The sequence below is a fragment of the Drosophila biarmipes genome, unplaced genomic scaffold (assembly GCF_025231255.1).
Source record: "Drosophila biarmipes strain raj3 unplaced genomic scaffold, RU_DBia_V1.1 ptg000005l, whole genome shotgun sequence".
In the NCBI taxonomy this organism is placed as follows: Eukaryota; Metazoa; Arthropoda; class Insecta; order Diptera; family Drosophilidae; genus Drosophila; species Drosophila biarmipes.
In genome coordinates, this window is record NW_026114527.1 from 2,899,393 (window position 1) to 3,187,750 (window position 288,358).

The following is a 288,358-nucleotide window of genomic DNA, read 5'->3' on the forward strand; positions in this document are numbered from 1 at the left end:
TAGAGGCGAAACGACTTGTATTCTATGTTCATTTTATATATTCCTTTGTTTTAATATATTTCGTCGCCATAGCAGCTGAGGCTTTAGACTTGAATGCTCTTTAAATAAATAAACAGTTAATTTTTTTTTGTTCGAACCAGAAAGTATTATTTGAATTAAAAAGTAATATTAATATATTTATATATGAATTATGATTATGTTTTTTATTTCATGTATGTCCATACGGGATATATATATAAGAATAGTAAAACATTTTTGTCATAGTGAATTTTTGTTTCTATCATTAATCTAGCTCTCTTTAATGTTTGATCAACTCTAAATTTAGATTTTTTATCATAGTCATCTGTACTATATAGTTTAATTTTGTCAATACTATTAAAATGTTGAGGTAAATTCGAAGTTCTACCAAAAATTAACTCATATGGACAATATTTATGTGCCATAGATGGTGTTGTGCGGAAACAATATACGAAGTATTGGAGCCATACATCCCAATCATTGCGATATATGAGCGGATAAACTCATAAAATATTATGTGGCTTCGTTCCACGGTTCCTACAGTCTGGTGATAATGTGCGGTAGAAGTAATGTTTTTGAAATTAAAATTTTTATATAAGTTTTCAATTATTGAATTTTTTTATTCTGTTCCCATGTCAAATTTGATCTACTTCATTGGACAGTATTTCAGAATAAAATCTTCGAATAAAGCTTTTGCTACTGTTTTTGCATTTTTGCTTTGATTTGGAATTGCAACTAATTATTTAGTTAAATCGCAGATCAGAATTACTGCATATTCATTTCGTTTTTCGGATTTAGGTAGTGTACGGATCGTATCCACAATTACCCTGTAAAAAGCCATTTGCCGCGTTTCAGTAATAGTCAAAGGCGTTTCTGTATATTTAGTTGTTTTTGATTTCTGGCACTTCTAAATATTTTTCCAATAATAATGCCTTTTTAGTTTTGTTAATGTTGTATCCTTGTATTGGATTGTCATGGAATGTAAACAGTAATGCTTCTTTCTCTTTATAATTATTAATTAATAAGGACACCGGGTCAAAAATTACAAGGTATTTTTAAGCCGAATGGTAATCGCGTACAGCGATATGAGCCATTGTTTGTTGAAAAGGGTGTTATATCTTGTCAACTTTGTTTGAGTTCTATTTGATGAAAACCTGAAGTTTAATCAAGGCATGTAAAACATTTTGCCCTACCTAGTTGATTTAAAATATCATTAATTCTAGGAAGTGGTAATTTATCAGACAAGAGTTTTTTATTAATCCAACGATAGTCAATTACTAATCACCATTTTTTCTTTTCCGAATTTGAAAATGACTTTTCGGGTATTAATAAAAGTGGATTAGAAGGTGATAGGAGGTTTCCTTTATTTTGTCGTTAATGAGTTTTTGGACTTGTTTATTCGTCTTTTTGACTATGAGGATTTCTATAATTTTGTATGTATATTGTTTCATCATTCTTCAATCTCATTTTTGTTTATAAATATTATTCGTAGTAATCGATTAGGCTTGTAGACCGAATACATCACTGTATTGAGTGCATAATGTGGTTAATTGTTTATTAAATTGTGACGGGAAATTTTTCTAAAGTTGGGTTAATACATATGTTTTACGATCTTTGAAGTCTTATTTTACTACATCGTAGTTTAAAAGTGATTCATATTTTATGTGATTCATGTTAATTATCTGATCTGTATTTGTTGTATTTAGTAGTATTATGAATGCATTTAGAACTCTTGTGATATGGTATTTGCTATATAAATATCATTCTTAATTTCTTGATTCGGAATCAATACACTGTTTTTTGTAGAATTTATTTTAATTTTTCGGACAACTTGGGAACTGTATGTTATTAGAACATAAATCGGATATTTAAGATTATTTGGTCTAATTATAAACCAGGGCTTGCGATCTATTTGGCAGTTGTATTTTTTAAATTTTTTATTAAAACGTATTCCAAGTATTCCCTCACAGGGAATAGCGAATTGGAAATGAACTATATAAAAATCATGTGGTATTATATATTTCAATTTCAATAGTAGTTAGCCCTTTTGATTTGGTAACTTCTTGACTTATTCCTTGTATATTGATTATATTTGTGGGATTGGTTTTTTTGATTTAAATGAAAAGTCACTCTAATTGTAATTTAGTACTATAATATGTTTATAGTTTTTTTTAATAGGATTAATGATAGATAATAGTTTTAGGTATTTTAATAGAAATGTAATAGCGTTATTTGATTATTATTCTCGTCGTTCTTTTACTTAGTAAATCTTTCACGTCCTCTTTCTTCGTCTCCCTCGTTCTAAGTGCTCGTCCCCGGCTTCCTTTTCCACCTCTCGAAGATTCATTTGTGGTGGGTTCGGCTGACAAGAATGTCAGACCTATTCCCACAACTAGGCCATCCTTCTAAACATTCGTCTCGAATGTATCCTCATCGTCCTCGGGGGATATTGGCATCCATGGCTTCATATACTCAGCGCAAGAGGTAGTATATCTTGGTCAGTCCGTATTTAGCGATTCCTTAACAACATCGTATGTGTCCTTCGGTTTGACTCTTGTAACGCGATATGGACCCAAGTACTTAGGATTTAATTTAAGTCCACCACCAAGTTGAGTGCGTTTGTTAGCGACAATATCGACAACTTTGTATGTTGCTGCTGGTCTCCGTCTGAGGTTGTATGAGTGCTTATTTTCATTCTATATAGCCAGGATCTGTTGCTTTTCAGCTTTGCGGATCTCGTCTCGATTGTCTTGAAACATTTATATTAGCTCTTGATCAATCATTTCCTTCGACTGGACTTTTGTTTTATGCCTTGTGAGGAGATGAATAACTCCACACAAATCCCAGCAGCAGATGGCCGGCCGCTCACCAGGTAATTCGCGTAATGACGGCGCGGCGAAGTGCGGTTCGAGAAACGTGAGAGTTTGGAGATCAAGGACAGAGAACGTGAAAGTTGGAGAACGTGAGAGTTTGGAGAACGCAAGAGTTTGGAGAGCAAGAGTGTTTGGAGAGAAAGAGAGTTTGGAGAGAGAGCGGAGACTTGGCGGGAAGAGCGAGAGTGCCGTGTGCGAAAGGAAGTAACGGGACGCCGCCAGACTTTGGACGCGGCCGTGAACTTTGGACCAAGAGAGAAGGTGCCACATCTCGGCAGCGGAGCGGCACAGCAGCATGCTATATGCATCACGGGAATCAGCAGGACGACAGCATCAGGCTGGACATCGGCGAGAAGCAGCGCATGAAGGACAAGAGGGTCAAACTAGAGCTATGGACTTTGGACCCGGTGTGCAGAGATTCGGCGGGCCGTGCGCAAAAGGGGAGTAACGGTTCCCGGAGGTCCTATATAAGCCCGCTGGGCGCTGGCAGCAGGATCAGTCAATTAGGGTCAGTCGGTCACGATCATTCGATCACAATCAGTCGATCACAAGGAGTAGAGTCGAAAAGTTAAGACAAGCAGTCGATCAGATATCAAGTAAACAGAAAACCAACCAAGTAAACTACAAGGAAGACAACAAGGCGAGTCGTCGAAAGCATCGCCGTGGGAGCCTACAAGGAGCAAGATCGCTACGTCGAGACGTTCGGGATTGGGATTAAAAGGAATCTCCGAACTGAGACACAGGTGGCTGAGGTCCAAGGGGCACCACGCGGCTAAGTCAAGGCGATCTGCTTATTCCTCGGAGCGTGAACCCCGTCCGTCGAGTGAAATTAGCAGGCCCTTGCGCGAGAGAAAGCGGTCGTATGGAATTTTCCAGGAGAAACTACGGTTCCGATTTGTGAAGTCCCGGAGCAGCGCGACCGAACTCCGTGAGTAACGAGCCAGAAGGGAGAGAAGTTTCGGACCGGCGTATGCCCAATAACTCAACGTTCGTTTACACAAGGCGTAGAAGCGAAGCGAAGAGCGAGGCAGCTTCCTGGAGTTTCGCCTTGACCGTCCGCACGATCTGAGCGGAAACCCCAGTGGGACCATCCGGGCAGAGTAAGGGGCAGGCGGTCGTTTGTCTAAAGGAGTGATCCTGGAGAACTGTCAGTCTGTTCACACTAGTCTGAGAAAGGTAACGCTTCCCTAAGCCCACACGGCTAACCCCTGAATCTGTCTGTCTGAATCGTTGCCAAGCAGTCACCGAGTCAACGCGACAAGGGCAAGCAGCGGACAAGGATCGTCAAGGAGCTACAAACCGGAACACCGTGTCAACAAGGCGAGAGGACATCGAGACAACCCGAACCCTCGGAGACACCGAGGAATTTTGTGCTTTCTCACTGAACTACTGGGCGGTCACGTTTATATAAATTTGGTTGGACGAACACACACAATCTACAGAGCTAGCCGCACAAATATCGTAGCGAGCAGAAAGTAAACAAAATCAGTTCGTTACAGCCTACAAGAAGTTCGAATGGAGTTGTGTGTGTACTTCTGCAGAACGTCGAATTGATTGTTTGCTGAACCTGGTTTACGAACTTATACCACTTGCTGGGATCATCTAAAGACAGTTTTTAGAGTACAGATACAATTGTGGCGTTGAGGAGTTCGACTTGACCGTTTGCTCTCGGAACTCCAGCGGTAACTGGATAAAGTTCAGTGCCCTCGTTTTCGCAATACTTCTTAAATTCGTCTGAAGTGAACAAGGAGGAACACTATGCCTCGATCGGATATTATTTGAACAGGATTTCCAAATATTGCGTTCTAAGCCTCTTACCTTATGATGAAGTGCTTAGAGGATGCTGATTTCGTTGGATATATCCAACAAAATTTGGTGAAGCCGTCAATAACAGCAATAATGTGCTTGTATGCCTTGTGGGTTGATTTGAGAGGCCCCAAAAATTGATATGGAATGTTCTTGTTTTTTCCCAAGCTTGCGGTTGTGTACGATACACGGAATGTAGCATTTAATCTGTTTTTGAATCTTGTCTTAAAGTTTGGGAATGTAATATTCCTTTTTTATGATCTCTTTAGTTTTCTTTACAGAAAAATGTCCTTTTTCATGAGTCTGTCGAATGATTTCGCGTTGAAAGATCGGTGGTACAACTTTAAGCTCGTCGTCGTTCATAAGTTTGCACAGCAATCCAGATCGTAAAAAGAAATTGTTGTGGAAAGATTTTTCAGCTAGGATGTGTATTATGGTTTTTAATTTCTCATCTCATTTCAACTTGCTGTGCAAACTTTGGTCGAAGATCATCATTTCAGGGTAACGGCTCAAGGCATCAGCATGACGTATGCGAGTGCCCGATCTTTGTTTGCTCCTGAAGTTCAAAGGTCCAATATGCGACTCTAGTGCAGACTTCTCTTTACTAGATCGTCTTCGTAAAAGCATTGCAATCGCTGATCAGCTTGAAATGCATACCAAACAGGTATATTCGGAATTTTCAAAAAGCTTCTACCACTGCCAGGATCTCCAACTCGCAGCTAAAAGACCTCCTTTCTGCGTCTTTCGTTTTCTTACTTATGTAGTACACTGGATGAACTTGGTTATCCCTAGGAGATTTTTGGAGTAAGACTGGCCCAAAACCATCAATCGAGGGATCTGTATAGAGTTCCGTTTCGTGCTGTGGATGAAAAATGTTAGGCACAGGTTTTTGGGTAATCAAAATCTTAAGCTTGCTAAAAGCGTCAATCTCTATTGCAGAAAAACAAAACTAGGCTTCATACTTCATAAGATCAGTCAACAATTTGGCGATGATCAAAAAGTTTAGGATGAACTTGCGGAAATAACCGACCAGACCCAGAAAGCTTTGTAATTGTTTTTGGTTTGTTGGAAGAAACTCAGCTCTTGTCGTCTGAGATGCTGATCGATTGGTTTTCAATGCAATGGCCTAGAAATTCGATTTCCTTTTTTAAGGAAGCAGCTTTTCTTTAGGTTAATAACTAAACCATATTTTGCACAACGTTTGACGACTGCCTTGAGTTTGGCTACTGCTTCGTCTTCGTCTGCAGCTGGGACTATGATATCGTCGACGTAGGGGATTGCAATAGCAGATCGGATCAAGTCTCTGAAAATAGAGTAAGAATTAATGAGTCCAAAAGGGACTTTTAGGAACTGTACTGGCCATTGTGAGTTACAAAGGATGTGAACTTGCGGCTTTCTTCATCGATCCGTTTTCGAGGTCCAGTGTGCTGAATACTTGGGCATCTCGCATACGGTATAATTGGTCTTCGATCAAGGGAAGGGGAAGCATATCTCGTACTATAATCCTTCCGTAGTCAATGCAGGGTCGAGGTGTGTTATCGCGATTTTTACCAGATGATTGCGTTCTTCACCGCTCGTAAAACGCGAATCTACGCGGGCTCGAATGTATGGGAGTGTCGTCCTTTAAAACGATACACATCGAAACGTTTGTTGTTTTTGTACTTGTTCGGTTATAGTTCTTAATCAGATCGTAAACTTCGCGTTTTGCCTCAGTTGTAGTATTCTCGTCAATATTATGTTCACATTTTCGGTACTTTTCACGTTGATTTTCACTAGTGCACCTAATTCAGTTTCGGTATGCTTTTTTGACTTTGTAGTTTTATTCCGCAAAGATTTATTGTTATTTCAGCGTTGTTACAAAATTCGGAACCTTACACAACTTGCACGTCTAAAAAGTCAGATGAGACAACTAGAAAGTTTTCCTAATCGTCAACTTCGAATTCTTCCTTACAAGAACCGAATGGTTTTACCCGATTGTTGATCCCGAAACCGACAAGGAAAATGTTCATAGCACTCATTTTTGGCTTGTTCAAGCTTACGTATATCTTTGCACTTACAATTTTGTATTTGCTCCCTATGTCGAAAGGGGTTGTGTACTTGTTGCTTTTCACAAAAATTTCTTTATAAATCGAAAGTTTATCATCAGATACTTTGCGCGTATTTTTCGGAGTTTCAACCGTTCCTACTTTGCCAGTGAGGCACTCCTTCGATATGTGTCAAAAATTGTTGCAGTTAAAGCACTTTCGACCACTGTTTTGATTGTGGCACTAATTAGATGTATGGCCATTTGCACCACCGGCACCTTTCTTTGATTTGACACTTCTTTATTATTCGCACTTTCTTTACCTATCGGGTGTTTCGACTTGTCTTCGTAATTTTAGGCTTTCCAGATTTTTATCGAATTTTTTCGTAGCACTTCAATTTTCTTTAAGTCCTTGAAGTCTTTGGCATTCAACAGAATCGATTTGTTATCAATTAGGTCATTGTTGCCTTCAATCACATATTGAAAAGGTGCACAGTTGTCAACACTGCCACGAGAAGCCAGTTTGTTCTCCTTCTGTTTGTTGCTTCGTACAGAGCGAAACTCATCTTCGTCACCGTTGGAACTTTTTTCGTCGTTATCGTCATCCTTCTCTTCTCGTTCGTCTATTTAATTATCTTCGGAATCCTCTTCATCTGCATCTTCCATCAGTTTTCCTGCTCGCAAATTTCGGAAAATATGAAGCATGAGATCATTTTTGTCATGTTGCAAGCCCAAAATGTTGCAAATTATGGCAAGGTCGCTGTTTTATAAATTTTGCGCAACGTAAGACACTTTCCCGTCGAAGAGTTCATCAGTTTCTAAAAAGTCAAATCCTTTGAAACTCCGTAGTCGCTTTCGGTAATGCTGATCGCCGTTATTTTCGTAAACAAACTTTTTCAGCAGAACAACATTATTTTTCAGACTTTAATGCCTGTAAAACCAACTCAATATCAGAGAGATTGGACACGTTTGCACAAACACTTTTTTTAAAATTTCGCTCGTTGTTCTTCTCTACACTCATATTCGGCGTTCTCACTCACGTTCTCTACCCGTCGTTTATATACACATACGCGTCGTGGGATTTCCGATTTAAATGAAAAGTCCCATTAATTGTAATTTAGTATTATAATATGTTTATAGTTTTATTTAATTGGAATAGTGATAAGTGGGTTGGGTAATAGATTTAGGTATTTTAATACGAATTTTATAGTGTTATTTGATTATTACTTGCGTCGTTCTTTAACTTCGTAATTCTTTCACGTCTTCTTTCTTCGTCTCCCTCGTTTTAAGTGCTTGTCCCCGACTTCCTTTTTCACCTCTTGAAGATTTAATAGTGCAGTTCATCTGTGTTGGGTTCGGCTGACAAGGATGCCAGAACTATTCCCACATGAATCTATTTTGGATATATTTAAAAACATCAAAATTTTCCTTTAATATTGATTTTTCCGCACCTGTGTCATTTAAAATGACTTATTCCTTAAAAGTGACGAATGTGCTTTGTGTGAGATTGATGGTGTGAATTGTAATATTTTTTAGTGCCGTGTACCTAAATGTTGTTGGCAGTTTCCCAAAACGTTTTGGGCCATCCTAACATTGTTGTTGTTATTGTTGTTATTATTGTTATAACCTTAATTTTTGGTTATTATTTCCTCTATAACATCCTCTATTGTTTCCTCTATAATTATGGTTATTATAGTTCTGTCAGTTGTTGCGATTATAATTATTATTATAATAGTTCTGTCCGTTGTTGCGACTATGATTATTCTGGTAGTTATTATTAAAACAACCGCGAGCATTGCCTCAACCGCGATAATAATATGTAAAATTTTTACCGCGATAATTGTTTCCTTTCTGTGTGTACAACATTGGGTTGGCGTTTTTTGATATTTCAATACGCCACGGCTTCATTCATATTTGATAAGTTTCTTGCCTCTAAAAATTGTTTTTAGCTGGCCATGCTCACAATTTTTAACCATTGTTGTGATGGCTTTATTTGTGCTTCATTTGTCAGCATGATCGACTGGTTAGCCTTCGTCAATAAACGAAGCTTCAAGGAGCTTTCGTAAATTGTTTTCTGTTATAAATTTCTCGGCTGTTTTGCGTTTCTGGCTTGTTTTCGCCATTTTGGCTTTGACTACGTCGGATGTTTCAATGACTACAGTGTCTTAAAATTTTTTATGATAGAATTTATTGTTATCTCATTCTGCACCTTGTATAATGAAGATTCTATAATTTTTGGTTTTATAGGCTCAACAGTCAAATCTTCTATTGTGCCTTTAGGCAAGTTAACCAACTTTAAAGCTGTTAAAAATCTTTGAAGGTGTATCTTTTGTCCGTTAAATTCCGGAATGGCATTCGAGATATCTTTTATATATGCCCTTAGGGTTGTTAGATCTGGCATTATGTTTTCACCAATATCTGAGTCTGTATCTTCTTCTTTTTCTTCCGATTCTGTTACTGTTATACTATAAATGCAGGAATTGTTAGATGTTTTTCTCTTATTTCAATTCCTTTGCTCGAATCGAAATCTTCATTTTCCGTTAGGTCTATTTCTTGATCTATTGTCAAAGGGGTACCTAAAATTGTCTTCTTTTTTTGTACTTAACTTGATCAATAATTTAGATAATTTTAACAAATCAGTTTCATTTATTTATTCCCTGTTTTCATGTATTCGAGTTTTTGCCGTATTGGAAGAATCTACAAGAATCATTGCACGTTTATTCATAGTCTCTTTATGTATTGGCCTATTTAAGCTTATAAATTTATAAGACTAATCAAAGGTGTCTTTTATTTTACGGATATTAAGAGTTAATTGCTCCCATTCCATATTATAATTTTATTCATTTTTTGGTGCACATATTGTGCATAATTTTTAACTTATTTAACTGTCCTTACACTATGTGTGTGTGTGTTCTTTACAGTTTCTTACGGTAGACAGTACTATTGCTTTTTGTGTTCCGCTGCAATAAATAAGCGGGAAAAAAGCTAGGTCGTACCTATTCATATACTCGTTTTCAAAAACTTAAATTTATAGAGGCGGTGCTGTATTTCTAAGTATGGCAACCAAAATTTGGTTGATTGGCTATGGAAATTCTAATGCAACTTGTTGTATTCATTTTAAGTTTTCAAATTATTTTTTTACTTTTATTTTTTTTCAAAATTTTAATTTTTTTTCTTAGTTTTTGTATTTTATTTTTATTTTAAAACATATATTCCTAATAATTGTTTTCACTTTTTTAGTTTTATCAAGATCGTTACCATCAATTATTTTTTCTTTATGAGTGCATCAATTTTGTATAAAGCCTATATGTAGCACAATAGTGTGTATCAAAGAGGGCGATAAATAGAATTGCTTCTATAAAATTTATTGATAATAATATATTTGTTCAATCGGTAGTAACATTTTTTGATTCGATTTAGTTAATGACGTTAACACTGTTTTGGTGTCAATGAAACGCATTTACATATATATTTTCGGATGACATGTATTCGCACTCACTGTTCTTCTTCTTCTTTCATATCTTTCTTATTTTTATACGCATCCAGCTCTTTGAACTTTTTTCCTAACTCTTTCTGAAATTTTAAATTTCTTCTGTAAGATTTAGGTTTTTTGAACTCCCCCCTTTTTTTTTTGAATTTTCCCTGCACTAGGAATTTGTAGTAAATTATTATTGTTGTAAATATTTATATATATTTGTATTATAAATCTTGTGTTGTTGTTTTTTTTTTTAATTACCAGATATATAGGTATAACATTAAAAATTTCTGATGTATTTATCTGTAAAAACTTCTGAGGTATATGGACCTTTACCTTAATTTTTGTACCTACCTAGGTAAAAAAGTATTAAGACTCGCAGCTAGAAACTGCCAGATCTGTACCAATATTATAAAGAAAAATAAAGGATAACTGACACTCACACAAGTCTTATTTTCCTTCTGTGCTGGCTACACAGGGTATTTTAATTTCCAACGTAGGTGCAATGGGCGAACTGCCCACTCACACAACTCTTATTTTCCTCTTTATTTTTCTTCAGTCAAAGCACTTTCGACCACTGTTTTGATTGTGGCACTAATTAGATGTATGGCCATTTGCACCACCGGCACCTTTCTTTGATTTGACACTTCTTTATAATTCGCACTTTCTTTACCTATCGGGTGTTTCGACTTGTCTTCGTAATTTTAGGCTTTCCAGATTTTTATCGAATTTTTTCGTAGCACTTCAATTTTCTTTAAGTCCTTGAAGTCTTTGGCATTCAACAGAATCGATTTGTTAACAATTAGGTCATTGTTGCCTTCAATCACATATTGAAAAGGTGCACAGTTGTCAACACTGCCACGAGAAGCCAGTTTGTTCTCCTTCTGTTTGTTGCTTCGTACAGAGCGAAACTCATCTTCGTCACCGTTGGAACTTTTTCGTCGTTATCGTCATCCTTCTCTTCTCGTTCGTCTATTTCATCATCTTCGGAATCCTCTTCATCTGCATCTTCCATCAGTTTTCCTGCTCGCAAATTTCGGAAAATATGAAGCATGAGATCATTTTTGTCATGTTGCAAGCCCAAAATGTTGCAAATTATGGCAAGGTCGCTGTTTTATAAATTTTGCGCAACGTAAGACACTTTCCCGTCGAAGAGTTCATCAGTTTCTAAAAAGTCAAATCCTTTGAAACCCCGTAGTCGCTTTCGGTAATGCTGATCGCCGTTATTTTCGTTAACAAACTTTTGCAGCAGAACAACATTATTTTTCAGACTTTAGTGCCTGTAAAACCAACTCAATATCAGAGAGATTGGACACGTTTGCACAAACAGTTTTTTTAAAATTTCGCTCTAACTCGTTGTTCTTCTCTACACTCATATTCGGCGTTCTCACTCACGTTCTCTACCCGTCGTTTATATACACATACGCGTCGTAGGATTTCCGATTTAAATGAAAAGTCCCACTAATTGTAATTTAGTATTATAATATGTTTATAGTTTTATTTAATTGGAATAGTGATAAGTGGGTTAGCTAATAGATTTAGGTATTTTAATACGAATTTTATAGTGTTCTTTAACTTCGTAATTCTTTCACGTCTTCTTTCCTTGTCTCCCTCGTTTTAAGTGCTTGTCCTCGACTTCCTTTTTCACCTCTTGAAGATTTAAAAGTGCAGTTCATCTGTGTTGGTTTCGGCTGACAAGGATGCCAGAACTATTCCCACATGAATCTATTTTGGATATATTTAAAAACATCAAAATTTTCTTTTAATATTGATTTTTCCGCACCTGTGTCTTTTAAAATGACTTATTCCTTTCCCGTTGCTACATGTATAAAAGTGACGAATGTGCTTTGGGTGAGATTGATGGTGTGAATTGTAATATTTCTTAGTGCCGTGTACCTAAATGTTGTTGGCAGTTTCCCAAAACGTTTTGGGCTATCCTAACATTGTTGTTGTTATTGTTGTTATTATTGTTATAACCTTAATTTTTGGTTATTATTTCCTCTAAGACATCCTCTATTGTTTCCTCTATAATTATGGTTATTATAGTTCTGTCAGTTGTTGCGATTATAATTATTATTATAATAGTTCTGTCCGTTGTTGCGATTATGATTATTCTGATAGTTATTATTAAAACAACCGCGAGCATTGCCTCAACCGCGATAATTATTTCTAAAATTTTTACCGCGATAGTTGTTTCCTTTCTGTGTGTACAACATTGGGTTGGCGTTTTATGTTATTTCAATACGCCACGGCTTCATTCATATTTGATAAGTTTCTTGCCTCTAAAAATTGTTTTTAGCTGGCCATGCTCACAATTTTTAACCATTGTTGTGATGGCTTTATTTGTGCTTCATTTGTCAGCATGATCGGCTGGTTAGCCTTCGTCAATAAACGAAGCTTCAAGGAGCTTTCGTAAATTGTCTATTTCTGTTATAAATTTCTCGGCTGTTTTGCGTTTCTGGCTTGTTTTCGCCATTTTGGCTTTGACTACGTCGGATGTTTCAATGACTACAGTGTCTTAAAATTTTTTATGATATAATTTATTGTTATCTCATTCTGCACCTTGTATAATGTAGATTCTATAATTTTTGGTTTTATAGGCTCAACAGTCAAATCTTCTATTGTGCCTTTAGGCAAGTTAACCAACTTTAAAGCTGTTAAAAATCTTTGAAGGTGTATTTTTTGTCCGTTAAATTCCGGAATGGCATTCGAGATATCTTTTATATATGCCCTTAGGGTTGTTAGATCTGGCATTATGTTTTCACCTATATCTGAGTCTGTATCTTCTTCTTTTTCTTCCGATTCTGTTACTGTTATACTATAAATGCAGGAATTGTTAGATATTTTTCTCTTATTTCAATTCCTTTGCTCGAATCGAAATCTTCATTTTCCGTTAGGTCTATTTCTTGATCTATTGTCAAAGGGGTACGTAAAATTGTCGGTATCGATATATTATCTTCTTTTTTTGTACTTAACTTGATCAATAATTTAGATAATTTTAACAAATCAGTTTCATTTATTTATTCCCTGTTTTCATGTATTCGAGTTCTTGCCGTATTGGAAGAATCTACAAGAATCATTGCATGTTTATTCATAGCCTCTTTATGTATTGGCCTATTTAAGCTTATAAATTTATAATACTAATCAAAGGTGTCTTTTATTTTACGGATATTAATAGTTAATTGCTGCCATTCCATATTATAATTTTATTCATTTTTTGTTGCACATATTGTGCATAATTTTTAACTCATTTAACTGTCCTTACACTATGTGTGTGTGTGTTCTTTACAGTTTCTTACGGTAGACAGTACTATTGCTTTTTGTGTTCCGCTGCAATAAATAAGCGGGAAAAAAGCTAGGTCGTACCTATTCATATACTCGTTTTCAAAAACTTAAATTTATAGAGGCGGTGCTGTATTTCTAAGTATGGCAACCAAAATTTGGTTGATTGGCTATGGAAATTCTAATGCAACTTGTTGTATTCATTTTAAGTTTTCAAATTATTTTTTTACTTTTATTTTTTTTTCAAAATTTTAATTTTTTTTCTTAGTTTTTGTATTTTATTTTTATTTTAAAACATATATTCCTAATAATTGTTTTCACTTTTTTAGTTTTATCAAGATCGTTACCATCAATTATTTTTTCTTTATGAGTGCATCAATTTTGTATAAAGCCTATATGTAGCACAATAGTGTGTATCAAAGAGGGCGATAAATAGAATTGCTTCTATAAAATTTATTGATAATAATATATTTGTTCAATCGGTAGTAACATTTTTTGATTCGATTTAGTTAATGACGTTAACACTGTTTTGGTGTCAATGAAACGCATTTACATATATATTTTCGGATGACATGTATTCGCACTCACTGTTCTTCTTCTTCTTTCATATCTTTCTTATTTTTATACGCATCCAGCTCTTTGAACTTTTTTCCTAACTCTTTCTGAAATTTTAAATTTCTTCTGTAAGATTTAGGTTTTTTGACCTCCTCCCTTTTTTTTTAATTTTCCCTACACTAGGAATTTGTAGTGAATTATTTTTGTTGTAAATATTTATATATATTTGTATTATAAATCTTGTGTTGTAGATTTTTTTTAATTACCAGATATATAGGTAGAATATTAAGAATTTCTGATATATTTATCTGTAAAAACTTCTGAGGTATATGGACCTTTACCTTAATTTGTGTACCTACCTAGGTAAAAAAAATATTAAGACTCGCAGCTAGAAACTGTCAGATCTGTACAAATATAATAAAGAAAAATAAAGGATAACTGACACTCACACAAGTCTTATTTTCCTTCTGTGCTGGCTACACAGGGTATTTTAATTTCCAACGTAGGTGCAATGGGCGAACTGCCCACTCACACAACTCGTATTTTCCTCTTTATTTTTCTTCTTTGGTATTTTCATATCCCGCATAGGTGGTAGAGAAGGACTGCCACTCGCACATGTCTTCTTTTTCTATTTCCAATGCAATGTCCAGTCCCAGTGCACTCAACAGTGTTCATATAACTGTGCACTTGGAGAACTGCTTGGGTCGTAGTTTTGTATATAAGTTTTATAGCTAAGTGCTATAATGTGTTTGTACTTATAACCTGAGTACAGTGTGCATTCTATATGTGAACATGCTTCAGCGGTCTTAGTTATTTCACAAGAAAATATTTTGTTTTTAATAACGAAAAGTGCGTAGCGGGAAATGCCGAGTCAGATACAAGAAAGTGATTTGATCAACGTTATAAAAGTCGTCGTTGCAGAGATTAACCAATTAACTAATGGACGGCATGAAGCCGTTTTTTTAAACTTTTTTTTGGGAACTCATTTTAACGAGCGATCAAAATTTGTACTATTTATTTGGGTTATGCTTATGTACATTAATGCATTTTTTTGAGTAAAAATATCAACAAATTTAATATTTAGAGCACGATTAAGTAGATGATGTAAAAACAAATTCTTTTCTTGCTATCAGGATTCCGGCTGAACCTAACCTAAAAATGAAGCATGAGATCATTTTTGTCATGTTGCAAGCCCAAAATGTTGCAAATTATGGCAAGGTCGCTGTTTTATAAATTTTGCGCAACGTAAGACACTTTCCCGTCGAAGAGTTCATCAGTTTCTAAAAAGTCAAATCCTTTGAAACCCCGTAGTCGCTTTCGGTAATGCTGATCGCCGTTATTTTCGTTAACAAACTTTTGCAGCAGAACAACATTATTTTTCAGACTTTAGTGCCTGTAAAACCAACTCAATATCAGAGAGATTGGACACGTTTGCACAAACAGTTTTTTTAAAATTTCGCTCTAACTCGTTGTTCTTCTCTACACTCATATTCGGCGTTCTCACTCACGTTCTCTACCCGTCGTTTATATACACATACGCGTCGTGGGATTTCCGATTTAAATGAAAAGTCCCACTAATTGTAATTTAGTATTATAATATGTTTATAGTTTTATTTAATTGGAATAGTGATAAGTGGGTTAGCTAATAGATTTAGGTATTTTAATACGAATTTTATAGTGTTCTTTAACTTCGTAATTCTTTCACGTCTTCTTTCCTTGTCTCCCTCGTTTTAAGTGCTTGTCCTCGACTTCCTTTTTCACCTCTTGAAGATTTAAAAGTGCAGTTCATCTGTGTTGGTTTCGGCTGACAAGGATGCCAGAACTATTCCCACATAAATCTATTTTGGATATATTTAAAAACATCAAAATTTTCTTTTAATATTGATTTTTCCGCACCTGTGTCTTTTAAAATGACTTATTCCTTTCCCGTTGCTACATGTATAAAAGTGACGAATGTGCTTTGGGTGAGATTGATGGTGTGAATTGTAATATTTCTTAGTGCCGTGTACCTAAATGTTGTTGGCAGTTTCCCAAAACGTTTTGGGCTATCCTAACATTGTTGTTGTTATTGTTGTTATTATTGTTATAACCTTAATTTTTGGTTATTATTTCCTCTAAGACATCCTCTATTGTTTCCTCTATAATTATGGTTATTATAGTTCTGTCAGTTGTTGCGATTATAATTATTATTATAATAGTTCTGTCCGTTGTTGCGATTATGATTATTCTGATAGTTATTATTAAAACAACCGCGAGCATTGCCTCAACCGCGATAATTATTTCTAAAATTTTTACCGCGATAGTTGTTTCCTTTCTGTGTGTACAACATTGGGTTGGCGTTTTATGTTATTTCAATACGCCACGGCTTCATTCATATTTGATAAGTTTCTTGCCTCTAAAAATTGTTTTTAGCTGGCCATGCTCACAATTTTTAACCATTGTTGTGATGGCTTTATTTGTGCTTCATTTGTCAGCATGATCGGCTGGTTAGCCTTCGTCAATAAACGAAGCTTCAAGGAGCTTTCGTAAATTGTCTATTTCTGTTATAAATTTCTCGGCTGTTTTGCGTTTCTGGCTTGTTTTCGCCATTTTGGCTTTGACTACGTCGGATGTTTCAATGACTACAGTGTCTTAAAATTTTTTATGATATAATTTATTGTTATCTCATTCTGCACCTTGTATAATGTAGATTCTATAATTTTTGATTTTATAGGCTCAACAGTCAAATCTTCTATTGTGCCTTTAGGCAAGTTAACCAACTTTAAAGCTGTTAAAAATCTTTGAAGGTGTATTTTTTGTCCGTTAAATTCCGGAATGGCATTCGAGATATCTTTTATATATGCCCTTAGGGTTGTTAGATCTGGCATTATGTTTTCACCTATATCTGAGTCTGTATCTTCTTCTTTTTCTTCCGATTCTGTTACTGTTATACTATAAATGCAGGAATTGTTAGATATTTTTCTCTTATTTCAATTCCTTTGCTCGAATCGAAATCTTCATTTTCCGTTAGGTCTATTTCTTGATCTATTGTCAAAGGGGTACGTAAAATTGTCGGTATCGATATATTATCTTCTTCTAATCAAAGGTGTCTTTTATTTTACGGATATTAATAGTTAATTGCTGCCATTCCATATTATAATTTTATTCATTTTTTGTTGCACATATTGTGCATAATTTTTAACTCATTTAACTGTCCTTACACTATGTGTGTGTGTGTTCTTTACAGTTTCTTACGGTAGACAGTACTATTGCTTTTTGTGTTCCGCTGCAATAAATAAGCGGGAAAAAAGCTAGGTCGTACCTATTCATATACTCGTTTTCAAAAACTTAAATTTATAGAGGCGGTGCTGTATTTCTAAGTATGGCAACCAAAATTTGGTTGATTGGCTATGGAAATTCTAATGCAACTTGTTGTATTCATTTTAAGTTTTCAAATTATTTTTTTACTTTTATTTTTTTTTTCAAAATTTTAATTTTTTTTCTTAGTTTTTGTATTTTATTTTTATTTTAAAACATATATTCCTAATAATTGTTTTCACTTTTTTAGTTTTATCAAGATCGTTACCATCAATTATTTTTTCTTTATGAGTGCATCAATTTTGTATAAAGCCTATATGTAGCACAATAGTGTGTATCAAAGAGGGCGATAAATAGAATTGCTTCTATAAAATTTATTGATAATAATATATTTGTTCAATCGGTAGTAACATTTTTTGATTCGATTTAGTTAATGACGTTAACACTGTTTTGGTGTCAATGAAACGCATTTACATATATATTTTCGGATGACATGTATTCGCACTCACTGTTCTTCTTCTTCTTTCATATCTTTCTTATTTTTATACGCATCCAGCTCTTTGAACTTTTTTCCTAACTCTTTCTGAAATTTTAAATTTCTTCTGTAAGATTTAGGTTTTTTGACCTCCTCCCTTTTTTTTTTAATTTTCCCTACACTAGGAATTTGTAGTGAATTATTTTTGTTGTAAATATTTATATATATTTGTATTATAAATCTTGTGTTGTAGATTTTTTTTAATTACCAGATATATAGGTAGAATATTAAGAATTTCTGATATATTTATCTGTAAAAACTTCTGAGGTATATGGACCTTTACCTTAATTTGTGTACCTACCTAGGTAAAAAAAATATTAAGACTCGCAGCTAGAAACTGTCAGATCTGTACAAATATAATAAAGAAAAATAAAGGATAACTGACACTCACACAAGTCTTATTTTCCTTCTGTGCTGGCTACACAGGGTATTTTAATTTCCAACGTAGGTGCAATGGGCGAACTGCCCACTCACACAACTCGTATTTTCCTCTTTATTTTTCTTCTTTGGTATTTTCATATCCCGCATAGGTGGTAGAGAAGGACTGCCACTCGCACATGTCTTCTTTTTCTATTTCCAATGCAATGTCCAGTCCCAGTGCACTCAACAGTGTTCATATAACTGTGCACTTGGAGAACTGCTTGGGTCGTAGTTTTGTATATAAGTTTTATAGCTAAGTGCTATAATGTGTTTGTACTTATAACCTGAGTACAGTGTGCATTCTATATGTGAACATGCTTCAGCGGTCTTAGTTATTTCACAAGAAAATATTTTGTTTTTAATAACGAAAAGTGCGTAGCGGGAAATGCCGAGTCAGATACAAGAAAGTGATTTGATCAACGTTATAAAAGTCGTCGTTGCAGAGATTAACCAATTAACTAATGGACGGCATGAAGCCGTTTTTTTAAACTTTTTTTTGGGAACTCATTTTAACGAGCGATCAAAATTTGTACTATTTATTTGGGTTATGCTTATGTACATTAATGCATTTTTTTGAGTAAAAATATCAACAAATTTAATATTTAGAGCACGATTAAGTAGATGATGTAAAAACAAATTCTTTTCTTGCTATCAGGATTCCGGCTGAACCTAACCTAAAAATGGATCGTAGGAAATATATTGAAAAATATTAAAAAATAAAGTTGTTGTATGTTTTTGAATTTATGATTCTAAAAAACCACTTTTTTTTGCTCAATTTTGTTGTGCATATAGAAACGACGTGACCTTTTTTAATTTTGTTACAAAGCAACCCATTTGCTGTACATTTCTATAATTTTCAAGGCGACCGGTCAAGTCCTTCTAAAAAATCTTGATAGCTAGAGGAAAAAAAATTGTTCCGAAAAAATCGGGTTTGAAAGTTTAAGTGTGAGCCACTCAAGCGTTCGAAAGCATTTATTGCCAGCACTAAAAAACGGTTTCGAACATCGAAATATTCTTTGAGCCACATATTATATTTAAGTTTAATATATGTTTAAAAAAAAAGAAATCTAATATTTTTGATCTCAACACGGAATTACTCTTTAATATCAACAAACAAGCAAGTATGGTTGCGAAAAAAAAAGCGGAATCATAAACAAATACAAGCTAATTCACCTGAAGACCACCAAAATCGGAATCCATAATTTCCAGACCACTGCGCTTGCCTTATGCTAAGACGCGTTTTGTCTGGCTTCGAATTCCAATGTAATGGTACAAAAGCATGAAAGCCTTCCAAGACTTTGCAACGATTTTCGTCGGATCAATAAGGTGATTACCCTTTGCCCCTAATCGACGATTAGTTTGACAGACTCCCAGAATCCAAGATTTTCTACATGATCGATTTGAAAAAATTAAGTTTTTTTGCGCCCATTCTTTGTTACTCAAAGTGGTTAAAATAATTTTTTAAAGGTAAATTTCGGCCTTTCATACTCTCCTGGCCTTTTGCAGCGGCATAAAATAACTTAATAACAAAGTAATTTTTTTGAGCTAATTCGCAAAGGCATCGCCTTGCCCAATATCGATGACGTCATCCTACCGGCTTTGAAAAATCAGAAGATTTATCCAGCCCCTGCGAAGATTGATGATGTGTCCAAATTCAAATCACCACAAACTTTTAATCAAACGAAAAGTTCTTTGGATTTAACGGGATATTTAAAGAAGTTTATTCAAAACTATGCCACTATTTCATCTGCCATCGATTCTCATATCTACAGTCATCGCTTTAGTGAGGATACGTAAGCCGCCGCAAATGGCTCCAATCTTCATAGAGCACTTGTGACGCTTGGTGTTAATTTGCTCGGCAACTGTTTGTCGGATGAGACTGGCTGGACTGGAAACACAGGAAGTCACTTGTGTCGATGAAAGCGCTGTATTCGTGCGAGTGTATGCAGATTTTCCTGGTGAATATATTGTCCTCATTTTCGGCTCCTAAACGCATGACATTCTGGGCTTGGCAACTTCCATTTGGCTCGTGGAACTTGTTGCATTTGGTACAGCGTGACTTTTTTTTTCTCTGGACACGAATTAGAAAGGTTTCCCGTTTCTCCGCAATTGTAACACTTCAAAGATTCCTTTGACCTTGGTGGCTTAACATCGATGTCCTGCTTCTGCTCGATGTTGCTGGCTTTCGTCGTTCTTTCTTACTCGTACTCGATCGACCTCTTTTGACCAAATAAGACTCTGCTGCATAACGAAGTTGCTTCATTGTTGAGAAATGAATTGCTGCAATACTGTTTTGATATTCTCGATGCTGCAGACCTAAACGAACATATTTAATAATCGCAGCCTTGCTGAGCTTGTACCGCACCCCAAGGGCTGACATCCTGAAACAATACTCCTTTACCGTCTGCTTTGATCGGCGAAATGCTCCTACGTAGTGTGTAGAATGGGTGATGAATCTAGCCACATCTTGGCTGGACCTTTTAGCTTGGTATAAATGGCGAGTAACAGGAACTTCTTGTCCCACTTAAAGGTATCAACAACTTTGTTGACAAAAAATAGAAAGGTGTTGGCAATTTTCTTAACTGAAGCTTGCCTCACGTTATAGCTAGCCTGTATAGGAATGCTCCTCTCGTTGATCTCGTCGATAACCAAATTGATTATTGGCTGTTCTTTCTGCTGATGATTTCCTGCCTGTCCAGGTGCTACCTTTTCCATTTGAACGGTAACTAATTGAGCTAGCATGTCCTTTAGTTCCTTCATCTCGTTTTGCAATTGAGAAATTGCCCCTGACTGTGCTGACATCGCTTCTCCTTGCTGCATGGTGAGCCCTGCGTATGCTGGCAGCTCGACGTCCTCCGATTGTTCAAACTCGCCTCTATGAGTCCCTGATCCAATTCGGCTCTGGGGCCCAAAACTGACACGCTCCTCGATCTTAACAGGAATCTTAACTCGTCGCCCTTAAGATCTGCTATCCTCGGCATTTTGGCAATCCCTGGGATTTTTTTTGACACTAGGTTGACAATCCTCTTTGCGAGCGAGACAACTATATTTACCCTACAAAGTTCTGCATCTGCTTGTTCGCTCTATGAATACACACAAACCCCTTGAATGTAAATTAAATTCTTGCTTAGTGAATTTTTTAAAAAAGTATATTTTTTTATTGTTAATTCTTATTCACTAGTTTACACAATTTTTATTAGTACCGAACTTAATTTTCACTGCTCGCGATATTCAATTTGTCGGCCGATCTATTCGGATTTAAAAACGGACTGCCTCACTTTGGTTCAATAATCCACAATCAAACCTCGGCTTAAGAGATTTATCTCAAAATCTGATTAAGAGAATCATCCAAGAGAGTCGAAAAATAGGATGATGAAATTTGTAAATTAAACTTGAAATTGAAATTTTGCAGAATTGAAATTCTGCCGGAAATGGATGTTTACGTTAGCGGACTTGGGGCTCTGGTGTTTACAATATGGGCTTGGATGTTTACAGAATCCGTTTGAAGCGGAGAGTGTGAAACTGATCTGGGTGGGAATCGATTGGAGGCTTTGTTTAGAGAATGGAAAAAAGCTCTTGGATAAAAGTTGTTTATAAATTGGACAAGGGCCCCTAAGTTATGTGTCATATAACTTATATGTATGTATGTTCTCCGGCTTCTAGAGAAATCTTATTTGCATCGACCTGTAAAATTCACCAATACTCACAACTGCTTTGTTTGTATGTGCTTGCTTCTCTTGAGACTTCTGAGGCCACAGGCTCACTAGTAATCCTAATCTTGCTCCTTTGCTTGAGTCCACGGGTTCACTAAGATTCCCGATCTGTTTTGCTTGAATCCGCCTGCCACGTAGAACTGGAACACATCCGTAATCTGCAATTTCGTTTGTTACATAGACCTTTGGGAACACATCCCATTGCAAACTTTCCACGCCGACGATTCTCGCTGCTTTTCCTAGAGTTCTGGCCAACTCCTCCGCTTCACACCTATCCAACCACACTTATCCCACTTCTGGACTGAGAAGGGCTGGCTTCAGCGAGTGGTATAGGTTTATTAAGGATAATGAGGTTGAATATAATATATTACATTTCCAATTGTAACTTAAAGCGCTGTGTACACATTCTGTTGATGATAGTATTCAAAATTAGGCGTTGTTCACACAAGGTTGCAAGTTACGAGCTTGAAGTAATCGAAGCACAAACGAGGGCAGTCTGATAAGTATTTAGCCTCACCGCCCGATGGCATCACTTTCGCAAGTAAAATTTATTATCGTGTGTACCTTCTCGTAGACCGCTACTGTCGAAATTTCATTTCGGAATCGAACTCGTAGTTTTCTTTTGACTGCGCGTGGAATCGAACGTGTCCGTGAAGGAAAGAGCAATATCGGTCTGTGATTAAATTCTTGTTTTTGGAAGGGAAATCGCGCAGAGAAATCAAACAGAGCTTGGATGCTGTGTACGGTTACTCTTCTCCTTCGATGGCGACCGACAAAAACTTGTTTAACGAGTTTAAACGTCTCTCGCTGATTTTTGATGACTACCACGGAGGATAACTATCCACTATCCCGTATTAGCAGACCGCCGATTGAAGATACGCGATCATACACTGAGATTTGGCATGAGAAAGCTGTCGGCGCGATGGGTTTCGCGTTTGCTCACTCCGGACAACAAACGCAACCATGAGACCACTTCAGAGCAAAAGAAGAAGAAAGAAATTTCTGCGTCGTTTTGTGCCCGCCGACGAAACATGGATCCACTGGTACACACCAGAGGCCAAGGAACAGACTAAGCAGTGGACTTCACCCGGCAAACTTGCTCCGAAGAAGTCGAAGACTGTCCCATCGGCAGAAAAGAAGAAGGCCACCGTTTTATGGGATTCACAAGTGTGATCTACATCGACGACCTGAAGAAGGGAAAAACGGTCACAGGGCTGTACTATGCCGAATTATTGAGCCGATTCACCGCCGAATTGCAGAAAATACGGTCCCATTTGGCGAATAAAAATTGATAATGTTTTCTCATTATACTTGGACAGACTTGAACAATTGTAAAGACATTGAAAGTGCCACTCAACTTTTCTATATAGCCAAGCGTATAGCATCGGCATTGCCGTCATCGGAACGTCTAAACTCAACGGAGGCAACGACGGATTCTAAAATTGCTGATTTATTTGCTGAGTTTTTCCAACCCACTTATAGTTCGACAGTTTGGTCAAATTCGTATTACAACAATCCTTTAAATAGGACAAATTAAATTTTTACCCATGTAATTACAGAAAGTCATCTCTTAAGAGACTTAGCAACAACTACGCCAACTTATTCTCCCGGTCCAGATCGACTTCCTGGATGTGTGCTTATGTTTTGTGGGTTAACCATTTGTAAACCGATTCCTAAACTTTTTAATTTGTCTATTTAATCATCAGTTCTTCCCTCTATCTGGACAGTTTCTTTTACTATTCCACTTTACAAAAAGGGCGCGAAGGCGGATGCCCAAAATTTAGAGGGGTTTCTAAATTGTCGGTGATTTCTAAAGCATTTGAACGTATTATATATTCTCATATACAACATTTATGTTTCTCGCTAATATCACCGTGTCAGCATGGTTGTGTTAAGCAAAGATTGACCAACCTTTCTAAATTGTCATCTATTGTAATAAATGTATTTATATATACATATATACAGATTTAGTAAGGACTTTGACTCTGTCAACCACTCTCTTCTTTTATTCTAATTAGATCAGCTTGGGTTTCCAGGTAATCTATTAACTTTTATTTTAAGTTATTTGAAGAGGGTTATAGAATGCTGTTTCAAAATTGATCTACGTGACATCTGGAGTGCCTCAGGGTAGTCATTTGGGCCCTTTTCTGTTTACATTGTTTATTAACGATCTTCAACTACATGCTGATTATGCTAAGCTCTGATAAAGATATATAATAATATAGTTCAACTTACAGTCAGATATTGATTGTTAACATGGATGTTGTGAGTATAACCTTTTAAATTTGGAATGCCTTAAATACAACTTTTTGACTTTTTATAGTGTATTCCTACGTTTATTAGTTACTTTCTTCAATATACGTCACTCGACCGTGTATTTTAAGTGAACGATTTAGGATTTTTTTTTACCCTTTACTTAAATTTGACTGCCACAAAAGCTCCACTGTCAACAAATCTATGAGTGTTTTTGGGCTTATAAAGCGTTGGTCAAAAGAATTTGATGAACCTTCTACAACCAAATTATTATTTACCTCCCTTGACAGTCGTGTTTTCGAATATTGATCAAGTGCATATTGACTGTATTGAGTCGGTACAAAAAAATATCTTCTTTTTGCCCTTCGTTGTTTGAACTGGGATCAAAACGTAAGGCTACTTTACTACCAGAGTAGATTGCTATTGATTAATTTACCTACACTTGTAGATCGTAATGCAATGCTTAGTACTATTTTTATTCAAAATCTTATAAGCTGTGATATTGTTTCTGTAGAACTTGTAAGCCGCCTAACTTTCAATGTTCTTGTTGGACTAGCACGAAATTATTGTACTCTGAATTTGCCACGATGTTTATCCAATTTTTGTCTGCACGAGTCCTTTCACGTTAATTATAACAACGTTTAACATTTAATTTGCACTTTAAATTTTATGCCGGTATTAGAAACTAATATTTTAACTCATTCGCTTCAGAATACCAAAGCGTTGATATTACTTGTATATAAAAGATTCTTAGATATATTTAAACTAAAACAAGAAAGGGAGTTTACTTCGACAAGCCGATGTTTGTATACCCTTGCAGTTATAATCAAAATTAGTAAAACCATGTTAAGTTTTTAAGGATTGTTGCTAGCTTCAGTGGTGTTAAGACAAAAATTATTTCATTACTTCTCTGACCGTTTCTTTGAAAGGTGTATCTTAGAGTAGTCCGATTTTTATCAAATTTAATTCGAAATTCTTAAAAATATAAAAAATTATATTGCCAATATTATAAGATAATATGTCAAAGAACACCAAAGCTATAATTTGTTTTATATTATTTTCCCACCATTTTATCGATTGTTTCTATAGCAGGCAATGGAGTAATCGTCAGATTACAAAATTAAAAAATGTTATTTCAACCGAGGTTTTTTCGTACTAGTTTCCCTGGGATGCTACATTTCCGGCAAACAATACACCACTCACCCTAACACATATGTACTTGTTTTAGCTTTGCTTAACATTTAATAGTTACGCCACTATTAACATAAATAGAGATAATTGTTCAAATAATTTTCACAGAAACTGAGTATATTTGTACTCAAAAATTCAGCATGAACAAAAATTCTCAATTTATGTGCAAAATATTCACATTTAGTACATTGTACTTAAATTGATTAAATTTGAGATCTTTTCTGAATATTTTTAATATTATTTTTAGTTATTATTATTATTTTATATATGCTATTAAATCTTGTCTTTTTCCTTGGCTTTCCTGTCTTTCAAAGTGCGAAGAGGCTAAGAAAGAAACCATTATTGTCAGTAAATATAGTAATGTGCATAAGATAATAAACATCCGTACATATAAACATACTTATGTATGTAAACATAAGCGTACCTATGTATTTACAAATAAAATACATACATACATGCAACTTGATTGCAATTTACTCAAGCATTTATAAATACAAATAAACAAATAAATACATTTTATAAATACAATTTAAATTAAACATATCTTCCAGTTGCGAAAGGTCCGAAAGCAATGTCCCATTCACTAAAATTGTTTCTTGCCAAGTCACACGGCAACTGATAACAGACAAACAAATACAGCGAATACCACTTTAGGTTTACAAAACCCTTCAGTTTCAAAATAAAAGTTTCCCAGGGGAGTCCTACCGGGACACCCCATAGGAAAATGTACAAGACAAATCCCTAGGATTTCCCCTGTTTCTTGTACTCATTTTCCATCTACTTTCCCGTGCAAGGGACACGTCTCAGGAAAATCTCATCAGAAATTCGCGATTTTTCCATGGACTTTCCCGTTCAAGGCAAACGTCCCAGGGTAATCCCATCGGAAATTCGTGATCCTTGGAGTTTAACCTTTCCAAATATTTAATTTAAAATACATACATATTAATTTACTTTTAACTAAATTTTATTTAAATTGGATCATAATTTAAATTTTCTGTAGAACTACAATTATTATTTGCAAGTCTATGTTGTTTTGTTAATAATTCGCTTTTCGGTCCGGGTCCTCGGAATCCCTGTCCAACGCTCCTGAAAAAAATAATTCTAATATTCACCTTTTCAAACTGTTTAAAATCCTCTAAGGGATTTCATCACGCCACTTTCGGGTAACAGAACCAGAATTTTTTGGGTTATGTTGTAAAACGTATAAAAAATCTCAAAAAGGGACGTTCTTTAAACGTGGATCAACGCACAGTATCTTCAACTTGACTTGATTTTTTTTCAAAAAATATCACTTTTATTAATTAATTCAATGCTTCTCTTTTCATAACTCAAACAGAATGCACCAGGTCTTCATCTTCTTTTGATTTCTTTCTAAACATAACGGAGCAGAATCTAAGACACAGACAGAGAGGGTAATATCCAAAGATCTGCCTCTCTTTTTTGACGAACGCGCGTTCGTCGTAAGTCTTCTGCGCTGCTCCGAATTCTCTGCTAACGTCGACAACAGTTTAAGGCAGAAAAAAAAACAAAACAGCTTTTTGCTCTTGGACATGTCCCGCCAACGGGACTGCAGAACTGAAGGGTCTCGACTCGTTCGCAGAATGGAATAATCTAGAACTCAACATGAGAATTTCCATTTCTTTTTTAATTTTTCGGGTACTCATTATGGAAAATTGTTCATTATGTTTAAAATTAAGGGCACATTTCCCCAAATCGAGAATTATGATCAATTCAAATTCTTTCTTCTTTAAACGAGTTTACATTTTCTCGAATTACTTTTTTTTACCAAATATTGTACTTAAATTCAGTACATCCTCGAAAGCCGGAGACTTTAACAGTAGTAGAATCTAGAATCTTAGTTTCGAGTTAAAAACCTAGAGAATATAGAGATGAAAAAAACACTTTAAACTTAAAAAAAGAAGAATTTTTGTAATAGAACCAGAATTAAAATATTAGGAAATGTATTAGGAATATAAAAAAAACTATCAAATCTATTATTTTTCGGAAAATATTTAATGTTAAGACGCTCCCTTCCTGCGGACACTTTAAGAGCTTTAAAACATATGAAAAGTGTAAATTTGTAAAAAGTAAATTATTTTGTATTTATTGCGTGCCAACTTAGCATTTTTTTTTTCAATATTGAGAAACTGGTATATTTTACTATTTCAATTCCTTAGATTTGCATTTCGACTTTTTTTTACAATTAATATCTTCAAACAATATATAATGAAGTCAAGCCTTTCTTATAGATCCTTATTAGAAATTCTAGAATCATAAAAAGTCTTTTAAGACTTTAAAAAGTCAATATCCTTCGGTCTAATTACAGCTTCTTTGACTTTATTTTTCCTTTTGAATGCAAGTCAGGCATCAGCAAATGAAGGTTCCGTAGCTTTGCAGACAGAAAATCTACGCGCTTTATAATTAAAATCAGGCTCCAAAGTAAGAATAAATAAACCGCAAGAACATCGAGTAAATAATATTGCCACCAACTGCGCAAAGATAAAAATTATGATTGTGGTTATACTGATGATAACTGTACACACTTACGTCATATTGCGTGAAGGAGTCTGTAGATGATAAGCGCCATTGTGACGCAGTACGTACTCCGTCCAGTAAACAGCAGTGTTCAGAGCAGTTGAGCGCTGATCGAGCAAGAGTTTCTGGCGATATTGCGCTGCATTTCTGTACCGAGGATCGTGAATCACTTTCATAATAGTCTTGTGAAGCTGATTGGCCGACAGCGTCTGAAGATCTAGCTTTACGGCATATCCATCGACCTCAGCCTTAGCTGAGTTAACATCGTGATCGCAGAATACCGGAATTGTCACGACGGGCACTCCATGAAATACCGTCTCAAACATGCTTAGCAAGCCTCCGTGGGTAACAAATGCTCGTAGCTTGGGATGTCCCAAAATGTCCTGTTGCGGTAGCCATCTTGAAAGTTTGACATTTGCGGTGAGTTCCTTTATGTCTTTGGAACTACCTTCATACTTCCACAACACATGGTATGGCAAGCGTGCGAAGGTTTTTACAAGCATCTGGCGAAGCGCCTCTGGCATATTCGCTGCCTTTACAGAAGAACCCATAGAAACATATATGAATCCGGACACCCCAGAAGCGCCTATAAAGTCCTCAAGTTTCCTGGGAAGTTTTCTAGGTGGTTTACAGTGAATACAAGCTACCTCTGCTACATTTGGATTAAAGGGTCGAGGATAAGACAGGACTGCGTGTCCGTTCTGCAAAATGAAGCTCACATTGCGCGACATCTCGTAAGGATGCGGTATGTTGGCCCCAAAATGCTTTCGAAGCACAATATGTGTCTGACGCATAACATACTACAAATAAAGTACCAAATGATCTATGTGAATGATAGTTATAAGTCCAATTGTCACTTACCATGTGCATCAGCTGTTGTCCAATCTGCATGGCCGTGTTTATTGCCCTTTCATAGAGACTCATTGTATCCGTAAATCGAGAATAAAAGTTCGGGGTTATGGCGTAGCTAACGGGGTTTCCTGCAGTTGAGATACTACCCGTGTAAAAGCCTACCGTGTTGATGTACATAAATGGGATCTTATACTGGTACATTAGTCCCAGAAAGCACTCTGGAAATGCTCCGTCTAATATGGCCAAATCAAAGCTGCGGCTTGCCAGCTCCTTGGTTTCTTCATCACTAAGCATCGCGTCGCATGACTGTTAAAAGAAAACAAACGGGTTTCAAATGTTATGGTCATTTCCGTAGTGGTAAGGATCAAGTTTTTCCAAGTCAAAATGCAAGGAATTTTTTCCCTTAGGATTTCCCTTGTTCTTTATACTCATATTTTGTATAGCCTGTCACCTCCAAGCGAAACGTCCCAGGTGAAATCACTTCAGAAATTCTGAATATTTCTAGAAAGTTCCACTTGTAAAATGCCTTTCAAGTGAAACGTCCCAAGTGAAATCATTTTTCATTGTGTTTATTTATTTAAATTGTATTATTTAGTTTTCTGGTAAATTATATCTATTGTTAGTAATCCTATTTTTTTGTTTTGTAATTTGTTTTGGCCTGTCCAACGCTTCTGAAAAAAATAAGGGCATGTGTTTTAACAAAATGGTTTTACTTGTGTACTTGTATATTTACCTTTTCGAATTGTGTAAAGATTTTTATTTGCACAAAACATATTATCATGCCACCTTCCGGTAACGAAACCAACATTTTCTAGGTCAAGTTGTGAAACCTATGTAATATATATCTTAAAAAGGGACGTACTTTAAACTTAGATCAACGTAAAAAATCTTGAATTTACGGTAGCACTTACCTGACTTTATTATTTTCAGTTTTAGAAAGAAAATATTTAAATCTGAAATGTAATTATTTTGATTGATTTCTTGAAATTAGAGCACATTTCAAAAGGCTTGCTCTCCGCACCCCTTTACTGATTTACTGTGCCACTGCACATATGTATAACCTCTCTTAAGCGAAACATATCCGACTAAGTAACGAGTCCGACAACAAATTACTTACAATATTAATTTTTTTTTTTAATATTTATATTGAAATGTTTTAAATATTTCGTTTATTTAGTTTTAGTTTAAGTAAAATACAAAATTCTTAAAGTAAAATAATATAGTAAGATATGTAAACAAAACTTTATAAGTAAACTCAATTAACTTAATTTTGCAATAATTTCAAAAATTTACTTTTATAAAATAATATCTGTTTTTTTTTTTTAATAACAAAGTTATTTAAAAATGTTAGGCCAATTACATGTCGCTGCTCCCCAAAAATTTTTTCGCCGAAGCGCTAGCTGAACATAAAGGGGGAATGCTAATACAATAATTACAAATAACGGACTGGCCGAAATTTTTAAAGGTAAAAAAAATTGTGCCAAAATATCAACGCAGCAGCCCATCATGACAGAAGGAGCAGTACAAAAAAACCACAAAACAATTAATTCGATTGGACGTATTGCATCAATATTTTGTATATTTTTCCAACATAACCTTGGCTTTGACCAAAAAAACAATTATTTAACATAGATGAGCGAACAAGAGATGGAGATATGTTCACAATACTCGTTATTGCCTTAGATAAGTAAATAGGAAATGGAGATATGCACACATAGATATGCACACATAGATATGCACACATAGATATGCACACACAGATCAACTGATTTGGGACAAAGAGCGGAGAAAGTGTAAAATTAAAAATTTAGTAAACTTGATATGTTGGGGATAGTGGAGATTAATACCCATTTTCGTCAAATACGCCTTCCTCGTCAAATGAACCATTTGTTAAAATCCGATGTTCCAAAAAAATATTTTGGGAGACTTTTAGAAATTAATAGTTTAGTATACCCGTTACTCCTAGTGAAAAGGGTTTTATCGCAGTGAGCGTATTTTGCGTTATTGTAGATTTATTGGATCAGTCACTGCACTTTTATGATTTTATTGGATACTTTTTTCCAGAGCACAATTAATGCCCGTCTGCATGCGTCGCAAGCTTTGAGCATTGTCAACGTTTTTATTGTTTTTGTGCTTTGAGTTATTATCTGATTTTTCCGAAGACGCCTATAACGATATTGTGCAAAAACTTAAACCTTTGTCATTTCTAGTTATCAAATTATTGTTACAAAAAATGGTCTCCTGGTCACCATCTGCCTGAGCATTAAAGATGTTTTTATGCGTATCCAGAATGTAAACAAAATAAAGAAAAATTTTTATTTAATAGAACGTATAATACATTTTTGTCACATGAAACCGAAATTAAAGCGTACAGGTTATAATCGCTTCTGTTAAAAATGAGAATTATTTCCGTATAAGATTAAATTTAAGTTTAAACTTAATTTAATGAAATGTTTTGCCAACCTTACGAAATACGATAATAAAATATTATTTAAATAAAATTTAATAATTTAACATTTAAATAAATCGAATATTTCGAATGATGCATATCTCGTTATGATGGGTATTAATAATAAGAGCACAATCTCCTTTAATTTTTTTCAAAATATTAAAACGTTTTTGCGCTAGTGATATGATCGAATGTGGGCGTTCGCCCCTCAGATCCGAGATCATTCCAGTCATACGGATGGACGGACAGACGGATAAGGTTATATTGACTCTTTCGCTTTATTTTGCCTGTTACATACTTTCTGACGAATCTAGTATACCCTCTACTCTACGAGTAACGGGTATAACTACAAAGGAGTTTACCATAAATCAACTCTTTCAATGTTTTAGCAAGCCCACCACCAAGCGAAGCTATCATTCCATTTAAACCTCTAAACCTAATCACAACAACAGAAAAAGCGCATACTCCACAAATTGAACACCGAAACAATGAAAACCCATTTCTACGCCGTAATCTTAATATATTTTTAAGTATAAATAATATAGTATAATAACCAAACAATAATTGCAAAAGTAGACTTAAACGGTTGGTACACCAAGTGTGGTTCACCTCACACAAACGAAAGAGGCAAAGTAATCTCCAAAATTATAAAGCAATCGCATCTTGAACCTCTAAATGATAAAATTCATACTCTCTTTACCACACACAATACATAGAAAGAATTGGAAAATATTGGAAATTATTTGTCGACCTATGTCCTGTCAAACCACATAAAAAACCCAACAAACCAATTTATAATACTAAAGCAGACAACAGGAAAAAAGTTTCTAACCTAACCCCTTAAATTATCGAAGCCTTAACAACTTAAACCCAATAGCTACAAACATAAACCAACATCAACATATTATTTCAAAGCGACCACTTTTGGCTATGGACTTTGGACCCGGAGTGGAGAGATTCTGCGGCCGTGCGCAAAAGGGAAATAACGGTTCCTGGAGGGCTTTATAAAGCCACAGCTGCTGAACAATCAGTCGATCATGAGGAGTCAAACCATCTCTGATTTTGATGGTTTCGATCAACCTGAACAGTCAAACAACCAAGTAGACTACAAGGGAGCCACAATAAGTCGAGTCGTCGGAAGCAGCGCCGTGTTAGCCTTCAACAAGCAAGATCGCTACGTCGAGACGTTCGGGATCGGGATTACATGGACGACAAGAAATCGTGACAAAGTAGATGTTACGTGGGCGGCAGACAGATTTAAGCGTTTTAACCGTTGGTATTGATGAGACAAACACATTTCAGTTACAATTTTGTTTTTATCATAAAAACTGTAGGCGCAAACATGTTTTCGCGGATTGTGACCGTTAGAGTGGGCGTGACACCCCGCTGCGCAGGAAGCCCAGGAATCCGCATGACAAGTTTGACTGTTGCAGCTTTTTAGAAAATGTTTAAAAATTAAAATTTGTTTTTATTTTAAAGAAATCAAAAATTTTGTGTGTTTAACGAAAATTAAATTAAAGTTTAGGTCTTAGAGGATTTTATGCAAAAGACATGAAATCAATTGGATAACTACAGATTGAGATATAGACTTGCAAAAAGAGGTACTTTTTGGAAACTATACGAGGTGTGTTCAAAAAGTAAGGTGACTTTTCAAATTTCGCGGGCAACATATTTTCGATTATCGATTTTTTTGTTTTGTTATGTTGGTACACTCTTCCCTAACATCTGTACCAAGTTTCAATTGAATCCCCTTTTTTGTTTAGTTGTGAGAGGCGTAAAGGTAACAAGTTGTTTTGCGTGCTCAGCGAGTGCTCCGAAACACTTGAAATGTTGACAGTGGCATACGGTGAAACTGTTCTGAGTAAAAAAAATGTTTACAAGTGGTACAAACTCTTGCAAGATGGCCGGGAAGATGCCAATGACGAGCCTCGCTCTGGACGCCCAAGCACGTCAACAACTGATGAAAACGTTCAAGCAGTGATAGAAATTGTTTTGGAAAATCGTCGAATCACTATCAGAGAAGTTGCTGAAGATGTCGGTATATCGCTTGGCTCGTGCCATGAAATTTTTTCAAACGTTTTGGGCATGAGTCGTGTGTCAGCGAAGTTTGTTCCAAAAATTGCTGAATTTTGCCCAAAAGAACCGTCGCATGAGCATCGCTCAAGAGCTGTTGGATGACGTCAACGACGAGCCAGATTTACTCAAAAGGGTCATAACTGGTGACGAATCATGGGTATATGGTTATGATATCGAAACCAAAGCCCAATCTTCATAATGGAAGAGCCCAGGTGAGCCAAGACCGAAAAAAGCACGCCAAGTTTGATCAAATGTCAAAGTTTTGATCACTGTATTCTTCGATTACCATGTCGTGGTGCATCAGGAGTTCTTATCATATGGTCGTACGGTCAATAAACAGTATTATCTGGAAGTTATGCGCCGTTTGCGATAAGCAATACAAAAGAAACGTCCAGAATTGTGGAAAAACAATTCATTGCTTTTGCATCACGAGAATGCCCCTGCTCACTCATCTTTGCTTGTGAGAGATTTTTTGGCCAAAAACACCACAATAAAGGCTCAGCCACCATATTCACCGGATTTGGCCCCATGGGACTTTTTCTTGTTCCCAAAACTAAAGAGACCTATGAAAGGACGGAGATTTGCAACGATTGAAGAGATAAAGACTGCATCGCTGGAAGAGCTCAAAGCTATACCGAAAAGTGCTTATGGGTAGTGCTTTGAGGATTGGAAAAACCGTTGACATAAGTGTATTGTATCTGAGGGGGATTACTTTGAAGGGGACAACATTAATATTGATAAGTAAATTAATAGTTTTTCTTGAAAATACAAAGTCGCCTTACTTTTTGAACGCTACTCGTATATTTTATCCGGATACACGTGTTTACTTATTTTCCAAAAAGTACAAGTAAAAAAGTTTCAAGCAAATTCAAAATGGCAACCTAAACAAGAAAGGAAGTTAACTTCGACAAGCCGAAGTGTGTATACCCTTGCAGTTATAAGAAATAATCAACTTTAGTTACACCATGTAAAATTTTTAAGGACTCTTGCTGACTTCAGTGATATTAAAAAAAAGAGTGGTCCGACTTTTATAAAATTGAATTCGAAATTCTTAAAAATAATTCTTAAAAATATAAGAAATTATATTCCCAATATTATAAGATATTATGTCAAAAAGCCCCAAAGCTATAATTTGTTTCATATTATTTTCCAACCAATTTTCCGATTGTTCATATAAGAGCTATATGATATAGTCGTCCGATTTTGATAAAATTTCATTAGAAATTCAAAACTGTTTAAAAAACGTTATTTCCTAGCTTAGAAGTTTATATGTCATGAAGCACCAAAACTATAATTTGTTTTAAATTATTTTCCCACCAATTTTCCGATCGTTGCTATGACAGCTTTATGATATGACGCTGATCAAGAATAAATATACTTTATGGGGTCGAAAACGTCTTCTTTACTGCGTTGCAAACTTCTGACTTAAATTATTATACCCTCTGCAAGGGTATACAAAGGGGTTCGGTTTTCAGAAGTACGGCCCTCATTCAAATCATTTCAGATTAAAAATTTTAATAGATTATAGCACACACTCAGAAAAAAAACACTTTAAATTGAACAAAACGACCGTGATTTTATAACGCTATTGAAGTAAGAAATATTTTATTGAATTAGGAAATATTTTCTTGATTATAGAAAACTTTTATAAAATTTAAGGAGTTTTGGCATGATTTTTATTTGTTAAAAATAAGAGGAAGAATGGGACATTTTGTCTTCAACCAATGGCGATTTTTTCTTAATTTATTTTCTTGAAGTAATAGAAATGCTTACTTAAATTTTATGTAGAATTACAATTATTATTTGCAATACTATGTTTTTTTCTTAATAATTTGTTTTTAATATTTAACATCGCTTTTCGGTCCGGGTCCTCGGAATCCCTGCCCAACGCTCCTGAAAGAAATAGCGGCATGTGCTTACAAAATGTGTTTTACTTGTATACCTGAATATTTACCTCTTCAAACTGTTTAAAACCCTTTGAGGGATTTCATCACGCCACTTTCGGGTAACGGAACCAGACATTTTTGGGTTATGTTATAAAACCTGTAAAAAATCTCAAAAAGGGATGTTCTTTAAACGTAGATCAACGGACAACATCTTCAACTAAAGGAAGCACTTACCTGATTTGATTTTTTTTCAAAAAATATCACTTTTATTAATTAATTCAATGCTTCTCTTTTCATAACTCAAACAGAATGCACCAGGTCTTCTTCATCTTTTGGTTTCTTTTTAAACATAACGGAGCAGAATCTAAGACACAGACAGAGAGGGTAATATCCGAAGATCTGCCTCTCTTTTTTGCAGAACGCGCGTTCGTCGGAAGTCTTCTACGTTGCTCCGAATTCTCTGCTGACGTCGACAGCAGCATACACTTTTAGGCAGAATAAAAAAAGCAAAACTGAAAGGACCATATTCTTCTGTAGTCATTGAATGGCATCAAACACGCGTGGCCAAATGGTTAAGACGACTGGCTATGGGGTAAACAGTCGCGGGTTCGATTTCATATCGGGGTTGTCTGAGGTAAGACTTTTGTTGTTTTTGTGTTTATAAAAGTATACCTGGTAGTATATATATTCTTGATGAGTCCGTCTGTCCATATGAACGCTGAGATCTCGGCCACAATCCGAAAATCTGTAGCGCTTACAGTTTTTATTATAGAACATTTTAACTGAACTGCATTTGTCTCATCAATACCTCCAAAAAAAAAATACCTCGCCCACTCTAACTCCCACAAACCACCCAAAACTGTGGTGGCCACAGTTGTCATGCTAAAAATTTTTTTTTGCTAAAATGTATTTGTCCCACATAACAAATACCAAAATAGCCGGTAGGTGGCGCTTTAGAATATTTTTTTGCTACTATATAATATCTCTATTTTTATTTTTCGGGTAACGGGTTTCTGATAGTCGAGGCTCTCGACTATAGCGTTCTTTCTTGTTTTTTTTTTAAACGTCTAACTTAATTGTGCACGGAATGGCCTCTAATTCGATCAATTTTTTACTGTAACACAATTTTGGTATCGGTACATTGGCTTCTTACTACAATAATACATGCATGCTACTTATACTTCCTTTTGAAAAATAACTTAAATTAATGAAGTTAAAAAGAATATTTATTTTGAATTTAAAAAGTAATGAAATGAAAATATTTCTAGTTATTAAAAGTATCTTTTAGAACTTTTATATTTGAAAATTAAAAAAGTATAGGTAATATTTTATATCATAAAAGAAACAAAAAAATTATATTATACAACATTATTATTACATTAGATTATTCAAAACGAGCTTTTTGTTTTAATCAGAAATTATTGATATCCTGTTCGTTTTTTTTTATATGTATATATATTTTTTTATTTGCCTATTTATTTATAGTATCTATTCTATGTATGACCATCCGTAAGAATTGTATGAAAGTGAGTATGAATTAAAAGTTTTTAACTTATCTTTATACACTTTTTGTTCTTTGTTTTTAATATTCGAAATTCTTAGATTACCTCCTATACCAATTACTGTATATGGTTCCGCATATTTTTATTATAATTTTCACCAGTTTCATTTTTTAATAAAACTTGATCTCCAATTTATAGTTAAAAATCTAAACAGTTTTATTCATAATGACAGTTTTGTTTTCTTTTATTTGATTCTAATATTAATCTGACTCTTTTCAAAACTTGCTCTAATCTTTGTTTCTATTGCATAATCATCTATATTATATAACCGTTAAACTAACTGACTCATATGGACAGTAACCGTGTACTATAGAGTAGAAACAATAAACAAAATATTTTAGCCATACATCCCAATCCTGTAGTCTGATGATGGTGTGCTGTCGATGTTATATGTTTGATATTCAGGTTTTTGCATAGGCGTTTGATTAAAGAATTTGTACATTCTGTTTCTATGTCTGTAAAGAACGTCTTCATTGGACCGTAGCTTAGAAAAAAAGCCTTCGATTATAGCCTTTGCTACAGTTTTTGCATTTTTATTTGGTACTGGTATGGCGACAAGGTATTCTGACAGATCACATACTTTGAGTTGGGTAATTTTTTGTTTACAAGCTTACAGTTCAAGCTCTTGGAAAAACTGACCTAGGTCAAGGGTTCTATTGGTATACAAATCTCCAACTTTATATCTTGCCGTAATTTTTTTTTCATGTTTGAAAAAACTTAAATTATTATTGACATGCAAGGGACTACTTTACTTACTTCGTTATTGTTCACGACTCCATATACGTTGGGCTTAGAAGCTTTTATTTTAGGAATTTTTTCTACTTTTTGTCTTATAGTGACTTGTAATATATTTGCCGTAAAAATTTAAACATCTTTATTCTAGAGAGGGCGTCAGCCACGAAGTTATATTTTACTTTTAGTTACTAGACTGTGAAATCATATACCTCTAATTCGAGCCGCATGCGTGTCAGTTTTGAACTAGGATTGACCATTAAAAATACGTATTTTAGTTGTCTGTGATCAGTTTTAACTGTAAAATGTTTGCCATAAATATGAATGAATGAATTGCTGCTAGTTCCTGTTCTGTAGAGCTTTTGTTGCTTCCAGCTTTTGTAAATGCATCCGTTATTATAGGTTTATCTTTCAAATACTGGAATAAATTTTGGCATTCTGAAGACCATTCAAATAAACATTCTTTTTACGTAATCTAGTTATGTGCCATAAATAGTCGGCACAGTTTTTAATGAAACGTCTATAATAATAGCAAAATTAAATATATCGTCTAGGATAGTTTTTTGCAAGGTGAGTTCCAAAGTTAACAGGACTTAAAAAAAAAGACAAAACAATTAGTATATTCGGCAAAATCAATTTATTTTATTCAACATAGTTTTCATCTACTTTAATACAGCGTTTTGCACGGTCAAAAAGCATGTCGAACGAGTGTTTTAGATCGTTGCCCGGTATGGCCGCCGTCTGCATAACGCTTTCCTTTCATCGGCAAATGCATTCATCCATCACATCACATGTAACAGCAAAATCTTAATTTACAATGTGAAAATTATATGGAATTATATATTTGTCTTCTGGAGCAATTCATTTAGATTTTACGATTCCCTTCGCATATTCCTTAAATAAGGCTATACTAGATTCGTCGGAAAGTTTGTAATGTAATGTAATAGAAGGAAGGATCACTAGCCGAGTCGATCTAGCCATGTCCGTCTGTCCGTATGAACGCTGAGATCTCAGAACCTATAAGAACTGGAACAGTCACACTTGGCATGCAGATTCATGGGCTTCTTGCGCAGCGCAAGTGTTTTCAACGGCATGCCACGCCCACTCTGACGCCCACAATCCTCCAAAATCTGTAGCGCCTACAGTTTTTATGATAAAAACAAAATTTTAACTAAAATGTGTTTGTCTTATCAATACCTTTCGACATAAAAAAAATATGTCACGCCCACTCTAACGCCCACAAACGGTTTAAACGCGTAAATCTTTCTTTCCACTAAAATAGCCGGTAGATGGCGCCCTAAAATATAGCTTTGCTGCTTAAATCTCTCCATTTTGTACATTGTTAAAGGTAACTGCATTTTTTTTTTAAAGCGAAGTATTTGCTCCCGTATCCTCAAGGAACGTGAGCTTCTCCCTGTTTTTGAATTAATAAATGGTATTGAGATTGAGGTTAATTGTATAAACCGTTGTTATTTTTAATTTCTCGTATCTAAAGGGGTCTGGGAGTTTCCCAAAACGGGCTGGGTAAAGCCGTCATTATTTTTTTGTTGTGTATTGCTGTAGTTGCTGGCATTTTGGTTGTTTGTGTTTCCTCTATAATTTCCCCGACCTCTATTATAGTTATTGGTCTGATTACTTTAGTTTTAGATATTTCGTTTGTAGCCGTTATACTGGTAATAACCATTATTTTGGTAGTTGCCACGACCATTTCCTCTACCTCGATTGAAATTGTTCTCACATGAACAACCGGGATGGTGTTTAATATACTTTATGGAATCGTTTCTTCTACATGCTACTTACTTTCCGACAAATCTAGTAAGCCCTTTTAATCTACGGGTAACTGGAATAACTATTTTAAATGCCCTTTTAACCCATTATCACAAGTGTTTCTGTATATGTGAAAAAGGTCATACATCCAAAATTTCTAAAGATGATCGTTCTAGAAGTGCATGTCCAACATTTTTGGGAAAATATGTTTTCTATGATTGTAAAACTAATTTCCAAAGAAAACAAAGCCAAAGAAACACATTCACAAACTTGAAGACGCACGCTTATTGACAAGATCATGCGCTTGATGCCAACGACATCACGCCAACGAGCTAACTGATAGCTCTAGCCCATCCTATCATAGAAATCACGATCGCTACTCGAAAGTAGCCGACATATCTCGGCCAAGGAATAAATTTCCATTCTCCGTACGTGTAATTTTAACTCGAAATAAAAAGTCAAAAGTTTATTTTGTAGCATAATACAAAATGTATTACTATAAATCGTTTCTATTCCGCACCTTTATTAATAAATTGTTTTTCGTTAGTGATTGTCCTAAAATACTTTCGAGTATGATGAAAATCGTTTTTACAGTCTTTACAACCTTTTTGATGTTTATTGGTAAACCAAAGTGCTTTTTCTCCAGATTTTGTATTTATTAAAGTAACTTCATATTATGGTTCTATAAGAAATTTATTATTTATGTTTCGATATTTGTTCTTTCCTTCCAATTTCTTTAAGAATAAAATTAATATTATTTTCAAAGAATCCTTGCACATCAATCGAAACTTTATCTTTCAACATTTTTCTAATGTCAAAAAACTCGTTGCACTTGTCCGCTTAATGGATGGGGTCAAAAATGGTTGTGATTAACGGTTACAGTAAATAGATTAAAATCGTGAATACATTTTATATAGGTGGGCATACTGATTCTTACTAAAATCGACACTTAGATTATCATATGGGTCCAATTCAGAATTTAAGAAAACAAGAAAACATTTGGTGTAAATCCAATGATAATTTTACTTGACAGCTGTGTTGGCTTTCATGCCCAAATTTGGAGTTAACATAAAATTTGGGAAAACTCCGGAATGCGATTGGTAACTTTAAACTTCTTTTAGTAATATCGTACATATTAATTTTAGCAGAATCACAAAGAGTTACATGGGGAATTTTTTTTAAGTTATATTCGTCATTTCCAGTTTATAAGTTTGTTCATTCCTGTTTTTTTCTCACACATCGCCAAGGTTCTCAGTTAGCATCAACACATGATCGTGTTTACAATTTATTAAATCTATTTAATCTATAAAATTTAAACGATTTTGACTTTGAAGTACTCATTCCGACAAAATGTTCTTTATTTATTTCTTTCTTTATTTATTTCCCACTAATTTTAATTTACATTTTTTTTTTAAAAAAGTTTCAAAATTTTCAGTTGTAGGTCCATTCGGTGAAACTTTTATAATAATTCCTTGAAGAGTAAAGTAACTTTCGTGAGGAAGCACTTCAACTCTTAACATTGGTTAGCAATACGAGTCCGTGCTTATCATGCTTGACAAATTTTCACAACGGTTTCATAATTCATATCAGTGTTAATATTATATGCCGCATGTTTTAATCATCCTTATTAAACTCTATGATGAAGTTGGCATTGTCACGGAAAAAATGTTTCGGTGTCTAACTATATATTTTATATAAAAAAAAGATTCGATATTTTTGTTATCTTATTTTTCATAAGATAAGCAGCAGTTTTCTAGATGTCTATGCTCTCCCTCTTTATCTCTCCCCTAAATCTCCGCATCGCTCTGGAGCGCTTCAGTTAAGCTAAGCTTAAGAAGTGCCAAAGTGTCAAAATAAACAATAACGCACGTCGCGTAAAAGCCTGAAAAGTACTCCCGTGTCTTTCATACCCTTTTTAGCAGTGCTTTTATAATTTTCAGCGATCAAGCCACCTTTGCCCCAAAAACCACAATTTAAAGGGCAAACAGTTAGATAGGCGATGGATTTTTCTCGTTTACATCATTAGAATTTCTAGCTACAACTTTTTGTTTGTTGCTTATTGAACGCATTATGAAAAAAAAAATGAATCAATGAATTTTAACCAATGTACACAAAATAAAGTAGTTTATAACGTGGTAGAACAGCAGTTGCTAAAGAGAGAAAAAACTAAAGAAAATCTAAAGATTCGACGCAAATTTATGTCCAGCTAGTGAGTTTTTCAAGTTTGGAAACAAAAAGAAGTCACACGGCGCCAAAACTGAAGAATATGGTGGATGGGGCAGCAGTTCGTAGCCCAATTCGACCCTTGGCGAGGGCGAATGTTTGAGAAGGTGCGTTGCAAATGGGGCCGTATTTTCTGCAATTTGGCGGCGAATCGTCCCAATACTTCGGCATAGTACAGCCCTGTGACCGTTTTGCCCATCTCCAGGTAGTCGATGTAGATCACACCTTGTGAACCCCAAAGAACGGTGGACATCTCCTTTCCCGCCGATGGGACCTTCTTCGGAGCAAGTTCGCCGGGCTAAGTCAACTGTTTCGACTGTTCCTTGCCCTCTGGTGTAAGCCAGTGGATCCATGTTTCGACGACTGTCACGAAACGACGCAGAAACTCCATCGGATTGCGCTTAAACAGCGTCAAAAACTTCTCTGAAGTGGTCTCACGGTTGCGTTTGTTGTCCGGAGTGACCAAACGCGGTGGCTACAGCTTTCTCATGCCAGAAATTTCATGCAGGATATGACCCACGCGGTCTTTTGACATGCTTACTGTCTCAGATATCTCCCGTATCTTCAATGGGCGGTCTGCCAATACGGGATCGTGGATTTTTGTCACGTTATCTTCCGTGGTAGCTCATTAAGCCAATTTTTTACGGTCGCCATTGAATGAGAAGAGTCACTGTAGACAGCATCCAAGCGCTCTTTTATTTCGCTGCGCGATTTCCCTTGCAAAAACAAGAATTTAATCACAGACCGATATTGCTCTTTCCTTCACGGACACGTTCGATTCCATTTTTATTGTTCTCCTTTAAGCTGAGTAACGGATATCTGATAGTCGATACTCGGCCATAGCGTTTTTCCTTGTTTTAATTTTTTTTTCTGATTTATCATATGGAAGCTATAAGATATAGTTGCCCGATCCGGCTGGATCCGACTTACATAAATACTACCTGCAAAAGAGTAAGTATCACTGCCGCTGCGAGGCATCTTGACACGATCTCGGCGAACCATTTGCTGCCTGCACTTAACGCGTCTAGACCCGAGTTTTTGCCAGATGTACTGCAATTGTAAGGTGCAGTTTTGTGTTCTTTTTCCCTCTCACGTTTCCGCTACCGTAGCCAAGAGCTATAAGTTAGACAATTGGAGGAAAGTGATGAAAAGTTGGCAATCGGGCAAGATAGCACAGATGTTAAATTTAAAATATTTAATTTATTTAATAATATTTAATTTCTTTAAGAAATATTCCGCAAACCAATTTGTTTAGATTCAAAAGTCTAAACTTTGTTTCCACATTTATCTCGACCATACCTTGTATTCGTCCAAAGTCGTTTGAAAGTGAAAGAGAGAACATTAATTTTCAAATTCGATTTTCTCGAAACTTTGTTCTTCAACTGGTAGCCACGATACGAACATCTCAAAAATAACTTGACCTTTCGCACTTATATTAATGGTCTGGCAACGCAGAAGAGCTAGTCGATAAAGGCAAAATGAACTAGGAACAACGCTATAGTCGAGCGCCTCGACTGTCAGATACCCGTTACTCAGCTTAAAAGAGCAAAAGGATAATGAAGATGTATAAGCAGGAAAATCGATATTTTAGGGCACCACCAACGGCTTTTTCAGTAGATGTTATGTGGGCGGCAGACAGATTTTAACGTTTTGGCCGTTTTTCGGCGTTAGAGTGGGTGTGGCAACCCGCTGAGTAGGAACCCCAGGAATCTGCGTGCCAAGTATGAATATTTTATTAATATTAGTGGTAAAATAATATTGAATACGTATATATTCGGTGTTTTTTAACTTATAACCTCCAACGCTTGAAACAAACATTTTTTATTTGGTTTTGAATTTCGAATTAAATTTTATCAAAATCGGACGACTATATCATATAGCTGCCATAAGAACAATCGGAAAATTAGTAGGAAAACATGAAATAAAAATTATATCTTTTGTGTTTTTTAACATATAACCTTATAAGCTTGAAAATAACATTTTTTAATTAGTTCTGAATTTCGAATTAAATTTTGTTAGAGTCGGACAACTATATCATATACCTGTCTTAGGAACGATCGGATAATTGGTGGGAATTAATGTGAAACAAATTACAGCTTTGGGGCTTCTTGACATATTATCTTATAATATTAGGAATACAGTTTTTTATATTCTTATGAATTTTGAATTAATTTTAAAAAAATCGACGACACAAACATATAGCTGCCAAAGAAACGGTAAAAGAAAAAATGAAATAATTATACCCTTGCCAAGGGCCGGACGGACGTCCGTTTCTACGCAAACTAGTCTTTCAGTTAAAAAGCTTTTCGACTGAAAGTTTCCCAAAAGTCTTTTAATCAATTATCTGCATAGAAATAATGTGAACAAAAAATGTTTAAAAATGTGTACAATACCTGGCGTGATTGCAGTGAAATGGAGCATTTAAAGATTATACACATTATTATAAAAGGTTAATGCCTACAAATTTATTTTTATTTATACGAGAAAAAAAATATTTCTGTTTCCTTTAGCAAGGGCTATTATTAAATTTCGTATGTAAACTAAGCTGGTTTTAAACAAGGAAGAATGCTATAGTCAAGTGCCTCGACTATCAGATAACTGTTACTCTGCTTAGAGTGCAGGGGAATGGAGATATATAAGCAGCAAAGCGATATTTTAGGGCGCCGCCTACCGGCCACTTCAGTTGATGATATGTGGGCGGGCGGCAGACAGATTTAAGCGTTTAAACCGTTCGTGCGCGTTAAAGTGGCCGTGGCACATTTTCAGTTAAACATTTCAGTTAACATTTTTTTTCTATCATAAAAACTGCAGGAGCTACAGATTTTCATGGATTGCGGGCGTTCGAGTTGGCGGGGCATCCCGCTGTAACAAACTTGCGCTGAGCAGGAAGCTCAGGAATCTGCATGCCTTCATGCATGTTTCCGAGATCTTAGCGTTTATACGGACAGATATACAGACAGTCAGAAAGACAGACGGACATGGCTAGATCGACTCGGCTAGTGATTCTGATCAAGAATATAAATACTTTATGGAGTCGGAAACGCTTCCTTCTACCTGTTACATACTTTGCGACAAATCTTGAATACCATTTTGCTCTGAGAGTAACGGGTTTTTGCGTCTCTCAAAGAAGGAGACTTGCTGCATTCTGTTTATGAAAAGAGAAGCAGCAGGCTGTTTAAATTGTGCGCTGCGACACATTTTAATTTATTAATATAGGAACGTAACCTACAAAATTCGAGGACCCGGAAAAATGTTTACGAAAAGCGATGACAAACATTTAAAACAAATTGACAAAACAAAATACCAGATTTGCGAACAATAACTGTAATTCAACGGAAAACTTAATTAAAACAATATACTTAAAATTAAGAAAAAATAAAAAAGGTAATGTATTTTAAATGCAATATTTCAATAGGTGAAAACTCAATAAAAATATTCAAAATTTCCGAAGTTATTGCTCTTTGGACGTGTCACTTGCAGGTGACAGGCTATTCAACTAATGTGTATAAGGAACGAGTGAATCCTGAAATGTCTTCGAAACAGTTTCATTTGAATTTTCGCTTGTCGAAAGCGGACATCCCATACAATTTTCTATATGGAGCGTCACTTATTTTTCACACGTGCAAGCTGGCATGTCACTGCGGAATCACAAGGTGATTTTTTTCGGAACTGAAGGGTTATTGCAGCACACCATCCCGAAATTATACACCAACACAACCAAAGAACTTTACAAGGATAACGCTTTTCTGCTTTCATTCGTAGATTAGATTAATTTAGATTTGGGCGCTTAAGATCCATGTTTGGGAAAATGTATGTAGCAACTCTTTGTTTTACTTCACATCGAATGCCATATAGAAGACAAAAAATGTTGATCATTCTTAACAAAAGACATTTGATAGCAGTAAGTAACCATATAAAGCCAATTACTTAACGGATATAAAACTTCAAGGTACTGTTATTTTACAGCTAAATACACTGTGTAACTGCTATACCAAGTTCAAGCAAGCCACCGTAATGATTCAGGAAAACCACATGAACATTGTAATTAAAGAGTCAATAAATTTAATTAAAAGAGACACAGGTTGGACAATCTATAGCTCTTGAGTTAGAGGAGCACCTCTTTTACATGCCGGAAAAGTACACCTCTCTTTAGGATGATATCATCAATGAAACGATGGATGGAAAATTCAATTTTTGTAAAAACAATGCCAATTTGTATCAGAAATAAGTCAAAGTTCCTAAGAAAAAATCATAAATATATTTTTATAATAAAACGAAAAAATATATCGAAATTTTTTTATACAGATTATAGTGTTTCCTTAAAACTACCATAATTATCTAGTAATTAAGAAGTGGCTACATGAATTTTAATCTTGGATCTATAAACTTTGTAAAACTATTTTTTTTTAAATACTTATCACTAAATTTAGTCAAATTTTTTATCAATGATTTTACAAAACTTGTTCCTAAATTTATATATTGGCATATATTGTCTCACTTCAATATACTTCGAATCCAGAATGTATTCAAAATCCGCGTAGACAACGAATGAAACTTGGGTAAATTCCAGTGTATTATTATAATGGTGGGGCATCTTTGAGACCTTTCTACCGCAAATTGTGTTGTGTTTAAAAGCAAGGGAAAAATTTAAACATTGCAGAAAAATTGAGGTTCCTTCCGATTCCATGTACAAGTTTTAAGGCAGAAGTCAAAGGTCATTGGGATTCCGGAGGGACATCTCTGAGATGTCCTCCTTTTACAAGGGGAAAATGCAGTGGAAACTGTTTTGTTCTTGTTCCTTATACTCAATTGTTGAATAGCCTGTCCCCTGCAAGGGCAACGTCCCAGGGAAATCACTTCGGAAATTCTGAAATTCTCCGATGAATTTTCTCCTATCAAAATATTGAATTTAAAAAACATATATATTTATTTACATTTTGCTTTATTTTACATAAATTGTATTATTTAATTTTTTTGTTAGTTTCGGTAACGTTTTCAGAATTTTCTAGATTGTGTTGTAAAACATATAAAATATCTTAAAAAGGGACGTACTTTAAACTTAGATTAACGCACAACATCTTGCACTTAAGGAAGCACTTACCTGACTTCATTATTTTTAAAAAAATATCACATTTATTTTTGGTTCCTTTCTGAACATAACGGAGAGAGGCAAAAAAGGACCGGTCTCAGGTAGGCAGATTATAAGACACAGAAAGGGAGAAAAATCTCCGAGGATTTGCCTCTCTTTTTTGCCGGACCGCCTTCGTCTTCTACGCAGCAGCATACAGTTTTAGGCAGAAAAAAAACAAAAAGCTTTTTGCGGTCGGACGCTCGGGCGAGCATACTGCGGAAATGAAGGGCGTTAACTAGAGGTTGATAACTATCGATGCCACTATCGGCACTATAGATTGTTTGCCACTATCGACAGGCTAATTCATAACAAAATGGATCGTTTTCTTCAAATAGGTAAGATATTGTTTTGTATTATAAAGTTAAAATCTAAATTTTGTGTAACAATAACAAAAGTGATGTAATTGCTGCAATTACGTTTTGGTGTGAAATACATATGCAAACATAAGTTTCTCTCTTCCTCGTCTTGAAAATTTTCATTTTTTGATGCAAAAAGTTTGTTTAAACGAAATAATAGAAAAAGAAAAAAGAATTTTTCAAAAATAATTTTTCTTATACTTTTTATGATTATCTCATATAGGAAATCGGCTGATCCTGACACAAACACAGCCGCACGCAAGCTTGGCGAGGAGGACAACCAGGTCTCTCAGGTACGAATGCAACAGTCTTGAGACTAGGTAGGAGCGTTCGTATTTCACTGGTCTCTTGCTTCAAAGTCCTTCCTCCAGTCCGCAAGCAACGATCACACAATACTAAAATCTAAATTATATAAATAAATATTAGTAAAATTAGCATTAAAAACGTTACCTTAATGTTCAAAAGCACACAAAAAAATAACAGAAAAATAAATGAGATTTCCCCGATGAAATAAAATTGCGCTGTCCCAGAACCCAACGACGAATCTTCAGTAGGAGAAATGGGTGCATTTAACTAGCCGTTTTCATTCTAGTAAAGGCAGAAGAAATTGCAATTCGACAACTTACTGGTGTCGCGATTCGATTTGATTAGTATTCGTTGACGCAGGAGATGGAAAAAGCGTTTCCCACTACCGGAAATGGCCTAATAAAAGTCAAGATGTTAATAAAGCGTAAGCAAAGACAGCATTAAACCTTCAGCGATCATTTCTCGGATATGCACAACTTACATTTCAAACTGAAGCATAAAACCGCTGAAGATAAATTTTTGAGCTTTTCAAAGACAACATGAGCTCCAGCATGGGCGGCTCGCTGCTAACGTCCCCATTAACTTCGTCAAGGGAATTTACCCAGAAATATTCACGCTTTTGCGTGTACGTAAACAAATAATTAATCGAAAATTTCTAATCGATTGTCAGTTAGGTTAAAAGAGAAACATCAAAGTCCATATTCAATACGCCAAGAATACAGAATATACCTTTAAAAATATAGTTCACCAGCAGTAAATGTATCAGCCCTGAAAGCTCTGCCGATAAAACAGGAGACTCTTGATCACAGGAGTGGGTCGAAGCCAGACGTCAATGGGCGCCTAAGAAAAATACGAAAGAAATGAACAACGGAACAGACAACAATGGCGGTACGCAGATTCCTTTTGCGAAGTCATTCCTTGCGATCGATCACTTCGAGCCTGTTACCTAAGATTCAACGACGAATTTTAAGTCGGAGGAAGGGGTGCCAGCTCCGAGGAAAAGCGATTTTCCTAGGGGCAGTCGTCAACAAAGTCCAAAGCCCTTAAGAAGGACACAAATAGCTCGAACGAATCTTATGTGTCGGACCATCACCGCCATTATATTTAAAAAAGGGGCAAAGATCAACCATAAGGACAACCTTTGACGTACTGGGAAATTTGTGGCCTTAGTATTCGTGATCCTTATGCTCCTGAGAATTTTTCAGCTTTATGAGCCATCCGACCAGAGGCTTAGTTCCCAATAGCATACTTCTAAAAAGTCGTGGTGCAAAATAAGTGTGTCAATCCAAAGTTCACTTATGCATAACCAAAGGCCAATAGCCTCATAAAATATAACCAGAACACAAATGGAAAACATTGGAAGCAATCAAAAATGCATTGAAATACATTTAAATCAAGTGAATAATAGTGCTGATCCTGATAAACAATTGGCGAAGACCAATCTCATCACCAGCCGTTAAGGACGACGCATGCCTCAGGCATATTGCATATATACATTCTGTGTTTAAGTGAATTGGTATACTTAAGAGCAGCAGTCTTTTTGGTGGAATTATTGGTAATATTATGCAGTTCCCAGGATCCGGAGCGTCGAGATCTCATCGCACAGGATTGAAAAGGGTTTGTAGCAAATCGGTTCCTTTCTTAAAGCTTGCTTATATAAATATTTTTGCAGTCCAAAGCACTTTTACTGACTGTTATTAACCTTTCAGCGCCTTGTATTACCCTTCTAAGTGTATGTACAATTGCGAGAGCCCTCTGAGCGACGTTTGTAGTCGTGAGTAGTCAGCATTTTTATACCCCTGCAGAGGGTATAATGATTTCAGTCAGGAGTTTGCAACGCAGTGAAGGAAACGTTTCCGACCCCATAAAGTATATATATTCTTGATCAGCGTTACTAAACGAGTCGATCTAGCCACTTCTGGCCGTCTGTTCGTCCGTCTGTCCGTCTTTCTGTCCGTTTCTACGCAAACCAGTGTCTTAGTTTTGAAGCCATCGGGCTGAAACTTTTCCAAAAATCTTCTTTCTATTGCAGGTAGTATATAAGTCAAAACCAGCCGAATCGGAAAACTATATCTTTTAGCTCCCATAGAAACTATCGGGGAAAAAATTAAAAAAAAATTTTATCTTCGGTGTTTTTTAACATATAACCTTCTAACTTGGAAATAACGTTTTTTAATTAGTTCTGAATTTCGAATTAAATTTTATCAATATCGGAAGACTATATGATATAGCTGTCATAGGAACGATCGGAAAGTTGGTGGGAAAATATTATATAACAAATTGTAGTTTTGGTGCTTTTTGACATATAACCTTCTTAGCTTGGAAATAACATTTTTTAATTAGTTCTGAATTTCGAATTAAATTTTATCACAATCGGAAATGTGGTGGGAAAATAATGTGAAAAAATTATTTATGTTGATAATTTTTTGGTAACTGCAAGGGTATAAAAACTTCGGCCTGTCGAAGTTAACTTCCCATCTTGTTTAACATAGAACCTTCTGCGCTTGGAATTAACATTTTAGTTAGTTCTGAATTTTAAATTAAATAAAAAAATTATACCTTTGGTGTTTTTAACATATAACCTCCAGCGCTTGGGAATAACATTTTTTCATTACTTCTGAATTTGGAATTAAATTTTATCAAAATCATAGAAACGATCGGAAAATTGGTGGGAAAATAACATGAAACAAATTATAGCTTTGTTGCTTTTTGACATTAACCCTCCAAAGCTGGGAAATGCAATTTTTTAATTAGTTCTGAATTTCGAATTAAATATTATCAATAGGGACGACTATATCATATAGCTGCCATAGAAACAATCGGAAATTTAGTCGGAAAATATGAACAAATTATATCTTTGGTGCTTTTTATACATATAACCTTTTTAGCTGGGAAATACAATTTTTAAGTCAGTTCTGAATTTTGAATTAAATTTTATCAAAATCGGCAACTTTATCACATAGCTGTCATAGAAACGAACGGAAAATTGGTGGGCAAATAATATGAAACAAATTATAGCTTTGGTGATTCATGACATATAACCTTTTTAGCTAGGAAATAACATTTTTTAAATAGTTTTGAATTTCTATGTTATAGGAACGATCGGAAAATTGGTGGGAAAATAATATGAAACAAAATAAAGCTTTGGGGCTTTTTGACATATTATCTTATAATATTGAAAATATAATTTTATATATTTTTAAGAATTTCGAAATCAATTTAATAAAAATCGGATTTTTCTACCACTTAGATGTAAAAAAATGGTCTAAAAATTAAAACAATTTTTTTTTAATATCACTGAAGCCAGCAACAATCCTTAAAAATTTCACATGGTGTTACTAAAGTTAATTATAGAAACTTCGGCTTGCCGAAGCTATCTTCCTTTCTTGTCCCGGTTAATTCGATACCCTCCGCTAATAAAATAATTGTCGGCATATGCCGACACATTACTCAGTAAATTTGTAATGTGAAAGAAGATTCGAAACCATGATGTTCTAGAATTTTATCAAGGGGGGTATGCTGATGCAAGATGTGGAGAGGGTCAAAAACAATGACATAACTTTCGATGGACAACCTTGACAATAGGGGATCGTATTGCGCGGCCCGCGACGATCCATTGGCACACGAATGTGTGAAGTGGAGGGAATATGGACGAAACACAACCCGAACGTATTGCGATGAAGCGACAGCTAAGCTTGTGGGGCAGTGTGGTCTGACGACTGACGAACTTTACAGGCACTTTAAATATTTATTCTCGTTATGTTGGAGAGGAGAGAGGCATACCAAGATGACGTAGCTTATGCAGCAAAAATGGTGTCTGACCATTGGACGCCTCTCCCTCGCCACAAGTCATTTTCAGGACTCGGAATGTAAAAAGTGTAAAAAAGTTTATTTATTTAGTTGATCCTATATTACTTTCCTCATAAAAGTTGATATCAGAACTTTTGTTTGTTGAAGATGCGATCGTCACTATATTTTTACCTCGTTAAGAAGCGCTTTTGTTTGATGTCAGAAGTATTTACAATTAACAGAAACCATATAGTCCGTATACCCTCCCAAAATTCGTAGAATTCATGTTTTTTATGCGGAACTTTTTATAAGTGTTTAAATGATTTCAAGATCCTAGTATAGAGTATGGATACGCCCAAAAAATGTTTTGAACTAGTTTATGTTGCCATTTTTTGATTAATAACTTTAAAGGGTAACTTTTTACAAACATTTTTTCGACTATCCATCTTAAAATTTTACCCGAAATCAATAAAGTAGTTTTTAAAACTCAAAAAGTGGTAGAACTAATGTTTTTTATATAGAGCTATTTAACTTCATCTTAATTTTCCAGGACCTTTAAATAGAGTTTGGATTCGCACAAAAAATATTAATGCTCAGTCAGTGTAATAATAGCTTTGAAGCGACTATTTTTGCAAGAATGTGTCGTTTACCAAAAGTAGAAGCTCAAGGGCTATACACCTTAACATTTTATTTAAAATCGTTAGATATCGTTGAGCTATTTATAGCTATTTTCTCGCTAAAGGAGTAGAACTAATGTTTCTTATATAAAGCTGTTTAACATCATCTTAAATTTCCAGGACCTTCAAATAATTTGGATTCGCAAAAAAAGGTGAATGTGACAGTTACACAATCACGCTCGTTCTGTTTTTGCATACTTTATTTTGAGTATTCAAATAATTATCCTTCTCGTTAAGGACTGTCACTAGCCAAGCGCATCTTTTAAAATTTTTTTTTTTAAGTTGCTTTGCTTTTTTAATTTATGTTTTACGTTATTTCTACCTATATTAGGACCAATTGGCATTTTGCCAAAAATTGTTTGGACTTTTATCAGTAAAATATATGTAAAACTTTTTTATGTGTGACCACATTAAATGTCGATTAGCGATTTATCACTGAATTTACCCTGGCAAATGGAGTTACCTCATGGAGAGTGGAAGTTCCAAAATGCTTATGAGCCCAAAACAAAACAACAATTGAAGACAAGTCAGATCCTAAGAAAGTTGTTATTGGAAGACTTTTCATGTGGCCACTTTTTCGCTACGCGATTTTAAGAGGTACAATACAATTTATTTGCCTGAAATCTTCTTTTAATTTCTAAAAACGAATAAGAGTAAGATCACTGTGCGCTATGACAATGACAAAGAATTGATTGAAGAATTGAACTTGGCTACTGCTTGGTTTGTTCGGTGATAGTCATGTTGAGCACCCTTGGGTACGAACAATCTGACGTTCCTTTTTTTAAGAAAACCTGTGATTTCGTAGCCATGTCTAGTGACTTGAGCCAGAGGTTTAATATGTCCTAATCTAGGAAGTTATTAATCGGGCATATAGACCAACCCCTATGTGAGGTCAATGGGTCCAAGCTGCCGAAAGCCGGGATCTGCTAACGGCAGTCCTCATGAATGTTATGATTCAGTGCAATCGTTACTAATAGTTGTGAGGTTATGAGTGGGGAAATAATAAATACATTTACTGGTGTTTCGAAATCGGAGGTACATGACGATAGCTTTAGTATCGATTTGATTGCTGTTGGTTTTTTTCTCCGATTCCAGATATTTTAGTCGGTAATGACATTTCTGTAAGAGATAGCAGATGAGCCATCCTCCTTTAAATACAATTCTATTACAACGCGACATATTTTAAGTTGACCTTTCGGTCCTTCTTATGATACCTTGACGGTCGCTAGCATAATATGTCCTTTGGGGTTGTCGTAGCCTGCGATGGTTACTGCGACGGACTTTGAACTGCTAGTTAGTCCTTTGTGTAACATTGAATGATGCATTTGTTGGCAGTCTCGACGAGAGCTGATACTTGAATAATAGTTTGGCGCCGCGTTTTCATTCCATCCATTTCCATTTCTTTAAAACCGCTACATGCTACACTTATTGTTTCCAGCATTCAAGCGAGAAGGCCGTATTTGTCAAAATGTTTCTTGCTTCACCGCGGAGTGAGCCTTGTAGAATATGCAGCTTTTGGCTGGCTTATTGGTATGGTTTATTACGCACTAATTCCATAAATAAATAGTGAAAACCGGGCCAATCTAGATATCCGCCCTCAAAATCGGGAATACTGAATATAGACAGTTTTTTCTAAAATTAATTTTATTAATTAATTTAAAATTTTAAATGGATCGGTGCAGTAGTTTTGAAGCTATGATGGGCACCGACTGTGAAAACGTGAGTTGTAGGGAAAACGCTTTAAAGCTTTTAACACAAAAAAAATCCAGTGTAAAAAAAAATACGCAGATATAAAAATACTCTTGGCTTCAACAATTTTGCTTTAATTTACTTCAAATTCTGACAATTTTAGATATTATGCAATCAATTTAAAAAATAAAAAAAATTAATATAAAAAAATTTGAATCTGTGTGTGAACCTGTAAAGCTGGACGATGCTTTTTATCATGTGAAACTGGATGAAGCTTAGGTCGGATGAATAAAGTGTGAGCTTAACGGTATTTTCCACCTGTTTGAGGTTCAGCTTTTGGTTGGAAGGGGTAGCTAAAGTGTGATCCTTTGTTGGTAAAGAATGAGCGCCATGTCGCTGGCAGGTGGACGCTTTAATGGCAGTACGATCACGTCGCGACGATGTAGGGACAGGTACTACGCTGAGATAGTGTACTTCTTCTCGGAGTACGAAGTAGGACTGCGGAGTTCTGATTGCGTTGATAACTGGTTTATTCTTAAGTTGGTACATAAGCGCTACCTATAACACAGAAGTTTACTGACATGAATTATATTCTAGAGTAGTTTAGTGGTTTTCGATGATAGTAGCATTTAGGGAAGTTGGCTCAGCTGACACTGCAGCAATGTGCAGCCCACTTTGGCAGCTCAGTGCACCGTAGAGTTATTGAGTCTACCGTTGATATTCAATAATATAATATGCTGGTCAGGAATTATTATAGTTAGGGTGCTGGTCATGGCTAGCACCCTTGTGTATGAACATTCACTCTTATATATATTTAGAAATATGAGGGCACTTATATATATAATATTTCGACGGATCATAATATGGACGTTGATGGACTTCGAACAGTACAAACAACGACAACGTCACCAAGCACGTGATTGTTACGCGCGGGGCCCTCTTAGCAATTTGGGCAAAAATTCGAGTTCGCGAGGAAGATACATAAAACAAATTGAGACGGGACACAAATCAAAACAAAAGGCACAACTAAGAATGAAGCAAATGAGTTAAAATATTAGTTTTTAATACCGGGCCAGAAGTCGAAATGCAAATTAAATGATAAAGGTTATTATAGTTATTACATAGAACGCGACAGGGCTCATGTAGACAATAATGTGATGTACACGTGACAAATTTAAAGGATAATAATTTCGTGTTAGTCTAACAGGAACATTGAATGTCTGCAGAATCAATGTCACCTCGTATAGGATTTTGTATACAAATAGTACCAAGCATTGTTCTACGGTTTAAAAGGTAAATTTAGCAACTGTAATCTAATCTGGTAGGAAGAGAGTCTACGCAAATAAAAAAAATGTTTTTGTGTGGTCGATGTGCACTTGATATTGTGGACTCCAAACCGACAAACAATATTCCAAAATCGGACAGACAAGGGAGGTAAATAATAATTTCGTCGTATAAGGGTCATCAAATTCTTTTGACCAATGCTTAATAAACCCAAGAACACTCATGGCTTTGTTAACAGTGGACATAATGTGGTCGTCAAATTTAAGTTTAGGGTCCAGAAGAACACTTAAATCGTTAACTGAATATACGAGTATACGGTCAAGTGGCGTATAAGAAAGTAACTGATAAACGTAGGAGCACCCCTATAAAAAGTCATAGCGTTGCATTTAAGGCAGTTCAAATTTAAAAGGTGGTACTCACACCATACATGAAAACAATAAATATCAGACTGTAACTTAAGTCCCAACGCTATATCATTATAGAACACGAGAATGTGTTATGATTGAGGGAAGATCGCTAATAAACAACGTAAACAGCAAAGTGCTCAAATGATTAGATTACCAGGAAACCAAAACTGATCTAATTTGAATAAAAGAAGTGAGTGGTTAACGGAGTCAAAGGCCTTACTAAAATCTATATACACAATGTCAGTCTGCATTTTATTCTTAAATCCATTTATTTGCAATAGAAGTTTGGTGGTGGTCGATCTTCGCTTAACAAAACCATGCTGACACGGTGATATAAGCGAGGAACATAAATGTTCCAAATGAGAAGTGATAATACGTTCAAATGCTTTAGGAATTGCCGACAATTTAGAAATACCTCTATAATTTTTAGGCATCTGCCTTCGCACCTTTTTTATGGAGTGGAATAATAAAAAAGTCCTTCCAGATAGAAGGAAAAACTGATGATGAAATAGACAAATTAAAAAGTTTAAGAATTGGTTTACAAATGGTTGACGCACAAAACTTAAGCACACATCCAGGAATTCCGTCTGGACCGGGAGAACATGTTGGCGTAGTTGTGGCTAAATCTCTTACGAGAGAGCTTTCGGTGATTACAGAGGAGAAAATACAATTGCCCTATTTAAGGGATTAGGGTAGTTAGAATTTGACCAAGCTATCGAACTATAAGTAGTTTGGAAAAACCCAGCAAATAAATCAGCAATTTCAGAATCCGTCGATGCCTCCATTGAGTTTAGACGTACCGAAGGCAATGGCGATGACTTACGCTTAGCATTAACAAAGTTTTTAAGCTGTTTCGGATCGTTTCAAATTTACATCGATTTAGATACATAGAATAGCAATGAGTGTTAAGAACATTAAAATCCGTTCGAGCCACGACATATTTCGAAAAATCTGGCTGGTCTATACTTTGATATACTTTTTATAAGTGTTGGATTTAAGGTTTTTATGTCTTTGAAGCGCATTGGTAAACCAAGGAGGCCTGTTTAGGTTTGAAAGAAACCTAACAGGTATGCATTCTTCTAAAAACGTATTTAAGATTGTATAGAATAGTTCAGTGGCGCTTTCAATGTCTGTACAATTGTACAAGTCTGTCCAATAATAATGAGAAATCATATTGTTAAGTTTATTATAGTCACATTTACGAGGTTAGAAAGAAGGGAAAAAACAAAGTTTATTGCAGATAGACGATGCTCATAAATTACTAGATCAGAACGAGGTGAAATATAAGAGCGCGTAACAAAAACCGATAAAGATTGAAAGGAAACTTTGACAATTAAAAATTCAATTTCATTTGGGATATGACTGAGAATTCTTGGTAAACCAAGGAGGCCTGTTTAGGTTTGAAAGAAACCTAACAGGTATGCATTCTTCTAAAAACGTATTTAAGATTGTATAGAATAGTTCAGTGGCGCTTTCAATGTCTGTACAATTGTACAAGTCTGTCCAATAATAATGAGAAATCATATTGTTAAGTTTATTATAGTCACATTTACGAGGTTAGAAAGAAGGGAAAAAACAAAGTTTATTGCAGATAGACGATGCTCATAAATTACTAGATCAGAACGAGGTGAAATATAAGAGCGCGTAACAAAAACCGATAAAGATTGAAAGGAAACTTTGACAATTAAAAATTCAATTTCATTTGGGATATGACTGAGAATTCTTTCTAGAGGTAACGGCAGCCTAACCTTTCTACGTGTGTTGCGATCGGTCCTATAAATATTAAAATTTTTAGACATTGAGTCGGATATCTCTGGTTTCAGCCAAGTTTCAGTAAATGCAGAGGAGTCAGCATAAAGCTTATGCAGCTTCATATTTAGTCCCCTAACATTTTGATATGCCAAAAATAATCTTTTTAGTTATTTTGGCACAGTTGAAGGCCTGTTATTTGTTCTTGGTTTATTTGAAACAAATTCTTTAATTACTAAATCATCAGTAAGCCAAAAGCTCACAGAAAGTAAAACATCAAAAACATCAGGTGGAGCAAATATTTTAAAAGACGATATCCTACGAGCGTATAAAAATCGAAATTGTTCAACTGAAATATCTTCGGATGGAAATTTTTTACGTATAAATTCCAAAACATTCTCAGATGTGGTATCTGGGGCGAATCTAAAAACAAATAATTGCTTCCTTTCCTCGTACGTCCCCAGCAGCAGTCTGAACCTCACTAGGCTGTGATCCAGGAACTGTGCCTACTGTACCTATAGGTATCACAGTGTCACTAGACGATTCAATCATGTCTCTCCGTTCCTACGCAAACTAGTCTCTCAGCTTTAAAGCTACCGGGCTGAAACATTCCCAACAGTTTTTTCTGTTGCATGTAGTATATAAGTCGGAACCAGCCGGATCGGACAAATATATCTTATAACTCCCATGGGAACTATCGGGGAAAAAATTTAAAAAAAAATTATATCATCGGTGTTTTTTTTTAACATATAACCTCTTACGATTGGAAATAAGATTTTTTAATTAGTTCTGAATTTCGAATTACATTTTATCAAAATCGGCAACTTTATCATATAGCTGTCATAGAAACGATCGGAACATTGGTGGGAAAATAATATGAAACAAATTTTAGCTTTGGTTCTTCATGACATATAACCTTCTAAGCTGGGGAAAACCATTTTTTAAATAGTTTTGAATTTGAATCTAAAATTTTATAACTGCAAGGGTATACAAACATCATTTCTTGTTTGGGTTGACATTTTAAATTAGCTTGAAACTTTTTTTACGCGTACTTTTTAGAAAATAAGTAAACACGTGTATCCGGATTTGGCCAAACAAAAATTATTTTTTTAATTCGAATTTTTTAAAGTTTGTAAAATATCTAGTTTTTAAAAAGTACCACTTTTTGCAAGTCTATATCTCAATCTGTAGTTATCTAATAAATGTCATGTCTTTTGCGTAAAATCCTTTAAAACCTCTACTTTTAAAATAATTTTCTTTAAACACACAAAATTCTTAATTTCTTTAAAATAAAAACGATTTTTAATTTTTAAAAATTCGAAAAAATGTTGTTTTTTATTTTAAACTCGAAGAGTAAAAGGGTATACTAGATTCGTGGGAAAGTATGTAACAGGTAATAGGAAGCGTTTCCGATCCCATAAAGTACGAGTATATTTATTATTGATCAGGATCACTATCCGTCTGTCCGTATGAACGCTGAAATCTTGGAAACTATAAAAGCTGGAACAGTCAAACTTGTCATGCAGATTCCTGGGCTTCCTGCGCAGCGGGGTGTCCGCCCACTCTAACGCTCACAATCCGCGAAAACATGTTTGCGCCTACAGTTTTTATAATAAAAAAAAAACTAAATCTGAAATTTGTTTGCCTCATCAATACTTACGGTTAAAACGCTCAACCGAACGTCTCGACGTAGCGATTTTGCACTGATCACGGCACTGATTCTGACGACTCGACTTATTGTGGCTCCCTTGTAGTCTACTTGGTTGTTTGACTGTTCAGGTTGATCAAAACCATCGAAATCTGAGATGGTTTGACTCCTCATGATCGACTTTTTGTGGCTTTATAAAGCCCTCCAGGAACCGTTATTTCCCTTTTGCGCACGGCCGCAGAATCTCTCCACTCCGGGTCCAAAGTCCATAGCCAAAAGTGGTCGCTTTGAAATAACATGTTGATGTTGGCTTATGTTTGTAGCTATTGGGTTTAAGTTGTTAAGGCTTCGTTAGAAACTGTTTCCCTGTTGGCTGCTTTTGTATTACAAATTGGTTTGTTGGGTATTTTATGTGGTTCGACAGATCGACTCGGCTAGTGACGCTGATCAAGAATATGTATACTTTAAGAGGTCGGAAACGTCTCCTTCAGTGCGTTGTAAACTTCTGACTGAAATCATTATACCCTCTGCAAGGGTAAAACAAAATAAAGTTTTTATTCTGAGAACTCCCTAGAATGTCGTTGAGGCATACCTTTTGAACGGAGAATCGGATTTTAATGATGTATCAATCGACGCGTATTCTGAGTGAGAATTATTATTGGCAGTTCAAATTTTTTAAATTTTACTTTTACACTTTAACCGCTCTTTCTCCCAAACCAATTAATTTTTTTTTTCATGTTTCTGTATGCAATTCTTGTTGTTACTATACTTTTCTATTGAAATATCACTCTTAACGAACGGACTATTACATAATATTTTAATTTTATCCTGTGCAGTGTGGAAGCTTTAAAATTATATTAGTAGTCTGGTCCTCACTCCGTGAGGAGTTGTCGATGAAGTGGCTTCCTGACGCGACCAGTGGGTCTCCTCTGTGGCCGATGTCTGGGAGTGGTAAGCCGACTTGTCATAAAAAATGCTGACATATAAGTTACTCCTTAACTGTGTTAACCACTCCCCAATAAAAGTGGAATTTATCAACGACCTTTTTTATTTCCTGCGCCGCTCGTTGCATCCTCAACACTCGGAGGGGTAGGATAAAGCAGCTGATAGGGATGCTGATTCCTACGCCGACAGCGAACTCAAATTTTTCATTTGGAGAAGTGGCATACTTAGCACTGGATTATGGGAAATGATGTTTAGCAATTGGGATGCTGCCATGCCAGGTGTTTTTTTGATAGCTTCTTTGTGATTCGAATACTTAGTGCCATCAATAAAGGCTTCGCCCTCGAACGTAATGAGATGTGAGCCGTTAGTAGCTATCTCATGGCTATCGTCGACTCGAGCTGGACACTCGTTGATAATTAGTGGTCCGTCGTCCATAATTGTGATGGGGCTTAAATGCCTGGCCTGCGTTTCGCATTGTGCTAAACCCCCCGCACGTCGGCCTCGAGCGCAAGAAAAAGTATTGTGAATGCGCATTCAGTGACTGCATCATTGTAGCATTCGGCTTCTACGTTGTCCTGTAGTTTCAGAATAGTGTGTTGGAGTAGTACGGGAAAGATTGTGACCTTTTTACATGTAGTTTTAATTTTAGGGTATGCGATCAGCACGTGGATGATAATATCAAACTGAAGTACTTTGTTATTAGATGCCTCTAATAGGCTTTTGATAGGTACCTTTGTGGGGTGAACTACTTACTCCTGACATCAAATCATAGTGGTGAAAAAGGGCCGGGCTTATAATATTGTGACTGTTAGCATTACATTTTGAATCTTGGTTATTAATATTCTATTTCTGGCCAAAGGAACATCGCATAAGTGTTAAATGTCAACTATATCGTTTTGTTTTGCTTTAATAATTTTATTAATAGTATCTGTGAGCGGACATTTTAAGTATTTCAATGTCAGATGCGTCAGGAGAGCCCACTGCTACCTAAAGTACGGTACCTAATAAGTCTAGACTCCTGGCCATCCTATCGTGACTTTTAGTACGGACAAAAAGCTTCTAATATGGTGTCGACCTTTAGCAATTTTCGCATGTGCGACTTTAGGAATAAATCGGACAACTTAGCAGTTTCGTCTATCATTTCTGAGAATTCCGTTTAATTGCTTGAGTCTCGGCGCGAACCCGTCCGAGACAGGTTTGTATTGGGCGTGAGTCTGTCACTCTAGTGTTGACTAAGCTAAAGGTTTTAATGTAATCCCTGCGATCCTGTAAAAAAGCTAAAGGTTTAAACTCATGTTCGTCTTATAGGGAAAATATATGTAAGTGCGCGTTAAACGATAGAAAATTAAAAAGGGTTTTATTTGAGGTTGTCCTTATGGACTTCTCTGCCTCTAATGAGAACAGACGTTCCATTGCCTGCTTGTACGCGCTCTTTTGTGTAAAGTGGGGTTAGTTTATTCCCTAACCTTTTGTTATTTCTAAGAATTAATTTTTCTCCTACTTAAACAATTTGCTTTTGTCTGTTTGGTTTGCACCTATCCAGATTAGCTTGCTGAGCTTTTTCGATTTTACGTGTTATTGTCAACCTTTGTTCGTCGCTGGCTGAGTGCATAGCATATTTTTGTTGCAAATTTGTGACTGAGTGTAGCATTTTGTTGAACTCTACCGTGGCTCTCATGACGAGCTCGACGCTGTCACTAATTTGTATTTCAATTTTCATACACCTTGCTATCTTCGTTAGGCTGCTGTCAAAACGTTCCACTTGCCTTGGCATTAAGCATTTTTATTTTTAGTTTTTAATTTTTTTATTTTACCTGAGCTATGTATGGCTCACAGTTAATGGAGTTAAGCCTCCACGGGCTTGAAAAAATTCTTTGCCACATCAGTGTCAGAATTTTCATTATTCTTTCCGCCAATTTTCGCTCGATGAGCGGAAAGCGGGACCTTCCTCTAAAAAAATGAGAAAATCATTCGAGTCAAGTGATTCGTTGTCCTGCTTAACTGCATTCAGTGCGGCTGCGGCCGCGTCTTCATAACCCTGGTCTTTTTTAACAGCTTGAACATCGTTGTTTACCCGATGGCGCCTCTGACCAGTCATTCTTTTAGAAGAGTTTGGTCTATTTGGGTCTTGCGTCGGGTGTCTAAGCTTAGAAATTAATGGATATAAGTTCAGGGGCTCTAGCTCACCCCGATCAATCCAGTTGTCCTGTAGGCGCCAATAATAATTATGTTGAATTTTATTTTGCCTTTCGAAAAAATGCTGATTTTTTTTGGCCGCGATCGGACCCTAAATATTTTCCTTCTTTCTCAAGCTGTTGGCTTTTGGGAAGTCAGTATTCTGATTTCTCTGCTCGACAGCCTTGGCATATGTGACCGCGAACTTACTTTGTTCAATACTGGCCTCTGCCTCCCTAGCTAGTGTCAGTGCCGAGGGCAGATCTTTGGGCTGTGCTGGAAATACGACCTCCCTTAAGGACTTCTTTAGGCCCGAAATAAATGCATCCAGGGCGTCAGCCCTTATATCAGTATTGAGCAGTAAGGCTCTTTTGTGTGTCATGACGATTTTGTTTGTCACGAAGGTTAACTTTCGTTCAACCTCATCGTAATACTGCATAAGAGTTTGATCCCCTTGACGGACCGATTTAAGACCTTGCCGTAAGAAACGCAAGGACGCTTTATCTGCGTAATAGCAGTCTAGTTAAATCATCCAAAATGACATCAAAATTAAGCAGTGCATTGTGCGATACCAGCAGCGCTCGTGCTGGTCCCCTAATCTTATTCCTTATAATTGTGACGGATTGGTAATGCGCGCTACTGCCATCTTATGGTTTAAATAACTCATAGGCGTTTGTAGCTGTTGATTAACTGCACTAATTTTATTTTGAAACTTGGCTCTAAGCTTTTGTTCCTATTAAGCCAATGCGGCCTGAATTAAAGCTTCTATGTTGGATGCGGTCATAATGTGCTTGTCTGGTTGATAACCTAGGGGCTTTCGGTCCCACGCTTTCACTTTAATTTTCGCGTTCAAACTCCCTATATGGGTCCTGAAAGCTCATAAGGTCAATATAAAACCCTTATATTATATGGACGAATATTTGATTCGGCTGATATTCATTTTGGTTTGGAATTTTATGTATTTATTTTTTTTATGGCCGAGCAATTGATTCGGCTGAAATTAATTTGGCTCTGGAATTTTAAAATAATATTATACATATTTAATATAAATAACCAAGAATTTGTGGTTCTGGGTGCAAAACTGAGGGAATTACCAGGTTGTTTGTTTGTGTATTACATAATTATTCGTAGTGATGAGTTGCGGAAGCCTTAGTCAACAAGTCAAATGTTTTAGATTTGGACAAGTTGGTGAATTTGCAATCAGATTGTCACCAAGCCCATAGGTCTGTGTTACAGAATTGTAGGAAATATTCACAGGCGAGGAAAACTAAAATTTATCTCCAAAAAAGGGCTGGACCCAGGGCTGGTTATACAGCACCTTCAAGTTTCCCCCTCAATAAATGGGAATTCCACACACGCGTAAGTCACACGCCTGATGTGCCATTTGCTGTGCTGCCAATTTTTCCTTCGCTCTCTCCCTCTCTCTCTCAGGGTAATCAACTCGCCAGCCTCCCGATCCAGAAGCTTGACGCGTTAACTCAGCTGATCCCATCCAGCGCGCCCTCCACGATTGTGACACGGTTTCCAAACTGCTTCATCTCGGCTGCAATGCATTCAAAGCGGCTCGTAAGTCCATCCAGAACACGCTCCTCTGCATCCCGCACATAGGATACTATTTGCTCAGTTTGTTCTTTGAAGAGCGAGTTGAGCCACGGCGGCGAAGCATCAGACATGCGCTCGGTGGGACTCACAATGTGGTTCTCACTAACAGTCATATGACAGGTATTACGGTAAAGGGTGCCCGAAAATTATTGCTGGGTTGGCAGGTCGTAGCGTTGGAGGCGGTATTTTCTGGAAACCCAAGTCAAGCCTCTTGCGAGGCGATTGGGTGCATAGAGAGTTTTTTCAATAATGGACGCTTTTTGTTTATCTTTTTCATCTTTTACAGTAAGAATGCCCAGGTCCCTATGGATGTTTTCATTGCGAATATACCAAGTTTCCTCAGTGATAGTTTGTGGGGGTTTCGATTGTGCGCACTGTTAATGTCTATGTTACTGCGGCTCGTGTTTCTTGCCCTGGGCACCTCGAACGACTTGGAATTCTAGTGATGTTAGTGAACGTAGATGCTACAAGCTGCATGTTTGTAGGAATATCATCTGTGTATAAGGGGAACAGATTAGGTTAGAGTTGGGTCAGAGATGTTATTCTGTTAACTTGTTCGATTGTTCCATGGTTTGGATGAAAGCAAAGTTGATGAGCATTGTGTGCTTCTAGACATGGTTTTATGCGAGTAAGAAGGCATTTATCGAACAACTTAGACAGACACGATACCGGGCTCCGGTATCATAAAATTAATAGATTTTTTTCATTTTTATTCTATACAAATAACCTCAATGGCAGAGTTTGGAAGTTCAATTAACTTTTTTGGTGTTTTTTGGCCCCCGCCAGAGGCTTTTAGCTGAAACAATGTTGGTAGGAAATTACATATTTAGATTCGATTTGTGTTAAGACAAATGAACCAGTGGCAGGGTTCGGCTGGAAGACGTTTCTGAGATGTAAAGAAAAAGTTTCGGCTCTATCTTCGTTACTGCGGACACAGCTGCCTGATGAATTTCTTATCGGAGTGACTGTTTAGATTGGAGAGATCCAGAGCTTTCAAATAACTGTAAAGTTAACAGAATGCGAAGATAAACGAAAAATATCGTATCAAACGAGTGAACAAGCAATTGTTTCTTCTTTGATCAAAATTGTAACCACAGACGGAAAACCATTCAAATTTCTTGACAGTGAAGGGTTCAACGAAATAATGGATCCAATATATAATGCACTTGGCATGAACCCTGAACGTCTAGAAATTTTATGAATTTTTTGTTAATCAAAGAACAGTTTGTAAAATAAAATATAAGGGCAGTTGCGAAGAGAAAGTTGGTGTCAAAATCGACGTTGCCACCAGAATGAATAAAGCCATTCTAGGCATCAATTTGCAAATGATCCATGCAAGCCTGGCTAAAACCGAGATTGTTGTGAAGACCTTGGGCATAATTGAGCTCGGGAAATTTCATACTGGAATATATATGAAAATCAAAATTCTACAAATCTTAGATGATTATGGCATATTACTTGATCAGATTTACAGGTAAAAATTGAATTCCATAGAATTTTGTATGTAACAAATTATGTAATTTTTTTTTTTAATTTCATATTCTCGTACACAGCATTACGTCTGATAATGGACGAAACATGATAAAAGCCATCCAGGTACAAAATGATGCGACAGAGGAATCCCTTTTTGAAGAAGACATAGAAAGCGAGAATCTTCTGAAAGAACTGGATTCTATTGAACTGGCTAATATACACCATGTGATATGTGCAGCACACACTCTGGAACTATGAGTATTTGATGTAAAATAAGTGCCTGTCGCACATTATGCAAATCGCTCAGCACAGAAACATATAGGTAAGTTATAAGTTATAGAAGTACATATATAAAAATTTATATTCCAATCGAGATAAGCGGGGAAAATAATAAATAAATAAAAAATATAATTATATATATACATATAAGTATTATAAATACTTATTTATAAATATAAATATTTATAAAATCTATGCAAATCTATGTCTTAGTTGAGAATGAAAAAAACATACCATCGCCTGACGTTGCTACAACGTGGAATTCGACGTATTTAATGCTTAAGCAATTATTGGACTTAAAGGATTTCGGGATTGGGTTGGGATTGGATCGAGACGTACATTGACGCTTTCAGTGACACATACCAGGCAACCCTAAAGCTACAAAACAAAGATTTAGTTTATAGTGAGTTCATCGTAGTATGGATGGAATTAAAATTTAAATCCGATAATAGCTATAATTTAATTAAAAAAAACTATCGGCGCAGATGAAAATAAGAGAAACAAAATTATTAGAAAATGATGCATTGTTGGCAGCGAACAATCAAAAATCCTTATCAAAGGCTAATTTAAAAAAAAAAAACTGCGTTTCGATTATATGAGTTGAAAGAAGTAAGCTGTAAGTCGTAGAATGTTTGAAATGTGGGTCCTCTTTTGTTTATGCTGTAGGTTTGAGACTCTAATTAAAATTGTCTTCGTCGTCATACTTATTGTCGCTTTATTATTTAAGGCACATTTGGCCGTCATTTTTGGACGATTTTCAGACAGTTTCAGAAAACAAAGAAAATCCAGTTTCTACAAAACTTGCCAAAATTTATTCTGACATCGAAAACTTCGACGTAACATTTGGTCGCTTGCCATTATATTCCAATATATTGGATTTTTTTAATGATTTGAAACTTAGGATGCCGCATATAAGTGCACTAGCGCAGGTTGTGCTGGCTACACCAGCAACGCAAGTCTCCGTCGAACGAGCATTCTCAGCCCTACATTTTATATTAAGTGAACGAAGAAGTTTCTCGTCCCGCTCCTCACGCACTGCTCATCAAACGACCGAAATAAAAAAGGCTTAACGAAAAGCGCTCAACAGAAAACAGAATTAAAGACAGCAAAAGTCTCTTGTTCAGAGCGAGAGCGAGAGAGTATGAACTTTTTCGCTTGTGCTCGCAACGAGAGCGCAAGAAAAAAAAACGGTCGACAGTTATTTACAAGCTCTGGAGAGATCAGATTTTGGTGAGCCCTCCACAGAGGATGCTTTGTACTGGTTGGCGAAAGATTTTTAATGTACCGCAGCTGTGCATTTCCTGTTTATTGCTTTAAAGCTCGATTTAGTGTGCGATCTGTTGGTTTGCCAGGCAGGTCGCAGGTGCCTCTTTTCTAAGACTAGCCGTTCAATTTGAAGATTAGTTTTGAAGTGGCGACATGACCGAAGCTTCAATGCTTATTATATTGCGGGAAATGTTTTTTATCACCGAAAAGTCTATTAGATCCGGCCAGTGTGTGGCACTGCCAGGGGAGACATAGTAAAATTTGTTGTTCGGTTTTCTGATTGCATTGAATAATTGCCTTCCTTTGGGAGCCACAAGGCGTGATCCCCAGTGCGTGTATTTGGTATTATAGTCCCTTGCAGCTATAAAACGATGTCCCAGCAAGTTCCATGAATTGTCATTTAGAAATTTTAAAGCGAGGTGGGCAGTAGACAGCGAGGTGAGGTTTCTGTTGCCTGACTGCACTCTGATAGACGTGGCTTGCAAATAAATAGTTGCGAACCTTTGTTCAAAGTGCGTTCCCTGATTAGGATGCCGGTTCCGACGTGGGTTTTACCATCTGAATGATCTCTGCGGTAGAAAGTGTAGCCTCTTATTTGGAAGTTATATTTGTTTGTGAGGTGCGTCTCTACTAGTAGCATAAGGTCGATATGATTATCATTCAGGAACTGTGTTACTTCGAGTTTGTGCCAGGTCATTGGCGTTTTAACATTATTATTCGTATAGCTGCAAGTAGCTGTAACACCATATTCTTGTTTTGAACTAGTGTTCGCATGGTCGTTTTAATGAATGACATGAATTCAATCATACTCTGCTGCATAAGAACCATCATAGATTTCACAGTGCTGTGCATAGCTATGTAACTGTTCTTGGACTTGATTGTTTTATAGATTAGACTGAAGTGGGTTTACCGCCCCTGATCGAAGGGCATCGGCGTATGAGAAGCCTTTCTGGGTATTTAGTTGACCAAATGAGAATCTTGCAGCCGTGCCGAAAAATACTTCCGGCGTCATACGGGAGACGCGTCACTTTTCGCACGCGGTCCTTCATCTCCTTGTATATCGGGCAGCCCTTGTAGTTTGCCGTGCGGTTATCTTGGCAGTTTACGCATTTTTTCTTTTTGGGTTCTCGTTTGTTGGCAGGACAATAAACTACGCAGACTGTTCGAAGTGAACAGTATTCCCTGGTGTGCATTGCACTGGGCCGTTCCTTTTATGTGACTCTTCCACGTTTATTCTTCTGTGCAATACGTATTGCAGATTATAAATCGGGTGCACTTCAGCTCGACCCTGAAGAGTAGTTGCGGCTCTTTTTTCCTGTTGATTACGTTACTGACCTTCTTTGCAGAAAACCCTTTTTCCTTAAGAGCATCGATAACTTCCGGTAGTTACGTCCTCGGTCAGGGTAAAAATTTTGTTAACCAGGGCGTTCGAAATTTTCTCCCTAATGTAAATTGGTGGTGGCTTGGGTTTCGGTTTGGTCTCCTTTTCTGATTAGTTTTTTGCTAGAAGCGCTAATCTATTGCTGCTGGATGTGCCGAGTAATTTATTTTCTATTTGGACACGGTATTCTGCGGGCTAAGCTTACGCTTGATATGGATGTATCTAGCCCGGTTTGTATGGCCGGACCCGCTTGATCTTTGACTATCGACCGACAGTAGGGTCGTATTTTGCACTTCGCTATCAAGTGTTGAGACATACAAGAAGTAACCGTTTATTCGGCTCGCGGAGCTTAGTCGCTCCTTACTTAGTTCGTTGCTCATTGATCTTTTATTATATATATAAAATAATTATATGCTTGTTTAAGTCATTACACAGATTTTATGAAATTAACCAGTTTAGTTATTGTGTTTTGTTTGCATTTAATTAATCAACTTTCTTGCACTTTTTGCGGAGCTCGCACGAGACACGTCCGCTCTCTTCAGCTGTCTCTCTATATGACTCATCTTATAGGAAATCAACACTATGATAAAAGAAAGGCGTAAAAAATATTTTAGAACCAAACCTTCTTATGAGTCAGAGAAAGACGAAGTTCCAGTGAGTGATTACTAAGTTGATATAGAAAATATAAATCCAAAGAGTAAGATTTCTTTTGATGGAAAATAGATTATTTTAACGAAATAAGCAACAACGTCATACTAATGAGACGGTGCACTAACCCATCAAAGCAGTCAGCACATTGTTGCAGAGTCAGGCGAGCCAACAACTACGCTAACTGCTACCATTATCAAAATCACTATGAAATATAGAACTTTGCACCAAGTAATATTAAAGAAAGTAACAACTTAGGAATAATTCCGGTTGTACTTCCTACCTCTTGGAATAAGAATCGTAATACACTTTCTCCACTAGCAGGTATCTTCCTTTAGCTCATTCTCAGCACAGTTCAAATATATTATATTATATTTATATTTGTTGAACATTGATGCATTGATGCTGCACTAGCAGCAGTACAAACAAGGGGCTCAACGACATCATGTTACGCGCAGGCCATTTCCATTTCGGGCAAATACAATATACAGAAACAGGAAAAACATGACAAAACATAAATTAACTAAGACGAAAGCAAATGAGCTAGATTAAAGTTTTTGATACAGAAATAGAAGTTGAAGAACAATTTAAATGGTATTGGGTGCTATAATTATTAGAAAAAAAACGGCTTATGGCTTAATAAGATGCGTAACGCCATACAATTTTTTATAAACGATTATTTTGTACAGGCTCTAGAACCGGCTCCAGGCTCTCTTGTAATTTTGTTCTAGAGCCAGAGATAGAAAGCTTTCTAGAGCTAGCTGCTCTCTTGTAACACAGCTTTCATTAACTTTTCATTATATTCAGCATACGGCGTGTGAATAGTATGCGAAGACTACACAGAGAGAATTCTGACGTTCTCATTTGAGTTGAAAATGTTCTTAAAATCAGAATGACATTTCTTGAGCTCTAATTTTCTCTTTGTGATTGAATCAAGTAGAGTTTGTACTTAAAATTTGGTTAAATCAAAACTGATCTTAAATCAAATTTAATTCGTTCTCAGAAACCCAATAATCTCAAAACCTTCTTAAAGTAAGAACGGAAATGACTAATAATAAAACAATAAGTGAGTTGCATTTCGACTTGAATTGGCGTGTTGCGGATTTTTTAGTATCTTTCGGTTAACAGCTAGCAACGCGTTAGACCCTTCTTCTGTGCTCTTCTTCTTCTGAACCATTCATTGGCGTTTCGATTTGTTTATTTATATATTGCCAAAAGTTAAAAGTGGTGGAAAGTTAATGTGAAGAGCAGATGTTCATGAATAATATTAAAATGGAAGGAAATTCCGTGAAGATAAGTAAAAATTGCTTAGTACTTTGAGCTTTCAAATAATAAACGTAAGTATGTATGTAACTATGGTACACATCTATATAAGTGTTTGTTTTTATACGGAAATTTTTCTCTTTTAAGTTACAGTTTTTTTTCCAAGAATTCGGAAAAGATAAGTTCGTCCGTCGCCACGTGTGTTTATACTTTATACTTTAAATATGTACAGGAACATAAAAATCTAAAACATAATTTCTCTATTTAGAGCAACCCTACTCAAATTTTTATTAAATAATACAAAAAAATTAGCTTAAACTTAAATATTTATACTTTTTTAGTTCCTTTTCGTTCTAGAAATTAAAACATTCAGCTCAAAATGAGCACATTTGAGCGTTTTTAAGAACGAATGTTCTCAGTTCAAGCACAATGTTCTTGGTTTTTCCTCTCTGTGTACGATTCTTGGGTGCTGTTGCACGCAAGTCCTGCCTCAAGAAGGTTTTTCGAATTAAAAAGGTTGAATATTTTAAATTTACTTTAACTCATTTGAAAATAATGAAATAAAATTATGTATGTGTATTATGTAAATATAATTATATTTCTTAGTAAAATTAATTATCTATATATGTAATTGTATATTAAATATTTTAGTTATTCAAAATACTTGTGAGGAGTTGATTAACTCCACACAAATCCCAGCATCAGATGGCCGGCGAATTCGCGTAGTGACGGCGCGGCGAAGAACGGTTGGAGAATGTGAGAGTTTGGAGATCAAGTACGGAGAACGTCAGAGTTTGGAGAACGTGGGAGTTTGAAGAGCAGGAGAGTTTGTAGAGCAAGGGAGTTTAGAGAGAAAGAGGGCTTGGAGACCAAGAGAGTTTGGAGACCAAGGTTGGAGAAAGAGAGAGCGGAGAATTGAAGGGAAGAGCGAGAGTGCCGTGTTTCGTGCGAGAGAGTTTCGGCGGGCCGTGCGCAAAAGGGGAATAACGGTTCCCTGGGACCCTAGATAAACCTGCAGGGCGCTGGCATCAGGATCAGACGATTACAGTCGATCACGAGAAGTAGAGCCGAAGAGTTAAGACAAGCAGTCAATCAGGTATCAAGTGAACAGAAAACCAACCAAGTAAACTACAAGGGAGCCAACAAGGCGAGTCGTTGAAAGCCGCGCCATGGGAGCCTACAAGGAGCAAGACCGCTACGTCGAGACGTTCGGGATTGGGATTACAAGGAATCTCTGAACTGAGACACAGGTTGCTGAAGTCCAAGGGGCACAACACGGCTAAGTCAAGGCGATCTGCTTATTCCTGCCAACGAAGTCCTGGCGTTACGCCTGGAGGGTCTGCCAGCCTTGGAGCAGTGAAGGCCGGTGACAAGAAATCGTGAGCTCGGCCCAAGCTCTACTTTGGATTTTCCAGAAGGGCCTACGGTTCCGTTTTGTGAAGTCCAGAAGCGGTGAAGGGAGAGAAGTCCCGGATCGGCGTATGCCCGATCCCAACATAGAAGTCACGCTACGCACGGCCCCCAGTCAGGAGCAGTTCACAGGACGCCGCCACCAGCAAGCAGGACATAACACCGCATTGACTGTCCGCACGATCTGAGCGGCAACCCCAGTGGGACCATCCGGGACAGAGCAAGGGACAGGCGGTCGTGTGTCGATAGGACTGATCCGGAGAACTGGTCACTCTGTTCACCCCAGTCTGAGCACCCTAGTCTAAGCCCGCACGGCTGACCTCATAGCGAGTCTGAATCGTGGTCGAGCAGTTACCGAGCCAACGCGTCGGAAACTAACAGCGGACAAAGATCTTCAGGGAGCTACAAAACTGGAACACCTTGTTAACGAGGCGAGTGAACATCGAGACAACCCGTACCTTCGAAGACAGAGAGAAAAGCAAATTATAATGCCGACTGCAGTTATACCCGCAATAAACCCACTACGAACCCGTGTATTCTGTGTTTTTTCACTGAACTACTGGGCGGTCACGTTTATATAAATTTGGTGGAACGAGCTAGCCGCACGAATCTCGTAGCGAGCAGAAAGCAAACAAATCAGTTCGTTACACTATTATGTCAAACACTGGCAAACATAAAAAGCTTATTCTTCTTGAATGCCGTCAAAATGTTCTAGCCATCCTGACTTACAGATGCTTTTCCTTGATCAAACATCACTATACATTCTCGTTCGATGGCCCTCGAGACTGAAATGAAGTTTCCTTTCATCCATGGTACATGCAGAACATTCTCCAGCTTTAGCTTGTAGAGTATGGAGTATGACGCTCCCTTGGCCGACTGCCTTGTCTGCCAGAATTACATTCTCGGCATGAGAAATGTAGTCTGTGAGCATACTCTGCACGCAACACATATGTGCGGTTGCACCTGAATCCATACACCATCTTGAAGGTTCCAGGTCATTTGCATCAGCCGCCGCCAGAACCGTGAATGACTTAGTGGTGTTCTGCTTCTTTGTTTTTTCCTTATTCTTGACTTTGCATTCATTCTTGTAATGACCATACTGGCCACAATTGTAGCACTGTACATTTGTCTTTTTTTTTGTAAAGCAGCAGCCGGAGTCTGCACCACCTTGGCCCGGAATGCCAGTTGCTCGTTTCGGGAAGATCGAGGTTTGCCCTGCGTTCTACTTCTAGCAATTTGATCTTTAGTCGCTCCAGGGTGGACAGCTTATCTTGAGTTTCCATGCCGATGACAAGGTTCTCATAATCTTTCTGGCAGGTCATCTTGGCTTATGCACATCCTTCAGCAGTGTCCAAGCATCCGTTGCTCTTGTGCAGTTCTTCAAATAGCCTAACTGCGAAGGTCTCACGCTCAAAGTGATCATAGCCAAGGCCTTCTCGTTAAGTGCATCCCAGTTATAAGGCTCCTCATCTGGTCTGGTTTCGTTTACGACCTTCCGTACCTCCGCTCTGGGCCCTTAACCTGAAAAAGATTATGTTCCACATGTTTTGGCAAACAAACGCAGAATCAAGTTGAAATTAATGTTTTATTTGAAAGCGTCCAGTTGCTGGAGAATTTCACAAGAGAGTCAATGAGACCACTCATAAGCAAAACTATAGATGGGATTTTAATATACTCGTACAGAGTCACATTGCGATACTTCGGTATTTTAACAAATTTAAGCGTCGATTTTAACAAATATTTGTTACGAAAAGTTTTCAAGCCGCAGGATTTTTTGATGATACTTATCTTGTAAGTTTCTTTTACAATCAAGCACACAATATAAGTTTTAAGTTATTATTTAAAACATTTTGTATATAAAATAGTTAATAGTAAATTTCACTGTTGATATTAAACGAGCGATTTAATCATAGTAGTGCATTTAACAAATGTATGTCCTTTATCCTTTTTTACACCTGCTAGTAAACCATCATGGACTTCTATTTGTCAACGTTGTGCGAGCGAAAAGATCGTAAATTTCGGCGCCACCAAAAATTTAGCTGCATATAGCAAAACCATTTTATGGCTTTTATGTATCTTAGAGAATATATTGGTCTTTGATTGAACACTTTTTTCGCTTTTCATTAACAAAATTTTATAAATGTCTTAGACTCTTTGACAGTTTAAATTTACATCGGTTCAAATTCATGGAATAGCAACAACATTAAAATTAATAAGAGCCACCACATATCAGAAAAAACGGATAGCCTATCCCACACAGTCAATGATATCGGTTCTCAAGCAAAACCAATGGGTCTGTCTGGGAGTTCAGATGGTAAATTCAGTTGGATGATCAAAAACAAATACGATATTTAATTTTCTGTTAAGTGAATTTCAAAAATTTTAACAGACCGTCAATGGACATGGACAGATAAAGGTGTAGAGACAAGTGAGTGATGACCAGTTTTAGCCAAGTCTTCGTAAGGGCCAGAATAACTTAAGAAAGCTGAGGAGTGAGCATAAAGCTTAGGTAACCTAGACCCCAAATAATAAGCCAAAAATAAACAGTTAATTGGCATTACCGTTGAAGAGCTATTATAAGTCTGTTGGGAACGAATTCTTTAATTACCAATTCATTATTAAGCGAATAACTTGTAGAATTTTGTACATTAAATAGATCAGGAGAAGCAGATATTTTAAATGCAGATATCCTCCGAGCATATGGAAATTTAAGCTAATTCTTGTTAAAATCTAATTCTTGGTGTATAAATTATTCGGGGGTAAACGAGACACAAAGAATTGCTTCCTATAAAGAACAAACGAAAGTCTTCTTCTTTCCCCACCAATAATCTGAACATCGTTCGTCTAACTATCAAAAGCAAAGCTTTTGGTACCGATTGGGTAAAAATAAATGAAACTAAATTGGGTTTCGGGACTCATGCCTTTGCTCCCACTGATTTTAACGGAGCTGTCTTTTTACGTTTAGGTGACCCAACTGACATTTTTTATTATCAAGGTCATCCTTAAACTCTTTGAAATAAGAAACTACTTTTATTATCAAGGTCAGCCATAAACTCTTTGAAATAAGCAAGTACGTTCATAAGATGGTCAAATAGTCTATTAAGCCGGTCATTGGTCAGCACCACATAGCCATTCCAATCACGACCTTTTACAACGCATGAGGCACAAATCCCAGATCAGCAACCAGTTACACCCACTGCAGATACGAATTTCCGGCAGTATATTATATTTATATATATATTTACGACTCGATGACAATAGCCAAACCAACTACTACATATATTGTAGACAGGATACTCAGTTAAATCCAAGTTCACAGAACTTATACAGAGCTTATCCAGCTTCACAGGATTACTAGCCTTATAGGACTCAAATCCGTCTCCTTTTTTTTCCAAACACGGGTTTTAACTTTGCACATTATGCCAACTTCATTCATAGTTAAAACAAGTCACACATGAATCGATTTACAATCAAAATGAGCTACAAGTACACATCTAAGTTGACTACTGCTTTATTTATTAGGTGCTGGATTTGTTGACCTACTTTGGGTAAAAACAGCAATTGCCTTTAAAATTTAAATTTTTTCTTACTTTCATCATAAAAGAATTTTAAATAAACATAAGAACTTATTAAAGTGTTAGGATATAAACGAATAATAAAAATTGCAATTCATGACTTTTGCGGTCAAATTTTTTGTACACCTTTACTTATACAATTCTTTCATAATATACTTTGCAGTAACTCACGTATATTCTACACGAATGCAATCATTTCTTAGCATGTTTTTATTTCAGTCAAGTAGATTTGCAGTTCACCGAAACTAATATATATATCGAGTTGTTTAACATCATTTTAATAATTCCAGAACTCGTAATAAACGTTTCTGTTATGTGCTCAAAATCTTGTAATAACATTGACATGCATGGTCATATCAAACGCATTGCAGGGCCTGCACTATGGAGAGTACTTCTACCTAGTAATAATGATATTTTTTCTCGACATCTGTATTTTTTTGGTCTCTTGGAAGTGGGAAATATTTGACTAGGACCCTCTTTTGTAGGGCCTGACACTTTTCCCACTTTATACGGAGATCTCGACAAAATGCAACATTTAAGATTTTCTATATTTTGTTCAACCCTTCCTGTTTTTCCTCTGTGGATTAATTAAATCAATTGATTTGGCATTGGAATTGGAAATTCAAAGAAATACGAAAAAGATTTCGTATTGACCGTGGGTGACATACGCATTATACTAACGAGGGCTTTACTGGTAAAAAAAAATTCAGCTTATCCTGTTTGATAAGTGCAAGGTGGAAGCTTTTCCCTTCTGGAGCCTATGTAGGACATCGTCGGTAGTTGTAATAAAGTCCACCAAGACAATAGGTAAGGCGTACTCGGAAACAATTTGACGAATGATTCCTTCCTTGATCCAATCTTTTATCTTCTTTTCAAAATTTTGTTGCTGAAGTGGAACATATCTAAGTTGGGTCTGTAAATAATTACAAAATACTTACATATGGCCAGCATGTGCTCACATCTCATTTTGTTCCAATTGTTGTGCTTACTGTATTAAAAACATTGAAACCGATCACATTTTTGCAAACGGTATCCTTGTCAAACACCATATGGAAGCACATATCTTTACAGTCTTAAATATTTTTTTAATGAATGCGTACCTGATCGGTTTCTTTCAAACCTAAACAGACCTCCTTGGTTTACAATGCGCTTCAAAGACTTAAAAACCTTAAATGTAACACTTATAAAAAGTGTAAAAAATTGGGTAGACCAGCAGATTTTTCGAAATATGTTGTGGCTCGAACAGATTTTAATGTTCTCAACAGTCATTGCTACTCTATGTATCTAAGTCGATGTAAATTAGAATTTTCAAACGATCCGAAACACTTTTACAATTTTGTTAATGCCAAGCGTAAGGCATCGGCATTGCCTTCGGTACGTCTAAACTCAATGGAGGCATCGACGGATTCTGAAATTGCTGATATATTTGCTGAGTTTTTCCAAACTACTTATAGCTCGACAGCTTAGTCAAATTCTAACTACCCTAATCCCTTTAATAGGGCAAAGTGTATTTTCTCCTCTGTAATCACCGAAAGCTCTCTCGTAAGAGATTTAGCCACAACTACGTCAACATGTTCTCCCGGTCCAGAAGGAATTCCTGGATGTGTGCTTAAGTTTTGTGCGTCAACCATTTGTAAACCAATCCTTAACCTTTTTAATTTGTCTATTTCATCATCATTTTTTCCTTCTATCTGGAAGTCTTTTATTATTCCACTCCATAAAAAAGGTGCGAAGGCAGATGCCCAAAATTATAGAGGTATTTCTAAATTGTCGGCAATTCCTAAAGCATTTGAACGTATTATCACTTCTCATTTGGAACATTTATGTTCCTCGCTTATATCACCGTGTCAGCATGGTTTTGTTAAGCGAAGATCGATCACCACCAACCTTCTTGAATTGTCATCTATTGTAATAAATGGGTTTAAGAAAAAAATGCAGACTGACATTGTATATACAGATTTTAGTAAGGCCTTTGACTCCGTTAACCACTCACTTCTTTTATTTAAATTAGATTAGCTTGGGTTTCCTGGTAATCTATTATCTTCGATTTCATGTTACTTGAATGGTAGGACTCAGAGGGTTATATTCAAGAATGCTGTTTCAAAATTGATCTACGTGACATCTGGAGTGCATCAGGGTAGTCATTTGGGCCCTTTGCTGTTTACTTTGTTTATTAACGATCTTCCCTCAATCATAACACATTCTCGTGTACTAATGTATGCCGATGATGTTAAGCTTTATTTATCATATAATGATATAGCGTCTGGATTTAACTAACAGTCGGATATTGATTGTTTTCATGGATGGTGCGAGTACAACCTTTTAAATTTGAACTGCCTAAAATGCAACGTTATGACTTTTTATAGGGGTACTCCTACGTTTATCAGTTACTTTCTTAAAAATACGCCACTTGACCGTATACTCGTATATTCAGTTAACGATTTAGGTGTTCTTCTTGACTCTAAACTTAAATTTGACTGTCACATTATGTCCACTGTTAACAAAGCCATTAGTGTTCTTATAAAGCGTTGGTCAAAAGAATTTAATGACGCTTATACGACCAAATTATTAGTTACCTCCCTTGTCCGTCCTATTTTGGAATATCGACTACTGCTTTATCAAACTGTTTTCCAATTCTACAAAAAAAACAAAAGCTATATCTGCTATATATCAGCTCATTAATATCACTTTTGCAAATGGTGAAAATATCAATGCCAAAATCATAATAACGCTACTAAATTTTAGAATTTTCATGATTGACTTCCTTTCGTGCCTCCCTGGACCGCATTGGTTTACCTTGTGACCTAATTTAAAGCGTCTTATGCCATCTTGGTTGATTTTAACTGTCGGACTATTAAATTATGAATTTGGCTTTTACCCCTGACTTGCAAACATTTTTTAATGAACTTTATTTTTCTCACGAAACTTCTCATCAGATGGACTCTTCGTTTTCTGTTTTGTCCGACGTTCCTTAAAATCTCTCTCTGAGAGATTTCACCGGTCTTCGGAGTTGTACTCTCCCCTCACAGTCAACAAAACAACAATATCACCTGGAGCTGTCATTGTCCGTGTTGCGCGACATTTTTTAAACAACAACAGTGGTGTAATTTTTGCTCTTCGCTAACTTACAATTTTATGCTTTTTGTTCGTTCGCTGATATTAACTTTTCTTTACTCCAATGAAAGCAATTTTGATATCCATCATAGGCCATTGCTACTAGTTATAAAAGTTCAAAGTTTTGATTCTTCAGCTGAACATTCTATTAGACTTATTTTAAATGAAAACATCCTTTGTTTCATCAGAAATGAGATCTCTGCCATTAACTGGGAATTAGTTAGTCGTGATATGACACTTGTTATTTTAAATATAATTAAGAGCAATGGAACTATTACATTCATGCCTTTGATATGCGATCTCATATTAATGCTATATACACTAATTTTGCGAAAGCGTTTGACAAATTTAGCCACAGTGTAATAATTGCAGCACAGGCCGTTTGGGTACACTATCGACATTACTAAATTTTATAAAATCGTATTTCCCCATCGTCTTTATAAATCCAAATGCCAATATCTCGGATGTGTTAGGGAACCTCTGACGTTCCTCTGCCTTCATAATTTATATTAAATTATGAATTAAACTATGTTAAGTACAGTAAATGCGTATACAATTTAGTCACATCCTATAATATCAATATCAACCTCTATAACTGCGTCAGGAATCCTTGAATCTAGGTGTGATGTTTGACTCGAAATTTAGTTTCGCAGCACACTTCGATTACATCATGTCCAGACCATATGCCGTGTTTGGACTTGTAAGACGGAACGCATAACTTTTTCCGATCCCTCCAGACTTGCGCTTTATTTTGCGTTTCGGAATCCCTGCATTTCTCCTCATGGAAATAAAACAATTTCTGAAAATCGCTTTGTTGTTAGACCCTGTCCCTTTATATCACCAGCAATGTAGGCTTGTTCACCTAGCATCCCTTGCGCATCGAAAAAGTAGCCTCGCCATTTGCTTCATCTGTGATTTGATAAATAAATGATAAATTGGACAAATTCTCGATAAAATCAATTTGTAAGCACAGATTGAAAATTATTTTTAAATCCTAGTACGTAAGACAAGTTGTTTTAAGTGAAAAGCAGTAGTAAAGTACTTCGTTGGCGAACTAAATAAATACATAATTTATCTAAAAAAGGATCAATGTAAGCGATAAAAACGGAATACATTATACTAGTAGTTCAGTGCTGTTCGCAGTGGTTCGCCATAAGATATGAAACAGATTTTACTTTCTCTAAAGTAATGTGAGTTTTGACTGTAATGTATTTGTATAAAAGCATATGCTTATATACTAATTTTTTATAAATTAATTCAAATTACATCAATTATAAAAATAAAATGTATAAGAACTTTTTACAAATAGATTTAGAAAACCGTCCGGAAGTTCAAAAAAAAGGAAAACCCCGACTCATTTCTTAGGAGCCGACAACTTTTCGACTGATTGCAACAAATTTTCTACTATCGATGATTTTTTTAATCCTACTTGACACACAAAGGCTCTGTTTGTCTGTCACTTGTATTTTTAATCCACATACAATTTCAATCAAAACTTATTGGCAGGTTATCGTTAGGCAAGAGTCAGAAGAAGACTGACCGGTAAAAACAATTCTTCTCTCCAACTTTTGGAGGTCTTAAAACTTGTCTTTATAAACACTAAAAAATCAAATACACTACGATGTAAGTTTTAAATTTTTTAAAAATTGGATGCTCTGTACTGAAATATAACATAATTTTTTTTTTTTTTTAAGTGACAATGTTATATGACTTGGAGACATGGGGACTTGTGAGTACCTAGTACTCAAAAGAATTTTGTGCTTAAATTTGGGTTCTCTAGCTTTTACGGTTTTGGGCTGTGGGCACACCGCTTAATGTATCGTCTTTTAATATATTAATCTTAGGCTATTTCCTTGAAAATTTGTGACATAAAGAATTACTTGTAATTGAAAGATATTTCTGTGTATAAGGGTTAATAAAAAAGATTTTAAAATGTAACTTACTTCAAAAGCGTATCGCAAGCCATCCCATGGCTTAATAGGCATTTCTCCAGCCATTCGTGCACCCAATAAATCCCAATTGGTGTAGTTGTGTATATATTTAACAAGTCCAGTTGGTGTTACCTCCTGCAGACCTTCAATATTAAAGTCAGCAGGAAATCCACTTAGTAAGGTAATATTGTGGCCCCTGGAATCAAGGTTATCTGTTATTCAACGATCATCTTTATTTTAAATATTATGTTATTGTTATATTATTATTTTATGCCATGGTTAATTTAGATCATTTTTTTAATGATTTCTTTTTTTTACTTTTGTGTTTGGAATAAACCCTAACCTCCTTATTAGGAGTAATTCATTAAAAAAGCGATTTCACCAACATTAAGGTTTGTAGAGCATTTAGAAAATACCAAGCATTTTCTTTTATTAAAATAAACAAAAATTATATCGGAGGCCATGGACCGAAAGTTAAGTGTTGTTCCCATTTTAAATTTGTAAAGTAACATAACACCTCGGGTGGTCCGACGAAATTTAAGTCTTTGGGGATAATATAGAAGTTATAGATGTTTGACCGGTTTGATCCATGTTAAACAAAAACAAAAACCTATATCGATTCGAAAAAGCCCTGATATGAAGCATATTGAGGCTACTGGACAGACGGAAACTATTCCAGAATTAAATAAGCCGGGTCCTTAGTTTTCTTATACCAATGATTGACAAAACCGCTTTTGCATTACTAATTATAATGCCAAGATGATCAGTAAACTTAAAGTTCTGGTTAAAGAAGACTCCAAGATCAGTTACGAAATTGATCAGTTCAAGATCACTCGTCTTGATAGTGAGGTATCATGGAACTATATTTATAGTTATTTAAGAAAATCAAGTTTGCAATGCTTCGAGAACGAAGACCATATAGGACGTTAAATATCAACAAAGTCGTCTTCTTTTTTAATATTAAAATGCACAGTTACAGCTTGAGATCAAAGCAGTATTACCACTTTTTCGCCTAGTATACCTTGTGAACGAAAGACACTATATTAATAAATCATGGCTTTAATAGGTTTAAAAAATGATTTCAGTCAAAGAAAAATAAACATATATCTTTCGCAAAAAGCTAGGACTTCAACGCAATTTTTTTTTAATGTTTCAAAGAGTAGTATGAAAACGCAACTTCTGGCACAACTACCATATTCCATAAATTAACTGATTTTAATGGCCCTAGAGGTCAACAAATGTCACGTAAGGAAGTAGTAAGTGAGAAGGTTCGCATACCCAAAGCCTATCACAGGCGCATTCTATTACACAAAAAAGATATCCAAAGGCGGTTATCTTAGAGGATGATGTCCAATCATCTTTAAGAATAATGTTTTCTAGGTTTTTAAGACTAATTTAAGATCAAGACTTAAAATTTTTAAGATCAAAAGAAGTCCACTAAAATATATCTCACAAAGTTTTGTTTCTGCCCCAGAACGTTTGACTTGTAAATAGTCAAAGATGCTCTCCTTTCCACTAAAGGGTCATATAAAATGGAAACACGCACTAGCCTAAAAGCGCACGCTCATTGATCATGAACCCCACGCCAACGACCTTACGGCTTGCACAAGTCTGAAGGCGCATGCTTATTAACAAGATTACGCTACTGACCTTACGGCTGACTGCCTAGGGGTAGAAATTATTCAAAGAAATATTTTTCATTTTCATTTAATTTTAAATGTTAGTTGCGGACTAAAATATGTAAAGTGCTTACCACAGTTCGTAGTTTTCAGATCATGTCCACCTTAATTATCGAGCATAGATATTGTATTTAAAAGGTATTGAAAGTGTTGACTTTTTAACTGTCCTTTAAATTGTTCCATAATTTAATACATTTTCTAAAGAAAATAAATTCTATTTTTGTTTTTTTTTTTAAGCTCTTTGAACACATTATCTAAACCTTAAAATGATGTACTTTCAAAAAATGTCAAATTATTTAATTAATTATTAGTAGGCAATATTAGTAGGCAATATTTAGAGCAGAAGCCCCACCCTTAAGACGTGTTCGACTATATAGAAACCGATTTCCTTTTAATGACGGGCATCCCATTTCCTTAATATTAAGGAGCTGACGACTCGCAAAGAACTTCTGTTTTCCGTTTGTAAGTGTCCTTAGATACATTCGAGCTTGCTAAAAACTGTTTCTACAAAATTTAGTGATTTGGATAACAAAATTGCAGTCTTTCGCGATTTTCTGTTTAGAAAAAAAACCATACGTTGGATCTATTAAACAAATTTTGTTCAAATGTTTAATACCCTTGCAGAGGGTAAATGAGGGTATAATCGTATGAAAAAAAGAATGCAATAATTTTTTTAATATCACTGAAGTCAGCAACAATCCTTAAAAAATGCAAGGGTATACAAACTTCGGCTTGCCGAAGTTAACTTTCTTTCTTGTTTTTTTCGAAAACAATTCCAGTTTCCTATAAATAGATATTAAACTCACTTAGCTTGGCTATTTTCGATTTTTATACCCTTGCAGAGGGTATATTTACTTTAGTCAGAAGTTTGCAAGGCAGTGAAGAAGACTTTTCCGACCACAGTTTAAAAGCTATCGGGATCTGACAGCTATATCTTATAACTGCCATAGGAATAATCGTAAAAAAAACTTATATCTATGGTGTTTTGCAACAAAACAAAATTTTGATTATTATTTCCAAGTGTTGGAGGTTAAATGTTGAAAAAATGTTCTGCATTTCAAGTTCTGCGCAGTTGTTTTTTTCGTTTGGCTGATGAGTTTTTCTGCTCTTTCTTTCACACACTTTTCGGTTTCGGTATTTTAGTATTTCTCATATAACTTGGGTCGATCTCCATTGCTTTATTAGATATTTTAAAATTTTAAGATTTTGAACTAGAATGCGGTTAAATTAACCTGGTTAAATTAATCTGAATATACTGGGTCATAGATATTCGTCTTCTCTTTTTACCGTCTCCTCCGTCGGTCTCTAGAATTCTTTATGCTTTTTCGTCTTCCAGTTCGGCAGGCGAACCACGTCCTTAGTGGCTACCAGTTGAAAAACGCGGTTTCGAGAAAAGGGAATTTGAAAAATAAAGCTCTCTCTTTCATTTTTAAACGACTTTCGACGAATATAAGGCATGAATGCGATAAATGTAAAAACAAAGTTTAAATTTTTCAATCTAAACAAATTGGTTTTCGGAAACAGTTCTCGAACAGAAAAAGTCCTTGTTAAGCCTTTTTTGCTTTCTCGAACGTTAATGTGAGAGCTAACTCAAGGACTTAGATTCCTTGCTAAGTCATTTTTGATTCGATAAAGTGGCAGCCTTTTAAAATTAGTCTAATAAGATAAAGGTTTTTAATATTTTTCATATTAAATACAATAATGAAAGCTAGCCATGTATTAGGACTTTACAGCTACATTTTGTGACTACCAGCACTCTGCCATTATTTCTCTATGCCCTCTTTATGTGGTTTCTTAATTTTTCGGGCAGAAAGCTATTAGGGACTTGTTAGAGACTCAAAAGGGAAGTAAATAATTTTTAAGTTTATTAATAATAATGTATTTAATAGAAGTACGACTTTTAAAACGCTTTATTTTGATATATTTAAGACTGTGACAATAGTTTGAGTATTAACGGCCACACGTATAGACGGACATGCTAAATCGACTCGGCTAATGATGCTTAACAAGAATATATAAGCTTTTTCGGGTCGGAATTGTCTCCTTTATTGCGTTCCAAACTTGTTATACCCTTCGGAGGGTATAAACACATTCCATACATACCTAAAAATTCCGAAATCAAAACAAAAAAATGTTTTGCTAGGGGAGAGTCGGGTAAGTATTCTAAGTTTCGTTGGGCATGCCAGCAATGCATATCACCAAGAAAGTGGCATGTTTTTATGTCTATTATTTTTTCGTACAACACTTAGACACAGCACAAAGCCTTCGACAAATTTTGAAAAATGTAAAATACTTTTTTTTATCTATCCTTGTCTCAATGTTGGGTGCATAATGTTTTTAATTTGATTGGAGTCTGCTATAATTTTGAATTATGTGGTTTTTACAATTTGATGTCAAATTAGAAACTCAAAAATTTTTTACAAATTCCCTTATAAACAAGAAAGAAAGTTAGCTTCGGCAAGCTAATCAACGTTGGTAACACCATGTGAAATTTTTAAGGATTGTTGTTAACTTCAGTGTTATTAAACAAAAAAATTATTTTAATATTCCTCTGATCGTTTCTTTGTTAGGTTCGTCCGATTTTTATTACATTTAATTCGAAATTCTTAAAAATATAAAAAATGATATTCCCAATAATAAAATAATATGTTAAAAAACACCAAAGATATAATTTATAGCTATATGATACATTCTTCCGATTTTGATAAAACAAAAGTCAGAACTAACTAAAAAATGTTATTTCCGAGCTAGGAGGTTATATATTAAAAAACACTAAAGATGTAATTAAAAAAACTTTTTTAACGTTTCTTCCTACGGGAACTATAAGATATAGTTTCGGTTGGTTCCGACTTGTAAACTACATGCAAAAGAAAGAAAACGTGGAAAAGAAAGAGAGACTAGTTTGTGTAGAAACGGAGTGACAGACGGAAGGACAGACGGGCAGACGGACATGGCTAGATCGACTCGGACAGAGTACAACTGTATTACTCTATGACAAATTTGAATTTTCCAAATTTTTACGTTTACACTTTCTAAGCTCTTTCTCCTAAATCAATACTTTTTATTTAATTCTTTGTATTTAGTCCTTTTAGTCATCGCAATACCTTTCGATGAATGTATATTTCGTAACAAACGGAAAATCATAGTATATTTTCATTTCTGACCTTGAATGCAATATGTGTCTGTTTAGTTGTTTGATTTTGATGGGTTTTGCCAAATGAGAAAAATATCAGAATTTAATATCAAAATTTTTGTTCGTTTAAGGTCACTATATTTTTACCTTGTTAATTACTTATAGGTTAGGCAGTAGTCACTGCCAGTCATCCTTAGGACATGGTATGGTGAGGACTTTATACATGTAATGTTATGTAAGTAATTATTGTGTTGTTCTTTCTATATCCTAGATATTTGTTCCCAATAATCAAAGTACGCAAACTTTTGTTTTTTTCGGAAAGCATTTGATCAAATTAAACGTGACCATTCTCCGTTTTTATTGACCCACTCCAATTCAAACGGACAGATATAAAATTCAAATGTGCTGCAAAAATAGTTATGGCACCAAAGTTATGAGGTCTGACCTTGTTTGCTTTATTATATAACAAAGTTGTCAACAACATGAGAGAGTTTATTTTACATAAAAATCCAGTATAAAACGAATATCCGGCAAAAATAAAAATACTTCAAAATTCTTCAAAAATGATGCATTCAACAAAGAAAAAAATGGTAATATCTAACCTCTGGTGCGTTCTCCTAAAGCTATGAAAAGAGAAGCAACATGCTGTTTAAATTGTGCATTGCGAAACATTTTGATTTATTTGTTTATGTATTTTTTCCTGACGACACAGGTAAAATGTAAATACATTTATTTATCGAATGGTATATTAAAGTATGACATACGAAGAATTCTACAAAGAAATACTCATGGCAATGGTAGCAATTGTCCGGACTTGTCTCAAAAATAAGTTGAATTGCGGTGCCCCTCATAACTGGATCATCAGAGATCCAAAAATCCAAGTCCATTCGCTAGATAAAAGTTAGCCCCAGGTAACACTGTAGATTTTTTTTTTAAATTACATTTTTTGAATTTTTTGGAAGTCTTTAATGTGAAAAAACACTATTTTTTATGAAAAAGTAGGGTAATTTTTATTGTGAAATCAAAATATAAACAAAAAAACTCGACAGCGTTACCTTGTAAACTATGAACAGAAATAGTGTTTAATATTTCATAAGGATCGGTGCACTAGTTTTGAAGTTATGGTGGACACCGACTTTGAAAACGTGAGTAGTGGGAAAAAACATATTAAAATTTTTAACACAAATAAAATTCAGTTTAAGAAGAAAACTTTGACCATTTTGCTTTAATTGACTTCAAATTTTGACACAATATTCTTTAGATATTATGCATTTAAAAATATGAAAAAAAAAAACTTTTTTTAAAATTTTTATAAAAATGCTATTTTTGTAAACAATCAAGTTAGGTAAGTGCTACCTGAAGAACAAGATGTTGTGCGTAGATCTGTGTTAAATGGGCCGCATTCTAAGATGTTTTACAGGTTTTACAACACAACCTAGAAAATTCTGGTTCCGTTACCCGATAGTGGTATGATAGAATGATTTGTGTATATAAAAATAATGCAAAAGATTTTACACAACTTGAAAAGGTAAATAACAAATATACTAATGAAACACAATTTCTTAAACACATGCCCTTATTTTTTCAGAAGCGTTGGATAGGGATTCGGAGGACCCGGAGCCGGACAGAAAACTTAAAAAACTAAATCATATTAAAAAGTAAATAAAAATGAATATATTTTAAATTCAATATTTTGCAAACTTTCAAAATTAATTACAAACAAGAAATGAAGGTATCTTCGGAAAGCCGAAGTTTGTATACCTTTGCAGTTATAAAAAATAATCAATAATTTTATTAATATGAATTCGAATTTCTTAAAAATATAAAAATGTATATTCCCAATATTATAAGATTATATGTCAAAAAGCCCCAAAGCTATAATTTGTTTCACATTATTTCCCACCAATTATCAGATCTTTCCTATGACAGCCAAATGATATAGTCGTCCGATTTTAATAAAATTTAATTCGAAATTCAGAACTATTTTAAAAATGTTATTTTCAAGCTTATAAGGTTATATGTTAAAAAAACACAAAAGATATCATTTTTATTTCATGTTTTCCTGCTAATTTTCCGATTGTTCTTATGGCAGCTATATGATATAGTCGTCCGATTTTGATAAAATTTAATTCGAAATTCAAAACCAAAAAAAAATGTTTCCGAGCATAGGAGGATATATGTTAAAATTCGCTTAAGATATAATTTCTCAGTATTATTTTACCACTAATTTTCCTATTGTCCCTATGGGATTTTGATAAAATTAAATACGAAATTCAGAACTAACTTAAAAATGCTATGGGACCTATAAGATATATTTGACCGATCTGGTTGGTTCCGACTTATAAACTACCTGCAATAGAAAGTATACTTTTGGGAAAGTTTCAGCCCGATAGCTTTAAAACTGAGAGTCTAGTTTGCGTAGAAACGGAAGAACAGACGGAAAGTCGGACGTATAGACGAACAGACGGACGGATAGACGGACATGGCTAGATAGATTCGTCTAGTGAAGCTGATCAAGTATATATGTACTTTATGGGGTCGGAAACGTCTCGTTCACTGCGTTGCAAACTTCTAACTGAAATCATTATACCCTCTGCAAGGGTATAAATATAATGTCTGCTAACATAACAAACACAACCAAAATCTCCAAATATATATATATAATATATTTACCGAAAAAAAACAAACAAATATTATCAAACAGTACTAAACAAGGAAGAACGACATAATCCAATGCCTCGACTATCAGATACCCGTTAGCCAGCTTAAGGGAGCAAAAGGGAAATGGAGATATATAATCAGCAAAGAGATATTTTAGGGCGCCATCTACTTGCTATTTCAGTAGATGTTATGTGGGCGGCAAAAAGATTTAAGCGTTTTAACCGTTTGTGGGCGTTAGAGTGCGCTGCGCAGGAAGCCCAGGAATCTGCATACCAATTTTGGCTGACCAAAATATTTTTGTATTTTGAATATAACTAAAATAAAATACAAAAATGAAAAAAATAATAATAGGTCTGCAGCGGGATATGCGAAAACAAAGATATTGCGAAAACAATATTTGCAGAATGTACTGCGCTTAAAACTCTTCAAATTATGATGCTGAATACATCACTCTAAAAGGTTTGAAAGACCACTTTCGAATTGGTATGGATAATAATGCTCTATGTCGACTGGTCGTGGTCAGGTGGAAGAGATAGAGGCGAAAAATCATGAGACCGGACTATCTGAAGAAGGTATGTCTTACATGCTATTGAATATATGTGGGGTTTTTATTTTTTTAGAATATATAAATTTAAGTATTTATTTAAATGAAAATGATTTCGCAATAGTAGAGTTAATATCGTCGTCGCGTCGTTTTGCTGTTCACACAAGCACGTCATCTCAACTAGATTTCGTCAAAAACGTGATTTCGTGATTTGGTAAGGACCCAAATACTTCGGCTTTAATTTGAGACCTCCACCAAATTGAGTGCGATTTATGGCTACCATGTCGCCAACGTTGTAAAGCCTTGCTGGTTTGCGTCGCAGCTTTAAAATTTGGGATTTTGCCTTCAGCCTTAAATCGTTACGAGAGTCCTGAAACAGAGCTAGGGTTTCGTTGTTGATTAGCTCACGAAGTTGCTGGTCATCTTTGTTCCTCATTTTGACTCCGATTATAAGCTCAAAAGGAGTGGTGTTGATGCTTCTCGAGAAAGTAGAGGTGATGGCTTGTTGAACTCGATCAACATGTCTGTACCATTTTGTAGGATCATCCACACTGAGTTTTGACAAAACTGGGATAATTATGGCATTCAGTCTCTCCACTTGTCCATTTACACGTGGTAGACCTGTAGTAGACTTGACAACCTTTACATTTTCGTTGTCGCAATATTGATGAAAATCTTGGGCTGTAAAAGCTGAACCTCGATCCGAAATGATACAAGCTGTGTTGCCAAACACATTACTTTGTCCTCGTAGTTTTGTAATGACTTCTCTTGCAGTTGTTGACTTTGCAGGATAAAGCCAGCAAAACTTCGTAAAGGAATCGATGAGGGCGAGTATGTGCTTGTAATTCTTGCTTGTAGATTCTAATGGACCCAAGTGATCGATGTGGTACGTATGTAATGGAAAATCTTCTTTGTGCAATGGATGTAGCCAGCCCTCTTGCTTGCCACGCTTGCGGTTGCTTAAAATGCAGTCGATGAATTTCTGTATTTTTTCGTCAAGGTTTTAGATGAAATATTCGTTGCAAATCATCTCCTTCGTCTTTTTGACGGCGAAATGTCTTCTGTCGTGTGCTTTGCCAATGATCTGTCTTTCCATATCCCCGGGAACAACAAGAAGTTCCGTGTCGTTAACTATCTTGTATAAGATTCCGGACTTTAGGAAATAATGGTCGTAGGGTGAGTTGGAGTCTTTAATAATTTTGCAGATCGCCTTCAAGTGTTCGTCCTTTCCTTGAGCTGGTTTAAAGCCAAGTGCTACGGAGTCGTCTACGATTGTCATTATTGGGTACCTGGAGAGAGCGTCAACGTGCTTCATACGTGTACCTGAACGGTGTTTCACTTTGTAATCATACTCTTGAAGCCATAGTACCCAACGTGCCACTCTGGTGCAGAGGCTTTGCTTGTCCAGCTTCTTCGTGAATGCATTGCAATCAGTGACAATCTTAAAAGGGATGTAGTAGTAGTAGATAGTAGATAGACTCTGAACTTGGTTATAGCTTCGATTATCGCTAGCACCTCTAACTCGTAGCTTGAGTATTTACGCTGAGCATCTGTGGTTTTCCTACTCATAAAGTAGACTGGGTGAAATTGGCCGTCGTCAGCTGATTTCTGTAATAGCACGGCGCCAAACTCGTCTATGGAGGCGTCGGTGTGTACCTCGGTGTCGTACTTCGGGTTGTAAATTGCTAGAACAGGGTGGAAGTCAGATATTTCTTTAGGGATTCAATAGCATTCTCTTCATAAGGGCCAATAACAAATTCAGCTTTATTTTTGGTAAGGTCAGTCAAGGGTTTCGAAATCAGAGCATAATTCTGGATGAACTTCCTGTGAGTCCTAGAAAACTTTCTAACTGCCTTAGGTTTTGTGGCGTCTTAAACTTCGAAACTGCGTCGATCTTCTGAGGAGTTGGAGAAATGGTTTTGTTCTCGATAATGTGACCTAAGAAGTGGATACGGGTCTGCAGAAAATGACACTTTTTTATGTTAGGCTCAAGACCATATTCGCTGCAAGTTTATATAACTTCGTTGAGATTCGAAATTGCCTCCTCTTCGTCTTTCGCTGGTATAATTATGTTGTCTACATAAGGTAGAGCGATTCCTCTACGGGACAGACCTCTGAAAATCGTATTTATGTGTCTCTGAAACACACCAGGTGAGTTGGACAAACCAAAAGGCACCTTTAGGAATTGGTATTGCCCACTCTGCGTCACGAATGAAGTGTACTTCCTGCTAGATTCAGCCACTGGCACATGGAAAAAGCCATTACGCAAATCGATCGTGCTGAATATCAACGCTTCTTGCAAGCGGTCGAGCTGGTCGTCAATCAGGGGCAACGGAAAATGATCTTTTACGATTACCTTGTTTATACGCCTGAAATCAATGCAAAGTCGTTGCGAACCGTCGTTTTTCTTCGCAAGCACTACAGGGCTTGTAAATTTGGAATCAGACTCCTCGATTATGCCGTTGTCCAACCACTGCTCAATTTGTTCGTCGATTACATTCGTTTCAGCGAAAGCGAATCTGCGCGGACGCGAGAAAATTGGAGATTCGTCGTTTAAGAGGATTTTCATTTCAATGTTTGTCGACTTCGATTTTAGCGGCTTGTAATTCGTAATCAGTTCACGCACTTCTTGTTTCGCACACGCACTGGCTGATTCGTTTATATCGAGTTTATCGTTGTTAATAACCGTGTCAATTTTCAGCAAGTTAGATGGGATGTTCTCTTGGCAAAGATTACTTATATTTTGCACAAGCAAACCACTTGGACCGAACGATATCTCTGCTTGCAAGCACAATTCCTCGCCAATGATCATTCGAGTGTCCATACATTGCATTTAAAACATTTTCTGCCTTTCTCTTTCTTTTTGCATCCACTAGACAGATGTCCCTTCTCGCCACAATTGTAGCAAACGATTTCCTTCTTGCCCCTTTTATAATCACTGTGCACTGCTTGAGCTTTCTTGTCCTTCGCACTGCTTTCGACGAAATGGTATTTTGCACTGATTGTTTGGTAGTCCTTTAATTTGTATTTGAATTCGGTCTTGTGTGTGCGGTCATGGCTCCATAAAGCATCGATTTGTTGATTGAGAGTTTATCAATACCGTCGATCACGTATTGGATAAGAGCGTCTTCTTCAACATTTCCCCGTGAGGCAATATCTTTCATACGGTAAAAATATTCCTGTACACCAAGTTGCATGTGTATTTGTTTGCTGTTTACTCTTGATCGGAACTCGCTCAACAAAGACTCTTTTAAAACACTCCACGAATTTATTCCTTTCTCGCCCAACACGAACAATTTCGCGACTTTTTGGCAAAGATCAGCTTTTGCATTTCGTTCCAACCCATAAGTACAGCTTGGTCCTCAAAATCACTTATCCAGACCTCGACTGGAATTTCGTCTGTGCCCTCGAATTGTTTTATAGATTCCTCTATATCGCGAAAAACTTAAAGCGAAACGCGTTTCGTTGCATTGAACTGGCACTGGTTGTGAATTCTTCTTTCGTTCTCTTTCACTCGTTGGATTTGTTCCTGCAATGATACTCTCTTCGTCGTAGCTTTGGTATTCTTCTTCGTCTTCCCTCTCTTCATCAGATTCCTCTGGATCTTCCACTTCGTTGCCAGTGAGAAGTTGGCCTAATCGAGGATTGCGAAATTGCATATTTTCGACGTCGTGGCTTATGTTTAAAACTAGGCATATTGAAATTAAATCCCTTTCAGTTAGTTTTGCCTGCACGTATACACTTTTGGCTTTATACACTGCGTCATTTTCGTCTTATTGGAAGCCAGCAAATTCGCGAAGCCGTTTGCGATTATTCCGGTCTCCCTCTTTTTCAAACACGAATTTGTGCAGAGCCCAAATGCTTCCTTTTGATGCAGTTTTTAAGTTATTTGAAATTAAATCGTTTAGACACGCCATAATTTAAAAAATGTATGTTTCACAAAGGGTTTATGTGTCTCGTTCACGTCGTACAACTTTCACGCATCATTTCCAACCTTATCGGTTACTTCCCGGGTGAGCTCCCAAATGTAGGGTTTTTATTATTTTAGAATATATAAATTTAAGTGTTTATTTAAATGAAAATGATTTCGCAATAGTAGAGTTAAGATCGTCGTGGCGTCGTTTTGCTCTTCACACAAGCACGTCTTCTCTCAACTAGATCTCGTCAAAAACTGCTTCTTTTCTCGTCATTATCATCGTATCGTCGTCGTTCTCGTCTTTTACTCCTTTTGGCTCGTCTTCCTCTGGAATGTATGCTACTGCTCGTCGTTCTCTTAGGGATGGTTAGGGATAGGTAGGGTTATTCTAGTACTATCACTCCCTCAGTAATATCACTCCCACATATATACCAAATTATTACAAAGTTATCAGGTTTCTCAACATCCCGGTCCACCCTGAAACTTCTGATAAAGCTCGCCGCTTTACGGCGCGTACCAGCCCGTCCTTCCTTAGATAAGCTTCAATTATGCGCGCAGGGAGTGTGTTTGAGTCCCTGATGATCACCATGTGCCCTGTAGCGTTCTTTCTTTTGGTATTTCACTTAAAGCGCTGTTGACGCGTAGTGATGCGATATTTTCGATAGGCACGTCGATTAAGTGCTACATGGCAAAAATCGCCCTCGGAGACTGATAGAATAGTGCGGAATAGTCGCACTCAGTATTTTCAAATGGGAATGCTTGACGTATCCGAACAGGTGGCAAGTCTGCCATGTATTAATCAGTTATTTTGAGGCGTTGGCGAAAACATTTGTGACATACATGCAAATCATTTTCGTACGCCTACTATTCATTATAGTTGGCGAAGATGAAGATGTATCCTGTGTTTGTGTTCCAAAATAAGTGATGATGTTTTGGCAGAAAATTGGATGCTTGACTTTCTCCGGTAGTAGTGAGTGTGCTAGGCATACACCTACACAAAGCAGGCCATTCTCGCCATGGTGAGACCATGGGTGGCAAAAAATTGCCACAGGTTTTTCCCTTTCGAATGAGAAGCTAAACCCGCTATATACAATAAATGGGAGCCTCGCTGATTTCCTCAAACATGAGTGTGATGTTCGACGAAATCCGTTTATGCATTCTGATTCGATGCTTTTGTTGTCAGAAAGCTAAGAAAAGACATTTAGCATATAAATTCGAATTCCCCTTGATTTGAGTTGGCTCTGTACTTAGGTGGCGATTGCGACTAGTGCATAGCCTCACTCACAGGAGCGTTGTCCACCGGCTCAGCTCTGGTTAAGCCATGGAGCGATGTTTGAGAGGGTTATTGTACTAAGACTTCAGCTCTGGCTATTCCAGTAAGCAATATTTTGGAAGGCGATTTGTAGCGCAGGAGACCCTGCAACTTGCCCTTACTGACCACGTGCGGCTTGCCGTTGGGAAAAGCCTCGCAAGAGAGGAATGTTTTCGGAACGAGAGCAATAACTGAATCTGCGCAGAGTGATAGCCTTAATTGTTTATCAGTTCTGACAATGACCACGGATTAAAGATTGTTTGTATGTTTTGAGAATGAATTTGATTTTGGGAGGAAAGAATTTAAATTGTAATGGAGTCATGATTAAATTTCTGATTTTTTTGTTAATTAAAGATTATTTTTCAAACATGATTAAATAACTTTGTAACGCGATATTGTGATTGGTCATATTATATTGAATAATCATTGAATAAGGTATAACCGCCGACAGAAACAGAAAGGGGGCGCAATATCATCTAGCCACCCTAATTCCTAATGTTTTCAGATTCGCTTTTGCTTCCAAAGTTAGTCCGCACATACTTGGTCCGTTCACACCCATTTTGTTTCAGCATTTTAGATAACCGTTTAGTGAACTTAAAATTTGTAGCGCAGTCTACACGAGTTTTAAGAGCAAGGGACCATTCTAACACGTAGAATTGAAACCAACGATAATAAGAAATTATTTTTGAAATTACGTGACGTTAAACCAGGTCTCTTGAAATTGCGATTATATTTAGACTTATTACGGAATAAACGTCAAAAAACCAACAAGTTACTTGATATTTCAATTCTATAAAATTTATTTACACTTGCTTTTATGATGATAATTGTCTGAGCAACGGAATTGCAAAGTATAGGAGGAAGTTCGATCTTTGACCGATTCTGAACACGTTATTCGACGAGTAAGCATTTAAATCAATTTTTGAAAATTTAATTTTAGTTTGGCAAGCAATTACGGAACATTGGAGAATTTAATTTATATGGCCAGAAGGAACATATCAATCACGATGTAGCAAGCTTTTTATACATCAACCTTAAGGAATATTTATTGCGGCATACATTTCAACAACAGGGCATTTTATTTTCAAGGATGTGAAATAGTTATCCTTGCCGAACAACAACATGTCTGCGGAATTTTCAGCTGCTGATCGAAAAACGAGAGACGTTAACACTGCCAACGGCAGTAATCCTAGTAATGATCCGAACAGAGGAAGGACAGGAGGAGGAAGAGGAAGAAACACAGGTCAATGCAGATTGCAATAATGCAACGAATCAACATAGCAAAGTCCGGGCACAGATTCGGTAGTAGACACAGAATCTAGAAGAAATTAAGAGACAGTAATAGAAGCAGCTATGCAAGAGCAACATCTGAACCTCATAGGAGAATTTTCTGATTTAATTCGAGCACAGATAGCTTATCTACAGATTTATATTTCTTCTCATACCCCGAATAAAGGGGCTAGATGGAAGGCATGGTCAATCAGGAATATATTATCATAATGTTCACCCAACAACACCAAACTCAAATTCCACAGTGTAGCCAGAAAAAGTGCCAAACATCATTCAGAGCTGGCAAATCTAATTTGTTGGATCTAAAACTGATTAAAGATTGAAGATGCCCTTTGTCGTGTACAAGCTTTAGCTCAGCAGAATTTAAATGGAGATCAAATATTGTGTGACCGTTTGCATTTATTTTTGGTAGGGAAGGCCAGCGAAATTCCATCGTTAATGGCATCACATTAATTGGAAAAGAATTTTTAGAGACTTCCGAAATAAGTTCAATGAGAGCGATACCGATGTGGAGATTAGGGAGCCAAGCTAGCGTCAAGCTGAGCCATCTCTGCGGTATGAATAATTTTGCAGGCAAATAAAAGCCGAGACAATAATTTTCCTCAGATGGCCGGCCGCTCTCCAGGTAAGAACGTGTTTGGAGACTAAGGATGTAGAATGGGAGAGCGGAGACTTGGCGGGCAGAGCGAGAGTGCCGTGTGCAATAGGAAGTAACGGGACGCCGCCGAACTTTGGACGCGGCCGTGAACTTTGGACCAAGAGAGAAGGTGCCACATCTCGGCAGCGGAGCGGCATACAAGCATGACATATGCATCACGGGAACCAGCGGGACGGCAGCATCAGGCTGGACGTCGCCGGGAAGCAGCGCATGAAGGACAAAAAGGGTCAAACAGGTGCCACGGACTTTGGACCCGGTGGGCAGAGTTTCGGCGGGCCGTGCACAAAAGGGGAATAACGGTTCCCGGAGGCCCTATATAGACCCGCAGGGTGCTGGCAGCAGGGTCAGTCGATCACGGTCAGTCGATCACAATCAGTCGATTGTGAACGTTCGTTTACACAAGGCGTAGAAATGAAGTAAAGCGCGAGGCAGCTTCCTGGCGTTTCGCCTTGACTGTCCGCACGATGTGAGCGGAAACCCCAGTGGGACCATCCGGGACAGAGCAAGGGACAGACGGTCGTGTGTCGAGAGGAGTGATCCTGGAGAGCTCGTCAGTCTGTTAACCCTAGTCTGAGAACGGTGACGTTTCCCCAAGCCCGCACGGCTGACCCCATAGCGTGTCTGAATCGTTGGGCGGTCACGTTTATAAAAATTTGGTGGGACGAACACACACAATCTACTAAGCTAGCTGCACAAATCTCGTAGCGAGGAGAAAGTGAACAAAATCAGTTCGTTACAATTTCATAATTGGAGATACAATGAATCTATTTGGCACGTTAAAATACAGGTGACCCAGTAAAAAAGATTTCTAATAAATTTCTACGTTAAGTTAATGATGGTAAATTAATAAGAAGAAGTCTACTGCAGACAGACTCAATTCTGTTTATATGCACCCCATATTGGGATCTCCAAGCACAATACTCAAGAATTGGTCGGACTAATGTAATAAACAAGGTTTTTGTGACATAGGGATCATCAAGATTCTTCGACCACCTTAAGCTCGCTCCTGGCTTTATTCCATGGTAAGAATGCAATCAGAAAATTTAAGTTTAGGATCTATATAGACTCCAAGGACATTGGCATGCGTTATTCTATCTAACTCACAGCCACTCAAAGTTTAAGTTGAATAGGAAGAACTTACAAGAAAAAAAGGTGATTAGTTTTAACTTAGAATTTAAATTTAATTCATTATCCATGCACCATATTTAAAATGCATTGAGATCAGATTGTAAAGCTAAACTCGGGCAGGATCATTATATTTTAGACACAACTTAACGTCATCTGCGTACATAAGTGCACATGACTTCGTTAAGACTAGAGGAAGATTATTTATAAAGATTGTAAACAGGGGCTGGCCAAGGTGACTTCCATGTGGTATACCGGACGTAACTCGGATTATGGATGAAAAAGAGTTTTTAAAAATAACCTTTGAGTCCTGCCATTTAAATAACTTAAGATCCACCTATGAAGATCACCTGGAAACTCAACAGATCCAATTTCCAGACTAGAATTAGGTAATTTACAGAACCAATCGCCTTACTGAAATCAGTGTAAATTGTACAAGTCTGACGAATTTTTCTAAAACCACTTAAGTAAGCTCCAAATGGTTGGATATCATTAATCTACGTTTTATAAGTCCGTGTTGGAAAGGGGAGATAGGTTACCTACAACTGTGCTGCAAATGGGGCGTAATAATGTTCTCAATGAGCTTTGGTTTAGCCGAAAGCTTTGAAATACTTCTGTAATAACATGCGTTCGACTTACTCCCCAATTTACGAAGCGGGATAACGAACGACTCCTTCCATCTATGAGGGAAATTTGACATTTCTAAAGACACAGTAAAAACTTGGTGGAATGGTCTACACAAAGTCTTAGATCGAAGCACACATCCTGACTCCGTCAGGATCCGGAGAGTAGACTGGTTTGACCCTTTGAAATGCATTTGCGTATGGTATATGGATAATACAGATCTGGAGGAATTGATGTTGAATAGGTGGTTTGAAAAAACTGTGCAAAAAGATCGGCTGTGGTCTGATCAGTACTTGCAGCCTAATTTCAAATTTAAGTGATAATGGAAAACTTGCGGTTTTACATTTTGTGTTAACAATATTATAAAACGGTTTTGGATCCAGTGTAAACTGGATCTTACAACGAGCTAAATAGTTTTTGTAACATTGGGCGATAGGCACGGTAAAATCAGACCGAACACTTAAGTATTAGGAAACTGCATCTTGCAAACCGGAAGCTCCAAACTTTTTGTAGAGTCTAGACTTTACATTTCGTGCCAGTTCTTTATTAAACCACGTTAGTACATAAGTACAGATTAGACCAATCCGAGAATATATAGGTCACTTTTGTACCCGTGTCAATAGGCATCTCCAGTGTTGGGTGATACGGGTCTTCTGAAAAGGTAATTGCAGAGGTTCTAACTATGCAAACACAATTTGGGCTAGAAACAAAGCATAGATCCAGTAATCGACGTAAAAAGCTAGGAACATGACTCACTTGAGACAATGAAATATTAAGTAAGCCGTCTAGAAAATCAAGCTGCGTTGAAGGTAATAATATAGGTATATTAAAGCCACCTAAAACTATTAACTGAAAGTTTACATAAGATATAATGGATAGCGGACAGGTGATTCTCATATATTTGGAATTCGGATGACGTCTCAATATAGGAACATGTCATGTATATAGAAATACACGGAAGGGATAGTTTTACACACAGAAATTTAATGTCGCATATTATTACTTCAGATGTTAGTTCGGAATCAACTCCAATTAAAATTCCGCCTCCCGTCGGGACAGACGATCAAGCCAATAAGTCTTGTACTTACTTGAAAATATTTCGGAACTAAGAATTTCCGGCTTTAGCCAGGTTTCTGTAAACACAATAACATGGACAGAAAAGGAAAAACTATAAGTTTACAATTTGGTCATTTTACTTTTGCAACCTCTTGCATTCTGATAGGAAAACAGAAGAAAAGAATGTAGTTTTTTGAAATGAAGATGTAGATGTAGATGGCTTGGGATTTCCAACTACCTTTGAACGAATTTTCTTTTTTTGTCTTCGTACTCTTTAACAAAAATGCCTACAGGCCAACAATTGGCTGAGCATATAGTTGTAAAATGAGCAGAAGAAACTCAGATCTTAAATGATGATACTTCCCTTTATGGGAAATTAAATTGTTCAACCTTTAGAATATCCATCAGAAATTTCTTATGGATATAGGCCGTAATGTCCAGGGATGAAAGGTCAGGACTCAGCCGAGAAACAAATTTGTTTCCGCTGCGGTACACAGGTAACTGTTTTACGTACCACACATGGTCAGGTTTTGGTACTACAGCATTTATGACTGCACTACCAGTTTCCGTCGGTACTACGGACGTTAGGTCAACATGCGGAGTTGGATTCAATATTATGTTACTTACAACCGATTACTATTCACTTGCGAAGCGAACGGATGTTGTTAAAAGTATACGAAAATATAAATTAAACCCCAATGATTTATGAACAAAAAGAATAAAAAATAGGAATGATTGGCAAAATTCTTGAGAAACATCTATTTTACACCTTTGGCATGCCAGAGTCCATACTGACGGGTAACGGGTCGCCTTTAAGATCACGTTGTTTTAAAGCGTGCCCAACAGAATTTGAAGTCTAACTTATTTTCACAGTAATTTATTCTTGTGGTGAAGCGAGTGAGCGAATAAATATATCGATACTAGCCGTGATGTCGATTTTTGAGATCCCCCGTAATTTCTCTGTTTCGGTCAGAACATTGAAGCAGGATTATGAGTTGCTCCGGAACTTAAGCAAACGCCTGATATGTTGCAAGTAGCATACCACGAAGCTAAGAAGAAGATTTCTGAATCACATGCCGCAAAGTGACAAAAAAGGTGAGTCGATCATATTACGAGATAACGAACGAAGAAGATAAGTCCTTAGAGGTATACCACTTGAAATATATCAGAACCTGAAGTGTTTTGTTTCATTTAACCACTCTTCGATTTAACTCTCTTGCCGAGATAACTGTGGTAAAGGACCAGTCGTAAGCGAAAGTATAAATTCTTATCATTTCGCATGGGAATTCGTTTATGCCTAACAGCTTAACGCAAAGTATAGTAGAGATCATCGAGTATCGTCCAGCTGACCCGCTCACGCATATAGTCTACCAGCATAACACCCTTTTTTCCTCGCGCGCACCGAAAACTTGTAAAGGCAAGAAGGAGAATCGAATGTGGAAAGATCCCGTTGGGTGATGTTTGGAAAAACCGCAGCGAACAGCCATCTTCTCGCGTCAGTGCTCACGTTCATTTTGTTTTAAGATTTAAATGAAAAGGAACAGGCAGTGTAAAAAGTGGTTAGTATTTCAATATTTTTGAATAGAAATGAGGATTCTTCGAAACCGGCCGGCGACATCAGCGCCAGCGCAGCGTGCAAATTAAGTTTCTCATTTGTGAATTAATTTAAAAAAAAAGTTATTTAATTCACTGCTCTATTATTTTAAAAATTTGTTCTGACTTAAAGTTATTAAATACGACCCATTTAAAAGAGTGTCATTATTATATTGTTATAATTGTGGGTCTATTTTCGTCTTTATAAACTTTTTGATTAGAATTTTAGTATTAAATTCATCAATTTTGGAGAGTGTAATTGTGTCCATTAAATTCAAAATATCGTAAGTAAGCAAGAGCAGATATTTTCTAAGTGGATTTTCTTGATCCTTAAAGGCTGTTTTGAATTCTTCAGATAAAGATTTAATCCCTTTAAAAATTTAAGAATTTATTAAATTGATCGTTATTATTTTGATTGATTATTATTTGATTGATCATTGATTTTATCTTGGACAGTTATGAAATCCAAATAGTGCCTTTCATTAATGTCTCTTTTCGATCTACTGCATATAATTTGAGAGACGAGCATTTGGATCACTTATAAACAGTGGGAAAATTCTTTCTGTCGTGACTCTTTAGGAATTCTGTTTCGAGATTAATTATATCTCTTTAAAGACTTTATTAGTTATATGAAATAAATGTGCGTATGATTTATAAATAAGAACATATTTGGTATCCTTGTAAAGAAGGAATCTATGGTTCTTGTAATCCATAATTTTGTAGCTACCAGCAATAATAAATGCATTATTGAAATCATTATCTGTGATTTGAAACAAATTATTTTATATTATTTTTATGAATTGTACATTCGCTTTGATTACAAATTTCACATTCGGATCTGATTTGAGCCTGTTCATCAAAGTATTTTTTTAATAATCATTTTTTAATGGTTTAAGTTGGTTGGTTTAAGTTGCTTCCGTTATCATAAATTAATTGTTCTTCTTTTCCATTATATTTAATAGCTCCCTTAGCTGTGTCAATTACAGCTTCTATTTTTATACCCTTGCAGAGGGTATAATAATTTTAGTCAGAAGTTTGCAACGCAGTGAAGGTGACGTTTCCGACCCCATAAAGTATATATATTCTTGATCAGCATCACTAGACGAGTCGATCTAGTCATGTCTGTCTGTCCGTCCGACCTTCCGGCGACCTACGCAAACTAGTTCCTTAGTTTTAAAGCTATAGTCCTTTTTGACATATTATCTTATAATATAATTTTTTATTTTTTTAAGTATTTTGAATTCAGTTTAACAAAAGTCGGACTACTCTAACACATATGTAGATGAAAAAAAAAAGTCTGAAAAAAGAATGAAATATTTTTTTTTGTAACATCACTGAAATCAGCAACAATCCTTAAAAATGTCACATGGTATTATTAAAGTTGATTATTATTATTATTATTATTATTAGACAATTCGGCTTGACGAAGCTAACTTCCTTTCTTGTTTTCAATAGGTTATAGCCGATCAGTAGATCTGAGTCTAGCCCTTCTATTTCATAAAAAGTATATCGCGTATCAAAATTAGTTATCATATGATAATATTTAATTATTGAATATCCATTTACTGTGGATACTCTTTTGTATATTGAAAGCTCATTCTTATTTTTATAAATTCCTGTTCTAATATAACACAAGATTGCACCATCGTCTTGTTAGCCGGTTGGTTAACAGTTCCAGTTGGTACTCTTTTATTTTGGGCTTGTCCTTGCTGACTATTCTGGGGCTCAAATTTTTTAGTTTAATCCCACTTGTTCCGGCTGTAATTATTATTTTGATATTAAGAGCCGTTGTAAACCCTGTTTTGAACCTGGATAGAATCGTCTACCTCCACTGGCTTAGTTGGTTGTTATAAAATCTACCCTGGTTCCAAAAATTATTCTTATTTTGATTATAATTACCATACGTATTTTTGTTCTGGTGGTTGTCTTGATTAAACCTTAAATTATTATTATTTCGCTGGTAATTGTAATTGTTGTTTTGTTGTCTTGGCTTGCGGTTGAAATGTGTTTGTCCATTTCCACCAGAGTTTGGCTCACTATGTTTTCTCTGAGTTGTTGGGAAACAGTTTGCGAAATGAGCCCTCATGTTGTTGCTTTCTAATTTCTGAATTATGACCATTGCATTTGGTAGGTCAGGTAGATTTATTGAGAAAATAGTATCTGAAATTTGACGTTAAGGCCGGTAATAAAGACTGTAACAGCGGTCTTCCTCTGTTTCTCATTCATTTTAGCTGTTATCGGTTTGTTTCTACCATAGGTCATAATAGTTTTATGAGTTATTAGAGTTAATTTTCTATTATCCGCACATTAATAATCAATTATAAATATTTTCCCTGACTCAATACACTTAATTCCTGTTCAATAATATGAATTGGACGTTTGTCGCTAAAGAGAAAGTCAATTCTGGCCATTATGGCATCGAAATTTAATACCGTACCATTATGGGTTAAGGTATCATTTGCCATTGCAGTTATTTTGTTTCTTAATATAGATATGGATATTTCAGCTGATTCTCTCCAGTTAACATACATCTTCTTCACCTTTATATTCCCTAATAGATTTGATGATCTCATAAGATGTGTCGAACTTGATATTTGGGTCTATAATCTCTATCTAATAATCCTCAACCAATTTTATTTTATGAGAAAGCTGCGATCTTAAGTTTACAATCTCTTCCTTAAATGGATTTATTTCAAGATTTAAAATTTGTTTAAATAAATCTCCTACATTTAACATTGTATTGTATGTTATTGCCTGATGGTTTTTATATTATTGAGGCAGATTCATGTGGAGTCTTTTGTTTGCTCTAGTCAGGCTTGTTAAAGATTCTGACATTTTGGGAATTTTTCGAAATCAAAAATTAAGTCTTCCACTTTGTTTTAAAATTTGATTTTTTACAATTTTTAAAAAAAGATAGAATTGCTCATGAATCGTCCTCTTTATTTTTCTTCTCGTTGTTTTTTGATCCAGTTGGGGTCGTTCTTGTCTTGGGGTCGTCCTTTCTTCTTTGGTTTTTAAATTGGGTCTTATTCCTTTTTTAGAGTTTATTTTTGGCGAGGGATTGCCCTTCAGCCTTTATTTTGGTTTTTGAATGTCTTTTTGTTAATGATTTCGAAGATTTGTTTGTTAATTTTTGTTTTTACACAATGGTTATTTGTTTCGATAAAATATTTCGGATGAATTTAGTTTTTACTTTTTAATTTTTATATTGTCCGAGCAGTGAATTTATGTTTCAATCACTATTTTGTAATTTCAGATTTAATATTTAATATTTTATTATTTATTTTTCACCTTAAATTGTTGATCAAGACAAAATTTTTATTTTTTAAATAATTTAATTTACTGACTGCCTGCTCTCTAGTTCAATGACCAATAATCAAACCTCGGTTTAACAGACTGGTGTTTACATTAGCGGAGTTTATGGGACCGCTTTGGGGATCTTTTTGTTTACGCTAGCGAACTTGGGGCTCGCTTCTGGGGATCTTTTGATTACGTAGCGGAACTCCGATGTTTACAATATCGTCTTGGATGTTTACAGCACACGTTTGATGCGGACTACGTGAAAGTGGGAATGATTTGGAGGCCTGGTTGACAGAAATAGCTGATCACGGACTTATCTCGGGTCTGTCTAAGTTATCTGGAGGCTCTTGGCTCTCGGCTCAAAGTTGTTTATAAATTATATAATAATTTATATAAATTGTATATAAATTGGGTAAGGGCCCCTAAACAATGTGTTATATAACTTGCACACAACGTATTCTAGTTCTGTCTGCAAGCGGTCAGCTAAGATGGTTTTTGTGTCTATTATGGTCAACCTGCTATGGCAGAATTGCCACCTTCGGAGACGTGATAATATGACCTAGCTACCCTAAATCATAATCAGGGGTGTCACAGAAACCGGCGGTGGATTTGGTGTCGGTTGGCTTGGAAACCACCCATGAAAACAGTAGCAGTCACAGAAATTCGAGCGAAATCTCTTTTTGGAAAAATTACCGAAAAATGATTAGGATTAGGGTACATACACTAAATATCAAATATTAAATAGTTATCAAAGTTTATTTGACCTATTTTGACCATTTTTCGGTAAGTTTTAAACTTAATTTATGCTTTTCATGCAATGTTACAAAAATAATATTTGTTTATTTTGTACAATATCAAAATAAAAAAAAGGGAGAACGGTTTAGTCGAGTGCCTTGACTATTAGATACCCGTTACTGAGCTTAAGGGACCAAAAGGATAATAAGCAGCAAAGCGATGTTTTAGGGCGCCACCTACCGGTTATTTCAGTAGATGTTATGTGGGCGGTAAAGAGATTTAAGCGTTGAAGCAATAGAGTTATCTCATAGCTTCCGATATCTCAGCGTTCATACAGACAGATGGAAAGAAAGGCAGACGGACGGACATGGCTAGATCGACTCGGCTAGAGATTCTGATCAATAATATATATATATATTATGGGGTCGGAAACGGTTCCTTCTGCCTTTTGCATACTTTCCGACGAATCAAATATGCCCTTTTACTCTACGAGTAATGGGTACAACAATGAAATATTTTAATTATCTGCCTACCTCCTACATAGCTGCTGAGCAGCTACTAAAGGCTGCTGAATTGGTGTATTTACTTTTGTAAATTGTCAAGAATTTAAATAGCAAACCAAAATGCCACCTGCTCGAATACTTGCTCTAGAGTACTTGCCAAGACAAAGACTTTGAGTGGCTACGAATCCTTAGATTTTCTTTCGCGAACAGATAGAACGTAAGATAATATAAAGTTTTATTTTCCGTTGAATCTTTAAATATTGTTGTAACTCTAAAGTTTCGGTAAGATTTTTGTCTTGATAAACATACATTTATGATGGTGTTTCATCTGATTGGTCAGAAGAAAGCGGTTGTCCCGAGTACATCCTTTGGTAATGTCGATATTTTGCAAATAAATAGCTTGTGCTGATGACCTATATTTACCCCTATAAATTAGCAACGTTTGTAAGTTTTAATAAATAATAAAACAAAATTGTTTAATTTTATTTTACTTAGCCGGATCCATATTCGGCAGAAAATAGCACATTTTTCACGACAGTTTTGTCAGCTTTTTGCAAAAGCGGCATGTTTTTATAGTTTTTTTTTAATAGGTAAAAAAATTGTTTGAAATGAAAAATTTTTTTAGGAAACTGGTTTTTTTTTTACTACTATACTAAGAATACTATGTATTACTACTTTAAAAATTTCGTGAACACAACCTTTTGAACACAAGTTCGAGTAAATTAGTATCACTGTCAGGCAGGACGAATTACAGACGGTTTTTTTTATTTTTTTCTGGACGGTTTATTAAAGCCTTTTATTTTATTATGCAGAAAGTTCATAGATCTTTTAGTGTTGTCTTAAATAAAGATTTATTATTGGCAACCATTTGTTAATTGGTTTATTTGATCAAAACTTCTGTCAAAATACGGAGAAACCGTCAAAATGATGTCTGCGATACCGAGATTTGCTTTCCGGGAGAAGTTTGGTTGGAAGAGATTTCTGTGACAACCTCGATTGATTCGCTTTTGCTTCCAACGTCCTTCTGCATATCCTGAACCTGAACCTGAAGTACGGTTGGTGAAAAATGTATTCAGCTTTGATGTGTGCGACAACCACAAATGGACAATTGTAGAATCATCCACAGTTATATCCTCGTGATGCAAGCCTTTTTTAACAGCTCGGTGAAGGCGAGTGACCAATAGCGCGCGGCAGAGTTTCTTTCAAGGAAGACGTTGGTGCTTCAGTAGCACAACTCGTGTTTTAGCTGCCAAAACACGGATGCGTAAGACAGCGGCATACGCTTTTTCCTGCTTAGTTGTGTACATAAAGTTGAATCGTAAAGTGTGTTATATTGGTTAATATCGTCGTAATTTAAATCTCTCCTCAGGTCAAGAAACCAGCAGAATTTTTGAGGCCATGAGAAACTCATCCTCGTGATCTCGCGCTTATTGTTCCAGTACTCTGACAGCAAAAACGGTGCATAACTTGTTCCATAGGTAATTGTGCAGAGTTAAAAGTGTTACGGAAAATCACTGGTAACTCCATACGATCCGTTGGAAGTAGCAGTGCTAGGGGGCCATTTAGATGTGGCGAAACATTTTCACTATGTTCGCCGAAAACAAAAACTTGAGCATTCGAAAATTAAGGTAACACGAAAGAGGTTACGTTGAATTCTGGGTCCGATGTACTGATGGCTGATCTAATTCACATTTCGGGTACCAGCTTGTGTTGCAGAAATTGCAGGTACACCTTTTCGTGCAAAGAGTCCCGTTGTGTAAGCTCACTGTTATCCTCGATCTCTCAAAATCGTTCAAGAGAGGCATAGTAGTCATGAGTATTGAGTGTGATTTGATGTGCAGCGTTGCCAATCCTCAAGTAGTTTCGGCCTTGACGGTAGATATTTCGGAAACTAGTATTCTAATGGTGAACGTGAGACACTTAGTGCGATTTACTGTTCTATCCAGTATCACATGGTAAATAGTCTAAGATCCTTTAGCGTTTTGGACATACACCAAAGCTGTGGGCAATGTGATTCTTTCGAATCTCAGTGGCTGTGTTGATGAACTGCTATTTTTCGTCTTGAGTTGAGTTACAATGAGAAGTTTGAGAACAGGCCTGTGTAGTGTTCCAGGAGAAATTAGCATACATTGAATCCATGTTTTCAGGATGCACAAGGGAATGATGACGGACATTGTAGTCCTTGCACTATGGGGACTAGACCACACAAAAAGACATTTCAACAGTACAATTAAAAGAATTCGCAAAATTGTATATAAACAAGAATGGATTTTCGCCCATTGCGACCATTGTGAAGGATCGCCTAACTGAAGCCTATCAGCTGCAGTGGTGGCGGTCCTCTTTTAAGATAGAGAATCCTGTTCAAAGTAACTCTGGGTAGCCGAATTATGTTCTTTAAGAACAATCTACGAAGGCTTTCAACTTCATAAGGTAGCAAGGGATCTACCGCATTACTGCATTAAACAGCTTATACTTGCTACTCATTGGAACATCCTTTTATGGCTAGTTTGCATCTTGAAGTTTTTCATGTAAATGGTTGTTGAAACGACCATTCTAGTAAATCCAGACTCCCAGATACTTGAAAATTTCTAGCTGATTAGACCCTAAATTCTAAACTTCGTTTTGTGTAAGCCTTTTCTAACGCCTCTTGAAAATCAGAACTTTTGACTTATCGGCAGCATAGCCTTGATCGCGCATCTGCATATTTGATCATCCGTGATTTCATTTAAAAAAAGGGAAAGCAGGAGGGGGCTGAGTAGACATCCTTGCTTTATTATAGCTTTCGTGGTCAACCACTCGGATAGTTCCCATCATTCCATACTGCCGCCAGGTTATCTGTGTACAAGCTTTGCGGACGTTTAAAAATTTCGTTGATATTGCTGAGCTCTGTCTACAGAGTACAAAGCAGCTCTTAAATCTAAAAAGAATGCGTATAACTTTTTCCCACTGTCGTTATATGACCTTGCTATACTTGTAAGAATAAAAATGTTGTCTACTGTCGAATATCTTTTTCTAAAACCGGCTTGGAATTCAGTTAGAATATTGTAGGTTTTTACACAGACTTTAGCTAATGCATTTTAGAAAGGGGTTCCTCTCTAGTTAGATGTCACTTTCGAGTCGCCTTTCTTAAAGATGGGATAAATTATAACTTCTTATAAGCTCTTTTGAACTGTTTCCGATCCCAAAAACTTGTTATTAAGAACTTGATGACAAATAAGTTTTCATTGAGTTTCCTAATAGAACTCAAACTCTTATGGAATCCAAAGATCTCCCGAGGGTAATGTACAATTGCGTCCGTGCGTTTTGACTAGTTAACTTGTATGCGGTGCTTGATTCATGATACTTTGCATCTGTACTTGCTGCGTTTGTTGATTTGGCCTGTTTTAGCAAACTAAAAGAAAGTATTCGAGCTGCCTCAAACTGCTCACATATTCTTGCTTAAAGTCTGTGCTTTCTTCGTCCTCGATTATTAACGGCTTTGGTAATGCACTTTTTAAGAAATCCTGTAATCCTGTAACTTACATACATAGGTCGATCGTGGACCGAGCTCCAGCTCTCATAAAAGTGTAATCGGCCAAAGGGTAGCTTGGCGACCTTCCATTGACCACCTTGAAGCCTCTGTTACTTTGTCTTTGACATTCCGGGCTTCATTGAGGGAGCTTGTGACTAACTGTTAATGAATCCAAGAAGTTGAGCTTCTCCGAGTCTTGCGTTACAATCTCCTATGATCAGTGCACTTTCATTTAGTCTAGCATGGCTGTAAACCTCATATAACTTCCCAGAATCGTGTTCCTAATGATTGCAATTAATATACATTGGCAGCAGGTGCAGGTTTTAATTTTTTACAGTCCTCAGTCCTCATTTTTTACAGGTCTCACCTCACGGGGACCCATCTAAGCACAAAGTCTTTAAGTTCGACTTCGACAGCACCCAATTTTCTTCAAGGAATGTTTCAGATAGAATGAAAATTTGAAATGACGCAATGTACTGAAAGAAATCATTATTAGGCTTATTTTTTAATCCTGCCACATTTTAGGGCAATATTCTGATCTTCAATCTGTTTATGGTATCGGTCTCTTCATTCGCATTTACACCTCTTTTAGCTCTAGAAGAGCCATTTTATTCGCCTGTTTTTCCACTGTTAACTCCTTGTCAAGGAACACCTGACTTCCACGCAATTTATGGCCATTCTTCGAAATATTCTCCGCTTCCCCTTGGAATTCACATTCCATTAGAACCACTATTTTGCCATCCCGCTCATTCGCACATCAAAACCCTTTGAACTCTTTTATTGTAGTTTCTCTTCTATCAGAGCATTGAGAGACAATTTGCTGTTCTTATCCACCTTCAGAACTTTTACAACTACATTTTTTTCTTTTGTTGTTCTATCTGAGCGAAGGCTTATAACCTCTTCTTCAGCCGCGCGTTGTCGTCGGTTAGCTGTTTGGCCTCCAGATAAATAGCCCCAATATCGCTGCTACTATCGAGCAGCTTAGACATAGCTGATGTCAGATCCTTCACGGATACCCTCCTGCAATGTTTTGGGACATATTCTCCAATTTCCCCTTTTGTGATGCCTTCACCGGTGAAAGGTAGGTACCCTTTTCATCCTTGGTGGACACGACTACTAAAACCTTTTATTTACCCGCCTAGAAGTGTGCTCTATTTTAAGAGAATGGAACCAAGCTCCTTTCAGCGGTGGCCGCTACTCGATAGGTTCAACGTTCTCGTTGTGTGTTAGGCAACTCACTGCGGCTGCGACCACAAGATGGTTACCACCTCTAGTCTTATATACTTCTTTTCACTTCTTGACTTTTCCCGGTGTTTCACAACTTTCGCCGAAAAAATAGGTGAAAACTGAACTCAGCTTTCTGCAAAACTTAATGCTGTAGGCTTGTCCACTGCGGATCCTCCACGTTTTTTGCGGTCAGTAAGCACAGCGTCGTGGTTTGGCCGTATATTTGTATTTCTTATGGTGCCGGTGTCTTAAGAGCGAAAATTTTCTCGGAGTTTGATTAAAAACTAGACTACACACTTTATTTTCTTCTTCTTCATATCTTATAGCTGCCATATGATTTTTTTCAGAAAAGGGATTAGTGGATTAGATTTTGTCAAAAAGTCCCTCCTAACAATGCTCCATCCGAATATTGGTTTCCATATCCCTTCTAATTTCTGAAGGCAGTGTAGCGCAGCAGTTTATTCAAATGTCTCCATCTCTCTTCCTTGCATTGCACTTTCCCCTCTCTCTCCATCTCTCACTTAATACTCCGCTTCGGAGCGCTTAAGTTAAGCTAGGCATAAGTAGTTTATATTTCCAAGGGTATCAATAAACGAAGTTATTTGAAAAAGTTCAGAAATTGGTTCTATATTTGCAACAAACTAAGAAATTTGAAATGGAGTATTAAAATTCAATAGCTTTGTTGCGCTCTCCCTTCCATCTTACACTTTCTCTTTGGAATCCCGCGTAGACTCACGAAGCTTTAAAAAGCCTATCAGGCACTAACTCTAAGTTGACTGCTTTGGACGCAAAACATAAAAATAACGCCACGTTGTGTTAAATGGGCAAAAAAAATCAACACCAGAAATATTAAATGGGTGGAGTGCTAGAAGTCTGTCGGATGGAAAGTTTCCCAAGATCTGCGTCAAGAGTTGAATCTTGCACCAAAGCAAAGAATGCAACAATGAAATGTTCGGCGGCAAACTTCCTGCATATTAACCAACCACATATTTTCTCGCGAAAAACTTGCAAATGCTCGAGGAACAGCGTGACAATTTGTTCTTAGCTTATTTATATTTGAGATAAAGTTTTAATATCCGAATTTTGCCTATGTCGTAGTGAATTCGTGAGATGTGATCACTTCGACTGTTTTCTCGAACGCAAAATTTACTTCTCTTAGAGTAACACTTTTTTCAAAGGGATGGAAACTTCTTTGGACCTTCATCTTTTTTTCATCTTCTTTAGACGCTTTATGTGCGAGGAAAAGTTCGCTATTTTCTGAAGCACATAGTTGGACACTGGGATTATTACAGGCGCTATTGCTGATTTGCGTAACTCCATCGACATGACGCCAATAGAAACTTAAAAGTGTCAAATTACAGGCCAATCAGGCCCAGCAAACAAAATGGAACCCGTGTGTCCGTTATGTTTACTTTCGTAGGGGCCTCGCTTTCTCTGACCACTAGGTTTTGTTTCCAATGCAGAGGGATCTCCGAGTTCGTCCATAGGAACACATTTGTAATCGGAAAATTAAGTAATATTACCATGCAACCAAACTACGCTTAAGGTTTTAGTTACGTCTAAGTCTGCCGTTAGCGTCATGACAGCGCTTTCAGGTTCGGACAACTCTGGGGAGTTAGAAACTACTTCGCCAATTTAAATCCTGCCTCTTGCATTATCAGAGATACTTTGTCTCGTATTTGCCGCCAGCCAACAAATTGTCAATATAAAAGTCATTGGCGACTTTTGGTTAGCCGCAGTAAACACATAATTTTTAGATAGGGACCTGTGTTCAACTTGAGGATTTTCAAAGCCTCAAATGCAAGTCGTCTCTTCACTATGAGCTGAAAGTTTTAGTCAGCTTCTTCCACCAAAACTTGACGATACATCTCTTTTACGTCTGCTGCAACCGCAAACTTGTGGGCCTGCCATCAAGACGTCATTAAACGCGACCTCCGTCGATGTACGGCTCGAGGCGTCGAATACCACTCTCAACTTCGTTGGAGTGCTTTGAGAACATAAATCTAAAATGGAAAGCTCGGGCCTTTGCTTTATTTGGCAAACTGAAAACAGTTCATTAAACGAGTTGCGTCTGTAAGTAGAATGGGTCTGCCGTTTAATCCGGATGATAACCAGAAATATTTTTTATGATGTAAAATTCGGAAGACAACTTATTGATTACTAGTGACTTGACTACCGTGTGTATTTTCTTGGTTTCTTAAGAGTTAGATCCACCAATATCTGGCAAGCTCAAACACACGTCCTCTCACTTAATCTTAATTGATCTGAGCGAGACGGAAGTTGTAACGCGAGATTTTAATTCGTCAAATAAATGTGAAACAATGTGTGGTGTGACGACTTACACACCCTTCACCTTTTTGATTTGCATAATGTTCAGGACCGACACACACTTACTCCAAAGAGGAAGTGAAATGTAGTTCAGCAGTTTTTCCCACTTTCTTTTATTCCTGCATTCCTGCATTCACTTTGCCTATTACTACATGTTTTAAGATGACATTTGTGATACGTTTGTCATTCTCAATGGACAAAGAGAATTATACCGCGCTGTGTCTGTGTCAATTAGGTTTCTGAAAGCGGTAACTAATAGCTGGTCTTAAGCTAGCCAGGGCTTTTGGATAATTATCCGCGGTGACTTGAAATTCCCTAACTGTCCCTAGATCGTCTCCAGCCAAACACAATATAAAATTGTTATATTTTTCGATATCGTGCAGCGTGTCATGTTAGTCAACGTTGTGAAAGGGATAATAAAATTTGAAAATTAAAATGGTTAAGAACAGCAGCTCGTTCTAAATTTTTAGTCTATTAAACATTTTTTATTTTCAGCTTCAACTTGAACTTGAATTGAATGCATAATATCTGAAGAATACTGTGTCAAAATTTAAAGTCAATTGAAGCAAAATTGTCGAAGTTATGAGTATTTTTATATCTGCCGAAATTTCGCTTCACACTGGATTTATTTGTGTTAAAAACTTTAAACCTTTCCTTCCAACAACTCACGTTTTCAATGTCGGTGCCCATCATAACTTTAAAACTAATGCACCGATCGATTTTAAATATTAAACACTATTTCTGTACATATTTTATAAGGTAACGCTGTCGAGTTTTTTTTTATAATTTTGATTCCGCAATGACAAATTAGCTAATTTTTATTATTTTACAAAAAATAGTGTTTTTTGTCTTCAAAAAATTACAAAATTGGAACTAAAAAAAAATCGACAGCGTTACCGGGGGCTAACTATTATCTAACGAATGAACTTTGGATTTCTGATGACCTAGCACCAAGTTATGAGAGGCACCGCAATTCAACTTATTTTCGAGACGATTTTTGAAAATTGCTACCACTGCCATATTTTTGAATATTTCTTTGTAAGAATTGGAAAAGACATTCTTCGAATGTCATACTTTAATGTACCTTTCGTTGAATAAATACATTTTACCAGTGTCGTCAGGAAAAACCTGAAGCTAAATAGCGCACAAATTTTTTCCAGCGGCAGCTACGAAGAATTAGGAGCATCAAATCAATTCGGCAACAATTACAACAACCACTACCACTTATCTAAAAAATGTAGTTTTACACCGTTGCAGACGATTTAATTATTTCAGTCAGAAGTTTGCAACGAAGTGAAGGCGGCATTTCCGACCCCATAAAGAATCAATATTCTTCATAAGGATCACTAGCTGAATCGATCTAGCAATGTTTTCAGTCCGTCTGTCCGTATAAGCGCTAATCAATGCAAACAATCCACAATCCAATCCAACAACCCACTCTGAATCAATGTAAACAATCCACAACCGGAGCAGGCGGCGCCGCTCTTCAATAACATAAACAATTCTTGCAAATAATAAGTTTCGCACTCTGAGTGGCACTCTTACTATTAAATTATTGTATACAATCAATATTCCAAACGGGCGACTTCGCTCCCAAACTTATGTACAATCCATATCAAAATCGCTCCCAAACTTTTGTAAACAAAGGGCACCACAAGAAAGCTTTTTGTCACAAGAAATTAGTCTTAAGTTAGTTCAACAAAACTAAAACTTAAATTAGTGAAACCAAAATATTCCAATAAAATTCAAACTCCTCAAACAGCACATTTTAAAGGAAATACATACCGTCAACAGCAACAACCTTCCACATCTAAAAACACTTCCCGGTTACCAAAAGACTAAGATCATCGGGCAGTGAGCAAACTAAAATGTCTATTGACGAATTGAGATTTCAAGACGTGCACGAATACGAAGAATTCCAACCCAATTTTTATGAACAACAGTATTACAACCAATACCATGGGTTGATTAATGAAGGGCAACAACAGGTACAATCCATCCAAAATACAAATGAGCCTAACGAAAATTTTCGGGTAACAGCCCCGGAAAACACCAGTACATAGAAATAGCATACAAAGGTTGCACATACAAATGCCTTATAAACACAGGATCCACAATAAATATGATGAATATAAATATATTTCATCTTCCTATACAAAATACTAGATGTGAAGTTTTGACATCAAATGGTCCTATTACGTTAAACAACTTGATTATGTTACCCAGAAATATAATTTGTAAAACAAATGAACCATTTTATTTACACAGTTTTTCTAATAATTACGATAAACTGATTAGCAAAAAATTGTTGAAAAATCCACAATCAATTATAAATTATAAAAATAGCACAGTAACCCTTTTTGATAAAACATACAAATTAATTACTTCAAAATCAGATAAAAACCAAAATTTTTATATTCAAAAGGCACCAGAAACAAGTAAAAATTCAGCTCAGGAATCAATAAAAAAAATAGATTTTTAATTATTTCGATTAGATTACCTAAATCAGGAGGAAACTACAAGGTTGAAAGGCTTATTAAATAAATTAAAAAATCTTCAATATGAAGAAGGAGACAATCTAACATTTAAAAACACCATTAAACCCGAACTATATACAACACATAATTCCCAAATTTATTCAAAACAGTACCCACTTGCTCAAGCACACGAAATTGAAGTCGAAAACCAAGTGCAAGAAATGCTTAATCAGGGATTAATTAGAGAAAGTAATTCTCCATACAATAGTCCTACCTGGGTAGTACCAAAAAAAAAACTGATGCTTCTGGTAAAATTAAATATAGAGTTGTAATTGATTATAGGAAACTCAAGGAAATAACCATTCCCGACAGATATATAATACCGAATGTGGACAAAATCCTCGGTAAGCTAGGAAATTGCCAATATTTTACTACTATTGATTTAGCAAAGGGATTTAATCAAATCGAAATGGACCCAGAATCAATATCTAAAACTGCAATATCCAAAAGCGGTCATTATGAATACCTCCGAATGCTATTTGGTCTTAGAAATGCACTACTTTTCGAAGGTACATGAATAATATCCTTCGACCGTTGCTTAACAAACACTGTTTAGTGTATTTAGATGATATTACAATTTTTTTCCACGTCCCTTAACATTTAAATTCATTACAACTTGTTTTTTCCAAGCTTGCAGAAGCTAATAATTGCAGTTAGACAAATGTGAATTCTTAAAAAAAGAAGCTAGCTTTCTTGGTCACATCGTAACCCCTAATGGCATAAAGCCGAACCCCCTTAAAGTTTCATATCCAATTCTAACAAAAGAAAATGAGATCTGAGCACTCCTTGGATTAACCGGCTATTATCGTAAATCTATCCCAAAACTACGCAGACATAGCCAAACCCATGACCAGATGTTTAAACAAAGGAGCAAAAATAGATACACAAAATCTCGACTTCATAGAAGCATACAAAAAACGTAAAGCTTTAATTATTATATTACCCGATTTCGAAGAAAAATGCACTTTAACTACAGATGCCAGTAATTTAGCCTTTGGAGCCGTGCTTTCTCAAAATGGCCATCCTATATCATTTATTAGCAGAACACTCAATGAACACGAATTAAATTACAGTGCTATCGAAAAGGAGTTTCTCGTCATAGTTTGGGCCACTAAAACTTTTCGACATTATTTACTAGGACGACATTTTCTCATTGCTAGTGACCATCAACCTCTTAGATGGCTGCATACATTAAAAGAACCGAAAGCCAAGTTACAGAGATGGAGAGCTAAATTAAACGAATACCAATTTAAAATCGACTATATTAAAAGAAGGGAAAATTCAGTTACTGATGCATTATCATTACTCATCATAGTGCAGACGAAGAATCTGATAAAAATAAAGTAGAGAATTCAACAATATTTGGTAACTCTATTACCAAAATTCAATATAATGAAATTACATTCGAAAAGTCTAAACAGATTTTACTTGATTATTTTATTCATAAAAACATTTCCATTTATATTGAGAGATTTTGAACTTTTTCAAAGAGCACACATAGAAATTATTAATACCAACTCTATTTTTTAAAGAATGTTTGTTCATATGCCGAATTTAAAGAAATTATACTTCAATCACATGAAAAACTCCTGGTATACAGAAAATGACAAAATTATTTAAAGAAAATCACTTCTTTCCCAATATTATTAATTCAAAACATAATAAATGAATGCAACATATGCAATCTGGCTAAAACAGAACACAGAAACACAAAAATGCCTTTTAAAATCATACCCAACCCTGAACATTGTAGAGACACATTTGTAGTAGATATTTATTCATCTGAGGGAAAACATTACATCAGTTGCATTGACATTTATTCTAAATTCGCGACACTTGAACAAATTAAAACAAAGGACTGAATATAATACAGGAACGCGCTAATGCGAATTTTTTATCAGTTGATAAACCCAAATTACTAAAGGCAGACACAGACGGAGCTTTCTCCAGCTTGACTCTTAAGCCATGGCTTGAAGCAGTTGGAATTGAATTACAACTCAATACGGCAAAAAACGGCGTTCAGACGTCGAAAGTCTTCATAAAACAATAAATGAAAAAATCCGAATAATCAATTCTTCCGATGATGAACTAAAATTAAGCAATTTAGAAACAATCCTTTACACATACAACCATAAAATTAAACATGACACTACTGAGCAAACACCTGCTCAAATATTCTTATACGCTGGGCATCCAATATTAGACACTCAAAATATTAAAGAAAGGAAAATAGATAAACTGAATGAAGATCGACAGGAATTTAACATTGACACTAGATACAGAAAAGGACCAATTCAAAAAGGTAAACTAGAAAATCCATTTAAAGCAAATAAAGATGTAGAAAAAATAGTCAAAAACCATTACAAAATTACTATTTGAAATAGAGAAACAAAATACTACACAACACAATTTAAGAAACAAAAGATAACTAATGCCGTTAAACTCACACAGGAACCTTCTGTACAATGATGTTGTTTCTATTATTCACCACGGGCCACACTCAACAAATGCAAATAACCAACCCAGATTCCGACCTTGGCTAATTACTCTTCTCAAGCTTTCCAATTCGAATACCGGTAGTGTATGAACATCACTGTTTAAGAATTAATTTAACAGAAATCAATATCATCACAAATTCTTTTGGTAACAAAATCACAGACTCGCCCAGAATAAAATACTTGTACAATAAACTACCAAAAGAATTAAATGGTATAACTATTCATCAGCAAAATAGGCAGAAACGTTGACTATTTGACATAATAGGTTTATCCCTTAAATTTATTTTTGGCACACTTAATGAAAATTATAGAATAAAAATTACCAAAAAAAATAGATCTAATTGCAGAAAATTCTATTCAACTTCATAAATTAAATTATGTTATAAGGTTTGTGAATGAAGGATTACAGAAATTTACAAACTACAGAAATAGACGCAATAGTATTGAGACGCTTGTTTATGAACTCATGCAATTTATTGAGTACATTTCCCGCCTTGGACTTTTTTACCCTAAGTTACTTAATTACGATAAACTAGAAAGCATTGACAGTCAAAATATACTTATATATATATATACATATATACTTTTAATTAAAACATCAACTTGGATTGACCATAAAAATAACGAATTACTACTTATTTCACATATCCCTATTAATCACAAAACCATTAACACCATTAAAATAATTACTTATCCCGACCGTAATGGGTATCAAGTAGACTATTCAGACCAACAATCATATTTTGCAGATGAGAATAAAATTTATAATCAAGACAATAAAGAAGTTAATAATGAATGTATTAAAAATATAATTAAGCGCAAGAAGCCAACCTGTAATTTTATACCAACTCTCTCAAAAGAAATAATTCAATACGTTGAGCCAAATATTATACTTACATGGAATCTAACTGAAACAATCGTGGAAAAAAAATATTAGAATAAAAAAATGTAGAGTCAAAATTGGAAATGTTATTTTAAGGGAAAATTCGTTATGTCCAGAATTTGATCTAACACCATTGTATTCACCGGTTAATGTAATTAAGATAAAAATCAAAATATTTTACACTAAATCCACTCACCATTTTATATACAAAATTTAGAAAACAAGAAAAAAATAATCAAGAACCACAAGACGAAATATAACCGGCACGAGACCAGTGGCCTGCATTGTACCCTGAAATGCCAGCCCAAGCATAGGTAACCCTTTTTAAAGGGAGGGAAGTAAAATAAGAATATGCAGGCCACGCTGAATCAATGTAAACAATCCACATCCGAATAACATAAACAATTCTTGCAATCAATAAGTGTCGCACCCTGAGTGACAGTCTTACTCTCAAATTATTGTATACAATCAATATCCCAAACAGGCGACTTCGCTCCCAAACTTATGTACAATTCATGTCCCAATCGCACCCAAATTGTAAGCAAAGGGCAGCACAAGAAAAATTTTTGTCACAAAAATTAGTCTTAAGCTGAGTTCATTTGAATAAAGACGTGAAACTTAATATTCGTTAATTTATTCTTCTTAGCGTTGTCCTTAGTCAACTGACGGGACATTAGTTCGACTCATTAAATTAATAAATAATTTTACTATATATCTCCATTTCCCATTTGCTCCCTTAAGCTGAGTAACAGGTATCTAATAGTCGAGGCACTTGACTACAGCGTTCTTCCTTGTTTCTTCTGATTTGATTACATAAAGATTTTATTCCATTTAGTAACCAAGAAAATTTTGAGTTTAAAGTGAAATAACTCTTAAATATTTTTTAAAATTAGATATTACATAATACTGTTTCCTTATTCGCGTCGAGATTAATAAATAAATTTTCCATCATATTGTAAAGTTGATATTGAGCTGTAAGCGTCGCAACGATAGGTATGGTATGGTATGGTGATGTTATTTTATGATAGTAAGATATTGATGCAAGGCAATTTTAAATTCACATACATATGTCCAATTCTTTATAATATCAGGATTGCTTTCCACGTTTATATATTTCTTATGAGTAAAAATCTCCGATTTTCATCGAACCTTTTTTGCCTGTCAAGTTCACAACGACAAAACAAAATATTCATTTAAACGGTTTTTCAAAATTTTGAGATTTAGTTCACTTTTTCAAAAAAGTTGCACTCAGTCATTTTGCCATATCTTTGGAATGGTTGAAAATATCTTTATGATGTTTTCACTAATCAACCAAAGTTGTTATGGCTTTTCGATGAAAATGGGACATTCGGAACAAGGGGAGGCAAGCTTCGCTAAATTTACATTTAATATTTCATTATGAGCTTGTTGCAATAATTGGTTGATCATGTTGGATTTGCAGAGTGCCGATTAGAAAAAAAAGTTAAAAGTTTATTTATTTAGTAGATTCCATAATATATTTTCGTCTCAAAAGTTGATATCAGAACCTTAGAAGGGGGTGTTGCAGCAGTAGAATATGTTGAATACGTAGAATATAAATAAAAATTAAGTTGAATGTAAACATAAAGTTATAGATAAGAAAAATGTAAACAATGAAGATGTAATACAAGCTTAGCTTAGAGTGCGATACAGCTTTCCATATAGCTGAGCGGCGAACTCTTATACTGACAAGCTTTTTGTAACTTCCAGACCCTTGTAAAATTTGTCACTGCTCGTGTGAGTCAGTCGCTCATTATTGCTGAGAATCGTTGGCTGCGACAGCCCATTAAATATTGCAATTAGACTGCTGCGTCTGTTTCTATCGCCGTGAAAATTCCCCAACCAGATTGTCAGTTTGTAGTCGCCTTTTATTGTTTAAGTTGTCCGAAAAAATCTTGCAAATTTCAGGTCGATCGCCATTAGATTTTTAGCTCGTTTAGATGTATTTTTGTTTGATATCATAAATTTTTGTTTTAAACTCATAGAATTTAAATTTCTGTTAATAACAATTTACACGATTCAAAATCTCTAAAATATTTTCTAATTACTCATGAAAAAAGTTCAATGCTTTGGCAGTGCTAGACGTTCTGAATAATTGTTGTTGCTTGTCAAAAGATGAGGAATGTCAAGAAGAAGTTTATAAAAAAATCGCTAAAAACAATTGTTTTTCCACCTTTTTTATCTATGGTATTTAGACAAATCATGTTAAAAAGTCATAAAACGTATAAATACCTTTCTAACATTGTACAATGAATATTTTAAAAAGCTTTGTTTTCTATATACAGTTCATTGGGAATTTCTTTTATGACACAGTACCCTTCAGTTCCGCAGCCCGGTCGCCTGTTCATGTCCGAGCGCAAAATGCTTTTACACTCTTTTTTTGTGTCTTATAATCTGCCTGCTCGCGGCTCTCAGAGAGCAACCTTCGGCCTTTTTTTGCGTCTCTCTGTTATGTTCAGAAAGAAACCAAAAGAAAAAAGAGACCTGGTGCATTCTGTTTATGAAAGAGAATCAGCGGCTGTTTAAATTGTGCGCTGCGACTCATTTTAATTTATTAATAAAAGTGATATTTTTGAAAAAAATAAAGTCAGTTCACGTTTAAAGAACGTCCCTTTTTGAGATTTTTTTTATAAATTTTATAACATAACCCAGAGCTTGAAAAGGTAAATATACTACTTGTATATTAAAAACACATTTTTAAAACATACCCAAAACATTTTTTAAACATACAATTTTTTTCAGGAGCGTTGGCCAGGGATTCCGAGGACCCGGACATGTCTTTTGGATTCCCCTGGAAAACCTTTTTTTTTTTGGAACTGAAGGGTATTTTAAACAGGAATCTATACTTATATATATATACCGTTCAGTTCAAAAAAAAAGTTTCTCACATTTTTTGCATGGTCGTAAAATGGTGAAATGTTGTATCCTGACATACTCTGGTCGGCATAAGTATTTTGACGAAACAAATGTTGAGTATACTCGTAACTTGAACTTGCTTCGTTTAACTTTTGGCATCAATGGAAAGGTAATTGAAATGTCGTTTGAATGATACTATAATTTTCTTTACCTATTGGGTACTTATTGAAAAGGACGAATTTTTGTTAAAATATACTGCAAGACATTTTTTTTTCATTTTCAAAACTTTAATTTTTTGGTGCAAAAAGTTTCTCCAACCAAAAAAATTGATAACTGCAAAACGAATTTTTCAAAAATGATTTTTCTTATATTAATTTTATGATTTTTTGAAAATGTTTAGGAATATGCATCAGAGTCATATTTTTTCATACAAAATTTTTCCGACATTGTCACCTTTAAAAAATCTTGAAAAATACTAGGAAGATGATTTTTTAAAAATTGTTTTTGCAGTTACTATTATTTAGGAAGTTTAAGTCTTTTGTGTTTTTTGTTTTTGACGTCCTGGGCAAATGTTTTTGTACTTGTTATTTAATTTTTAGTTCTATAAAAAACAGTGAACTCCTATTTTAATATAAGGTGGAATAATATATATTTCCAAATGGTTGAGGTTTATTTTCTGAAGTATCATAATCTGATATATGTAAAATATTTCCGAATACATAAATTGACTCAGGCATTACATACATCCCCGTTGCTGTTAACAATTGTTGCTTAAACTAGTTTTTCGGTATTCTTCTTTAACATACTTTCTGCTAAATGCTGAGCGTCTTTAGCTGAGACCGCTTCGATAATTTCCGTTAAGTTATTTGGTAAAGCATCCGCAACAACATTTCTTGTTACTGAGTACCATCTATTTATTTCGATGTTTGGGTTTTTCTTTTTGAGAAATAAAGAGAGGAGAAGAAGGAAAGATGTTGATGATCTGTGTAGACCCCCTTAAACGCCCTTACATCTCAATCGTCAAACTGTATTAAAGTTGTTACGTCAAGCTTTTTAGATACTTTGTCATTTTGAATATTGTAAATATTTGGTTAAAGGTTTAGCTACCCTTGCGATGCAATATTTCAATAGCAATTTATTTATAACAATTTTCATACCCGTTGTTCGTGGAGTAAAAAGTAGATTCGTCAGAAAGTATGGAACAGGTTAAAGGAAGCGTTTCCGACCCCATAAAGGGGATCTGGATCACTAGTCGATCTAGCCACGTCCGTCTGTCTTTCTGTCCGTCCGTCGGTTTAAACGCTTAAATCTGTCTGCCGCCCACATAACACCTACTGAAATAGCCACTAGATGGCGCCCTAAAATATCGCTTATATATATCCATTTCTCTTGTGCTCCCCTAAGCTGAGTAACGGATATCTGATAGTTTTGATTGAGAGAAACAACATAACCAAGAGAGTTTTTTTATAATTTAAATAACTTTTAACTTTCAATCAAAACGTTTATATCTGCGTTCAGATTAATTTTACGTAATTATGACTATTATATCTTTATAATGTAGATGATTGCATTTAAAATTATGATAATGTAATCTTGTTACTTTAAAATATTATCCACTGCTCATGAAAGTACTCTAAGGGCTTTTTTAGCCTAAAGGGCATTCTCAGGAAATCGTGTTTTCCATTGTTTATTGAGAATGAGGTTTTCTGAATATGGGTTTTATTAATGGAAATCTTATAAAATCCAGATTCCAAATCAATTGTGGAAAAGTTTTTAGCCTTTCCAAGATCAAAATCTGGAAGGTTCCTGCAATGTGTAGCGCTGGTAGTCAAGTGGGAACAGATCGGAGCTGGCGCCATCTGTGGGTTGGTTGCCGAACTAGGAGTATGGGGTAAGAGAAAGCGTTTAGGGTCAACAGGGCGAAATGTCAGTTGTTTTTTGCTGAGAACGGTTTTCTTTTCGGCTGTTAAAGGGTTTGCCGCCATTGGCAAGCGGCATTAGCGTTCTTTTCCATTTCAAATTTAAGTGGTTTAATTTCGCGAAGACTTTAAAAAGGAAAAGGGACCGAATTTAGTCATTCCCGCCGAGTCCCATGATTTAGGTAAGTTAAAAATAAATAAACAAGATCCAAAGGTTCCGATCAGCAGCACTCTATGTGATTTATAGGGGCTCGGCGATTGTTAAACTAAAAAAATAACCAAAAGAAGAAAAAATACGATATTCGACCGGCGGGAACACCTTGGATCTCATCCAGCTGAGTGATTTGGAGAGGGCCACTCGTATTTACGTGACTTACGATCGGCGCGGAGCACGTTAAAATCGCTGGACGAAGGAAGGGTGTAATCTTTCTTTTTGCGAGGTTATAATCTGTGGCGACTCTGTTTTAAGCTGGGGAAAACTCGTCAGAAAACCCCATTAAATTGTGCCCGTAAGGGATTCTAAAACCCATCGCGGAAAAGCCATCAAAAAAAAAAGAAAGAAAGACCCATTTAACCTCACATATTGGTGTAAGGCAAAAAGATAAGTGGAAAAAAAAGAAATTAGAAGCGAAAAGAAGAGAGGCGGAATAGAGCCGAGCTCAATTTTTATTTTGTTTTGTTAATTATAAGTAACATTTTTTAGTTATATGTTTTTTTAAGGTGTACTATGTGAATTGCTAAATTGTTTGAGCTTCTCGGCAAGCTGCCAAAACTCCGGTGGTGGTTTCCCATTATCAAAAAGGAAAAGAAAGATTGCATGGCAACTTACCCCATCTAAAAGAGAAGAAGATTTTATAAGAAAAAAAAGAAAATGAAAAAATGAAAAAAAATCTCTGTGTCCCCAAAGACTTTATTCTTTTCGCAGCATTTTCACCCGTCTTCGGAAAAAGCGCGTTCTTCAAGGATGCCGCTGGAAAACCTATTTGATTGACATACGAGAGTATTTTGTGTCGATTTCAAATTCATTTTTAATTTTTTTTTTTTTTTTTTTGTGGCGTGAGCGTGCATATTTTGTACATGTAATGCCATTTATGTAATGGTAAAAAAAATATAAAAAAGATAATCGAGAATTTGAGTGAGAACCAATACCGTAGATTTGGAGCAGCAGAAACCCACTCAACGCGCCAATGTCGTAAATTGCCTTTGCGGCTTCGCCCAAAGTTTTGATTTGGCATCCAAGTGAGAACGGTTACACGATAACGTAAAGCGAAGTAATTACGAAACTAAAGTAAAACATATCAGCAGCCCGATCCTATTCGAAATATTATAAGCCACATTCATCGCATCTATCCCATATTTAAAATAATTTATTTATGCTATTTATTATATTTTATACTATTTATTATATTATGATATTTTATCTTTGTATTATCTCTACATTGTCCACTTGCACTCAATGTTAGCTTTAGTCCGTATTTTGGGCGATGTTCATTTTTCTAGGATTTTAATTGGAAAATGGTTATGGAACGGCCAATGGAAGGGTGGGCTGAGTGCCGCCGAGGTGGAAAAGCGGTGGCCTCGATCGCAGGTGTAGGGGTCCTTGCGCCCAACAATAGACCAAGTATAGTATTGCTTTCTCTCCCCGTCCTTAGTTTTTTTGCACGCAATCCAAGTTTTGCTAATAATCGAAGAGGCAATGATGAGTTAGAGCAAAGATCCACCCCACATTTTTGCGTGGGGTAAAGCTATCAACTGCGCAGCTAAGCCGTCGGCGACATACGGACCTGTATACTTAAAATCTAAATTACGGCCTGTTTAATTTTGTAATACAACTTTATATATATTTGTATATCTTACGTTTTTACCATATAATTTCTTATTCTTTTTTGTTCTCCATTATTAATATTCTAGCTGCAGCTCCACAATTCAATCAGCACGAAGTCGACTGCGACTGTCTTCCCTAAAAAATGCGGGTGAAGGCAAAAAGGCCGAGCACTTAAAGTGACCACACTTTTGTACACCCTTTCATTTAAAATAATGCAAAATAATAACCATATGATGGACGTTGATGCAATTCGAACAGTACACACAAGTGGTCCAACGACACCAAGCACGTGCTTGTTACGCGCATTTTTTGCCCAAATTGATAATAATCAATTTGGGCAAAAAATGCGAGTTTGCGAGGAAGATACATTAAACAAATAGAGAAGGGACATGAATGAAAAAAAGGCACAACTAAGAATGAAGGAAATAAGTTAAAATATTAGTTTTTAATACTGGGATAGAAGTTAAAATGCAATTAAATAATATATGTTATTATAGTTATTACATAGAACGCGAAAGGGCTCGTGCAGAAATGCAAAAATTTGATGTACATCGTGGCATTTTTAGAGGATAATAATTTCGTGTTAGTCTAACAGGAGTATTGAATGTTAGGCAGCTTAAAAGATCTGCAGAATCAATGTCACCTCTTATAAGATTTTGTATAAAAATAGAACCAAGCATAGTTCTATAAGGTACAAGTGTAGGTAAACTAAGCAATTGTAATCTACTCTGGTAGGAAGGTAGCCTTAAGTTTTGATCCCAAAATTCTGTTGAACAAGGCTTTATACACCCAAGAACACTCATGGCATTGTTAACAGTGGACATTATGGGGCAGTCAAATTTAAGTTTAGGGTCCAGAAAAACACCTAAATCGTAACTGAATATATATTTGTTTTGTTTTTAATTAATAAATTTATCATTAATAATTTATTAATAAGTGCATTTTCAAAATTATATTTTTACAAAACCACTTACGTAGTCGAACATGACCATAAATACGCCGCTTGCATATGCAACGAAACATGGATATATGTATGTTAACTAAGTTAACGGAACGACGGCAATGACCGATCGTTCGACAGCTCGCTCCGGCCAAACTGCTGACACAGCGTCCCCTTCAACTGGACGGCTGCATGCGATCACGCTCACATCCACTGGGGGAATATCTTTATCATTTAATTGGCGCTCAACGCAAAATACGGATGGCAAATTTTGGGGAATCATGTAAGTGAGCATTTTCATTCTCACATGCCCTCTATCTGCATTAATTTTCTCAAAAAACATAAATACACTGCCAGAAATTTCTGCAGTTCCATTATTAACATTTCATATCAACTTCGTAAACTTACTCTATTAATAATAATAATAATTAAAAATTAATTCATTGATTGACATTTACAATTTTTTTTTAATAAAAGAAAAAGAATATAACATTTTAAATCCTATATAATAAATATATATTGACTAAATATATTATTAATGGTGGCAACTTACTAAAGATTATTGCGTATTGTTTGCATAATATTTTCTTTTTTTTTGCAAATAGATAAACCAATATTTTAGTGCAGCCATAAAGAAAAAATTCAAACTTAAAATATCCCAACGGAATATCTCGTATTCTCGACGTTAGCTTCGCAGTCTTGTTGGTTTTATTGTCTCCACACTCCACATCCGCGATCCCGATACGGTCGCGCATGCATTTGGCTGACAATTGTTGTTTTTTGGTTTGTCGTTACCCGCCCACCCCTCACCTTGTCACTGCCTGGCAAGGCAACAACTCAGTTTGAACAGCCCCATCCATCGTGGTCAAAACGGCGAATCAGCCCCCGCGTCCCCCTTGACAAGCCAGCTGCCTGCACAAGCATACAGCTTGAGCATGCCTTAATTATTCAGGGGGATTTGGTAGTCACAGACCCTCATGTATAATCCGTTTCAGCAGTACAGGAATAATAAACAATTCTCCAGCGGCTCTGATTCTGAGACCGAAGTCCCAGCCGGAACTTCTAAACCGAAAAGCGTACGCGATAATATTCCCTCAGCTCTAAACATGCCTTTTAGTGTGGAGCATATTATATTTTTAGGAATTATGTGGATAGCTCCCGCCATTATCAGGCAGTTATTATTATTAGGAGTAAAATAAGAAGCCCTGCCGATGCAGTACTGTCTTCGTTCGGCACTGTGTTGAATTTCTATGCCATCATAAATCGGCTCGATCTATGTAATTGAGCAAGAGATGGGCACTCTCAGACAGCGAAGGCTAACGCTCTTGCAGTACAACGACGAGGTCGAGAAACTGACCTTGCTTACTAACAAAGTCCCAATGTCGTACGAAGTGTCGGCGGCAAAGGTTTTATGCGGTAAATTCCGAGATGAAGCACTCCGTGTATTTATTTCGGGACTCAGGCGCAACCTCACCGATGTCCTCTTCTCGGCAAAGCCGAAGGACTTGCCAACGGCTCTGGCTCTAGCTCAGGAGGTGGAATCAAACCACGAGAGATACACGTTTGCATCGTCGTTTGCGAAGAGCCAGGAAGATAGGGATAGGAAAACAAATCCAAGGGCGCAAGAACGCCAGCAAACGTCCCGCCAGGCATACTCGCAAGTAAGTGCTGGAAAAAGTCCACACTTTACTAAATAGCACAAGGCACAGGTGCACCCTGATCCACACAGCGATGGGCACTGTGTAGGCACTCCAGAACCCATGGAGGTGGATCCATCACTGTCCAGGATGCTGAAATCATCGCAGGCCCCGGCATACCAGAATAGAAAGCCGGCGGCGTCCGATTAAACGAGCCCACAAAAAAGGCAAAGGGTAAATCACATTGCCCAGAGCGCTGACAAAACTGGTGATACGTACACCACAGCGGCCGCTGGCGCGGCACAAGAAATTGATGACCTTTTAAAACAGGCAGGGGCATCACTTTGTATGCACATACATGCATACACAGCTCAAATGGGGCCCAGAAGTAGAGAAAATCGATTTTCATACATGTCCCGAGGTAAATTTTACTGAGGTAGACTGCTCAGACGCACCACCTTTGGTCAGAAAATCATTTTAGAAAATGCTCAGCAACAGGAAAAAAACTTTCGCAGACCCCAATGAGGCCCTGTCTTACAATACGTCGGTGGTAGCCACTATCAGAACTATTGATGAGACGCCAATTTATGCCAAACTTTACACATATCCAATGGGGGCAGCTGATTTTGTCAATGACGAAATCCAAGATCTTCTAAAAAATGGCATCATCCTACAATAACCCAATATGGGTAGTAGATAAAAAGGGCATGCGTTTAGTATTATATTTTCGCAAACTAAACGAGAAAACAATACCCGATCGATACCCCATGCCGAACATCTCTATGTTATTAGGAAACTTGGGCAAGGCCAAGTATTTCACAACCCTGGACTTGAAGTCCGGTTATCATCAGATCACACTGGCCGAATGCGACCATGAAAAAACTTCCTTTTATCATTAACGGAGGAAAGTACGAGTTTCGCAGATTGCCATTTGGATTTAAAAATGCAGCCAGCATTTTCAAAAGAACAATTGACGACATACTGCGAGAGCAGATCGGCAAATTTTGCTTTGTCTATGTTGATGATGTTATCGTCTCCTCGGAGGATGAAAACTCCCACATCCGGCACGTGGATTGGGTTGTCAGGAGCCTATACAAGGCAAATATGAGAGTACCAATAGAACAATCACGATTTTTTAAAAAAAGCGTTAGCTTTTTAGGGTTTATAGTCACCAATAACGGGGCTACCACAGACCCAGAAAAAATAAAAGCCATTCAGGAATTCCCAGAGCCTAAGAACATATTCGAGGTCAGATCATTCCTTGGCTTGGCCAGCTATTATAGATGCTTCTTAAAAGATTTTGCGTCCATAGCTAGGCCCATCACGGATATTTTGAAAGGCGAACTTGGAAGTGTCAGTAGACACAGATCCAGGAACATCCAGGTGCAGTTCAGCGAGCCCCAACGGCTGGCTTTCCAAAAACTGCGTAACATTCTGGCTTCCGAGGATGTTATCCTCAGATACCCCGAAAACCAAAAGGCATTTGATCTAACGACAGATGCCTCAGCGTACGGCATTGGCGCAGTCCTATCCCAAGAAGGGAGACCCATAACGATGATCTTTAGAACCCTAAAGGACAGAGAAGTTAAGTAGGCTACCAACGAAAGGGAGCTGTTAGCTATAGTTTGGGCACTAGCCAAATTGCGCCACTATTTATATGCAGTCAAAGATATAAATATCTTTACTGACCACCAACCGTTGACCTTCGCAGTGTCGGAATCCAACCCGAATGCGAAATCAAAAGGTGGAAAGCCCGCATCGACGGGTCCGCCGCTAAAATATTTCATAAGCCCGGCAAAGATAATCTAGTGGCGGATTCCTCTTTCAAGACAGAAAATTAACGCTTTGGAAGAGGAAAAAGCTTTTTCCAGCGCGGCCACAATTCACAGTGAGCTTTCGCTAACCCATACAATCGAAACCACAGAAAAGCCATTGAATTGCTTTCAAAACCAGATAACTCTGGAGAAAGCACGCTTTCCGTCTAAACGCAGCTTCGTACTCTTTGAAAACAGGAGACGGCATAACATTGACTTCACATGCAAGGAGTCATTGCTGGAGGAGCTCGCGGACACTATCGTTTTTAAAGGCGTCAACACCATTCTTTGCGACTTTCACACGCTAGCGATGATACAAGACAAAATTCCCAGCCACAAAATTTTGGCATTGCAAAAACCGAGTAACGGATATTTTTGCAGTCGCCGAAAGACGAGAAATCCTCACTGTTGAGCACACACAGATCGGCCCAAGAAAATGTGAAACAGGTACTCTCAGAGTACTACTTCCCGAAAATGGCCAAGTTAGCTAACGAAATCGTCGCTAACTGTAAGACCTGCGCTAAAGCGAAATACGACAGGCTTCCAAAAAAACAGGAACTCTTCGAAACGCCAGTCCCATCGCAGGTGGGGGAGATGCTACACATAGACTTTTCTCTACAGGCAGGAAATACTTCCTCACATGCATTGACAAGTTTTCAAAATTTTGCAATGGTCCAACCGATTCTTTCTAGAACAATAGAGGATCTCAAACCGGCCCTATTACAACTCATGAACGTTTTCCCCAAAGCTTAAGTCATATATTGCGACAATGAACCGTCTTTGAACTCGCAAACTATTTTGACCATACTGGAAAACCACTTCGGCGTTAGCATCTCCAATGCGCCGCCCCTCCACAGCGTCTCAAACGGATAAGTGGAACGTTTCCACATCACTCTAGTGGAGCTTGCCAGATGCCTCAAAATCGACAAAGGCATCAGCTACACCGTAGATTTGATTTTACTGGCCACGACAAAATACAATAAATCTATACATTCGGTCATCGGCAAGAGACGTGGTAGTCTCTCAGTCGAATGGCCCACAGTGCGATATAGAGAACAGAATAAGGCATGCCCAGAACAAGTTAAAAAGCAATGGTCCAACCGATTCTTTCTAGAACAATAGAGGATCTCAAACCGGCCCTATTACAACTCATGAATGTTTTCCCCAAAGCTTAAGTCATATATTGCGACAATGAACCGTCTTTGAACTCGCAAACTATTTTGACCATACTGGAAAACCACTTCGGCGTTAGCATCTCGAATGCGCCGCCCCTCCACAGCGTCTCAAACGGATAAGTGGAACGTTTCCACATCACTCTAGTGGAGCTTGCCAGATGCCTCAAAATCGACAAAGGCATCAGCTACACCGTAGATTTGATTTTACTGGCCACGACAAAATACAATAAATCTATACATTCGGTCATCGGCAAGAGACGTGGTAGTCTCTCAGTCGAATGGCCCACAGTGCGATATAGAGAACAGAATAAGGCATGCCCAGAACAAGTTAAAAAGCAATGGTCCAACCGATTCTTTCTAGAACAATAGAGGATCTCAAACCGGCCCTATTACAACTCATGAATGTTTTCCCCAAAGCTTAAGTCATATATTGCGACAATGAACCGTCTTTGAACTCGCAAACTATTTTGACCATACTGGAAAACCACTTCGGCGTTAGCATCTCGAATGCGCCGCCCCTCCACAGCGTCTCAAACGGATAAGTGGAACGTTTCCACATCACTCTAGTGGAGCTTGCCAGATGCCTCAAAATCGACAAAGGCATCAGCTACACCGTAGATTTGATTTTACTGGCCACGACAACATACAATAAATCTATACATTCGGTCATCGGCAAGAGACGTGGTAGTCTCTCAGTCGAATGGCCCACAGTGCGATATAGAGAACAGAATAAGGCATGCCCAGAACAAGCTAAAAAGCAGGGAAAATGCCTCCCGGCAAAACAGAGTGTTTAATGTCGGCGACAAAGTCCTAGTAAAATCCAACAGGAGACTAGGCAACAAGCTTTCGCCGTTATGAGAAGAGAAAACAGTGGAAGCGGACATGGGGACCACAGTCCTCATCAAAGGGAGGGTGGTCTACAAAGACAACCTTAAGTAGGCCAAGCGTTAGCATGCTTTCGCTCCCCTGATAATCTTTCATTTTTCATTGCTTGTATCCCTAGCCACTTAACATAAGTTCTTCATTACTATTATTTTTAATCATTTGGTTTCTCTGTGCTTTGGTGGTGGGCTAACCCGTCTTTAACAAACAATGCAGTATATCCGAATTACAGGTTTTCAACCATGCCCCTGCTACTCTTCTTGACCGTAACTTAGGCGCACTCTTGAGCTCACTTGCGCGATCTGCTCGAGTTATTAAGCATCTACCATAGAGTAGCCAGGAGTTTAGACTTTCTAGGTACAGCCTTAAAGGTAGTGGCGAGAACGCCAGACGCCGAGGATTTTGAAAAAATTAAGTTCAACGAATTTCAACTCATTAATGCAAACAATAGGCAATTAAATAATAATATCAAAGTCTAAGACCAAATCAATAGAATATCCACTACTGTCAATCAACTTCTGAGGTCGGCTAAAGAGTCCCAAGTTGATACGGGACACCTTTACGAGATGTTACTAACTCGTAATAGGATGATGCCAATGGAGCTGCAGAATTTAATGCTTGCAGTCGCTCTTGCAAAAATTAATGTCGTTAGCAATAGCATACTAGATCAGACCTAGAAAATGTGTGGACGGAAGAGCCCACTGAGACCGCCATCAAAGATGTTTTGTCCGTGGCGTCCGTCAAAATTTTACAATCCGTTAACATCTTACATTTTGTTATTAAATTTCCTAAAATTAAGTCAGCCTGCAACAAAATTACCGTTTTCCTTGTGTCCCATCAGGGCACCATTCTCAAGCTGAAAGATAATATAATAGCGAAATGCAACGGGGAGATCCGCACGGTAAAAAACTGCTCCATAACACCAGGGGCTAAATTTTGCCAACTGGCGCTGATAAAATCGTGCGCCCAGGAGCTCCACGCTAACGGCACTGCGCACTGCGAAATTCAGCAAAGTGACTTGCATCCTGTTACTTACGTTGACGATGGAATTGTCATTGTAAATGATCGCCGTGTGAGGGTGGACAACGGTACCTACGTCCACGTACAGGGTACCTACATCATCACCTTCATGGAGAGTGCTACAGTCAAAGAAACCCGATTTGCCAACCATGACACAGCCCAGAAAAGGAGTAGCCAACTCGCCTTCCCTAAACGTCACTATGGAACGAAACATCCTTAGTCTTCCATACCTTCATCGGTTGAGTGAACGTAATTTGGAACACATCAAAAGATTCTGAGAAGAGGTCAGCGACTTTCGCTTACATCAGATAATGCTTACTGCAGGAGCTATATGCTGCGCGCTGATCTGCATCGGATTAACCTTCCGGCGATTCACCCATGCCAGAAGAACTACGGCCCAGCTAAAAGAGATGATTGCCAGGCTAGGGTCGGCCGAGGGCGGCCTCATTCCTGAGGGGGGACTAGTTAACTAAGTTAACCGAGCGACGGCAATGACCGATCGTTCGACAGCTCGCTCCGGCCAAACTGCTGACACAGCGTCTGGCCGGGTGCCCATGCATAGAGGAACAACTCCCCCGCGCCCACAGACCTGCCAGCGACCAGCTACCCGGCCGCTTCTTAATTACCGCCACCGCTCGGGGTCGACCTGCGCCCACGAACCTAAGGGCAGCATTTGGATATCTCCTTCAACTGGACGGATGCATGCAATCACGATCACATCCACTGGGGGAATATCTTTATCATTTAATTTGTACATACAAACGGGACATGCCGAAAAAAACAGAATAACAACTTATTAGCGGAACCCGTTTATGTTGCTTTTTTTTTCTGTACGCATCTCTTTTTTTCTATTTCACTTGCGTTTACTTATATGAAGCAGTTGAAGCTTCCCTTCAGTTCCAAAACAAAAGCTTCCCGGGGAAAACCTCCCGGAATTCCGATGGGACATAGGAAAATTGTATGGGATGTCCGTCTTTTCCTAGGGGAAAATGTACAGGAAATTTTTTGAAGTCCGAGGGAAATCCCATGGTAAATTTGCGATTTTTCCATGCACTTTCCGGTGCACGGGAAACGGCCAAGGGAAATCCCATCGGAAATTATTGAATTTAAATTACATAAATTTTCTGTAGATTTACAATTATTATTTGCAAGTCTATGTTTTTTTTTATATTTTTATTTACCTTTTCAAACTGTTAGAGGGATTTCATCACGCCACTTTCGGGTAACGGAACCAGAATTTTTTGGGTTGTTATAAAACCTATAAAAAATCCCAAAATGGGACGTTCTTTAAACGTGGATCAACGGACAACATCTTCAACTTAAGAAAGCACTTACCTGACTTGATTTTTTTTTTTTCAAAAAATATCACTTTTATTAATAAATTTAAATGTGTCGCAGTGCACAATTTTAACAGCCGCTGCTTCTCTTTTCATAACTCAAACAAAATGCACCAGGTCTTCTTCTTCTTTTGGTTTATTTCTAAACATAGCGGAGAGACGCAAAAAAGTGCACCGGCCGAAGGTTGCTCTCTGACAGCCGAGGGCAGGCAGATTATTAGACACAGAAAGAGAGGGTACTATCCGAAGATCTGCTTCTCTTTTTTGCCGGAATGCTTTCGTCGGAAGTCTTCTACGCTGCTCCGAATTCTCTGCTGACGTCGACAGCAGCATACAGTTTTAGGCAGAAAAAAAAGAAACAAAACAGCTTTTTGCGCCAGGACATGTCCCGGCGACGGGACTGCAGAACTGAGGAGTACCCAAGGTAACATTAACCAAATACTTTAAAAAAAGAGGAATACACGATTGCCGAAAACGCAGTGGCGGAAACAATTTAAGTAAAAAATATTAGTTCTTGTAGTGAAAAACAAGATTCAGCACAGGTTAAGCGCTTAGTTGAGCAGAATAAAAAGAAAAGATTTGGCACAGTTTGAGCCCTTAATTAAGCAGAAGATACCCTGCAGTTCTACAACTCAGCTTAAGCGAACGACTCGAGCAGAGCCAAATGAGAGTCGCTCTCTTTCGCGGGAGGAAACGTACAAAAAATGCTGTTTTCCCTCTCTCTTTCACGATATGCCTTTCCTGAAAAAGGAGGGTGAAGGCAAAGAGGCCATTAAAGTGACTAGCCTTTATACACCAATTTAAATAATGCATAATTTTTAGTAAATGTAAATACAAATAATTTGTGTGGGAATTTAACATATTTGTTGTTTATATGTTTATCGGTTATAATTTATTAATAAGTGAATTTTCAAAATTATGATTTTATATCACGATTGGCACAGTGAACAAGTCCATAAATACCCATAGAAACGATCGGAAAATTGGTGGAAAAATAATATGAAAAAATTATATCTTTGGTGTTTTTTAACATACGAGGTGTGTTCAAAAATTAAGGTGACTTTGTATTTTCAAGAAAAACTATTAATTTATTTATCAATATTAATGTTGTCCCCTTCAAAGTAATCCCCCTCAGATACAGTACGAGTATACCCTTATACTCCGTAGAGTAACGGGTATAAAAATTGATTTGATATGATGCTCAATATGATGAAATCCAGTATAAATTCGGCCCTAATATGTCAAATATTAATTTGAAATCGAAAATGTTAAAAACAATAATTCGGGTAATATCATTTTTACATTATAGCGGTATCACTTTTTTCTAAGCACTAAATCATGTTTCACTAGGGAAAAAAATGAGTGGTTTAGAAGGCTGGCGCTTCGCTTTTGATGCACATGCCTAAGGGTTAGTGGTTCGAGGTCTTCCCGTGACAAATTTATTTTTATTTTTTTGATTGAAATCTGAAATTATTTTTATGCAGATTTGTTATACCAACTTTAAAGACATTTTATATATTATTCTTAAATACTTAAAGCATACTCTGCCTTGGGACGTACTATCGCACAATGTTTTCCGCGGGCGTTCATTTCAAAAGCCATGAAAACCATGTAGATCAAGCGAGGCAACATGTTTGAAGTAAGCCAAGTCAAATTTCGCATAGGTCTATTTCGATTTCACTCATGTAATTAACGTCGCCATATGGCTCTATCCTCTCTTTTTCGATGTCAAGAAATATTCGAAAAAATTACATTTTTTGGTATTAATTTGACTTTATTTCATGGTCAAAATGATATTTGTCGAAAAAACACAAACTTACCATGAGCATATCAAATTGATCTTGACTCGTTTTTTTTTCTGTGTAGAGACTAAACAATTAGAATGAGCTGCTGCTTACTCAGATTGCGGGACCCAAGTCTGGTTTCCAAAGTCCAATTCAGAAAGTCTCTTAGTAACAATAAAGTCCACCCATAAAAAGCTCTAAAGCTCAACGCCGAGATATGATCGTAAATGAAATAGGAGTTAGAAAGCGAGTTCAGTTTAATTTGTCAATAGCAAGTCGGTGTTCTACCAACATAAAAAAAGAACTGTAACCAGTGTATATTCAACTTGATGTCTGTACAATACACTTTGAATTAGGTCATTTTTTCTTACTCTTGATTTTTATAAAACCGTGGAAAATTTCATTAAAAAAAAACTGGCTTGTCCTATTGACATCAGTAAAATCGGCTTGTTAAGTCGCAACTCTTTTTCTCATATATTTTTTGGCTAGTAATCTAGATCATGAATACTTCATTATTTTGTCGCAAAACTTTTTTTGAAATAAATGTACAATGTACATTGTGCAACACAATTACTCGACGAGGAATGAGTGTTATTAATCGATTTAACATACATAAATACCTGGAAATTAGTCCTTTCGCCAGCTCCCAGAATGGTATCTTGTGAGACTTTGTTCCACCTAAAAATATTTTTAAAAACGATTTAATTTTTTTTCCTTGAATATATTTGTTTAAATTAAGTATACTCTTACCTTGTGTAGCCATTAGGATGTCTGCAGCCATTACACTGGAACTCACGATAATCAAGAACATACCAATTTTTCGAAACATTTTGCTACAAAAAAAAAAGTTTTGTTCATTTGATTCCGCTTATTTTGATTCCGATTCTTTGAAGTGTTAAATCAGTACTTGGACTTCAACCAAAAAATCGCTGGGCTTTATAGACCAGCTGGGTTTTTAAATCTCTTAATTGAGCGTTAAGTATTCTACTCAAAATTATATAATGTTCATATAATTGCTGCGATTCTGTTTAAATGTACTCTTTTAATATTCTTACAGTGGTAGCAAAACAAACTAAAATTATATAAAAAAGAGCAATATAGCAATGGGCTGTTTGGGAGGTCGAACGAATTTTATATCATTATACTGCCGTTATAACTTTTCTTAAATTTTTCAATTTTTTTTTTAAGTAAGAAGGAATGTAAGACAAATTAGATTCCCGATTATCAGCTAACTAACTTTATAATTATAGTATGTATGTACATGGATGTTTTCATTTTTAATTTTTAAATACATTAGGTTGTCAAAAAAGTCTTGCGGTATTTTAGCTAGTTGCCGCTGCAAGCGCGTACTTCTAGTTTTAATCGTCGCATCGGGTCATGCCTTTTTTTATTTATGATTGTTTGTTGTCTTTTTTTAGTCCTTCGTGAGTTTTAACGTCGCAAGCATGGAGCAAAATAAAGATAAAACAAGGTATATTTTACAGTACTACGATAAAGGCAAAAATGCATCTCAATCTACCAATTAAAAAATTCAACAAAAATACTGCAGGACTTTTTTTACAACCTAATGTTAGTGGGTAAAGGTCAGTGCCGTAAACCTTTGCAGTTTGTAGGCGTTAGAATGGGCGTTATACCCTGATAAGATAATCTTGCTGTGCACTAGAATATCTTTAATAGCATGCATAATCCCATTTTTTTTGCTTTCATAGAGTTCATTTCCCAGCACTCATCCGGACGGACGGACATTGATAGTTTAATTCTTCAAAAAATATTGATAATGATTTTAATCAGATGGTTAGTTGATTAGTTTTGTTTTGTTTTTATACTGTTACTATCAGAGTAAAAGGGTTTACTAGATTCGTTGAACAGTGTGTAACAGGGAGAATAAGTGTTTTCGAAACCATAATGTATATATATTCTTAAGCAGGGTCATTAATTACATACAAAAATGTAGTGTCTTTTAATCTGAAATGCCTTATGACGAAGACGAAAATATTATAAATGTATGCTTTTAATGCTTAATAGCCGTACCTAACGTTTGAAATTAATTTTAAAAATTGTTTTAGATAATATAAAATGGTCATTCCCAACAAAACAACAAATATTACAGCTTGAATTTCAAAATTATAGACATTGTTTTTTTTTTCATTACATCACGTTACGCTCAGGCACGCATATTGCTTAATTTCATTAGATGAGCATTCTCTCACTTACCCTAAAATAAATGGATACGGTTATACAAGACAACGTATTCTATTATTAAAAAAATAACAGTTTGTAAATTAAAACAAACGATTTAAGGGACATAAGAGATTTAAGGCCTAATTTTTAATTGTTGCAGAAATATTGGAACTTCTTTATATTTTTACAGGGTAACTAATAAAGAAGCGCACAAACGATTGTGCGAATGTGTTAACTGTGGACGGCATTCCACATTGAGACTGAGCCCACTAGGAGAGTTTGCAAAGGCGACCACTAAAAACATCTCGATCAAATTAAATTTCACTGTCATGGTTCGATTGCAAAAGTGAAACCCTTATTAAACTTTATCGCAATAAATAAAAGAATTTTACATTAAGACAAACTTTTGATTGTGTTGGGAAAAACAGCGGCGAAAGGTAAACAAAAAGTAAACAGCTTATTAGCTTAGCAGTTTATTACTATAAACATCGTAGAAGACTCCTCGATTTGTAAAACTCCCTTCATATGTTATACCGAACCAAAGGATTTCGTCATTTAGTAAAAAGTTATATTAAAGCATTTGGTAAGTGCATGAACTAATGTCAAAAAGTCGATGGGCTTATTAAACCAGCTAGCTGTTTACATTCAGAGTTGAATGTAAAGTACACGACACAAACTTACATAATGTAAATTGCTGACTAAAATTCACTTTTAACATTTCAACAGTGACTCAATTATATTATTATTGGTATTAGTCCGTCTGTCTGTTCGTCCGTTTCTACGCAAACTAGTTTTTAAGCTATCGGGCTGAATATTTCCCAAAAGTCGTCTTTCTATTGCAGGTAATAAATACATATGTCGGAACTAGCCAGATCGGACAACTAATATCAAATTTTGTGATGAAAAGAAAATAATATACGAAATACTAAATAAATACACTTACCCACACACTGTTTCGAGGTAAATAATGCGCACGAGGAGAGTGTGCGAAGGCGATAAACGAAGAAATAAAAAGTGCTACATCAATCGTACGGTATTTGTAATCTCACGCGTCGAAAGACACCTGAACTGTCACGCTCCGTTCAAAAGCAATAAGCAAAAACTAGATTTTAGGGGACTTTTGACAAGGAAAAGATAATCTTGTTTGTCAGTTTTTCCGTTCGTCCCAAAAATATGTTTTAGACGATGTTAAACACCTCAATATAAGAAATATTAGTTCTACTAGTTTTAAAAAAACTTGCTAGTTTGTCAAAATACCATAGGCGAAAGTTTTTTGTTTTTTTTTTTCTTAAGCCTTTTTTCTGGTTGTTCAAAAACGGCTGTAATGATTTCAAATTTAATTTTATGCTGTATAGCTCTTTAGATCCTTAACATTCCCGTAAAAATTCCTGGTTAAAAGGAATCAACAAAATGGCCATATTTGCCAGTTCAGAACACTGCATGAGCATTAAATATTATTGTGCATATCTCACCTCTATTTGACTTTTCTGGCAATATTAGCAAATATATGACCACTTTAAAAAAAACTCGCTAGCTTGCAGGGAAACAGCTTTAAACTTGCGAACTACTAGTGCTACCCCTTGCAGAGGGTTTAATGATCTCATCCAGAAGTTTGCAACGCACTGAAGGAGACGTTTCCGACCCATTTAGCTTATATGTTCTTGATCAGCGTCACTAGAGTCGATCTAGCCATGTCCGCCTGTCCGTCCTTCTGTCCTTCTGTCTCAATTTTGAAGCTATCGGGCTGAAACTTTCCCAAAAGTCTTCTTTCTGAATTAAATTTTATCAAAATCGGATGACTATATCTTATAGCTGCCATAGTAACGATCGGAAAATTAGTGGTAATATTATATCTTTGATGTTTTTAACATATAACCTTCTAAGCTTGGAAATAACAATTTTTCATTAGTTCTGAATTTCGAATTTAATTTTATTAAAATCGGACGAATGTATCATATAGCTATCATAGGAACGATCGGAAAATTGATGGGAAAATAATATGAAAAAAATTATGGATTTGGGGCTTCTTGACATATTGTCTTGTAATATTGGGAATATACTTGTTTATTTTGTCAAAACAAGAAAGAAAATTAACTTCAGCAAGCTGAAGTTTGTATAGGAAATAATCAACTTTAGTAACACCATTTAAAATTTTTAAGGATTGTTGCTGACTTCAGTGATATTAAAAAATTTTGTTTTCGTTCTTTTTTAAAACCATTTTTTTGAGTGGTCCGATTTTTATTAAGTTGAATTCGAAATTCTTAAAAATAATTAGAAATATATTCCCAATATTATAAGATAATATGTCAAAAAGGCCCAAAGCTATAACTTGTTTCATATTATTTTCCCCCCCCAATTTTCCGATTGTTCCTATGACAGCTATATGATATAATTGTCCGATTTTAATCAAATTTAATTCGAAATTCAGAACTGTTTAAAAATGTTATTTCTAACCTTAGAAGGTTATATGTATATCATAAAGCACCAAAGCTATAATTTGTTTCATATTATTTTCCCACCAGTTTTCCGATCGTTCCTATGGCAGCTATATGGTATAGTCGTCCGATTTTGATAAAATTTAATTCGAAATTCAGAACCAATGAAAAATGGTTATTTCCAAGCTTAGCACGTTATATGTTAAAAAACACCCAAGATATAATTTTACCACTAATTTTCCGATCGTTAGGTCGGAACCTGCCGGATCGGACAACTTATATCTGTGGTGTTTTTTTTATTATTTAACACTCTAAGCTTGGAAATAACTCTTTTTTAATTAGTTCTAAATTTTAAATTTAATATTATCAAAATCGAACTACGGTATCATATAGCTGGCTCCTACGGCAGCTATATTGGTGGGAAAATAATATGAAAAATTTATATCCTTGGCCTTTTTAACATATAACCTCCTACGCTTTCAAATAACATTTTTTAATTAGTTTTAAATTTCGAATATATTTGATCAAAATTGGACGACTTAATCATGTAGCTGTCATAGGTACGATCTGAAAATTGGTGGATAAATAATAATAAAACAATGAGATTAGACCCTGGTGTGGTGTTCAACGTCAAACAAAATCAAAGTCAAAGGAATACGCTACGTGGAGACGTTCTGGACAGCATAATTCTCCGAACTGTGACACAGGTTGCTACGCCAGATGCGAGTACGCGGCGTCACTTGGCGCATGGTACAATTATACAAGTTAGTCTCGTCGGCTGCCTAATCGTTCGGCTTATTGTCAGTGCGTTCGTGCTTGTCAAAAGAAAGGTTTACCATTGTCTTCTGCTATTTCTGTCGGAAGCACGTGCATGGATTTAAGTTTATGAATGCACCAAAATGTATCACAAAGAGGGCAATGTGGGAGGAAAGCCTTGGCTGCATGATGTTAAGGAAAAACTAATAATAGATTCTAGAATATAAACATTAATTTAGAATCTTAACAAAAAAAACTGTACAAAAACAACGATTTGTTTCAAAATCAAAACTACTAAAAAGTAATTTTATTAATTATAATATATTATAATATATTATTATTATATATATTATTTTATTATTATAATTATTCAATGACTTGTCGTTTTCTTCGGGGTTTGCTTGCGTCAAAGGTGACTGTGTAAAATGGAGACCGTTTTGGGATGGAGAAAGGAAAGGCTGTGCTTGGCAAGGCGGCTTTTTTGAGAGCTCGGCGCCTCCTTACCCCAGTCCAGAAACGGTGACGCTTCCCCCAGCTCAGTAACTTAACTCTTATCTAACGAACGGCGGCAGAAGTACCTAAAGCAGCGGAGGCCATCAAAAGCGTAAGTTCGCAAGAACCAGACATCACATGACAGCTAAACTTTTTAACCCAGAGCCGAGAATAAACGGCTCATAATCTGAATGCTAAATTGTCGTTACTGCCAACTGAGCGGTCCTAACAATTCGATTGGCTCGAACATTTAAATATATACTAAAATACTTAATATTAAATAAACTTTAATTGACACTTTTACAAAAATACTCAAATTTAAGGGGCGTGGTACCCTGTGAAAATAAAGTTGCGCTGCGGTAGGATCTTATTCATTAATCCTAACTTTCGAGTTCTTATAGTTTTATCTTCATAGTTTTTTATTGGGTCGAGGATCTTTGTTCTAAATAGTTACGGTAGTAGTTTAAAATAAGGAAGAACGCTATTGTCGAGTACCTCGACTATCAGATACCCGTTACTCAGTTTAGTAGAGCAAAAAAAGGGGATATTTAAACTTTTGTTTGTTGAAGTTGCGATCGCCACTATATTTTTTTTAGCCTGAAACGGCTATTTTTACAAAAATGTGTCGAATACCAAAACTTGAGGAATCTCAAGGGCTATACAGCTTAATATTTCATTCAAAAAGGCTAAAAAAAATGTAAATAAAAAAACATTTGGACCATAATTTTGAAACGGTGGTATTTAAACAAATCGTATTTAAAAAACGTACATAGTATATCGAAATACCTTTCTTACGGCGTATAGCACAAGCCTGTAGCTTAAATACTTCACATGTTCCGGGCAAAGAGAATATAAACACTATTCAACATACATACAACATTTAGCTATTTATAGCTGTTTTCTCACCAAAATAGTTAATTTTTCGAAAAGTGGTAAAACTAATGTTTCTGATATTGAGCTGATGAACATCGTCTAAAACAAGATAAAATTTTCAATTTGAGAGGACCCCGAAAATCTTGTTATGCGTATTACTTTTGAACGGAGCATCTGATTTTGACAGTTAAGGTGTCACTACGTGGAATGCCGTCCAGAGTGATGTTGAAGTAATAAAATAAATTGCAATCTACCGGAGTTTTCTTTTTAATAATTTTTCTCTGACCGTTTCTTTGCCAGCTATATGTTAGACTTCTCCGATTTTTATTAATATTAATTCGAAATTTATAAAAATATAAAAAATTATATTCCCAATATTATAGAATAATATGTCAAATAACAACGAAGCTATATTTTGTTTGTTATTTTTCCTATTTTCCCACTTGCTTCGAAGAAGGCTGTCCCATCGGCCGGAAAGGTGATGGCCACCGTTTTCTGGGATTTACAAGGTGTGATCTACTTTGACTACCTGGAGAAGAGCAAAACGGTCAGAGGGTTGTACTATGCCGAATTATTGGTGGATTCGCCGCCGAATTGCAGAAAATACGGCCCCATCATCGGCTCTTCCATCACGACAACACACCGGCTCACACTTTTGCCCTCGCAAAGGCCGAATTGGGCTACGATCTGCTACCCCATCCACCATATTCTACAGGTTTAGCCCCGTGTGACTTCTTTTTGTTTCCAAGCTTGAAAAAGTCACTCGGTGGACAGAAATTTGCGTCGAATGAGGTGGTCGTCGTTGCCACAGAGGCCTATTTTGCAGACCTTGAGAAAATTTGTTTTTCAGACGGGCTAAAGAAGTTTGAGCATTGCTGAATCAAGTGTATCACCATTTTCCAAAATTTTTGTTTTTCTTTGAAGGCTAGGTACTCATCTACACACTCGTCAGACAGCCATAACTGTTCGGAAACTCTCATAAACTCTTTTTTTTTATAACCGTTACTCGTAGAGTAAAAGGGTACACTAGATTCGTCGGAAAGTATGTAACAGGTAGAAAGAAGCGTTTCCGACCCCATAAAGTATATATATTCTAGATCAGGATCACCAGCCGAGTCGATCTATTTGTGTCCGTCTGTCCATATGAACGCTGAGATCTCGGTAACTATAAAAGCTAGAACAGTTAGACTTGGCATGCAGATTCCTGTGCAGCGCAACGGGGTGCCACGCTCACTCTAACGCACATAATCCGCGATAATATGTAGCGCCTACAGTTCTTATAATATCAACAAAATTTTAACCGAAATGTGTTTGTCTTATAAATACCTATCGACTGACCTAAAACAAATGTTGCCAGTCCCACTCTAACGCCCACAAACGGCTTAAACGCTTAAAGCTGTCTGGCGCCCATATAACATCTACTGAAATTTCCGGAAGTGGCGGCCTTAAATATAAATGCTCCCTTAAGGTGAGTAACGGGTATCTGATAGTCGAGGCACTTGATACTATACCTCAGTAAAATTGATATTTGTTCAAAACTTATTTTTGATACAACGGTTATTCTAATAACTGTATTAATCTTTTGAGTATACATATTTTTTCTAGCATGCTTTTAAACGTGTTTCTATGCATTTATTTGTTATCTGCTTTTGATCTATGGTCCCGTTAGGACCAAAACGTTTAACAGAAAGTTGATATTTGTGCAAATTCGAAAATAGACGCGCGCACTAAACGGCACATTCGAGCCTTGGCAACAGCTAAGACAATGAGTTTTGCACAAATAAAAGCGGAATTGCAGTTGCAGATTTGAACTTGCAGTATGATGCAAAGGTGCACAAACCAAAGCTCTTACCAAGACATAAGAAGGCCAGGCTTGCATTTTATGAAAAGTATAAATTTTGGGAAAATGTATTTGAAAAAGTTACTTTTAGCGATGAGAAAAAGTTTAATTTGGACGGCCCAGACGGTAACAAAAAGTATTGGAACCTAGGCATCCAAGACAGTCTTGCCATAAACAAAATCACGGTGGTGGCTCACTTATGGTTTGGTCCGCTTTTAGTGCTAAAGGAAAGTCTCCCATATGCTTTGTACCTGGATGGATAAGTGCGCAAATGTATACGGATCTCCTAGATACCTTATACCATTTGCAGAAGAATTGCCTGGCGAGGACTGGATATTTCAACAGGATAACGCTCCTATACACGTTGCGAGGTATACGATGTCGTTCCTGGAATCAAGAAATATACCCCTACTGCATGAGCCAGCATAAAGTCCGTACTTGAACCCAATTGAGAACCTTTGTGGCATTCTGTCATCAAAAGTTTCATTGAATGCCTTGAAGGAAGCCATTGTTAAAAAATGGGATGCCATCGACACAAACACGCTCCAAAACTTGGTGAACTCAATGCCCCAACGTTTAGAATTGGTAGTACAACAAAACGGAGATTCAATACCCTTATTAAAATAATAATCTTAAGTCATTTTGTTAAAAAATATTACTTAGTTCCTTAATATTTTGGGTTTTTTTTCAATTTTGAACAAATATCAACTTTCGCTGAAGAATTTTTTCAATTAAATTTTTTATGTATTAAACATTTCATAATTTAATAAAAACCATGTTTATTAAATTTCAATACCAACTACGTATTGAAAAAGAAATTATTAATAACAAATGCGACAAGTAAAAGTTAAAAAATAAACCAACAAAATATGATGCACAAATATCAATTTTACTGAGGTATTTATTTAAAATATAGGGCATAACTAAATGTTGGTATAAAAGGTTATTCAATATTTTCATTTACAATTTAATTACAGCAGACTTCGATGGTGGTAAATATATCATAATGGAAGATCAAGGGGATGGTATCTTTTAAGACTTCTTCTTGTTGGTCTCCTTGTTAGCCTCTTTGCCAAGGAGTTAGAATGAGAGCCAAGGTGTCTGAAGTAGTTTTTAGCATGCGTACGACAAACAACTCCTATCTATGGGATTTCTATGGCTTTCTATATCTATGATTCTTATGAACGGTGGGGCATTACAAATCGACCTGACAATCTTGCTTTGCACTATACATATTTTGTTCAGTTTCGACTTAGACGCTATGTTTCAGAACCGAGCATGGACATGCCTTTGAGGTTTTTTCGCCTTGTGGAGAATGTGACACCATCACATTTGTTGCTTTTTATATATATTCCTATCTGTTGTTGCAATGTCTAAGATCCTGATCATAACCGCTATGTCGTCGGCGTACTTTGCGATGAGCATGTCATCATTATCAACTTCGGTACAACCGCAGGAATATCTGACATATACAGTGAGTAAAGTGTCGGGCCTAGTAAGCTGCCTTGTGGTACACCGGCTGAGATTGGACGTTTTCACGACTTTTTGCCATCGACAACAACACTAATTTTCCTTTCCGATAAAAATCTTTGAAAGAGGTGGAAAAGATATGGCGCTAGTTCGATCTTTAGCTTGCTTAGAAGGCTTCCAGAGCGAAATTGACTAATGCATTTTGTGGGAGCAAATTAAACATATTTTGGTCCGGTGGTTGCATTTGGTTCTTGATAGCAGCTCTCGCAGCAGTATACTTACATGATGAACGTTGTTGCACTTCGAACAGTACACAGAAGTGGCCCAACGACACCCTATTTCAATTTGTGCAAAAAAGCTCTCGAGAAAGATACGTAAAACAAATAGAGACAGAACACAAAAGAAAATAAAAGGCACAACTAAGAATGAAGGAAATATTAGTTTTTAATACCGGGATAGATGTTGAAATGCAAATTAAATGATAAAGGTTGTTAAATTTATTACATAGAACGCGAAAGGGCTCTATATCGTGGCAAATGTAGAGGATAATAATTTCGTGCTAGTCTAACAGGAATATTAAATGTTAGGCGGTTTAAAAGATCTGCAGAATCAATGTCACGTCTTACAATATTTTGTATAAAAATAGTACCAAGCTTTGTTCTACGATTTACAACTGTAGGTAAATTAAGCAATTGTAATCTACACTGGTAGGTAGGTAGCCTTACGTTTTGATCCCAGTTCAAACTACGCAGGTCAAATACAAGACATTTTTTTTGTACCGACTCAATACGGTCGATGTGCACTTGATATTGTGGAATCCAAAATAGGACAGACTTGGGTGGTAAATAATAATTTGGTCGTATAAGGGTCATCAAATTCTTTTGACTAACGCGTTTAAAGCCATGAACACTAACGGCTTTGTTAACAGTGGATATTATGTAGCAGTCAAATTTAAGTTTAGGGTCCAGAAGAACACCGAAATCGTTAACTGTTCCATAAAAACTTTTCACACAGTGTTTACTTATGCTTCTGCCCAGGGTTTATTTAAACTTTTAAACGGAGATGCTGGCCTTGTATTTGTTTCGATCGGGGTTTGTTGAGGTGTACTCAATTTACTATGAAAAAGTCAATAGTTGTTGGCGTAAGCCAACGAAGAACAAAAGGTGGGTTGCCCAGTAGGACCCACTGGGAGGAAGATACAATGAACTTATTTTAAGGACTCGCGTAGTAGAGACAATCTGAGTATGGATAATGTTGGTCTTGATAAAAATATTAGAACCGCCTTTAGCAGTGTTGCTAGTATGATTGGCAAATTATTGGTCATAACCAGGATGGTACATTTTATGACCGGGACGCACTAATGAGCATTATGTCGATTGAGCTATCAAGAAAAACGAAGTTCTTTACTTTTGCTTACTATTCCTCTTGCATTCCATAATCCGATTTTTTAGCTGAGACTCATATCCTAGAAATAAGAACCTGAACTAGATCACGAAAGCCTGGTTTGACTGAATATTTTCCATGACTAGCTTGAGAAGTTGACCCTGAAGTTTGCAGCCTTACAGCCTGCAGGATAAGTTTCTTCCCAGTTTTCACTCAAGCATTAGTTGTTAAGATGCGACTCACACGATTTGGAGTTGGCAGGATGATCTCACTCCCACAAACAGGCTTTATAAAGCAACAATTTTAAGTGTGTCCAAAATTTTGCTATTTATAACAGTGTACGAGGTCCTTATTGCGAGTAGCCTTTTCCACGTAGGGTTCATTTAGAGAGAGGAGATTAGCAACCTTTGGAACACATATGGGCTTCATCAGATCATATTGTCTTGAACTTTGCGCCAGCTAAAGGTGCGAAGCTGTTGTTGCGTAGTTTTTAGACGTCGAAGCCTGATTTGAACAAGCGATTTTGGCATTGTTACATTAGCTTCGCTTACATAAAGAAGATGATGGCTGGTTCTTTGCTGCAGTTTGGAGGGTTTCTTTTTCTGCGAGAGGTACTACTTGTTGCTTGAAACTAGCACTCCATAGCGGGTACTTTTGAAAAATTATTAGGTCCCAAAGAAATTTCTACTGTAGAAACTGTAGTTCCAGAACTGGCACTTGAGCTGTAAGCTAGTTTTAACAGCATCTGCGTTTTATTGCCGTAGGGTGTCCAAATGCCATATGTTCCATATGTAACAAAGGTTGTACAATAACTTCTGTCTTTCCCAGCGCTGAAGATTTTCAGGAGTGGGAAAAGCTCCAGACATTTTACATCTAACAAACAAAAAGTCGCAAAATTGATTTTGTCAAAAAAATATTCATACTGTTGGTATTTTTTTCAATATTTCAGCAGCATTAACCCTACTGGTGCTCAAACGCAAGCTTACAGCTATGGCTGAAAATAGGAAGATAAAATAATATACAATACAATACAAGACATGCACTTTCCCGGCTATTATTAATGAGTTACTAAAAAAATATTGTCATAGTCAATAGGAGGCTTTATGCAGGTAATTGTTTACCTTATCTTCAGAAACTTCACAATTTCTTTAGTTTCATTCGTCGCATCGGGTCATGCCACTCACGTGACTCCATGTCGAAAACATAACGATAAATGAATAGAAAATAAGGCATATTTTACAGTACTAATGCATCTCAAGCCGCCAATAAAATTTGTGTAGCTTATGTACCCGATACCGTTTCCATTTCGACCGCACAGCGATGTTTTCAACTTTTTCGTTCTGCTGTATACATAATTGGTCAAAGATGCGTCACGCTACGGAAGGTCTGTCGTCGAAAATGTCGATAAAAAAAATTAATTGGACGAAGGAGACCGGCAGTCGTAGAGAGTTGGGCATAAGTCAGTATATACCGTTTGAAGAAAAATAATGTATGGTTTAAAAAAAACAAAAATAGACTAAATATTGTTTAAGTTTTCCTTTTTATTAAAACTTCAACCAAAATTTTGCATCCCTTGATCGAAGTATCTTTTTTAGCTTTGTACTCTTTAAATAAAAGCCTAGAGTAAACAGGATATACAGAAAAACCTAGAAGCAGTTAAAGATTTTAATAGATACACAGCCACTGCTTGTTATATAAAAAAAATGTAATTTTTGAAAATAAGAATTAATAATCAATATATAAAAAGGTAACTACAGTTAATGGGTATTCAATTATTAAGTATTACCATATTAAAAATATATTTGAAACATGATATATATTTAATGAAATAGAAGGATTAGAATTTGATCTTCTAATTGGATTCAATTTACTAAACAAATTGGAGCTATAATAAATATAGAAAAGGGAGTGTTGGAATAGGTAAAGGTAAAACAGAAAAGTTAAAATATTATGATTGTTAATTTATGACGCCGTGCTGAATATGATATGTACGGCTGTAAGTAAGAGGTGCTCTTGGGAGTAGGTAAACGACTGAAGTTCAAAGACAACAGTTTATCCTTTAATTCATTATCTTATAGTGTGTACACTTCAGTCTTGATCATTAATTAACTTTACAAATAAAAGGGTCGCAATGGAAAGAAGGTAAAAGCAGATGATGTTGTTCCGGTCGCTGAAGCTCGTAGTTCTCTTCTTCCTTTCGCAAGCTCTGTAGAGTTGCCAGATGTCCTGAACTTTATCTTCAGATACACAGTATCAGCTGTGTATATGAACTAAGTACCGTGGGACTGAACATGCCGCCCGCCAATGCGAAATCAGCATGATACATGTGTTGTTCAGGATTCTGGATCTGAATTCCCTTGTACTAGTAGCTGCTAAGACAAAGAGAAAGGGAAATGACACACGGATGCAATTGATTATCAAGGGAGCCACAGCTGGTTTTTATTAATATGGATCCGCAGGCGACAAAACTTGGAGATGGAAAGTTTTTGACTGCCTGATTTTGTTTTCAGTGTTACAACTCGAACGAGTGAATCCTGTCCAGGATGGAGACTGGTAATTCTACCGAGCGTCCATTGCGATGGAGGCAGTTGATCGTCCTTGATGAGTACTAATTCATTGATTTCAAAATTCTCCTTTTCCTAAAACCATTTTGGGCGAGTTTGAAGATGGGACAGCCAATCTTGGCTCCATTGCGTCCATAACTGACGGATCAAATTTAGATGGGACAAAAATTGCTCACGGTATGACGGGTTTTGAGGGCGACAATGGGCAAGTGCGAGCAGGGTGTCACCAATCAGAAAATGTGCCGGCTTGAGAGCTTTTAAGTCGTCTGGATCAGCTGTTAGCGGACAAAGGGGCTAAGCGTTTAGGCAAGCTTCAGTCCTGATAAGCACCGTTGCGAGTTCCTCATAAGTTTGCTTGTGACTTCCGTTAATCCTTTTTAGGTGATGCTTGAAGAACTTGACCCCGGCCTCCCAAAGTTCTCCAAAATTGGGGGAGTATGGCGGAGTGAAATGCCGTTTAGGGCACGTAGCGTAGTCGCGATCCGCCTGTGGTGCGCTTGCTAATAACTTATATTGCTGTACATAAGTTGAACTGGTCCTCGGCGACCAGTAAAACGAGAAAATGCTAAGAGTTCTGATGAGAGTCCGGCAACCGCTTCCAGGTGCCTGAACTGCCTTCGTATCCAAGCAGACGAAAATAGCGATGTATCCCTTGTAAGTACTTGTCTCACGAAGCCGTGCTACCTTGATTTCTATTGCCCCGATATAATCGACGTCGGTAGCAATGAATGGGCGGTTCGGTGGGTTGACCTTGTGACGCGCGGAAGCACGTATTGCTTTTTTGAGATTTGTTCGAATGGCTTGTCTTCCATTTGGAATCCAGAACTTGTACCTCGTGTGGGCTAGAGTAAAATGAGCGCTGCCATGCAGGGTAGCTTGATGGGAGTTCTGAATTACCATCTCTGTAAAGAAATGACGCTGCGGTAAGATGATTGGATGTTTGCGATCGAAAGAAAGGTTGGAATGTTTGAGACGACCGCGAACGCGTAAGATGCCGCCGTCAAGAAAGGGATGAGATTTTTTAGGATGGTCTTTGGAGGCAGAGGATTTTCTGCGAGGATCGCCTGCATGTCGGATTGAAAGGTTTCGGCTTGTTCTATTTTTACGATGCAGCGAAGTGCATTGTCCAGTTCCTCCGGCGACAGCTGAGACTCGAACGAGTTTGGTGGAAGTCGAAAACCGCTCAATGATATTAAGTCTACTTGGGTGGTGTGCAAGCGAACCCGAAAAGATTTTGCTTCTAGGGACAACTCATCAACTTTATGTTCGGTACCTCTGTGTCCGGCGACTCACTGGAGTGTTGCCTCAACCATGATGGTCCGTGCCACCAGAGATCAGAGATGGAGATTTCTGATGGGGATAGTCCTCTCGTGGCGCTGTCGGCTAGATTATCCGCCGTGGGAACATGTCTCCAATCTGTGGTCCAGAATGTGGGCATCGATTGGCGACGAACGCTTTCCATCTAGTAACATCTCCTTTGATCCAGTGGAAAACGATCGTGGCGTTCGTCAAGTATGTAACGGAGATTTGAGCGTTCAACGTCCAACGATGGTTTGCTACTACCCATTTAGTTAGTTTGATTGCCAGAACAATGCCGCATACTTCGGTCCTCGGGTTTCATTGGAGAGATTTTGGATTTTGCAGTGATGAGAGTGGTATAAAACGATGAATCCGGTTGGGGGATGCGCATGTAAACCGCCTCTGCGTAGACGTGAGAGGAACCGTCGCAGAAAGCATGCAACTGGATATCATGGCTAAAGTCTGTCGTATACCGTACGCTGCGAGGTATTCGGATTTTGATGATGTCCTCCAGATAGACACGGAACCTTTTCCATTTGTTAGCGATGGAACTGGGCACTGGGTCATCCCATCCTAAGTGCTTGCGATCGTCCTCGGAATGTAGGTGTGCCATTCCTTTAGAATTTTGCTGAAATGAGAATATGAGCGATTTTTAGGTGAAACAGTTTTGGTAAGGTAACCAATGCATTCCTAAAGTTTTGACTGTATCAGAGCTGTCCCAGCTTCGTGAAGTTTGATTGCATCGGTTTGATGAAGGAATGCTGTCTACGAGCGCTATGTCGTTGCTAGACCATTCTCTTAATTCCATATTTGCGGATTTTAGAGCGTTCTGGTCTTGTAAGCTCTTTTTTTGTGCTGCTGAGATAGTGTGATCACTAGAGAGAATATCGTCGACGTAGATTTCGTGCTTAAGGACCTCTTCCGCCAGTGGATAATTTTCGCGTTCATCTTCTGCAAGTGAAGCGGTACTGTCTTCTTTATAGACAGCGTGATGAGGAAGGTACTGACTGTTGATCTCTCACTAGAGACTGCTGGTGTAATTTGTCCCAATTCAAAATATTCTTCGATTCCCCCCTTGTAACGAATCTATTTGTCTGGATCCCGTTAACGCCGCTCTAATTGAAGAAACCTGTTTAAAGCGACTTGATGCGATTTTTCTAAAGCAATGTCATTTGAAAGGTACGCCTTAGTTGACGTGTGTGCGTTTCCTTAAAGAAGAACTCACACCACCGCTCTTCGTCAGAGTGAAGTGATCGGCTTGGGACAGATTCTATTTCGCAGAAGTTCTTCAAATTCAATTCCGTATCTAGAGCGGTTTAATAACAGCGAATATAAAATGTGTGGATTAAATCTGTAACTTGCCGAGTATCATCCAATATAGGTGAGAATTTTGTGCAATAGGTTCGTCTGGATTTCCGATTTGGGTTCACTGATTTTGCATCGTGGAAGTTGGAGAGCTTGGACGGTATGCTCTGAGATTATTGTAGCTTCCGACCCCTGATCGATGAGGGCATTTATTGACGCTTAAGCGCCGCTCTGGGGGTGGCAGACAATAATCCGTGCGGTAGCCAACCGGATATTCTGTCGCGTTGCATGGGAGGCTGTGGAAGAATATCATTGGAGGTTTGGACTAGCAAGGGGGCTAACTGGTGAAGTGTCGGTGTTCATAATCGAAGCGATATGTGGTTGACTGAATGATACGGTCGGCAAGTAAGGTTGGGATGCTTGGTTGATGCTTGGCGCCGCTGTCGGACGAAGTAGAGAATGATGGTGTTGTCCACAGTGGTAGCAATTCTTTACACTTGAACAGCGGGCAAGCATGTGTGATTTGCTCAGGCAGTTGAGGCATACGTTTGACTTAATCACGACCTCATTACGTTGGTAGCAATAGAAGCTTAGGATTCGCGGACATCGACGAACGATACGATTACCATTGCAGTGTGGGAAACGAAGCACGTTTTGTGGTGTGATAATCCAGTGATGATCCAGATTTGTTGGTGCCCCGGTTAACCGGTTGTTGAGAAAATGTTCGAGGTCCTTGTATGAGGGAATGTGGGTTTGACTATCTAGATGATGTTCGTAGGCGGAGGGCGTTTCTTTAGGTAATTTTGCAGTCAAATATTGGGCGAGCCGCGTTTAAACTCTCGATTTGCTGCAGAATCCTTTTTATAGTTCTGCTGCAGACGTGTTAGACTTTGAAGACGCTCCTTTTAAAGTGTAACAAAACCTGCTAAGGCTGGACCATCAGCTCGTGGTCAGAAATATTATGAGAATTTTTGTTTTGAATCTCTGGTTGATAAATAAAAAAAAAGCACCCGTACTCACGAGATCTTTCCATTTTTTTACTCCCGAATTTACGCCTGAATTTAATTTGACTATAGCGTAAGCGCAGGCTGTACTGTTTTCTGATTCCGCTTTGAATGGAATGGCTTTCTTGCAGCACCCATGTGTGTGTGTGTAGAAGCGCTGTCAGCCGAACAGGTGTGTTGGCATTGATGACTGTGCTCTATCGGTGTGAGAGCACGTGCAAGAGTCCCCTCATGGGCCATCATGTTAAGTTGTGACGCCGTGCCAAAAATGCTATGTACGACTGCCATAGTAAGAGGGGCACTTGGGAGTAGGTAAACGACTGAAGTTCAAAGATAACAGTTTAGCCTTTAGTTAATTAGCTTATAATGTGTACACTTCACTTTTGATCATTAATTAACTTTACAAATAAAAGGGTCGCAATGGACAGAAAGTAAAAGCAGATGGTTTTGTTCCGGTCGCTGAAGCTAGTAGTTCTCTAATTCCTCTCGCAAGCTCTGTTGAGTTGCCAGATGTCCTGACCTTCATCTTCATTTGGCAGGGCTATCAGCTGTGTATATGAACTAAGTACCGTGGGACTGAACACCGATCTTACATGATGATACTTTCCTAGCAAATTTGTTACCGATATAGCCGGTAAAGTCCAAGGATGAATGGTCAGGACTCAGCCGAGTAACACAAATTTTTTTCCGCTGCTGTACACAAGTGACTTTTTTGGGTACTACGCACGAGACAGGTTTTGGTACTACAGCATTTATGGCTGCATTAACAGTTTCAGTCGGTACGCGTGAGGTAAAGTCAGTAAGGGGCGTTGGGATCATGTTGTATTACTTACAACAGATTTTTCGGGCTTCTCACGCGGCAAAATCTAACGTCCTTTGCATTCGGAACTTGCAGCTGATATCAACTACTGTGCTGCAGAAGCGGGATCGCCAGAAAGCGTTTCATTAGCGGCTACCGTGGGTTGTCTGTCGACCGCGGACTTCTTACCCTGAGTAGCTGCAACTGAAGGAGATCCGTATTTCGATGGCTATTTCGGAATAAATTCAGCAACAGAGCTTTTTGTAAGCCATCTTTCTTCTAAGCAATGCACCCGCGATATTCCCAAACGCAGTGCAATGTAAAAGCACGCAAATAAAAGAGAGAAAAGGAGTGAGTCAGCTGGGGAAGCGTAAGTTTTTGATGTTCCAACAGCAAAGTTTTTACGGGAGTGTGAGAGTGCGTTTCGACTTTCACCGCTCCAAACAGCGTTTGGAAGAAAAGCAGAAATCCTCTGTGTTTACATTGTTGGCATTCTGGATTTGGTGTAAGGATATCCCATTCTGTATGGGATGGTAAGAAATATAATTTTTATACTTGTATACTTTTTTTCAAGGGAGACACGTAGTTTGTTTTGTGAGGAATGGAGTTTTGATTTGTTAGTAAAGTAGTTTGGGCTATTATGCAGGCTGCAGCGTTGCAAGCTTTGCAAGGCTGTTCCTCAGCATTTGGTCATTATGCCCATGAAAAGAAAGAGTTTGGTGCTTCTCTAGCATTAGGAAGCTTCGTGCAAGCTTACACCTTTGTACTCGGCTGATAATACTGCTGTTAACGCAAAAAGGGTATTTAAGTATTGGAGGCAGTGTAGTGTTACGAACTGCTTCTTTTCCGTGGCAGTTTCGCTAGCTCAGTCTGCCTCAGGGCAGGGTACCCCTAATGCCACAGCTCGCAACAAGAAACATCGACAACTCAGCTGTCTCGCATCACTGAAACTATCGGACGTCACTAAGAACAAAACGTAAGCAAAGGTAAATATTTACAAACATTGACAGACACTTGGGTTTTGTTTGGTGGCTATTGAGGTTTCAGCCAAGCGCTCCCTCCCTGCCATGGGTCCCCTTTATATGCTGCTGGGCACCACCCAAACTCGGCCGGACGGCGCCCCTCCTTCCATCCCTTTCATTTGGACAAATTACTCACATACTGTGGGTTTTACTACAATCTAATGAATACGGTAATTACATTAATATAAATTCATGTTCCTCCTAACCGACCTATCCTTCCTCAGCCTTCAAGACCAAAAACTTTGCCACCGTCTTTAACATTTAAGCGGTCAAAGCACAGGATCTTTTGCTACCAGTCACGTATTGGTAGATCTTACATAAAAACACGGCTCTCCAAAAGAACACACGCGAGGCGTGCGTGTTGGGTCACCTTATCCTAAGGATTTTTTGGGCAAAAGAAGGGACAGGCCAAAAAATACGTCACTGTACTGTAAACTATACCATTTACCTAATTTTCGCCTTTCTGATTCTAGGCAAACGACAGGGACAAATACGGCTCTCAGGTTTTAATAAGGATAAATGAACAATTACACAGGGATGTAAATACAATATATATGCAATATATATAAAATCAAGGTGCACTTGATTTAATTGTTTTTAATTTCATTCCCTCCTGCCCCTGCATATAGGGCGATTATAGTCCGACCTGGAAACTTCTCGCAGGGTGCCAGCGACAATATGTGTACAAGATGGACACCTCGCGCACGCGGTGAGTTGCGGAAGGCAAATGGCGGTAATTCTCATCGCCGCGATGCGAAGACTGGGAGATCCCGAGATGTGATGGACGTTGTAGTCCGGAACGGACTCACCGGGAAATGCTGGATGTCTTCGGAGTGGATTGCGAAGGGTTTTCTCGTCTGGTCTTCTGTGCGTGTCATCGGTGGCTGGCATCTAAATTCTGGCTAGGATGTAGAGTAAATCTCCCGGGGCCCTTTGTGTCGGGACCTATAAATGATTAGTAATAATTACCTTACTCAATGCTAACTATCCTATTTTAAGCACAAAAAATAGTCTTAGAACTTTCAGCTGCATCTGCCTAGTTTGACAATATGGCTGCTACTATACCAATATCATCTGATCATCTTAGTTTCTCCCCCGCCTGTTACATGGCCTCCCCAAAAACTGGGTCTTTGGACACATGGGTGCCATTTAAGGAAATCTCAAAACAAACCGGGACTAATCATCAAATGGCCAGACCGCCCGCCAGATTCATCCCGCTGCTGCAACTATCACCCTATCGACCTAACCTATCGATAGAGTCCCTTCCATCATCGACTCCAATTGCAACACTGTAAAGGAAATTCAACGATAACGGTTGTCAATATATTTATTGTAATTAACTAAGAGCTGGTTCTTGTTTTACAGTGCTAGACTCTCCGTGTTACAAAAACTATTTAAGTCGTTAAAAAGTGAAGTTCCTAGTCAAATTCAATATTCTGTCCTACCTTAAATGAATGCTCTCTGCTTGTTGATCTTCACCGTGTCAAGCCTTGTTCCGATGGAATTGCTTATAATCTTCACCATTTCGATGTTTGCCCTTTTCTTTTTATATTTATTATTGTATGTTTTTTATGATACCTGACTATCAAAAGCTGAAATGGCATCAAGTGAAAAAATTACAATGAACACGTAATCAGCGAGAGCGAAATAAAGCAGCTTTGGCTCTCGCGAATTCCGCCCGTCTCTCGCCCTTAGTTAAGATGGGCTTAAAGCATTACGGTATTAGTATTAAATTGACATTGTGACTGACGTTATTGGCGGTGGAACTCGAATTATTTTTTACTAAACTACGTTAGCTGGATACTTGTTGGTGTTTTGCTACTCATCGCCAATTTAGCCGCTCCTTACACGCAGGAAGGAAACTATATGGATTCGAAGAGGGAATTTGCCAAAGGATGTAAATAACTCAATCTGGTAAAGTCAATCGGCGAGTAGTAAATTGTGTTTTGGCTCATTTATCGAATGCACACTGTACTCAGTGTTACGCATCGATTTAGGTACATACTGTGTTTATACGATGCCGAATTCACGCTATCATTTCACGCTTTCAGCCGATTCGTGTGTGTATAAACGCCATTTCGTGAATTCGGCAACACACGAAATTAGACTATGATTTCAGCCTAAAAGCGTGAATTTGTGATGCGCAACCAACTTAACGGTATGCAGACCAGGTGGCAACGCTGTGCATAAAAGTGAAAATTAAAACGCAAATTCGGATAACAAAGGGAATAACTAATAAAGCCATCTACCTTCTGTGCCTCCACACAGTAACGTTGGAAATTAATTTTCCGGTTCTTATTTGCCGATTGTAAATGAAGAAATTTAGTTTATCCATCGCGTTGTTTGGTTTATTTATATTTTGTAAAAGCGTGACCAGACTAAAATACCAAATTTTACACGTCTGGCATCTCTACTGAAAGCAAATCACGAAATGATATGTGTCGTATAAGCAGGGGTTATTTCTATATCGCGCTTTTAAGAAATCGTGATTCCTATCGTATAAACATAGTAACAGACACACTATATAGACACAAATATAGAAACCAAGCAGCCCCCGCCGAGTGCTCGGTTATATGACCGCCCTCGAATGCGTGGGAACTGCATTGTCAGCATATTTTATATGTGCGACGACAAGTGAACTCAGTAACTCTTTCTCTCTCTCATATATATACACAATTATACATAAGCGTCGACTTAGCCGGGCGATCTTAGCTTTATGCAAATATGTAACAATCAGGAAATCAGAATTTAAGAATGATAGCTTGGGAGCACATTAACATTAATTTTTTTTATTTATATATTTAAACATCTGCGATGCAAAACTAATATTAATACTATTGTACAGACCAGGCAGTTTCTAGCCTGGGGTCTTTGTTTTTTTTTTACCTAGGTGGGTATACCTGTAAAACGCATACATATCTCCACAATTAAAAATAAATAAATAATAATAATTTATATATAACAAGAAAGGCAAGCCGAAGTTTGTATACCCTTGCAGTTATAAGAAATAATCAACTTCGTCCGATCCGGCTGGTTCCAATATATATACTACCTGCAATAGAAAGAAGACTTTTGGGAAAGTTTCAGCCCGACATCTTCAAAACTGAGAGACTAGTTTGCGTAGAAACGGACAGACAGACGGACGGAAATGGCTCGACTCGTCTAGTGACGCTGATCAAAAATAAATATACTTTATGGGGACGAAAACGTCTCCTTCACTGCGTTACAAACTTCTGACTGAAATCATTATACCTTCTGCAAGGGTATAAAAACTATTAATGCCTAAGTCAAGGAAAATAAATAAAAAAAAGAGGAGGGCAAAAAAACTTCCTAAATCTCAATATTAAGGAATTAAATAGGCACGATATAAAATCCATCCCAGTACCCTGGGAAAAGAATTTAAAAATTAAAAAAGAATTAGAAATCGCATATAGAGAATTACAAGCTTATAAAAATAAGGAAGACATAAAACATGCAAGGAAGCCTAAGTGCCCTCCTGATTGTAAAAAGTACTTTTGCAAATCCTAATAGTGAATATACATGGTCAAAACAAAAATGAAATACTAATAAACTATAGAAATTTAGTTTAAATAAAAGTCTTATTTAAATGCAAAGCAATTCAATATCCAAAACGAATCTTAAATACAAAACAGAGGCAATACCCAATATGGGAATAGTAGTCGTTATGTCAGTGGATTACTCTAAAAAAAAAATCGAATCAGAAAATATTGATTTCAAATTAACGACTATTTTACTATCAAAAACACATACATACAGACATACACCCATAGGAACGATCGTAAAATTGGTGGTAAAATAATATGAAACAAATTATATACAATACTCCTTACTGCGTTGCATACTTCTAACTGAAACTATTATACCCTCTGCAAGAGCATAAAAATGACTAACAATTTAGTATGGAATAGGAGCAATAAATATTCCACATCCAAGAACTAAAAGAAACATTTGAAAAGTCTTACAAATGTGTAAGCCAAAAAAGGCAAACACAACAAAATTCTTGTAGATTCTTACAATCAGGCAAGAACCGTAGTGCATGAAAATAGGGCATAATTAACAAAACAAACTTATCAAAATTACCCAAAATATTGATAAGGTTGTTTGGCAAACCTAATAACTGTCAAGGATAAGTACGATTTAAAAATAAACATCGCGACAATTTTGAATACGCCGTCAACATTAGACCAACAAAATGCACTAGCAGAAGAAGAAGATTCCGATACAAGCAAAGAAATTAAAATAAATGAAAAAGATCTACACGATCTCTCAGAAACAGAACAAGACGAAAATATATATTCAGATACAGATACAGTAGAAACAAAAGGAAACATAAACAATAATCCAAAAACTGCAAGACTCTATTGTCGGTGAAACATCTGGCGTTGTCAAAGAAAAAGTGGCTGAAACAAGTCATAAAGGCAAAACAGTAGAAAAATGTTCAAATGAAATAGACAACCTACGAAAGCTCCTTGAGGCTTCATGCATACACGAAAAACTGCGGGTGAACATGCCGACAAGTTCAGCACAAAGGAAGCTACAGCCACAATGATAAAAAATTGTGAGCATGGCCGACTCAAGACAATCCTAAAAGCAGGTAACTTCTCAAAAATGAACGAAGCCGTCAGGAAGTACATACAGTGTAGTACTGCGATGGCAGGCAACTCGATCCTTTACACACAAAAAGGAAACAACTATCGTGGTAATAACTTCAGAAATAATTATCGCGGTACGGGTAACAACAAAGCTAATTATCAAAATAATGGATATTATCGAAACAATGGATATTACCATAACAATAGTTATAACTTAGACAACGGTTATAGCCGAAACTATAATAATTAGATCAACAATAACTACAGAGGTCGTGGTAACTATAATAATAATGGCAATAACACCAAGAGCAACACCAACGGTAACAACAAAAACAATACAAACGCAAACAGACAAAATAACAACAAAAATATCCGACAAGTACAAACAACCTCGGAAAACTATTAAAGACCCTTAAGATAAAAAACCCAGTAAAGAATACGATTCACACTATCAATCTTAACTTCAACCTTTTTATATCACTTAAAATGAAAACACAGATAAACTATATACATTACTAGTTGATACAAGTGCAGACATTTTTTTAATCAAAGAATCTTCAAACTCATTTAACAATGTTGACTATAACCATATTACGCAAATATCAGGCGTTGGTGAAGGAACAACAAATTCAAAAGGTTTAGCAGCAATAAAACTTCTATCAGGCAACTATGTTATGCCACAAAATTTCCATATAGTAACCACCAATTTTTTTTGCATTTCTTCTGATGGAATTATACGAATAGATTTTATGAAAAACTACAATTGTCAAATAGATTTAAAACCAGAAAATGATTGACTCATACTGAGACCAGACAACCTATATAATCCGATTATTATTCCGATAAATCATACACTCGAAAATAATTTGACAAATTTGCCAGCAAGATCTGAAGTCGTCCGAAAAATAGCTATAAATTCAGCAAACAGGTATATACTAATACTAAACCAAGAAATACTAAATGGAATATTCATTAGAAATTCTATTGCAGATTCTAAAAACATCTTTGTCCGAATTCTAAATACAACAAGTAAAACAGCAATTATTCAATTAAATAAAGTTAAAGTTGAACCATAATTACGATATAATTAAATTTAATAAAAATATAAACAAAGAAGAAATCTTAGAAAAACTTTAAAAAAATTTCTACCTCAATTTAAAGAAATTAAATAATTATGTACAAAATACGAAGATATATTCTTAATAGAAATCGATATCAACTAATAATTTCTATAAACAAAAAATAAGAATGAAAGATGATGTACCAGTATATATAAAAAATTACAGAAACCACAGTCAAAAAGAAGAAGAAGAAAAACAAGTAGAAAAACTCTTAAACTATTAAAGATAAAATAGGAGAACCATCAGTTTCAGAATACAACAGTCCATTATTAAAATTCCCGAAAAAAGCATTACCAAATTCCAATACAAAAAGATGGCGTTTAGTAATTGATTACCGCCAAATTAATAAAAAAAAATCTTATCAGATAAATTTCCACTACTAAGAATACACGATATTATTGACCAATTAGGTAGAGCTAAATACTTTTCATATCTTGATCTAATGTCTGGATTTCATCAAATAGAACACGAAGATACGTCTAAAAACATAAAGTCCTTTTTCACGAGCAATGGTTCCTATCGTTTCACAGATTACCTTATTGTTTTAAAATAGTCCCAAATTGTTTCCAAAGAATGATGACAATTGAATTTTCAGGTATCGAACCTTCTCAGCCACTCCTGTATATGGATGACCTAATTGTCATCGGTTGTTCAGAAAAACACATGATCAAAAGTCTTACACAAGTTTTTGATCTATGTAGAAAAAAACAAACCTTAAACTACACCCAGAGAAGTGCACAATTTCCAGACACGAAGTGTTCCTTGGACACAAGTGTACTGACAAAGGTATTTTGCCAGATAGTAAAAAATACGAAGTAATAGAAATATACCCAGTCCCAACGGACGCATACAGCACCAGAAGATTCGTCGCATTTTTCAATTATTACAGACGTTTTATTAAAAATTTTTCCGATTACTCATGTCACATAACTAGATTATGTAAAAAGAATGTTAAATTTGAATGGACATATAAATGCCAACACGCATTCGAATACCTAAAAATCCAATTGATGAAACCCACATTATTGTAATATCCCGATTTTAATAAAGAATTTTGCATAACAACAGATGCTAGTAAACAAGCATGTGAAGCTGTTCTTACTCAAGATTACAATGCTGCTTTACGATAGGAGAAAGTCAAAAAAATACAACAGAACAAGAGTTAGCAGCTATCCACTGGGCAATAAGCCATTTTCGATTATATATTTTTCCATATGAGTTAGTTTTGGGTAAAACATCTTATTTACCTAAAAACTTCAATAGTATATATAATATAAAACCATTATATAACACAGATGATTATGCTAAAGAATCTAAGCTTAGACTAGAACAAGCATTTAAGAGAGCTAGATTAATGTTAGAACGTTATAAAAAAACACCAGCTTAAAAATGTTATTTCCTAGCTTCTATGACAGCTATATGATAAAGTCGTTCGATTTTGATAAAATTTAATTCGAAATTCAGAACTTATTAAAGAAGGTAATTTCCAAGCTTAGAAGGTTTTTTCCCCGATAGTTCCAATGGAAGCTATAAGATATAGTTGTCAGATCCTGCTGGTTTCGACTTATACACCTGGAAAATAACTTTACATAATTACGTTATTTTACAAGAAGAGGGAGATGTAGTATGTTAATATATCTAATGTACACTGTACTCAGTATTACGCATCGATTTAAGACCAGAAACATTATTTGCATTTGGCCACAATAACAAAACACAAATATAGAAACCAGGCAGCCCCCGAGTGCTTGGTAATATGACCGCCCTCAAATGCGTGGGAACTGCAGTGTCAGCATATTTGATATGTGCGACGCCAAGTGAACATAGTAACTCTCTCTCATATATATTCACAATAATACATAAGCGTCGAACGCGGCTCTGCCGGCGTCTCTGCCGACAAAGCCGGCCGATCTTAGCTTTATGCAAATACCCCAACTCAACAATAAAAATGTAATACTATAATTTCTAACTTGAATTTACTGGACTTTCTGAAGATTTATCATAACACAATGCATAGATCCAAACAAACATATCTCAAATATACATAAGGGAATCGCTTTGGGCCCAAATCAAATAAATATTTGTTTGGCGACCTATTTTTTTGAAAATTGGAACTCCCCTATTTTTCTTCGTAGTGAGCACCAACTTGAGTTTAAAGAAAATATAAAAGTGGTAACAGTTGAAAATTGTGAAAAGATTTGATTCCAGAATTTAAATCCCGGCAATATTTCTGCCGCGCATTTTTCTCATATTTCCCTCGCTTTTCGCGATTTCCAGCGCTTTAGTCATGCTTATATGTATGAATCAATCATTAGCGTTGCTTTGAGACGACAGCTGTAAACACACACTGACAAAAAAGCGAAGTCCCTTTCCTCGTATTCGTTATCGCTCGCTGGCGCAGATATTTTAATAAAAACGTAACGATACCAAAACAATTAAATACAAGTAAGAACGCTAAAGTCGATTACCTTGCTTTTCAGATATCCGTTACTCAGCGCCACCTACCCGCTATTTCAATATATAATGATGTGGGCGGCAGACAGATTTAAGTGTTTTTGCTATTTCGAGTAACGATAGCTACTTCAGTTAAAATTTTATTTCTAGAGCAAAAGATGAAAACGACTTATAAAAATAATTTATTTGAAATGTATTCGTCTTATCAAAACCTATCAAATGACTTTATCAATTGACTTTAAAAAAAGATTGTCAAGCCCACTTTAACGCTTACAAACGGCAAAAACGCTAAGGGGGTCGTCCCGCGTTTAAGCCATTTTTCTAACAGTTTTTTGTGAACGAACGCTTAAAAGATACAACTTAAATTTTGAGTTATTTTGATGTAAATTTATGAAATTTTGGAATTAATATAAAAAAAAATTAATTAACTTAGAGCACGATGAAGTAGGGGTTGTACAAAAAAATTCTCCGCTGGCTAACAGGATTAAGGATGAACTGTTAATCCGATCAATTAAAATCAAAACCATTATTTGGCTATACCCGGAGTAAAAAATTAAAAAAAAATATTTTAAAATAAAGTTTTTACACGATTTGAATAAAAAGTTCTATTATTCTAGCGACTATCGAAAAATCCTTTAACCACATATTCTACATAGTTATAGACTAATTTATGAAAAAAAAGTTTATCGACACGGACGACCCCCTTAAGTCAGTATGCCGCCCTCATCATATACGTATACTGAAATAGCTCGGTTCGGTTTTACACTCATTATGTCGCATGCTAAAACCAGAATCTTGTAACAAGGCAATCGAAGAGTTAAAAATAAAGCGAACGCAAAGATATTTAAATGAGGGTTAATTCTGCCATAATATCAAAATCGTTGCTAATTTCCATAATTGCAGAAACAAGCGTTACCGATTCCGCTCCTCTGGCAACGTGCAGACCCCAATGCCGATGCCGAGCGTCGCTGTACCAACCATCAGCGGAAAACATTCCGAATTTAAAAATTGTATTAGACTTTTCGAAACACCAAGTAGAAAATTTCACTTTTACCACCCTAAAAGTTCAGCAGAGATTTGATTTGGCAAAAAGAGCACCCATATGCATTAATAACCTTCGAAAGGGTTACACGGTAAAAAATGCAAATCGAAAAGATGCAAAGTAAGTTGTTATACCACACATTGCTTCACATTTATTCGCCGAATTCAAATCTCGCGTTGCCTTCTTTTCAGTCAGTTATCGTCCAAATCCGAATCAAACCGTGAATGCCGCCGGCTGGAGGGTGTCTGAAAATATTCAATTGGCATATCCATTCTGCTTATAGGCGCAGGCTCGTTCTATAAACTGTTTTCAGTTGGCTAAATAAAGCAAGGGCACGATCTTGCCATTTTATAAAAAAAAAAGTTATCGGCTGGACAGTATCAGGGAGATGTGCCTCAGAAAAAATAAGAGATACAGAAAGATTGGTACATCTCAGCTGCCAGCAGGAAGTGTTGGATACAACCGATACAAATTAAATTCGAAGTTCAAAACTAACTAAAAAATATTATTGTTATTGAATAATAACTTTTTTCATATTATTTTGCAACCAAATTTCCGATCGTACCTATAGCAGCTATATGATACAGTTGTCCGATTTTGATCAAATTAAATTCGAAATTCACAACTAATTATGGTAATAAAGACCAAAGATATAATTATAGCATATTATTTTCCTACCAATTTTTCCCTCGTTCGTAAGGCAGCTACATATATGATAAAGTCCTCCGATTTTGATAAAATGTAATCCAAAATGTAGAACTAATTAAAAAATGTTATTTCCAAGCGTAGGAGAACAACATAGATATAATTAACAAAAATTGCTTCTTCCGATCATTCATTCATGGGAGCTATAAGATAAAGTTGTCCGATTCGGCTAGTTCCGACTTATACCTGCAAAAAAATAATACTTTTCAGCACGATAGATGAATATATATACTTCTTGGGGTCGGAAACATCTCCGTAACCTCCTTGCAAACTTCTGACTTAAATCATGATACCCTCTGCATGGGTATAAAAATTTATAGCCATTGGCATGTCTTTCAGTAATAATTAACATTAGACAGTACAACACCAATGCGTGCTGCGACCTCACAGAACCTTAACAAAGTTGAGAATGGTATTCGACGCCTCTAGTGGTACATCGAGATCGCGTAGAATGATGGCAGACCTACAAGGTTGCGCTGCAGACGACGAAAAAAAAAATATCGTCAAGTTTTTGTTGATGAAGCTAAACAAAACTGTCAGCTCATAGTGAAGAGAAGAGATGCATTTAAGGCTTTAAGCATTTTCAAGATGAACACCGTTACTTATGGAACTTTCCCAGGCCGCTTTTTTGAAATTCGGTGCTTACTGCGGCTAATTCGGTATTTCATTCTTTTTTTCAGATCATTTGTTTTACATCTATATGTTAGAGTAGTCCAATTTTTATTAAATTTAATAAAAAATTCTTAAAAATATAAAAAATACTCCCAATATTACAAGATAATATGTCAAAAAGACCCAAAGCTATAATTTGTTTCATATTAATTACTTTTTAAGCGGAAACTCTCGCTGACGAAAAGAATTTTATTTTTAGACATTCTGCCCCTCGATTGTGTCATTGGATCTTTTCTCTAAAAAAAAATATAAGGCAGCTAAAGGATGTATTTGTTTGATCCAATTCCACAGTACTTTTACTTTTAAATACTCTTGTTCATCCTGAAAACACGGATTCTACGTTAATTTCCAGTGGGACACTGCACAGGCCAGTTCTCAAACTTCTCCTTGTAGCTCAACAAAGCCACCGGAATTCAAAATAAGCACATTGCCCACAGCTATGCTGTATGTCCAAAACTCTTACATGCTAAAGGGACTAACACTATTTGCCATGTGCCATTGGATACTAGTTTCCGGAATATTTACCGTCAAGGCCGAAACTACTAGAGGATAGGCAAATCAATGGTCTCACTGCATTCGCAGCCCATGTGCTTGGCAAAATCACTTAACCACATTAACCAGACGACATTGACGAAAAAGCTTTAAGCCTGCGACGGCAAAGCGCCCTTTGGCTCGCACGTTTACCATCAAGGATACTAGTTTAGGGAACATCTACCGTCAAGGTAGACATAGCCGAAAAATCTCTAAGTCTACGACGGACTTCAGTTAGCCGACACATTTTCACCTATATAAATTTTACTGGGAAATACACAATTTGGTCTGTTCTGTCAGGTGATGAAATAACCGATGTCACCGATGAAATAATTATTATTGCCACCAGCTTGTTCTTTGGATGAATAATCACATCAACTGGATGGAGTGCTGTGGAGGCAGAGAGTGCGGTCGAGATTTTAAATCGCTCCGTCTATTTTCTCAAGTTTTCAGCAAAAACCCAAAAGTACAGCCGGCTATCCGGCCTGGAGCATCAAGACACGTACCTGGACATCCTGGTGGCCAGGATACCGTGGACGACACCTAGGAACAACCCGGGAATTTATCGCCAACAGGTTTGGGGCCGGTCGTAGGCGAGGGAGGGGAGGCATCTTTTTCTCTTTCTAATTTCCACTTGTTGTTTGTATAGTTGTTGCCAAATTTTCCACTCGAGCTTTTTGTTTCGTAAACACTAAATCAGTGGTGAAAATCGCTTGCGCGACCAGCTGATCGTAGTGTGCGAAAGGGGCTGAGGGTGCCATAACAGCAAGCTTCGGACAGGATGCAGGCCAAGCACATAAGTGCGTGCCGTAGCACGTCTGGAAACCTTGGGTGGTTCTTGTTCTTTTGAAAATTGTAAACTAAAAAGTCCGATCAAAGATATTCCCCAGGCAGGTGGCGGTGGTACGCCGGTACGCGGTGGTGGCACCGGCTAATGCGGACGGTTTTCATACGCCACTGTCCAGTCTACCTGACTGGGCCAACATGGGAGCTAACCCATTCAAAAAATTAACGTAATGGCGAGAGCGCCAGAAAAAAGGAGGAGGTCGCCAGAAAGAAGGAGGACAGTGGCAAGTAGCCTGGCACCCCCTCCAACAGTGGAAAAAGCCAGCCCAAAAGATGCTGGTGAAGAGCAAGCGGATGTGCTGAAACACCTTAATGACCAGGGGTCGAAGGCCAGGGAGCTGAAGAAGCTAATGGATGGAAAGCGCTCCATCACAAACCCTATGCGGGACATAGTCGATGAAATTGACTATCTCCAGAGCGAAGTTCTGTCGGCTGTGCAAGGCATAATCGAAGAACAGGAAAGAGCTAGGGGGCCTGCTAAAAAACCAGCGCAGAAGTGCTCGCGAGCGGCAATAGCAAGCGACCCAGGGAGCAAGAAACTGGGAAAACGCTAGCCATGCCGGCAAGCGCCGGCAAGCGAAGATAGCCAATGGGAAATAGGGGCTAACATGCTGGGACCGAGAGCACCAGTAATCGATAGTTATCGCAAACTCCACATCAGATAAAGACAGAATCGCAGCTGGAGGATCTAGGTCAAGCCGTACAGGCCGTCAGGCGATCAGCCAAGGGGAACTGCTAATCCCTCTAAATGAGGTCTGCAACCGCAGAGCTTCAGACCGAAATGAAAGAGGTCCTGTGCAGCAATGTCGACGTCAGAGCTCTGACTGAGACAACGCTGATCGAGGTGAAGGACATCGACGAGACCACTGACAAAACGGATGTGCGGTTAAATCACAGTTTGATGTAGAACTGATAGAATCTGCGGTGGTAGGACTAAAGGCGGCGTACAGGGGCACCCAAACCGCCACACTAAGAATTATGCCCGACATAGAGAGACGCCTCATGGAGACTATGACCACCCAATAATGAGTGAAAAATATCCGTACTAGAACCACTGTTTTGCTGCAGCAATATGTGATGCTGAATTTGGCAATTGAGGCAGTGTTGTAAAATCCCGAAATTGATGACTGCTTGCAAAGCAATTGGAGCACAACTGCTTTCTTTGGATATAGGCTAGCCGAACAGCTACGGTCATTTGTAAAAAATTCAGATCGCAGACTTTGGGTATCGGAACTACCCTTGTGTTAAAGAATTTTATTTTTAGACATTCTGCCCCTCGATTTGTCATTGGATCTTTTCTCTAAAGAAAAAATATAAGGCAGCTAAAGGATGTATTTGTTTGATCCAATTCCACAGTACTTTTACTTTTAAATACTCTTGTACATCCTGAAAACACGGATTCTACGTTAATTTCCAGTGGGACACTGCACAGGCCAGTTCTCAAACTTCTCCTTGTAGCTCAACAAAGCCACCGGAATTCAAAATAAGCACATTGCCCACAGCTATGCTGTATGTCCAAAACTCTTACATGCTAAAGGGACTAACACTATTTGCCATGTGCCATTGGATACTAGTTTCCGGAATATTTACCGTCAAGGCCGAAACTACTAGAGGATAGGCAAATCAATGGTCTCACTGCACTCGCAGCCCATGTGCTTGGCAAAATCACTTAACCACATTAACCAGACGACATTGACGAAAAAGCTTTAAGCCTGCGACGGCAAAGCGCCCTTTGGCTCGCACGTTTACCATCAAGGATACTAGTTTAGGGAACATCTACCGTCAAGGTAGACATAGCCGAAAAAACTCTAAGTCTACGACGGACTTCAGTTAGCCGACACATTTTCACCTATATAAATTTTACTGGGAAATACACAATTTGGTCTGTTCTGTCAGGTGATGAAATAACCGATGTCACCGATGAAATAATTATTATTGCCACCAGCTTGTTCTTTGGATGAATAATCACATCAACTGGATGGAGTGCTGTGGAGGCAGAGCGTGCGGTCGAGATTTTAAATCGCTCCGTCTATTTTCTCAAGTTTTCAGCAAAAACCCAAAAGTACAGCCGGCCATCCGGCCTGGAGCATCAAGACACGTACCTGGACATCCTGGTGGCCAGGATACCGTGGACGACACCTAGGAACAACCCGGGAATTTATCGCCAACAGGTTTGGGGCCGGTCGTAGGCGAGGGAGGGGAGGCATCTTTTTCTCTTTCTAATTTCCACTTGTTGTTTGTATAGTTGTTGCCAAATTTTCCACTCGAGCTTTTTGTTTCGTAAACACTGAATCAGTGGTGAAAGTCGCTTGCGCGACCAGCTGATCGTAGTGTGCGAAAGGGGCTGAGGGTGCCATAACAGCAAGCTTCGGACAGGATGCAGGCCAAGCACATAAGTGCGTGCCGTAGCACGTCTGGAAACCTTGGGCGGTTCTTGTTCTTTTGAAAATTGTAAACTAAAAAGTCCGATCAAAGATATTCCCCAGGCAGGTGGCGGTGGTACGCCGGTACGCGGTGGTGGCACCGGCTTATGCGGACGGTTTTCATACGCCACTGTCCAGTCTACCTGACTGGGCCAACATGGGAGCTAACCCATTCAAAAAATTAACGTAATGGCGAGAGCGCCAGAAAAAAGGAGGAGGACGTCAGAAAGGAGGAGGACAGTGGCAAGTAGCCTGGCACCCCCTCCAACAGTGGAAAAAGCCAGCCCAAAAGATGCTGGTGAAGAGCAAGAGGATGTGCTGAAACACCTTAATGACCAGGGGTCGAAGGCCAGGGAGCTGAAGAAGCTAATGGATGGAAAGCGCTCCATCACAAACCCTATGCGGGACATAGTCGATGAAATTGACTATCTCCAGAGCGAAGTTCTGTCGGCTGTGCAAGGCATAATCGAAGAACAGGAAAGAGCTAGGGTGACTGCTAAAAAACCAGCGCAGAAGTGCTCGCGAGCGGCAATAGCAAGCGACCCAGGGAGCAAGAAACTGGGAAAACGCTAGCCATGCCGGCAAGCGCCGGCAAGCGAAGATAGCCAATGGGAAATAGGGGCAAACATGCTGGGACCGAGAGCACCAGTAATCGATAGTTATCGCAAACTCCACATCAGATAAGGGCAGAATCGCAGCTGGAGGACCTAGGTCAAGCCGTACAGGCCGTCAGGCGATCAGCCAAGGGGAACTGCTAATCCTTCTAAATGAGGTCTGCAACCGCAGAGCTTCAGACCGAAATGAAAGAGGTCCTGGGCAGCAATGTCGACGTCAGAGCTCTGACTGAGACAACGCTGATCGAGGTGAAGGACATCGACGAGACCACTGACAAAACGGATGTCATATGTGCGGTTAAATCACAGTTTGATGTAGAACTGATAGAATCTGCGGTGGTAGGACTAAAGGCGGCGTACAGGGGCACCCAAACCGCCACACTAAGAATTATGCCCGACATAGAGAGACGCCTCATGGAGACTATGACCACCCAATAATGAGTGAAAAATATCCGTACTAGAACCACTGTTTTGCTGCAGCAATATGTGATGCTGAATTTGGCAATTGAGGCAGTGTTGTAAAATCCCGAAATTGATGACTGCTTGCAAAGCAATTGGAGCACAACTGCTTTCTTTGGATATAGGCTAGCCGAACAGCTACGGTCATTTGTAAAAAATACAGATCGCAGACTTTGGGTATCGGAACTACCCTTGTGTTAAAGAATTTTATTTTTAGACATTCTGCCCCTCGATTTGTCATTGGATCTTTTCTCTAAAGAAAAAATATAAGGCAGCTAAAGGATGTATTTGTTTGATCCAATTCCACAGTACTTTTACTTTTAAATACTCTTGTACATCCTGAAAACACGGATTCTACGTTAATTTCCAGTGGGACACTGCACAGGCCAGTTCTCAAACTTCTCCTTGTAGCTCAACAAAGCCACCGGAATTCAAAATAAGCACATTGCCCACAGCTATGCTGTATGTCCAAAACTCTTACATGCTAAAGGGACTAACACTATTTGCCATGTGCCATTGGATACTAGTTTCCGGAATATTTACCGTCAAGGCCGAAACTACTAGAGGATAGGCAAATCAATGGTCTCACTGCACTCGCAGCCCATGTGCTTGGCAAAATCACTTAACCACATTAACCAGACGACATTGACGAAAAAGCTTTAAGCCTGCGATGGCAAAGCGCCCTTTGGCTCGCACGTTTACCATCAAGGATACTAGTTTAGGGAACATCTACCGTCAAGGTAGACATAGCCGAAAAAACTCTAAGTCTACGACGGACTTCAGTTAGCCGACACATTTTCACCTATATAAATTTTACTGGGAAATACACAATTTGGTCTGTTCTGTCAGGTGATGAAATAACCGATGTCACCGATGAAATAATTATTATTGCCACCAGCTTGTTCTTTGGATGAATAATCACATCAACTGGATGGAGTGCTGTGGAGGCAGAGCGTGCGGTCGAGATTTTAAATCGCTCCGTCTATTTTCTCAAGTTTTCAGCAAAAACCCAAAAGTACAGCCGGCCATCCGGCCTGGAGCATCAAGACACGTACCTGGACATCCTGGTGGCCAGGATACCGTGGACGACACCTAGGAACAACCCGGGAATTTATCGCCAACAGGTTTGGGGCCGGTCGTAGGCGAGGGAGGGGAGGCATCTTTTTCTCTTTCTAATTTCCACTTGTTGTTTGTATAGTTGTTGCCAAATTTTCCACTCGAGCTTTTTGTTTCGTAAACACTGAATCAGTGGTGAAAGTCGCTTGCGCGACCAGCTGATCGTAGTGTGCGAAAGGGGCTGAGGGTGCCATAACAGCAAGCTTCGGACAGGATGCAGGCCAAGCACATAAGTGCGTGCCGTAGCACGTCTGGAAACCTTGGGCGGTTCTTGTTCTTTTGAAAATTGTAAACTAAAAAGTCCGATCAAAGATATTCCCCAGGCAGGTGGCGGTGGTACGCCGGTACGCGGTGGTGGCACCGGCTTATGCGGACGGTTTTCATACGCCACTGTCCAGTCTACCTGACTGGGCCAACATGGGAGCTAACCCATTCAAAAAATTAACGTAATGGCGAGAGCGCCAGAAAAAAGGAGGAGGACGTCAGAAAGGAGGAGGACAGTGGCAAGTAGCCTGGCACCCCCTCCAACAGTGGAAAAAGCCAGCCCAAAAGATGCTGGTGAAGAGCAAGAGGATGTGCTGAAACACCTTAATGACCAGGGGTCGAAGGCCAGGGAGCTGAAGAAGCTAATGGATGGAAAGCGCTCCATCACAAACCCTATGCGGGACATAGTCGATGAAATTGACTATCTCCAGAGCGAAGTTCTGTCGGCTGTGCAAGGCATAATCGAAGAACAGGAAAGAGCTAGGGTGACTGCTAAAAAACCAGCGCAGAAGTGCTCGCGAGCGGCAATAGCAAGCGACCCAGGGAGCAAGAAACTGGGAAAACGCTAGCCATGCCGGCAAGCGCCGGCAAGCGAAGATAGCCAATGGGAAATAGGGGCAAACATGCTGGGACCGAGAGCACCAGTAATCGATAGTTATCGCAAACTCCACATCAGATAAAGGCAGAATCGCAGCTGGAGGACCTAGGTCAAGCCGTACAGGCCGTCAGGCGATCAGCCAAGGGGAACTGCTAATCCTTCTAAATGAGGTCTGCAACCGCAGAGCTTCAGACCGAAATGAAAGAGGTCCTGGGCAGCAATGTCGACATCAGAGCTCTGACTGAGACAACGCTGATCGAGGTGAAGGACATCGACGAGACCACTGACAAAACGGATGTCATATGTGCGGTTAAATCACAGTTTGATGTAGAACTGATAGAATCTGCGGTGGTAGGACTAAAGGCGGCGTACAGGGGCACCCAAACCGCCACACTAAGAATTATGCCCGACATAGAGAGACGCCTCATGGAGACTATGACCACCCAATAATGAGTGAAAAATATCCGTACTAGAACCACTGTTTTGCTGCAGCAATATGTGATGCTGAATTTGTCAATTGAGGCAGTGTTGTAAAATTCCGAAATTGATGACTGCTTGCAAAGCAATTGGAGCACAACTGCTTTCTTTGGATATAGGCTAGCCGAACAGCTACGGTCATTTGTAAAAAATACAGATCGCAGACTTTGGGTATCGGAACTACCCTTGTGTTAAAGAATTTTATTTTTAGACATTCTGCCCCTCGATTTGTCATTGGATCTTTTCTCTAAAGAAAAAATATAAGGCAGCTAAAGGATGTATTTGTTTGATCCAATTCCACAGTACTTTTACTTTTAAATACTCTTGTACATCCTGAAAACACGGATTCTACGTTAATTTCCAGTGGGACACTTCTCCAGGCCAGTTCTCAATATGTGATGCTGAATTTGGCAATTGAGGCAGTGTTGTAAAATTCCGAAATTGATGACTGCTTGCAAAGCAATTGGAGCACAACTGCTTTCTTTGGATATAGGCTAGCCGAACAGCTACGGTCATTTGTAAAAAATACAGATCGCAGACTTTGGGTAAGGCAGCTAAAGGATGTATTTGTTTGATCCAATTCCACAGTACTTTTACTTTTAAATACTCTTGTACATCCTGAAAACACGGATTCTACGTTAATTTCCAGTGGGACACTGCACAGGCCAGTTCTCAAACTTCTCCTTGTAGCTCAACAAAGCCACCGGAATTCAAAATAAGCACATTGCCCACAGCTATGCTGTATGTCCAAAACTCTTACATGCTAAAGGGACTAACACTATTTACCATGTGCCATTGGATACTAGTTTCCGGAATATTTACCGTCAAGGCCGAAACTACTAGAGGATAGGCAAATCAATGGGCTCACTGCATTCGCAGCCCATGCGCTTGGCAAAATCACATAACCACATTAACCAGACGACATTGACGAAAAAGCTTTAAGCCTGCGACGGCAAAGCGCCCTTTGGCTCGCACGTTTACCATCAAGGATACTAGTTTAGGGAACATATACCGTCAAGGTAGACATAGCCGAAAAAACTCTAAGTCTACGACGGACTTCAGTTAGCCGACACATTTTCACCTATATAAATTTTACTGGGAAATACACAATTTGGTCTGTTCTGTCAGGTGATGAAATAACCGATGTCACCGATGAAATAATTATTATTGCCACCAGCTTGTTCTTTGGATGAATAATCACATCAACTGGATGGAGTGCTGTGGAGGCAGAGAGTGCGGTCGAGATTTTAAATCGCTCCGTCTATTTTCTCAAGTTTTCAGCAAAAACCCAAAAGTACAGCCGGCTATCCGGCCTGGAGCATCAAGACACGTACCTGGACATCCTGGTGGCCAGGATACCGTGGACGACACCTAGGAACAATCCGGGAATTTATCGCCAACTGGTTTGGGGCCGGTCGTAGGCGAGGGAGGGGAGGCATCTTTTTCTCTTTCTAATTTCCACTTGTTGTTTGTATAGTTGTTGCCAAATTTTCCACTCGAGCTTTCTGTTTCGTAAACACTAAATCAGTGGTGAAAATCGCTTGCGCGACCAGCTGATCGTAGTGTGCGAAAGGGGCTGAGGGTGCCATAACAGCAAGCTTCGGACAGGATGCAGGCCAAGCACATAAGTGCGTGCCGTAGCACGTCTGGAAACCTTGGGCGGTTCTTGTTCTTTTGAAAATTGTAAATTAAAAAGTCCGATCAAAGATAAGCAGGTCACTGCGGGTAAAGGCCCAAATTTCGTGCAGTACCGGTGAATTCCCCAGGCAGGTGGCGGTGGTACGCCGGTACGCGGTGGTGGCACCGGCTAATGCGGACGGTTTTCATACGCCACTGTCCAGTCTACCTGACTGGGCCAACATGGGAGCTAACCCATTCAAAAAATTAACGTAATGGCGAGAGCGCCAGAAAAAAGGAGGAGGACGCCAGAAAGGAGGAGGACAGTGGAAAGCAGCCTGGCACCCCCTCCAACAGTGGAAAAAGCCAGCCCAAAAGATGCTGGTGAAGAGCAAGCGGATGTGCTGAAACACCTTAATGACCAGGGGTCGAAGGCCAGGGAGCTGAAGAAGCTAATGGATGGAAAGCGCTCCATCACAAACCCTATGCGGGACATAGTCGATGAAATTGACTATCTCCAGAGCGAAGTTCTGTCGGCTGTGCAAGGCATAATCGAAGAACAGGAAAGAGCTAGGGTGACTGCTAAAAAACCAGCGCAGAAGTGCTCGCGAGCGGCAATAGCAAGCGACCCAGGGAGCAAGAAACTGGGAAAACGCTAGCCATGCCGGCAAGCGCCGGCAAGCGAAGAAAGCCAATGGGAAATAGGGGCAAACATGCTGGGACCGAGAGCACCAGTAATCGATAGTTATCGCAAACTCCACATCAGATAAAGGCAGAATCGCAGCTGGAGGACTTAGGTCAAGCCGTACAGGCCGTCAGGCGATCAGCCAAGGGGAACTGCTAATCCTTCTAAATGAGGTCTGCAACCGCAGAGCTTCAGACCGAAATGAAAGAGGTCCTGGGCAGCAATGTCGACGTCAGAGCTCTGACTGAGACAACGCTGATCGAGGTGAAGGACATCGACGAGACCACTGACAAAACGGATGTCATATGTGCGGTTAAATCACAGTTTGATGTAGAACTGATAGAATCTGCGGTGGTAGGACTAAAGGCGGCGTACAGGGGCACCCAAACCGCCACACTAAGAATTATGCCCGACATAGAGAGACGCCTCATGGAGACTATGACCACCCAATAATGAGTGAAAAATATCCGTACTAGAACCACTGTTTTGCTGCAGCAATATGTGATGCTGAATTTGTCAATTGAGGCAGTGTTGTAAAATTCCGAAATTGATGACTGCTTGCAAAGCAATTGGAGCACAACTGCTTTCTTTGGATATAGGCTAGCCGAACAGCTACGGTCATTTGTAAAAAATACAGATCGCAGACTTTGGGTATCGGAACTACCCTTGTGTTAAAGAATTTTATTTTTAGACATTCTGCCCCTCGATTTGTCATTGGATCTTTTCTCTAAAGAAAAAATATAAGGCAGCTAAAGGATGTATTTGTTTGATCCAATTCCACAGTACTTTTACTTTTAAATACTCTTGTACATCCTGAAAACACGGATTCTACGTTAATTTCCAGTGGGACACTGCACAGGCCAGTTCTCAAACTTCTCCTTGTAGCTCAACAAAGCCACCGGAATTCAAAATAAGCACATTGCCCACAGCTATGCTGTATGTCCAAAACTCTTACATGCTAAAGGGACTAACACTATTTGCCATGTGCCATTGGATACTAGTTTCCGGAATATTTACCGTCAAGGCCGAAACTACTAGAGGATAGGCAAATCAATGGTCTCACTGCATTCGCAGCCCATGTGCTTGGCAAAATCACTTAACCACATTAACCAGACGACATTGACGAAAAAGCTTTAAGCCTGCGACGGCAAAGCGCCCTTTGGCTCGCACGTTTACCATCAAGGATACTAGTTTAGGGAACATCTACCGTCAAGGTAGACATAGCCTAAAAAACTCTAAGTCTACGACGGACTTCAGTTAGCCGACACATTTTCACCTATATAAATTTTACTGGGAAATACACAATTTGGTCTGTTCTGTCAGGTGATGAAATAACCGATGTCACCGATGAAATAATTATTATTGCCACCAGCTTGTTCTTTGGATGAATAATCACATCAACTGGATGGAGTGCTGTGGAGGCAGAGCGTGCGGTCGAGATTTTAAATCGCTCCGTCTATTTTCTCAAGTTTTCAGCAAAAACCCAAAAGTACAGCTGGCCATCCGGCCTGGAGCATCAAGACACGTACCTGGACATCCTGGTGGCCAGGATACCGTGGACGACACCTAGGAACAATCCGGGAATTTATCGCCAACTGGTTTGGGGCCGGTCGTAGGCGAGGGAGGGGAGGCATCTTTTTCTCTTTCTAATTTCCACTTGTTGTTTGTATAGTTGTTGCCAAATTTTCCACTCGAGCTTTCTGTTTCGTAAACACTAAATCAGTGGTGAAAATCGCTTGCGCGACCAGCTGATCGTAGTGTGCGAAAGGGGCTGAGGGTGCCATAACAGCAAGCTTCGGACAGAATGCAGGCCAAGCACATAAGTGCGTGCCGTAGCACGTCTGGAAACCTTGGCCGGTTCTTGTTCTTTTGAAAATTGTAAACTAAAAAGTCCGATCAAAGATATTCCCCAGGCAGGTGGCGGTGGTACGCCGGTACGCGGTGGTGGCACCGGCTAATGCGGACGGTTTTCATACGCCACTGTCCAGTCTACCTGACTGGGCCAACATGGGATCTAACCCATTCAAAAAATTAAAGTAATGGCGAGAGCGCCAGAAAAAAGGAGGAGGACGCCAGAAAGAAGGAGGACAGTGGCAAGTAGCCTGGCACCCCCTCCAACAGTGGAAAAAGCCAGCCCAAAAGATGCTGGTGAAGAGCAAGCGGATGTGCTGAAACACCTTAATGACCAGGGGTCGAAGGCCAGGGAGCTGAAGAAGCTAATGGATGGAAAGCGCTCCATCACAAACCCTATGCGGGACATAGTCGATGAAATTGACTATCTCCAGAGCGAAGTTCTGTCGGCTGTGCAAGGCATAATCGAAGAACAGGAAAGAGCTAGGGTGACTGCTAAAAAACCAGCGCAGAAGTGCTCGCGAGCGGCAATAGCAAGCGACCCAGGGAGCAAGAAACTGGGAAAACGCTAGCCATGCCGGCAAGCGCCGGCAAGCGAAGATAGCCAATGGGAAATAGGGGCAAACATGCTGGGACCGAGAGCACCAGTAATCGATAGTTATCGCAAACTCCACATCAGATAAAGGCAGAATCGCAGCTGAAGGACCTAGGTCAAGCCGTACAGGCCGTCAGGCGATCAGCCAAGGGGAACTGCTAATCCTTCTAAATGAGGTCTGCAACCGCAGAGCTTCAGACCGAAATGAAAGAGGTCCTGGGCAGCAATGTCGACGTCAGAGCTCTGACTGAGACAACGCTGATCGAGGTGAAGGACATCGTCGAGACCACTGACAAAACGGATGTCATATGTGCGGTTAAATCACAGTTTGATGTAGAACTGATAGAATCTGCGGTGGTAGGACTAAAGGCGGCGTACAGGGGCACCCAAACCGCCACACTAAGAATTATGCCCGACATAGAGAGACGCCTCATGGAGACTATGACCACCCAATAATGAGTGAAAAATATCCGTACTAGAACCACTGTTTTGCTGCAGCAATATGTGATGCTGAATTTGGCAATTGAGGCAGTGTTGTAAAATCCCGAAATTGATGACTGCTTGCAAAGCAATTGGAGCACAACTGCTTTCTTTGGATATAGGCTAGCCGAACAGCTACGGTCATTTGTAAAAAATACAGATCGCAGACTTTGGGTATCGGAACTACCCTTGTGTTAAAGAATTTTATTTTTAGACATTCTGCCCCTCGATTTGTCATTGGATCTTTTCTCTAAAGAAAAAATATAAGGCAGCTAAAGGATGTATTTGTTTGATCCAATTCCACAGTACTTTTACTTTTAAATACTCTTGTACATCCTGAAAACACGGATTCTACGTTAATTTCCAGTGGGACACTGCACAGGCCAGTTCTCAAACTTCTCCTTGTAGCTCAACAAAGCCACCGGAATTCAAAATAAGCACATTGCCCACAGCTATGCTGTATGTCCAAAACTCTTACATGCTAAAGGGACTAACACTATTTGCCATGTGCCATTGGATACTAGTTTCCGGAATATTTACCGTCAAGGCCGAAACTACTAGAGGATAGGCAAATCAATGGTCTCACTGCATTCGCAGCCCATGTGCTTGGCAAAATCACTTAACCACATTAACCAGACGACATTGACGAAAAAGCTTTAAGCCTGCGACGGCAAAGCGCCCTTTGGCTCGCACGTTTACCATCAAGGATACTAGTTTAGGGAACATCTACCGTCAAGGTAGACATAGCCTAAAAAACTCTAAGTCTACGACGGACTTCAGTTAGCCGACACATTTTCACCTATATAAATTTTACTGGGAAATACACAATTTGGTCTGTTCTGTCAGGTGATGAAATAACCGATGTCACCGATGAAATAATTATTATTGCCACCAGCTTGTTCTTTGGATGAATAATCACATCAACTGGATGGAGTGCTGTGGAGGCGTGCGGTCGAGATTTTAAATCGCTCCGTCTATTTTCTCAAGTTTTTAGCAAAAACCCAAAAGTACAGCCGGCCATCCGGCCTGGAGCATCAAGACACGTACCTGGACATCCTGGTGGCCAGGATACCGTGGACGACACCTAGGAACAACCCGGGAATTTATCGCCAACAGGTTTGGGGCCGGTCGTAGGCGAGGGAGGGGAGGTATCTTTTTCTCTTTCTAATTTCCACTTGTTGTTTGTATAGTTGTTGCCAAATTTTTCACTCGAGCTTTTTGTTTCGTAAACACTAAATCAGTGGTGAAAATCGCTTGCGCGACCAGCTGATCGTAGTGTGCGAAAGGGGCTGAGGGTGCCATAACAGCAAGCTTCGGACAGGATGCAGGCCAAGCACATAAGTGCGAGCCGTAGCACGTCTGGAAACCTTGGCCGGTTCTTGTTCTTTTGAAAATTGTAAACTAAAAAGTCCGATCAAAGATATTCCCCAGGCAGGTGGCGGTGGTACGCCGGTACGCGGTGGTGGCACCGGCTAATGCGGACGGTTTTCATACGCCACTGTCCAGTCTACCTGACTGAGCCAACATGGGAGCTAACCCATTCAAAAAATTAACGTAATGGCGAGAGCGCCAGAAAAAAGGAGGAGGACGCCAGAAAGAAGGAGGACAGTGGCAAGTAGCCTGGCACCCCCTCCAACAGTGGAAAAAGCCAGCCCAAAAGATGCTGGTGAAGAGCAAGCGGATGTGCTGAAACACCTTAATGACCAGGGGTCGAAGGCCAGGGAGCTGAAGAAGCTAATGGATGGAAAGCGCTCCATCACAAACCCTATGCGGGACATAGTCGATGAAATTGACTATCTCCAGAGCGAAGTTCTGTCGGCTGTGCAAGGCATAATCGAAGAACAGGAAAGAGCTAGGGTGACTGCTAAAAAACCAGCGCAGAAGTGCTCGCGAGCGGCAATAGCAAGCGACCCAGGGAGCAAGAAACTGGGAAAACGCTAGCCATGCCGGCAAGCGCCGGCAAGCGAAGATAGCCAATGGGAAATAGGGGCAAACATGCTGGGACCGAGAGCACCAGTAATCGATAGTTATCGCAAACTCCACATCAGATAAAGGCAGAATCGCAGCTGGAGGACCTAGGTCAAGCCGTACAGGCCGTCAGGCGATCAGCCAAGGGGAACTGCTAATCCTTCTAAATGAGGTCTGCAACCGCAGAGCTTCAGACCGAAATGAAAGAGGTCCTGGGCAGCAATGTCGACGTCAGAGCTCTGACTGAGACAACGCTGATCGAGGTGAAGGACATCGTCGAGACCACTGACAAAACGGATGTCATATGTGCGGTTAAATCACAGTTTGATGTAGAACTGATAGAATCTGCGGTGGTAGGACTAAAGGCGGCGTACAGGGGCACCCAAACCGCCACACTAAGAATTATGCCCGACATAGAGAGACGTCTCATGGAGACTATGACCACCCAATAATGAGTGAAAAATATCCGTACTAGAACCACTGTTTTGCTGCAGCAATATGTGATGCTGAATTTGGCAATTGAGGCAGTGTTGTAAAATCCCGAAATTGATGACTGCTTGCAAAGCAATTGGAGCACAACTGCTTTCTTTGGATATAGGCTAGCCGAACAGCTACGGTCATTTGTAAAAAATACAGATCGCAGACTTTGGGTATCGGAACTACCCTTGTGTTAAAGAATTTTATTTTTAGACATTCTGCCCCTCGATTTGTCATTGGATCTTTTCTCTAAAGAAAAAATATAAGGCAGCTAAAGGATGTATTTGTTTGATCCAATTCCACAGTACTTTTACTTTTAAATACTCTTTTACATCCTGAAAACACGGATTCTACGTTAATTTCCAGTGGGACACTGCACAGGCCAGTTCTCAAACTTCTCCTTGTAGCTCAACAAAGCCACCGGAATTCAAAATAAGCACATTGCCCACAGCTATGCTGTATGTCCAAAACTCTTACATGCTAAAGGGACTAACACTATTTGCCATGTGCCATTGGATACTAGTTTCCGGAATATTTACCGTCAAGGCCGAAACTACTAGAGGATAGGCAAATCAATGGTCTCACTGCATTCGCAGCCCATGTGCTTGGCAAAATCACTTAACCACATTAACCAGACGACATTGACGAAAAAGCTTTAAGCCTGCGACGGCAAAGCGCCCTTTGGCTCGCACGTTTACCATCAAGGATACTAGTTTAGGGAACATCTACCGTCAAGGTAGACATAGCCGAAAAATCTCTAAGTCTACGACGGACTTCAGTTAGCCGACACATTTTCACCTATATAAATTTTACTGGGAAATACACAATTTGGTCTGTTCTGTCAGGTGATGAAATAACCGATGTCACCGATGAAATAATTATTATTGCCACCAGCTTGTTCTTTGGATGAATAATCACATCAACTGGATGGAGTGCTGTGGAGGCAGAGAGTGCGGTCGAGATTTTAAATCGCTCCGTCTATTTTCTCAAGTTTTCAGCAAAAACCCAAAAGTACAGCCGGCCATCCGGCCTGGAGCATCAAGACACGTACCTGGACATCCTGGTGGCCAGGATACCGTGGACGACACCTAGGAACAACCCGGGAATTTATCGCCAACAGGTTTGGGGCCGGTCGTAGGCGAGGGAGGGGAGGCATCTTTTTCTCTTTCTAATTTCCACTTGTTGTTTGTATAGTTGTTGCCAAATTTTCCACTCGAGCTTTTTGTTTCGTAAACACTAAATCAGTGGTGAAAATCGCTTGCGCGACCAGCTGATCGTAGTGTGCGAAAGGGGCTGAGGGTGCCATAACAGCAAGCTTCGGACAGGATGCAGGCCAAGCACATAAGTGCGTGCCGTAGCACGTCTGGAAACCTTGGGCGGTTCTTGTTCTTTTGAAAATTGTAAATTAAAAAGTCCGATCAAAGATAAGCAGGTCACTGCGGGTAAAGGCCCAAATTTCGTGCAGTACCGGTGAATTCCCCAGGCAGGTGGCTGTGGTACGCCGGTACGCGGTGGTGGCACCGGCTAATGCGGACGGTTTTCATACGCCACTGTCCAGTCTACCTGACTGAGCCAACATGGGAGCTAACCCATTCAAAAAATTAACGTAATGGCGAGAGCGCCAGAAAAAAGGAGGAGGACGCCAGAAAGGAGGAGGACAGTGGCAAGTAGCCTGGCACCCCCTCCAACAGTGGAAAAAGCCAGCCCAAAAGATGCTGGTGAAGAGCAAGCGGATGTGCTGAAACACCTTAATGACCAGGGGTCGAAGGCCAGGGAGCTGAAGAAGCTAATGGATGGAAAGCGCTCCATCACAAACCCTATGCGGGACATAGTCGATGAAATTGACTATCTCCAGAGCGAAGTTCTGTCGGCTGTGCAAGGCATAATCGAAGAACAGGAAAGAGCTAGGGTGACTGCTAAAAAACCAGCGCAGAAGTGCTCGCGAGCGGCAATAGCAAGCGACCCAGGGAGCAAGAAACTGGGAAAACGCTAGCCATGCCGGCAAGCGCCGGCAAGCGAAGAAAGCCAATGGGAAATAGGGGCAAACATGCTGGGACCGAGAGCACCAGTAATCGATAGTTATCGCAAACTCCACATCAGATAAAGGCAGAATCGCAGCTGGAGGACTTAGGTCAAGCCGTACAGGCCGTCAGGCGATCAGCCAAGGGGAACTGCTAATCCTTCTAAATGAGGTCTGCAACCGCAGAGCTTCAGACCGAAATGAAAGAGGTCCTGGGCAGCAATGTCGACGTCAGAGCTCTGACTGAGACAACGCTGATCGAGGTGAAGGACATCGACGAGACCACTGACAAAACGGATGTCATATGTGCGGTTAAATCACAGTTTGATGTAGAACTGATAGAATCTGCGGTGGTAGGACTAAAGGCGGCGTACAGGGGCACCCAAACCGCCACACTAAGAATTATGCCCGACATAGAGAGACGCCTCATGGAGACTATGACCACCCAATAATGAGTGAAAAATATCCGTACTAGAACCACTGTTTTGCTGCAGCAATATGTGATGCTGAATTTGGCAATTGAGGCAGTGTTGTAAAATCCCGAAATTGATGACTGCTTGCAAAGCAATTGGAGCACAACTGCTTTCTTTGGATATAGGCTAGCCGAACAGCTACGGTCATTTGTAAAAAATACAGATCGCAGACTTTGGGTATCGGAACTACCCTTGTGTTAAAGAATTTTATTTTTAGACATTCTGCCCCTCGATTTGTCATTGGATCTTTTCTCTAAAGAAAAAATATAAGGCAGCTAAAGGATGTATTTGTTTGATCCAATTCCACAGTACTTTTACTTTTAAATACTCTTGTACATCCTGAAAACACGGATTCTACGTTAATTTCCAGTGGGACACTGCACAGGCCAGTTCTCAAACTTCTCCTTGTAGCTCAACAAAGCCACCGGAATTCAAAATAAGCACATTGCCCACAGCTATGCTGTATGTCCAAAACTCTTACATGCTAAAGGGACTAACACTATTTGCCATGTGCCATTGGATACTAGTTTCCGGAATATTTACCGTCAAGGCCGAAACTACTAGAGGATAGGCAAATCAATGGTCTCACTGCATTCGCAGCCCATGCGCTTGGCAAAATCACATAACCACATTAACCAGACGACATTGACGAAAAAGCTTTAAGCCTGCGACGGCAAAGCGCCCTTTGGCTCGCACGTTTACCATCAAGGATACTAGTTTAGGGAACATCTACCGTCAAGGTAGACATAGCCGAAAAAACTCTAAGTCTACGACGGACTTCAGTTAGCCGACACATTTTCACCTATATAAATTTTACTGGGAAATACACAATTTGGTCTGTTCTGTCAGGTGATGAAATAACCGATGTCACCGATGAAATAATTATTATTGCCACCAGCTTGTTCTTTGGATGAATAATCACATCAACTGGATGGAGTGCTGTGGAGGCAGAGAGTGCGGTCGAGATTTTAAATCGTTCCGTCTATTTTCTCAAGTTTTCAGCAAAAACCCAAAAGTACAGCCGGCCATCCGGCCTGGAGCATCAAGACACGTACCTGGACATCCTGGTGGCCAGGATACCGTGGACGACACCTAGGAACAACCCGGGAATTTATCGCCAACAGGTTTGTGGCCGGTCGTAGGCGAGGGAGGGGAGGCATCTTTTTCTCTTTCTAATTTCCACTTGTTGTTTGTATAGTTGTTGCCAAATTTTCCACTCGAGCTTTTTGTTTCGTAAACACTAAATCAGTGGTGAAAATCGCTTGCGCGACCAGCTGATCGTAGTGTGCGAAAGGGGCTGAGGGTGCCATAACAGCAAGCTTCGGACAGGATGCAGGCCAAGCACATAAGTGCGTGCCGTAGCACGTCTGGAAACCTTGGGCGGTTCTTGTTCTTTTGAAAATTGTAAACTAAAAAGTCCGATCAAAGATAAGCAGGTCACTGCGGGTAAAGGCCCAAATTTCGTGCAGTACCGGTGAATTCCCCAGGCAGGTGGCGGTGGTACGCCGGTACGCGGTGGTGGCACCGGCTAATGCGGACGGTTTTCATACGCCACTGTCCAGTCTACCTGACTGGGCCAACATGGGAGCTAACCCATTCAAAAAATTAACGTAATGGCGAGAGCGCCAGAAAAAAGGGGGAGGACGCCAGAAAGAAGGAGGACAGTGGCAAGTAGCCTGGCACCCCCTCCAACAGTGGAAAAAGCCAGCCCAAAAGATGCTGGTGAAGAGCAAGCGGATGTGCTGAAACACCTTAATGACCAGGGGTCGAAGGCCAGGGAGCTGAAGAAGCTAATGGATGGAAAGCGCTCCATCACAAACCCTATGCGGGACATAGTCGATGAAATTGACTATCTCCAGAGCGAAGTTCTGTCGGCTGTGCAAGGCATAATCGAAGAACAGGAAAGAGCTAGGGTGACTGCTAAAAAACCAGCGCAGAAGTGCTCGCGAGCGGCAATAGCAAGCGACCCAGGGAGCAAGAAACTGGGAAAACGCTAGCCATGCCGGCAAGCGCCGGCAAGCGAAGATAGCCAATGGGAAATAGGGGCAAACATGCTGGGACCGAGAGCACCAGTAATCGATAGTTATCGCAAACTCCACATCAGATAAAGGCAGAATCGAAGCTGGAGGACCTAGGTCAAGCCGTACAGGCCGTCAGGCGATCAGCCAAGGGGAACTGCTAATCCTTCTAAATGAGGTCTGCAACCGCAGAGCTTCAGACCGAAATGAAAGAGGTCCTGGTCAGCAATGTCGACGTCAGAGCTCTGACTGAGACAACGCTGATCGAGGTGAAGGACATCGTCGAGACCACTGACAAAACGGATGTCATATGTGCGGTTAAATCACAGTTTGATGTAGAACTGATAGAATCTGCGGTGGTAGGACTAAAGGCGGCGTACAGGGGCACCCAAACCGCCACACTAAGAATTATGCCCGACATAGAGAGACGCCTCATGGAGACTATGACCACCCAATAATGAGTGAAAAATATCCGTACTAGAACCACTGTTTTGCTGCAGCAATATGTGATGCTGAATTTGGCAATTGAGGCAGTGTTGTAAAATCCCGAAATTGATGACTGCTTGCAAAGCAATTGGAGCACAACTGCTTTCTTTGGATATAGGCTAGCCGAACAGCTACGGTCATTTGTAAAAAATACAGATCGCAGACTTTGGGTATCGGAACTACCCTTGTGTTAAAGAATTTTATTTTTAGACATTCTGCCCCTCGATTTGTCATTGGATCTTTTCTCTAAAGAAAAAATATAAGGCAGCTAAAGGATGTATTTGTTTGATCCAATTCCACAGTACTTTTACTTTTAAATACTCTTGTACATCCTGAAAACACGGATTCTACGTTAATTTCCAGTGGGACACTGCACAGGCCAGTTCTCAAACTTCTCCTTGTAGCTCAACAAAGCCACCGGAATTCAAAATAAGCACATTGCCCACAGCTATGCTGTATGTCCAAAACTCTTACATGCTAAAGGGACTAACACTATTTGCCATGTGCCATTGGATACTAGTTTCCGGAATATTTACCGTCAAGGCCGAAACTACTAGAGGATAGGCAAATCAATGGTCTCACTGCATTCGCAGCCCATGCGCTTGGCAAAATCACATAACCACATTAACCAGACGACATTGACGAAAAAGCTTTAAGCCTGCGACGGCAAAGCGCCCTTTGGCTCGCACGTTTACCATCAAGGATACTAGTTTAGGGAACATCTACCGTCAAGGTAGACATAGCCGAAAAAACTCTAAGTCTACGACGGACTTCAGTTAGCCGACACATTTTCACCTATATAAATTTTACTGGGAAATACACAATTTGGTCTGTTCTGTCAGGTGATGTCACTGATGAAATAATTATTATTGCCACCAGCTTGTTCTTTGGATGAATAATCACATCAACTGGATGGAGTGCTGTGGAGGCAGAGAGTGCGGTCGAGATTTTAAATCGCTCCGTCTATTTTCTCAAGTTTTCAGCAAAAACCCAAAAGTACAGCCGGCCATCCGGCCTGGAGCATCAAGACACGTACCTGGACATCCTGGTGGCCAGGATACCGTGGACGACACCTAGGAACAACCCGGGAATTTATCGCCAACAGGTTTGGGGCCGGTCGTAGGCGAGGGAGGGGAGGCATCTTTTTCTCTTTCTAATTTCCACTTGTTGTTTGTATAGTTGTTGCCAAATTTTCCACTCGAGCTTTTTGTTTCGTAAACACTAAATCAGTGGTGAAAATCGCTTGCGCGACCAGCTGATCGTAGTGTGCGAAAGGGGCTGAGGGTGCCATAACAGCAAGCTTCGGACAGGATGCAGGCCAAGCACATAAGTGCGTGCCGTAGCACGTCGGGAAACCTTGGGCGGTTCTTGTTCTTTTGAAAATTGTAAACTAAAAAGTCCGATCAAAGATAAGCAGGTCACTGCGGGTAAAGGCCCAAATTTCGTGCAGTACCGGTGAATTCCCCAGGCAGGTGGCGGTGGTACGCCGGTACGCGGTGGTGGCACCGGCTAATGCGGACGGTTTTCATACGCCACTGTCCAGTCTACCTGACTGGGCCAACATGGGAGCTAACCCATTCAAAAAATTAACGTAATGGCGAGAGCGCCAGAAAAAAGGAGGAGGACGCCAGAAAGGAGGAGGACAGTGGAAAGCAGCCTGGCACCCCCTCCAACAGTGGAAAAAGCCAGCCCAAAAGATGCTGGTGAAGAGCAAGCGGATGTGCTGAAACAGCTTAATGACCAGTGGTCGAAGGCCAGGGAGCTGAAGAAGCTAATGGATGGAAAGCGCTCCATCACAAACCCTATGCGGGACATAGTCGATGAAATTGACTATCTCCAGAGCGAAGTTCTGTCGACTGTGCAAGGCATAATCGAAGAACAGGAAAGAGCTAGGGTGACTGCTAAAAAACTAGCGCAGAAGTGCTCGCGAGCGGCAATAGCAAGCGACCCAGGGAGCAAGAAACTGGGAAAACGCTAGCCATGCCAGCAAAAAAGGCGATGCATAAGGCGCCGGCAAGCGAAGATAGCCAATGGGAAATAGGGGCAAACATGCTGGGACCGAGAGCACCAGTAATCGATAGTTATCGCAAACTCCACATCAGATAAAGGCAGAATCGCAGCTGGAGGACCTAGGTCAAGCCGTACAGGCCGTCAGGCGATCAGCCAAGGGGAACTGCTAATCCTTCTAAATGAGGTCTGCAACCGCAGAGCTTCAGACCGAAATGAAAGAGGTCCTGGGCAGCAATGTCGACATCAGAGCTCTGACTGAGACAACGCTGATCGAGGTGAAGGACATCGACGAGACCACTGACAAAACGGATGTCATATGTGCGGTTAAATCACAGTTTGATGTAGAACTGATAGAATCTGCGGTGGTAGGACTAAAGGCGGCGTACAGGGGCACCCAAACCGCCACACTAAGAATTATGCCCGACATAGAGAGACGTCTCATGGAGACTATGACCCCCCAATAATGAGTGAAAAATATCCGTACTTCAAGAGGGCTATGCAAGGGCTTATCCTTCAGATAAACCTAAACCCCTGCGAGGTTTCCCAATCGTTGGTAAAGCATTTTGTCATCGAGCAAAACATAGACATGACACTCATAAGAAAGCAATACAGAAATTAAAACTCCGTGGAATGGCCAGGAAATAGTAGCAAAAATCGGCAATATGGAGCTTCGGAAACCGAAGGCGCCACATTAACAGGAAAAAAAGCGGTAATTGCATCGCCTAGGCCAATGTGAATGGTATAGCTTTCTATAGCTGCTACCTGCCGCCAAGCCTTAGCCTATCCCAGGCAATATCTGTGCTCGAAGAGATTGCAGACGTCCGGGAAAATCGTCCTGCCGTAATTGCTGGGGAATTGAACGCCTGGGCTACGGAGTGGGGCTCCCCCCGAACAAATGTGAGGGGAAGGGCGCTACTGGAGAGCTTCGCCGCACTTGAGCTAGTACTGCTGAACTCTGGAACAAAACCGACTTCCTCTAGAGCCGGAACAAGTTCCATCATTGACCTCACATTTGTGAGCGCTGGATTGGCCTCGGGCTCCAGCTGGGAAGTTATTGACGCTTATATGGCTAGTGACCATGCAGCAATAATTTGCACGATTAAGCCTACAAATGGCCCACCACGCGTTGCGGACGAAAGGGCAAACCGCATCACAGATTACATCAAGGTAGCCTGTGATGCATTTTTGCAGAGGATGGGGAAAACCCCATCAAGAAGAAGACCTGCATACTGGTGAAACCAATCCATTGTGGAAGCCAGGAAAGAATGCCATAGAGCAGGTGCTTTAATAATATATGCGAAGAAATAGACTCTAATTCTTTGGGCTTCGCATATAAACTCATCACAAAACGGCTTCTGGCATTTAGTAGACCATCGCCGACATGCTCAGTCAGCCTAAAAAGGACAGTTGAAACACTATTCTCTGAGCAAGAGTATGGCGCTTATGGCAACGATCGTGAACACGAGGAGCATAAAGCTCACAAGTCCTGAAGAAGTCCTCGAGGTTCTGAAGACAATAAAGACAATGCACTGGGTTCTGACGGAATACCGAATAAAGTACTAAAAAAAGCCATAAAATAAACACAAAAGAGTATGTTGCCATGTATAACGCTTGCCTAATAGAAGGTGTAGTACGGCACTAAGCAGTATTGGCTCGATTCTAAGGGTCTCGACTTGGCAGCGCATAATACCGAAGCAGTCCTGATAAGTAGCAGGCAGAATGTGGCCACTATCAAAATTGAAGAAGCCACCATAAAATCTCGCCCAAGCCTAAAATACTTCGGTGTCATGATCGACCACCGGCTTTCGTTCAAAGAGCATCTAGCGTACGCTAGTGGCAAGGCACGCAGGACCGCGGCTGCAATTTGCGAATTATGGCGAACACTCGGGGACCAAGACAACCAGGACGTAGATTATTGGTTAGCGTTGTCACATCGACGCTGATGTACGGGCCCATATGGGCCCGAGCCACAAAAATGGGAGTTATTTGCAGGAGGGCGACTCCGTACAGCACAGGGGTCGTAGCTGTCGAATCCCTTTGCAAAGTTGCAGGAGAGGTGGGCAAATAGCGGCAAAGGTCGACGTACAAGCTTATCCCGGAACTGCAGACATGTCTGGGATAGAAGCATGGACATGTGGACTTTTACAACTGCAGACAGGACATAGATGCTATAAATACTATCTGAATAGGTTTAAGCATGAACGTTAGCCGCACTTCCCACTCTGCAAGTCGGATTATAAAGTCGCAGAGCACGTATTTTTTGTTTGTCCGAGATTTGAAAATGAACGTCGAGATCTGAGCATAAAGGTTGGGAGGACGCCAGCCGTTTGTAACCTGGTGGAAATTATTCTTAAATCAGAAATAAATTGGTCCGCTGTATGCAAAATGGCCACAATAGTTATAAAAAAGAACTGCGCATCGAAGAAAGACTGCGAAATTCCAATAGGATAGAATCCTAGAGAGACCTAAGGGCATTAAATTTAATCTCTGGCGAATCGTTACAACAACGTTACCGTTTTTTTATTTTTGTAAAAAAAATAAAATTTGCATGCACTAACGATTATATTTCTAATACTCGTATATATCCAAACAAACATATTCCGAATAATGCACATGTAAGTGAATCGCTTTGGAGCTAAAGTCCAGGTTTAAATAACATTTTTTTAATTTTCCTACCGCGCATTTTTCTTAGTTTCCCTCGATTTCCCCCATTGCTAGCGTTTTTAAGCGTCAGGCTTATATATTCTTTGCCCTTAGTTATGCGATAAGCCGCCAGCCGTACACACATACACACACACTGACAGCGCGGGCCGTTCTTTTGAGATCTCTTTCGTAGTTTTCGTTTTAGATCACTGAAGCGGTACCATCGGAGCTGCAGCCTTATTGCTCGGTCTTTTTTTATTTAGGTGTTTGAGCTATTGTGAATGACTTATTAAGATAATAGGATTCCTCAAATTTATTTAATTTAAAAAAAATAGCTACCATACACTCCGTGCGTTCGGCCTACTCCTCATGTTGGTTATAATTTTTATAAGCTAAAGAAAAACAAGAAAGGAAGTTAACTTCGGCAAGCCGAAGTTCGCATACCCTTGCAGTTATAAAAAATAATCCAAAATTTTATTAATATGAATTCGAAATTCTTAAAAATATAATAATGTATATTTCCAATATTATAAGATAATATTTCAGAAAGCCCCAAAGGTATAATTTGTTTCATATTTTTTCCCACCAATTATCCAATTTTTCCTATGACAGCTATATAATATAGTCGTCCGATTTTAATAAAATGTAATCCCAAATTCAGAACTAATTAAAAAATATTATTTTCAAGCTTATAAGGTTATATGTTAAAAGACACAAAAAATATCATTTTTATTTCATGTTTTCCGACTAATTTTCCGATCGTTCCTATGGCAGCTATATGATATAGTCGTCCGATTTTGATATAATTTAATTCGAAATTCAAAAACAAATAAGAAATGTTATTTCCAAGCGTAGGAGGTTATAAGTTAAAAAACACCGAAGATATAATTTTTCAATATTATTTTACGACTAATTTTCCGAGTGCAATGGGAGCAATATGATATAGACGGCCGATTTTGATAAAATTTAATTCGAAAATAGTTCAAAAATGTTATATCCAAGTTTAGAAAGGTACATGTTAAAAAACACCAAAGATATAATTTTTTTAAATTTTTTCCCCGATAGTTCCTATGGGAGCTTTAAGATATAGTTGTCCGATCCGGCTTGTTCCGACTTATATACTACCTGCAATAGAAAGAAGACTTTTGGGAAAGTTTCAGCCCGATAGCTTTAAAACTGAGAGACTAGTTTGCGTAGAAAAGGACGGACAGACGGACGGACAGACGGACGGACAGACGGACGGACAGACGGACGGACAGACGAACGGACATGGCTAGATCGACTCGTCTTTTGATGCTGATCAAGAATATATATACTTTATGGGGTCGGAAACGTCTCCTTCACTGCGTTGCAAACTTCCGACTGAAATTATTATGCCCTCTGCAAGGGTATAAAAATATATTAATGTAATTAAATATTTTCAAAATAGTTTTAATATAAAACAACTTTTCAAGTTTTTCAAGTCACCGCAAATAATTATACAAAAGCCCTGGCTAGCTTAAGGCGGGTATACGATAGTGATTATTTAATTGACAATAAATCAAACCTGTTTAACTTGCCAAAGATTTCCAAGTCATCAGTTACCGCCTTGAGAAACCTTGATATAGTCACTGCGCTGTACGATTCTCTTCGTCCATTGGGGATGACAAACTTATCACGAATGTTATCTTAATCCATTTAGCAATGGGCAAAGTGGATGCAGGAACTAAAAGAAAGTGTGAAGAACAGATGGACTACACATCGCTTCCTCTTTGGAGCAAGTGTGTGTCGGTCCTGAACATAATGCAAATCAAAAAGGTAAGTCGTCACACCACACATTGCTTTACATTTATTCGACGAATTAAAACCACCTACTTCTCGCTCAGAGACTTAAGATTAAGAGAGAGGACGTGTGTTCGAGGTTGCGGAGAACTGGTGGAACTAACCTCAGGCAACCAAGAAAATACACGCGGTAGTCAAGTCACTAGTAGTTGTGATCAATCAATAAGTTGTCGTCCGAATATTACATCTTAAAAAATATTTCTGCTTATCATCCGAAACAAGCGGTGAACACCAGCGGCTGTAGGGTGCATGAAAATATTCAATTGGCAGATCATGGGTCAGCAAAGAAGTATTCTTATGAGCGCTGACTCGTTCTTTGAACTCTTCCCAGTTGGCCAAATAAAACAAAGCCCAAGATTCTCGTTGAAAAAAACAGTTTCTGGCTGGATAGTGTTAGAAAAATGTGCCTCTGAAAAAAATAAGAGAAAATAAGAGAAAAATAATAATTCAGAGAAACTCTTCACATCAAATGAAAATGCAAAATTTAGAATTTTGTAGCTGACCAAAAACCTTCAGCTCAGAGTGTAGAAATAGATCCAGTTAAGTCTTTGAAAATCTTCAAGTTAAACACAGTGACCTTTAAATTTTCGCTAGCACCTTATCTGGCAATTTGGTCTTTAATGCGGCTTGGAGAGATTGCGCAAGATTCGTACCCAAAAGCCAAGTTTATTCAGAATGAGTTCTATGTTGACAATTTGTTGACTGGCGCCAGATGCGCGTTGAATAGCGGTTAAGGTGCGGAAAATGAGAGAGTAGAGACTTGGCGGGCAGAACGAGAGTGCCGTGTGAACTGCCATGAACTTTGGACCGGGAGAATAAGTGCCACATCTCAGCAGCAGAGCGGGACACAGGCGTGCCCCATGCTTCACGAGAACCAGTGGAACGGCAGCAATAGGCAGAACTTCAGCGGGCCATGCGCAAAAGGGAAATAAAATGTCGGGTCCCAGTGGGACCATCCGGGACAGAGCAAGGCACAGGCGGTTGTTTGTCGAAAGGATTAATCCTAAAAAGCGCAGCATCCGAGTCCGGGTCGTTATAAGCAGTCACCTACTCGACGTGTCAGGGGAGAGCAGCGCCGAGCATCTTCAAAAAGCTTTAAGGATCGTCAGGGAGCCACCGGACCAGAGCACCGAGTTACCGAGACGAGAGAGAAATACCGAAAGCCACTGGTAGCGATATTAAGGCCAGCCGAACTACGAAGCCATTGTAATTGTATATTCGCAATAAGCCCACTACGAACCCGAGAATTCTGTGCTTTCTCACTGAGCTACTGGACGGTCAGGTTTATTTGGCGAGACGAACACACAATCTACTGAGGTAGCCGCACGAAGTTACAAACTTTAGCAGGCATAGCAAGTGGCAGGATTTTAATTGGCAAAGTGGCTTTGAAACTGCTCTGAGATGTTTGCATTTCAAAGCGCTGTCATGCCGCTAACGGCAAAATCACATGTAAATAAACCCTTTTGCTTATAACGTTGCCTGGTAAAGATTACTATCAATTTCGGTTTTATGACTCTTTCCTAGATCTTTATGTGGAAAACCGAAGCTTACTATCGGTGACAGCCCGACCCAGTGACAGAGGCAAAAATGTTGTTGTAGGAACTGTAACTTGCAAAGCTGGACTGGGACGAGTTGCTGTCAATGAAACTGCAAACATCTTGGGAAGCTTTCAAGGAAACGCTGTTGCAGCTGCTCAAAATCAAGAATTCGCGATTCGTTTATACAGACGCCAAAGTCTCGGCAGAAATACATACAGTTTCGCTGACGCTTCCATAATTTTCCGATTACATATGTGTTTCTATGGACGAACCCGGAGATCACTCTGCGTATGAACAAAACGTGTCCTTCGTCGTTTTCGGTTTTGGTCTCAAACGGAGGTTCAGAGATTTAAGAGTGGTAAAAAAAAACGTGGTCCCTACGAAAGTAAACATAACGGACATTGTTTCAAGGGGATGTAACTGTAGGAAACTCATAGCTTCCATTTTGTTCGCTGGACCGTCGTTTTTGCTCGATGTAGAACTAGATTGGCCTGTAAATCGACACTTTAAAGTTCTTATTAATATCATGTCGATGGAATTACTCAAATCAGCATTAGCGCCTGTGGTAATCCCAGAGCGCACACCTTAGTGGGAGTTTCGGTTTATTCAAAGGTGCAAAAAAGTTTCGCAGTCCATTGAAAAAATTGTTACTCAATTTTGCGTTCGAGAAAATAATAGTAAATAGAAAATAATAATAATCTCACGAATTCTTTGACGACATTGGCAAAATTCAGAATCATAAAACGGTATCTACGAATTTACAGAAGCTAAGTCCCTTTGTTCAGGAGAAAAAATTAGATTAGTGTTTCTTGACATTACTGCGGGTTGGTGTTCGGTTCGAACCTAATATCCCGATGTTGTTATCAAAAGACTCACAGTTGGTAAACCTTCCTGCACGTTACAAATTGTTATGCTGACCCTTGAGTACTTGCGCTCGAGACTGTTGCAAAAAAAGATATGGTTGGTTAATGTGCAGGAACAGTTCGTACTTGTACTCGCTGCTTTCGGTTCAAGCCGGTCCCTACTGGTAGAGCAGGACGGCGGTATCGGAACATTCGCATTAAAAGTCTGCAATCATATCGCCATGAGCACCTCACAAGGATGGTCGCAAGGATGGTCGGCGAAGACATTTTTACCTCGGAGGAGCTCGGAACTCTTCTCACCAGATAGGAGGCCAACTCCAGTCCCCTCGGAGCAATCAGTAGTGATCCGAACAACGAAAAAGCCCTAAGCCCCATCTTCTATTTTAATTAATGTAAATGTTATAAATCCGAATAAGTCCCGGATTCCCTACTATAGCAAGTTTTTGCGTTTTCTTTAAATTTACAACATGCTTGATCCTAATTTTCTCGCTTTTAAAGGTTCCACTTCACTTTTTTTTGTTGGGCCGGATATCTTTGTAATAAGTAGCTAAAAACTATGTCTGCTCCAAAATTAGAAAAGAACGGACCTACAACAAAAACTGTTCCTCAAAGTTAGCAGTCACGTAGACGCTAGAAAAACCCAAATTTTTTACCAGCTTTCCGAAAAGTGTCAGTCGACACTCGAGAAAGTGTCATATATATAAATATAAAATTGAGAAAACTCAAAGAGCACTTGATAAACACAACCGGTCACAAGCGACGCAACATCGATCAGAAGTTTTTTTTTTAAATATAAATAATAAAATGGGAGGACTATATACTTTTGTTTTAGGACAGATAAAGGCATTTACAATAGCATTAAAATAAATATATATATTCTTTGCAAAGTCAAGACCACTTTCAAACTATATTGCCTGCATATTTAAAGACAAAAACATGTTAAGAATTTAAATATAAAAGGTAATTTGAATCAATTAGTTAGAACTATGTATATGAAAAAGGTATACCTGAAAAAAAGTTAATACCATTATTGAAAGAAAATCTCTTAAATATAAACGCTAAGTTAACGGATGGTGGCCAATAATGTTTTATTTATATAAAAAAAAGAATGAAAATTCTATCTTTATTTTCAAGCGTTAGGAGGAGGTATGCTTAGCAAGGAAGAACGCTAAAGTCGAGTACCTCGTTTTTTAGGTCAGTCGCTAGGCTGAAATTGTTTTGTTTCTATCATAAAAACTGTAGGCGCTTCAGATTTTCGCGGATTGCAGGCGTTAGAGTGGGCATGGCACCCATCACAAACTTAGATGTTCTAGCTTTTATAGTTTCCAAGATCTCAAGATCTCATACGGACAGACAGACAAACGGACAGATGGACATGGCTAGATCGACTCGGCTAGTGATCCTCATCAACAATAAATTTACTTTCTGAGGTCGGAAACGCTTCTTATACCTACTACATACTTTCTGACGGCTAGTATACGCTTTTACTCTACGAGTAACGGGATTAAATTGAATTCAAAATTCAAAACCAATTCATAAAATGATATTTCCAAGTTTAGAAGATTATATGTTGAAAAACACCAAAGATAAATTTTGGCAGCTATATGATATAATCGTCCGATTTTGATAAAATTTAAATCGAAATACAGAAATAAATAAAAAATGTTACTTCCAAACTAAGAAGGCTATATGTTAAAAAACACCGAAGATATAATTTTTTCATTGTATTTTACCACTAATTTTTCGATTCTTTATATGGCAGCTAGATGATATAGTCTTCCGATTTTGATAAAATTTATTTCTAAATTCAGAACTAATTAAAAACACCGAAGATTTAATTCTTTTTTATTTTTTCCCAGATAGTTCCTATGGGAGCTATAAGTTGCAAGGGTATAAAAACAGAGTTTCCAAAAAAATGTTTATTAAAAAATTATAAAAAGACGCATTATTATTATTTCATTTGTCTTCCCGTTTGTGATCTAAAGGTTTAACTCTACCAGAACGTACCATCATCCTTCTTAGTTTATTTTTGTATCAAAACTAGTGGTTTAATCCAAAATTTTTCTCTTACTTCATTATTCAGCTAGTTTATATAAAAGGCCAATGCGAATTCTTACGTTTTTGAAGTTCAGAGAGGCAAGATTCGTTATAGACTAACAAATATTCAAATGTATTGGTTTATTTCCCAAATTCTCGTGTTAAATGTGTATTATATTGTTTTGCACTTTATTCCTCTAGGCATTTGCAGTGAAATCGCTTTGCGATGAGCCACAACAGCTGCTTTGTTGCTGTGACTGCTTCATTAGGCAGCAATATTCGGACATATACAGAACCGTTAACACACTTTTACCGACGCAAACGAATTTTGTAATATTACAATTTAATGTAAACAAAAATACACATGAATAATTAAACAATGGTCTAAAAAAAGGATTTGTCCATTGTGCCATTTACATTATGAATGATAACATCGCGAAGCTTAAGCCCAATTAATTTTATAAGCACATTAACAGTTAGCCTGATAAACCGAAAAAAAACTAAGCAACCAAACTTCTCTCTTTTCATTGAAGGTAAAGCTTTTGTGTCGACAAAGTTTCTCCGCGAGTTAACTGAAACAAACTGAAACTGTGTTAGCATTTTGGCTATGCTTAACTTCTCTGTGGAAAACAGAATCATATGCACACAACGAGTTTCGGTTAAGTTTCAGTTTCGTTGAACGGCAATAGATCAGTTAAACGGTATTTCCTGTAAAACGTTTGAAACTATTATTTAGCTCTGGAGAGTAAATTCATACATATTTTTAAGTTATATCGTTTCATTTGTGCCATTAAATTACAAATGAGTATTCTTAGAATAGGGATAAATTTAAATAAATCAAAGAGAACAACAAAGTCAAGGTACTCTACTATTGTATACCGGTAACTCAGCGAACCAACTTAAATTTTTAACCAACGGTCTTATTTAAACTATTTTGACACACCGATTGAAAACAAATTTACACAAAAAAAATGTTTTGAAAATGTGAGTGCCTCCAGTTAAACTTTCCAAAAATGTAAGTGGGCGTTAAGGGGAATCGGTTTGAAGCAATAAAAGACTTTTTAGCCACCAGTGGTGTTTACAAAATTTGATGGTGTACAGCTGCATATGAGAACCTTTTTTTAGTGGTAAAAATATAGTTTCCACTATTGGGAATTTTACAAATTTTTTTGGATTAATTTTGTTTGATGACCATAAAAGACCATTTCGTGGACCATTTGCTTGCCGTTTTTAATTACTCGTACTTAAATTTTGAGTAATAAAATTTTTTATGTTAAATTATATATATTATATAAAAATTATATTTGTATTAAATAAATGTTGCTGTATCCTAAGTGTTTGTAAGCTTATAAGTTAAAAATCCATACAAATTCTTACAAATAGGTGTTAAAGGTTGTTAAGAAGTTATTTTAAAACTGCTGCTTACGCCATCTAACGAAGTTATGCTCACCGAGCAGGAGAAAAACCCACTGGATTTATTGTTTTGCCGTCATCCGTGTAAATGGTGCGTTTATTTCAAGAGCTATCCAATTTAGAAACTATCTTTCATCACTATTTTCCATATTGCTAAATTGTCTTTCTAAATGACGACGATGGTTCCTAGCAGAAGACTGGCTTATTTTTTTATATCTTAACCCTTTTCTGCAGGGAGCATAGTGCCTCCACTGATAAAAAAATGGAATAGTAAATTTAAATATCCACCTATTGAATCCAAAATTTCATATTTCATATTTAAATTGAATACAAAAAACATTGTATTAAATACGAAACATATTAAATTGCTTAGTTTAATATTATAAATATTTAAATCAAAGAAGAGCATATTCAATTTAAATTTAGGTATATTTATTTTAAAAAATATTGTATTTATCGTTAATATTTATAGATTTTAAAAAATCCGTATTGAAATTAAAAGTGTTTCACATTAATTTTAGGTATTAAAATTATTTTATTTTAGAGTTGTTTTATACTTAAAATAAATATGTTTGCAATAATAATATGCAAAGTGTTAATTTGTCAGTGTTTTTCAATGTTTATATCAAATAAAAACATCTCAAAAAAAAATATCTTTTATATTTATATACAAATTTATTAATTAAAATGTATTTTATTTTTATTATCTCTTTTTAATATGTTTCATATTTAAATATAAGTTTCTGCCCTGTCCGTTTTTAAGTTGGGTAATATTTGAATTTTAAATTTTAAGCTGACTTCTTTTATAAAAATATTTATTTCATAAGCTACGTACTCATTATACATTTTTAAAATCAAATTGATATACATTAAAGTAATTTGACATACATATGTAAATAAGAATGTAAATGGGCGAAAAACAAACGAAGGCGCTTTAATATTTTTTGGCAGTTTTCTTTTGTTCTATGCAACACACATTCATTCTTTCGCGTTTGCTTTGATCAATGACTCTTCTTCTTTGCCACTACACGACGCGTGCCATTGAAGAAGTTGGACGTGTCGGGCCTTTAATAAAGCGAAACGGCATAAAAACATAATATTCAATGTGTAGGCAGCAACTATCAAAGCCAAAAAGCACAATTGATCGCGCTATAAAAATCGATGTGAAGTTTCTTAAAATAAATAGCAACATTTAAAGCCAAAAAGAACACATATCTCGCGGCTTTTTATTTTTCTTTGAACTGTACTCGGCCATACATATGTATATATGTATGTACATATGTACAATTGATTCCGCTTTTCAACACAGCTCGACGCTTGAGATTTCAAATTTGCAGAAAAAGTATAGTGAAAACAGCCTGGACATAAATATATATATACAAAGTTAAATTAAAATTATTAAACTAAAATTATTACGTAGATTTCGAAGAATCTAACAGCGTCGTCACATCCATACATATACATACATATGCACATAGTGGATAAAAGGAAATCTAAGTAACGTGAAGTTTGTATTAATTATTAAGTGACTTTAAGTTTTCGGTTCTCAGAAACATATGTATATACATTGAAGAGCAGCTACACACTTATACATACATATATCACAGCGTGCGTTTACCGTTGCTTGGTCGCGAACAAAGTTGAGCGTACCCTAGCGAACATACACATGTACATTTGCAGCAACACAACTACCCAAATACAGCGTGCATTTACCGTTCCTGACAAAGTCGATCGTGACGCGAATTTCAACAAAAACAAAACAAAAACAAAAACAAAATTGATGAAATGGACGTCGAAGCAAAGTTAGAAACTTTACTAAAAAGCTTTAACTTAGAGGCGAAAATTGAATAAAATCCATCTTCCTGGGCGTAAGGATGTAAAAACTATGGATAAAGCTGAGTTTTTGAAAGCATGTCCAAAATATGCTGATTGGCGGTCGCCGGATTTGGTAGTTTATAATTTTAGTCAGACTACATTCAGATTTTTATTAATTTTATGTGTTTTTTGATTTTTTTCAGATTCAAATAGATTTTAAACTTTTGTTCCCCGGTAAAGAGGACGCATTGTCCGGTAAATGGGAAAATTTTAAGGAAAAAATATCTCTTTACTATGAATCAAATATTCATAGCCCTAGCTGCAGGGAACTGCTAAAAACTTCAACCAAAGCGGAGAATATTGGTAATTTTATATTTTGCTTGAACTCTTTAAAATGAAATCTCTAATTTTCTTTTTTATCTTATTATTTATTTCACAGATTCGTCTGATTTTATTTTCACTATTCTGTTACCGTCGGTGCTACCAGAATACCTGAGTTCCATCAAAAACATCAAGGAGCAGGACAAAAAATATTTTCTATACAGAAATCTGTAAAATAAGTATAAGTGTAACTAAACTATTATGAAAAATAAATGATTTAATAAAATAAAAAAATTAAAAATAAAATTTGTGTACTAATTTTTTTTAGTGTACCAAAAATATTTGAATACTTATCATATTTAATATTACAATTGGCATATTAAAATTAAATATGTCTAGTATTAAATCTTAATATGACTTATATTGACTTTTAATATTTCGTTTATTCATTTCACTATTAAAATGTTAGAATTTAATATGGTTTCTGTTTATGTAAAACACAAGTACTATTTATTTTTATTTATTTATTTATTTTTAAAATTTGAAATCAAATAGTCATTGTATTGAATAGTAATAAGCATTGTATTTAATTTAAATATGTCTTATATTTAACTTAAATATTTAAAGTACTAAAATCTATTCCGAAAATATTTAAATTTAATATGAAAAAAAGTTAATATGCGCATATTTAAAGTTAATAAAACCGCAATGGATGAAAATCGAAGCGAAAAATATTTGGGTTGATTATGAAATATTTGGATTTACTACGTTTTTTTTATCAGTGTACTAGAAAGTATGTTGGACTTTTGCTCTTCCGCCTTTGGGGTTTTAGCATTTAGTACCGCTTCCACTTCGACCAGGATGGTATAGACTTTGTTCTTCTTAAGTAAGGCATTTCCTACAGACTTCAAGAACAGACGTTTGGCCATAGACCCCAAAAATGGAGAGCCTTGGGTGAAGCGAACATAAACTATACCTGGCGATGGAGTCCGCTGGATTAAGTGTCCCAAGACTTCGATTGAATCCACTTCATAGCTTCGTTAGCTTGTGATCCATATCGTTATTGTCAGTAGTTTCTAGGGTGAAGTGTGGGATAGAGATAGCAAACATTCTTTATTTTTCTGATATTGAGTGCTTGTGACGTATTTGTAGTTCCCTAGTTGAAAAAAAACTCGGCACCGTTCAGCATGTTGACGCGTTTAAGTTTGAGCAAGAGAAAACGCTGTAGTCGATTTAATCGACTATTAGATCCCCGTTACTCAACTAAGAGGACTGCGAAAGGGATGTGGATATTTTTCTCGGATATCTGTTTTTTAATAGCTTTAGGTTTTATTAAATTCCTACCTGTTACATAGTTTTTGACAATTTAAGTATACTCATTTATTCTACGAGCAACGGGTATAAAAAGTAAGGGTCTGCTAGGGAGAAATTAGTTGTTATCCAATCGGAAGATTTTGAAGTTGCTTCTGGACTATATCACGAGGTCGATAAACAAAGTTATGAATTCAATTGTCTCTTCGAGGTAAGTCGTGGCCCAATTGTCGTCTGGATTTCAAAGTTAGCTAAACACGCGAAAATCCCAAACCGACTCCTCTGCAATAAAATTAACTTGTAACCCCAAATCTATCAATCTATCTATCCTAACTGTCATCGAATCTCGGCAAGAGCAAGTGCAAGTAATAGTTAATTTACGTTTTAAGACAAAGGTTATATAAGCGAGGCCTTAAAATGACTGTTGGGCCACACGTCAACAGGCGGTGGCATTAGATTTAGATGCTGGTGGGATTTCATTCATTTTATCATATTTCATTTAAAGCATATATATGTATACATACCTGTGATCTGGTAAGTCTTTACTGTCCCTAACGCTTCCTTTTCTAAGGTGAATAGTAAAAGATTGCATTTTTCAACGATTTCTCGTTGTGCACCAAGCTTTTAAACAAACGTATAAGACTTAAGAACTCGGCGTAGTTGCCGTCGAATTTCATACGGGCGGTTATCCCGATATTGCGAAATAAAGAATTTAAACTACTTTTATTTGCGAAGGTAGAATGATTTCATTCTCTTTCAGACTGCAATTCGTTGATACACATAACTCCTCTTTATACTTGCCGAAGCTAACTTCCCCTCTTGTTCTTATTAGTTTCTCTTTTATACCCTTAATGATTTCAGTCAGAAGTTTGCAACGCAGTGAAAGAGACCTTTCCGACCCCATAAAGTATATATATTCTTGATCAGCGTCACTAGACGGGTCGATCTAGCCATGTCCGTCTATCCGTCCGTCTATCTGTACGTTTCTACGCAAACTAGTCTCTCAGTTTTGGAGCTATCGGGCTGAAACATTCCCAAAAGTCTTCTTTCTATTGCAGGTAGTATATAAGTCGGAACCAGCCGCATCAGACAACTGTATCTTATAGCTCCCATTGGAACAATCGGCGAAAAAATTTTAAAAAAATATATCTTCGGTGTTTTTTTATCTATAACATTCTAAGCTAATAAGCTAATAATATCTTTTAGTTAGTTCTGAATTTCGAATTAAATTTTATCAAAATCGGACGACTATATCATAAAGCTAGCATAAAAACAATCGGAAAATTAGTCGGAAATTATGAAAAATAGTTTTTTTTTGTGTTTTTTAACACATAACCTTCTAAGCTTGAAAATAATATTTTCGAATTAGTTATGAATTTTGAATTAAATTTTATCAAAATCCGAAAAATTGGTGGGAAATTAATATGCAACAAATTATAGCTTTGGTGCTTTCAAAGCTTGGAAAAAACATTTTTAAATAAATAACAATTAAATTTTATCAAAGTCGGACGACTATATCATATAGCTGTCATAGGAACGACCGGAAAATTTATGGGAAAATAATATGAAAAAAAATTATAGCCCTGTGGCTTTTTGACATTTTATCTTATAATATTGTGAATATAATTTTTTATATTTTTAAGAATTTCGAATTCATTTAAATAAAAATCGGACTACTTTAACAACATATATATGTAAAAAAATGGTCTAAAAAAGGAATGAAATAATTTTTTTTTTAACATCACTGAAGTCAGCAACAACCTTTAAACATGATGTTACTAAAGTTGATTATTTCTTATAACTGCAAGGGTATACAAACTTCGGCTTGCCTAAAGCTAACTCTCTCTGAAGTTACTTCTTCACGATCGCGACCATTTTTGTTTTTGTAAAATGTGTGCTCTCGTCTATCTATCGTCCAGATGTGTCTCAGAAGTTACTTCTTTGCGATCGAAATATGTGCTATCGCCTTTCTATCGCTCAGAAGTGACTTACTTCTACGCGATATATGTAAATTTTGTTTTTGTAAAATGTGTACTATCGTCATTCTAGCACACGTTTAGGCAATTATCGGTCTAAAGGGTGTCGAGAAGGGATCGTCGAAGGGTCGTCGGGAGCTCAGTGATTATAATAATTCGTAGAATAATCACGGGATATTTTAGGAAATTCAGGACTTCACATCGTCTACGCCATCTTCGTCTCTTGTCCACTTCTGGATTCGAATCTCTAGGTGATTCTTATTGCCTGGCTCGTTTCAAGAGTTCGGAAGCAAAACTAGATAGAAATCCATCCAGCCCCGAAAGCTCAGTATTCAGCATTTTAGAGGGAGTACGAGTATATCGATCTAGGTCACATGTCTCTTATAACAGAAACACAATTGCCCTTTGTGGAGATATTTGCAAAATGTACCGTTATGAAATGCATCCTTTGGAGAGAGAACTCCACGGAAGAGTTCAGTGTTTTTAAATTTAACTCGGTGACTTATGCCAGCCAGCTAACTTCTGGGCTATCATCATTTCTTATTGGAGCAAAAATTATTCGTAGAGATTTATATGTGGATGATTTAATATCTGGTGAGGACTCAGTTGAGGAGGTGAGAGAAATTCGTCGTCAGTTAAAGGAACTACTGTCGCGAGGCCACTTTCCAATCCGCAATTGGTGTTCGAATGAGTCAGCAGCCCTGGAAGGAGACTCTGAATGCGACAAGGAGCAGCTAATCAAATTTTTCGATGGATCGATCGCCAAGCGCGTGGGACTAGTCTGGGATCCATCTTCTGATCAACTCCTATAAAATTTTTCTCAACTGCCAACTAATCAAAGTCCTACTAAGCGGATTGCATTATCAACGATGATCCACTCGGTTTTATTACTCCAATTATCACCAAATCTACGATTTTTCTGCAATCTCTATAGAGTGCGAACGTGAATTGAGATGACGCACTGCCAGAGCCCATTCTGTCGTCATGGGGGGAGTTGACCTGACAGTTATCGGTCGTACAGAACTTAAAATGTTCACGATTCTTACTGGGACCAAGGGCTTCCGTTGAGTTGCATGAATTCTGCGATGCTAGCATGTCAGCTTATAGAGCGTGTCTATACTTGCGAACGGAGAACAATGGAGAATTGAAAATCCATCTGCTCTGTGAAAAGTCTAGGGTATGTCCATTGAAGGCCTTAAAAATTCATGGATTATAACTTTCAGCAGCGCTTTTATTGGCTGAGCTAATCGTAAACGCCAAGGAAGCCATTGACGTCGGTTGCACCTTTTATTGCTGGTCGGACTCGCCTGTTGTGTTGGCGTGGATTAGGTTGCCGAGGGAGTTTAACGTTTTCGTATCAAACAGAATCGCAAAAATTCAGGAGACAACGAATGATATGACTTGGCATCACGTTCCTACTAACTTGAATCCGTCGTATTGAGAAGATGTACTCCAAGAGAATTGTTGGAACATTCCCTTTGGGCTAACTGGCCTCCATTCCTTCTGCAAAGCCCGCAATTGGCCGTCCCTGCTAGACTCAGAAAAGTACCTTCCAGAACGCCATTCTTTGGCTCTAATTGGGACCGTTTGCATAGTATTTGCATACATTTATCGGTTCATTTAAAATTGCAGAGCCAAATCTGCTCCGTTAAAGGGTCGTCCTTCAATAGAGGTGGTCAACTTTGGAACGGTATTTCTTTTGAGGAGCATCCAACAGGTTAACTTAGCGAAGGAGTATGGATTTTTTAGCCAGGGATCGCAGGCGCTACTTGACGCATTACGGCAAAGGTTCTGGCCGATTGGAGACCGCAAGTTCGTCGCCCCCGTTATCAACAAATGCATCCGATGTTTCCGAATGAAGCCTGTTATTTGGGAGAACGTCATAAGTAGCCTGCCAGCAAATGGAGTGCCGCCCTATCCAGCTTTTCATACCACAGGAAAGGACTATTGTGGGCCATTTTTTGGTGACAATGTCGGGAAGAATTTGTATAAGAAAGGGCAAAAAATCATAAAAAATATAAGAAAAATTATTTTTGAAAAATTATTTTTGGAGTTCCTATTAATTTTGGTTAAGCAAACTTTTTTCATTAAAAAATTTAAATTTCGAGACGAGGAAAATAATTTAAAAAGTAGAATTTCTTACAAATTCGAAATTTTCGATAAGTACTGAATGGGTTAAGAAAAGTGTTGTATCATTCAAACGGCGTTTTTAAGATATAACCTTCTAAGCTTGGAAATAACATTTTTTAATTAGTTATGAATTTCGAATTAAATTTTATCAAAATTAGACTACTTTATCATATAGCTGATATAGAAACGATCGGAAAATTGGTGGGAAAATAATAATAATAAAACAAATTATAGCTTTGGTGCTTTATGACATATAACCTTCTTAGCTAGGAAATAACATTTTTTAAATAGTTTTAAATTTCGAATGAAATTTTATCAAAATCGGACGATTATATCATAAAGCTGTCATAGGAACGATCGGAAAATTAGTGGGAAAATAATATGAAACAAATTAGAGCTTAGGGGCTTTTTGACATTTTTTTGACATCTACATTTTTAAGTGGTCCGATTTTTATTGAACTGAATTCGAAATTCATAAAAATATAACAAATTATATTACCAATATTATATCAACTTATAAAATTGGGAATATAATTTGTTATATTTTTAAATATAAATATTACCAATATTATATTAACTTATAATATTGGGAATATTGGAAATATAATTTCTTATATTCAATTTATTATATTATCTTATAATATTGGGAATATATTATCTTATATTTTTAAGAATTTCGAATTCAATTCAATAAAAATCGGTCTACTCTGACATATAGAAGTCAAAAAATGGTCTTAAAAAAGAATGAAATAATTTTTTTTTTTGAATATCACTGAAGTCAGTAACAGTCTCTAAAAATTGTACATGGTGTTACTAAAGTTGATTACTTTTTAAAACTGCAAGGGTATACAAACTTCGGCTTGCCGAAATTAACTTCTTTTCTCGTTTACCTTTATTTTCTGTCTACAATAAAAAAAAAACAATTTTTTATTTTATTCTAAATTTTAAAATATTTAAAAAATGTTATTCTTAAGGGTCGATATTAATATTTAAAAAACACCTAACGGAGCTATGCCATATAGTTTTGAGGTCTACCCTTTTGACTGAAATCATTATATCTTCTAAAAAGGTATAATTTCGAAAGGAAATCATATTAAACTATTTCATTTCAATTGAAAATATTTTGATATATAAATTTACATTTTTTTTTGTGAAAACTTACTGTACACAAATAAATATATTTAACTTACAGTCACACCTAATAATTGGTTTTTTCAATGTGCTTGCTCAGGGAGCAGGAAGAAATAAAAATGTCCCATGTCCGATTTGGGATACTAATCGTAGCTTACATCGAAAACACTGCGTGCACCTTCAAAGGTGCTTTCGTCCATCGTTACCAAGCGGCATCTCAGCCCCCGCGGCCCCCTCGCCATAACCGTGGGCAAGACCGCTTGAGCATGCATTAAATCGCTGGGCGGATTTAGCTTGCACAGCTCCATATGAGCAACCCATTCCAACAATATAGGAACAGCAAGCAGGTCCCCAGTGACTCTGAATCCGAGACCGAAGGGCCGGCAAGAACTTCTACACCGAAAAGTGTAAGCGTCGGCACTCTCTCAGCCAGAAACATGGCATTTAACCCAGATCAAATAAAGGCGGTAGTAGAGGCTGCCGTCAACCATGCCCTACAGGACAGCCAGCGCAGGGAGAATGTGTTGCGCCAGACTATCCAACAACTGGCCAACCAAGTGGCGGCGATACAGGTCGCACCCGCCCCAACAGTATCTCCTCAGATTAAAGTTTATACACCCATAGACATTAATAACACCGTCATTTGTAATGAGCCACTAGACGTCGTCAAATGCTTGCCCGAATTTTCGGGTGCCCAGGAACGTACGTCTCCTGGCGGCAGGCGGCAGTAGGCGCAACATATTAATATTAATATTAAACATATAGTATTTAAGGATTTCGTAGCAGCTTCACTGACGTCCTCTTCGCGGCGAAGCCCAAGGACATGCCATCAGCACTTGCCTTGGCTCAAGAGGTGGAGGCGAACCATGATAGGTACACCTTTGCATCATCATTTGCAAGAAGCCAGGAAGATAGGGAGAAAAAACAATTTCCTAAGGCGCAAGAGCGACAGCAGGCCGCCCCTCATGCTAATTCCCAATATAGTGGCGGTAAAAATCCCCATTTTACTAAGCAACACAAGGCACAGGTGCACAATTCTCCACGCAGCGATAGGCACCAGGGAGACACTCCAGAACCCATGGAAGTGAATCCATCATTGTATAGAATGCTTAAACCATCACAAGCCCCGGCATACCAGAAAAGGAAGCCGGCGGCGTCCGATAAAGCCAACCCACAAAAAAGGCAAAGGGTATATCACATTGCCCAGAGCGCTGACAAAACTGGTGATACGTACACCACAGCGGCCTCTAGCGCGGCAAAAGAAATCGATGACGACGCTATCAATGAGAACGACTCGGATGCCATACATTTTTTAGGGCAAGATCCCTGCTACCCGTCATCAGACGAAGAGTAGCGGGGATTGACATGAGATTTCTAGTTGATACGGGCGCGGCCAAAAATTTCATCCGACCATACGAAGGATTGAAAGGCGTCCGCCCGGTAGAAGCTCCATTCAAGGCTCATTCGATCCATGGAGTCACCAATATCACGAAGAAATGCTTCGTGTCAATTTTCAACTTGAAGTCCACATTCTTCATTTTACCAGATTTGTCCTCTTTTGATGGAATCATCGGCCTTGACCTTTTAAAACAGGCAGGGGCATCACTTTGTCTGGCCTCCGGTCAGCTCAAATGGGGCACGGAAGTAGAGAATATCGATTTTTATACATGTCCCGAAGTAAATTTTACTGAGGTGGACTGCTCAGATGCACCACCTTTGGTCAGAAAAGCATTTTTGAAAATACTCAGCGACAGGAAGAAAACCTTCGCAGACCCCAATGAGGCCTTGTCCTACAACACGTCGGTGGTTGCCACCATCAGAACCATTGATGAGACGCCCATTTATGCCAAACTTTACCCATATCCAATGGGGGCAACTGATTTTGTAAATGGCGAAATCCAAGATCTGCTAAAAAATGGCATCATCAAAAAGTCTAAGTCCCCCTACAATAACCCAAAATGGGTTGTAGTCAAAAAGGGACCCGACGAAACTGGCAGGCGGAAAATGCGTTTGGTATTGGATTTTCGCCAACTAAACGAGAAAACGATACCCGATCGATACCCCATGCCGAACATCGCGATGATATTAGGAAACTTAGGCAAGGCCAAGTATTTCACAACCCTGGACTTGAAGTCCGGTTATCATCAGATCACGCTGGCAGAATGCGACTGTGAAAAAACTTCCTTTTCCGTTAACGGAGGAAAGTACGAGTTTCGCAGAATGCCATTTGGATTAAAAAATGCAGCCAGCATTTTACAAAGAACAAATGATGACATACTGCGAGAGCAGATTGGCAAATTTTGATATGTCTATGTTGATTATGTTTTCGTCTTTTCGGAGGACGAAAGCTCCCACATCCGGCACGTGGATTGGGTTCTCAAGAGCCTACACGATGCAAATATGAGGGTATCAACAGAAAAGTCACGATTTTTCAAGAAAAACGTTAGCTTTTTAGGGTTCATAGTCACCAATAACGGGGCTACCACAGACCCAGAAAAAATAAAAGCCATTCAGGAATTCCCAGAGCCTAAGAACATATTCGAAGTCAGATCATTCCTTGGCTTGGCCAGCTATTATAGATGCTTCATAAAAGATTTTTGGGCACTGGCCAAATTACGCCACTATTTATATGCAGTCAAAGATATAAATATCTTTACTGACCACCAACCGTTGACCTTCACAGTGTCGGAATCCAATCCGAACGCGAAAATCAAGAGGTGGAAAGCCCGCATCGACGAGTCCGGCGCTAAAATTTTTTACAAGCCCGGCAAAGATAACCTTGTTGCGGATGCCTTCTCAAGACAGCAATTTAACGTTGTGGAAGAGGAAGAGGCTTTTTCTAGCGCGGCCACAATTCACAGTGAGCTGTCGCTAACCTATACCATTGAAACCACGGACAAGCCTTTGAATTGCTTCCAGAACCAGATAACTTTGGAGGAGGCACACTTTCCGTTAAAACGCAGCTTCATCCTCTTTGGAAACAAGAGACGGCATGTGATTAAATTCTCCTGCAAAGAGTCATTACTTGATGAACTCGCAGATATAATCGTTCCTAAAGGCGTAAACGCCATTCATTGTGACTTGCCCACGCTGGCAATGATACAGGACGAATTGGTTCGGCAGTTTCCAGCCACCAAATTTTGGCCTTGCAAAAACCGTGTAACGGATATTTTTGCAGTTCCTGAGAGACGGGAAATCCTCACCGTCGAGCACAACAGGGCTCACAGATCGGCCCAAGAAAATGTTAAGCAGATACTCCACCGAGATTGTAGCAAACTGCATAACATGTGCGAAAGGCACCCAAAGAAGCATGAGCTAGGCGAGACTTCGATCCCCTCTCATGTGGGAGAACTGCTACATATCGACATCTTTTCCACAGACAAGAAACACTTCCTCACTTGCATCGACAAGTTTTCGAAGTTTGCAGTTGTGCAACATGTCCACTCTAGGACAGTCGAGGATCTTAAACCGGCCATACTCCAAATCATGAACTTTTTCCCTAGGGCTAGAGTTGTCTATTGCGATAATGAACCTTCGTTAAACTCACACACTATCTCAGCCATGCTTGACAACCATTTCGGTGTCAGCATTGCAAATGCCCCACCACTTCATAGCGTTTTAAACGGGCAAGTAGAGTGCTTTCACAGCACCCTCTTGGAGCTTGCTCGTTGCCTAAAAATCGACAAGGGGATAACCGATACTGTGGAAATTATTTTATTGGCAACAATTAATTCACTCTGTCGTTGACAAACGGCCAGTCGACATCGTAAGATGTCGTAAGATCGTTAGGGCGCAAAACAACAACATTAGATAATAATTCATCTTTTCTAATGCTTACACCTAGCCACTTGGCTGAAGTTTTTTCCATATTTTCTCACCCCTATCCACTTGGTATAAGTTTTTGTTATAATTGTGCTTTTTTCTTTATGCTTTGGTGGTGGGCTACAATATTTTAAACAAACGCTACAATACATCCAATATTACAGGTTCGCATTCGTATCCCTGTTAGTCCTGCTTACCGTAACATCGGGGCACGTCTCAGACTACTCGCAGGCCAAATATATTCCCATCATTGATGGTAGAATTCTAGTTTGGGAAGAATTCGCGTTCGTTACACACTCGGCGAATCTCTCAGAATATAGGCGTGTGGTGGACGAAACGGATGGCATGGCCAGCATGTTTCCCCAGTCACACATGCAGAAATTTGAGTGTCGATGTCGCTCATCTGCGTGACCTGCTCGACTCGTTGAGCATCCCCCACAGAGTAGCTAGGAGTTTGGATTTTCTAGGAGCAGCGTTAAAGGTAGTGGCGGGAACGCCAGAAGCAGAGGATTTCGAAAAAAATAAATTTAATGAATTTCAGTTAATAAATGCAAACAATAGGCAGATAAACATCAATAGTAAAGTACAAGACCAAATTAATAATATTACTACCACCGTCAACCAACTTCTGAGGTCAGCCAAATGAACCCAAGTTGACTCGGGGCATCTTTATGAGATGTTATTATCCCGAAATAGAATGATTAGTATAGAGCTGCAAAACTTATTACTAGCGATAGCTCTAGCTAAGGCCAACATTGTGAGCCCTAGTATAATAGATCATGCAGACCTAGAAGATATATGGATAGAAGAGCCCACAGATACCCCCATCAAAGACTTATTGTCCGTTGCTTCCGTTAAAATATAACAGTCCGATAACCTTTTGTATTTTGTCATCAAATTTCCAATAATCAAATCGTCGTGTATTAAAATCACTGTTTTTCCCGATCCCATCATGACACGATGCTCAGGCTGGTGGACAAAATAATAGCTGATTGCAATGGAGCAATTCACACGGTCAACAATTGCTCCACAACACCTGGAGCCACATTTTGCCAGCTGGCGTTAAGAAGGTCGTGCGCGCAAGACCTCCACGCCTGAGGCATAGCGCACTGTGACATCCAGCACAGCGATCTACATCCAATTACTCACGTAGATGAAGGCATCATATTTGTAAACGATCGTCCGGCACGTGTGAGTGTAGATAATGGCACTTACATCCATGTACGAGGCACGCATCTCATTACCTTTACTGAGAGTGCCATGGTTAATGAAACCCGATATGTCAACAATGACAGGGCCCAGAAGAGGGTGCCAGAAGTAGCCAGCTCGCCCTCCCTGAATATTACTATGGAGTACAATATCCTCAGTCTTCCATACCTTCACCGCTTGAGTAAGCGTAATCTGGAACACATCAAGAGAGTCGGGGAGAATATCAACGACTATCATTCACATCAGATAGTACTGGTGGCAGGAGCAATATGCTGCGCGTTGATCTGCGTCGGTTTCACCTATCGGCGAGTCATCCAGGTCAGGAGAGCTACGGCCCAGAGGGCGGCCTTAATCCTGATGGGGGAGTAGTTAACTAAGTTAAGCGGGCAACGGCAATGACCGTTCGTACGAAAGCTCGCTCCGGCCAAATTGCTGACACAGCGTCTGGCCGGAAGCCCGTGCATAGCCGGCAAACACTACCCATTGGATTGGCCGCTATGAGTCCCTTTTTATGTTAGCTTTAAGTTCAGTTCATTTTGATATCTCAATAAAGACAGAGCCATCGCTCTTGAATTTGAATTCCGGCTCAGCCGTTACACATTTTTTATTATTGGTTGTTGTGCCTTAAGGGCCAATGATAACGGAGGTAGTTCCTCCCTACATAATTCCTAACTAATAAGGAAGACCGCTAGGCTGACTTGCCCGGCACAACCCCTCCCGCTGCCGACACATTGACTGCTGCGCGGGACTGATTAATTCCCTACGTACATCCCAGCCAAGAAGGAAGACCGATAGGCTGACCTGCCCGGCACACTTCCTTCTGCTGCCGACACTTCGATTGCTGCCAGGGGACTTCTGTTCCAAAAAATTTTCCGGCATCTGCATTGGTAAAATATTTAAATACGCTATATTTTCTGCAGCTCTATATTAGAGTTTTGTGTTAACATTTTTATAAATAAACATACTCACTAATTGGTTGACAATTTTATTGGTGTAATCACAAGTGATATTATTTATGTTTTTCATTGTTTGCATTTTTTTAATTCTTTCAATAAATATCTTTGTGCCGAATATTATCGCCAATATAACTACCAGATTACATATTTAATACCCAGCCTAGACGCAAAGGCGCCGCCGGGAAATAAATTTATTAATTGTGCATTTATTGATATATTTTTATTGGTGACGGATACTGTCTCATTTAAATTTGAGCATTTAATTTACCCCTTATATGTAGTCGTCCTTTTGCTTACACCTAAATTCTTTGTGTTAGCTTCGCAACAATCTTGGGTTTGTTTTTGTTTCCATCGGTTACCCACTCCACTAAGACACTCAAACTCGACATCGCGACGTTTGTATTCCGATTTTGTTTAGCTTCGCTTCTTTGTCTTTCAGAATGGCAGCTTAGCCACCACGGATCTTTACTGTGTCAATTTTTGTTGTTTATATTTTTGTTTGCCATAGCGGAGACCCGGTCCACGCGATCCCCTTCCCCTTGTCATTGCTTGGCAAGGCAACAGCTAAGTTTTTCAACGAGCTTTCGTCCATCGTTACCAAGCGGCATCTCAGCCCCCGCGGCCCCCTCGCCATAACCGTGGGCAAGACCGCTTGAGCATGCATTAAATCGCTGGGCGGATTTAGCTTGCACAGCTCCATATGAGCAACCCATTCCAACAATATAGGAAAAGCAAGCAGGTCCCCAGTGACTCTGAATCCGAGACCGAAGGGCCGGCAAGAACTTCTACACCGAAAAGTGTAAGCGTCGGCACTCTCTCAGCCAGAAACATGGCATTTAACCCAGATCAAATAAAGGCGGTAGTAGAGGCTGCCGTCAACCATGCCCTACAGGACAGCCAGCGCAGGGAGAATGTGTTGCGCCAGACTATCCAACAACTGGCCAACCAAGTGGCGGCGATACAGGTCGCACCCGCCCCAACAGTAGCTCCTCAGATTAAAGTTTATACACCCATAGACATTAATAACACCGTCATTTGTAATGAGCCACTAGACGTCGTCAAATGCTTGCCCGAATTTTCGGGTGCCCAGGAACGTACGTCTCCTGGCGGCAGGCGGCAGTAGGCGCATACTATATGTTTAAGGATTTCGTAGGAAGTTCACACTATTATCAGGCAGTTATGATAATTAGGAGCAAAATAAGGGGCCCGGCCGATGCAGTGCTATTTTCATTTGGCACAGTGCTTAATTTTGACGCGATTATAAATCGACTCGACTTTACTTATAGTGACAAGCGGACAATGCATGTCATAAAGCAGGAGATGGGCACCCTCAGACAGGGGAGTCTCTCGCTTCTACCATATTATGACGAGGTTGCTCTTCCTCACCCTCCTCACCAACAAGGCGACCATGACATACGAAGCCTAAGCTGCACAAGTTTTATGCGAAAAATTCCGGGATGATGCCCTTCGCGTATTTATCTCTGGTTAAAACGCAGCCTCACTGACTTCCTCTTCGCGGCGAAGCCCAAGGACATGCCATCAGCACTTGCCTTGGCTCAAGAGGTGGAGGCGAACCATGATAGGTACACCTTTGCATCATCATTTGCAAGAAGCCAGGAAGATAGGGAGAAAAAACAATTTCCTAAGGCGCAAAAGCGTCAGCAGGCCGCCCCTCATGCTAATTCCCAATATAGTGGCGGTAAAAATCCCCATTTTACTAAGCAACACAAGGCACAGGTGCACAATTCTCCACGCAGCGATAGGCACCAGGGAGACACTCCAGAACCCATGGAAGTGAATCCATCATTGTATAGAATGCTTAAACCATCACAAGCCCCGGCATACCAGAAAAGGAAGCCGGCGGCGTCCGATAAAGCCAACCCACAAAAAAGGCAAAGGGTATACCACATTGCCCAGAGCGCTGACAAAACTGGTGATACGTACACCACAGCGGCCTCTAGCGCGGCAAAAGAAATCGATGACGACGCTATCAATGAGAACGACTCGGATGCCATACATTTTTTAGGGCAAGATCCCTGCTACCCGTCATCAGACGAAGAGTAGCGGGGATTGACATGAGATTTCTAGTTGATACGGGCGCGGCCAAAAATTTCATCCGACCATACGAAGGATTGAAAGGCGTCCGCCCGGTAGAAGCTCCATTCAAGGCTCATTCGATCCATGGAGTCACCAATATCACGAAGAAATGCTTCGTGTCAATTTTCAACTTGAAGTCCACATTCTTCATTTTACCAGATTTGTCCTCTTTTGATGGAATCATCGGCCTTGACCTTTTAAAACAGGCAGGGGCATCACTTTGTCTGGCCTCCGGTCAGCTCAAATGGGGCACGGAAGTAGAGAATATCGATTTTTATACATGTCCCGAAGTAAATTTTACTGAGGTGGACTGCTCAGATGCACCACCTTTGGTCAGAAAAGCATTTTTGAAAATACTCAGCGACAGGAAGAAAACCTTCGCAGACCCCAATGAGGCCTTGTCCTACAACACGTCGGTGGTTGCCACCATCAGAACCATTGATGAGACGCCCATTTATGCCAAACTTTACCCATATCCAATGGGGGCAACTGATTTTGTAAATGGCGAAATCCAAGATCTGCTAAAAAATGGCATCATCAAAAAGTCTAAGTCCCCCTACAATAACCCAAAATGGGTTGTAGTCAAAAAGGGACCCGACGAAACTGGCAGGCGGAAAATGCGTTTGGTATTGGATTTTCGCCAACTAAACGAGAAAACAATACCCGATCGATACCCCATGCCGAACATCTCGATGATATTAGGAAGCTTAGGCAAGGCCAAGTATTTCACAACCCTGGACTTGAAGTCCGGTTATCATCAGATCACGCTGGCAGAATGCGACCGTGAAAAAACTTCCTTTTCCGTTAACGGAGGAAAGTACGAGTTTCGCAGAATGCCATTTGGATTAAAAAATGCAGCCAGCATTTTCCATAGAACAAATGATGACATACTGCGAGAGCAGATTGGCAAATTTTGCTATGTCTATGTTGATGATGTTTTCGCCTTTTCGGAGGACGAAAACTCCCACATCCGGCACGTGGATTGGGTTCTCAAGAGCCTACACGATGCAAATATGAGGGTATCAACAGAAAAGTCACGATTTTTCAAGAAAAACGTTAGCTTTTTAGGGTTCATAGTCACCAATAACGGGGCTACCACAGACCCAGAAAAAATAAAAGCCATTCAGGAATTCCCAGAGCCTAAGAACATATTCGAAGTCAGATCATTCCTTGGCTTGGCCAGCTATTATAGATGCTTCATAAAAGATTTTGCATATTCTTTTTTGAAAGGGGAACTTGGAAGTGTCAGTAGACACAGATCCAGAAACATCCAGGTGCAGTTCAACGAGCTCCAACGGCTGGCTTTCCAAAAACTGCGTAACATTCTGGCTTCCAAGGATGTCATCCTCAGATACCCCGACTACCAAAAGGCATTTAATCTAACGACAGATGCCTCAGCGTACGGCATTGGCGCAGTCCTATCCCAAGAAGGGAGACCCATAACAATGATCTCTAGGACCTTAAAGGACAGGGAAGTTAACTACGCTACCAATAAAAGGGAGCTATTAGCTATAGTTTGGGCACTGGCCAAATTACGCCACTATTTATATGCAGTCAATGATATAAATATCTTTACTGATCACCAACCGTTGACCTTCACAGTTTCGGAATCCAATCCGAAGTACTACTTTCCAAAGATGGCCAAGCTAGCCACCGAGATTGTAGCAAACTGCATAACATGTGCGAAAGGCAAGTACGATAGGCACCCAAAGAAGCATGAGATAGGCGAGACTTCGATCCCCTCTCATGTGGGAGAACTGCTACATATCGACATTTTTTCCACAGACAAGAAACACTTCCTCACTTGCATCGACAAGTTTTCGAAGTTTGCAGTTGTGCAACATGTTCACTCTAGGACAATCGAGGATCTTAAACCGGCCATACTCCAAATCATGAACTTTTTCCCTAGGGCTAGAGTTGTCTATTGCGATAATGAACCTTCGTTAAACTCACACACTATCTCAGCCATGCTTGACAACCATTTCGGTGTCAGCATTGCAAATGCCCCACCACTTCATAGCGTTTTAAACGGGCAAGTAGAGCGCTTTCACAGCACCTTCTTGGAGCTTGCTCGTTGCCTAAAAATCGACAAGGGAATAACCAACACTGTGGATATTATTTTATTGGCAACCGCCAAATATAATAAATCAATTCACTCTGTCGTTGACAAACGGCCAGTCGACATCGTAAGATGTCGTAAGATCGTTAGGGCGCAAAACACGCTGAGGGCCTGGGAAAATGCCTCCCGACAATGCAGAACATTCGAAGTCGGCGAGAAAGTTTTGGTTAAGTCAAACCGAAGGCTTGGCAATAAACTCACACCACTGTGTGAGGAAATAGCTGTTGAAGCGGTCCTGGGGACCACGGTCCTCATTAAGGGGAGGGTGGTCCACAAGGACAACATTAGATAATAATTCATCTTTTCTAATGCTTACACCTAGCCACTTGGCTGAAGTTTTTTCCATATTTTCTCACCCCTATCCACTTGGTATAAGTTTTTGTTATAATTGTGCTTTTTTCTTTATGCTTTGGTGGTGGGCTACAATATTTTAAACAAACGCTACAATACATCCAATATTACAGGTTCGCATTCGTATCCCTGTTAGTCCTGCTTACCGTAACATCGGGGCACGTCTCAGACTACTCGCAGGCCAAATATATTCCCATCATTGATGGTAGAATTCTAGTTTGGGAAGAATTCGCGTTCGTTACACACTCGGCGAATCTCTCAGAATATAGGCGTGTGGTGGACGAAACGGATGGCATGGCCAGCATGTTTTCCCAGTCACACATGCAGAAACTTGAGTGTCGATGTCGCTCATCTGCGTGACCTGCTCGACTCGTTGAGCATCCCCCACAGAGTAGCTAGGAGTTTGGATTTTCTAGGAGCAGCGTTAAAGGTAGTGGCGGGAACGCCAGATGCAGAGGATTTCGAAAAAATTAAATTTAATGAATTTCAGTTAATAAATGCAAACAATAGGCAGATAAACATCAATAGTAAAGTACAAGACCAAATTAATAATATTACTACCACCGTCAACCAACTTCTGAGGTCAGCCAAATAAACCCAAGTTGACACGGGGCATCTTTATGAGATGTTATTATCCCGAAATAGAATGATTAGTATGGAGCTGCAAAACTTATTACTAGCGATAGCTCTAGCCAATTCCAACATTGTGAGCCCTAGTATACTAGATCATGCAGACCTAGAAGATATATGGATAGAAGAGCCCACAGATACCCCCATCAAAGACTTATTATCCGTTGCTTCCGTTAAAATATAACAGTCCGATAACCTTTTGTATTTTGTCATCAAATTTCCAATAATCAAATCGTCGTGTATTAAAATCACTGTTTTTCCCGTGTCCCATCATGACACGATGCTCAGGCTGGTGGACAAAATAATAGCTGATTGCGATGGAGCAATTCACACGGTCAACAATTGCTCCACAACACCTCGTGCGCGCAAGACCTCCACGCCTGAGGCATAGCGCACTGTGACATCCAGCACAGCGATCTACATCCAATTACTCACGTAGATGAAGGCATCATATTTGTAAACGATCGTCCGGCACGTGTGAGTGTGGATAATGGCACTTACATCCATGTACGAGGCACGCATCTCATTACCTTTACTGAGAGTGCTATGGTTAATGAAACCCGATATGTCAACAATGACAGGGCCCAGAAGAGGGTCCCAGAAGTAGCCAGCTCGCCCTCCCTGAATATTACTATGGAGTACAATATCCTCAGTCTTCCATACCTTCACCGCTTGAGTAAGCGTAATCTGGAACACATCAAGAGAGTCGGGGAGAATATCAACGACTATCATTCACATCAGATAGTACTGGTGGCAGGAGCAATATGCTGCGCGTTGATTTGCGTCGGTTTCACCTATCGGCGAGTCATCCAGGCCAGGAAAGCTACGGCCCAGATAGCAGATATGATCGCCCAAATAGGGTCGGCCGAGGGCGGCCTTAATCCTGATGGGGGAGTAGTTAACTAAGTTAAGCGGGCGACGGCAATGACCGTTCGTACGAAAGCTCGCTCCGGCCAAATTGCTGACACAGCGTCTGGCCGGAAGCCCGTGCATAGCCGGCAAACACTACCCATTGGATTGGCCGCTATGAGTCCCTTTTTATGTTAGCTTTAAGTTCAGTTCATTTTGATATCTCAATAAAGACAGAGCCATCGCTCTTGAATTTGAATTCCGGCTCAGCCGTTACACATTTTTTATTATTGGTTGTTGTGCCTTAAGGGCCAATGATAACGGAGGTAGTTCCTCCGTACATAATTCCTAACTAATAAGGAAGACCGCTAGGCTGACTTGCCCGGCACAACCCCTCCCGCTGCCGACACATTGACTGCTGCGCGGGACTGATTAATTCCCTACGTACATCCCAGCCAAGAAGGAAGACCGATAGGCTGACCTGCCCGGCACACTTCCTCCTGCTGCCGACACTTCGATTGCTGCCAGGGGACTTCTGTTCCAAAAAATTTTCCGGCATCTGCATTGGTAAAATATTTAAATACGCTATATTTTCTGCAGCTCTATATTAGAGTTTTGTGTTAACATTTTTATAAATAAACATACTCACTAATTGGTTGACAATTTTACTGGTGTAATCACAAGTGATATTATTTATGTTTTTCATTGTTTGCATTTTTTTAATTCTTTCAATAAATATCTTTGTGCCGAATATTATCGCCAATATAACTACCAGATTACATATTTAATACCCAGCCTAGACGCAAAGGCGCCGCCGGGAAATAAATTTATTAATTGTGCATTTATTGATATATTTTTATTGGCGACGGATACTGTCTCATTTAAATTTGAGCATTTAATTTACCCCTTATATGTAGTCGTCCTTTTGCTTACACCTAAATTCTTTGTGTTAGCTTCGAAACAATCTTGGGTTTGTTTTTGTTTCCATCGGTTACCCACTCCACTAAGACACTCAAACTCGACATCGCGACGTTTGTATTCCGATTTTGTTTAGCTTCGCTTCTTTGTCTTTCAGAATGGCAGCTTAGCCACCACGGATCTTTACTGTGTCAATTTTTGTTGTTTATATTTTTGTTTGCCATAGCGGAGACCCGGTCCACGCGATCCCCTTCCCCTTGTCATTGCTTGGCAAGGCAACAGCTAAGTTTTTCAACGAGCTTTCGTCCATCGTTACCAAGCGGCATCTCAGCCCCCGCGGCCCCCTCGCCATAACCGTGGGCAAGACCGCTTGAGCATGCATTAAATCGCTGGGCGGATTTAGCTTGCACAGCTCCATATGAGCAACCCATTCCAACAATATAGGAAAAGCAAGCAGGTCCCCAGTGACTCTGAATCCGAGACCGAAGGGCCGGCAAGAACTTCTACACCGAAAAGTGTAAGCGTCGGCACTCTCTCAGCCAGAAACATGGCATTTAACCCAGATCAAATAAAGGCGGTAGTAGAGGCTGCCGTCAACCATGCCCTACAGGACAGCCAGCGCAGGGAGAATGTGTTGCGCCAGACTATCCAACAACTGGCCAACCAAGTGGCGGCGATACAGGTCGCACCCGCCCCAACAGTAGCTCCTCAGATTAAAGTTTATAAACCCATAGACATTAATAACACCGTCATTTGTAATGAGCCACTAGACGTCGTCAAATGCTTGCCCGAATTTTCGGGTGCCCAGGAACGTACGTCTCCTGGCGGCAGGCGGCAGTAGGCGCATACTATATGTTTAAGGATTTCGTAGGAAGTTCACACTATTATCAGGCAGTTATGATAATTAGGAGCAAAATAAGGGGCCCGGCCGATGCAGTGCTATTTTCATTTGGCACAGTGCTTAATTTTGACGCGATTATAAATCGACTCGACTTTACTTATAGTGACAAGCGGACAATGCATGTCATAAAGCAGGAGATGGGCACCCTCAGACAGGGGAGTCTCTCGCTTCTACCATATTATGACGAGGTTGCTCTTCCTCACCCTCTTCACCAACAAGGCGACCATGACATACGAAGCCTAAGCTGCACAAGTTTTATGCGAAAAATTCCGGGATGATGCCCTTCGCGTATTTATCTCTGGTTAAAACGCAGCCTCACGGACGTCCTCTTCGCGGCGAAGCCCAAGGACATGCCATCAGCACTTGCCTTGGCTCAAGAGGTGGAGGCGAACCATGATAGGTACACCTTTGCATCATCATTTGCAAGAAGCCAGGAAGATAGGGAGAAAAAACAATTTCCTAAGGCACAAGAGCGTCAGCAGGCCGCCCCTCATGCTAATTCCCAATATAGTGGCGGTAAAAATCCCCATTTTACTAAGCAACACAAGGCACAGGTGCACAATTCTCCACGCAGCGATAGGCACCAGGGAGACACTCCAGAACCCATGGAAGTGAATCCATCATTGTATAGAATGCTTAAACCATCACAAGCCCCGGCATACCAGAAAAGGAAGCCGGCGGCGTCCGATAAAGCCAACCCACAAAAAAGGCAAAGGGTATATCACATTGCCCAGAGCGCTGACAAAACTGGTGATACGTACACCACAGCGGCCTCTAGCGCGGCAAAAGAAATCGATGACGACGCTATCAATGAGAACGACTCGGATGCCATACATTTTTTAGGGCAAGATCCCTGCTACCCGTCATCAGACGAAGAGTAGCGGGGATTGACATGAGATTTCTAGTTGATACGGGCGCGGCCAAAAATTTCATCCGACCATACGAAGGATTGAAAGGCGTCCGCCCGGTAGAAGCTCCATTCAAGGCTCATTCGATCCATGGAGTCACCAATATCACGAAGAAATGCTTCGTGTCAATTTTCAACTTGAAGTCCACATTCTTCATTTTACCAGATTTGTCCTCTTTTGATGGAATCATCGGCCTTGACCTATTAAAACAGGCAGGGGCATCACTTTGTCTGGCCTCCGGTCAGCTCAAATGGGGCACGGAAGTAGAGAATATCGATTTTACCGATTACCGAAGTAAATTTTACTGAGGTGGACTGCTCAGATGCACCACCTTTGGTCAGAAAAGCATTTTTGAAAATACTCAGCGACAGGAAGAAAACCTTCGCAGACCCCAATGAGGCCTTGTCCTACAACACGTCGGTGGTTGCCACCATCAGAACCATTGATGAGACGCCCATTTATGCCAAACTTTACCCATATCCAATGGGGGCAACTGATTTTGTAAATGGCGAAATCCAAGATCTGCTAAAAAATGGCATCATCAAAAAGTCTAAGTCCCCCTACAATATCCCAAAATGGGTTGTAGACAAAAAGGGCACCGACGAAACTGGCAGGCGGAAAATGCGTTTGGTATTGGATTTTCGCCAACTAAACGAGAAAACAATACCCGATCGATACCCCATGCCGAACATCTCGATGATATTAGGAAACTTAGGCAAGGCCAAGTATTTCACAACCCTGGACTTGAAGTCCGGTTATCATCAGATCACGCTGGCAGAATGCGACCGTGAAAAAACTTCCTTTTCCGTTAACGGAGGAAAGTACGAGTTTCGCAGAATGCCATTTGGATTAAAAAATGCAGCCAGCATTTTCCATAGAACAAATGATGACATACTGCGAGAGCAGATTGGCAAATTTTGCTATGTCTATGTTGATGATGTTTTCGCCTTTTCGGAGGACGAAAACTCCCACATCCGGCACGTGGATTGGGTTCTCAAGAGCCTACACGATGCAAATATGAGGGTATCAACAGAAAAGTCACGATTTTTCAAGAAAAACGTTAGCTTTTTAGGGTTCATAGTCACCAATAACGGGGCTGTCACAGACCCAGAAAAAATAAAAGCCATTCAGGAATTCCCAGAGCCTAAGAACATATTCGAAGTCAGATCATTCCTTGGCTTGGCCAGCTATTATAGATGCTTCATAAAAGATTTTGCATATTCTTTTTTGAAAGGGGAACTTGGAAGTGTCAGTAGACACAGATCCAGAAACATCCAGGTGCAGTTCAACGAGCTCCAACGGCTGGCTTTCCAAAAACTGCGTAACATTCTGGCTTCCAAGGATGTCATCCTCAGATACCCCGACTACCAAAAGGCATTTAATCTAACGACAGATGCCTCAGCGTACGGCATTGGCGCAGTCCTATCCCAAGAAGGGAGACCCATAACAATGATCTCTAGGACCTTAAAGGACAGGGAAGTTAACTACGCTACCAATAAAAGGGAGCTATTAGCTATAGTTTGGGCACTGGCCAAATTACGCCACTATTTATATGCAGTCAAAGATATAAATTTCTTTACTGATCACCAACCGTTGACCTTCACAGTTTCGGAATCCAATCCGAAGTACTACTTTTCAAAGATGGCCAAGATAGCCACCGAGATTGTAGCAAACTGCATAACATGTGCGAAAGGCAAGTACGATAGGCACCCAAAGAAGCATGAGCTAGGCGAGACTTCGATCCCCTCTCATGTGGGAGAACTGCTACATATCGACATTTTTTCCACAGACAAGAAACACTTCCTCACTTGCATCGACAAGTTTTCGAAGTTTGCAGTTGTGCAACATGTTCACTCTAGGACAATCGAGGATCTTAAACCGGCCATACTCCAAATCATGAACTTTTTCCCTAGGGCTAGAGTTGTCTATTGCGATAATGAACCTTCGTTAAACTCACACACTATCTCAGCCATGCTTGACAACCATTTCGGTGTCAGCATTGCAAATGCCCCACCACTTCATAGCGTTTTAAACGGGCAAGTAGAGCGCTTTCACAGCACCCTCTTGGAGCTTGCTCGTTGCCTAAAAATCGACAAGGGGATAACCAACACTGTGGATATTATTTTATTGGCAACCGCCAAATATAATAAATCAATTCACTCTGTCGTTGACAAACGGCCAGTCGACATCGTAAGATGTCGTAAGATCGTTAGGGCTCAAAACACGCTGAGGGCCTGGGAAAATGCCTCCCGACAATGCAGAACATTCGAAGTCGGCGAGAAAGTTTTGGTTAAGTCAAACCGAAGGCTTGGCAATAAACTCACACCACTGTGTGAGGAAATAGCTGTTGAAGCGGTCCTGGGGACCACGGTCCTCATTAAGGGGAGGGTGGTCCACAAGGACAACATTAGATAATAATTCATCTTTTCTAATGTTTACACCTAGCCACTTGGCATAAGTTTTTTCCATATTTTCTCACCCCTATCCACTTGGTATAAGTTTTTGTTATAATTGTGCTTTTTTCTTTATGCTTTGGTGGTGGGCTACAATATTTTAAACAAACGCTACAATACATCCAATATTACAGGTTCGCATTCGTATCCCTGTTAGTCCTGCTTACCGTAACATCGGGGCACGTCTCAGACTACTCGCAGGCCAAATATATTCCCATCATTGATGGTAGAATTCTAGTTTGGGAAGAATTCGCGTTCGTTACACACTCGGCGAATCTCTCAGAATATAGGCGTGTGGTGGACGAAACGGATGGCATGGCCAGCATGTTTCCCCGGTCACACATGCAGAAACTTGAGTGTCGATGTCGCTCATCTGCGTGACCTGCTCGACTCGTTGAGCATCCCCCACAGAGTAGCTAGGAGTTTGGATTTTCTAGGAGCAGCGTTAAAGGTAGTGGCGGGAACGCCATATGCAGAGGATTTCGAAAAAATTAAATTTAATGAATTTCAGTTAATAAATGCAAACAATAGGCAGATAAACATCAATAGTAAAGTACAAGACCAAATTAATAATATTACTACCACCGTCAACCAACTTCTGAGGTCAGCCAAATGAACCCAAGTTGACACGGGGCATCTTTATGAGATGTTATTATCCCGAAATAGAATGATTAGTATGGAGCTGCAAAACTTATTACTAGCGATAGCTCTAGCTAAGGCCAACATTGTGAGCCCTAGTATACTAGATCATGCAGACCTAGAAGATATATGGATAGAAGAGCCCACAGATACCCCCATCAAAGACTTATTGTCCGTTGCTTCCGTTAAAATATAACAGTCCGATAACCTTTTGTATTTTGTCATCAAATTTCCAATAATCAAATCGTCGTGTATTAAAATCACTGTTTTTCCCGATCCCATCATGACACGATGCTCAGGCTGGTGGACAAAATAATAGCTGATTGCAATGGAGCAATTCACACGGTCAACAATTGCTCCACAACACCTGGAGCCACATTTTGCCAGCTGGCGTTAAGAAGGTCGTGCGCGCAAGACCTCCACGCCTGAGGCATAGCGCACTGTGACATCCAGCACAGCGATCTACATCCAATTACTCACGTAGATGAAGCCATCATATTTGTAAACGATCGTCCGGCACGTGTGAGTGTAGATAATGGCGCTTACATCAATGTACGAGGCACGCATCTCATTACCTTTACTGAGAGTGCCATGGTTAATGAAACCCGATATGTCAACAATGACCGGGCCCAGAAGAGGGTGTCAGAAGTAGCCAGCTCGCCCTCCCTGAATATTACTATGGAGTACAATATCCTCAGTCTTCTATACCTTCACCGCTTGAGTAAGCGTAATCTGGAACACATCAAGAGAGTCGGGGAGAATATCAACGACTATCATTCACATCAGATAGTACTGGTGGCAGGAGCAATATGCTGCGCGTTGATCTGCGTCGGTTTCACCTATCGGCGAGTCATCCAGGCCAGGAGAGCTACGGCCCAGATAGCAGATATGATCGCCCAAATAGGGTCGGCCGAGGGCGGCCTTAATCCTGATGATGATGATGATGACACAGCGTCTGGCCGGAAGCCCGTGCATAGCCGGCAAACACTACCCATTGGATTGGCCGCTATGAGTCCCTTTTTATGTTAGCTTTAAGTTCAGTTCATTTTGATATCTCAATAAAGACAGAGCCATCGCTCTTGAATTTGAATTCCGGCTCAGCCGTTACACATTTTTTATTATTGGTTGTTGTGCCTTAAGGGCCAATGATAACGGAGGTAGTTCCTCCCTACATAATTCCTAACTAATAAGGAAGACCGCTAGGCTGACTTGCCCGGCACAACCCCTCCCGCTGCCGACACATTGACTGCTGCGCGGGACTGATTAATTCCCTACGTACATCCCAGCCAAGAAGGAAGACCGATAGGCTGACCTGCCCGGCACACTTCCTCCTGCTGCCGACACTTCGATTGCTGCCAGGGGACTTCTGTTCCAAAAAATTTTCCGGCATCTGCATTGGTAAAATATTTAAATACGCTATATTTTCTGCAGCTCTATATTAGAGTTTTGTGTTAACATTTTTATAAATAAACATACTCACTAATTGGTTGACAATTTTACTGGTGTAATCACAAGTGATATTATTTATGTTTTTCATTGTTTGCATTTTTTTAATTCTTTCAATAAATATCTTTGTGCCGAATATTATCGCCAATATAACTACCAGATTACATATTTAATACCCAGCCTAGACGCAAAGGCGCCGCCGGGAAATAAATTTATTAATTGTGCATTTATTGATATATTTTTATTGGCGACGGATACTGTCTCATTTAAATTTGAGCATTTAATTTACCCCTTATATGTAGTCGTCCTTTTGCTTACACCTAAATTCTTTGTGTAAGCTTCGCAACAATCTTGGGTTTGTTTTTGTTTCCATCGGTTACCCACTCCACTAAGACACTCAAACTCGACATCGCGACGTTTGTATTCCGATTTTGTTTAGCTTCGCTTCTTTGTCTTTCAGAATGGCAGCTTAGCCACCACGGATCTTTACTGTGTCAATTTTTGTTGTTTATATTTTTGTTTGCCATAGCGGAGACCCGGTCCACGCGATCCCCTTCCCCTTGTCATTGCTTGGCAAGGCAACAGCTAAGTTTTTCAACGAGCTTTCGTCCATCGTTACCAAGCGGCATCTCAGCCCCCGCGGCCCCCTCGCCATAACCGTGGGCAAGACCGCTTGAGCATGCATTAAATCGCTGGGCGGATTTAGCTTGCACAGCTCTATATGAGCAACCCATTCCAACAATATAGGAACAGCAAGCAGGTCCCCAGTGACTCTGAATCCGAGACCGAAGGGCCGGCAAGAACTTCTACACCGAAAAGTGTAAGCGTCGGCACTCTCTCAGCCAGAAACATGGCATTTAACCCAGATCAAATAAAGGCGGTAGTAGAGGCTGCCGTCAACCATGCCCTACAGGACAGCCAGCGCAGGGAGAATGTGTTGCGCCAGACTATCCAACAACTGGCCAACCAAGTGGCGGCGATACAGGTCGCACCCGCCCCAACAGTAGCTCCTCAGATTAAAGTTTATACTCCCATAGACATTAATAACACCGTCATTTGTAATGAGCCACTAGACGTCGTCAAATGCTTGCCCGAATTTTCGGGTGCCCAGGAACGTACGTCTCCTGGCGGCAGGCGGCAGTAGGCGCATACTATATGTTTAAGGATTTCGTAGGAAGTTCACACTATTATCAGGCAGTTATGATAATTAGGAGCAAAATAAGGGGCCCGGCCGATGCAGTGCTATTTTCATTTGGCACAGTGCTTAATTTTGACGCGATTATAAATCGACTCGACTTTACTTATAGTGACAAGCGGACAATGCATGTCATAAAGCAGGAGATGGGCACCCTCAGACAGGGGAGTCTCTCGCTTCTACCATATTATGACGAGGTTGCTCTTCCTCACCCTCCTCACCAACAAGGCGACCATGACATACGAAGCCTAAGCAGCACAAGTTTTATGCGAAAAATTCCGGGATGATGCCCTTCGCGTATTTATCTCTGGTTAAAACGCAGCCTCACTGACTTCCTCTTCGCGGCGAAGCCCAAGGACATGCCATCAGCACTTGCCTTGGCTCAAGAGGTGGAGGCGAAACATGATAGGTACACCTTTGCATCATCATTTGCAAGAAGCCAGGAAGATAGGGAGAAAAAACAATTTCCTAAGGCGCAAGAGCGTCAGCAGGCCGCCCCTCATGCTAATTCCCAATATAGTGGCGGTAAAAATCCCCATTTTACTAAGCAACACAAGGCACAGGTGCACAATTCTCCACGCAGCGATAGGCACCAGGGAGACACTCCAGAACCCATGGAAGTGAATCCATCATTGTATAGAATGCTTAAACCATCACAAGCCCCGGCATACCAGAAAAGGAAGCCGGCGGCGTCCGATAAAGCCAACCCACAAAAAAGGCAAAGGGTATACCACATTGCCCAGAGCGCTGACAAAACTGGTGATACGTACACCACAGCGGCCTCTAGCGCGGCAAAAGAAATCGATGACGACGCTATCAATGAGAACGACTCGGATGCCATACATTTTTTAGGGCAAGATCCCTGCTACCCGTCATCAGACGAAGAGTAGCGGGGATTGACATGAGATTTCTAGTTGATACGGGCGCGTCCAAAAATTTCATCCGACCATACGAAGGATTGAAAGGCGTCCGCCCGGTAGAAGCTCCATTCAAGGCTCATTCGATCCATGGAGTCACCAATATCACGAAGAAATGCTTCGTGTCAATTTTCAACTTGAAGTCCACATTCTTCATTTTACCAGATTTGTCCTCTTTTGATGGAATCATCGGCCTTGACCTTTTAAAACAGGCAGGGGCATCACTTTGTCTGGCCTCCGGTCAGCTCAAATGGGGCACGGAAGTAGAGAATATCGATTTTTATACATGTCCCGAAGTAAATTTTACTGAGGTGGACTACTCAGATGCACCACCTTTGGTCAGAAAAGCATTTTTGAAAATACTCAGCGACAGGAAGAAAACCTTCGCAGACCCCAATGAGGCCTTGTCCTACAACACGTCGGTGGTTGCCACCATCAGAACCATTGATGAGACGCCCATTTATGCCAAACTTTACCCATATCCAATGGGGGCAACTGATTTTGTAAATGGCGAAATCCAAGATCTGCTAAAAAATGGCATCATCAAAAAGTCTAAGTCCCCCTACAATATCCCAAAATGGGTTGTAGACAAAAAGGGCACCCACGAAACTGGCAGGCGGAAAATGCGTTTGGTATTGGATTTTCGCCAACTAAACGAGAAAACAATACCCGATCGATACCCCATGCCGAACATCTCGATGATATTAGGAAACTTAGGCAAGGCCAAGTATTTCACAACCCTGGACTTGAAGTCCGGTTATCATCAGATCACGCTGGCAGAATGCGACCGTGAAAAAACTTCCTTTTCCGTTAACGGAGGAAAGTACGAGTTTCGCAGAATGCCATTTGGATTAAAAAATGCAGCCAGCATTTTCCATAGAACAAATGATGACATACTGCGAGAGCAGATTGGCAAATTTTGCTATGTCTATGTTGATGATGTTTTCGCCTTTTCGGAGGACGAAAACTCCCACATCCGGCACGTGGATTGGGTTCTCAAGAGCCTACACGATGCAAATATGAGGGTATCAACAGAAAAGTCACGATTTTTCAAGAAAAACGTTAGCTTTTTAGGGTTCATAGTCACCAATAACGGGGCTGTCACAGACCCAGAAAAAATAAAAGCCATTCAGGAATTCCCAGAGCCTAAGAACATATTCGAAGTCAGATCATTCCTTGGCTTGGCCAGCTATTATAGATGCTTCATAAAAGATTTTGCATATTCTTTTTTGAAAGGGGAACTTGGAAGTGTCAGTAGACACAGATCCAGAAACATCCAGGTGCAGTTCAACGAGCTCCAACGGCTGGCTTTCCAAAAACTGCGTAACATTCTGGCTTCCAAGGATGTCATCCTCAGATACCCCGACTACCAAAAGGCATTTAATCTAACGACAGATGCCTCAGCGTACGGCATTGGCGCAGTCCTATCCCAAGAAGGGAGACCCATAACAATGATCTCTAGGACCTTAAAGGACAGGGAAGTTAACTACGCTACCAATAAAAGGGAGCTATTAGCTATAGTTTGGGCACTGGCCAAATTACGCCACTATTTATATGCAGTCAAAGATATAAATTTCTTTACTGATCACCAACCGTTGACCTTCACAGTTTCGGAATCCAATCCGAAGTACTACTTTCCAAAGATGGCCAAGATAGCCACCGAGATTGTAGCAAACTGCATAACATGTGCGAAAGGCAAGTACGATAGGCACCCAAAGAAGCATGAGCTAGGCGGGACTTCGATCCCCTCTCATGTGGGAGAACTGCTACATATCGACATTTTTTCCACAGACAAGAAACACTTCCTCACTTGCATCGACAAGTTTTCGAAGTTTGCAGTTGTGCAACATGTTCACTCTAGGACAATCGAGGATCTTAAACCGGCCATACTCCAAATCATGAACTTTTTCCCTAGGGCTAGAGTTGTCTATTTCGATAATGAACCTTCGTTAAACTCACACACTATCTCAGCCATGCTTGACAACCATTTCGGTGTCAGCATTGCAAATGCCCCACCACTTCATAGCGTTTTAAACGGGCAAGTAGAGCGCTTTCACAGCACCTTCTTGGAGCTTGCTCGTTGCCTAAAAATCGACAAGGGAATAACCAACACTGTGGATATTATTTTATTGGCAACCGCCAAATATAATAAATCAATTCACTCTGTCGTTGACAAACGGCCAGTCGACATCGTAAGATGTCGTAAGATCGTTAGGGCGCAAAACACGCTGAGGGCCTGGGAAAATGCCTCCCGACAATGCAGAACATTCGAAGTCGGCGAGAAAGTTTTGGTTAGGTCAAACCGAAGGCTTGGCAATAAACTCACACCACTGTGTGAGGAAATAGCTGTTGAAGCGGTCCTGGGGACCACGGTCCTCATTAAGGGGAGGGTGGTCCACAAGGACAACATTAGATAATAATTCATCTTTTCTAATGCTTACACCTAGCCACTTGGCATAAGTTTTTTCCATATTTTCTTATCCTATCCACTTGGTATAAGTTTTTGTTATAATTGTGCTTTTTTCTTTATGCTTTGGTGGTGGGCTACAATATTTTAAACAAACGCTACAATACATCCAATATTACAGGTTCGCATTCGTATCCCTGTTAGTCCTGCTTACCGTAACATCGGGGCACGTCTCAGACTACTCGCAGGCCAAATATATTCCCATCATTGATGGTAGAATTCTAGTTTGGGAAGAATTCGCGTTCGTTACACACTCGGCGAATCTCTCAGAATATAGGCGTGTGGTGGACGAAACGGATGGCATGGCCAGCATGTTTTCCCAGTCACACATGCAGAAACTTGAGTGTCGATGTCGCTCATCTGCGTGACCTGCTCGACTCGTTGAGCATCCCCCACAGAGTAGCTAGGAGTTTGGATTTTCTAGGAGCAGCGTTAAAGGTAGTGGCGGGAACGCCAGATGCAGAGGATTTCGAAAAAATTAAATTTAATGAATTTCAGTTAATAAATGCAAACAATAGGCAGATAAACATCAATAGTAAAGTACAAGACCAAATTAATAATATTACTACCACCGTCAACCAACTTCTGAGGTCAGCCAAATAAACCCAAGTTGACACGGGGCATCTTTATGAGATGTTATTATCCCGAAATAGAATGATTAGTATGGAGCTGCAAAACTTATTACTAGCGATAGCTCTAGCCAATTCCAACATTGTGAGCCCTAGTATACTAGATCATGCAGACCTAGAAGATATATGGATAGAAGAGCCCACAGATACCATCAAAGACTTATTATCCGTTGCTTCCGTTAAAATATAACAGTCCGATAACCTTTTGTATTTTGTCATCAAATTTCCAATAATCAAATCGTCGTGTATTAAAATCACTGTTTTTCCCGTGTCCCATCATGACACGATGCTCAGGCTGGTGGACAAAATAATAGCTGATTGCGATGGAGCAATTCACACGGTCAACAATTGCTCCACAACACCTCGTGCGCGCAAGACCTCCACGCCTGAGGCATAGCGCACTGTGACATCCAGCACAGCGATCTACATCCAATTACTCACGTAGATGAAGGCATCATATTTGTAAACGATCGTCCGGCACGTGTGAGTGTGGATAATGGCACTTACATCCATGTACGAGGCACGCATCTCATTACCTTTACTGAGAGTGCTATGGTTAATGAAACCCGATATGTCAACAATGACAGGGCCCAGAAGAGGGTCCCAGAAGTAGCCAGCTCGCCCTCCCTGAATATTACTATGGAGTACAATATCCTCAGTCTTCCATACCTTCACCGCTTGAGTAAGCGTAATCTGGAACACATCAAGAGAGTCGGGGAGAATATCAACGACTATCATTCACATCAGATAGTACTGGTGGCAGGAGCAATATGCTGCGCGTTGATCTGCGTCGGTTTCACCTATCGGCGAGTCATCCAGGCCAGGAGAGCTACGGCCCAGATAGCAGATATGATCGCCCAAATAGGGTCGGCCGAGGGAGTAGTTAACTAAGTTAAGCGGGCGACGGCAATGACCGTTCGTACGAAAGCTCGCTCCGGCCAAATTGCTGACACAGCGTCTGGCCGGAAGCCCGTGCATAGCCGGCAAACACTACCCATTGGATTGGCCGCTATGAGTCCCTTTTTATGTTAGCTTTAAGTTCAGTTCATTTTGATATCTCAATAAAGACAGAGCCATCGCTCTTGAATTTGAATTCCGGCTCAGCCGTTACACATTTTTTATTATTGGTTGTTGTGCCTTAAGGGCCAATGATAACGGAGGTAGTTCCTCCCTACATAATTCCTAACTAATAAGGAAGACCGCTAGGCTGACTTGCCCGGCACAACCCCTCCCGCTGCCGACACATTGACTGCTGCGCGGGACTGATTAATTCCCTACGTACATCCCAGCCAAGAAGGAAGACCGATAGGCTGACCTGCCCGGCACACTTCCTTCTGCTGCCGACACTTCGATTGCTGCCAGGGGACTTCTGTTCCAAAAAATATTATCGAATATTATCGCCAATATAACTACCAGATTACATATTTAATACCCAGCCTAGACGCAAAGGCGCCGCCGGGAAATAAATTTATTAATTGTGCATTTATTGATATATTTTTATTGGCGACGGATACTGTCTCATTTAAATTTGAGCATTTAATTTACCCCTTATATGTAGTCGTCCTTTTGCTTACACCTAAATTCTTTGTGTTAGCTTCGAAACAATCTTGGGTTTGTTTTTGTTTCCATCGGTTACCCACTCCACTAAGACACTCAAACTCGACATCGCGACGTTTGTATTCCGATTTTGTTTAGCTTCGCTTCTTTGTCTTTCAGAATGGCAGCTTAGCCACCACGGATCTTTACTGTGTCAATTTTTGTTGTTTATATTTTTGTTTGCCATAGCGGAGACCCGGTCCACGCGATCCCCTTCCCCTTGTCATTGCTTGGCAAGGCAACAACTAAGTTTTTCAACGAGCTTTCGTCCATCGCTACCAAGCGGCATCTCAGCCCCCGCGGCCCCCTCGCCATAACCGTGGGCAAGACCGCTTGAGCATGCATTAAATCGCTGGGCGGATTTAGCTTGCACAGCTCCATATGAGCAACCCATTCCAACAATATAGGAACAGCAAGCAGGTCCCCAGTGACTCTGAATCCGAGACCGAAGGGCCGGCAAGAACTTCTACACCGAAAAGTGTAAGCGTCGGCACTCTCTCAGCCAGAAACATGGCATTTAACCCAGATCAAATAAAGGCGGTAGTAGAGGCTGCCGTCAACCATGCCCTACAGGACAGCCAGCGCAGGGAGAATGTGTTGCGCCAGACTATCCAACAACTGGCCAACCAAGTGGCGGCGATACAGGTCGCACCCGCCCCAACAGTAGCTCCTCAGATTAAAGTTTATACACCCATAGACATTAATAACACCGTCATTTGTAATGAGCCACTAGACGTCGTCAAATGCTTGCCCGAATTTTCGGGTGCCCAGGAACGTACGTCTCCTGGCGGCAGGCGGCAGTAGGCGCATACTATATGTTTAAGGATTTCGTAGGAAGTTCACACTATTATCAGGCAGTTATGATAATTAGGAGCAAAATAAGGGGCCCGGCCGATGCAGTGCTATTTTCATTTGGCACAGTGCTTAATTTTGACGCGATTATAAATCGACTCGACTGTACTTATAGTGACAAGCGGACAATGCATGTCATAAAGCAGGAGATGGGCACCCTCAGACAGGGGAGTCTCTCGCTTCTACCATATTATGACGAGGTTGCTCTTCCTCACCCTCCTCACCAACAAGGCGACCATGACATACGAAGCCTAAGCTGCACAAGTTTTATGCGAAAAATTCCGGGATGATGCCCTTCGCGTATTTATCTCTGGTTAAAACGCAGCCTCACTGACTTCCTCTTCGCGGCGAAGCCCAAGGACATGCCATCAGCACTTGCCTTGGCTCAAGAGGTGGAGGCGAACCATGATAGGTACACCTTTGCATCATCATTTGCAAGAAGCCAGGAAGATAGGGAGAAAAAACAATTTCCTAAGGCGCAAGAGCGTCAGCAGGCCGCCCCTCATGCTAATTCCCAATATAGTGGCGGTAAAAATCCCCATTTTACTAAGCAACACAAGGCACAGGTGCACAATTCTCCACGCAGCGATAGGCACCAGGGAGACACTCCAGAACCCATGGAAGTGAATCCATCATTGTATAGAATGCTTAAACCATCACAAGCCCCGGCATACCAGAAAAGGAAGCCGGCGGCGTCCGATAAAGCCAACCCACAAAAAAGGCAAAGGGTATACCACATTGCCCAGAGCGCTGACAAAACTGGTGATACGTACACCACAGCGGCCTCTAGCGCGGCAAAAGAAATCGATGACGACGCTATCAATGAGAACGACTCGGATGCCATACATTTTTTAGGGCAAGATCCCTGCTACCCGTCATCAGACGAAGAGTAGCGGGGATTGACATGAGATTTCTAGTTGATACGGGCGCGGCCAAAAATTTCATCCGACCATACGAAGGATTGAAAGGCGTCCGCCCGGTAGAAGCTCCATTCAAGGCTCATTCGATCCATGGAGTCACCAATATCACGAAGAAATGCTTCGTGTCAATTTTCAACTTGAAGTCCACATTCTTCATTTTACCAGATTTGTCCTCTTTTGATGGAATCATCGGCCTTGACCTTTTAAAACAGGCAGGGGCATCACTTTGTCTGGCCTCCGGTCAGCTCAAATGGGGCACGGAAGTAGAGAATATCGATTTTTATACATGTCCCGAAGTAAATTTTACTGAGGTGGACTGCTCAGATGCACCACCTTTGGTCAGAAAAGCATTTTTGAAAATACTCAGCGACAGGAAGAAAACCTTCGCAGACCCCAATGAGGCCTTGTCCTACAACACGTCGGTGGTTGCCACCATCAGAACCATTGATGAGACGCCCATTTATGCCAAACTTTACCCATATCCAATGGGGGCAACTGATTTTGTAAATGGCGAAATCCAAGATCTGCTAAAAAATGGCATCATCAAAAAGTCTAAGTCCCCCTACAATATCCCAAAATGGGTTGTAGACAAAAAGGGCACCCACGAAACTGGCAGGCGGAAAATGCGTTTGGTATTGGATTTTCGCCAACTAAACGAGAAAACAATACCCGATCGATACCCCATGCCGAACATCTCGATGATATTAGGAAACTTAGGCAAGGCCAAGTATTTCACAACCCTGGACTTGAAGTCCGGTTATCATCAGATCACGCTGGCAGAATGCGACCGTGAAAAAACTTCCTTTTCCGTTAACGGAGGAAAGTACGAGTTTCGCAGAATGCCATTTGGATTAAAAAATGCAGCCAGCATTTTCCATAGAGCAAATGATGACATACTGCGAGAGCAGATTGGCAAATTTTGCTATGTCTATGTTGATGATGTTTTCGCCTTTTCGGAGGACGAAAACTCCCACATCCGGCACGTGGATTGGGTTCTCAAGAGCCTACACGATGCAAATATGAGGGTATCAACAGAAAAGTCACGATTTTTCAAGAAAAACGTTAGCTTTTTAGGGTTCATAGTCACCAATAACGGGGCTGTCACAGACCCAGAAAAAATAAAAGCCATTCAGGAATTCCCAGAGCCTAAGAACATATTCGAAGTCAGATCATTCCTTGGCTTGGCCAGCTATTATAGATGCTTCATAAAAGATTTTGCATATTCTTTTTTGAAAGGGGAACTTGGAAGTGTCAGTAGACACAGATCCAGAAACATCCAGGTGCAGTTCAACGAGCTCCAACGGCTGGCTTTCCAAAAACTGCGTAACATTCTGGCTTCCAAGGATGTCATCCTCAGATACCCCGACTACCAAAAGGCATTTAATCTAACGACAGATGCCTCAGCGTACGGCATTGGCGCAGTCCTATCCCAAGAAGGGAGACCCATAACAATGATCTCTAGGACCTTAAAGGACAGGGAAGTTAACTACGCTACCAATAAAAGGGAGCTATTAGCTATAGTTTGGGCACTGGCCAAATTACGCCACTATTTATATGCAGTCAAAGATATAAATATCTTTACTGATCACCAACCGTTGACCTTCACAGTTTCGGAATCCAATCCGAAGTACTACTTTCCAAAGATGGCCAAGCTAGCCACCGAGATTGTAGCAAACTGCATAACATGTGCGAAAGGCAAGTACGATAGGCACCCAAAGAAGCATGAGATAGGCGAGACTTCGATCCCCTCTCATGTGGGAGAACTGCTACATATCGACATTTTTTCCACAGACAAGAAACACTTCCTCACTTGCATCGAAGCGTTGAAGCGGTCCTGGGGACCACGGTCCTCATTAAGGGGAGGGTGGTCCACAAGGACAACATTAGATAATAATTCATCTTTTCTAATGCTTACACCTAGCCACTTGGCTGAAGTTTTTTCCATATTTTCTCACCCCTATCCACTTGGTATAAGTTTTTGTTATAATTGTGCTTTTTTCTTTATGCTTTGGTGGTGGGCTACAATATTTTAAACAAACGCTACAATACATCCAATATTACAGGTTCGCATTCGTATCCCTGTTAGTCCTGCTTACCGTAACATCGGGGCACGTCTCAGACTACTCGCAGGCCAAATATATTCCCATCATTGATGGTAGAATTCTAGTTTGGGAAGAATTCGCCTTCGTTACACACTCGGCGAATCTCTCAGAATATAGGCGTGTGGTGGACGAAACGGATGGCATGGCCAGCATGTTTTCCCAGTCACACATGCAGAAACTTGAGTGTCGATGTCGCTCATCTGCGTGACCTGCTCGACTCGTTGAGCATCCCCCACAGAGTAGCTAGGAGTTTGGATTTTCTAGGAGCAGCGTTAAAGGTAGTGGCGGGAACGCCAGATGCAGAGGATTTCGAAAAAATTAAATTTAATGAATTTCAGTTAATAAATGCAAACAATAGGCAGATAAACATCAATAGTAAAGTACAAGACCAAATTAATAATATTACTACCACCGTCAACCAACTTCTGAGGTCAGCCAAATAAACCCAAGTTGACACGGGGCATCTTTATGAGATGTTATTATCCCGAAATAGAATGATTAGTATGGAGCTGCAAAACTTATTACTAGCGATAGCTCTAGCCAATTCCAACATTGTGAGCCCTAGTATACTAGATCATGCAGACCTAGAAGATATATGGATAGAAGAGCCCACAGATACCATCAAAGACTTATTATCCGTTGCTTCCGTTAAAATATAACAGTCCGATAACCTTTTGTATTTTGTCATCAAATTTCCAATAATCAAATCGTCGTGTATTAAAATCACTGTTTTTCCCGTGTCCCATCATGACACGATGCTCAGGCTGGTGGACAAAATAATAGCTGATTGCGATGGAGCAATTCACACGGTCAACAATTGCTCCACAACACCTCGTGCGCGCAAGACCTCCACGCCTGAGGCATAGCGCACTGTGACATCCAGCACAGCGATCTACATCCAATTACTCACGTAGATGAAGGCATCATATTTGTAAACGATCGTCCGGCACGTGTGAGTGTGGATAATGGCACTTACATCCATGTACGAGGCACGCATCTCATTACCTTTACTGAGAGTGCTATGGTTAATGAAACCCGATATGTCAACAATGACAGGGCCCAGAAGAGGGTCCCAGAAGTAGCCAGCTCGCCCTCCCTGAATATTACTATGGAGTACAATATCCTCAGTCTTCCATACCTTCACCGCTTGAGTAAGCGTAATCTGGAACACATCAAGAGAGTCGGGGAGAATATCAACGACTATCATTCACATCAGATAGTACTGGTGGCAGGAGCAATATGCTGCGCGTTGATCTGCGTCGGTTTCACCTATCGGCGAGTCATCCAGGCCAGGAGAGCTACGGCCCAGATAGCAGATATGATCGCCCAAATAGGGTCGGCCGAGGGAGTAGTTAACTAAGTTAAGCGGGCGACGGCAATGACCGTTCGTACGAAAGCTCGCTCCGGCCAAATTGCTGACACAGCGTCTGGCCGGAAGCCCGTGCATAGCCGGCAAACACTACCCATTGGATTGGCCGCTATGAGTCCCTTTTTATGTTAGCTTTAAGTTCAGTTCATTTTGATATCTCAATAAAGACAGAGCCATCGCTCTTGAATTTGAATTCCGGCTCAGCCGTTACACATTTTTTATTATTGGTTGTTGTGCCTTAAGGGCCAATGATAACGGAGGTAGTTCCTCCCTACATAATTCCTAACTAATAAGGAAGACCGCTAGGCTGACTTGCCCGGCACAACCCCTCCCGCTGCCGACACATTGACTGCTGCGCGGGACTGATTAATTCCCTACGTACATCCCAGCCAAGAAGGAAGACCGATAGGCTGACCTGCCCGGCACACTTCCTTCTGCTGCCGACACTTCGATTGCTGCCAGGGGACTTCTGTTCCAAAAAATATTATCGAATATTATCGCCAATATAACTACCAGATTACATATTTAATACCCAGCCTAGACGCAAAGGCGCCGCCGGGAAATAAATTTATTAATTGTGCATTTATTGATATATTTTTATTGGCGACGGATACTGTCTCATTTAAATTTGAGCATTTAATTTACCCCTTATAAGTAGTCGTCCTTTTGCTTACACCTAAATTCTTTGTGTTAGCTTCGAAACAATCTTGGGTTTGTTTTTGTTTCCATCGGTTACCCACTCCACTAAGACACTCAAACTCGACATCGCGACGTTTGTATTCCGATTTTGTTTAGCTTCGCTTCTTTGTCTTTCAGAATGGCAGCTTAGCCACCGATCTTTACTGTGTCAATTTTTGTTGTTTATATTTTTGTTTGCCATAGCGGAGACCCGGTCCACGCGATCCCCTTCCCCTTGTCATTGCTTGGCAAGGCAACAGCTAAGTTTTTCAACGAGCTTTCGTCCATCGCTACCAAGCGGCATCTCAGCCCCCGCGGCCCCCTCGCCATAACCGTGGGCAAGACCGCTTGAGCATGCATTAAATCGCTGGGCGGATTTAGCTTGCACAGCTCCATATGAGCAACCCATTCCAACAATATAGGAAAAGCAAGCAGGTCCCCAGTGACTCTGAATCCGAGACCATTGCAGTTATAAGAAATAATCAATGTTAATAACACTATGTTACATTTTTAAGGATTGTTGCTAGCTTTTATATGTCTCTGGCCGTTTCTGTGACAGCTGTATGTTAGACTCGTCCGATGTTTTTTAATTTAATTCGAAATTCTTAAGAATACAAGAAATTATATTCCCATTAGAATAAGATAATATGTCAAAAAATGCCGAAGCTATATTACCCCGATCGTTCCTCTGGCAGCTATACGATATAGTCGTCCGATTTTGATAAAACAAAATTCGAAGTTCAGAAATAATTAAAAAATAGTATTTCCAAGCGTAGGAGGTTATATGTTAAAAGCACCAATGATTTAATTTTTTTCATATTCTTTTTCCACCAATTTTTCGATTGTTCCTATGGCAGCTTTATGATATAGTCGTCCGGACAGACGGAAATGCTTAGGTCGACTTTTTTAGTGATGCTGATTATGAATATATATACTTAATGGGGTCAGAAACGTCTCATTATACCCACTGCAAGGGTATAAGCAAAGATTATATAAACCAGAAGATGAGTAAGAGGCACACAATACATATTTTTGGTGTGGTTTTTCGATGCGGATGTTCGATGTGGATTTTTGATCTTGCTAGTGTGCGTTGTCTGTGTAAAGCTCTTTGGTTGTGTAAGTGTATAATATCATGCGGTCTGCTGCAATAAGGGCTCAATCTCGAATTTGGCTGGTGTCAATGGCCTGTAGGTTAGGGGTCTAGTGGCTCAACCGCGGGGATTGCAGGTCGGAGGTCATCTTTTTTTTATGAAATCGGCTTCCTTTTAACAACTAAATAAAATTAATGAACAGGGTGTTCCATGTGTTTTAAAAAATCCATGGTGTTAGACCCAAGATTCTATTGATTGTGGCCGATGTAATACATCATCGATTTTTATATAATACTCAATTGATGTTTTGGTTGATTGTTTGTGTAATGTAAAAGTAGCAATAAGCTAAAAATATCTCGCCATAAATAAATAAATATCTGGCGATGTTTGAACAGTAATGCTTTATATGTTAAAAGCACCAATGATTTAATTTTTTTCATATTCTTTTTCCACCAATTTTTCGATTGTTCCTATGGCAGCAATATGATATAGTCGTCCGGACAGACGGAAATGCTTAGGTCGACTTTTTTAGTGATGCTGATTATGAATATATATACTTAATGGGGTCAGAAACGTCTCATTATACCCACTGCAAGGGTATAAGCAAAGATTATATAAACCAGAAGATGAGTAAGAGGCACACAATACATATTTTTGGTGTGGTTTTTCGATGCGGATGTTCGATGTGGATTTTCGATCTAGCTAGTGTGCGTTGTCTGTGTAAAGCTCTTTGGTTGTGTAAGTGTATAATATCATGCGGTCTGCTGCAATAAGGGCTCAATCTCGAATTTGGCTGGTGTCAATGGCCTGTAGGTTAGGGGTCTAGTCCCTGAACCGCGGGGATTGCAGGTCGGAGGTCATCTTTTTTTATGAAATCGGCTTCCTTTTAACAACTAAATAAAATTAATGAACAGGGTGTTCCATATGTTTTAAAAAATCCATGGTGTTAGACCCAAGATTCTATTGATTGTGGCCGATGTAATACATCATCGATTTTTATATAATACTCAATTGATGTTTTGGTTGATTGTTTGTGTAATGTAAAAGTAGCAATAAGCTAAAAATTTCTCGCCATAAATAAATAAATATCTGGCGATCTTTGAACAGTAATGCTTTAATCTATTTATTGACCATTTGAATACTTTATTGAAAGCATGAATAAAAGTTCTCAAGATATACATTACGCTTTGATTCGCAAATCGCATGTTTTTATTGTATATTGTTTTAAAACCTTTGCTATGCAATTTACACACAAAAAATATATCTATACGAGCAATTTGTTCCTAAAGTCCCAACTGGTTCATCTGAAAAGAATTTTCGCAACCAAGGTCAAGCATGTGCAGCACCCAACGCAACTTATACGGTACAGCAACCAGGCAATCAGTTGCAGCCTAATGAAGTGCAGACGCTGATGTTTGGTACATTCGGTCTAGAACAACAACGATACGGCGCAATGCTGACACCGCATCTTGGACGGTCAGTCAGTAAAAAGGACATCAGGTCAACGCAGGAAATGAAGCAGATGAGCTGCCCTGATGTGTACGTATAGATAGACGATATTTTATATACCAATGTATAATAAAAGTCGTATTTAAGCTCTTATCAACAGCTCAATAAAATCAGTTTACAAACTCAAGCTCACTCCCCTCATAATTTCTATTGAACGGCCAACACTCATTATCCATCTCAACATAGTTCCGATCCCACAGCGACGCGATCATCCTGCCGTAAATAACGTCTCCGTGCCAGCGAAAGGGCGCTCACTATTACGAGGAGTGAGTCAACCGGTGTCTAATCCCGGTTAAGTGCAAACATCCTTCGCATCGCCGTGGCAACAACAAGTGATTCGAAGCAATACATGCTCGTATTTCTACAATGACCCTTGTATTGTAAGAGAAACAAACCTTTATCGCGAGACACTCGCTAATAGACTCTGCACTCTGATTCTATTATAGAGTTTACAAATGACTGCAATGGCAAAGGTTTGAAGTTTTGTATTATTACATCAAACTGGATGGTGCTCTGTAAATCATTGGTTTTCTCCTAACGGAAAATGATCTCTGCTTATATAAATGAGTTGCGTTTATACTTGGCAAACCACAGTTGATTCACATCAAGACATAGAGTTCGAAGGCCTTTAAATGTGTTGGTAAAGGCCCAATACGGCTGTTTTTCGTCATGGAGATAGAGCGCGAGGGTGAACTAGGAAAAATCTGTCTTATGCTAGATTTTAAAGGTCATGTATGGTGACAACTTAAGTGCCCAATAACTGGCAAAGAACCCAGTGCATCATGCAAGGACGAAGCTATCATTTTGTACGGGAGATACTAAACGAAGGTCAGATTTTTTTAAAAAATACTTCTACATAACTAGTGATTTCAGATGATTTTTGCAACAATTTGGCGAAGAAAAAACACCAAGAATTGGTTAAAATGTTGAGATTGTACGTCCTTGCAATGAGGGAGAGTATTGTATTTTCGCAACCATGGTTGCTGGGATGTATTGATGAAGACGCAAAACAATTGCTTTACGGAATTTAGTTAGAGCTCGAGGGCGAACAGGGAGATATCAGTCTTTTGCACTATTCCAAAGGTCTTGTATGGCGAACTTAAGTACCCAACAACTGGCAAAGAACGCGATGCATCATGGAAGGCCGAAGCATGTAGATATCAGATAATACTTTGTACAACTCACTCGCCTCATAAATCCTATTACACGGCCAACACTCATTACCCACCTCAACACAGGTCCGATCCCGCCGTGACGCGACAGTTCTGCCGTAAATAACGTCTCAAACATACCGCGCATCCCAGTGCCAGCGACAAGGTGGTCCCTACACCCCCTTGTTCCGCGGAGTGGCTCAACAGTGGTCTATCCACCTCGGGTTAGAGGCAAACATAGGTGACCCGGACGTGATTTCTTACCAATAAAGGATCGCACTTCAGCAACCCACGGCTTCCACTTAAGCAACAACCGGCCAGAGAGTCCTCTCACATTCGGCGGTCAAGTCTAGCCTTAAAACAAAAGTCAGATAAATGCCACAGCGGCAGCCATCGCGACCTCATTTGTAGACCAAACAACCCAAAGCAGAATCGATTTACACAGTCGTCTGCTAGATGACCAAACGAGCTACAAGGGCATATCCAACAGCTCATTACAAATCAATCTGGAATCAGTTTTGTGACCTTAATGAAGAGGTCCAACAAGTGGCATTACCCTCTGAAAGTGATTACGATTCAAGATTAGTGGCTCCTAAAGAGCTAGTCGAAACATATCAAAAGATATTTCTGGACATCATTCCGACTGAAAGCAGGTCTCCGAAAGCCCCCAGGCGAACTTCCGCCAACATAAAAATTACAACAGGAGATCACATCAAAAGACACGCCATGACTGAAACTGTTAACAGTTGCAGAAAAGATTAAACGAATCTGAGTCGTCATTAACATTAGCCTCTAATGCCCCAACGGTCACCCCATCTCTATAAAGGCACCTCGATCTCCATTGGGTGCTACTGAGGCAAGCTCACGACAACCTAGAAAGCTCTTGCAAAAGCAACGTTTAACCAATTCCAAGAGAGCTTAATCTAGGCCCTTCCGCCAATAAGCATTCCAGAGTTTAACGGCGAGTATCTAGACTGGCCACTATTCCATGATCTATTTGTGGAATTGTTCCTATGGATTTGTTCCTATGGCAGCTTTATGATATAGTCGTCCAGACAGACGGAAATGCTTAGGTCGACTTTTTTAGTGATGCTGATTATGAATATATATACTTAATGGGGTCAGAAACGTCTCATTATACCCACTGCAAGGGTATAAGCAAAGATTATATAAACCAGAAGATGAGTAAGAGGCATACAATACATATTTTTGGTGTGGTTTTTCGATGTGGATGTTCGATGTGGATTTTCGATCTAGCTAGTGTGCGTTGTCTGTGTAAAGCTCTTTGGTTGTGTAAGTGTATAATATCATGCGGTCTGCTGCAATAAGGGCTCAATCCCGAATTTGGCTGGTGTCAATGGCCTGTAGGTTAGGGGTCTAGTCGCTCAACCGCGGGGATTGCAGGTCGGAGGTCATCTTTTTTTTATGAAATCGGCTTCCCTTTAACAACTAAATAAAATTAATGAACAGGGTGTTCCATGTGTTTTAAAAAATCCATGGTGTTAGACCCAAGATTCTATTGATTGTGGCCGATGTAATACATCATCGATTTTTATATAATACTCAATTGATGTTTTGGTTGTTTGTTTGTGTAATGTAAAAGTAGCAATAAGCTAAAAATTTCTCGCCATAAATAAATAAATATCTGGCGATGTTTGAACAGTAATGCTTTATATGTTAAAAGCACCAATGATTTAATTTTTTTCATATTTTTTTTCCACCAATTTTTCGATTGTTCCTATGGCAGCAATATGATATAGTCGTCCGGACAGACGGAAATGCTTAGGTCGACTTTTTTAGTGATGCTGATTATGAATATATATACTTAATGGGGTCAGAAACGTCTCATTATACCCACTGCAAGGGTATAAGCAAAGATTATATAAACCAGAAGATGAGTAAGAGGCACACAATACATATTTTTGGTGTGGTTTTTCGATGCGGATGTTCGATGTGGATTTTCGATCTTGCTAGTGTGCGTTGTCTGTGTAAAGCTCTTTGGTTGTGCAAGTGAATAATATCATGCGGTCTGCTGCAATAAGGGCTCAATCTCGAATTTGGCTGGTGTCAATGGCCTGTAGGTTAGGGGTCTAGTCGCTCAACCGCGGGGATTGCAGGTCGGAGGTCATCTTTTTTTTATGAAGTCGGCTTCCTTTTAACAACTAAATAAAATTAATGAACAGGGTGTTCCATGTGTTTTAAAAAATCCATGGTGTTAGACCCAAGATTCTATTGATTGTGGCCGATGTAATACATCATCGATTTTTATATAATACTCAATTGATGTTTTGGTTGATTGTTTGTGTAATGTAAAAGTAGCAATAAGCTAAAAATTTCTCGCCATAAATAAATAAATATCTGGCGATGTCTGAACAGTAATGCTTTATATGTTAAAAGCACCAATGATTTAATTTTTTTCATATTCTTTTTCCACCAATTTTTCGATTGTTCCTATGGCAGCTATATTATATAGTCGTCCGGACAGTCGGAAATGCTTAGGTCGACTTTTTTAGTGATGCTGATTATGAATATATATACTTAATGGGGTCAGAAACGTCTCATTATACCCACTGCAATGGTATAAGCAAAGATTATATAAACCAGAAGATGAGTAAGAGGCATACAATACATATTTTTGGTGTGGTTTTTCGATGTGGATGTTCGATGTGGACTTTCGATCTTGCTAGTGTGCGTTGTCTGTGTAAAGCTCTTTGGTTGTGTAAGTGTATAATATCATGCGGTCTGCTGCAATAAGGGCTCAATCTCGAATTTGGCTGGTGTCAATGGCCTGTAGGTTAGGGGTCTAGTCGCTCAACCGCGGGGATTGCAGGTCGGAGGTCATCTTTTTTTATGAAATCGGCTTCCTTTTAACAACTAAATAAAATTAATGAACAGGGTGTTCCATATGTTTTAAAAAATCCATGGTGTTAGACCCAAGATTCTATTGATTGTGGCCGATGTAATACATCATCGATTTTTATATAATACTCAATTGATGTTTTGGTTGATTGTTTGTGTAATGTAAAAGTAGCAATAAGCTAAAAATTTCTCGCCATAAATAAATAAATATCTGGCGATCTTTGAACAGTAATGCTTTAATCTATTTATTGACCATTTGAATACTTTATTGAAAGCATGAATAAAAGTTCTCAAGATATACATTACGCTTTGATTCGCAAATCGCATGTTTTTATTGTATATTGTTTTAAAACCTTTGCTATGCAATTTACACACAAAAAATATATCTATACGAGCAATTTGTTCCTAAAGTCCCAACTGGTTCATCTGAAAAGAATTTTCGCAACCAAGGTCAAGCATGTGCAGCACCCAACGCAACTTATACGGTACAGCAACCAGGCAATCAGTTGCAGCCTAATAAAGTGCAGACGCTGATGTTTGGTACATTCGGTCTAGAACAACAACGATACGGCGCAATGCTGACACCGCATCTTGGACGGTCAGTCAGTAAAAAGGACATCAGGTCAACGCAGGAAATGAAGCAGATGAGCTGCCCTGATGTGTACGTACAGATAGACGATATTTTATATACCAATGTATAATAAAAGTCGTATTTAAGCTCTTATCAACAGCTCAATAAAATCAGTTTACAAACTCAAGCTCACTCCCCTCATAATTTCTATTGAACGGCCAACACTCATTATCCATCTCAACATAGTTCCGATCCCACAGCGACGCGATCATCCTGCCGTAAATAACGTCTCCGTGCCAGCGAAAGGGCGCTCACTATTACGAGGAGTGAGTCAACCGGTGTCTAATCCCGGTTAAGTGCAAACATCCTTCGCATCGCCGTGGCAACAACAAGTGATTCGAAGCAATACATGCTCGTATTTCTACAATGACCCTTGTATTGTAAGAGAAACAAACCTTTATCGCGAGACACTCGCTAATAGACTCTGCAATCTGATTCTATTATAGAGTTTACAAATGACTGCAATGGCAAAGGTTTGAAGTTTTGTATTATTACATCAAACTGGATGGTGCTCTGTAAATCATTGGTTTTCTCCTAACGGAAAATGATCTCTGCTTATATAAATGAGTTGCGTTTATACTTGGCAAACCACAGTTGATTCACATCAAGACATAGAGTTCGAAGGCCTTTAAATGTGTTGGTAAAGGCCCAATACGGCTGTTTTTCGTCATGGAGATAGAGCGCGAGGGTGAACTATGAAAAATCTGTCTTATGCTAGATTTTAAAGGTCATGTATGGTGACAACTTAAGTGCCCAATAACTGGCAAAGAACCCAGTGCATCATGCAAGGACGAAGCTATCATTTTGTACGGGAGATACTAAACGAAGGTCAGATTTTTTTAAAAAATACTTCTACATAACTAGTGATTTCAGATGATTTTTGCAACAATTTGGCGAAGAAAAAACACCAAGAATTGGTTAAAATGTTGAAATTGTACGTCCTTGCAATGAGGGAGAGTATTGTATTTTCGCAACCATGGTTGCTGGGATGTATTGATGAAGACGCAAAACAATTGCTTTACGGAATTTAGTTAGAGCTCGAGGGCGAACAGGGAGATATCAGTCTTTTGCACTATTCCAAAGGTCATGTATGGCGAACTTAAGTACCCAACAACTGGCAAAGAACGCGATGCATCATGGAAGGCCGAAGCATGTAGATATCAGATAATACTTTGTACAACTCACTCGCCTCATAAATCCTATTACACGGCCAACACTCATTACCCACCTCAACACAGGTCCGATCCCGCCGTGACGCGACAGTTCTGCCGTAAATAACGTCTCAAACATACCGCGCATCCCAGTGCCAGCGACAAGGTGGTCCCTACACCCCCTTGTTCCGCGGAGTGGCTCAACAGTGGTCTATCCACCTCGGGTTAGAGGCAAACATAGGTGACCCGGACGTGATTTCTTACCAATAAAGGATCGCACTTCAGCAACCCACGGCTTCCACTTAAGCAACAACCGGCCAGAGAGTCCTCTCACATTCGGCGGTCAAGTTTAGCCTTAAAACAAAAGTCAGATAAATGCCACAGCGGCAGCCATCGCGACCTCATTTGTAGACCAAACAACCCAAAGCAGAATCGATTTACACAGTCGTCTGCTAGATGACCAAACGAGCTACAAGGGCATATCCAACAGCTCATTACAAATCAATCTGGAATCAGTTTTGTGACCTTAATGAAGAGGTCCAACAAGTGGCATTACCCTCTGAAAGTGATTACGATTCAAGATTAGTGGCTCCTAAAGAGCTAGTCGAAACATATCAAAAGATATTTCTGGACATCATTCCGACTGAAAGCAGGTCTCCGAAAGCCCCCAGGCGAACTTCCGCCAACATAAAAATTACAACAGGAGATCACATCAAAAGACACGCCATGACTGAAACTGTTAACAGTTGCAGAAAAGATTAAACGAATCTGAGTCGTCATTAACATTAGCCTCTAATGCCCCAACGGTCACCCCATCTCTATAAAGGCACCTCGATCTCCATTGGGTGCTACTGAGGCAAGCTCACGACAACCTAGAAAGCTCTTGCAAAAGCAACGTTTAACCAATTCCAAGAGAGCTTAATCTAGGCCCTTCCGCCAATAAGCATTCCAGAGTTTAACGGCGAGTATCTAGACTGGCCACTATTCCATGATCTATTTGTGGAATTGGTCCATAATAAAACATGTTCGGCCAATTAAAAACTACATACTCTACAGAGTTTACTTCGTGTTGAAACGAGGAACGTTTTGACAGGCACAGCCTTCTCACAGAGTGGCTATGACGTCTTGAAGGCCAGGTATCAAAACGGAAAAATATTAGCATTCTCCGCTTTAGCAAACATCAAAAAGTCGATGAATAGATTCAGCCAAATAACCGAAAGAGAATCCAAGTAAAATATTTTATCCTTTTTATAATGACGCTCCAGTATTTTAGAAACCTTGTATGCTCAACCCACGGCGTATATAAAAAAACAGGAGCTGTAAAATTTGCAACACGGGCTCACACCGTCCAGTATTGTGCAACATGTTTTGACGAATGAATCCTGATAACCGTCGTCAGGCAATAACGAAAATTGCAGGCTGTGCCAACTGCATGTAAACATAACATAAGACATGCAGTTATCCATCCCCACTAACCCGCCGTTTCTGTCGTTAACGGCACCATTTCATGTTGCATAAACATCCTGAATCTACTGCGCATGTAGTAACCATCGCTACCCAAAAGAAATTATTGCAAGCGATTAATACTTAAACCAAAAAAGGCCAAAGGTCAACATAGTGCCTGCAGTGTCGCTCCAACAGCAGACGAAAAGAACGTGCTACTGGCTACAGCCATGGTGACAAAACAAGCCAAAATACTCTGGGGCTCAGCTGAATCGTATGACCAAAAGAAAGGCAGATCGACTTGCATTTTTCAATACCAGAGCTTCACTAAGTATTCAGGGAGTTTGAAAACAAATAAACGGATCTTCATTACGAGCACTTGTGAAGCTGTCGTCCTTGACGTCAAAGCTTCAGATGGAAATCGATGTATTTATCTTACCAGAGTTGATGGTATGAATTCATACATGAAAAACTTAATATCCTGAGCAATGCAGTATTTTCAGACCCTGATTTTGGGCAACCTGAACGCATAGATTTATTACTGGGTTTATAAAACCCCGAACTATCATAATGGAGACAAACAAGACAACTTTCCATGAAATCGCTTTTGGGTGGATTGTTTGTTTTTGGCACAGTCACGCAACAAACACCAGCAGTCAGAGTAGAAAATATCACAACAAAATAATACCTTCTACCAGCACTGGATAAATTTTGAAAGCTCGACACGTTTAATGTCGGTTACAACAAGATCCGGCAACTCTAAAAGGGGACATGATCTTTATGAATGAATATGAACAGTTAAATGACACGACGGAGGTACAACTATGCAATGTACCAAGAAATGAATCATAAAGAAATCAAACCAGACAGCTCTAAAAGCTAAAAGTAGTCTTTGATGCTTCAGCTCTTATCTCAACAGGAAGAAGCGTAAACATCATCCTATGGGTAAGACCGACATTTCAAAATGAGCCTATATCAACTTTGTTACGGTTCCGGACTCATCAGTTTACAGCGGACATTGAAAAAATGCACCGACAGATTTCGGCAATAAGGCAACGAGATTAGATTTGCACAAACTAAGCAAAACTAAGGTTTAGAAAATGGTGTTCAAATCATCCAGAGTTGCTCAAATATATTCCAAGGAGTGACCAGGCCTTGAATCTCGATTTCAGCCAGTTTTCGGATGCAACCATAAAGATATTAGGAATAATCTGGAACCCTAAGAAAGATGAAGATAAAGAAGAAAGACACAACCCACTGGCAGCAAAGCGCCACCTAACCGCAATTTCGAGGGTGGTCCGATAAGTACTTAGCCTCCAAAAAAAAACGAAAATTTTGGAAAAGTGGCGGTTTATTTCTCAACATAAGCTTCTTTTAGCTCGATACACTTTCTGTCCAGCGAAAGACTCTTTAAAGTGACACGGGGCCATTTCTCTTGCGATAGTGACGCCATGGGGAGGTGAGGCTAAGTACTTATCGGACTGACTACCATTGATTTCCCCAAATGCTCCATTTCACATAAAAACCCAACAGTTATTCAAAAGTAACCAAAAAGATTTAACAATAAGGATGACTCAACAATAGTTCTAGCATGGTTAAGGCAACAGCGTTATCTTTTTACACCTTTGTGGCAAACTGAATTTAGCGGATTCACGATTAAAAAATCCTGAGCAATGGGCACTGTAGCATTAAAGGACAACCCAACACACAATTTTTCCAAAGTATGTTCGGCAACACAGCTTAAACAAAAAGGGCCCTAGGGCCAAGAGGCTTAAATACAACAGATTCAACACGTATTGAGAAAAATGAACCCGAACAAAGGAATAAAGGATAAATGAACAACGAGCATGGGCATCACAACGAATAATGCAACAGATCGCTTTACAGCAGAAGAACGGTTGTGCGGCAGTCCTAGCTCCATACCGTTTGTTAGACCAATATCTGGCCGAGCGCAAGGTTTTGCGAGTGGGAGGATGTATACAACACTCCAGTCAAACATTTTATGAAAAACATCCTATAATACTGCTCACACAATAGTACGTCTCATATTTGATCACTATCGGCAAACACTCGACAGCAATTCTGGACGACAAAGAGAATACAACTCGCATCGTCAACAGTACGCACTGCATTATCTGTTTTCGAGCACGGCCAAGATTGTCAGGTTATGAGTCCATTGCCAACAGATCGAGTACAAATTACAAGACTATTTATCATCACTGGTGTAGATTATTGCGGACTAATTTTTGTGCACTACAAACCTTACAAGGTCTATTTAGCTATTTGTTGCTGCTTCGCTACCAAGGCGGTACACTTAGAAGTTGCACGGATCTAACAACTTAAGCGTTCTAGGCAGCGCTTAAAGGATTGAACGGGCGGAGAGAAGTTGCAAGGAGCATCTACTGCGACAACGCCAAATATTGTTGGGGCTATGAACGCGTACGAGAGCGAGAAAGCACCTTATATTAGGATGAGGCTCGAGAAACAATTACAAAAACGTGTACGCAGCTAGGCCCAGAGTTTCAATTCATTCCACCAAGAAGCTTAATTTACCTCTTTTGGAAGGTAGTGGCCGTAGGGGATCTTGTGGTGATTCGTGATCCGTGAGACAATATGCCGCCATTACAGGATGCACACAACCGTAATCAATATTGTGACTGGACTTAGGAAAGGTTTTGTCAGCGTAGCTCTAGTTTTCGAGAGCCAGCTACGAAAGGTACTAATCAATATTTGGGCTCATCTCCTGAGCAGTTCTAAGGGACCAGTGCTGTGCAATGTAAAACAAACAACTTTAGGGTCAGCACATGAGCAATTGCAGCGCACCTTGGTGGCCATTCAGGCTTAACAAAAATTCGAGAGTGGACCCGAGAGGGTCAATACAAAATGCGTATGGTACCCCAATGATGATGATGATAAATTGATGTTCCAAGCTCTTGGATTTTTGCTACCATGCAGGAGATAATGCTAACCTTTGTTAGCGGTAAAAAATGCCCGCAACAGTGGAATCCTGACAATTAATGCCGTGTGCATTGCGAGGAGCCCAATGATTACGTTACAATTCTACTAAGAGAAAGACCCAGTAACAATGAGATGACGACAACATGTCGTCGGGCCAGCTAGGTAAACTTCAGGTATAAGTTCATTAACTGCGACAGCAGTAAATAAAAGGCGTTATAAGAACAGTATCAAATATGCAGGAGAACTACATTTAAATTATCTCGGTTGGTGCGAGGGTCGTAATATTGCTAGCGGCAATTACTGTGCTTATCAAGAAATCTATGGATTAAAGAATGTTGCTCCAGGAGGACACCGCAGAACAGAGCATCGCCGCTTCAAAGCCGATGACTCGAGTGAAAACGCTAGTTAACACGGAATAGGGCAAAAAAAGTGAATGGGTTTTTGCTAGTGATATATTTGGCTAAATATATGATAATACAAAAAAAAAAGAAGGAAATTAACTTCGGCAAGCCGAAGTTTTTTTTCCATTGCAGTTATAAGAAATAATCAATGTTAGTAACACTATGTTACATTTTTAAGGATTGTTGCTAGCTTTTGTATGTCTCTGGCCGTTTCTGTGACAGCTGTATGTTAGACTCGTCCGATGTTTTTTAATTTAATTCGAAATTCTTAAGAATACAAGAAATTATATTCCCATTAGAATAAGATAATATGTCAAAAAATGCCGAAGCTATATTACCCCGATCGTTCCTCTGGCAGCTATACGATATAGTCGTCCGATTTTGATAAAACAAAATTCGAAGTTCAGAAATAATTAAAAAATAGTATTTCCAAGCGTAGGAGGTTATATGTTAAAAGCACCAATGATTTAATTTTTTTCATATTCTTTTTCCACCAATTTTTCGATTGTTCCTATGGCAGCTTTATGATATAGTCGTCCGGACAGACGGAAATGCTTAGGTCGACTTTTTTAGTGATGCTGATTATGAATATATATACTTAATGGGGTCAGAAACGTCTCATTATACCCACTGCAAGGGTATAAGCAAAGATTATATAAACCAGAAGATGAGTAAGAGGCATACATTACATATTTTTGGTGTGGTTTTTCGATGTGGATGTTCGATGTGGATGTTCGATGTGGATGTTCGATGTGGATTTTCGATCTAGCTAGTGTGCGTTGCCTGTGTAAAGCTCTTTGGTTGTGTAAGTGTATAATATCATGCGGTCTGCTGCAATAAGGGCTCAATCTCGAATTTGGCTGGTGTCAATGGCCTGTAGGTTAGGGGTCTAGTCGCTCAACCGCGGGGATTGCAGGTCGGAGGTCATCTTTTTTTTATGAAATCGGCTTCCTTTTAACAACTAAATAAAATTAATGAACAGGGTGTTCCATGTGTTTTAAAAAATCCATGGTGTTAGACCCAAGATTCTATTGATTGTGGCCGATGTAATACATCATCGATTTTTATATAATACTCAATTGATGTTTTGGTTGATTGTTTGTGTAATGTAAAAGTAGCAATAAGCTAAAAATTTCTCGCCATAAATAAATAAATATCTGGCGATGTTTGAACAGTAATGCTTTATATGTTAAAAGCACCAATGATTTAATTTTTTTCATATTCTTTTTCCACCAATTTTTCGATTGTTCCTATGGCAGCTATATGATATAGTCGTCCGGACAGACGGAAATGCCTAGGTCGACTTTTTTAGTGATGCTGATTATGAATATATATACTTAATGGGGTCAGAAACGTCTCATTATACCCACTGCAAGGGTATAAGCAAAGATTATATAAACCAGAAGATGAGTAAGAGGCACACAATACATATTTTTGGTGTGGTTTTTCGATGCGGATGTTCGATGTGGATTTTTGATCTTGCTAGTGTGCGTTGTCTGTGTAAAGCTCTTTGGTTGTGTAAGTGTATAATATCATGCGGTCTGCTGCAATAAGGGCTCAATCTCGAATTTGGCTGGTGTCAATGGCCTGTAGGTTAGGGGTCTAGTCGCTCAACCGCGGGGATTGCAGGTCGGAGGTCATCTTTTTTTATGAAATCGGCTTCCTTTTAACAACTAAATAAAATTAATGAACAGGGTGTTCCATGTGTTTTAAAAAATCCATGGTGTTAGACCCAAGATTCTATTGATTGTGGCCGATGTAATACATCATCGATTTTTATATAATACTCAATTGATGTTTTGGTTGATTGTTTGTGTAATGTAAAAGTAGCAATAAGCTAAAAATTTCTCGCCATAAATAAATAAATATCTGGCGATGTTTGAACAGTAATGCTTTATATGTTAAAAGCACCAATGATTTAATTTTTTTCATATTCTTTTTCCACCAATTTTTCGATTGTTCCTATGGCAGCTTTATGATATAGTCGTCCGGACAGACGGAAATGCTTAGGTCGACTTTTTTAGTGATGCTGATTATGAATATATATACTTAATGGGGTCAGAAACGTCTCATTATACCCACTGCAAGGGTATAAGCAAAGATTATATAAACCAGAAGATGAGTAAGAGGCATACAATACATATTTTTGGTGTGGTTTTTCGATGTGGATGTTCGATGTGGATTTTCGATCTAGCTAGTGTGCGTTGTCTGTGTAAAGCTCTTTGGTTGTGTAAGTGTATAATATCATGCGGTCTGCTGCAATAAGGGCTCAATCTCGAATTTGGCTGGTGTCAATGGCCTGTAGGTTAGGGGTCTAGTCGCTCAACCGCGGGGATTGCAGGTCGGAGGTCATCTTTTTTTTATGAAATCGGCTTCCTTTTAACAACTAAATAAAATTAATGAACAGGGTGTTCCATGTATTTTAAAAAATCCATGGTGTTAGACCCAAGATTCTATTGATTGTGGCCGATGTAATACATCATCGATTTTTATATAATACTCAATTGATGTTTTGGTTGATTGTTTGTGTAATGTAAAAGTAGCAATAAGCTAAAAATTTCTCGACATAAATAAATAAATATCTGGCGATGTTTGAACAGTAATGCTTTATATGTTAAAAGCACCAATGATTTAATTTTTTTCATATTCTTTTTCCACCAATTTTTCGATTGTTCCTATGGCAGCTATATTATATAGTCGTCCGGACAGACGGAAATGCTTAGGTCGACTTTTTTAGTGATGCTGATTATGAATATATATACTTAATGGGGTCAGAAACGTCTCATTATACCCACTGCAAGGGTATAAGCAAAGATTATATAAACCAGAAGATGAGTAAGAAGCATACAATACATATTTTTGTGTGGTTTTTCGATGTGGATGTTCGATGTGGACTTTCGATCTTGCTAGTGTGCGTTGTCTGTGTAAAGCTCTTTCGTTGTGTAAGTGTATAATATCATGCGGTCTGCTGCAATAAGGGCTCAATCTCGAATTTGGCTGGTGTCAATGGCCTGTAGGTTAGGGGTCTAGTCCCTCAACCGCGGGGATTGCAGGTCGGAGGTCATCTTTTTTTATGAAATCGGCTTCCTTTTAACAACTAAATAAAATTAATGAACAGGGTGTTCCATGTGTTTTAAAAAATCCATGGTGTTAGACCCAAGATTCTATTGATTGTGGCCGATGTAATACATCATCGATTTTTATATAATACTCAATTGATGTTTTGGTTGATTGTTTGTGTAATGTAAAAGTAGCAATAAGCTAAAAATTTCTCGCCATAAATAAATAAATATCTGGCGATCTTTGAACAGTAATGCTTTAATCTATTTATTGACCATTTGAATACTTTATTGAAAGCATGAATAAAAGTTCTCAAGATATACATTACGCTTTGATTCGCAAATCGCATGTTTTTATTGTATATTGGTTTAAAATCTTGCTATGCAATTTACACACAAAAAATATATCTATACGAGCAATTTGTTCCTAAAGTCCCAACTGGTTCATCTGAAAAGAATTTTCGCAACCAAGGTCAAGCATGTGCAGCACCCAACGCAACTTATACGGTACAGCAACCAGGCAATCAGTTGCAGCCTAATGAAGTGCAGATACATTCGGTCTAGAACAACAACGATACGGCGCAATGCTGACACCGCATCTTGGACGGTCAGTCAGTAAAAAGGACATCAGGTCAACGCAGGAAATGAAGCAGATGAGCTGCCCTGATGTGTACGTATAGATAGACGATATTTTATATACCAATGTATAATAAAAGTCGTATTTAAGCTCTTATCAACAGCTCAATAAAATCAGTTTACAAACTCAAGCTCACTCCCCTCATAATTTCTATTGAACGGCCAACACTCATTATCCATCTCAACATAGTTCCGATCCCACAGAGACGCGATCATCCTGCCGTAAATAACGTCTCCGTGCCAGAGAAAGGGCGCTCACTATTACGAGGAGTGAGTCAACCGGTGTCTAATCCCGGTTAAGTGCAAACATCCTTCGCATCGCCGTGGCAACAACAAGTGATTCGAAGCAATACATGCTCGTATTTCTACAATGACCCTTGTATTGTAAGAGAAACAAACCTTTATCGCGAGACACTCGCTAATAGACTCTGCACTCTGATTCTATTATAGAGTTTACAAATGACTGCAATGGCAAAGGTTTGAAGTTTTGTATTATTACATCAAACTGGATGGTGCTCTGTAAATCATTGGTTTTCTCCTAACGGAAAATGATCTCTGCTTATATAAATGAGTTGCGTTTATACTTGGCAAACCACATTTGATTCACATCAAGACATAGAGTTCGAAGGCCTTTAAATGTGTTGGTAAAGGCCCAATACGGTTGTTTTTCGTCATGGAGATAGAGCGCGAGGGTGAACTAGGAAAAATCTGTCTTATGCTAGATTTTAAAGGTCATGTATGGTGACAACTTAAGTGCCCAATAACTGGCAAAGAACCCAGTGCATCATGCAAGGACGAAGCTATCATTTTGTACGGGAGATACTAAACGAAGGTCAGATTTTTTTAAAAAATACTTCTACATAACTAGTGATTTCAGATGATTTTTGCAACAATTTGGCGAAGAAAAAACACCAAGAATTGGTTAAAATGTTGAGATTGTACGTCCTTGCAATGAGGGAGAGTATTGTATTTTCGCAACCATGGTTGCTGGGATGTATTGATGAAGACGCAAAACAATTGCTTTACGGAATTTAGTTAGAGCTCGAGGGCGAACAGGGAGATATCAGTCTTTTGCACTATTCCAAAGGTCATGTATGGCGAACTTAAGTACCCAACAACTGGCAAAGAACGCGATGCATCATGGAAGGCCGAAGCATGTAGATATCAGATAATACTTTGTACAACTCACTCGCCTCATAAATCCTATTACACGGCCAACACTCATTACCCACCTCAACACAGGTCCGATCCCGCCGTGACGCGACAGTTCTGCCGTAAATAACGTCTCAAACATACCGCGCATCCCAGTGCCAGCGACAAGGTGGTCCCTACACCCCCTTGTTCCGCGGAGTGGCTCAACAGTGGTCTATCCACCTCGGGTTAGAGGCAAACATAGGTGACCCGGACGTGATTTCTTACCAATAAAGGATCGCACTTCAGCAACCCACGGCTTCCACTTAAGCAACAACCGGCCAGAGAGTCCTCTCACATTCGGCGGTCAAGTCTAGCCTTAAAACAAAAGTCAGATAAATGCCACAGCGGCAGCCATCGCGACCTCATTTGTAGACCAAACAACCCAAAGCAGAATCGATTTACACAGTCGTCTGCTAGATGACCAAACGAGCTACAAGGGCATATCCAACAGCTCATTACAAATCAATCTGGAATCAGTTTTGTGACCTTAATGAAGAGGTCCAACAAGTGGCATTACCCTCTGAAAGTGATTACGATTCAAGATTAGTGGCTCCTAAAGAGCTAGTCGAAACATATCAAAAGATATTTCTGGACATCATTCCGACTGAAAGCAGGTCTCCGAAAGCCCCCAGGCGAACTTCCGCCAACATAAAAATTACAACAGGAGATCACATCAAAAGACACGCCATGACTGAAACTGTTAACAGTTGCAGAAAAGATTAAACGAATCTGAGTCGTCATTAACATTAGCCTCTAATGCCCCAACGGTCACCCCATCTCTATAAAGGCACCTCGATCTCCATTGGGTGCTACTGAGGCAAGCTCACGACAACCTAGAAAGCTCTTGCAAAAGCAACGTTTAACCAATTCCAAGAGAGCTTAATCTAGGCCCTTCCGCCAATAAGCATTCCAGAGTTTAACGGCGAGTATCTAGACTGGCCACTATTCCATGATCTATTTGTGGAATTGGTCCATAATAAAACATGTTCGGCCAATTAAAAACTACATACTCTACAGAGTTTACTTCGTGTTGAAACGAGGAACGTTTTGACAGGCACAGCCTTCTCACAGAGTGGCTATGACGTCTTGAAGGCCAGGTATCAAAACGGAAAAATATTAGCATTCTCCGCTTTAGCAAACATCAAAAAGTCGATGAATAGATTCAGCCAAATAACCGAAAGAGAATCCAAGTAAAATATTTTATCCTTTTTATAATGACGCTCCAGTATTTTAGAAACCTTGTATGCTCAACCCACGGCGTATATAAAAAAACAGGAGCTGTAAAATTTGCAACACGGGCTCACACCGTCCAGTATTGTGCAACATGTTTTGACGAATGAATCCTGATAACCGTCGTCAGGCAATAACGAAAATTGCAGGCTGTGCCAACTGCATGTAAACATAACATAAGACATGCAGTTATCCATCCCCACTAACCCGCCGTTTCTGTCGTTAACGGCACCATTTCATGTTGCATAAACATCCTGAATCTACTGCGCATGTAGTAACCATCGCTACCCAAAAGAAATTATTGCAAGCGATTAATACTTAAACCAAAAAAGGCCAAAGGTCAACATAGTGCCTGCAGTGTCGCTCCAACAGCAGACGAAAAGAACGTGCTACTGGCTACAGCCATGGTGACAAAACAAGCCAAAATACTCTGGGGCTCAGCTGAATCGTATGACCAAAAGAAAGGCAGATCGACTTGCACTTTTCAATACCAGAGCTTCACTAAGTATTCAGGGAGTTTGAAAACAAATAAACGGATCTTCATTACGGGCACTTGTGAAGCTGTCGTCCTTGACGTCAAAGCTTCAGATGGAAATCGATGTATTTATCTTACCAGAGTTGATGGTATGAATTCATACATGAACAACTTAATATCCTGAGCAATGCAGTATTTTCAGACCCTGATTTTGGGCAACCTGAACGCATAAATTTATTACTGGGTTTATAAAACCCCGAACTATCATAATGGAGACAAACAAGACAACTTTCCATGAAATCGCTTTTGGGTGGATTGTTTGTTTTTGGCACAGTCACGCAACAAACACCAGCAGTCAGAGTAGAAAATATCACAACAAAATAATACCTTCTACCAGCACTGGATAAATTTTGAAAGCTCGACACGTTTAATGTCGGTTACAACAAGATCCGGCAACTCTAAAAGGGGACATGATCTTTATGAATGAATATGAACAGTTAAATGACACGACGGAGGTACAACTATGCAATGTACCAAGAAATGAATCATAAAGAAATCAAACCAGACAGCTCTAAAAGCTAAAAGTAGTCTTTGATGCTTCAGCTCTTATCTCAACAGGAAGAAGCGTAAACATCATCCTATGGGTAAGACCGACATTTCAAAATGAGCCTATATCAACTTTGTTACGGTTCCGGACTCATCAGTTTACAGCGGACATTGAAAAAATGCACCGACAGATTTCGGCAATAAGGCAACGAGATTAGATTTGCACAAACTAAGCAAAACTAAGGTTTAGAAAATGGTGTTCAAATCATCCAGAGTTGCTCAAATATATTCCAAGGAGTGACCAGGCCTTGAATCTCGATTTCAGCCAGTTTTCGGATGCAACCATAAAGATATTAGGAATAATCTGGAACCCTAAGAAAGATGAAGATAAAGAAGAAAGACACAACCCACTGGCAGCAAAGCGCCACCTAACCGCAATTTCGAGGGTGGTCCGATAAGTACTTAGCCTCCAAAAAAAAAACGAAAATTTTGGAAAAGTGGCGGTTTATTTCTCAACATAAGCTTCTTTTAGCTCGATACACTTTCTGTCCAGCGAAAGACTCTTTAAAGTGACACGGGGCCATTTCTCTTGCGATAGTGACGCCATGGGGAGGTGAGGCTAAGTACTTATCGGACTGACTACCATTGATTTCCCCAAATGCTCCATTTCACATAAAAACCCAACAGTTATTCAAAAGTAACCAAAAAGATTTAACAATAAGGATGACTCAACAATAGTTCTAGCATGGTTAAGGCAACAGCGTTATCTTTTTACACCTTTGTGGCAAACTGAATTTAGCGGATTCACGATTAAAAAATCCTGAGCAATGGGCACATGTAGCATTAAAGGACAACCCAACACACAATTTTTCCAAAGTATGTTCGGCAACACAGCTTAAACAAAAAGGGTTGTGGTTCTAGGGCCAAGAGGCTTAAATACAACAGATTCAACACGTATTGAGAAAAAAGAACCCGAACAAAGGAATAAAGGATAAATGAACAACGAGCATGGGCATCACAACGAATAATGCAACAGATCGCTTTACAGCAGAAGAACGGTTGTGCGGCAGTCCTAGCTCCATACCGTTTGTTAGACCAATATCTGGCCGACCGCTAGGTTTTGCGAGTGGGAGGATGTATACAACACTCCAGTCAAACATTTTATGAAAAACATCCTATAATACTGCTCACACAATAGTACGTCTCATATTTGATCACTATCGGCAAACACTCGACAGCAATTCTGGACGACAAAGAGAATACAACTCGCATCGTCAACAGTACGCACTGCATTATCTGTTTTCGAGCACGGCCAAGATTGTCAGGTTATGAGTCCATTGCCAACAGATCGAGTACAAATTACAAGACTATTTATCATCACTGGTGTAGATTATTGCGGACTAATTTTTGTGCACTACAAACCTTACAAGGTCTATTTAGCTATTTGTTGCTGCTTCGCTACCAAGGCGGTACACTTAGAAGTTGCACGGATCTAACAACTTAAGCGTTCTAGGCAGCGCTTAAAGGATTGAACGGGCGGAGAGAAGTTGCAAGGAGCATCTACTGCGACAACGCCAAATATTGTTGGGGCTATGAACGCGTACGAGAGCGAGAAAGCACCTTATATTAGGATGAGGCTCGAGAAACAATTACAAAAACGTGTACGCAGCTAGGCCCAGAGTTTCAATTCATTCCACCAAGAAGCTTAATTTACCTCTTTTGGAAGGTAGTGGCCGTAGGGGATCTTGTGGTGATTCGTGATCCGTGAGACAATATGCCGCCATTACAGGATGCACACAACCGTAATCAATATTGTGACTGGACTTAGGAAAGGTTTTGTCAGCGTAGCTCTAGTTTTCGAGAGCCAGCTACGAAAGGTACTAATCAATATTTGGGCTCATCTCCTGAGCAGTTCTAAGGGACCAGTGCTGTGCAATGTAAAACAAACAACTTTAGGGTCAGCACATGAGCAATTGCAGCGCACCTTGGTGGCCATTCAGGCTTAACAAAAATTCGAGAGTGGACCCGAGAGGGTCAATACAAAATGCGTATGGTACCCCAATGATGATGATGATAAATTGATGTTCCAAGCTCTTGGATTTTTGCTACCATGCAGGAGATAATGCTAACCTTTGTTAGCGGTAAAAAATGCCCGCAACAGTGGAATCCTGACAATTAATGCCGTGTGCATTGCGAGGAGCCCAATGATTACGTTACAATTCTACTAAGAGAAAGACCCAGTAACAATGAGATGACGACAACATGTCGTCGGGCCAGCTAGGTAAACTTCAGGTATAAGTCCATTAACTGCGACAGCAGTAAATAAAAGGCGTTATAAGAACAGTATCAAATATGCAGGAGAACTACATTTAAATTATCTCGGTTGGTGCGAGGGTCGTAATATTGCTAGCGGCAATTACTGTGCTTATCAAGAAATCTATGGATTAAAGAATGTTGCTCCAGGAGGACACCGCAGAACAGAGCATCGCCGCTTCAAAGCCGATGACTCGAGTGAAAACGCTAGTTAACACGGAATAGGGCAAAAAAAGTGAATGGGTTTTTGCTAGTGATATATTTGGCTAAATATATGATAATACAAAAAAAAAAGAAGGAAATTAACTTCGGCAAGCCGAAGTTTTTTTTCCATTGCAGTTATAAGAAATAATCAATGTTAGTAACACTATGTTACATTTTTAAGGATTGTTGCTAGCTTTTGTATGTCTCTGGCCGTTTCTGTGACAGCTGTATGTTAGACTCGTCCGATGTTTTTTAATTTAATTCGAAATTCTTAAGAATACAAGAAATTATATTCCCATTAGAATAAGATAATATGTCAAAAAATGCCGAAGCTATATTACCCCGATCGTTCCTCTGGCAGCTATACGATATAGTCGTCCGATTTTGATAAAACAAAATTCGAAGTTCAGAAATAATTAAAAAATAGTATTTCCAAGCGTAGGAGGTTATATGTTAAAAGCACCAATGATTTAATTTTTTTCATATTCTTTTTCCACCAATTTTTCGATTGTTCCTATGGCAGCTTTATGATATAGTCGTCCGGACAGACGGAAATGCTTAGGTCGACTTTTTTAGTGATGCTGATTATGAATATATATACTTAATGGGGTCAGAAACGTCTCATTATACCCACTGCAAGGGTATAAGCAAAGATTATATAAACCAGAAGATGAGTAAGAGGCATACATTACATATTTTTGGTGTGGTTTTTCGATGTGGATGTTCGATGTGGATGTTCGATGTGGATGTTCGATGTGGATTTTCGATCTAGCTAGTGTGCGTTGCCTGTGTAAAGCTCTTTGGTTGTGTAAGTGTATAATATCATGCGGTCTGCTGCAATAAGGGCTCAATCTCGAATTTGGCTGGTGTCAATGGCCTGTAGGTTAGGGGTCTAGTCGCTCAACCGCGGGGATTGCAGGTCGGAGGTCATCTTTTTTTTATGAAATCGGCTTCCTTTTAACAACTAAATAAAATTAATGAACAGGGTGTTCCATGTGTTTTAAAAAATCCATGGTGTTAGACCCAAGATTCTATTGATTGTGGCCGATGTAATACATCATCGATTTTTATATAATACTCAATTGATGTTTTGGTTGATTGTTTGTGTAATGTAAAAGTAGCAATAAGCTAAAAATTTCTCGCCATAAATAAATAAATATCTGGCGATGTTTGAACAGTAATGCTTTATATGTTAAAAGCACCAATGATTTAATTTTTTTCATATTCTTTTTCCACCAATTTTTCGATTGTTCCTATGGCAGCTATATGATATAGTCGTCCGGACAGACGGAAATGCCTAGGTCGACTTTTTTAGTGATGCTGATTATGAATATATATACTTAATGGGGTCAGAAACGTCTCATTATACCCACTGCAAGGGTATAAGCAAAGATTATATAAACCAGAAGATGAGTAAGAGGCACACAATACATATTTTTGGTGTGGTTTTTCGATGCGGATGTTCGATGTGGATTTTTGATCTTGCTAGTGTGCGTTGTCTGTGTAAAGCTCTTTGGTTGTGTAAGTGTATAATATCATGCGGTCTGCTGCAATAAGGGCTCAATCTCGAATTTGGCTGGTGTCAATGGCCTGTAGGTTAGGGGTCTAGTCGCTCAACCGCGGGGATTGCAGGTCGGAGGTCATCTTTTTTTATGAAATCGGCTTCCTTTTAACAACTAAATAAAATTAATGAACAGGGTGTTCCATGTGTTTTAAAAAATCCATGGTGTTAGACCCAAGATTCTATTGATTGTGGCCGATGTAATACATCATCGATTTTTATATAATACTCAATTGATGTTTTGGTTGATTGTTTGTGTAATGTAAAAGTAGCAATAAGCTAAAAATTTCTCGCCATAAATAAATAAATATCTGGCGATGTTTGAACAGTAATGCTTTATATGTTAAAAGCACCAATGATTTAATTTTTTTCATATTCTTTTTCCACCAATTTTTCGATTGTTCCTATGGCAGCTTTATGATATAGTCGTCCGGACAGACGGAAATGCTTAGGTCGACTTTTTTAGTGATGCTGATTATGAATATATATACTTAATGGGGTCAGAAACGTCTCATTATACCCACTGCAAGGGTATAAGCAAAGATTATATAAACCAGAAGATGAGTAAGAGGCATACAATACATATTTTTGGTGTGGTTTTTCGATGTGGATGTTCGATGTGGATTTTCGATCTAGCTAGTGTGCGTTGTCTGTGTAAAGCTCTTTGGTTGTGTAAGTGTATAATATCATGCGGTCTGCTGCAATAAGGGCTCAATCTCGAATTTGGCTGGTGTCAATGGCCTGTAGGTTAGGGGTCTAGTCGCTCAACCGCGGGGATTGCAGGTCGGAGGTCATCTTTTTTTTATGAAATCGGCTTCCTTTTAACAACTAAATAAAATTAATGAACAGGGTGTTCCATGTATTTTAAAAAATCCATGGTGTTAGACCCAAGATTCTATTGATTGTGGCCGATGTAATACATCATCGATTTTTATATAATACTCAATTGATGTTTTGGTTGATTGTTTGTGTAATGTAAAAGTAGCAATAAGCTAAAAATTTCTCGCCATAAATAAATAAATATCTGGCGATGTTTGAACAGTAATGCTTTATATGTTAAAAGCACCAATGATTTAATTTTTTTCATATTCTTTTTCCACCAATTTTTCGATTGTTCCTATGGCAGCTATATGATATAGTCGTCCGGACAGACGGAAATGCTTAGGTCGACTTTTTTAGTGATGCTGATTATGAATATATATACTTAATGGGGTCAGAAACGTCTCATTATACCCACTGCAAGGGTATAAGCAAAGATTATATAAACCAGAAGATGATTAAGAGGCACACAATACATATTTTTGGTGTGGTTTTTCGATGCGGATGTTCGATGTGGATTTTTGATCTTGCTAGTGTGCGATGTCTGTGTAAAGCTCTTTGGTTGTGTAAGTGTATAATATCATGCGGTCTGCTGCAATAAGGGCTCAATCTCGAATTTGGCTGGTGTCAATGGCCTGTAGGTTAGGGGTCTAGTCGCTCAACCGCGGGGATTGCAGGTCGGAGGTCATCTTTTTTTTATGAAATCGGCTTCCTTTTAACAACTAAATAAAATTAATGAACAGGGTGTTCCATGTGTTTTAAAAAATCCATGGTGTTAGACCCAAGATTCTATTGATTGTGGCCGATGTAATACATCATCGATTTTTATATAATACTCAATTGATGTTTTGGTTGATTGTTTGTGTAATGTAAAAGTAGCAATAAGCTAAAAATTTCTCGCCATAAATAAATAAATATCTGGCGATCTTTGAACAGTAATGCTTTAATCTATTTATTGACCATTTGAATACTTTATTGAAAGCATGAATAAAAGTTCTCAAGATATACATTACGCTTTGATTCGCAAATCGCATGTTTTTATTGTATATTTTTTTAAAACCTTTGCTATGCAATTTACACACAAAAAATATATCTATACGAGCAATTTGTTCCTAAAGTCCCAACTGGTTCATCTGAAAAGAATTTTCGCAACCAAGGTCAAGCATGTGCAGCACCCAACGCAACTTATACGGTACAGCAACCAGGCAATCAGTTGCAGCCTAATGAAGTGCAGATACATTCGGTCTAGAACAACAACGATACGGCGCAATGCTGACACCGCATCTTGGACGGTCAGTCAGTAAAAAGGACATCAGGTCAACGCAGGAAATGAAGCAGATGAGCTGCCCTGATGTGTACGTATAGATAGACGATATTTTATATACCAATGTATAATAAAAGTCGTATTTAAGCTCTTATCAACAGCTCAATAAAATCAGTTTACAAACTCAAGCTCACTCCCCTCATAATTTCTATTGAACGGCCAACACTCATTATCCATCTCAACATAGTTCCGATCCCACAGCGACGCGATCATCCTGCCGTAAGTAACGTCTCCGTGCCAGCGAAAGGGCGCTCACTATTACGAGGAGTGAGTCAACCGGTGTCTAATCCCGGTTAAGTGCAAACATCCTTCGCATCGCCGTGGCAACAACAAGTGATTCGAAGCAATACATGCTCATATTTCTACAATGACCCTTGTATTGTAAGAGAAACAAACCTTTATCGCGAGACACTCGCTAATAAACTCTGCACCTTGTGCATTTTTATTCTCTGCATTTGTAACGGTCATTACCTACAATACAATTTTCACGGACCATTTTTAAATTGTTCATGATAATTTGATACTTCTTAGCAAAAACTGCATACAAACTTGTGTTCCATCACCTACACTTTCCTCGGTATAGCTAAGAATGCGCTAAATATGGCAACGTTTTAAATTATGTGGCAGTGTCATTAAACTTATTTTAAACGTTTTATTACTTTGCCTTTGAAATAATATAATATGGAATTTATTTTTATTTTCCTTTGAATCATCAATTTTATGAGGCTATTATATAGGTTTTTTTAGAGCAAAAACAACATTTTTGTATTCCTAAATATTGGCCAATGTTATTTAAGCTACTGCAAACTATAGAGTGCGAACAAACTATATAGTCGATTGCCTCGCTTATCAGATACCCGTTACTCAGATTAAGGGAGCAAATGGGAAATAGGGATATATCAGCAGCAAAGCAATCTTTTAATGTTCCATCTACCCACTGTTTCAGTATATGTTATGTGGTCGGCAGACAAATTTAAGCGTTTTGGCAGTTTGTATGCGTTTGCCGCAGGAAGCCTAGGTATCTGCATGCCAAGTCCGACTCTAGACTAGAGCCTTTTTATAGTTTTCGAGATCTCAGCGTATGTACTTCAAGGGGTCGGGAATGCTTCCTTCTACCTGTTATGTACTTTCCGACTTAATTAGCATACCCTTTGCTTTAAAATTAACGGGTTTAATAAACGATATTTAGTTAAATATTCTTGTGAATAAATCCATTAATACAGCCTATTTGACCGATCTGCACGAATTTTTTCCCTATGAACTAAGAAGCGATCTGGAATAATATAAATATATATAAATTAATTTTATTTATAGGAACTAACTCCGCAATTATAGGAACTAACGAAATAACTCCGCACAAATAGAAGCAAAGGGATAATGGTAGATCCCCTTGCTTTAAACGCTAGTGTGGGGCCGTGCGCAGAGGCAAAAGGTCACACGGGAAGACCGTGTATTTTTGACCATGGTGTGCTGTGCGAAAAGAGCGAAATGGCGTAGGCGAGGATTAACCGTACCAGGAGACTTATATAAACGGTTCCAGCTCGAGAAGCTGGATAATTCATTCATCATGAGGATGAAGATCAGTGAATTATAAAAGTCAAACAACCAAGTCAACCAGCAGCAACACCAACAAGTCAGCAGCAACAGATCCAGTCGTCGAAAGCAGCGCCATGGATAGATAGCCTACAAGAAGCAAAATCGCTATTTCAAGACGTTCAGGGTTGGGTTCGAATTAAGACAAAAGTAGCTGAGGTTTTTAAGGCATCACACGGCTAAGTCAAGGTGGTTTGTATCCAACATTATTACGACCACATTTTGGCGTACCGCCCGGCCTATCCATCAGAGTCCTACTATGGAATCCTGTGACGAGGAAGTGTGAGCTCGGAGGGAAAGATGTCCAAAACCGACTAAGCAGGAAATGGCGCAAAGGACAAACGTCGATCGATTTGTGTTTTTAAAAATCCGCTGTACTGGAGAGCTCTACAATTAACGGCGTAGTCCCGAAATAGCAATTGTACGAAATTCCGAGTGTCAGAGTACCACATAACCAGCCAGAGAGGGCGAGCAGTTGACCATTCGAAGCATTTAAAATACATTGCCCTGGAGAAGCCTAGCGGTCCAGCAAGTAAGGGAACGGCAGTTGTCCAAGAGCACCCGCGCAATAGAAAGAAGAAGACTTCACCGGCACCCTCGTCACGTGGCGCGTGGAGCTCGTTAGCTTTGACTATCAGCGCGAACTGAGCGAAGCAGGAGACAAGCAGGAGACAACTGAGACAACGAGTCCGCACTCTGTAATAAGTAAAACGAAATCCTGTGTTTTCTCACTGAACTACGGGGCACTCAGTCCTAGTGAGAGCAACAAAAGCAGAATGGAAAATATATGGATTTACCGCCTCAAAAAGAAGAATTTCGACCATGTCGCTCAATATCGCCCTGGACGGCAGATTGGACGATGTTCGTAACCAAAGGTGCTCAGCCTGACCAGCACCCAACAAATGATGTAGTACCTGGCGCTCAGTTTTTTCAACTGGTTAAGAGAATTGCTGCTAAATGTCAACGGCTTACTCAACGTCTCACTAACTCGACGGCGATCTGACCCACCAAAACGGTCAGCATATTGTTGCATTGTTGCGGTCAGCATATTGTTGCCAGCCGAGCCAACTTCGCTAAATATTACCATCATCAAAGCCCACTTACCTACTCTTCCAAGTGGTATACCAGCAAGTACCAATTTAGGAATAAATAAGTTATCAAAGCACTCATAACTTCGCGGTTCTACTTCCTATCTCTGGAAATACACTATCTCAACTAGCAGCTAACCTCCGTTAGATTAACCCTCAGCGCAGTTCCCGCATCGCCTATCCGTTCATCGTCCTGCCATCAAAATGTCTCCGTGCCAGCGACAAGGCGCTCACTATAATCCCCTTGTCACGTGGCGAGACCCTGAAGTTCTTACTTCGGTGAAATGCCTACAGACGACATAAGATAGGTATTATCGGAGTATTTCTGAGGGGCGGAGAATGACCAACTGTGAGCTAATCTGAAAGCAGCATACCACGACAGAACCGGCCCAAGCATCCTGCAAAAAACGCCAACGGTTTCTGTAGAAAGGAGTATGTCGAAAGGGAGAAAGGTAACAAAAGGCACGCAGAATAGACACAAACCGGTACGCATTGCTCTGGCAAGGAATGTTACGAAAGCAACAAAAAATAAGAAAGGAATTTAAGTTCGGCAAGCCGAAGTTTGTATACTCTTGCAGTTATAAGAAATAATCAACTTTAGTAACACCATTTTTAAGGACTGTTGCTGACTTCAGTCATTTTAAAAAGAAATTATTTCATTCTTTTTTAAGACCATTTTTTTGACATCTATATCTTAAAGTGGCCCGATTTTTATTAAATTAAATTCGAAATTCTTAAAAATATAAGAAATTATATTCGCAATATTATTGCGACATATATGACAGCTATATGATAAAGTCGTCCGATTTTGATAAAATGTAATTCGAAATTCAGCTTAGAAGGTTATTTGTTAAAATTTTCGACAAATTTTCCGATTGTGTCTATAACAGCTATAAGATATATTTGATACAATCAAAATCGAAATTCAGAACATATTAAAAAATGTTATTTCCAATAATATATATAATATACTGAAGATATAATTTTTTTTTAATTTTTTCCCCGATAGTTCCTATGGGAGCTATGAGATATAGTTGTCCGATCCGGCTGGTTCCGACTTCTATACTACCTGCAATAGAAAGAAGAAGGAAAAATTTTCATCCCGATAGCTTTAAAACTGAGGGACTAGTTTGCGTAGGACGGACAGTCGGACATGGCTAGATCGACTCGTCTAGTGACGCTGATCAAGAATACATATATACTCTATGGGGTCGAAAACGTCTTCTTCACTGCTTTGCAAACTTCTGACTGAAATCAAGGGTATAAAACCAACTTTTCCAATTCGCAACTGCCTAGGGTTGTAGGCGGGCCATTTCACTAGAGGATTGTGGCAATCGATAGGCATAAGAAAATACTGGAAAAATCGGCAAAGGATGAGACATCGCAACGAGCAGGTGGGGAATAATGTCTCGAAACCGAATCAGCATTTTTCGTTGTTTTCGTAGAGCTAATTTCACAGAAATGAAAATGACAAATGGTTGTGGATCAATTTTATGATATTTCATACTCAGCTTTCGATATGATTGTCCCGTAATTTCCCTCTGCTAAGCCACCTTGATTTTCTCGTCAATTTTCTTTCCTAAAAAATTCCATGTCCAACCTGTTTAAGAAATTTAAGGGCTACTAGCTGACGATTCGAGGCATATCGCTCTAATTTAGTAATCCATTATTCGGAATGCTACAATAATTACCTAAGCTATTGTAAAACTGAATTCCAAGATAACATAATCAGTTCTGTGCTTTATTTAATTCAAAACGAAAATTAAAACAATTACCAAATTCTTGTTTTCACATTAATAGTACACCCGCCTCTTCTAATTTCGATACACCTTACTTATTTGAGAAATTTCTTCAGACCACGGACACATTTATTAGTTAAAATAATATTTAGTCGGACTCATACTCTCATTCTTTATGTATTTTCATGCCACTTATTAGTAAGGACTATGTTTAACAAAACCTCCAAGCAGTAAAGTTGCCTTTCCCTTCAGGCGCTGTACTTGTACCGAGCTGTGTTAAAAAATTTTTTTCTGATGCTTTGTCCAAATCGTTACCTAAAATTTTCTTAAATGTCATTTTTTATCATTCTACTTTATAAAAATGGGAGCAATGTGGATATAAACTACCGTGGTATTCCAAAACTGAGCGCAATTTAGAAGTCTTCAACAGCTAATTGCCGCTTAGCTAGAGCACCAATGCAGCTCAGTTATGTCCCTGACTGCCTTTTATGGAACGAAGGTCAACGTCTGCGAGTTTTCTGCACAAATAGAAACGGAGGCCTGTCAGTTGCTGGATACGAAGCTAAAATACGAAGTAACAGCCCTGCGACGAGGAACCGTGCTAACTAGACAGGACCTGGCGCAATGGAGGAGTGGTCGAACAACTTGTGGTTTCAAGGGGCGCTGTATTGGAGAGCCGTGCTGCCGAGCGGAAGCTCGTTGGGAAGCGCAGGAACGTTACGAATGTCAAGCAAGGCTGTGTAGAAAGTGCGCCGAAGTCGAAAATGTTTTCTGGAAAACTCCACAATGCAATTAAAAGGCAAAGGCAAGGAACGGTTTTCACCGCGACTGAAACTTTGTGCACATCAATTTTTATAACGCAAAAATCAAAGAAGCCAAAGTAGTTCACGAGATATTTATATTCTTCTGTCGATGTAAATTTGTAATAAACCATTAATCGATGTCAAACGGTGTCACTAATGAAGAAGTCGTGATAAGCTTTTTTCGACAAAAATCCAAAGATTTTTTTTGGGAAAAGAAAATTGTTCCTTATTAAGCAAGAAGTGACCTAGTCCAAGAACTAAATTAGTAGCCGTCGTATTCAGACAAAGGCATCTTAACTTGGTAAATGATTGAGTTTTGTCGCGAAATATTGCACTGTCAAACTGTGATGGTGGAGTCATTTGAAACAATTTTGACAGGCAAGAAAGTAGGCTTATTGGCTTTTCACGATTCTGAGTTTCAGTATCATTATGATTTATTTTTTTTAATTTTTGGAAAATAGCCGAGTTATGTGATTCTATTATAGAGTTTACAAATGACTGCAATGGCAAAGGTTTGAAGTTTTGTATTATTACTGCAGCCTTTTTCAGTTTCAGTTGATTCCTAATAACTTTTGCAACCTCTTTTGGCCGCATAAACATAAACTCTATTTTAACTGCACTACTGGTTGACGGAAGAAAAAATTAATTTGTTGGAGAAAACCATTTCTAACATGCAGACCGAATTCTTGGGCTTTGTCTCTACCGATTCGCATCCAGTTTCCAGATAATGCTTCATTGGGGCTGTTTAGTCCTTTTATCATATTTTTATTATTTCGGTGCCTCGTTACGATACCTGACTATGGATATGCGTTAGCAGGCACATCGATCTAGCCATCTCCGACTGTGTATATGTTCGTTAGTCTGTACGTCCATCTGTCCGTCCGTTTCGCGAAATATTGCACTGTCAAATTGTGATGGCGGAGTCATTTCAAACAATTTTAACAGGCAAGAAAATGGGCTTATTGGCTTTCATGATTCTGAGTTTCGGTATAATTATAATGATTTATGTTTTTTATTTTTTGGAAAATAGCCGAGTTTTGTGATTTTATTATAGAGTTTACAAATGACTGCAATGGCAAAGGTTTGAAGTTTTGTATTATTACTGCAGCCTTTTTCAGTTTCAGTTGATTCCTAATAACTTTTGCAACCTCTTTTGGCCGGATAAACAAAAACTCTATTTTAATTGCACTACTGGTTGACGGAAGAAAAAATTAATTTGTTGGACAAAACCACTGCTAACATGCAGACCGAATTCTTTGGCTTTGTCTCTATCGATTCAAATCCTAAGGATCTCGTCGTACATGACATTCCACAACAAAGCGCCTAGGACTGATCCTTGGGGGACTCTCCCGGTGACCCTGTGAGTCGATTGCCCTGATTCTGTTTCGTACAGGAGCAGGCGACCTTCGAGGTAGCTCGCTATTACTCGCTGTATGTACACTGGGACATTAAGTTTGCTTAGTGCATTTAGTGAGTGGTGCCAGCTAGCGGAGTTGAATGCGTTTTTAACATCCAATGTTTCCGCTATGCAATACTGCTTAGTGCCGTACAACCACCTTTTTCCCTCAATGGCTTTGTCTGCGATCTCACACAGATTACCAATGGCATCGATTGTAGATAGTCCCTTTCGAAAACCATACTGCATCTCAGAGAGGCCGTTGGTTCCGACAAGGGCACCTTCTAGCTGGGAGTGGATTATTCTTTCAAGAATTTTGCCCACCGTATCCAGCATACAGAGTGGCCTATACGAGGAAGGCTCCTCCGCTGGCTTCTCCCCCTTTAGTATGAGTACCAACCGCTGAGTTTTCCAGCGACTAGGGAACACACCTTCTGTTAGGCATGCATTATACATGTCAACATACTGTTTTATGTTATGGCTATTTTTAATACTTTATTCGGGATTCCATCAGGTCCCGGTGCCTTATCGTCCTTTATTGTCTTCAGAACCTCAAGGACTTCCTCAGGACTTGTGAGCTTAATGCTTCTCGTGCCTACGATCTGTGCTATACGCGACATACCCACTTGCTCAGGGAATAGTGTTTCTTTTACCCTTTTTAGGAAGACTGGGCATGTCGGCGACGGTCTACTAAATGCCCACAGCCGTTTCGTGACGAGTTTATATGCGAAGCGCCAAGGGTTGGAGTCCATTTCTTCACATATATTATTAAAAAACCTGCGTTTGCTTTCTTTTACTAGTTTTTCCAGGGCTCGTCTTTTTTCCCTGTAGTATATCTGAAGTGCCCTAAATTCGAGTCTTCCTCTTGCTCGTTGGTATGCGCGTCTTGCTATATGGCATTCTTTCCTTGCTTCCGCAATGGATAGGTTGCACCAGTATGCCGGTCTTTTCCTTGATGGGAGTTTCCCCTTCCTCTGCATAGATGCATCACGGGCTACCTTGGTGTAATCTGCGATGCGGTTTGCCCTTTCGTCTGCTGATCCGTTTATAGAGAGGTCCTCGAACAACATCTGCACCATCTCCACGTCTAGCGTTTCTACTTTGTACCCTACCACGGTCTTTGGAACGCTTGGTGGGCCATTTTTTGACTAAATCGTGCAAATTATTGCCGCATGATCACTACCCATAAAGGCGTCACTAACCTCCCAGCTGGAGCCCGAAGCCAGTCCAGCGCTCACAAATGTAAGGTCAATGATGGAACTTGTTCCGGCTCTAGAAAAAGTCGGTTTTGTTCCAGAGTTCAGCAGTACTAGCTCAAGTGCGGCGAAACTCTCCAGTAGCGCCCTTCCCCTCGCATTTGTTCGGCGAGAGCCCCACTCCATAGCCCAGGCGTTGAAGTCCCCGGCAATTACGGCAGGGCGATTTTCCCGGGCGTCTTCTGCAATCTCTTCGAGCACATTTATTGCCTGGGGGAGGCTAAGGCTTTGCGGCAGGTAGCAGCTATAGAAAGCTATACCATTCACATGGACCCTGGCGAAGCAATTTTCCCTTTTTTTTCTGCTAATCTGGCGCCTTGGGTTTCCGCAGCTCCATATTGCCGATTTTTTGCTATTATTTGCTAGACATTCACCGGAGTTTTTATTTCTATATTGCTCGCTTATGAGTGCCATGTCTACGTTTTGCTCGATGACACTTTGCTCCAGCAACGATTGGGCAACCTCGCAGTGGTTTAGGTTGATCTGAAGAATCTCCATTAGCCCCTTAGCCCTTGCAAAGCCCTCCTGAAGTACGGACATTTTCCACTCATTGTTGGGTGGTCACAGTCCTTCTCCTTTTTGCGCTTGCAGAGCATACAGCAGTCCTTTGCTTTGTATTCTCTGGCTTGGTGCTCCTTCGCGCCGCAGTTGTAGCAGCATTTAGAGCAGTCCTCCTGGGATCTGCAGTTTCCTGCTATGTGGTTGAATTCCATACACTTAAAACACCTTTTGGGTGTTATCTTTGACCGGATTCTGCACCAGGTCCATCCCAACCTGAGTTTTCCCTTTTCCATGAGACGCATCTCTATGTCGGGCATAACTCTTAGTGTGGCGGTTTGGGTGCCGCCCGTAGTCCTACCACCGCAGATTCTGGCAGTTCCACATCAAACTGTGATGCTGCGGAGTATACGGTGCTGTATGTTGGATCTCCATTCCCGCCTGCTTGCAGAAGGCTTTGAACGAACGACTCGTAAATTGTGTCCCATTATCGCAGACAAATGTTCGGGGAATACCAATATGATTCAAAATCCTCTCCCGAAAAGATTTTTCGAGATGTGCCGAAGTAGTTTTTCTCAAGGGGACCAACTCAACCTATTTCGAAAAGGCGTCGAAGAATACTTGCAGCATCGTATTCCCACTCTTGGATCACAGAAGGGGCCCAATAAAATCGGCGCAGACAGTATCGAACGGCTCGTTAGTTTGTCTGGTGAACATTTTACCCGCCGGCTTGGTTTGGCTGACTCCAGACACTCCTTTTCTCTGGCGGAGTAGTTCTCCTCGGCGGCAATGAGGCGTCTGCTAGGCCGATGTCGCTGGCGTCTGTTTGCAACACGAACTTCTCGTTGAAGTCGGGGCAGGTGAGAACCGGTGCCTCCGTGACATGGGCTTCACTACGCTGGCAAAGATGGGTACAAATCTCCTGTACCATGACGCGATCCCTAGACATCTCCTCAACTCCTTGCATGTGTTAGGTGGACTCAGTTGCCGTACTGCCGAAATCTTGTCGGGATCCGTGTGAATTCCCTCCTCACTGATGACGTGTCTCAAGTACACCACGCTGCGCTTAAAGAAACTGCATTTCTTCGCGTTGAGACGAAGGTTCGCCTTTCGTAGCCGTCGGAATACTTCTTGTAGATGCTGCACATGCTCCAGAGTGCGGCCGATGATGATGATGTCATCCAAATACGCAAACGCGTTGGGCTCCATGTCCGGTCCTATGACTCTGCCGAGCGCCTGCTGGAATGTGGCTGGTGCTGAGTGGAGGCCAAACGGCATCTCTTTCCAGTGGTACAAGCCCCTCCCGGGAACTGTAAATGCTGTGCACTCGCGGCTGGACTCGGCTACTGGAATTTTCCAATATCTGCTCTTCAAATCGAGCGTAGATATGTACTTAACATGGCGCAGACGCTCCAAGATGTGTGTTATCCTTGGCAGCAGGTATGCATCTGGAATAGAATGGACATTTAGTTGTCGAAAATCTACACATAGTCACATCTCTGCATATTTCTTGCCCACGAGTACAATAGGGGCGCTGTGGGGGCTCCTTGAAGGCTCTATACAGTCGTTGCCTAGCAGTATGTCGATCTGCTCATCAATAATCCTCTGCATCGCGGGATTCTTAGGAAAATACTTCTGTTTGATGGGCTTATCATCCCGCATCGTGATCGTATGCTCAGCGATATTTGACACTCCCGTCAATCCTTCGAATTTGGCCAATTCCTCCTGTATAAATTTGTTTACCGAGGGTTGTAGTTCTTCTGGCTCGGTGTTTGCTGTAATTACGGCTAGTGCTCTTCCAGCGTCAGGTGTGTACCCTGGTCTGGCTGGGGAAGGCGCTCGCCCTTCCTCTACTGGTTCTGCTGAAACAGTAGCATGATTCCATCGAAATGGATAATTTCGCACGGCGTTGTCGTCTCGAGGCCCTAAAATACTGCTGGTCGGGGTGGCTTGCACCTCGTTATCTGGATCGTTGTTTGCTGAAGTGAACGCGTTTGTCAAGAGAGAAGGCTAAGCTAGCTAAGTCGTTGGTGGGGTTGCTTATTAGGAGAGGGTTCAGCTGCAGCGAAGCGCGGCCGCATTGGAGAGTGTCAGACACGCCACAGAGGAAGTCCATGCCCAATAGCACGCCTTCCATGATCGAAGGGAAAACTAGGTGACCCAACGTTGGTCCAACTGGACTTTGGCTACCAGAGACTTGGTTATCTCCTTGCGTGAGCCTTCCGCCAGGCTGACATGAGTGTGCACCGACCGTACGTTATGTGGCGTCCCTACACGTTGAACAACTCGTTCGCTCACGAAGCTTCTGCTAGCTCCGGTGTCTATAGTAGCGTTAAACTCCTGACCCTCGATTTGCACCTGCGCGATAGACTCCTATCGTTTCCCGGCTGGGTACGACGGCAACACTGGAGAGTGCGTACTCCTCTGCGACCACAATCTGGGATTGCGACATGTAGCTGACCTGTGACCCTCCTGGGCACAATTCCTGCAAGCAAGACTGAAATTCGGCACCATTGACATGTTCCCCACTCGAGGAACTGATTGTGAAACTGTGGCTGGGGTGGGTAGCGTGTGAAATTTTGTTGACCTGTTGGTGACGCTCCTGCATACGCTGGGATCTCCTTCTCGGCGCTGGCTGTGGTTCGGCCAACATTCTGGCATGGCTTCCTGTGGTCCGATCGCGGATGACCTCGTAGTTTACCGCTAAAGTGGTAAGTTGCTCCAAAGTGGTGAAGTCGTGTCTCCTTGCGTACATCTGATACTCCGGTTGGAGACTTTCGTAGATCCGGTCCAACTCCTGCTCCGCATTATACCCCGCTCTGTGCATCATGAGTCTGATGTTGACTAGGTATTGTTTGAAAGTCTCTCCCCGTCGCTGATCTCTGGTGCGAGTCTCATCCTCGAGTCGCTGAAAGTACCTGGGCGGCAGAAAAAAGGCAAGAAACGCCTTCTTGAAGTTCGTCCAAAATTTTCCTAGCAGCTGGCTTGTCCGAAACCAGTGCTCAGCTGTATCCGTCAAAAGACCAGGGATGGTCTGCAGCATCTTCTCCACGTCAACTTCGTATGCGTGGCTCGTTCCTCGAGGTGTTGGATGAAGGTGACGGGGTCCGTGGTCCCGTCAAAAGTGATTCCCCAATTCTTCAGATTCTCCGCTAGCTGGATGAACTCCGTGTCTCCGACTGCATCGGCGGCACCTCTACCTTCCAGTGCTGAAACCTGAAGCTACGGTGATTTGCTGGCCACGTAATCTTGAAACAAAGAATCTTTGATTTTAGGTTATGTACTTTGCTCTGCTTAGAAATGAAAGTATGTGTGTCTGCGTGCGTTAGAAATTTCTCGCTGTGTGTGGGTATACTTTTGTATAAATTCTCCCGAATGTTTCATGTACTCTGCTGAAATTCTAATTTTTTTTTCCTGAGGTTATGTTGGATGCGTTGGTATATTTTTAAATATATATATATGTTTTCTGCCCTAGAAATTTTTGTATCCCTCGTTATTTGACTCTCCTTACGTTCCGACTTAAAAATTTCGCCTCTAAGTGACTGAACTGAAAATTTTCAGGCCGAGAGAGAGGGGATCGATTATGGAGACAGACTTTTCCATAGGGCAGAATTTATTGCCTAAAATCTAGGCATTTGTCTTAGAATATCTATATTTATGCGTGGCCAGCTTGATTGTATTCTTTTCCTACGAGTTGTATTAAAATCAGGCGAAAGATATTTTATATTTATCGCATATTTTATATATATATGCTCGCAGGCTAACGGGTTAGGTTAGGTCATGGTTTATAAATTCTAGCCTACTCTGGGCGAAGCGATGCGAGGCCTTCGAGAAATTTTTCATTGCTCGGGACTCTCGCTGGCCAAAATGCGGTTCACTCCACTCACTCACCCGTCTCACTCTCACGCACTCACACACGCGTGACTTCGGGTGCTCCGCCGCTAGTCCTGGGCCGGCACACTCTCCACGAGGTCGTCTAGGTAAACTCCTTCCTGGGTCACTTGGCACCAGTCACTCGACTGCACCACTTTTCGCATTCCGAAGGCAAAGGACTTCTGTTGTCCACATTAATTTGCTCTGCTCGCACTGCCCGCTTCTCGCACTTCTGATCCCGTGCGCCGCCTTTTCTCGTGATCCCGTGCACCGCGTGTCTAAGAGTGAACTGCTCGCACTTCTGGTCCGGTACGCCGCGTTTTCCAAAGTCCCCTGATTCTGGTCTCGTGCACCGCGTGTCTAAGAGTGACCTAGTCAAGCTTTGCCTCCGCATTTGTTCAAATTTTCGACTGCTCTGGGTTTTTTTCCACTTGTCGAAGTTTCGGTACTCCTTTTCTATCGCTCTTCCCTTGGCGCGTGCCAATTTTCGGGGGTTGTTTTCCTCCTCAATCGCTGCACTTTTCGTGGTGAATATTTAGTTGCTCTCCTGGCGTGTGTGTGTGTGGCTACTGTTGATGCGAGAACGGAGGGGGAAAGCTTAGCTAAGATAAATCTTGTGTACTAATATAACTACAAATCTTACAATTAATGGTTAAGCTTATATATTAAGTGAACTGTACAAAGTTTTTGCAACGTTATGCGCGAGGGTTTTGTTTGGTTGTAAGCTGTTGTTTTTGTTGTCGCTGGCTGCTGTTGCTATTGCCGGTGGCTGCTGTTGCTATTGCTATTGCCGCTGGCTGCTGTTGTTGTTTGCGACAACTGGCGTTGGTGTTGGCGCTGGCGGCCGATGTTGTTGGCGGTAACTGGCGTTGTTGTTGGCGCTGGCGGCCGATGTTGTGGGCGCTATTTGTGAGGGGTCAAACGACTCCTCACATCCCCCTCCTACTTCGGAGGGCGTTGAGAAACGGTGAACCGGTCTGTTTTCGAGATACGTACCCAGAATCCTCTGTTCCGGCATGGAACAGAAACTTCCTATTTACCCGCCGGTTCGTGCCCTCCTGTGGCTGCACCAGTTCGACCAAGGAGAGGGGAACGCGTCCGCCCTCTATCAGAACGCGCCAGTGGCGGGGTGGCAAGATCCAGTCTTCGTCGGCCGGCGGGTATTCGACCTGTTCCTCCTTGGTCAGGGTTTCCGGGGTGTCACCCGAGATGGGTGTGGGGCGGCTCTCCGGACGCTGAGCCTGCTCCTCCCGGGCCTTCTTCTTATTTTTCCCGCCGATAGGGGTACGCCCCCAGGGTCGGGCTGTACCTTCGCCCCGTAGCAGCGTCGCGCGTTGGTCGTCGTCCTTCTCTTTCGGATAATCGATAAGGACTCCGTTCGGGCCCTCGTCTTCTACAGTGGTCGTGGCTTGCGTCGCCATGCGCCACAGGTGGGACGAGTTGTCCGACGCCATGTCTGTAGGGGAGAACAAAAGGGTGTTAGGGCTGACTCAAACATTGGCTTCTGTCGCAGTGTTCCTGGTTGGCTCTCGCCTCGGCCAGATCGAGCGTCACTCGCCGGCTTGTTTGTGGAAAGTTCGTTGCTATTGTGCCGTCTTCGTACTGACTTCTGGCGCTGCTGCTGCGCAACAATCTTCGTGTATGCTTCCGCCGTCTGCGGGTATCCTTGGATGCTTCTCTGCTGCTCTCGTCTTGATGTGTACATGTCTTCGTGCTAGCTTCTCCGCTGCTTCTGCCTTGTTGCGGGTATCCTTGGTTTCTCTGCTGCTTCCGCCTTGATGTGTACATTTCTTCGTGCTGGCTTCTCCGTAGCAATTCCGCTTTCGCTTCAAGTGAACGTGGCGCTTGGCTTGGACCTGGAGTCACTTCATTAGGGAATGCCCTAAGGGCTCTCTAGGATACTATCCTATTGGAATTTCGAAGCCTTTCTGCGATGAGCAGTTTTTTAAGAACTATTGTGGCCATGTTATATACAGCGGACCAATTTACTGATTCAAGCATAATTTCCACCAGGTTACAAACGGCTGGCGTCCTCCCAATCCTTATGCTCAGATCTCGACGTTCATTTTCAAATCTCGGACAGACAAAAAATACGTGCTCTGCGTCTTCATTATCAGACTCTCAGAGTGGGCAGTGCGGATAACGTTCATGCTTAAACCTATTCAAGTAGTATTTAAAGCATCCATGTACTGTCAGCAGTTCCTTCCCAGCCATCTCTGCAGTTCTGGGATAAGCTTATGCGTCCATCGTCCTTTGCTGCTACTTACCCACCTCTCCTGCCACTTTGCAATGGTGAGTTGTCTGCACCTTTTTCGTAGGGATTCGACAGTTTCGACCTCTGTGCTACCTGCGCGGATACCCACTGACTCCACTGCTAACAGGTCCATCGGTATTACTCCTGAAATAACTAGTGCCGTCATAGGATACCGTGCGGAACGCACAGCAAACTCTGTACGGAATCACCCTCCTGCAAATAACTCCCATTTTTTGTGGCTCGGGCCCATATGGGAGCAGCGTACATCAGCGTCGATTTGACAACGCTAACCAGTAATCTACGTCCTGGTTGCCTCGGTCCACGAGTGTTCGCCATAATTCGCGAAATTGCTGACACGGTTCTGCCTGCCTTGCCACTAGCGTACGCTAGATGCTCTTTGAAAGAAAGCCGGTGGTCGATCATGACCCCCAAGTATTTTAAGCTTGGGCGAGATTTTATGGTTGCTTCTCCAATTTTAATAGTGGCCGTTTCCACTTTCTGCCTGCTACTTATCAGGACTGCTTCGGTCTTATGAGCTGCCAAGGCGAGACCCTTAGAGTCGAGCCATGCGCTTGCTCGTTTCCCAGCTTCATTGCAGATTCTTTCCGCGTCTGGGAGTTTCTTGGCCGTAACTACTTTGGCTACGTCATCCGCGAAACCAATGAGTCGTGCCCCTTCGGGCATCGTAATCCTAAGGATCTCGTCGTACATGACATTCCACAACAAAGGGCCTAGGACTGATCCTTGGGGGACTCCCCCGGTGACCCTGTGAGTCGATTGCCCTGATTCTGTTTCGTACAGGAGCAGGCGACCTTCGAGGTAGCTCGCTATTACTCGCTGTATGTACAGTTGAATGCGTTTTTAACATCCAATGTTTCCGCTATGCAATACTGCTTAGTGCCGTACAACCACCTTTTTCCCTCAATGGCTTTGTCTGCGATCTCACACAGTTTACCAATGGCATCGATTGTAGATAGTCCCTTTCGAAAATCATACTGCATCTCAGAGAGGCCGTTGGTTCCGACAAGGGCACCTTCTAGCTGGGAGTGGATTATTCTTTCAAGAATTTTGCCCACCGTATCCAGCATACAGAGTGGCCTATACAAGGAAGGCTCCTCCGCTGGCTTCTCCCCCTTTAGTATGAGTACCAACCGCTGAGTTTTCCAGCGACTAGGGAACACACCTTCTGTTAGGCATGCATTATACATGTCAACATACTGTTTTGTGTTTGCTTTTATGGCTATTTTTAATACTTTATTCAGGATTCCATCAGGTCCCGGTGCCTTATCGTCCTTTATTGTCTTAAGAACCTCAAGGACTTCCTCAGGACTTGTGAGCTTAATGCTTCTCGTGTCCACGATCTGTGCTATACGCGACATACCCTCTTGCTCAGGGAATAGTGTTTCTACTATCCTTTTTAGGAAGACTGGGCATGTCGGCGACGGTCTACTAAATGCCCACAGCCGTTTCGTGACGAGTTTATATGCGAAGCGCCAAGGGTTGGAGTCCATTTCTTCACATATATTATTAAAAAACCTGCGTTTGCTTTCTTTTACTAGTTTTTCCAGGGCTCGTCTTTTTTCCCTGTAGTATATCTGAAGTGCCCTAAATTCGAGTCTTCCTCTTGCTCGTTGGTATGCGCGTCTTGCTATATGGCATTCTTTCCTTGCTTCCGCAATGGATAGGTTGCACCAGTATGCCGGTCTTTTCCTTGATGGGAGTTTCCCCTTCCTCTGCATAGATGCATCACAGGCTACCTTGGTGTAATCTGCGATGCGGTTTGCCCTTTCGTCTGCTGATCCGTTTGTAGAGAGGTCCTCGAACAACATCTGCACCATCTCCACGTCTAGCGTTTCTACTTTGTACCCTACCACGGTCTTTGGAACGCGTGGTGGGCCATTTGTGGACTTAATCGTGCAAATTGTTGCCGCATGATCACTACCCATATAGGCGTCACTAACCTCCCAGCTGGAGCCCGAAGCCAGTCCAGCGCTCACAAATGTGAGGTCAATGATGGAACTTGTCCCGGCTCTAGAAAAAGTCGGTTTTGTTCCAGAGTTCAGCAGTACTAGCTCAAGTGCGGCGAAACTCTCCAGTAGCGCCCTTCCCCTCGCATTTGTTCGGGGGGAGCCCCACTCCGTAGCCAAGGCGTTGAAGTCCCCAGCAATTACGGCAGGGTGATTTTCCCGGGTGTCTTCGGCAATCTCTTTGAGCACATTTATTGCCTGGGGGAGGCTAAGGCTTGGCGGCAGGTAGCAGCTGTAGAAAGCTATACCATTCACATGGGCCCTGGCGAAGCAATTCCCGCTTTTTTCCTGCTAATCTGGCGCCTTGGGTTTCCGCAGCTCCATATTGCCGATTTTTTGCTACTATTTGCTAGCCATTCACCGGAGTTTTTATTTCTATATTGCTCGCTTATGAGTGCCATGTTTACGTTTTGCTCGATGACACTTTGCTCCAGCAACGATTGGGCAACCTCGCAGTGGTTTAGGTTGATCTGAAGAATCTCCATTAGCCCCTTAGCCCTTGCAAAGCCCTCCTGAAGTACGGACATTTTCCACTCATTGTTGGGTGGTCACAGTCCTTCTCCGTTTTGCGCTTGCAGAGCATACAGCAGTCCTTTGCTTTGCATTCTCTGGCTTGGTGCTCCTTCGCGCCGCAGTTGTAGCAGCATTTAGAGCAGTCCTCCTGGGATCTGCAGTTTCCTGCTATGTGGTTGAATTCCATACACTTAAAACACCTTTTGGGTGTTATCTTGGACCGGATTCTGCACCAGGTCCATCCCAACCTAAGTTTTCTCTTTTCTATGAGACGCCTCCCTATGTCGAGCATAACTCTTAATGTGGCGGTTTGGCTGCCCCCGTACGCCGCCCGTAGGCCTACCACCGCAGATTCTGCCACATTAAACTGTGACTTAACCGCACATATGACATCCGTTTTGTCCGTGGTCTCGTCGATGTCCTTCACCTCGATCAGCGTGGTCTCAGTCAGCGCTCTGTCGTCAACATTGCTGCCCAGGACCCCTTTAATTTTGCTCTGAAGCTTTGCTGTTTTTGGGTCAGAGACCTTGTTTAGGAGGATTAGCAGTTCCCCCTTTGCTGTTGGCCTGACGGCCTGTACAGCTTGACCTAGGTCTTCCAGCTGCGGATCTGCCTTTACCTTTTTAAGGATGTCCGCGTAGGACCCCCCAGTAGATGTTGCGATAACTATCGCGTCATTTCGTGGCGGACGTACCTTGGGCTTCCTCGCCTTCGGTTCTACTTTTTTCCACTCCTGTGGGGGTTTTTGGGGCTTACTGGTGCTCTCGGTCGCAGCATGTTTGCCCCTATTTCCACCTTGGCAAGCTTCGCTTGCCGGCGCCTTATGCATCGCCTTATTTGCTGGCATGGCTAGCGTTTTCCCCGTTTCATGTCCCCTGGGTCGCTTGCTATTGCCGCTCGCGAGCACTTCTGCGCAGGTTTTTTTAGCGGTCACTTTAGCTCTTTCCTGTTCTTCGAGTATGCCTTGCACAGCCGACAAAACTTCTCTCTGAAGATAGTCGATTTCATCGACTATGTCCCGCATAGGGTTTGTGATGGAGCGCTTTCCGTCCATTAGCTTCTTCAGCTCCCTTGCCTTCGATCCAAGGTCTGTAAGCTGTTTCAGCACATCCCCTTGCTCTTCATTAGCAGCTTTTGGGCTGCCTTTCTCTACTATTGGGGGGGTGCCAGGCTGCTTGCCGATGCTCTCCGCCCTTTTTTCTGGCGATCTCGCCATCACATTGCTTTTTTTGAATGGGTCAGCTCCCATGTTGGCCCAGTCGGGTAAACTGGACAGTTGCGTGTGGAATCCGTCCGCGTTAGCCGGCGCCGCCAGTCCTTTGCTTGCCGGCGTACCACCGCCCACCACCAGTCCAACTCCTAGGCTAGCTCCAGGGAGTTGTGCCCCCGGTCCCCTACCCACCATATCCCCGCCTGGGGAATTCACCGGTACTGCACTAAAATTTGGGCCTTTGCCCATCTTAGTGATAAAGTTTAGAAGTTAGACGGAGCGAATTAAAAACGCGACCGCACTCTCTGCTTTCACAACTCTCTATCCGCTGCGGTAATGCATCTATTGAATAATATTGTGCATAAAATTTTCCCCTACAGCCCGTTTCTAGGATCACTATAAAACGGAGATTTTTTATACACTTGCAGAGGATATAATCATTTCAGTCAAAACTTGGCAACGCAGTGAAGTAGAGGTTTCCGACCCCAAAGAGTATATATATTTATTATCAACATCACTAGAGAAGTCGATCTAGCCATGTCCGTCTGTCTATATGTCCGTTAGTCTGCACGTCCATCTGTCCCATCCCATCTTTGTCTCTATCGATTCGAATTCAGTTTCCAGAAAATGCTCCACTGGGGCTGTTTAGTCTTTTCATCATATTTTTATTAACTCGGTGGCTCGTTACGATGCCTGACTATCGATATGTGTTAGCAGGCACAGCGCGTAGCAAAGCTGAAAATTATATAAGTTAACATCGTAAAAAATATTTTACGTTTTACCATCGCTGCGGAAAGGCATGTATTGAATATTGTGTATAAAAGTTGCTCCCCAGCCTGTTTCTAGAATCACTATAAGACGGAGATTTTTTATAGCCTTGCAGAAGATACAATCATTTCAGTCAAAAGTTTGCAACGCAGTAAAGTAGAGGTTTCCGACCCCAAAGAGTATATATATTTATTATCAACATCACTAGAGGAGACGATCTAGCCATGTCCGTCTGTCTATATGTCCGTTAGTCTGCACGTCCATCTGTCCGTCCGTTTCTGCACAAACTAGTCTCTCAGTTTTAAAGCTAAAATGCTGAAAATCTTCATTCTGTTGCAAGTAGGATATAAGTTGGAACCAGCCGGATCGGACATTTAAATCTTACAGCATCCATAGGAATAATCGGAAAAAACTTTTTTTAACGCAAAAATCAAAGAAGCCAAAGTGGTTCACGAGATAATTATATTCTTCTGTCGATGTAAAGTTGTGATAAACCATTAATCGATTTCAAACGGTGTCACTCATGAAGAAGTCGTGATGAGCTTTTTTCGATAAAAATCCAAAGTTTTTTTTTGGGAAATGCCAATTGTTCCCGATTAAGCAAGAAATGACCTAGTCCGAGAACTAAATTAGAAGCCGTCGTATTCAGACAAAGGCATCTTAACTTGGTAAATTAATGAGCTTTGTCGCGAAATATTGCACTGTCAAATTGTAATGGTGGAGTCATTGCAAACAATTTTGACAGGCAAGAAAGTAGGCTTATTGGCTTTCACGATTCTGTGTTTCGGTATCATTATAATGATTTATGTTTTTTAATTTTTGGAAAATAGCCGAGTTTTGTGATTTTATTATAGAGTTTACAAATGACTGCAATGGCAAAGGTTTGAAGTTTTGTATTATTACTGCAGCCTTTTTCAGTTTCAGTTGATTCCTAATAACTTTTGCAACCTCTTTTGGCCGCATAAACATAAACTCTATTTTAACTGCACTACTGGTTGACGGAAGAAAAAATTAATTTGTTGGAGAAAACCATTTCTAACATGCAGACCGAATTCTTGGGCTTTGTCTCTACCGATTCGCATCCAGTTTCCAGATAATGCTTCATTGGGGCTGTTTAGTCTTTTTATCATATTTTTATTATTTCGGTGCCTCGTTACGATACCTGACTATGGATATGCGTTAGCAGGCACATCGATCTAGCCATCTCCGACTGTGTATATGTTCGTTAGTCTGTACGTCCATCTGTCCGTCCGTTTCGCGAAATATTGCACTGTCAAATTGTGATGGCGGAGTCATTTCAAACAATTTTAACAGGCAAGAAAATGGGCTTATTGGCTTTCATGATTCTGAGTTTCGGTATAATTATAATGATTTATGTTTTTTATTTTTTGGAAAATAGCCGAGTTTTGTGATTTTATTATAGAGTTTACAAATGACTGCAATGGCAAAGGTTTGAAGTTTTGTATTATTACTGCAGCCTTTTTCGGTTTCAGTTGATTCCTAATAACTTTAGCAACTTTTTTTTGCCGGATAAACAAAAACTCTATTTTAATTGCACTACTGGTTGACGGAAGCAAAAATTAATTTGTTGGAGGAAACCATTTCTAACATGCAGACCGAATTCTTGGGCTTTGTCTCTACCGATTCGAATCCAGTTTCCAGAAAATGCTTCATTGGGGCTGTTTAGACTTTTCATCATATTTTTATTAACTCGGTGGCTCGTTACGATGCCTGACTTTCGATATGTGTTAGCAGACACATCGGCGTAGCACAGCTGAAAATTATATAAGTTAACATCGAAAAAAATATTTTACGTTTTACCATCGCTGCGGAAATGCATATATTGAATATTGTGTATAAAAGTTGCTCCTACAGCCTGTTTCTAGGATCACTATAAGAGAGTGATTTTTTATACCCTTGCAGGGGGTATAATCATTTCAGTAAAAAGTTTGCAACGCAGTGAAGTAGAGGTTTCCGACCCCAAAAAGTATACAAATTTATTATCAACATCACTAGAGGAGTCGATCTAGCCATGTCCGTCTGTCTATATGTCCGTTAGTCTATACGTCCATCTGTCCGTCCATTTCGCGAAAAATGGCACTGTCAAATTGTTATGGCGGAGTCATTTCAAACAATTTTAACAGGCAAGAAAATAGGCTTATTGGCTTTCATGATTCTGAGTTTCGGTATCAATATGATTTATTTTTTTTTAATTTTTGGAAAAAAGCCGAGTTTTGGGATTCTAACATAGAGTATACAAATGACTTCAATGGCAAAGGTTTGAAGTCTTGTATCATTACTACAGCCTTTTTCAGTTTCAGTTTTTTTTTGGCGGATAAACAAAAACTCTATTTTAATTGCACTACTGGTTGACGGAAGAAATAAATTAATTTGTTGGAGGAAACCATTTCTTACATGCAGACCGAATTCTTGGGCTTTGTCTCTACCGATTCGAATCCAGTTTCCAGGGAATGCTTCATTGGGGCTGTTTATGGATATGCGTTAGCAGGCAGATCGATCTAGCCATCTCCGACTATCTTTATGTCCGTTAGTCTGTACGTCCATCTGTCCGTCCGTTTCGCGAAATATTGCACTGTCAAATTGTGATGGCGGAGTCATTTCAAACAATTTTAACAGGCAAGAAAATGGGCTTATTGGCATTCATGATTCTGAGTTTCGGTATCAATATAATGAATTATTTTTTTTTAATTTCTGGAAAATAGCCGAGTTTTGGGATTCTAACATAGAGTATACAAATGACTTCAATGGCAAAGGTTTGAAGTCTTGTATTATTACTGCAGCCTTTTACGTTTCAAATGATTCCTAATAACTTTAGCAACTTTCTTTTGCCTGATAAACAAAAACTCTATTTTAATAGCACTACTGGTTGACGGAAGCAAAAATTAATTTGTTGGAGGAAACCATTTCTAACATGCAGACCGAATTCTTGGGCTTTGTCTCTACCGATTCGAATCCAGTTTCCAGAAAAAGCTTCATTGGGGCTGTTTAGTCTTTTTATCATATTAATTCGGTGGCTCGTTACGATGCCTGACTATCGATATGTGTTAGCAGACACATCGGCGTAGCACAACTGAAAATTATATAAGTTAAGATCGAAAAAAATATTTTACGTTTTACCATCGCTGCGGAAATGTATGTATTGAAGATTGTGTATGATTGTCCTACAGCCTGTTTCTAGGATCACTATAAGAGGGAGATTTTTTATACCCTTGCAGAGGATATAATCATTCCAGTAAAAAGTTTGCAACGCAGTGAAGTTGAGGTTTCTGACCCCAAAAAGTATATTAATTTATTATCAACATCACGAGAGGAGTCGATCTAGCCATGTCCGTCTGTCTATATGTCCATTAGTCTATACGTCCATCTGTCCGTCCATTTCGCGAAATATTGCACTGTCAAATTGTGATGGCGCAGTCATTTCAAACAATTTTGACACAAAGAAAATGGGCTTATTGGCTTTCATGATTCTGAGTTTCAGTATCAATATAATTTATTTTTTTTTTATTTTTGGGAAATATCCGAGTTTTGAGATTCTAACATAGAGTATACAAATGACTTCAATGGCAAAGGTTTGAAGTCATGTATTATTACTGCAGCCTTTTTCGGTTTCAGTTGATTCCTAATAACTTTAGCAACTTTTTTTTGGCGGATAAACAAAAACTCTATTTTAATTGCACTACTGGTTGACGGAAGCAAAAATTAATTTGTTGGAGGAAACCATTTCTAACATGCAGACCGAATTCTTGGGCCTTGTCTCTACCGATGCGAATCCAGTTTCCAGAAAATGCTTCATTGGGGCTGTTTAGCCTTTTTATCATATTTTTATTAATTCGATGGCTCGTTACGATACCTGACTATGGATATGCGTTAGCAGGCACATCGATCTAGCCATCTGCGACTATCTATATGTCCGTTGTCTGTACGTCCATCTGTCCGTCCATTTTGCGAAATATTGCACTGTCAAATTGTGATGGCGGAGTCATTTCAAACAATTTTAACAGGCAAGAAAATAGGCTTATTGGCTTTCATGATTCTGAGTTTCGGTATCAATATGATTTATTTTTTTTTAATTTTTGGAAAAAAGCCGAGTTTTGGGATTCTAACATAGAGTATACAAATGACTTCAATGGCAAAGGTTTGAAGTCTTGTATCATTACTACAGCCTTTTTCAGTTTCAGTTTTTTTTTGGCGGATAAACAAAAACTCTATTTTAATTGCACTACTGGTTGACGGAAGAAATAAATTAATTTGTTGGAGGAAACCATTTCTTACATGCAGACCGAATTCTTGGGCTTTGTCTCTACCGATTCGAATCCAGTTTCCAGGGAATGCTTCATTGGGGCTGTTTATGGATATGCGTTAGCAGGCAGATCGATCTAGCCATCTCCGACTATCTTTATGTCCGTTAGTCTGTACGTCCATCTGTCCGTCCGTTTCGCGAAATATTGCACTGTCAAATTGTGATGGCGGAGTCATTTCAAACAATTTTAACAGGCAAGAAAATGGGCTTATTGGCATTCATGATTCTGAGTTTCGGTATCAATATAATGAATTATTTTTTTTTAATTTCTGGAAAATAGCCGAGTTTTGGGATTCTAACATAGAGTATACAAATGACTTCAATGGCAAAGGTTTGAAGTCATGTATTATTACTGCAGCCTTTTTCGGTTTCAGTTGATTCCTAATAACTTTAGCAACTTTTTTTTGGCGGATAAACAAAAACTCTATTTTAATTGCACTACTGGTTGACGGAAGCAAAAATTAATTTGTTGGAGGAAACCATTTCTAACATGCAGACCGAATTCTTGGGCTTTGTCTCTACCGATTCGAATCCAGTTTCCAGAAAATGCTTCATTGGGGCTGTTTAGTCTTTTTATCATATTTTTATTAATTCGGTGGCTCGTTACGATGCCTGACTATCGATATGTGTTAGCAGACACATCGGCGTAGCACAGCTGAAAATTATATAAGTTAACATCGAAAAAAATATTTTACGTTTTACCATCGCTGCGGAAATGCATATATTGAATATTGTGTATAAAAGTTGCTCCTACAGCCTGTTTCTAGGATCACTATAAGAGAGTGATTTTTTATACCCTTGCAGGGGGTATAATCATTTCAGTAAAAAGTTTGCAACGCACTGAAGTAGAGGTTTCCGACCCCAAAAAGTATATAAATTTATTATCAACATCACTAGAGGAGTCGATCTAGCCATGTCCGTCTGTCTATATGTCCGTTTGTCTCTACGTCCATCTGTCCGTCCATTTCGCGAAATATTGCACTGTCAAATTGTGATGGCGGAGGCATTTCAAACAATTTTAACAGGCAAGAAAATAGGCTTATTGGCTTTCATGATTCTGAGTTTCGGTATCAATATAATGATTTAATTTTTTTAATTTTTGGAAAATAGCCGAGTTTTGGGACTCTAACATAGAGTATACAAATGACTTCAATGGCAAAGGTTTGAAGTCTTGTATTATTTCTGCGGCCTTATCGGGTTTCAGTTGATTCCTAATAACTTTTGCAATCTATTTTGGCCGGATAAACATAAACTCTATTTTAATTGCACTACTGGTTGACGGAAGAAAAAATTAATTTGTTGGAGGAAACCATTTCTAACATGCAGACCGAATTCTTGGGCTTTGTCTCTACCGATTCGAATCCAGTTTCCAGAAAATGCTTCATTGGGGCTGTTTAGCCTTTTTATCATATTTTTATTAATTCGATGGCTCGTTACGATACCTGACTATGGATATGCGTTAG

At 39.2% G+C, this 288,358-nt stretch overlaps 2 protein-coding genes and 1 long non-coding RNA gene across 12 annotated transcripts; 2 read left to right on the forward strand and 1 right to left on the reverse strand.

Moving 5' to 3' along the window:
• Nucleotides 1-27,518: 27,518 nt before the first annotated feature.
• On the reverse strand, nt 27,519-195,113 carry LOC108030486 (UDP-glucosyltransferase 2). 2 transcript variants are annotated; one of them, XM_044091406.2, is made up of 7 exons: nt 194,962-195,113; nt 134,692-134,774; nt 134,562-134,619; nt 79,634-79,817; nt 28,838-29,134; nt 27,989-28,776; nt 27,519-27,930 (listed from the first exon to the last, which is right to left on the reverse strand). In XM_044091406.2, exons 2-7 carry the CDS (start codon nt 134,768-134,770, stop codon nt 27,762-27,764), a joined length of 1,575 nt encoding a protein of 524 aa, XP_043947341.1. In that variant the 5' UTR covers nt 134,771-134,774; nt 194,962-195,113; the 3' UTR covers nt 27,519-27,761. The 2 variants fall into 2 exon arrangements, with proteins under 2 accessions (XP_043947341.1, XP_050745685.1); XM_050889728.1 differs by lacking the exon at nt 194,962-195,113 and having other exon boundaries at nt 134,692-134,842.
• On the forward strand, nt 44,758-45,794 carry LOC127011700 (uncharacterized). Its single transcript, XR_007764958.1, has 3 exons — nt 44,758-44,907; nt 44,975-45,176; nt 45,490-45,794. It is a non-coding gene; the product is annotated as an uncharacterized LOC127011700 (long non-coding RNA).
• LOC108027571 (uncharacterized) lies at nt 190,211-198,717 on the forward strand. Of its 9 annotated transcripts, none has more exons than XM_017100246.3 (4): nt 195,189-195,229; nt 197,975-198,242; nt 198,313-198,472; nt 198,549-198,714. In XM_017100246.3, the coding sequence occupies exons 2-4, from the start codon at nt 198,180-198,182 to the stop codon at nt 198,662-198,664; spliced, it is 339 nt and encodes a 112-aa protein (XP_016955735.1). In that variant the 5' UTR covers nt 195,189-195,229; nt 197,975-198,179; the 3' UTR covers nt 198,665-198,714. The 9 variants fall into 9 exon arrangements, 6 of the variants coding, with proteins under 6 accessions (XP_016954944.1, XP_043947342.1, XP_016955735.1 ...); XM_050889729.1 differs by lacking the exon at nt 195,189-195,229 and adding an exon at nt 197,131-197,206 and having other exon boundaries at nt 198,131-198,242; XM_017099455.3 differs by lacking the exons at nt 195,189-195,229; nt 197,975-198,242 and adding an exon at nt 190,211-190,419 and having other exon boundaries at nt 198,549-198,715.
• Nucleotides 198,718-288,358: the final 89,641 nt, after the last annotated feature.

Excerpts from the sequence above, each read along its gene's own strand:
- LOC108030486 (XM_044091406.2), bottom strand. The coding sequence starts at position 134,770 with ATGTTTCGAAAAATTGGTATGTTCTTGATTATCGTGAGTTCCAGTGTA. Across the intron at positions 79,818-134,561 it reads GCGAAAGGACTAATTTCCAG|GGGCCACAATATTACCTTAC; the intron begins GTATTTATGTAT and ends CCTTGATTCCAG. Across the intron at positions 29,135-79,633 it reads GCTTGCGATACGCTTTTGAA|TCATGCGACGCGATGCTTAG; the intron begins GTAAGTTACATT and ends TTCTTTTAACAG.
- LOC108027571 (XM_017099455.3), top strand. The coding sequence starts at position 190,306 with ATGGGCAAAGTGGATGCAGGAACTAAAAGAAAGTGTGAAGAACAGATG. Across the intron at positions 190,420-198,312 it reads ACATAATGCAAATCAAAAAG|ATTCAAATAGATTTTAAACT; the intron begins GTAAGTCGTCAC and ends GATTTTTTTCAG. Across the intron at positions 198,473-198,548 it reads AACCAAAGCGGAGAATATTG|ATTCGTCTGATTTTATTTTC; the intron begins GTAATTTTATAT and ends TTTATTTCACAG.